This window comes from Xiphophorus couchianus, chromosome 2 (genome assembly GCF_001444195.1).
Source record: "Xiphophorus couchianus chromosome 2, X_couchianus-1.0, whole genome shotgun sequence".
NCBI classification, from domain to species: Eukaryota; Metazoa; Chordata; class Actinopteri; order Cyprinodontiformes; family Poeciliidae; genus Xiphophorus; species Xiphophorus couchianus.
Window position 1 is genome coordinate 18,395,493 of NC_040229.1, and position 211,593 is coordinate 18,607,085.

At 38.3% G+C, this 211,593-nt stretch overlaps 12 protein-coding genes, 2 long non-coding RNA genes and 2 other non-coding genes across 25 annotated transcripts; 8 read left to right on the forward strand and 8 right to left on the reverse strand.

Moving 5' to 3' along the window:
* Positions 1-20,531: 20,531 nt before the first annotated feature.
* Positions 20,532-60,015, reverse strand: banp (BTG3 associated nuclear protein). Of its 2 annotated transcripts, none has more exons than XM_028029427.1 (13): positions 59,859-60,015; positions 57,620-57,699; positions 57,357-57,469; positions 57,048-57,247; positions 56,869-56,958; positions 54,618-54,790; positions 53,014-53,253; positions 48,104-48,262; positions 46,491-46,612; positions 45,368-45,439; positions 43,453-43,497; positions 27,904-28,044; positions 20,532-21,982 (listed from the first exon to the last, which is right to left on the reverse strand). In XM_028029427.1, the coding sequence occupies exons 2-13, from the start codon at positions 57,687-57,689 to the stop codon at positions 21,866-21,868; spliced, it is 1,542 nt and encodes a 513-aa protein (XP_027885228.1). In that variant the 5' UTR covers positions 57,690-57,699; positions 59,859-60,015; the 3' UTR covers positions 20,532-21,865. The 2 variants fall into 2 exon arrangements, with proteins under 2 accessions (XP_027885228.1, XP_027885235.1); XM_028029434.1 differs by lacking the exon at positions 59,859-60,015 and adding an exon at positions 57,797-58,116.
* A 2,925-nt stretch (positions 60,016-62,940) lies between these two features.
* fbxo31 (F-box protein 31) lies at positions 62,941-74,383 on the forward strand. 2 transcript variants are annotated; one of them, XM_028029408.1, is made up of 10 exons: positions 62,941-63,475; positions 66,981-67,052; positions 67,405-67,491; positions 69,435-69,511; positions 69,673-69,840; positions 70,026-70,100; positions 70,826-70,935; positions 71,023-71,176; positions 71,379-71,743; positions 72,691-74,383. In XM_028029408.1, the coding sequence occupies exons 1-10, from the start codon at positions 63,049-63,051 to the stop codon at positions 72,911-72,913; spliced, it is 1,758 nt and encodes a 585-aa protein (XP_027885209.1). In that variant the 5' UTR covers positions 62,941-63,048; the 3' UTR covers positions 72,914-74,383. The 2 variants fall into 2 exon arrangements, with proteins under 2 accessions (XP_027885209.1, XP_027885217.1); XM_028029416.1 differs by lacking the exon at positions 67,405-67,491 and having other exon boundaries at positions 62,943-63,475.
* A 587-nt stretch (positions 74,384-74,970) lies between these two features.
* ces2b (carboxylesterase 2b) lies at positions 74,971-91,753 on the reverse strand. The gene is made up of 38 exons (XM_028030682.1): positions 91,572-91,753; positions 90,216-90,408; positions 89,992-90,133; positions 89,386-89,519; positions 89,134-89,287; positions 88,950-89,054; positions 88,289-88,387; positions 88,056-88,199; positions 87,874-87,951; positions 87,641-87,788; positions 87,371-87,520; positions 86,611-86,683; positions 86,357-86,538; positions 86,057-86,249; positions 85,829-85,970; positions 84,232-84,365; positions 84,008-84,161; positions 83,816-83,920; positions 83,639-83,737; positions 83,397-83,540; positions 83,200-83,277; positions 82,160-82,307; positions 81,915-82,064; positions 81,762-81,834; positions 81,502-81,687; positions 80,202-80,416; positions 78,741-78,933; positions 78,514-78,655; positions 77,336-77,469; positions 77,092-77,245; positions 76,889-76,990; positions 76,722-76,817; positions 76,476-76,619; positions 76,295-76,372; positions 76,062-76,209; positions 75,817-75,966; positions 75,672-75,744; positions 74,971-75,606 (listed from the first exon to the last, which is right to left on the reverse strand). The coding sequence occupies exons 1-38, from the start codon at positions 91,633-91,635 to the stop codon at positions 75,420-75,422; spliced, it is 5,088 nt and encodes a 1,695-aa protein (XP_027886483.1). The 5' UTR covers positions 91,636-91,753; the 3' UTR covers positions 74,971-75,419.
* Positions 91,754-92,709: 956 nt separating this feature from the next.
* Positions 92,710-95,206, forward strand: LOC114152063 (uncharacterized). Its single transcript, XR_003597058.1, has 2 exons — positions 92,710-93,102; positions 93,880-95,206. It is a non-coding gene; the product is annotated as an uncharacterized LOC114152063 (long non-coding RNA).
* A 1,526-nt stretch (positions 95,207-96,732) lies between these two features.
* On the reverse strand, positions 96,733-96,805 carry trnar-acg (transfer RNA arginine (anticodon ACG)). The gene has a single exon. It is a non-coding gene; the product is annotated as a tRNA-Arg (tRNA).
* Positions 96,806-98,400: 1,595 nt separating this feature from the next.
* Positions 98,401-111,312, forward strand: fanci (FA complementation group I). The gene is made up of 37 exons (XM_028045752.1): positions 98,401-98,720; positions 98,837-98,909; positions 99,024-99,154; positions 99,759-99,912; positions 99,995-100,052; positions 100,149-100,190; positions 100,322-100,445; positions 100,538-100,623; positions 100,714-100,846; positions 100,944-101,021; positions 101,109-101,245; positions 101,332-101,512; positions 102,043-102,130; positions 102,342-102,472; positions 102,549-102,619; positions 102,712-102,826; positions 102,908-103,030; positions 103,187-103,255; positions 104,074-104,175; positions 104,260-104,445; positions 104,673-104,794; positions 105,245-105,406; positions 106,432-106,611; positions 106,737-106,903; positions 106,982-107,049; positions 107,143-107,259; positions 107,338-107,389; positions 107,470-107,597; positions 108,803-108,868; positions 108,972-109,068; positions 109,156-109,340; positions 109,424-109,480; positions 109,551-109,610; positions 109,710-109,778; positions 110,185-110,280; positions 110,388-110,489; positions 110,620-111,312. Exons 1-37 carry the CDS (start codon positions 98,640-98,642, stop codon positions 110,680-110,682), a joined length of 3,954 nt encoding a protein of 1,317 aa, XP_027901553.1. The 5' UTR covers positions 98,401-98,639; the 3' UTR covers positions 110,683-111,312.
* On the reverse strand, positions 110,282-121,359 carry polg (polymerase (DNA directed), gamma). Of its 5 annotated transcripts, none has more exons than XM_028045791.1 (23): positions 121,252-121,359; positions 119,849-120,446; positions 119,044-119,239; positions 118,796-118,963; positions 118,543-118,689; positions 118,390-118,469; positions 117,427-117,609; positions 116,783-116,925; positions 116,565-116,688; positions 116,248-116,469; positions 115,529-115,640; positions 115,285-115,338; positions 115,035-115,151; positions 114,781-114,941; positions 114,655-114,708; positions 114,466-114,583; positions 113,898-114,033; positions 113,532-113,778; positions 113,328-113,450; positions 113,058-113,226; positions 111,651-111,859; positions 111,407-111,567; positions 110,282-110,811 (listed from the first exon to the last, which is right to left on the reverse strand). In XM_028045791.1, the coding sequence occupies exons 2-23, from the start codon at positions 120,418-120,420 to the stop codon at positions 110,747-110,749; spliced, it is 3,561 nt and encodes a 1,186-aa protein (XP_027901592.1). In that variant the 5' UTR covers positions 120,421-120,446; positions 121,252-121,359; the 3' UTR covers positions 110,282-110,746. The 5 variants fall into 5 exon arrangements, with proteins under 5 accessions (XP_027901592.1, XP_027901586.1, XP_027901564.1 ...); XM_028045785.1 differs by having other exon boundaries at positions 115,035-115,148; positions 115,258-115,338; XM_028045770.1 differs by having other exon boundaries at positions 110,747-110,811; positions 115,258-115,338.
* Positions 121,360-121,581: 222 nt separating this feature from the next.
* Positions 121,582-121,654, forward strand: trnar-ucg (transfer RNA arginine (anticodon UCG)). Its single transcript has one exon. It is a non-coding gene; the product is annotated as a tRNA-Arg (tRNA).
* Positions 121,655-124,997: 3,343 nt separating this feature from the next.
* Positions 124,998-135,801, forward strand: LOC114135802 (uncharacterized). Its single transcript, XR_003593662.1, has 3 exons — positions 124,998-125,199; positions 129,336-129,567; positions 135,076-135,801. It is a non-coding gene; the product is annotated as an uncharacterized LOC114135802 (long non-coding RNA).
* A 10,665-nt stretch (positions 135,802-146,466) lies between these two features.
* rhcgb (Rh family, C glycoprotein b) lies at positions 146,467-155,104 on the reverse strand. Its single transcript, XM_028004479.1, has 11 exons — positions 154,814-155,104; positions 152,068-152,260; positions 151,359-151,509; positions 150,103-150,250; positions 149,826-149,992; positions 149,212-149,349; positions 148,977-149,113; positions 148,700-148,824; positions 148,506-148,579; positions 147,880-147,947; positions 146,467-147,280 (listed from the first exon to the last, which is right to left on the reverse strand). The coding sequence occupies exons 1-11, from the start codon at positions 155,034-155,036 to the stop codon at positions 147,232-147,234; spliced, it is 1,473 nt and encodes a 490-aa protein (XP_027860280.1). The 5' UTR covers positions 155,037-155,104; the 3' UTR covers positions 146,467-147,231.
* Positions 155,105-157,586: 2,482 nt separating this feature from the next.
* Positions 157,587-161,173, reverse strand: gdpgp1 (GDP-D-glucose phosphorylase 1). Of its 2 annotated transcripts, none has more exons than XM_028004485.1 (2): positions 161,009-161,173; positions 157,587-160,780 (listed from the first exon to the last, which is right to left on the reverse strand). In XM_028004485.1, exons 1-2 carry the CDS (start codon positions 161,038-161,040, stop codon positions 159,691-159,693), a joined length of 1,122 nt encoding a protein of 373 aa, XP_027860286.1. In that variant the 5' UTR covers positions 161,041-161,173; the 3' UTR covers positions 157,587-159,690. The 2 variants fall into 2 exon arrangements, with proteins under 2 accessions (XP_027860286.1, XP_027860294.1); XM_028004493.1 differs by having other exon boundaries at positions 157,587-160,761; positions 161,009-161,122.
* Positions 161,174-161,915: 742 nt separating this feature from the next.
* LOC114156978 (titin-like) lies at positions 161,916-170,257 on the forward strand. 3 transcript variants are annotated; one of them, XM_028037650.1, is made up of 4 exons: positions 161,916-162,078; positions 162,422-162,521; positions 163,234-169,494; positions 169,634-170,257. In XM_028037650.1, the coding sequence occupies exons 1-4, from the start codon at positions 162,058-162,060 to the stop codon at positions 169,666-169,668; spliced, it is 6,417 nt and encodes a 2,138-aa protein (XP_027893451.1). In that variant the 5' UTR covers positions 161,916-162,057; the 3' UTR covers positions 169,669-170,257. The 3 variants fall into 3 exon arrangements, with proteins under 3 accessions (XP_027893451.1, XP_027893460.1, XP_027893467.1); XM_028037659.1 differs by having other exon boundaries at positions 163,234-163,831; XM_028037666.1 differs by having other exon boundaries at positions 163,234-163,425.
* A 331-nt stretch (positions 170,258-170,588) lies between these two features.
* On the forward strand, positions 170,589-172,283 carry cib1 (calcium and integrin binding 1 (calmyrin)). The gene is made up of 7 exons (XM_028037684.1): positions 170,589-170,766; positions 171,065-171,099; positions 171,193-171,292; positions 171,432-171,585; positions 171,673-171,791; positions 171,897-171,985; positions 172,069-172,283. The coding sequence occupies exons 1-7, from the start codon at positions 170,716-170,718 to the stop codon at positions 172,088-172,090; spliced, it is 570 nt and encodes a 189-aa protein (XP_027893485.1). The 5' UTR covers positions 170,589-170,715; the 3' UTR covers positions 172,091-172,283.
* Positions 172,102-174,309, reverse strand: rccd1 (RCC1 domain containing 1). The gene is made up of 8 exons (XM_028037680.1): positions 174,035-174,309; positions 173,720-173,932; positions 173,465-173,624; positions 173,259-173,380; positions 173,080-173,184; positions 172,786-172,941; positions 172,670-172,699; positions 172,102-172,589 (listed from the first exon to the last, which is right to left on the reverse strand). The coding sequence occupies exons 1-8, from the start codon at positions 174,219-174,221 to the stop codon at positions 172,375-172,377; spliced, it is 1,188 nt and encodes a 395-aa protein (XP_027893481.1). The 5' UTR covers positions 174,222-174,309; the 3' UTR covers positions 172,102-172,374.
* Positions 174,310-174,374: 65 nt separating this feature from the next.
* unc45a (unc-45 myosin chaperone A) lies at positions 174,375-184,676 on the reverse strand. Its single transcript, XM_028037676.1, has 19 exons — positions 184,531-184,676; positions 184,236-184,428; positions 181,797-181,972; positions 181,626-181,715; positions 181,339-181,506; positions 180,499-180,667; positions 180,255-180,425; positions 179,083-179,254; positions 178,691-178,991; positions 178,516-178,610; positions 178,279-178,420; positions 178,008-178,148; positions 177,761-177,888; positions 177,619-177,685; positions 177,087-177,200; positions 176,889-177,004; positions 176,387-176,504; positions 175,609-175,764; positions 174,375-175,531 (listed from the first exon to the last, which is right to left on the reverse strand). The coding sequence occupies exons 1-19, from the start codon at positions 184,552-184,554 to the stop codon at positions 175,235-175,237; spliced, it is 2,838 nt and encodes a 945-aa protein (XP_027893477.1). The 5' UTR covers positions 184,555-184,676; the 3' UTR covers positions 174,375-175,234.
* A 3,237-nt stretch (positions 184,677-187,913) lies between these two features.
* On the forward strand, positions 187,914-206,403 carry man2a2 (mannosidase, alpha, class 2A, member 2). Its single transcript, XM_028034818.1, has 23 exons — positions 187,914-188,071; positions 190,085-190,998; positions 191,329-191,586; positions 192,410-192,554; positions 193,846-194,017; positions 194,230-194,357; positions 194,682-194,855; positions 195,563-195,749; positions 196,189-196,366; positions 196,626-196,828; positions 197,539-197,721; positions 197,837-197,951; positions 198,034-198,104; positions 198,196-198,361; positions 199,872-200,108; positions 200,734-200,856; positions 201,076-201,190; positions 201,865-201,998; positions 202,084-202,225; positions 202,506-202,639; positions 203,433-203,627; positions 203,722-203,835; positions 204,799-206,403. Exons 2-23 carry the CDS (start codon positions 190,867-190,869, stop codon positions 204,949-204,951), a joined length of 3,459 nt encoding a protein of 1,152 aa, XP_027890619.1. The 5' UTR covers positions 187,914-188,071; positions 190,085-190,866; the 3' UTR covers positions 204,952-206,403.
* The last annotated feature ends 5,190 nt before the right edge of the window (positions 206,404-211,593 follow it).

The window sequence follows — 211,593 nt, forward strand, 5'->3', positions numbered from 1 at the left end:
ATGAAGTTATTTTATAAGCAAAAAGCATTATTCAAAGTAAATTCTAAAACTGGGAGGACAACTTTGATATGATTTTCCAAAGGCAGAGGAAAACAGTCACACATAAAATGTTGCTGAAGACACACTTGGACAAGAAGCAATCCAACAACTACTTACAGGATCCAAATTAAAACATTTTTCTCACAGTTTAATAGTCATCCATTTTAAAAAAGTAAGCTTTCTTCTGTACAAGTTGCTTTATACACAGTATTTAGTTTCATGCAAAAAAATTCTGGGAAGACAAGCAACATAAAATGTTAATAAATAAAATGACAATAGAACAACCACACCCAGCCTCTGTAGCAGTAAGAAGTACAAAGCCAATTTCTGAGAGCACATTATTTTTGATAAAACACACAGGAAGGTTTCTTTGTGCTACATGTGGAGCAGCAACTAATGAAATTCAGATGAACCCCATGTTGACTTTTGATATGAAGGCCAATAGCTGGAGCATTCTGGAAAGATGCACAAACTAAATATATCATGACTTGCACTGACTGAAGCTGCACCAGTTCTTTAAATTATGATACCTGTTTTCATTTATTCAAGAATTCTATGACAGAAAACAGCATACATTGCAGAGGAACACAAGGCAGTATGACTTTTTAGTTGCTTTAAAACAGACATTTATTTTGGTAACATTATCCAAAATTTGGAGACACCACATCTTAGATTTACTGCCTTTCCCAGAGACACAGCATACAGTTGTTTGCGTGACCATCCAAGGCCCTTTGAATCATGTTAGGGTTAAGGAACATGTCCTCATTGCCTCCAGCATCAGGTGATGTATTACTGGAAATGCTGACATGGAGACAGATTTTTTTAAAACCAGCTAAGCCCCCGAGCCTAATTCCAGCTGAACTTATTCAGCTGGAATTTGACAAAAAGATCTAAATCAGAACATTCTCTCTTACAAGTAAAAAAGGAAAAAAAAATTTTTTTTAAAGTTTAAAAATTTTTTTTTAGATTTTTAAACCTAGCTTTTTTGAAGAACCTAAGCATTTGGTAAATAAGCCACTCAAAGTTATAATGTATTTGATATAAATATAGAAATGCTCTTTTTCTAGACTTTATGCAAAAAGCTGGAGGGAAATGACTTTCGTTGATACAGGAAAAACAATGAATTTACAATCCAAACAAAAGACAACACCAGAACCTACAAGCAACCAGGGGCTTGGAAGGAGAGCAACAGAAGGAGCCAGTGGAAAACGATGAGACAGAGGGGCTTAAATATGCCGAGGAAAACACAGAAATGACCAAGAAGCTAAAGAAGCTAATGACAGGTGATTAGATGCAGCTGGGGAAAGGAGCAGTTAAAGGCAAAAATAAAACAATGATTAACAGCTGTGATCAGGAGAAGAATGGTGAGTGGAGGTAAGGTGAAGACAAACAGAAACAAAAAGAATGAAATGGAAAAAGAAATCTGAACCATAAACCGAAATGAACACAAATTTGATGAAACAAATCATAAACACACACAATAAGAATAGCTGAACACAAAGGTTTAACTTTGAACACAAGATATGTTGCCAAACTCAGATGTAAGAAAGCAAACTGAAAATGATCAAAACAGAAAATAACAAAAACTAAAAGTCCACACACCTATAGATCATGACAAGATTGAATGATACCAGATAAACTGTGCACACAACTTCCTCCTCAAAAACAACATCTGCTAATTTCTGCAAGATGCATCCCACATGTGAATCAACCATTTTTGTTTTGTACAATTGGGCAAAAGGAAGAAAGGACACCATCTATTCATCATGCTGTTCATTCTCATAAGACATCCTACTCTCAAGAAGATTATCCAGAGGAGAAAGCTTCAGCGGTAGATTACAACGGCCACATATGGGAGACATTATTTGAAATTACAGTACAGTAGTTGAGACCCATATACAAGCTATACAATATATACACAGCAAAGCCACAGTGTGTGTCTAAGTCAAAGAGAAAGGAGTGGTGTGAATGAGAGCTGCTAAACAAAAGCTCTGGAAAAAACAGGCCTCTTTGTGCAACTGAAGCAGACTGAGAGGAGGAAACAATAAAGTCAGGCTTTATAAACGACATTTTCTGACAGCTAAGCATGTGTGGCTGAGACAAAGTGTCAGAGGAATATGATTAAATTCTTCTCACATGCGTGAGTGTTTAGAGCACACATAATCACGTTAGATCTTTAGTTGATATTCTCTATATGTATATGTGTACTAGAGAGCAGCATGTAATTAAAGTAATCACGTGCTGTATGTTTTTCACCCCTACTGTCGTCTGGAAATTCGCCACGTGCAAAAACATGTCGCCCTCCTGAAAATGAATAATTTCCACTCAGGAACCTCCCAACCACACTAATGAGAGTCAGAATCTGTAATGACAATTGGGCTGCAAAAATACAAGCTATTTTGTCAATAGCTCACCTCTGAGAGGGAAACACGTTGTTCCTTGCATATGGTTTGAATAAAGGTGAATTGGATACGTTTAGTGGATTGTATTGAAAAGCTGTCATTTTAAAATCCCTTCATTCAGGGCTCATGTACTACTTAATTTAACTTTACTAAGCCAAACATCTTGCAGCATCTATGGGAAAAACAGTCAAAAGACTGGCCCAAATACGGCTAGCACATGAGGATACAATTTTTCCCCAACACATTAGAGGGAACATCACTCTCAGGGTACAATGAACAGCATCATGACAGCCCAGTTGAATATTTTTGGCTTTATATGAGGGCAGCTTGGACGAAAATGTTCGTGCTTGTGTCAGTTGGATGGATGTTTTGCTGCGTGTTGCTAACTAAGAACAGAGCAGTGTTTTCTACAGGATGCGAATTAGAAGTACATGATATTCTCAAGGCTAACTTAGAAACCTAACGAAACGGCAACAGATTCACAACCAGCCCAGCGCCAACAAATGTTCTCCATTACATGTCAAACAAATTAGTGAAACAAAGACAAGTAATGATGCCGATTTATACTTGGAATGTGAAATGTTCTTTGATCCCGTCAGTCTCGTCACCTTTTAAAACTTTATGTGCAAATTTTGCTTAAAAGAATTAGCTTTCAAACAAAAAACGTGGCTCTCTCCAGACTGATGCTGCAAATCAACATGAAGGTGATTTTATTACCATCTGAGTTGTCTTCATCTGTTGTAGAGTTTTGGAGGCTCCCAACAACACTGTAACAGAAAGTGGGATAACACAAGATAAATGTCTTGCCAAACTCACCCTGTCTTGGTCATTCATCTGTGCATTTTCTCGGCAGAAAATTGAAGCAATGTTGTTTTTGTTTCTTTTCAAACACACGTAGCTGTTTTCCCCATTTCTCTCATGTTTTTAACCCATTTCAGATGATTTAGGCAGATGTACTTTGGCCTTCCAAAAGTCTCATTTTGTTAAGTTACATTCACAAGCCTCAACGGGTTTTGTTTTGGTATTTTATGTAATAGACCACCACAAAGAAGTGCATGGTTGTGGAACTGAAGAAAAACATGCATGATCTTCAAAAAAATAATCTAAAGAGTGGTGTGCATTTGTAGTTTGTAGTAGGCTGAACCCCCACAAGATTTTGTAAAGTAATCTGTTGCTGCAAACACAGTAGGAAGTCTTTTGGAGTATGTCTCTATAGCGTTACATTTCAAACAAAAGAAGCTTCTGCCTTTTTTGCAACATAGTTCAAGCTTAGTCAGATTGAATAAAGAGTGTTGCCACAGATTCAGACTAGACTTTGACTTCAGACTTTGTCCTCAATTTAACTCCATTCATCTTTCCATAAACTCTGATCAGATTTTCTGTCCCTACTGAAGAAAAGCATTTCCACAGCATGATTAGTTTTCTGTCACAAGTAGCATTTATTTAGCAGTAAGGGGTTAAAAAAGATCATATAAAAACACATGGTATGTTTAGTTCTATTACATAAAATCTCATTTAAATATAGGTAGATCTGGCAACCAAAGCTTCATGTTCACTGATATGATACATATCCTGCCTTCAAGAATAACCCTCTGTGGATAAGCTTCTATGAATTCACTATGGAATGTATTCTTTTAATACATTTAGTATATGTTTACATGTGAATGTAGTACTCTGCTCAGAGGTATCTAGGCACACACACACCATCCAAAATTTTTTCATCAGCTCAACAAATCCACAGATGCGTCTGTCCAGATCTCCTTGTTTCCTCAGTCCACCCAGATTCATATCCTCCCTCAGTGATCTTCATGAAATCTCACCACCCACTTTTAATGTGTCATTTCCACCCAATCTACTCAATCTAAAGGGACTCTGTGACTGTCTAAGCTCATTGTGAGACTCTTGAGCCCCTCACTAAACCACAGATGCTTGAAGACTATGTGGCTATTAGGACACCGGGTCCCTGACATGTGGAAGCAATCATAGAAGACAAAGATGAAGTGATATGCAAAACTATTGAAAATATGGATGAAGATCTGATGTCGAACTAAAATATAGTCTCCCAATAACAGCTCAAATGTATTAGATGTAGGTGTCTCACAGCTAAAATCTTGATAATTGATGACAGCAATAAAATGTCTTATCATATTACATAGAAGTACCTCGAACGTTCAGTGAATATTAGATAAACCTAGTATTAAGTGAAAGTTATTGCTTCAGTGAGGCAATCTGGCTGATAAGATTAAATTGTTAAACAATATAAATTGATTAACTGAGTAACAGAATAAAATATTTTATTATTTGATCCTTTTCTGTGTTGTATGCATGACTTGTAAACTTTTCCATATTTGGGCACAGTCACACAACTTAGTGTATTTTGTTGGTATTTCATGTATTTCATTCATAGATCAACAGAGTACTACTAGCTTTTTCGTCTTTTGCTTTTTCTTTTGGTTTGTTATTTTGTTTGTATTTCTTTTTAATTCCTGTAAAGCACTTTGTATTACCTTGTTGATGAAAATCTGCTGTATATATAAAATTACCTTTACCTTTACTCTTCCCATTTAACATAGAATGTAGTCCTGGAATAGTTCTTCTGTGTTTATTGTATGTGTATGGTTGGTCTTTACAAAACCTTTTTAAAACTGAGTTGTTTTTTCCTCATTCAGTGTGGGGACTGACGCAGAGATTGCTGCAAAATCGCCCACTGTATGAAACATAGAGGGCAAAATGTTGTATAGTTTTCATGTATTTAAAGTCAATATTAGCTTTTACCATCAAAAAGCTAATTTTTGATGGCAAAGACTATGTTTTTGCGAACATAGTCTGAACAATAAAACTTGGTGATTTCTTTAAGTGCTCTTCAGGAGTAGTTCTCCTAACTGCTTGTTCAATTGTTTTGGAGTCTTGGCTGCAGTTTGTTCCATTAAGTGTCTCGATGAACCCACACACTCCTTTAAGAATTGCTGAGGTCCAGACTCTGGGGAGGCCGATCCGTGACGGAGATTGTTATATGGTATGATTTTCAGTCCAGATATGCTTTTACTGAATTTGAAGTGTGCTTGGGATAAAACTTAAACTTTAAGCTGCGTAGTGTTAAGGCAAATCTAATCTTTTTTTTTTTTTGTATTCTGAAATACTATCTACTTTTGAAGAAATCCTCAAAAATCCCTGGCAGCTAGAGCCCTTTCCACTTTAAAAAAGGCAGATATAAACTGATTTACCTCTGACCTCACAGGATTTCAACTAAAATTGTCACATCTGAATTAAATTGCCCAGGAAAACCTGTTGCTTCCTATTTTCACTTAACATCCTGTTTAAATTGGCATAAATCAGTCTTTTCTCTGTGCTTCCCCTTCTTGAGAATTGCTTTTTGACACCCACAGTTCCACTGAGTGTGTTTCTGATGAGGTTTTGGCAAACAGTGGATGGATCAAATAAAGAGCCAAATGAATCTCTCAGGTTCTGTTAAGTTTTTGCTAGACTTTTCTCCACCATCTTAAGAAAAATAAAAAATTACAGTTCATCTGCTTTCCTCAACATTTTCTTTTATGACACTAAATCCAAATCTTGGGACAGCATTTTATGACTGTAACACGTAACATACTCAGCAGACAAACAAAAGAAATTGCTAAGACTGAGGACACTACAATATTTTTTTACATCTGTAGATGACTGCATCAGTTCTTTTTTTAAAGGTTTTATTGGCTCAAGTGGCCTTTATTTGATAGTGAATTGACTGGAAAGTGGATAACAAGAGAAGGGGGAAGACATGTGTCAAAGGTATACATAGGTATAGCAAGTTACATCAAACTACTCGCTATTTCTATATAACTTAAGTTGAAAAAACAGGTCTTTAATCACCATTTGAGTCACAGTCAATACAAACAGAGCTATTTCCATCTTGCTCAGTTGGCAAAGACTTTCACACAGCAGCACTGCAGACTGACCAATGAGCTCCTCCTATAAGTTTAAAACTACGGTAATATGACAAGCACATCTGAAGAAGAGCCTTTAAGACACCATTAAAAAAATAAGAAAAGATGACAGATTAGCTGTTATGCCTTTGGTATGAATCAAACCTTGGTTTTTACAGTATAAAAATCTGATCTCCAATAAATTGTGAAATTGCAGCCAAGTCATATACTTCTACAAAAGATACTATCACTGTTGTATCTGGTCTAGTATGTTAACAATGAAAATACTGCCATTGGTTACATTAGTGATATTTTTTTTAATTTATGACAATACTATCTTGCCTAAAAGTCTTAGTCACTTTAAATGACTGCAGTAAATTTTTAGCTACATAGGGAGTAGCATTCTAAGAAATAGGTGTGGATTAGGACTTTTGTACTTTACTCCCTTACTTTGTGAATATTTTTCTTCAATTCCCAACACCATGTACTGCCTAATGAAACACAGGACAATCCAGAATCACAAGACACGTGTTGTAAAACACACATGAAACTCACACATTCTCAAGAATCCAGTGTAATGTTTCTGTCAATATATCTGGAGGTAGCACTCATCACCTTATAAACAAGGACTGTTTCAGGGCCAAACAAATAGGGAGCCAGCTCTATACCCCTCCCTTCTTACTCATCCCCATCTCACATCTGCTATTATGTTTGACAGCAACTGATCCTTATGCAACATCCAACAATAATATGACCTATTTCTTTTAATAAATGAGGTCAGTAATTACAACCTGGCAGAGAAATTTATCATCATCTGATTCCATATCAGAGCGTATTTATCAAAACATTTTATGGAAGACTGTTAATTATTGAGCTGTTAGCTCAACATGAGTTATTTAAGTAGGACAATCTCTAAGTGGCACAGAAGTAGTTTCAAACAAAAAGAGCCACAATAAATTCACTGACTAAGACTTCTCCAAAGTGGGCTGAAAGAAGGATTGTTGCATATCTTTGAGATGATTAATCCATGTGACTCAGAAAACATCTGTGCCGTGTTGGTATGAGATCTGACTCAATTTCATGCTTTTCAAGCTAATATTATGATTTAATAGCACCTTTAAAAAAAGGAAATAGTTTTGTTGAGTCAAGAAGGCAAAGTAACTTAACCAAATGTGATTTACTTGTTTTTAAGTGTGGTCAGAAAATAACACAATATAGGAAATAATAACTGTGACCTTTAAGAATGTGTGTACTAGTCACATTCTGGGGGCTGACCCCATTTTTGTGGTCTAGACAAGCCCCAGAAAGAATTTAAATCCTACGACTAAGTTGAAGACTGCAGAATGGTTAGGCTTAAGGTTGTGTTTAGAAAAATAAAATCAAGAGGTTATGGTTGAAAAATTACACTGAGAAATGAACTGATGGAAAAACGAGGGTGCGTCATTTTAACCAAAGTCTTTTACCCATTGATTATGTGAATGAGAAGAGCTGAACCAGATGGTGGCAAATTGCTCTAAAAATGAATGCTGTCTTTATGCACACGACAACATCATGGTAGCAATTAAGCACAGCAGAGTTTATCACTGCAACATAACATCGCCACATGACCTCTTGTACTGTAATCAGCGCTGTATATTCAACTTATTTCCCAAATATACAATTTTAATCAAATGCATTCTCTTTTGATGCAGATATACAAAAAGACTCTGCAGTCATTATGCACATCAGCTTGGCTGCAGCACAAATCTGACTCATGCTATTATTTTTTTTGCCTTTGAAGCAAACTGACGGACTCTGATTTGGAGTTGTGTTCTCACATGTAATTTCTCAATGGGCCCTACAAGAGCCAGTGCCAGCTCCACTCACTTCAGCACGTTACTCATCAGTGACAACACGGCTTTTGGGCGTTTCCTGATCTTATCCATCACTCTCAAATTGCAGTGAAGCTTTGCCATGCCAAGACACAGCTGCGTACAACAACGCTTTCTTAATTTTTTAGGCTGAGTACTGCTGAGCTGAGCGATGCTTTCTTGCAATGAAGAGCCTCGGCACTGATTCCAGACACATTCATCAGAGCTGGAAGGCAGTAAAACTCAATGACTCCCCTCTCTTGCTCCCCCACATCATCCTGCAAACAAAACTCTTAACAACTTTGCATTTAAGAGCAGATGGAACAATCTGAACCAACAGTAAAATAAAAAGATGGTGTATGTTCTGAGTTTTTAGAGCTTAGAAAATGTAGTCCTAGTTTGCCATTGACCAATAAATCTTCCCCCTGCACCCCTATAGACACTAGGTGGTATTGCACACATTTAAAAAATGAATTACACCTGACAGTTATTAGTCCCTCAAATATGACTTACATCAGCATTAGAATTGCACAAGAGAGGAAACATCAAGAGTAACAATTTCCTTAGGAGCCAAAGAGTCACACTAAGAAGGTGTGAGGATTGGATGATAGTATTATTGCAGTGCACTTTCACCCATAGACATGACTTCAGCAGGACACAGCTACTGTTTTTTTCCTACAGTGTTGTTTCTTCGAGAGTTGCTATTTTTAAAATTTTGCTGTGTTTTATTAATGAGATTAAAAGGAAATTTGATTCTGACACAACATTTAATGTAGAAAATTCAAACTGTCTGCTACAATGCTTTTGTATTTACACAGTTTTTTTTGAAAACTATTTTGGGGTGCTGTGGTGATGCAGGGGTAAAGAACAATCCACTTATGAAGGCCTCAGTTCTCGATGCAGCTGCCATCTGGCCAGGTTTGTGTCCCGGCCTAAGGACCTTTTACCACCTGTGTTCCCCTCTCTCATTAACCACTTTCTTATCTCACCATTCTCAAATAAAAGCCACTAGAGCCAATAAAACTTTTTTTTTCTTTTAATCTATTATTTCAGACTTCCAGACTTAAATCTATCAATCTGTGACAAGACCGGACAACTGATGTTCACAGAAGGTCTCTACACAGTCTGACTGAAAAGCTAATTTGTTAAGAACAATTGACAATAAGTTTAGTCTCTAAATGTGCAAAGATGGTACAAACAAATTCCAAAACACTTGCAGCTGATTCATTACATAATCTCCAAAATACACAACCTTTTGTGGCTGAAACATGATCAAATTTAGAAAGACTTTAGGGGAAACCTGCTTAGGAATTGCTTTGGAGAACATAAAAAGGTAGACATGCAGCTGCTTTCCATAAATCTAATGGGACAAACTAAATACAAAGATCTGACTCCACCAACCAGTGAGCCCCAAAATACCAGTCAGTTCAGAGTACCAAAAGATTTTCAGATGCCTTGACAACTGGGACTAGTCAGAGTTGTTTCGACAGCAAACACATGAAGCTATGAGTGACTAATACAAGTTGTTCTATTTTGCTGATGAGGTGCAGATTTGTTTGTCAATTCCTATTGCAACAATGCTTCTATCCTGCCTTACTCAACTGTTGTATGGGTGGAGACATTTTTATTTTATTAACATTAAACAAAAAACAGAACTGTATTTGGAGAACTTAATCCCCTAAATCAGTAACCCCCAACCCTGGCCCTCAGGGTCCACTGTCCTGCATTTCCCCACTCTGGCACAGCTGATTCAAATGATTGCATGTCTCCATTTTTTAACTCAGTATTCCTCTGGAGAACAACTGTCTGAAACACAAAAAGCCAGAAAACAAGACCAATTCTTCCTCTAACAGTAACCATCCCAGACTCAAAAGTGTTTTCTTTGTTCGTTTTAATCCAAAAAATAGAAAATCTTGTAGATACCCCCAACGTAAACCTTTAAAACTCCATCATATTCACAGAGGGTTGAGTATTTGTTGTCTAGATCTCTTCATGTCTCTCTCTGATACTAGAGAGCCATGAGAGACAACTAGCTGATGATTTGGAGGTCAATGAACTGAAGGAAAAGTAGAACAACAACATGAGTCTATTGTATTGATGCATGAAGAAGGTATGACCTGTTTTCATAGACTGCTTAAAATTGAATGAAAGAAAAGAAGCTGGGGACCAACATCCACGTGAAAATGATCGGGATGTGGAGTTTGATATAGTCAAATGCTTTGAGGAATGTAAGACTACCACATAGACTGGCCAGAATTTGTATGAGCAAGGGATTAGATATCTGAGAGGAGTTCTGCAGGGCACTGTAGTCCCACCATTTCATCCCCCACCCCTTATACTCCTCAGACTTCTGAGCCAACTTTTGAGTCTTCTCATCTGCAAACACTCCGATGACTCAGCGGTTGAGGGAAGTTCAAGTGGTGGATGGGGTAGGAACACAGTCACCTCATTTAATGAATGTAAACAGGAAGAGAAAAATAAGCTGAATACCACTGTATTTCCGTATGTGGAGTACATGCGGAGATCTTGGAGGACAACAGATTCCTAGATACTCACCTGGACAACAGATCTTGATAATACTGAAGCTGTTAACATGAAGGGAAACAGCTCACTTTATTTCTGGAGAAGGTTTTGTTCTTCTCTGCCAAATAAAATTTTGAAAGCTACAATCTGTCTTCCTTTATCTGCTTTTGCAACTCAACTCACAATAAAAAATAAAAGCCACAATCTTCAAGAATAATAAAGCACTTAATCTCAAGACAAACACTTATTAGGCAAGTTTTTAAACAACACATAAAAACCCCAACCATTTCAACCTCACACTCACTCAGCAACGTCATCAGATAGTAGCATAGCAGATTTGTATCTTAATTATTAGAAAATAAGTTTTAAATACTTTATAGAAAATGGAAAAATGTGTTAATAAATTAAGAAGATACTCATAGTGATTTATTACTGGTTGCAACAAGAGTATGCATCTTTCAAACATCTGTCAGTTGTTTTGCAAGCATCTGTCATCTGTCTGGCCATAGGCTGCACTTTGGCTAAATTGGAAAACAAAACATCTGTTACTGCGTCTCTTTTTCACAATACTTTCATCTAATAATTTCACACAATCTGAATCTATCACAATTCTCTCTTTTAGATGAGATCCCCTCAATTACCTGAGAAGTCACTATGATGTCAGAAAAAAAAGACCTTCAACTCCTTTCATGGCTTGACTCAGGTAACAGAGTCAGCTTCTTAGCTCTTTTAAGAGTGACTCCTCAAAAACTTGTTTCCAAAAGTGACAGTAGGATTAATATGGTTTGTATAGTAGATCTGTCTAGGACAGTCAGTAACTTATTATACAGAAAGTCATTTTGCTATCAGTCAAGCCAAATACAAATTAGTCGAAAGCTGCAGGATAGTTTGAAATTAAGATAGCTAATAATTGTTTTTTTATGTAAATACAGACTTTTTGGACAAAAACATATCTTGTACAATTTGTGGCCTTTTGTTGTGGAACTGTGACATTTTCTAAAATTCACGATTGTATTTCCTCCTTCTTCAGTTTTACAACCAGAATGTCAACGAATAGGCTTTATAAAAGGCAATTCATGAAAGTCAAAGATAACAATAAATAATATCTTTCCTCATTAAAAGTTACACAATAAAATGATACGTTTCCTTTGTATCCTTGTCTGTTTGTGCAGTCGACCGTGTAGCGTCCTGTGCCCATTTTTAAAGTGAAATCAACAAAATAAAAGCAATTTTAGGCTACAATATGTCTGTTTTTTGACAGGTTTAACAGGAGCGCAAAAGCTGGTTTGGAGTCCGTCATGGCAGAGTTCTGAAAAACGTGACGTAACATGCAAAGGGTCTGTACCAATCGATGTTTTTCATGTGCAATGGCTTTTTTTTGGTAACCTGCAGGTCTAATTAACTGCTTAACACACAGGAGGTTGACAAGCTGGGGATCAAATGCAAAAACTAGTCCAAGTACAGAAGGACCTGACCTGTGCAGAGAAGTGATAGTAGATTGTACTGAATAATTTTGGCCTGTCGCCATTTATTCCACTTTAACAAAACAATTCTGATGAACAAAATAACTAAGTTAACTTCCAAAATTATAATGATACTAACATGTGCCAAGTAAAAATTTTGTTTTGCTTTAGCACTGGGAAAATGGGATATTTAAAGAAAATATGGGATATTAACTTTACAAAAACTGGATGTTTATCCAAACTGTCAAAAATACCAAATCAAAGCCAGTTAGAGGTTTCCAAGAGACCAACGGCAATATTAAAGACATTTCTGGATAAAACTGATCGATCTTCTGCAAAATAATCTACTGTATTCTCCATTTGTGTGGACTATGTTTGGCTCCACATTAATATTTCCTATAAGAATCTGTCATGATTTGATGAAACTAGATTTTTTAAAAATACAAGAAAAAAACAGATCATCAGCAAAACATATTACCACTAAGTACTGTATATTGTTGGCACTGTCATGATCTTAGGTTACTTTTCTTCAGATGGAACCAGGGTTTTCTTTATTATTTTTGTCCATTTATTTATTTATTTTTCTTACACAATGCTGATAAAATTATGAACATTTCCAAATTCAAGTCTATGTTGACCCAAAACCTTGAAGTCTGCTAGAATGTTAAAGACATTATTTTTGTAATGGCCTAATCAGAGTCCAAAACTGAACCTAATGGAAAAAAAATTGTAGGGTCACCTGAGGTTCTCAACATCTTATGGATTCTAAAAAACACCGTATTCACAAATCAAGTAAAGATGTCTATAGGTCAGTTGCATTGTTGTACTTAAACAAGTTGAGGATAAATTGTAATCTTTAAAAAAAAACCTAAGTTAGAAAAAATTAAACACATTAATGGTATAATAATGCAACTTCAGCCTCTCAAAAATCAATAATTGTTAATTTTGTGAAAAAACAACAAATAACAATGGAACTGAAATATATTTTAAATATCCTAAGAAGCAAGCAACCAAAACCAAAAGTGAAATAGATTATGAAGTCTCTATAAACAAAACTGGCCTTTAAAAGATATTAATCAGACGTATGAAAATGTGACCCTCTTAGCAGTTTAGACAGTTTTTTCTCACACAGGGTGACACTGAAGTGGTGCTGATGGGTTGATTTGTAAAAATACCCGGAGATGGTGGGATGCGGTGTCAGATACTGGTGTTTAACAGCTTCAGAAATTTCCAATCCTTATTTTTCTTGGGTTGACCTCCTGGTACGGCTGGACTGGAGCAAAACACGCTCCGAGATATGAGCCATTTATGGCTCCAGACATAGCCTTGTACCACATGCCACATCTGGCATGATCATATTTTGGAACCATAACAAAGATAAGAGGAGGTAAATCAAACACAGCTTCTCTCTGAATACTTATACTTCAAAATGAAAAGCATGTTTCCTTTCATCACGTGAGAGCTTGCTGGCGTTAACAAACAAGCAATCGTTCTCCCATGGAATTAAGAGTTGGACTGTGTCCAAACTGGACGACCTTGCAAAGTCCCTAATGTCTCTGCAAACAAAGCACTATTCTGCCTTGTTAAAACTCACAAAGTGTGAACTAAAACATACAGCGAGATGCAGTCATTTCCTCCTCCAACTTATCATGGCCTCTGAAGGAGAAGTTACATTTTTCCTCTGATCCTATGCGAGATATCATGGTAATTTCTTTCTCAGAGACCTGACATCTAGAGAAATACGTTTCCAGTACAGTGGCTGCAAATTAAGCTTTCCATTAATTATGAAGCAGCAAAAATAAAGCATGAAATTCTCATGGAGACTTTTGGTTTGATAGGTCCCTCTTTATATCTACGTTAATTAAATGTAATCTGGAGACTCAAAGTACATTAACATTACAGACATCAGTGAACAAATTCCTCGAATATGAAAAAATCAGCTATTAAAATGATGTTTGAGGCAATTTGTCTCATGAACCAAGAACAATGTCCCAGTCAACTGTAACATGATTTACTTCAAACCACCCACTCATACTGCTGTCATATCACAAATACCCACCCACTGTTGAAGCTAACAGCCAGCCTTTGTTTGAACGCACTTTAAATGTTAACTGAAATGCCATTTATATTCTTTTTACTGAATATAAAAAAGTTCCCTTCCTAAAAACTAGCTTCCAATAATTTGCCCCTCGAGACATCACATCCCGAGTAAGAAAACTCAGAGTTTTATGTCCATATGGACTTTTCTTTTATTCCTTTATCAAAGACATTCAGTGATAATGGTGTAACAGTATATAAAGTTTACAGCATACCTTTCTGTATGTAATTTACTTATTGTAAAAATTAAAGAGGCCGTATTATGTAAATGAGGCTTTGAGCATTATGTCATGTTACAGTGTTATTCCCTCATCAAAAACATACCTGGTGTGATGCCTTGATTCTTTCATACATATTTGAGAAATCCTCTGATCTCCCACGGCAACCATTCAGATGTGCCAAAAACCTGGGAGGACCTAGCACCGCCTCCGATGGCAAAGCTCCTCCTCAGAGCTGCCATTTCCAAACTTCCGAGCCACACAGATCAGCCCTTCCCCACGACTTCCCCGCTCAGCTCCTTCAGATTAGCCAGCAGCAATTAGCAAACACTTGGCAGAACTGCACATCTGCCTGGCAAATTATACAAGCTACGTCTCAGTGAAATACTTGTAAAAACATTGTAAAAGGGTTAAAAGAGGAGCTATGTGATGACTTCCTGAAGGCGGAGTTTCAGAAAGAGCATAAGTTTTTAAAAAGACATAGGCCCAAGGCTGTAGTGTATGTAATATACTGTATTTTGCATAAGACTTTTATGTTGAAGGTTCATAGGAAGTTGTGTCAGTTCATCTGCCCTTTGATTAGTCTATCATTAAACAAGCTGAAAAGATAAAACAAAAATGAAAACACAAATTATACAACAAAGCTAAGCTTAACAGACAAATTTAGACATTCTGAATATTACAAGATTATATCTTGCCAAAAAGCAACTGAAAATAAAATTAGTTGTCAGGAAGCTTGAGAGGACTACTCACTGTTGCCTTCCACATATAGTGAAGACAAAACATATTTAAAAAGTATCAATTTCAAAGTCCAAAATATAGCAATATTTAAAACTTAGTGCATTTCCAATTTTCTTTCACTGCCTTTGACTTTCATCTGCCTCAGAGATGGTGCGTTTCATAGACAAATCAAAAAGCCTGAAAGCTGTAATTAGCATCAACACCAAATACAGATACATCTAAAAAAAATGAAATATTATGAAAAACTGATGTTTTCATCCCTCATTTCAGAAAGTGAATCTCATATTACATAGATTAATTTCACATATCAGGAAATATTTTAAACCGTTATTTCTTGTAATTTTGATGATTATGGCTTACAGATAATATAAACCTGCAGTTCAGTTTCTCAGAAAATTAGAATATTGTAAAAATGTTAGATATTGGGAAGTTATGGCGTCACACTCTAATCAGCTAGTTAACTAAAACCACTGCAAAAGTATCCTAAACCTCTGGTCGCTCCGCCTGGGAGAGTAGGCTACACAATCATGGGAAAGACTGTGGACATGACAGAAGTCATAAACACCCTTCACAAGAAGGGTAAGCCACAAACGGTCATTGCTAAAGAAACTGGTTGTTCACAGAATTCTGTATCCATGCATATTCTCAGAAAGTAGAGTGGAAGGAAAAAGTGTGGTAGAAAAAGGTGCAGCAGGAACATGGTTAGCTGAATCGTTAACAGGATTGTGAAGTAAAATCCATTGAAAAATTTGGTGGCACTTGACAAGGAGTGCACTGAGAGTGGACTTGGAACATATACATTTACAAAGGATGAATTTCTCTGCTCAGCATCTTACCAGGTTTCTTGGTTGAATAAAAATGATTGTAAATCTAAATGTGCCACAGGTATGAATAATTTCAGAAGTGTTGATTATTTTTTTAACACCAATTACAAGAGAAATACAGTTCTGAAGAAAAATACTGTTGCCCTACACTGTGTTTACCAATACCAGATGACAGATTTGACTCTTATGCCTTTTGTGAGGCGACTAACCCAAGTACACACAAAGCAGAATTGGCAGTTTTTCTTCATGGGTTCTTTAGCAAATGTTGTGTTTACGTAAATAACTGTTGGAATCCAAACTTGATCACCTAGCTGTGCATTTGTCAGTGAAAAAAGAAAAATCCGACTGAAAGGCATCTTTAAAATCTCATTGTTTATGTTCAATTAATAAGTTAGTGTAAAAACAAATAAATAAACAAACTAACGCATACATACATACATAGGCAGGTAGGCGTGGCCTTACTAAACCTACTGCATGTTTATCTTAACTTGCCCTGGGCAGGCTGCACCTGCTCCTTGCATGACTTTTGTATTTTGACGTGCAGTGACGTCAAGTGTAACATAAAACGCAATGACACACTGGAAATCTGCACCAAATGTAAACAGCATACAGATAGCAGCTGGAAAGCTAATCGGGAGTCATCTCTCCCTGCAAGAAAGAGTTACCTCCTCATCCCATCACGTGAGGAGGTTCAAATCCAGGACACGAAGTTCAACAAATCATTCAGCAAGACAGAAAAAACGCACAACTTATATTAAACTTACCGCAGACGATAAAATCTCGCAAATGCAAAAAAAATCCGAGCTGCCAAGTTTACAGTTTATTTTGGGAGAAAGGGGCTCTCGTTGACCGGGAAGGGTTTTGTAGCGGCTGTCTGGATGTCTGTAAGCCACTTCTCGCACACATCTGCTCCCCAAAAAAGCCGAAGGAGTTCCTCCCATCCAGGCTGCTTCAGCTGGACTCCATACTCCCTCCTCTGACTTTTACTGCTTCTCACAGGGCGAGGGATTCCCTGCGCTGTCTGAGTGAATTACCATCCGTGTCTTTGAAGCTTCAATTAAAGCACGCTTTTACAGGAAAAGCACTCTTACTCTGAGGATAGTTGCCAGGTGTCACGGTCACCAGCGTGCGCGTCCGCCTAAAAAGCCCCGTGTCCGTCATAATTCACGGTTACTAATGAGTGCAAGAACACCCCTGTGAGTTTATCTAAATGCGGATCATTCATGGCAGGATATGGATTACATTTAGATTAAAAGCACCACAATGTGATGGGAAAACATTACATGAAGAAAAGAAATATACTGACTCAAATAGTGAAGTATCCTGTACTGCAGGAGTGTCCAATTGTAGTGCTCAAGAGCAACTGTCCTGCAGGTTTGGACCTGAATCAAATGAAAGTCTCATTGTCTCGTCTGACGGGTATAAATTATTTTTGCTTAAATAGGTTTAGTCAAAGTAATCAAACATCATGCTGATCGGGAGGAGGGCGCTCTTTTAGCCCAAGCTCTCAGTCTTTCATTCAAAACCATTTCTTGACACATTCTTCATAATCATCTTGGCCCTCTTACTTGTACTACACCTCTCTGGCTTAGTGCAACTTCAATATTTCAAATCACTGTGTGGATCACCTGCCAAATGAATAGATAAAATATCAGTGTCTAACTCAGTTTTGCATGTGCACTTCTTTTTGACTATTTCTTCACCGAGTAGTGCTGTTATTCACATACTTGCTTGTTATCCCAATAGTTATTCCAACTCTCCTTTGCTTCGTTGAAGCCACATTGATGCATCATCTCTTATTTCCAGAACTCAGCTGCCTGCATTTTTACATCCATCCATAAACAACTGAACTGGCTCCCACTCTCGTACTGAAGTCTCTCATCGGTTCCAAAGTCCTCTATGATATTGTTCCTTCATATATGTTCCAACTGGAAATGCATTTTGAAACAGGCATTGAGCTATCAGGTGCTACCTGCAAAAGATGGCTATCTCCCACGCTCACTCAAGATCCAATTAGACCGATTTTCAGTTGTATGACCACTTCTATGATCAGGCCCTCGCATCCCTGCATTGATTGTCAGTTGTGATGTGTAATGCATGTTCATTGCCAGAGCAGTTGCTGTGAGGTCAAGCTAGTCAGAAGGTAGACAGCGATGTATAAACGTACTAAAAAGAAAAGAATGTGCAGCTACAACAAATAATTGGAAGAAAAACACACATAGGCTTAACCTGTCACCAATGACAACCATAAAACAGAAATCCCTTTTCTGTTTTATGGTGTGGGGGAGAATGATTTAATGAAGCATAAAAATGATAAATGAGAACTTTGTGAATCAGCTTAGAAGAAAAAATTCTGAGATTAAAACTGCATTTGTGCAAATGTTTTTTTTTTCTTTACGTTATTTTATTTAAACAAATGTATCTTTTAATATATCTTGTTTTGTTTTACCAAAAATATGGACATTCTGATTTTTTAAATCATTTTTTAATGTGCTATATTTTAGAGGGAACTTTTAACGCCCTGAGGGAACGGGTGTTAAAAAATAATTGGTTTGGGCGTGCCGTGGTGGTGTAGTGGTTAGCGCGACCCCTATTTGGAGGCCTTGAGTCCTTGACGCGGCCGTCGCGGGTTCGACTCCCGGACCCGACGATATTTGCCGCATGTCTTCCCCCCTCTCCTTCCCAGTTTCCTGTCAGCCTACTGTCATATAAGGGACACTAGAGCCCACAAAAGACCCCCTGGAGGGGTAAAAAAAAATGTCCACCACTGTATTTTATGCACAAGATATTATGCAAACAGTGCTACTTGAATAATGTGAAATTAGATGAGAGCTATAATTAACCTTGTCTTTCTTCCGGTGTTCTGCAACTTTTAGATGTGCCTCTGCTGCACCACACCTGAATAGAATAATTAGGTCATTAGCAAGGCTCTGGAAAACTGATCTACACAAGGAGGAGGTAATTCAGCCATTTCATTCCAGTGTTTTGTACCTGAGGCACATCTAAAAACTGCAGGACATTGGCCCTCGAGGACTCTATTTTGACATTTTGCCTTTGGGGTCCTGTAGCAGTATTTATTGTTTTAGGTAATTTATTTTATTTTTATTTTAATCATCTAAAAATATAAAAAATATATATTTCTATAAATTTTTGTGTTAGACAAACTTAGTTTGTTTATTGTGCATCTGACACAGTAGTATCTCCTTCTTCTCTTTTACAGAGAAAATGTTGGCAATTGCCTTGCTGATAATGAGGGTCCTCAGTCTGGACACTTGGTGAATAATGATGCCACAGTTCTTTGTGTTGTGGTTCATTCAGGTGTGCAGTTTCTCTTCTATTATAGTTCTTACAGAGAAATCTGAATCATCGGCAGGTCAAAGGTTTATAGAAGCCTGGACTGAAAATGGGTCAAAAAACTCTGATAGTTAAATCTCTAGCTCCAACCCTTCACTCTGCTCACCTGTCCTAAATATGTTAAGGATTTTCTGTCGGTCTGTTTTGGGCTCTCAAGACTCAATCCCACAATTCATCGACTGTTTCTCCAAAACCAAGTCATACAACTGGCTTCCATTGACTCACATGCTTTCTTTCATTTTATTACATACTATGTTTCAGTTGGAAGTTTACTTTAAAATTTACTATAAGGTAGCCGTTTTTCTTTTTTGTTTAAATCCAACATTCTGTGTGAATTATTTTTGTAATTCGACTGTAATGGATTTACCAGCGGTCCTGGGGAGGGTGGTCTGCACAAGAAAAAAAAAAAAAAAAAAAAAGACTACTTTTTCTGACATTAAAGAAAAATAGAATTTAGATGTATTTTTTCTTAATCCAGTAAATATGGTCACTCACGTCTGCATATCCTGTGGTACCTCATCTGACGCCGTTAAAAGCTTGAGCAAGACTAGACATGTAGTTGAAGTCACGTAAAAGGGAGCAGTATGCATGTTGCATGAGGAAGGAAATGATAACCTGCCTAGTCTCGTTCCATCACTCTGCTCCCTCTTCTCCAAAATACTTCATCTTTCCATCCATCACTCATTCTTGTTTTCTGCATGTTCTCTTAGAGGCAGCCAAGCAGAGGGCCTTTTACCATAGTAACCAGTCGTGCTCCTGGACTCGGCCAAGGGTTGTAAAAGTGAAGAGTCGTGTCTCTTCCTTTCCAAGAACAAGATTTAATGGAGAACTTTCTGGCAAGGCTACAACATTTCAACTCAGCTACAGCAAGGCATACCCCATGGACCATCCTATGAAATATTAGCCCGGCTTTGCATACAATTTTAAAAGGGGAGTAAATGGACTTTAACAGGACTTCCAAAGGGGGGAAGAGAGGTGAAAACACAAATTCAGTGGGAGTGGAAAAAAAACAAAGTAGATGCAGTGAAGAAAGCTTTTAAAGGGAGTGAGAGACAGCTACACCAGACTCAAAGGAAACAAAAGAAAGCAGCCAAGACCAAAGATGTTGTTTTATCAAGTTCATTTTGTCGCTTGGTTCACATCCTCAATCCAAAATACACCATTACATCACACTGAGCATGGGAAACATGCTCACAGCAACACATACAGTCTTGAAGTGTCTCTCTTATCTCTGCCCTCTCTGAATTATGTATGTGATGTATGTATACATCATTAGGGAAAATTCTCTCAAATACAACACATCCTCTATGTTTATACAAAACTGTAGCAGAAATGCATTTCTAGGAATGTAATTATAGTTCATAAACAATAACAAGAGAAGCATTAATTACACTCTGAACAAAAATTGTGCTGAGCTTATTTTTCTGCATTCTTTTTGTGTCAGGACTCTTAAAAGTACAGTAGCCTATTCTTATGGTAACTGAAGCCAAAATGATTCATGTATACTTCAAAAACAGGATAAATTAGCTCAACATGTAACCTCAACAACCTCAAACCGAAACGATCAACTCAGGGAGACTTCAATTGTCTTTCCACAGTGGACGTAATAGAACTTTGAAGGCAAATAGATGGTAATTGAGATGATAAAGACCAAAAAATAAATAAAAGCACTTTTTTTATGGTGGCCACAAACATGTTTTATTCGCAAAAGTGGATCTGTCATACAGACAAAACTGAGACAAATAAACAACTTTAGGGTTTCCGTGGATGTCAACAAGCTTTATGTCCTGTCTACCCCAGTACTGTCTCTTCTATTTATGGTTTTCTCTAAAATTAAAGCTTCTCAAATTTTACATGGTGTAACAATTACATAAATAACACAAGGAAAACAAAAATCTAAGACTGTGGAGATATGAAAACAAATCAGACAAAGCCAAGAAAGGTTCAGCTCACATCTGGGAGACATAGTGTGGACTGAATTGTTTGAAGAACAAGCGATTTCATACAAACAAGAGTAGCTGTCCTTATCTACATCCACCTTTCCATTGGCGTACACTGGGGCAAGTAAGGATAAGCAAAGCCAAATGTTAATTATATGAGATTTTTCTAAAGCTGATGAAATAACAGCATTCTGAACCTCCTCCATGTCCCGACAGTAGTCCAGGTCCTTCTGGTTATAAAAGTGCAACAATGACCACTGTTGATCTGGGAGTGTAACGACTTCTTAAAAATATCATCTCATTGTATACCACTTGGTGTAAAAAAAAAAAAAAATCCAGCAGTTTGCAAAGAAAAAAAAAGGAATAATTCTTTCTCTCTGTTTCATCAGTGACCTTAAGAAACTTTCTAGCTTGATTGCTTGTCAGACTTTTCCACAGAGACACACTGGGCCATGCTGCATGGCAGAGTTCAGGTCTGCGATGTATCAAATGAGATCTCAGGTGGCCACAGAGCTGACAATCTGGACAACCTCGCCATTGTCTCCATGGATGGCACCCTGGATGGCTTCTTTCACCTCCATCTCAGCCTGCAAAGCCGGTGCCAGTTCAGCAGCCTGTGAAACAGAGGGAGAAAAACAGAAAGAGGAAGTGTTGTTGATGAGGAAAACATTGAGATGCTGCAGTTAAAATATTATTTATGTAGCATACTGCTCTGAATCAAAGCTGATTCCAAATAAAGACCAAGATCACAGTTAATCAAAAAAGAAAAAAGCTCTACAAAGCTGGAAACCACTGCTGGACGCACAGACCTTAAGGCTCAGGAGCACCTTAGAAAACAATTGTCAGTCAACAAGGTTTGTTGTGTGTGCTGTGTCTCATGTTACACAAAAATGTAACACGAAAATGAATTAGGCAACATCGAAGCAAAACGTGCATATGTAATTATGTGGAGAAACTTTCAGCGTTTTCTGGAAATGAGCTCATCTCAGATGAGCACAAAGAATGTTGGTGTGGTAAACACATGTTCTGTTGTCAAACGAGACCATGTGTCAGATTTTATTTAGTGAAAAAAAACGTTTTTAAGAGTTTTTAAGTGCCAACGATGGAAAAACGTTTTTGTCGGCACAAAATACAAAAGACAGCTCTAGCAAAAAATTAGGGATGGATTTTTATAATCAAGGTTTAAAAGAAAAACGACACCCTCAGTCAAATGCAAGATTTCCTCCTAAGATCCGAGGCATAATAAAAATAAGAAGATTGGCTCAACACAACTGCAGATGAACAACAACAGAAACACGGCATTGCCAGAGGTATTCGATCATCTGCCTTCATACACATGACTTGGGTGACGTCCCGTTTCTAATCCACTGGGTTCAGTCCGATGTTAGGCCCACCCAATGCCAATATAACAGCTTCAGCTCATCTGGAAAGGCAGTTTCAATGTTTATGAGAAGTTATGGCCATTCTTCTTCAGGTTTGAAGTCTGCTTAGCAATAGCTTCCACTCTTTTACATTACCACAAACAGCCAAGTGTGAAATATTTAATAGGGAGGAACTTATTGTACAAATGGCATCCCATCACTGTATCGTGGAGAACTGAGTAGGCTCCTGAGAGCAACTCATTCTGCACTTTCATTTTTCCCATAAGACCTATTTTCAGTATCAGCAGTAAAATGAAATCATAGATAGAAATCAAATCAGATGAAGTACAGAAAAGGAAGAAGCTATTTAAAAGGAAAAAGTTTATTTCAAGAGATAACAGAAGGCTGAACAGAATATAGTGACTTTGCTCTGGTTTGATCATTTAAAGCTTTCAGGATCTTGTAGAAAATGCTGGATATGTAAACTTTTTGGAAATCTCATATTTAAGGTGAACATCGACGTTCTCAGGAGTGCACACAAAGTTTAACATTAACCATGCTGATTATGAACATAAGAAGTTCTTTACAGTTTGAAATGAGAACTATATTCATTCTGTTCTTCCTTAACATATCAACACTAAAGTTGAAAATATTTAAAATATTACTCTGAAATATTTATTTTTGAATGTTTTAGTTCCTTCTTACAGAAAAATTCTGAAAAGCCTAAATTAATATTGTCTGGTGAAAAAAAAGAGCATTGGAACTTTGATTAGTGCGTCTATTTCAGACAGAGTAATGTCTGGTGATCTTGTATTTATTTTTTAAATCAAGGTTCATGACTCAGTCCTAGATGATGACCATGTCGAGTGACTCACTCCTTCCTTGAACTAATGCCAAACGTTTCCTCAAAGACACCTGCAGCATAAAATCCTTCCTCCAGCCCAGCATGTTGTCGCTACACAACAGCTATGACTCGAACCCAGCTGCACCAAAGCAAAACACAAAGTACTGTGACTCAGGACTCCAAAAGTTCATATTTGAAGAACATATGTTATCCTTAGCAATGAAATTATGATTATTGTGTGTGTACTACATATGTTTACAACACCCTCAACATGTGTTAACTGTTTTGTGTGATATGTTTATTACCACAACCAATTTAATATAAAGTGCCTTCATATATTTGCATCTACAGTGACTGGTTGAAAATTGAGTGATGTGAATGTGCTTGGCTGGTGTCAATCTCCAGAAGACAAATACGTGTTTCTAATTAGAAAGAGGGGCTTATTTTTCAGGATTTCAAAACCTTCTTAAAGTTCTAGTTCTTCCCGCAGTCAAGCTGATAATAAACCATGAGGCAGAAACTAGCCAGACAAAATCCCTAGATTGCAGAAAAGGCCTTTGGACTGCAGACAATATCTCTCCGGTAAGCTCCTTTTTCATCTATGTAATGGAAACAATTAAATAAAAAGAAAGGAAAATGCAGAGTCAAACACATCAGAGTGAGTAATTTTTCAGCGAGTTGAATAAGTGCAATCACATGTCTGGAAACTGATGTGAGCTTGTCTCTTGATTTAACAGTAGTCTAAAGAGTGAACTAAGGAACAATGCTAACCTTTCTCTGAACTTTAACCCACAATGAGGATACCGTAAGATACCAAAACCCAGCTGTGAGAACAACATGCCCGGTACCAGGTAGGCAGATCCATCTATTGTTAAAAACATTAGAACATTCAGCTGACTCGTTTACTATTTGTATATTAGGTCCGTCCAAAGATTAAATCAACTTGCCCAAATGGGTGGATTTTGATAACAATCGTTATAGCTCTGGGTCTGATTCCAGTGAGGTTACAATTTGTTTGGTCAGTGACCACTTTACAATCAAGTGTTGAACATTATCAGACACATGGCCTTACTCAGCCCCATTTGTATTGAAACACACTGATGAATGATCAGTGCATTTCAATTCAGATCTGCACCCAGTCCCACATAAGAAAAATACATTTCTTTTTATGCAAACAAGCTGCTTGATTTGAGAATGTGCCAAACTTCATGAAGCAGAGATGGTGGAACACAGTACATAGTCTGTGATCACTCCACAGAGCCTTGCAAAAGCATTCACACCTTTCATCTTAGTACAACCACAAACTTCTGTGAATTTAATTAGGATTTTGTGTGATAGACCAACATAACATAGTACATAATTGTGAAGTGGAAGAAAAAAAGATCTTCTTTTTTGGAAATCTGAAAAGCATGGCGTTCTTTTCCTTTCAGCCCCTTTTGAGTCATTCCTTTGCAATTACAGCTGTATGTCATTTGGAGTTTGTCTGTGCTAGCTTTACCAGCCACGGACTGAAGTCTTTGTCTCTTCTTCTTTACAAAGAAGCTCAAGCTTAGTTAAATTTCACGGATAGCATCTGTGGAGATTTATCTTTTTTTTAGATTTGCCAAAAATTCTTAAGTAGATTTAGGTCTGGACTTTGACTGGACTGTTCCAACGCATGAACTTGCTTTGATCTAAACTATTCTGTTGCAGCTCTGGCTGTACTGTTTAGGTTGTTGTCCTGGTCAAAAGGTGAATCTCTGCCCAAATATGAATTATTAGATAGCCAGAGCTGCAGGTTTTCTTTTGGGAGTGTCCTGCATTTAGCTCCAACAATCTTTCAACTCTGACCAGCTTCCCTGTCATTACAGAATGTTGCTTCCAATACCATGTTTTATCACAGGAATGGTGTGTTCAGTGAGTTTGGTAGCGTCAATCATTTGCAAAATAAAGCTCATCACCAAAAAAGATCAATTTTGGTCTCATTTGATCAAACTACCTTCTTCCATGTTTGCTGCCCACTATGGGGCACACAGCCAGAAAAACTTTTAAATTTGGTTTTCAATGACAATGACCATCTTCTTAACACACCTAAATAGAGGCCAGATTTGCACAGCTAATAATTGTCCGATTCAAAAAGTCTCCAAACTGAGCTGTGGTCTTCTCCACTTCCTAAAGATCTTCCAATGAGCTCTTGGTTGATTGTCCGATTGGTTTGCCCAGCCTGTCAGTATAGTTCTGAGATTAGCCATTTGTACCCTAAGAGTCATTTTTACAATTTGTTCTCGATTGCTGAGTGTTGCTAGAAAAATCATCGAAGAGTTGACCACAACTGATGTGTGTTCACGCCCCCCCCCCCCCCGGATTCCCATATGAATGCCCACAATAGACAGGAAAAGACCGTAATGGAGACGCTCACAACTGGGGTAGAACCAAACCGCACATTAACTGGTTAGAGTGCGACTTGCCAGTGGAGAAGTGCCTTAATGGTCTCTAACAAAGCTCTGAGGCATTCATAGAACAACTAAATTTATACTGTGGTTTAAAATGCATTACACACTGGTAGACTTTATTTCTTAATTGGGTGACTTCTTAAGGCAATCCCTTCCTCCCACATTTATTATGTGGCAGTCACTTAAAGGCATCTAAATGATTGTTAAATAAAAACAAAAATTAAAAAAGTGCTATTCCTTCTAATTCACAGTACTGAACCACCTTGTGTTGGTTTATCACATAAAAATCTAATAAAAGTAAATTGAAGTTTGTGGTTGCAATGTGACAAAATAGGAAAGGGCTGAAGGAGCCTAAATATTTTTGATGAGAAGACACTTAAAGGATATCAGTAATCTAATCCCAAAAGACACAATCAATTCAGCTGTCTCCCACTCACAAAATCATGGAACAAATTACCTAGCCAACTCTGGACAACAGAAGGACAACAAAAGGGGCTCATATGAACTGGGCGAGGTCCTACATGGGAAATTCCTAATTTGCAAGCATGGCTGGACAACACATTTGGAGTCTGAAGCCTATTTCTTAAAATAAGGTAAATATTATCTGGGAATGCAAGGAGATTCTTATCAGTACCAAAAAGGCCTTTTCAAACAATCATAAATCATCTACAGTTTTTCTTTTGCTTATGTAATGACAAGGCAACAAACAGTTCATTTATTGAAGAACTTGAAGGAAACCATCTGAGCTTACATTTAAAGGGAAAGACACCGCAGCAAGAAGAAAAATGAAACGCAATCCTTGGTATATTTAGGGAAAAGAAAAGAAGAAAGAACAATGGGATTGTGCTGTTGCTTTAAATCTCTTGCAGAGTTTAAATGACCACTTCAAAGGCTAGCCCCCATGCGCCTGAACACTATCCTGATCCAAAATGTGGTTGTTGCTTAATCAGTTCAATCATAGGGGGATTTTGGGCATTTTACTAATTACTACCCTTTTTCTTGTATCACACCATGAGACTCAGTACTTCTTTAAATTTAATTACTGGTTGTCCAACAGTCTGGAAAAACTACATCAGATGGTGAAATTGCCAACTCTAAACTCTCATGCATCAACAACCTTCAAGGTGTGATTCCTGCAGCTGCTTATATTATAACAATCTAACAGTTGGGAAGAGCTTTAGAGCTTTCTACTCAACTAAAGCTGTGAAGGTTACGCAGAATGTGTGTGCCTAGCGTGGTGACACTTTAAATTATGACTTTTCTGAGTCTTCTTTTGTCAGTCGTTTTGTTAACAATTGCTTCCTGTCAGCATTTTATTGCAACAACCAACACTAGTTTTTGTGATCCACTGTTCTATTGTGGTCTTGGTCTGGATTAGAAGAGCAACCCTGGCAAGCAAACTGTGCATTCATTTGAATTGGGTTTTGGTGAAGTCCCTAACAGAGAGGTGTATTTACCCTTTTCTTTTACGTCTCTAGTTTACTTATGTGAACATGATTTATTTTATTTATTTTTTTAATGAGGAACGAACAAAAGTCTTACTATCTTTAAAAAGTTCCGATATGTTTAAAGGATGAAAGCTGGACTGGTACCATTTTAGTGCTTTACGACCAGCGACTTTTTCACACCCATTAGGGGTGCAATAACATATCACGCCACAAGAGCTCATGATATTTAAACACTGCAATATTTCTGCCTGTCATTGTAACTCTGTTTCACAACTGCTATCAAGTTACTGGCAGTATGCAACTTTGTCTGGTGAAGTAAGTTTAGGTTATGAATGAGCCTCAGATACTGCAATATGTACTTAAAGGTCTACAAACTGCAATGCTTCCCTGCAATAAACAAGCTGTGAACATGAATGTAAGAGTCTAAAAGAGTTTGATTTGTTGTTTTACCTGCACAGCCGCTGCGTGATCTGAAACAGGAGCTAGCTGCACGTACTGCACTTGGATGTCAGGTGGGAGGGCGGACCCCTCTACTGCCGTGGCTCCTCCATCGGCTGAAGCAACGGCTATCAACTGAGCTCCACGCAGTACCTAGGGCATTCATCAAGGGGCAGAGAGACATAAGGATCAATTACAGTTCACCATACAGGCCCTTTTGTTTCAGCATCAGAAGTCAGTTTATGCTAATACATAGTAACTGCAAATGTAAGACGGGTACTACAGTGGCATCATTTCTATGATCAACTACGGGTGTGACATGATGAAACCTCCCAGTCAAAGATGGCAACAAAGACACATTAGAGAAAGAAGATTTTAGGATGAGGAATACATGCTGTGTACAGAGATGCATAAAGGACACACGGTAATTTAATTTGCTGGAATAACAATCCATTTGGGCTGTGGATGTGTGTGTGGGGAAGGGCAAATAAACCAAAAGAACCATGTCAAAAGATGCTGCTGCTGATCAAAATCAAGATTTGCTGCTTGTTCTTAAAAACAGATTTGCATGATATGTCCAATTATCGAAGGATCTACCCAAGGTATGCTGTCACTGTTTTAGTTGGACTTTATTTGTGCACCATACATTTGTCCTGTAACCTGCAGTATTTTTACTGTATTTGTAGATTATCAGATGTGCAGTGAGACACTTGGAGAAAATGCACTGGTTGTATTTTTCTACAAACATTTCTCTGTGAAGACATGTTAATTTAGATTTAACCACAAAGTAGGAAATGTTCTGAATGCCTTTAATTATGCTTGTTGAAGATTAATCTGAATCAGCCTATGCATCACCAGTTTAAAGTTTTATAAAGTTAGAAAACTGGAAAATTGCCACAAATGGATCAAATCATTAAAAAAAAAAAAACATAACCATTATGTTTGCAACAGATTCAGCAACAGAAAACTCATTCCATTTTACCAAATGTGTGATGTAGGACAATCCTTTAAAGCAATCTATCAAACCTTTCATTGGAAATAATATAACTATAGAATTTTATGCCAGCAAGTACATCAAATGTGACTGTGGTATAATGGTTTATAAAATAACGTTTCCATGAACCACTAAGGTTTTGAGAGTGGGATTGTTTCTACATGGCAGAAATCTTCTTTGGTCTGCACCCCATTCTGGCTGCTGTTTAATCTGCAGTGGTCTGAACTTCTTTGTCTTTATCCACACTGAGGCCATTGAAAGAGTTATAAAATGGAAGTGAGACAATAACAACCAATAAACACTCTGCAAAATCCTAATTCAAAATATCCTAACCAAGTAACAGGGAATCTGTAGGTTGTTCTGAAGAAGAGTTGCAGCAGCAAACTGCTACCATTAAAATGCACTAAAATAAAAGTCACATTATGTAACGTAAACCTAAAACAGCAACACTGTCTATCCATACCTTAAATTAGACTTGGTAGAGCAAAACAATCAATGTATGACTTCTAAAATATGAAAATGCATACAAACAATAAGACTGATGCAATTATATCCATTTTGCCCCATTTTCCTCATTCATAGAAACCAGATTATAAGTTTAACTTTATAATCAAGATTGCAGAGGAGAAATTTATTCAATTTAACTAAAGTTTGTATGCTTTAACATGTATTCAGAAAAGAAGAAGTCAAATGACTCTGCAAGAGGGTCTTTATCTCCCCTTGTGTAGAAAACCAGATGCCTGAGTCAGGGTTGTGTAGTTTTGGTGCAATAATTACAGAACAGTGGGTTGTAGCACAGTTTCCTAAAGGCATTTTAGCATCTCTCTGTGTCCTCTGTGTCCTGCTGTCAGTCTTGGCCAGGATTCATTTGCAATATTTTTAATCTCAATGGAATTTTCTTGGTGAAATAAATATTAAGTACAAATATAATAAAAAAAACATTTTCCAGGTCTTCTTTTAGGCAGAATCTAACAGTTAAAAAGAGCTGCATTGAGATCAGCATGGTACTGCTGTTAATTTAAAACACATAAGTTATATGTGACAACAGACACACATATTAACATGCAATCATGCTGTCAACGCAACACACAGAAAGACGGATAGAGAGAAAACTCCAGTCAGCTCGGTCCTGGTGCACAATCACTTTAATTAGCTCGAGGACTGAGAGAACACTGCTAGGCTCTACTGCGGTCCGGAGCCTTGCAACAATAATAGGGATATTTTCTGTTTGAAGTGAAGCCTTCTTGCATGAGCTAAATAAATTGTCTCATTTGTAGTCTTTTAATTTTTAATTTTATGGCCTTAAATTAAACACAAGTCATCTTTAAAAAAATCCCAAGTCTCATAGGTTTCTTGTGCATTTTGTTATGTGGGGTCTCTGTTTGAGGGACTAACCTCGGACATGCTCAGCAGACTATAAAAAGTTAAAGATGAATAAGCAAGCCCACAGAAAAACAGCAAACCTCAACTGCACATTATGTTTGTTGCCCTAATCTCTGAGTCCCTCACTGTTTCGCAGCCCTCTTGTCCAACTGCTGCTTTGAAGTTCTGAAGTGATGACTGGCCTCAAAGATTCGGTTCGAGTCCACCAGGGTGACGCTTCGCCAGCGTTGCCGCACATTTTGCTGCCTCATCACCAGCCCCAGTCAGCCTGATGGAAGCCATTAGCGTTAGCAGCCCATATGACTCATTGAATCACACCACAAGGACACTTAAAAGAACAGACTGGGTTGGATGCGACTGGGTTAATCTCTGAATGAAGCCGACAGCGATTACATCTGGGTAAAATGAATCACAGTTTGGTGACCTATAAATCTGAACTATTTGAACCACTACACTGGTGGGTTGGTGTAAACAGTAACCTAACATTTAAGAAATAATTTCACATGTTGAGAAATACTCGCATTTCCTTTCTTGCCAAGAGTTAGAGGAGAGTATCAATCCCTTTTATGTCTGCCAACAGCCGTTTTGCTTTACATTAGCAGAAACAGCTGCGAGCAGACAGTCTCCATTTGCCTCCATGCTTTGACTGTTTTCAACTCAGAAAATATGTATAACTTGTAAAAAGAGATTAATAGTTTTAACAAATTTCCCGGCAATTAAATAAAATCTACTTCAAAAAAATGTGGCTGCAATTATTAAACAGCATTGTGCAAAACCAGCGCAAACAGTGCTCAGTGTGGCAAGTCGCTAGAAGGGTGAGAAACCAGCTGCTCAGGCGTTTGCCATGACAAACATCCACAGAGAAGCATCTTTAGCTTTGCTCTGTCACACTGTTGCATTGGGCAACAAAAGCAGCTCGTGCCAAGTTCTCATCTCTTTGTAATCCCTCTGTAGGAGTGTTTCTCAGCAGTCCAAATGGTATATCTAAGAGTACAATTACTGGAGTTTGGGGAGGAGGGATGGGTTGAGAGAGAAGGGGATGCGGTTGAGATTTGAGACTGTAAACACTTGTCTCACTCAATTAGAGTCTCATCCTCCTTTTGAGAGCAGTTTGCATTCTCAGCTGTGAGGAGCAACACACAGAGGTTCAGTGAAGCATTTACAGAGTTGGAACGGCGTGTGAGATCTGTGGAGGGATTGCAAGGGAACTTTTCGGCTTCACTTCCTGTCCCAGAAACTTTCTCTGAGAGAACAACAAGTCTCTACTGTTGGGTGTGAAGTTGCCAAATTTGGCATTAAAGTCAGACCAAGATGAAAACAACACAAAGACAGACACAAAATATCTGTGATTAAATACTTTTTGGCCTTCTGAATTAAAAATTGCATTGCTATGACTATATGGTTAAACTGAAGCTCATATAAAAAGAGATAATTAGGTGATTCGGTGAGAGCTAATGATAATTGCTTCTTGCTGCTAATAGGATATAATCATCATTTAGCTCATTAGCACTCATGCGACAACAGAAATAATTACAATGTTGAATCAAAAAGAAAAGGTCTAATGAGCCCACAGTGATCTTGCTGGTAGATGAGGTTTCATTAACAACAAAATGATTAATAGTGAAAAAAATGCACTAAACAACAGGGTAGCAAATGCTACGAGTAGCCTCTCTTTCAGCATAAAAGTTACTTGAGACTGCAGAAGTAGAGAAGCGACTGAACCTACTCAATCCGGTATCAAACCTGATAACGTTTTTCCTTGACTGGGTGTCAGGTTGAGGTCAGCAATCTGGATGCTGTGGTCTTTTGTTGGTGGAGTTTGGGGTGTGGCTGATTTTACTCAGAGTTTAAGTTACTGGTCAAAAACAAGTTTAATGTCTTAAATTGTGCCTCGCACATGTAATTGACTTTAACTGACAGATAAACAAAAAGTAAGGCATTATTCTGAAGAAGCAGGAAAACATTGAATGGTTTTCAAAATGTTTAACAACTGAAAAATTGCGGTGACTTGTGATCAGATCATTTATTTTGACATCTTTGGTTATGAGCTCCAAATGTATGATCTTTGAAAGCCTCCATGTCATCACTCTAATCTTTAGCTATTTTATTGGATTCTGTATTAGATTTAAGTTTAAGCTCTGACTGGACCACCGTTACAAGAAACATGCTCACATCATTAAAAGATTACCTTAACCTAAATCTGCTCTGCCAGAGCATCTTGGAAATCCTGACCATTTGCTTAACATTTTATTAAGGCTGAGATTTACTTTCATTGTGACTTAATACCTTCGACCTCAGGCAATGGACTCAGTTTGTGAAAATAAATAGATCTGTCAGCAGATTTTAAATGCTTTGCTGCTGCCCTTCCCAATTAGAAATCAGTTGGTTGGTAATCATTGTTCTGCGAGGCTTAAACGCAGATCAGATTAGCTGGAGTAAATGGAAAATAAACCGCAACAACGGAGAAAAGAGCTCTGAAAAATTAGCATTTAAAATTCTCTGGAGGCATTGTCAGGAGACATAAAGAGGGAGAAAACAAAACTTTTACTTATGCTGTAATGCTTTTAATAAGTCCCACAGAAAAGTAGTTAAATACAGCAATACTAATCCAAGGGCAAAAACAAACAAACAAACAAAAAAGAAAAAACTCAGTACAAAAATCAAAGGTGCCAGCATGACTCAATGTGGCTGTCTTTAAGGCCTAAAGTACAATTGTCTTCTTTCACTTGATGTAACCATCGTAACCATAAATAAGAGCTTTTAGAGAACTAAATCATTAGTAAGACTTAATACTCCTTTAAACTCAGCTGTTCAACAACTAAATCCCCTCCTTTTAATTGAGCACGTGTGAATCTGTGGGAGCTCATCCCTTTTTTTAACGTGCTCTGAAACCTGACTCCATACAGATAGGAAAAAAATAAAAAATACTCTCAGAGGTCAAACCACACAAATGTGGTTCCAGAGAAATACCACCTCTTCTTTTAGATCTTGGAAATACTAAACCAAGACAGGAAAAAAAGGAAAAAAAAAAAAAAAAAAACTTTTGGAGTTTGTGGTGCCTGAAACTTCCTCCCCATTTAGCAGCAGTCAACAACATCTGCAAAGCCTGGGCAGATGTTACAGCAGAAACACCAGCCCTGGCTGTGTAGGCTATATCTAACTGGAAAGGGAGAGCGAGACTAAGGCTTGGCTGAAACTTGGTTGTGAAAACACACATTTATACCACCAATCGTCCAACAGCTTGTTTTGTGTGGGCTTGGAAAATAAAAAGAATGCCTTAAATATATCTCACAGCAGTCATTAAATTTCTTGGTTGATTGTTTTTTTTTTATTTTGTCTCTTAGGCTGGAGGCTTTATGTGACTGTAGCTGGGCCTCAGCAGAATGATAGAATGGAAAACAATAAGCTCTGTGATAGGAACCAAAATCTGCATAAATTAAAATGTAAGCTGATCTCAATAAATGAGAATATCATCTAAAATGTAATAATGTAATTCAATTTTAAAGTGAACTTTTATGTTCTATAGATGATGCACACCATTTCAGTGTTTACAGAGTGCTATGTCGATGGACATTAATAAAATGTTTAGTGGAGAGAAAAATGAATTTTGGGTTTGAATTAATTTAAGGCAATAGTTATCCATAATAACAGAGATACATGCTTGCCATGTAAAACACTGTGGGCATGGGACACCAAGTGCTTCATTGGTAGAGCAAGAGCACCTCAACACAGTTGTCCCTGGTTTGATTCCTGGCCTTGGGCCATTTACTGCATGTCCTCTCCTTTTCTTTCTGACATTCTTCCTGTCAAGCTACAAATTAATAAAGGCCAATGAAACATTTTAAAGAAATAAAAAAAAAACCTGTTGAATTTTACTTTTTGTATTAAATTACTGAAATAAATTAACTTAGCAATGATATTTTAATTTACAAAGATGTAACTGTATAAAACCAGTAAAAGTTCTTGGAGCTTTTTTTCAGAGGGGGAAAAGGCATTAAGGACATTCCTTTACACTTATCTGCAGATAAGACACTGTGGGCACCTGGGCCAACACATAAAATTCCTATCGCCATGTGATTCTGTAGAATGCTTGTTTTATATGAACTTGTGGCCAAAAAACTTCCCATCTTTATCCCAAACACGACTGTTTCTGCACCACAGCTCTACACCTGCAACCAATCAAATCCTCCCTTGTATCCTTTGGTTTGCAACTCCCACCAACAAACTGGGAGTCACAATAAGGACTGACTCTGGGAGATTTTTTATGACCAAACCAGTTTGAACCAATTCCTGATCCAGAGCAGGAATACCAAAGGAGTCTGATGACAACAACAACGGGCCACAGAGAGGGGTCAAACTGACAAATAAAACAACAAAGAGCCATGAAGACTTTCTCTGTTCTCTAGTTCAAAGAAAACCATTTTGTGCCTGATTGGCGAAGGCATTTTTACAATGCTAGTAAATTTTGGGATTTAGGATGTTGACTTTATCATGTTATCATGTTTCCAATTATCCTGTTTTATTCTGTGGAGCCAGAGAAGATGATATACACAGGTTGTAAAATTTAACCAACAAAAAAAAACACCCCTCGTAACAAGTCACTTTATCTCATGTTGATTCAGAAGCTGCAAACGAGTCTTGATGGAGAGAGAAGTTTCTTAAATCAAATATCCCTTTACTGACACCAGTAAACATGAAACAATTTTCTCATGTTTTTCATTCTTTATGACTTTAAACACCCATAAATACAAGTAAAGTGATACGTGGACAGAAGATGTTCAATGACCTATGACCGACCTACACTTAAAGCTAACAGGTTGCTCTGGAAGATGACCCCAAATGTACCCAGCACCAAGAATCCTACTGTTCCAGCTCTGATTTCAGATTTGCAGTGATCTGTCATCATCATCATTAGGTAGATTTTAATTTATCAGTACATCACATCTCTCAGGTAAATTCAGTTTGACTACTGGCAAAACACTTTTAAACTTTATCAAAAGAATGCTTGGGGTTAACTCCCCATTGACATTTATCTTGCTCTCTGTGAAAGATTTCTTAAACAGTCACAATAATAAACACCAAAGGCTGTGAGTATTATATGCTGCTTAGTTATTCTCTATTTGTTTTTGCAAAGATAATTTTTCAAAACAGAAGTGTAGTTCCAACGCTGGCTTTGGTTCATTCCCAAGTCCATTCCGATATTTCCAAAATTCCCTGATAAAGATGTTTGCAGTGACTTGATGTGACATAAACTCTGTGACCATTTTAGGGTAGGTAAAAGCGGAAATGCAATAAACAGACCTGAAGCAACTTCATGTTGCTATTATGTCAATGTTGACAAAAATCTCTGTGGAATCTCGCTGATTCAATGCTAAATCAATGCAACAGAGAATTGGGCAGCTCTGTTTGCAAAGGTGGAGCCAAATGAGTAATAGCAAGGTGTACCTAATAAAACTAATTGTGAAAGAACAAGTTAAATTATATGGGCACTAAATGCACTAAAACTAAAACCATTTTTTTTAAAACCATTTGATTCAAACCTGTCAGCTCTGGCGTGGATGCTGACTCACAGTAAAATCCATCTAAAACATCTGCTCCATCTTACTTGGAGCAAAACCTTCCTTTGCTTTGCCCCAAACGACAGACAAAAACACAAGTGGGGGTACCCTCTTCTGCACAACTGTGAAATGCTGACTCAAACATATGCATCAACATTCACGTTTAGAGCTTCAAGGAATTCCTCCAATCTTTTGCCCTCTATCTCCAGGGCCTAATGCCACCAGGACACAAAGCAGACCACAACTCCTTTGAAACAAAATCTGCCAGTTGGTCCCTAAATTCTCAAGTGTTTATGTACATCCCACTAATACGACAGATTGGTCATAAAACATCTTGTTTGCATCATCTCGTCTCTGTTATTCTCCCAGAGCTCTGTGAATCACAGGCATCATAACAACCACTTCCACACCAGAAACAACACTCAAAAAAAGGGGGACAAGTGAGCAACCCAGGCCAGCACATATCACACCACACCATGTTTCTGCAAGGTTAAGCCTACACATTTCTCATCTGCTTTTTGTTTGGAAAGAACAAATCAGAACAAAGTGTAATTTCCATGCCAGACCCTTCTCAGTGGAGCTGTCGTTTCTGGCTGTTGTCACACAAATGCAATAAAGAGCATCTCCATTTGTGTTACAAAATGGTTTGGGAAGAGTTGGGGTCAGACACAATAAAAAGTTATAGTTTTTTACAACCATTTTGTCACTTCTATCTCACGTATTTGGTCTTTCAAAATAATTTGTTCCTTTAATATCCACTCATCATCTAACACTTTTTCTTTTCTTCCTGGTGCTGCTGTGCTTACAAGATCTGGCAGCAAAGCTGGATGGGCCAGTGCCGAGCTGGATTCTCTTCTGTGACCCAGTTCCCATACTGACCATGAAGAACATCAATTCGGATGGTGCAACAGATGCGGGGAAACATGTGCTGACCGAAGAAAATGGCAGCAGTTCAACTATGGTGAGGAAGAGAACTGGTGGGACAGTGTCCAGACTTCAGAGAAACATGTCTAAAACCCATAACGAACGGCTGTCAAGTCAGTCACTTGTAAATGATGCGAGTTGATGACAAGATCAGTGAAATTAGAAAAGCCTTTTAGGGCTCTCTTGAGATGTGCCGGATTTTCCCAGATAGCCATGATAAAGGGTAATGATATCTGGAGGTGGAACTTCTCCAACACTGCTGGCTCACTCAACATGGGATTTGATGCCTTTCTGAAAGTTTTATTAGATATGTTTAGCTATTTCCTGCTCTCATAAATTAGATTCAGAAGGCCTTTAATGTACATATTTTCTCATCAGTTCTTAAAATCCCAAACTATTGCACAACAGTAGCATTAAAAACTAACAACCAGTCCGTTAGTGAGGTCATTTATTCATACATTCAGCAGCTCTGACCTTATCCTGGGCACTATTTTTGAAGTATAGTTTTTGTTGTAAAATGTTAATTTCTAGATTGTGGGGAATTTTATTGCTCTTAATTTAGAAATGATTTGCTTTAATGATAAGACGTGTCCACAAGATCCCTGAACTCCAACAGGGACAAATGCAAGAGGTTTATAGATTGACAAAACACATTTAGCAAATAGAATGGACGACTGTAACACTGAAGCAAGGTGCAGCATCCTCCATCTTTCAAAACGCCCCAAAAAATTAAATACCCAGAGTTCCTTCCAAAGTTGGTCAACTTGCAAATTAAATAACTTTGAAACTTAGGTTTCAAGAGGGTATTAAGTCTGACAGCTCCAAGTTCATTCAAAGCACTGAAACCACCTCATCTGGCTTTGTGGCAACATGATTATGCACAAGTAATTCTTGGATTTAAGGCATGAAGGTTCATTTCAAGTTTGCCAGATGACAAAACAAGAAAAACTGTTCCGTTTGACTGATAAAAAAAAAAACTAAACTGCATGTCTGAAAAATCTTAACCTTGCTCACATCGTCTCCAACACATGGTATTGCTATGCCATTTCAACAGCAAGTCAATGAAACCAATATGCTTTAAAGATAAAGCAAGCTTTAAGATAAAAACATCCTTAAGGTCATAGGCATCTTTAGACTCAGTTCACCTTTCATTTAAACAGTTGCCTAAAGTTGCCAAGAAAATGCTAATTTTGTTGGACAGAGTAATTGAAGAGATTCCATCTGGAACTGCTGTCAAGTGAACCCAAACACATGGATTATAGAGCTGTGCTTTCGCCAATACTACTTTTTTTTTTTTTTTTCCATTTTCAATACTTTTCAAAACCAGAATGTAAGTCTACATACTGTATAACAACAAAAGAAACTAAGTGAACAAAGATTACTTTGCGGTCAGTTTGAGTAAGTGAACCAGCAGAAGGCATAATCTCAATCTCCATGTACTAATATTACACCCTGTAACACGACTCAGTATTGCAGCGGGTATTCTATATCAGCTGTTGTCAATTTCTAGCCATTTTTAGGACATAACATGCAAACCAGACATCTCATCTTTCTTTTCGCTCCCCTAATGTTTTTTTTTCATCTTTTCACTTCAGCCACTCCTCCTAATCAGTCTTCTTTCATCTTCCAATCTTCCCATTTGGTCTGAATCAGCATGGTAAGATCACAGCACAGACAGAAAAGCTCCAGATAAGACGTTACGAACAGGGTAGAACAGTAAAAGACTAGTTATTTTATATTTTCATGAGTCTGCCTTCTCTTTTCCTCAGACAGATTTTATTATGCAAACTAGGACATTTGGATCCTTGTTGACCAGTTTTGTTTTGACCTTCAGCTGGCAGAGTTGCTCTACTTTTAAGTTGTAACTGTCTCTTTTCATCTGTGCAAAACACCTTAAACTAAACTACAAAACTGTAATTTGTACCCAGGCAGTGGGCCAAGAATACACAGCTTATGTTCTGCTTATTTAATGTGCTCGGTCAAACTGGTTCAGTCTGACTGAGCACAAATGTGTCCAAACAATGGACACATTTGTCCACTGTGTGTACCATGGACAAATTGTACACGAAAAGGTCAGTCTACAGCCCTCTAAGCATTTTAGTTTAGCCTCTTTTATTACGAGCAAATAAAGTGTTACTCTTTGCACAAAGCTGAACCTTTTATTCTCTCATTAGGGTCCAAATGTATTTACTTATCTTTATAGGGAAAATGTGCTTCAGATTGTCAATTTGAAAGATATTGTGGAAGGTAAATTCAGTGTTTTTCTTATGTTTTTCCTCAACGTGTTACAAGATTTGCCTAAACATTTTCATAAAAAAGAAAAGGCAAGACAATGAGGACTATATTTTCTTATTTATGGGCTTTATGATTGTCTACTAGCAAAACAAAAGTAATAGTCCAAGACATGCAGCGTTAGCCAGGCAGATAGGTCTTTAAAATAATGATTGTCAAGGATAGAATAACAAATAACACAAAACTTTACATTTTTAAAAACAAGGATTAGGTGCACTTATTGAAATAGCATCATGCTGAGTGTATATTTAGCTGACAGACCTATGGGTCACTGAATAAAATAGATGGAACAATAAAGGAGAACTATCTGCAAATTCTTCAACTTCACCTCAAATGAACAGCTAGATTATTTAAACTTGGATAGAATTGGACATTCCAACAGGACAATGACTAACACTCGTCAAAACCGGATTTTGTAAGTTATAAACTTTTGAAATAATCCTGACATGAACCAATTGAAAATGTGTGGCTTATGTGAAAAAGCCAAGTCAGTGCCGGGAAAAACTATTTAAATATTTGAGTAAACTGCACCATTAGTAATAATAACAGCGGTCAAACACTTTGCCAGAATTGAATCAGAAACTTCTTGAAAACTTGCTGAAGGACATTAATCCAAATATGGTGATTGTGAGTAGATTATAGAAATCTGAATGCAAATCATAAAAGCATTAACCTAAATGCCAATATACTTGCAAAGTATCTACTACAATTTATTATCAGCATTATGACATGGCAACAGCTTTGAGGCAAACTAACACATACTATTAGTAAAACAAACATAATTAGGACATTGTGACTGATTTTGCAAGGACATAAGTATTTAAACAAGCATTTGCCTGCACCTATCCCCAGTGGAGATAAAAGGATTAAACTGACAAGTAATTATTAAATTGCTCTCATCATCTCTCCTAAAGCCAGGGTTGGAGCCATCTTTGTCCTTAAAACATAACACCTAAATCTGACATGTGACATAATATAAAAGATGCTCTAGTTTGGAGACTGCGGCTAAATACATGTTACATGAAATCTGCATAAATTATCTTGATCTGACAGATGAATGTTTGCCAATGTGTATTTTAATACTTAATGTCAGTGGGATAACAACTGAGGATTATCTTTTCAGAGGTCTTTGCAACTTGCAAGACCTCTGAAAGAGCCTATTGTTCAAAACCCCATCTGTAGGAAGCTGTTAAAACTCCAAGCGTCCAGATACGGCAACAAACAATTGTTTAATAGATAACAAATCTGAAAGCAGTCTAGATCCAACCTGTGAATGAAACCATTTGTTGGTTAATATAACCTAGAGTTATTAGAAGTGTCAGGTGGGCTTTAAAAGACAGGTGTGACCACAGTTACACCACAGGAACTGTTTAATAATGGGGAGGAATAGTCTCAGAGGAAGAAAAAGAACAAGGTTTGGGATGTGATGAACTGCATAGGCAAAGTTACACCAACACAGCCTCAGCACTATTCTACCATATTACAAAAACAGTGAGATCATGCCTAAATGTAAACACACAAATTAAAACGTCCAAGGAGGAATAGATCAGAATCATGTCCAATGATTTTGCTTTGTAGAAGATTTTGATGAGCTCTGTTCCAAAACACACCACAACTATCCTGATAAGGGAAAATATTTTATAATTTTGCAGCTTGCAAAAGATCTGCTCAGTGTCTTATCTGTTTGAATAAACTCTAAAGCTACTATTATGCTTGCTTAGGCCCAGTTTCCTGTGCATGTCATGATGATCTTTCTGTGTGTAATCAGATTTAAAGTTTGCCCTTAGATTTGCCTGCCCTCTGGTCCATGAGAATACAGCAGAGAGGCTTCCATTGTTGTACTCAATCGTTGAAAGAATGGGACGCTGTGATTGGGTTTGCAGAGTCAAATGGGAATGTAGCCAAAACAAACACATATCATGAAAAACAAAAATGGGAGTATTTTATTGGAGAGAGCTCCCAGACACTGCCTTGGGAGTTTTGTGTTTGTGTAGTGTGTTAGTTTGCATACCCTTACAGAGCAAAAGCCTACCCGCTGTAGCCAATTTACATATAAAATGCTTTAACTTGTAAATGCAAGTAGTCATGGCATCATTGCACAGTAAACCTGACAGATATGATGGAAATCTTTTAATGGGTAGTTCATGAACTCTTTAGAGGATTTGGAAATGTGCATCAGGACGCTAAATCAAAACCAAATCTGACTTCAAAACTTGGTTAGGATCCTAAAGAGAGGAAGAGAGCGAGAGAGACACAGGAATGCTGCCATCAGGCTCAGCGAGCGGGTCATTCGAGGACATCAGCTTGCATGTGTGATTGAGTGTGTGAGAGAGGGGGAGCTACAGGATGTGCGGTGACTACCTCAATCAATTGAAAACACACGCGGAGCTAAACAGCCAGTAAAGAATACAAACAACAACAAAATCCCTCATATAAAGCAGATGCATTCACACATCACAAATGTGTCCAGAGCTTATAGCATCTTGAATCTATAAGGAAAGATAATCACAGAGATCCTAAAAGGCCAATAAAATGTGGAAATTGTTGGGCAAAAGTGTGCGTTTGTGGGTGGTTTGTAGCTCCTCTCATGCAGAAAGCTTTTATATAGGGAAGTGACCACTAACTTAATCCATGACTCGAGAGAATCTAGTAATTAAACAGGCAATCTTACTTTGATACCTTTATAAAAATACAGTGCTCATGCAGAAGTCATTCATCATTTAAGAGAAAAAAGATGGTATTCAGCTGTTACATAAAACACCTGCTGTGGCAAAGTAACCAAAAACAGCACAGCCAGCAGACGACCAGCGTGAGAAAAGACTTCCTCTCCTAAAGCCCTGTCTCTAGACAAACAGGATCGAATCATGAATGAGAAATTATAGCTGTCTTCACGCATCCATATGTGACCGGCGATGGTTGAGCGCAGGCCAAGTCAGTTCTGAACGACACAAACTTGGACTGTAGAAGAGGGAACAGAGAAACTGCCTTTTGCACAAAAAAAAAAAAAAAAAAGAATGGTAAAAACAAAACAGAAGACTAAGGGCGACACAAACACACTGCCAACCATGCAGGTCATTTGAATCTAACTGGTAAATTTATATTATGTCAGACTGAATAGTTATGAGTGGTGGGAAACAAATTACAGACTGGTCAAGTTAATTGGCACCCCTGGTTAAGTTGTGGAAAAAGCTTTAAAATAAATTAATGTTTACTGCTGTAGCAAAACACACTGAAAAATGTAGGAAAATCGTCACTTTCTTTTAAGCATGTTTAGTTAACTGGAAAAAATGCACACTCAGGAAGAACTGTTTTTTATAAAATCACTAGTGGCATAATTGTTGCTGCCAATATTTTGTATAACCCTCTTTTGCCAACAGCACAGAACGTCAATTTCCCCTATAAACATTTCACAAGGTTGGAGCACCATCAGAGAGTGATATATTCTAAGGCTTTTAGGTCTGGCAACTGAGACAACAATATAAGAGAGTTGATTTTGTGTTGGTGACCCATTTCTGCATTGATGTGGTCATATTCGATTTGGATCAATATGCTGTTGATAGACACAATCACCATGCATTTTTAAGTTTCTGAAAGAGACCGCAGGATTTTTACTCAAAATAGAACATCTTAAAACCCTTTAATTACCAATACTTCATGAGGCTAAGAACTCAAACGAGCTTCTATAAGGTTTAATATACTAGCTGTGGGACTAAAGGCCCACAGCATCAAAAATCTACCACCACTCCTAACAGTGGACTTGAATTGCTTTTTCCCATATTTAACCTTTGCTTTACATTAAATCCAGTAGTAGTGTTGGTCAGAGTGAGAGCTGAAGTCTCAACTGTGCTTGGCAAACTACAGAAAACTTTTTTATGGTATTCCATCCTTTTATGGAGAATAGCTGAGACAAAAAGTAGCTATCTTTGGCGCTGTGATCTTTTTATCCATCTTTTTTACAATGCATCTCACTATTAATGTTGGCAAGATAACACTGGATCAATACCCAGGCCAGCGACTAGTGCCTAAAAGAAAAGTGTCTCTGGGTCACATCATGGACCCAGAGACCCATGACTTTCCAGGAAAGTTAAGTAAGTAGAAGTTCTTGGGAAAATAAATCAACAGCAAATTTTGGAGGCATTGTTCGGTGTGCCGCTAGTAATATTGTTTAGAATGAGTGTTTCTCTGTGCACTGAACTAACTGAATAAATATGCCTTTTGACTTCTTCCAGTGTATAAGGTACTATTCCAGAGTGACGCAACTTCTTTAGCATATTCATCATCTTGATCTGTTTTTAGTTTAACACTTATTGGCCAAGTAAATGGTGGATGCAAGGATTTCTTTAGAGCTAAAGTAAAACAAAGAAGAAACGATGGAATAATTAGTCTTTCATGTCTGGTGTTTACTCTTACCTGTCCGTCCTGGCCGACGTGCACCTGATGAATCTGGAGGTTTCCCTAAAATAAATAAATGAAGCATCAAATAGTGAGTCAAGTCATTAAACACTGCCAAGTCTTTGACTTCCTATGAACTAGATGTAAAAAGCCAATGGTGAGGGATGAAAAGTGTCGAACTAGTTTGTTTTTGCCAACTTCTACATGATAAGACAGCTCTGTTTTGCACACCGAATAGTTGGCCGTGTTTACACAGATCATAATGAGAAGCGAATGAAATGCCCTTGTATTGATGTCAGCGTCTATATTATTTCTGGCTACATCAAGGCTTCTGTAAACAAAAATAATCTGCTTATGACACTGTAACCATTGTAAAACCTCTGAACGCCCACAATCACATTAACAAAAACATATGAGAGGAAAACATCCAAGGCTCAGCTGGTTTTTTTTCCATTTTGCTAATTGTATTCATGTACACATGCAACTCTGTCTGAGCTTCCATATGACCAGAGTCGTACAGTCTCAGAGGCAGTTCATTTCCTTTTCAAGCCCGCTCAAACCAATGTCTTTGATGAAAGGGGCCCGTTCCTAATGAAAACATATTCTGTGAGTGGCAGCTGGCAGAAGTGGGATTTTGTTGCTAAGCTTTGAACTCCGAAAAAACAAATAATATCTTGAAATAGGAAGAAGGCAGGAGGGAAAAAAAAGCTGGGCCCAGCCACAAAGAGCAGGAAAAGCTTTAGAGGTTTTCTGCCTCCAATTTATTGTGTCTCCCTCGCTCAGTTTTGCATTTCTCACAGAAGGTCCTTTAGCACTATTACTGAACAGGAAATGAGAAAAACACTTAGTTGAAGTGTCAAATGCTTTTGCACAAATGTCAAGCTGTCACCCATGTACAACATGTATCATGTTGAGTATTTGATTACATGTAGGTGTGCATGTGTGTGTGTATATAGAGTGGCGCCATGAAAAGAATCTTTCTCCCACAGCCTTGTAAAAATCATTAAGAACAATGCTGATGCAGGAATTTTTCTCCTGCAGTTTGTGTGGTTTGGGGGTAAAATATGATTTTAACTGGCAAACTATGTGCACATGCTGTGAAGTCTGATGGGGGTACAATGAGTCACCTGAGCATTGGACAGAAACAAAACTCTGCAGAAGCTGCTACAAACTGTAAAAACAAAAAATTCAGAGCTCAAGGCAACAACTTTAGCTATGCAGTTCAACTCATAGCTAAAGTGAGTTGAACTCATTGAACTTTTCACTTTTTGCAACGTCACAGACACATAGTGTTTTTCTAGTGAAAATATCTTCAAGCAGTTGAAATAAGAAAACTAAATTGCAACTTTTTAGCAAAATATGCAAGCTTATTTTAAGGCAATAATTCATTGATATTGATTTAAAAAAAGGTTTTATTGCAATTGGGAGATTACAGTGTATCACAAAAGTGAGTACACCCCTCACATTCCTGCAGATATTTAAGTATATCTTTTCATGGGACAACATTGACAACATATAGCTCTATATACCGCCTAATATTTCCAACCCCGCTGTATCTATAAGTGAAGCGCAATATCTATGTGAAAATAATTTGTCCAAAGTTCTTAATAAAGGGTTTAATGTTTATCTTCCACAAAAAAATGACATTTCTTAAATAAAAAATACAATAGTCAAAAACAGAAGTCAGTTGGATATTGTAAGTCAGTTCCATAACAAACTCTCAACAATCTGACTTCTAAAAAATGGCAGCTGTAGATATCATTAACTTTATTTCCAGGCAGCCTCTCAAACATGAATGAGGTGTAACAGATATGAGATGGTTTAAAAAAAAAAAAACAGTGATGAGATGCTTGTATCATTTAACAGACAAAACGAGTTCGGAAAATTGGTCCGATATTTGACTTCTGTCAGACGAGCACTGATAAAAACTTGCCTCACTGTCCTGTGTGATCTGCACCTCTTCACCTTGTGGCACCTGGGCGATGTGCAGCTGTCCCTGTGGAATCTGAGACACAAGAGGAAAGGCACACAAGTTTTTATTTAAAATGCATGATATTGTGACAAAGTGTGGCTCCAAAGCCAGTAAACACTGGCTTTTAACTAACTCAATGACTTCGGGATGCAAGTTCAAATAAATGAGAATAATCAGAAGGTGTGACTTGTCAAACACACTTGGCTCAATTAAGGTCAAATTTTAAGATCCAACAATAAAAAAAGAGAGTGGAAAATGGCCATGGGAGAGTTCCAAAGCTTATGTTGTAAAACTAATACTGCATTTGTAAACAAGATCGTCATACAATCGAATCTGGTGGTGGTAGTATGACGGTCTGGGGTTGATTTGATGCTTTATTACCATGACTTGATGTAGGTAACCATGAACTTTGCTCTCTACTAGAAAATACAGAGGAAGAATCTAAAGCCATCAGTTTATAACCTCATGCTTAAATATTAATTATATTCCATAATGGCACAAAATGCAGCATTGGCCTAAAATAGCAGCATCTGCTTCATTTCAACATACAACTGTTTTACCAGACAGCCATTTCATTTAATCTACAGATCATTTCTAAAGCATGATCTTGCTCAGTCATTTGAAGTTTTAGATGTCTTTGATTGCTTCTTTACTTTTTACAGGAGGAAAACAAATTGCAGAATTATGCGTTGTGAGAATCAGATGATTTCAGGACACTGGGAATTTAGTTTATTTACTTTTTCTTTAACAGCCCACCCATATGTCGCAGTGGGCCTCAATGTGACCTTTGGCCATGGCATGCGTTAATGGCCAATCCATCACTCAGCATCCGTTAGTCTTTTATTAATTTATAGGTTGGTCAATATTTCCCCAGTGTCACTGTAGTGGGTGGTATGAACTATCCCAGTCATGCTCTGTGGGACTCCTAAATGAAACTGAAACCCAGGATGTGGGGGACAAAAAAGAGGATGGAAAGCCAAATTTTAGAAACTAATATGTAGAGATAAAAAAGGAGGTCTTATAATTAAGAAAATGCATTCCGAAGGATTTACAGAAAGTGAAAAATGGAACATTTGATACGCACCACCTGAACCTGTCCATCTTCACCAATACGATGGAACTGGACCTGCTGATTGGCCAGTGTGTAATGCAGGGTCTGCTGGGTGGCGGTCTCTATTTGAGCAGCTTCATCTGAGATACCTTCCTCTGCACAAAATAATAAATAGATGAATCAGTGTGGAACGTCAGAGCACACAGGGCGAAAAAGTTCAGTAACCCAGGACAATTATATAGAATCAAATATGAGGTATCTGTAGCCGGAAGGCGTCATAAAATTACAAAATTCCGAAGCTCTCTGGTTGCTGACAATTCAAGATTTAAACATATTTATGGTCTAGCAACAACATTCTCAGGTTAGTGATGCTCTGATAAATAGGTTGGTTTTCACTTGATCAGCAAGTCAGACACTGAATATTTTTTTCATACCCCTTCTATGAATCAAAACTAAGAACTTTTAAACTTTTCAGTCTATAAACATCAACCTCCTGCACAATCCTTACATTCGAGTTTAACAAAAAAATCTAACAAAGGTCAAGGACACATTCCTTGGATCATAAATAACAATATTTCTGTTATTCTATCATTTTCTGCTAGATTAAAAATGATTACCCCTATCAAAGGACTTCAACATTGGCCAAATAAAGCCTGCAAGTCATCATAAAATATATATATATATTTAGGCAACAAAAGCCTATTTAAAGAAAAAAAATTATGATCATTGCTTCTAAGTGAAGCCAGACTACCTCTCTGTAATATAGTCATTTGTTTTATTTTCCACACACGTCACTACATAATACAGACATTTTGAAAATCAACACTCCCTCTTATCGTTCATTATTACAGATGTGTGGTGAATTATAAAAAAAAATATTTCTCAGTACTTTAGCTGATGAGGGATGGGACCCCAGATGGCTGATAAAAAAGCTAAAGAGCTTGTTTCACACAAATGAAAATCCTCTTTTTCAGTTCATTAGGATGGAATTTGAGTCGAAACTGAATGATTGTTTGGTCCCTGTGTGTGTGCTACATGTTGATGGATGCTCCAACTGAACTAGCATTTGTGTTAAACACACTAGGGTGTGCATCGCTTGAAAAGGCAGGGCCTGACAATCCGCCCCTACGGTAGTATGGGCTCACAGGATATTAGGCTTTCCTCTGCAGGCCTGCTTTTCTCTGGTCAGAGGTGAGGGGTGATAACTCAAAGAAAGTGGGAAGTACAAAATGCTTTGTGTATGGACTCTAAACAGCTGCAGTGCTACACATTGGTTCCAGTTGCATAAATGCGTTTATATAGGAGATAAAATAAGATGTATTTGAATGCACAACCTGTGACGGTGTTGATTGCGTTCAGATTGTGCTGACAGCAGGAGATTAATGGCTTTCAAAATATAATAAACATATTTTGCACCAGTGGAACTAGCAAAACAAGCTGAGCTTTTTTTCATACAAACAGAAGCTGGATTTAATTTTTTGCAAGTGTGTACATCTGCACACTTGTCCTTTTCAAAACGTCACACTTTCCTTAAACTCAAATTTCAAGAGCTGTCAAACTTTTTGTCACAATATGCATAAAACCAAAAAATATAAAATATATATTTTATATATATTTTTTACAGGCACCTGAGATCTATATTTTACCTGCCACCGTACTGCGTGGAGTGCGTTTGGAAAAGCTCTTCACTGCCAGGCTCTGGCCCCGCTGCTTGCGTCTCCAGGCGGTACGACACTTTGAATCGATGCTTTGCTTGATCCGGTACCAGTCTGATTCAGAGATGCCAAATTTGTGGAACAAGTGGCCTGAGAAGACATGGAGATTTTTTAATAATAAAGCATGAGGTTTGTACCTTTGAATGCCTGCACCAAGTTTACATATACTCACCACAGGGCATAAATCTCATTTCAGATTTTGGAATTGAAATTTATTATATTTTATTAGAACTATTATTTTTCCAACATGAAAAAATTATAAAACAAACAACTTCACATAGTTTTGAAATGTAAAATTATTGTGGAACTTTACTAATCCACATGGCTCAAATTTATTTATATATCCTGAATACAATTTTGTGGAAAGTCCCTGTCCAAGTTCTATGTTAACTGAACCCTTTTGTAGCCATAAACATGTTTCTAGAATAACCCTAGGAGAATATTTCACTCTTTTTTTTTTTTGGTAAAATTTGTGGAGTTTATTTAAATTTGTTGGCTGTTTTTTTATGCTTATGATGAGCAAATGTAAACCACTAACACCATGTGTATGCTGAGGCTGTAGCGGCACACTAATATCACAACACAATACGATACGCAATATTCTGCTCACGATACGATATATATAACAATATTCAGTGAACAATATGATTCGATACGATTCAATACATTTTTAAGATTTTCTGAAAGATTTTGGAGGGACAGAGTGATTTTGGTGACATTCTGTGACTGTTCCATAAACCTGGATTAAATTAATTGAACTGATGTAATACTGGTGTAATAAATGTTGTTTTTGTGATATATTTGCTTTCATTAAATGCTAATTGAGAGGCTTTGTGTATTTGGTTATGCAGAAAAAGAACCTTTTTTTGTCTTATTTACTTATATTAGATAATGTAATTTATCTTTTTTCAATATTTAATTAATTGTAATTGGTTGTTTCATTACATGTCATTTTTAATGTACATGTGCTACTGGGTAAAAATGTCATGTGTGATAGCTGTCATTTAATTCATGTGAATTTGATATATAACTCATAGTAGGATTTAACGTATTGATGCTCGCAGATGAACAATTGATGCATTCTGAGGAAAAAAATATCAATAAATAATGTAGACTCGATAAAATGACGCAGCCCTAGTGTATACATAGATATAAAAAAAACAGCCAGCAGATAACTTTTAAATTAAATGTCTTGTTAAAATAAATGCCTAAATAATCTTAAAATCTGCATTTTTGAATAATGAAGAATGCAAAAAAATAAATGTGACTCAACATCAATTTTTAACCATCACAAGATCTACAGGTTAAACATAATTTAGTTTAAGCATATAATCAACACATTAGCATTTAAAAAGTGAATGTAACCGCTGTCTGAGACCAGTTTCCGTCTCCACACCTTTTGGCAAGTTAACACAAGCCTAACTGTGACTTTTCCATCTCCCTGCATGGAGATATGTACAGGTGCATTCACTAGATGACTGGAGCCACATTATAAACTGTTAAGAGGGCGAGGGCCAACTGACAGCTCATTTCTATTTGGGTTAGCAACACAGTTACAACCTTTACTACCCGAGGATAGAAAATGAGACAGTGGGGTTATCTGATGGTACTGGTATGACACTATACAGCAGTCCTTCTGCACCTGATGGGTCCTGCACAGGCAAGTCAGGCAGGTGCTCTTTCATTCTTATTTTATCTTTTTTTTCCTCCCCTTCAAGGCATAATGAGTCAACCAAGAGTGAACTAGCCCTGCTCTTGCCTTTACATACTTCTGTGTCAGACCGAATCCGCATGTAACTGCACATATGAAATGCAAAGGTGCAAAGGGAACATAGGGACGAAAGAAGAAAAACGTCTTTGTGAATAACGCAAATGGAAAACAAACTCTGGAGGAAATAAAGCAACGATTGTGAGATTTTTTTTTTAAGCCATTTTTTAAAATTACACATTTAAATGTTTCACATGGGTACTCACAAGAAACACAAATGTGTGAAAAAGAAACGTTTAGAGCTATAAAGAGAAGTTCAATGCATGTCCCCAAGTTAACCTCTGCACAGCTGGTCAAGTGGCCTGAAGTGGGTGTGAAAGACAGATCTTTATCTATTGCAAATGGTGAGTAAAGAGGTGTATGGAGGTCTGGGAGGAGGGAGCATGGAACAATGTCCAACTGAAGTGAGATGCACTTTAGATACACAACGTGAAAAATAAGCACTGAACATGTTAATGTTTTTCTCAGTAAATATATCTCTAATGAGGCTATAAACATGAAACATGCATCAGCTGTAAACAAGAACCCAACAATTCCAGACATCCAAAGAAATAAAAACAGATTAAATTACGGGTAATGAAGTAGAATGACAGAGAATAAGCACTGAACACATCCAAAATGTATTTAATACTCGGTAGAAAAGCCCTATTTGGTAGCAAAACCTCAAGACGTCTCTCTTATGGAGAAACTAATGGAATACTCAGCTGGTAATGACCCATTCTTCCTCACAAACTGTTAAATGTTTAAAGGCCTCTGGGCCTCTTCTATGCTCTCTAATCTTCAGTTCTTTTAATAGATTTTCAGTTGTGTTCACGTATGGTAGTTAACTCAATTATTCTAGCAGATATTCAACTAACATCTTCAGATTTTTAGCAGACTGTCTTGGCGCATTTTCCTATTCATCCTTCTTTCAATTATACCTCTAAACATGGTATGTGGAATGACAAAGAGATCAATTTTGTAGAACTGGGGCAGTCAGTTAGCAATGCTGAATGCCATTATTCTGTCTATATACCAGAGTATATTCCCCCAGTATTTTGTTGCTTTGTTCAAATGTTGTGCAGCAAACATTGAATAAGCTTCAACATGGTTTTTCTTCATAAGTGGGGTCCTATGCAATGAATGTTTAACTGAATCTATTGTGGTTCAGTGCATTACCAGATTTCATGAAAGAAAAACTCCTCATGCTCATTCCAGGTCGTTCTAAAGCTTCTAAAGCTTCTAATGACAAGTTTTGTCATTAATGTTTCGACACCTCTGTCAGAAACCATCCCAGAAGCACCGGGCCATGGCTGCATTGAGGTGAAATGATGTTCTTCCCACTTCATGATTATTGCTCCAACATTTCTCACTGGAATTTTCAGAAGTGTAGAAATACATCTGAAACCATCAGTATGCTCTTCAACAATAAATATTAAGGTTTTGAGAGGGCTCATCGATGCTTCTTGTGTGATCCCTTGGTAATAAGAAGTCTTTTAAAACAGGGCATTAGTAAGGACTCAACTGGCTGTAGTAACTTCATATGTCAGACAGCAGGATTGTTTTCTAAAAACTTCTCATGCCTTCACACCTACTTTTCTTAATGCTTTCAATACTTACTTAGTGTCATTCTACTTAAATTCACGCAACTTAATTTATTGACCTATTTGTTTGGATTTCTTTGGATGTGTGAATTACTTGGTTTGGTACCAACATATGGTTTGAGTATTATGTTAATAGTCTCATTAAAAATGTATCTACAGAGTCTCATTAAAAATATATCTTCATACTTACTTTCTGGCTTTATGCCTCATTATGTCATGAAGGAATATTTCATTGAAGTATTTAAAAGAGGCATAAACTGTTAGAACATGTTGCAGCTGATGACACTGCTATTACGACAGCATTGTGAGGCTTATAAATACAAAAGTCTATTTCTGAAAGAGTCACTTAAAAATAAATCTGTCAACTACTGAAGGCCCAACTCTTCTCAAAGACCTACTGAATTGAGAGCGACTCCATTAACATCTTTCAACCAGACATGTGCATGTCATTTAGAGTTTGGTATGTACTAAAATGTGGTGCACATTAATGCGTGTATGGTATGATGAATGCATGTTGTTGTAAGCCACCATGGGAATACAGACTGTGGTCTGTTTCAAAGATCCATTCAACTCTACCCTGAAACGGAACAGGGACAAAATGTGGGAAGGTCTCAAAGAGTTAATTTATTCCTACAAGGAGCCATGATTTCAAACTAGATTTTACAACCTTTACTTCTACTTTACAGAAATAATGTAGTAATCATAAAACAGAAGGTAGACTGGGCCGTTTTAGATGGTTATATTTTCTGTTTAACAATCACAGATACAAATCAGAATCACCTGCAAATTCAGTGGCCTTTTATATGAAAATTGCCAAAAGGTTTCCGCTACTCAGATTTAATTAAGTGTTTTGGACTACTTTTCACAATATACTCTGAAAAGACGGTGAAGAATTAGATGATGCAATGACATGTCAGTAGTAAAACTAAAAATCCTCCTAAGTTACACTGTATGTAACAGGAAAAGCTATTTGGCCTCCATGTAGGAACACTGCATCAACTGTCAAAAATGATGCTCTCTTTATCATGCAGCAGTGCCATTTCACAACTAGTGGTACAACTAGTTGGATTGCATAAAGGTTATAAAAGGAGGAGGACTCCCTTCTTATTATTCACCTTAACCTCACCTCAGCATCTAGATGGTTGAAATCTGGACACACTTGGGTGAGACCAAACTACAATTGTCTCTAAAGAACATAAAAACTGCTTTGGTACAGACTGCTGTTTTGGAAACCTATGACCACAATCTTAGATGTTCAGATGTTCTGTTTAACCACCACGAATTGCTAAGATTGTGCAGCTCAGATGCACCTTCAAGACATTTTCCATGAGGACCTTTTAGGATACCTGACACTTCTGGGATCTCATATATGCAAATTAAGGTATTGTGAACTACTTCTCAGAGCTTGCTCTACCTTCTGCTTGAGGTAAAGTGAAGTTAAGTGATGTAGTCCCCTGTCAATCATAAACCAGCAATGTTTCATGACTTACATCGGATGCCATAGATCATGAGAGGGTCTAGTTGCTTCTTTCCATGTTTTCCTTGCCCGGAGAGATTTGACATTGCCTGGACCTCCCGGTGGAATAGGTAGTCCAGCAGTGTCAGAGCCATTTTCTCTGCCGTGCGGCAGTTTGTGCTGATATAAAGCATGTCAGACGGAGAAATTGGACAGCGAACCCGCATCTCTGAGTTGCTTTCATCTCCCAACCAAGTACCTTCTGGATAATCTTCTAAAAAAGTAAGAGAAGAGAAATAAAAAAGAATCAAGTGAAAAGGAAAGGCACTTCTTGAAGCACAAGCCTCAATGTTCTGCTGCAGTAAATCCGTGCGAGATGTGAAAACCTTAGGAAAACCTGTCTAAATCCCTATATAAATAAATATAAAAGCTTAATTTATATGTTCCACTATAGGCTTTAATTCTCAGGTTGACAAATATTACAAAAGGTACACCGAGTCAACATAAGATTGTGTAATACAACAGCACCCCCATGTGGTTGTATAAAATAACTGATTCAATTCTGGATCTGTGAGTTATGTGGTGTTATAGTTCTGTACTGCTTACCACTTGTACACTATATATCAAAAATGGTACCATGTTAGCAATGCTGACTGCCACAATTCCATCTATATACCAAAGAGCATAAATAGAATAAATTAAATAGTTTGATTTTGAAACAATTTCCCTTTCTTGAAAATTACCCAAAAATCATTAATAAACTAAAAATAATGAGGGTTTTATTAAGTTTGATAATGTAAAATGAAGCTGCAATCTCTAAGCCGAAGCCAAGCCACTTAAGGTTACTCATCAACACGCTAAGACAAAAACATGAATATGAAAACCAGTTAAAATAGTCATGTTATCCCTTTCAAAACAAAACACTGAAAAAAGATCTACAGGTTGTTTTTGGAAAATTCAATCATTGACATCAACGCTGTAGTAGTTTTTGCTTATGGGTTTCACTAAAAGGAAATAAATGATGTAAAGATGCAGGCCAACATAAATCACCAAAACCTGGAAGGAACAACAAAAATACCAAGAAGATCATTATCATTATTTAGCAGAAAAATGAAAACCAAAATTTTTATGTTTTATTTTATTGGTTGTGATATTTTAAGCCTCTATACTTTTTAAGTCTGTCTTAATCCTAGAAACTTACCTAGGGGCAGAGGTTGCAAATCAGCTATTGCTACAAATCTGTTTAATGTTTTTGCCCCGGTTAAATAAACAAATTTAACTAAAAGTTGAGGTCATTTAAAAGAGCTTTTTTTCAGCGCAGTAATATTTTAGAGCTAAATGTTGTGATTCTTTGTTTGAAGACAAAAAGAAAGAAAAAAAATCCCAGAAGTTTGTAATCATACATCTAATTTAAAATTTTTACTGAAAACGGTAATCATTTGTTTTCTTTGTGTTGCTGACTATCCTAATCAAGGCTTATTAAACTTTCTGTGCCTAAGCAGAAATTAATTCCGCCTTCAACATAATCAATCCATTCATTCAAATCCATTTACAGTCTTAAAAGCAGCAGAAATAAAAACATTAAATATAAAGGGTAAAGGTAGATTGACATTTCTCCATTAACAGACTAGGTCTTACCTTCTGCATTGAGTGTGATAAGTGTGACATTTTGACCATTTTGTGCACCGCCTGACTGACCACTGTTAGAAACAGAGTCACTGGCCTCTGAGCCACTCTCTTGTTCCTCCTGACTCTCTTCAGCACCCGGCACTTTAACCAGAATGGTATTCTGTCGTCTCCTGGCCACTGTGCTGCAAAACCAAAATAAGATATTTGACACGCTGATACATCCCAGTTGTAACAGGCTAAATATACTGGGCAAGAGGATGACTGTTGCTTTAATTTAGGGCTTGTAAAAACTAGGGATGCACCAATTGCAGTTTTCTAGCTGATCACTGATTACCAATCCTTAAAAAGCCGATTACCGATTCCGATTTTGGCCGACACCATTTTTTTTGTCTGAAATGTTGCTAAATATAGCAAGAAAGTCTATGAGTTGGCAACAGCGGGGTGATTATTGTTAACTGCAAACTTGCAGACATGACCTGGTGGGCCGGGCTGTCAGTCAAGCCTCTCTCACAGCAAAGCAATAAAGGGTAGTGGTTACTTTTTAGACCTTACTCAGGTAGATAAGATTGGGGAGCAAGATCGGCATCACATGTAAGTATTAGCAAGTCACCAATCTCCCAAGACTAAGGAAATCGGCGCCAATTAATAGGGGCACCCCTAGTAAAAAACATTTTTGAAGTGATTTTAATGGTAGAAACAACCAAATTTAACACTTAACACTAAATTCATTGTGAACTCCCTCTAATCCACAGTCAAGACTATACATATTGTCTCAAGTATATACAATCTCACTAATATTTGTAGTGGGGTTGTAGCCAGTCTTAGACTTCGGGCATATCCATGGATGGATATTAATCTCCCTTCTTTGCGGAATTGGTAGAGTTTATTATAACACATTGGTTTTCTGGGACAGTCTTGGCTTTAAGCAAAGCCAGGGAATTTCAACTAGACTTTAAGGGTCTTTCCAGACATATAAAGTTCATTCCTCCAGTTTTTATGTTTGTTTGGAATAATTGTTCTGTAGAAAAACCCAATTGTGTTGCTGTTGATTTGAGGTAACATAGTTGGTTAAATGCTCGTGGGCTTGAAAGCTTTAACTTAACCTTTACAAACATGGTTCTCATCACTGACGCCAAATAGCTCAGTACTTGTCTCATCTGATCATAAACCTTTTCTCCCTTAGACACCTGAATAGTGGATCTGAGCAGCTGGTTATTTCAGCCAAGCCCAAAGGTGTCAAATTTGACGCAGGGGGCAGGCCATGTTGAGTCACTGAATGTGGACAGCACCTCCCAGTTTACAGTCAATGTCAAATTCAATAAAACAGCAAATTTTAAAAACAACAAATGTTGACTAAGATGTTGTACAATTTCATCAAAGAGAAATAAAACAGCATGTAGAATAAAACTGTAATGAAAATTCTAAATTAATTTTTAGTCCCCGGAAAGAGACAGAGTGAACTATTTTTTATCATCACAGGGATGATTAGCTTCATTAATTCTAATCCAGTTCTTTCCACAGAAGTTAACAGTTTGAGAAAGTTTCCATACTGGTACCAGTACAACACATATTGAACAAAGAGGAGGGGAGTAAAAAAAGAATACTAATTAATTAATTAATTATTTATAGATAGATAGATAGATAGATAGATAGATAGATAGATAGATAGATAGATAGATAGATAGATAGATAGATAGATAGATAGACAGACAGACAGACAGACAGACAGACAGACAGACAGACAGACAGACAGACAGACAGATAGATAGATAGATATTTCTTAAATGTTTTGTTTCTTTTAGCAGCAATAAGTGTGTATATGACTCAAATTGTCACTTAATATGAATCAGAATGATAATTTCTACAATAATATTTTTGTCAGCTGCAGAACTACCAAACATACGAAACAAAGGCTGATTATGAGCTGAGGGTATTAATTTAGCTAGCTCTCTGGTCTCCTGAAGCTCTTTGTTTCCTTTTTACAAAGCTCTGTGAGTTACTGCATGAAGTTCACTCCTGACCTATCAATGTAACAATCTAACACAACTGTTCTTAGAACAGGTTTAAACTCATTAAGCGTTATGTATTTTATCTATACTGACATTAAAATCACCCAAAAGGACAGTGCTGAAAACTCAATTGACAGCAAAGATCTGTATCATTAAAACTTTTAAGATAGACAAACACATTTATTGATACATTTCAGCTGACATCTGACAATAAATATAAATATAGATAAATATAAACGCAAGCTGCTTACTTGCTGAGGAGATTTTCAAGAGGAGTGTCTTCCTGGTTTAATCCCTTTGTGTGTTCTCTGCTAACAATTACATTTGTTTGGGGGACAACGCTGAAAAAGAAGATTGAAACAGACATGTATAAAGCAAATTACAAGATTAAAGCACAAAAATGAAAAAAAAAAAACACTTGGGCGTTTACCATCGAACTTTGTTCCAAGTTTGAGTGGCACCCTGAGGAGAACCAGCAACCATAGGAACTTGTACGGGGCTCTTAGCACAGGGAGCCATGCTGTCAAGTTTGCGGGCAAGAACTTTGCACGTTGCGTCTAAGGACTGTAGCTTTGACTCAATTCCTTCCAGGCGTTGGCTAATCGACTCAGTGAATGAAACCAGAAGATTCTGGGTATAGAAACCGTGAAGAAATTCATACATTTAATCAATCCAACAGGAAAATAAAATAAAAAAGTCTAGATGTTATAAAAAACCATGACTGATGATTTATTAGTACCTTAATAAAAGATAGCTCTTGATTACTGTTGTTGCTGTTGTCCTGACTGCTGCTTAGTTTCCTCATTTTCTTCTGTGGCCTCTCTTCAGTGTCTTCATTACTGTCCAGCAAATCTGCAATAGATCAAATACAGAGAAATTGCCAAAACATTTCAGCTAGTGCCAAAAACCTAGTTTCATCACATTGAAAAGAGAGAAGAAAGCGCTGAGTAAGTCACCGATCAATAATTGCAGAAGAGATGTGTCTCTACATAGTATCCTTACCACTACGGCCATCCTGGTTAAACTCCTCCACTGTTATTTGTACTATTTCATCCAGCACTTGTCCAGACATTGTTCAAGTGCTGAAATAAGACAATGAGAAAATATTTATCGTCAGTATGTTGTTGCAGTTTGTAACTTCAAGACAAACGTGTTTTTTCGTCTAGGCTTTAACTGTACCTCCGTTTCACAGACCTTCAGCCATTTTCAACCCCATCTTAAGTCAGCCATATTCTGACCTCACACTGACAACCATCCTCTGCAATCTGATCAACCTGAACATCTCTAAAAGCACTACCTTACAAAAGCATTCAAATCTTTTAATATTTTGATATTTTATGACTTTATAATCAGAAACTTCAATGTATTTTGGGGGGATTTGTGTAATGGATAAAGTGGAGCATAACTGTGAAGGAACAAAATTGACACTTGAAAGGTTTTAATGAATAAAGATCTGAAAAGTGTGGCAAGCATTGGGATTCAGTTCTTTACTTTAATACTCCCAAATACAGTCTAATTACCTCCAAGTAAATAGATTTAGTAAATAAGGTGCTTATTTAGTAAATAGATTGTTAGTAAATAGATTTTATGTGAGTTTATTCTATAAATAATAATAATAATGAAGCTATTCTCTAAAGTCTACAGGTTTGTTTTAGAACATCAGTGAACAGCTAGCATCATGTAAAGAAACAATCGCACACCACACTTTTCATAATTTCATTTATAAACTTTAACAAACTATGAGTTATTTCCCTCCCACATCATAATCATGCTCTACTTTGTGCTGATCTATCGAAGAAATTCTATAAAAATGCACTAAAGTTTTTGGCTGTGTCAAGCCAACATGAGGGGCATGGTATGAGGGGCAATGAAATTGTAATTAACTTTTTTGAAAGCACTTAAAACATATTGACAATGTTTGAGGCAGCGTGTGGAGTAATTGTGGAGTGGACACCACATGTGTGACAATTGTTGGTCTGTAATAGAGGGCTGTTATTTCAAAAATGACAAACGTTTTTTTAAGGCATTGATAAGGGTTGTGAAACCCAATTCCTGAGTATTCCTCTACAGAAAGCAGTTACTATAACTAACAAACTATATATATTAAACAAATTACTTTCAGAACTTGACAAAATGACAGTGGTCATGATGTTGAGGTTGATGAGTGGTTTGATACCTATGAATGGAATGCAGCAGTAAAAATTATGAATATAGAAGTTTGCCAAAATATTGTGTCCCTGATAAATTATGTTTCTGGATCTATATCTAACTTGCAGTTAGCTATATCAGTGAGTTCTGAAAACTACAGAAAAGGCCCATGCTGCAGCTTATTTGTTTAAAAAAAAAAAATATATATATATATATATATATATATAACAGATGGGAGAAATGTTTATTGAACTAAATAATAAAACTTATACCACAGAATATAAACATTGGTCATAAAAAGTCCAAGCATATTATTTTATAAATATATAAAACTTTAAAGAAACCCAATGCAAAAAAAAAAAATCACCACTTACATTATTTATGCATGAAAAAAAACTTATGTCTTAATTGTGGAATAATAAAAGTTAAGTATATTTTAAAGGTATGATTTTTCTTGCTATCATGTTCAAATAACAAAAAATAAACACATATGAGCACATTGAAATTAGTAACCGTGCTGGACTTTGCATATTATTGGGTTGTTATTTTTGTCAACTGTCCGGACTGGACCTGCCATGCATTGTATAACCAACAAATTCAGCTCTTTCTATCAGTAAATAGAATCAAGTCTTTTGACAACGCCTTATTTTAAAATTTGTCTTTTAAAATAGAGCTCCAGAATTCAGATTTGGGGCTAACAGAGTGCGCGGGTACTCTTCAACCAACAGGAGTATGGGCGGAAAATAAACATGTACTACTCGTGTATTGTTAATGTTGTAACGATGGTAAATTTGCCAATGTTTCAATATATGCATACCCTATCAAAGCCAAAACTAGACCCGCAGCTAGCGGCTAATGTTAGCAGGAGCGCCACAATTGTGAGCCGCCTTGCTAACAGCAAAGCTAAGGAGTGAAACCAAACGCTATTTAGGCTAGCTTAGTAGTTAGGATGCTATGGGGCCTAGAGGCCGCTGGACTGTAACGCAAGAATCACAGAAAGTTAAAAACAGCAAACAAATGTCATTTTAACTCTGCATCCTCGACCCTAGCTCTCACACAGCGACATGCACCGTGTAAGATTGGGTTATATTACCGTGTGAATGACGAATTCTCGTGTTGTTTGTAGAGATTCCGATAACGGCGTCGTTCCTCGCGAGAGATGGAGCCTGTGCCTCTACCTGGCAGCTCCTTCACTCTGCTCAGCAGTCTGCAGGGGCCGCACTATACATTCAGAGCCGCTTGATCCAGAGGAAGGTTAGCGACCATCTAATTGTAGCTGTAAAGACTATTTAATGCTGTTTACAATGTTGATTAATTAATAATGTCAATTAATAATCAGCTGCATGCCTTTATTTTACTTATGTTGCCACATAAGATGTTTGCTTAAAGTGTACTTTATGCTTTTCAAAAATCGATCTATAATTCCAAGTGGTTGCGTTTACAGTTTGTTTTTTTTTCACCCTACTGGACATTCTCTCCCTAACATTTCTGCAGAGGGTTGTAAAAGTTGTACTATTTAGCAATATATAACCTAAATTTTCTTAAAAGGGCTAAATAAGAAAATAAAGCCTTAGATAATTTACTATGTGGTGGCAGTCGTTCTAAACGAGAATATATATTTAGTGTATCTTTCAATATTCTGTTTATAGTACACTGTAACGAAATCTTGCTATTTGCCTTTAAGAACCAGCAGGGGGTCATTAAGTTCTGATCGGGGGTCATTCTCTGCCTCTTCAACATGGCATTGTGTGCTATGGGCATAATATAACAGCTCTCGGATAAAATAGAACTAAATGAAATTGAGAATGGAGCTTTTTAACCACCACTATCTTCATAATTAAATTTGTTACCTACAACGCAATTAGTCAGCACGCGATGACTTAGTTTAGTGAGAATGAAAATGTTTTTTACCAGTTAGAAATTGAAGTAGAAATGAACAAAATGGCAATGCGTGAGTATGAAATGGACGAATTTGCAAATGCACAAATTGATCATGTGCTGCTAGAACAAGCACTGCCTGGGGAAAATGAAATTACGGCTGACGATAAACGTCGGTGTGTTTGACCCAGAAACCAGAACTTGCCATTTGCGATATTGCTGAATTAGCGATATCAATTGTATTTACAAGTCTCGGCTTGTTGCATTTACGCCGATAATGTCAGGAAATAAAATAAAAATAATAATGGACGCGTCATCTATCGAAGTGAATAGTTGTTGTTAAATTGTCCGTTCCGGGCCAGTGGCTGGCTCGAGTGTTTTTTGTTTTGTACAATTTCTTTTTTCTGTGTTAGGTTTTGTATATTACGTTTGTCAACCTTCACAGACGAAAATCGGATTCGTTTTGAGACAGAGAGACGTTAAAGTGACGAGGTGGTGAAAGGTAAGGCCTAGTAGGTCCTACATTCACCATAAACAACTTTTTAAACTATATTAACATTCAGTTTTATTTATAATGCCCATTATATATCAATTGAAATCTCAAAGGGCACATTCACTCACTAGTGTGTTTTTAGTTCTGAACTTGCAGAGGCGAAATCAGAGACGGAAACAAGACGATCCAGGAGGATTCCTGAAGGATGACAAGATGGGAGGGTGACGACAACAAGTCGGGTGGACGATGACAACGGAATGGGAGGGCGATGACAACAGGACGGGTGCAGGTTTCAAGTCAAACCCTTTAACGTCTCAAAATGAAACCACAACTTTTCAAAAACTCACACATGTAAATATCACTTAAATAACAGCAAAATACCTGCAGCATTTCTCGCGGAACATTGCAAAGAAGGTTCCAAGTCAAAATGGAGAACTGGATAAAGAAGAGTCACCGAGGAACACTTCCAGGGTTTTCTCCAAAACACCTGCTGAGCCTGGTGGTAGCATTGCTGGGGTCACCCATCAGAGCCTGCTGTGTGTTTGTCAAGTTACCAAAAGTCAGAGGTGCACCAACAGGCACCTTAATTCAGAAATAACAGTGTGTGAAGCTGAGGAACCACAGCCAATTAGAACGCCAGACCAGGTGTAGCTTCTATGAAAAGAAAAATAACTGAGAAAACAAAAAGTTTGTAGTTGAAGTAAATAATGTAGTAGAAAAAGAAAATGAGAAAAAGTGATCGATTTGTCGTCCAGTAACCTAAACCTACAGCAGTATAACTAAGGAGATAGATCAGGATAGCCTAAACTATTCTAAGTCTTTTCTTAATCAATGCCATAATCATGATAATACCATAATGCAAGAACACATTCTCAAAGATCAATAAATACTAAATTCTAACAAACATCTAACACTGAAACTGGAAGACATTTTAGATATCTAAAATAAACAAGCACAACACATGAAATTAATTACAGAGTCTCCAAACAAAACGGTCCTTCAAAAAATAAAACGGGTAAGTTAAGACTAAACACCAAACCGAATACTATCCAGTTTTTGGCAGAATGAGAGAAAAGATGAACTGAGCTCATTTTAAATGTTTGAGGATCCAACAGAGGATCCTGAAGGGCAACAGGACAGGAAGACAACAGGATGGGTGCAGGTTTAAGGTTAAACCCATTAACAACTTAGAACGAAATTGTCCCTTTTCAAAACCTCATACTTGTAAAATATCACATAAATAACAGCAAAATGCCTGCAATATTTCTTGAGGAAGACTGCTGAGCCTAAGAGCATGACCTTAGGTTCATTAAGGTCATCCATCAGTAGGGGGCGATGAAGGCCTTTTGTGAGTACTTTTGAGACCTCTGGAAAGAATAATTCAACACGTTTGTACAAGTGTACTGAAACTTGTACTGTACTGTACTTTTTTCCCCCCATGGTTTGTTGAGTTATTGCTATTTTCTTGTTTTTTGGGATTATTGTATTTAGGCAGATTTTCTTCTCTTTTTTTTTTTTACCTGTAATTCATACTTTTTAACTTCCACAAACGTCATAAAGAAATGAGCTACTCAGTGATATGTACTTATTTATCCCTTCTGAAGTTTTTACAGGTTAATGTTTCTAACATGAAATTCTAATAAAAATACATTTAAGTTTGTGGTTGGATAGAGGAAATCTATAATTAAAAAAATGGTTTTTATGGATATGAATCCTTCTGGAAGGCACTGGAAATTGTTTTGAAGAGTCTACGTAACTATTATATGATAAAATGCCTTGCCATAGGTTGATCCTCAAGAAACCAGTGTGACGTCAGCTCATGTCTCTGCCTGTGCTCGCGAGGACAGAAGGATATGACTGCAGTTGATAGATGTGTTGTAGTGATGTAATTTTAGCCGTTTGTTGACTACGGATGGCTGTTTGTGCCAGGCTTTGCGGAGTCGGACAGTCTCGAAGGTGCCGGAGACGACAGAGGAACGACCAGCAGGAGCAAGGGAGCGATTCTGACATGGACGAGGAAGAAGAGGAGAAGATCGTAGGCCAGCGGAGAAGCGACGCAGGTAGCAGTGGAGGCCCCGGGCGCGTCGCCGCCGTTGCGGCCGCAGCCACTGCAGAGCCAAGTGACACTTGTGAATATGGAAGCGGTCATAACACCAACAGAGGAGGCTCAAACACTGGACCTCCACACCCAGAGTCATTAATGGAATTACCCCCGGAGCTCTTAGTGGAAATATTCTCTTTGCTTCCTGGAACAGTGTTGCCAAATGTCGCACTCGTATGCAAAAAATTCAGACAAATTCTCAACACGGAAACCATATGGAGAAGACGGTGCGCGGAAGGTAATGATGATGATGATGGTCAGACCTGAAAACTGCCAACACAGTCCACTGAAACATTCAATGACTGAATATTTCTTTATGAACCCTGTCAGCTATAGCTTGCCAGAAAAATGTGCTGCAATAGGGGGGGAAAAAACACAGAATATCAAGTAGCGTTCAGTGACAACATTATTATTTAGACTGTCATAATAGTCTGCTGATTTACTGGCTCCTGCCAGGTATTCTCTGCAGTTGATAAGACCGCTGATGCAGACCTGATCCTTTTTAGCACACACGTAATAACTTAAGACTGTTTGCTTAGGAACCACATGCCACAGACACCAACAATAAACACATTGGAAAGCTGTTGATGTAATGTTAATCGGTGATGCGTGAACAATTTGTAGGAAATATATTGACTTTAAAATCTATATGTGGACTTTTAAGTAACACAGATTAAGAGTTAAGTGCCGTTGCTTTTCTTGTAAAATTAAAATATTGTTAAACACAGTAAAAACACCAAAATTAAATGTGCTGATTTCCAGATTGCTGAATCTCACAGCGGCCAGTGTTGTGTTCCTTTTTAGCAACTAGTGATTGAAAAACAAGTGCTCAAACTTAACTGATCAACTTTTCAGTAATTTTCCTTTTTCATAATAAAATAGCAAAAAACTAAAATCACTAAGGTAGGTTCACACTGTTCTTACAATGTGATTTTAAAATGTTTCACAGCCTAATGTTTTACAAAAAGGAAAAACAATCACCATAATCTTATTTTTATATTTGCTTTTTGCATAAGTAAACATGTTGCACAACATCTTTTATGTGCACAGTAGAAGCAGTGCCTTCTACAGCTGCAGCCCCAGTCTGTTCATTTAATTTCCCTTCTAAAAGCACCTTATTCCACCAACATTTTACTCTGCTATGTTGACTCCATTTCTTGTGTAAGCCTCGAGTGTGTTGAACCACTTTTTTTTTTTTTTGCTACAAACACAGATGAACAAGAACATCTAAAATGAACATGCATCTTACATTTTTATGAGCTTGGACAAGGATAATTTTTGGAAAACATACCTTGTTTTGATAACCTTCACCCTACCACTAATGGACAGTGAGTGATATTATGGAATGACTGCAGAATATACAAAAAATGCCATTTTTTGCAGTGCCAGTTTTTTTGTTAGTTTGTTTGTTTTTTGCAAGACATTGGTATCTTTTAAATAATTTAAATAAACATTTAAAATATTAAGTAAAGGAAGAAATGTCCATATTTAACTTTTTGCTCATCTGTTTTGACCACAGAAATGACCTTTATTTAATTAAAAATTTTAGATTCTAAAAGGAAAATCCAATTATTCCTGATTTTTTTTGTGGTGAGTTCTAATGACAACATCCAATTACCAAAACATGCACATACCCACCCCTCATGTTGTTATGAAAGTCTTTATCAAAAGACTTGCTATTCATTCTTCAGCCTTGTGTAACTTTATTAGTCTTTTTGCCAGGGGACTATTCCAGGAAATTACTAAAAATAAAATCACACTTTACTTGCAATGCAGTGGGGGGTATTAAAGCACCAGCATTTAGAGGCAAGCTGCCCAAAGCATAGCAGATATATTATTCCACAACAAGCAGGATTCACGGTCTCTATGTGAGGTTGTTAGTCTTCTCTCGGGAATGGAGAGTAGCAATCAAGTTAAAAGAAACCTAGTGGTTCACTGATTGCAGTTTTCTGGCTGATCGCTGATTACCAATCTTTAAAAAGCCTGACCTGCTGATTCCTATGTGGCCGTTGCTGATTTTTTTTTTTTTCTGAAATGTTGCTAAGTATAGCAAGAAAGTCACTGAGTTGGCAACAGTGAAGAGACTATTGTTAACTGCAAACTGGCAGACATGACCTGTCAATCAAACCTCTCTCACGGCAGAGAAAAAGAGGATAGTGGTTGATTTTTAGACATTTGCCAAGGTAGATAAGATCAGTGAGTAAGATTGGCTTCACATGTAAGTATTGGCAGATCACCAATCTCCCAAAATTAAGGAAATCGGGGCCAATTTATCGATGCACCTCTAATGAAATCAATTAGTAAAGTTGCACCGGTTTTTATGTTTGCTTTGTCATGTCTAAAATGTTGAGTATTCAGTTATATTTTTGAACACTGGCAGCTTTTTGTCTGGTAATGGTAACAGGCTATTTTAACCTATGTACTTTAGTTTGAGGGAACTTTACCTTTAGTTGCATCTCTTAAAAATTCTAAAGTTTCACATGCCTCAATGGAGTACCTTTTAAGTTTTAAACTTTTTTTATGTTCAAACAAATTGGCCAAAACTGGAATTTGCACATCAAGCTTTAAAGAAAACCAGAAACCAGTAAAATGAGAGCTAGATTAAGATGCATGTAATTAGCTATGTCTTGGTTGGCTTCCTTCATTTTCTTTCTTCTTCAGTTGAAGGATAAAAACCTGAAGATTATATGGTACCTATAGTGGCAAAAGAGTACAATACAGTACTTTTACTTTTGTACCATCATAGAAAAGCCAAAATATATATATATATATATATATATATTTTTTTTTTTAATTATTATTAAAGCTGCAGAATATAACTTTTACAAAAATATTTTCCATATTTGTTTAAACTGTCACCATGTCAGCTATGAAAAAATCAAGTAAATTTACCTCCTCCCACTGCTACTGTTGTGGTCTGCAAAAATGCACCACTGCTGGTCAAAAACAACCAATCAGAGCCAGGAAGAAGGTCTTATCAGTCATGCCATTAGCTCAATCTGCTAATGGCATAGAAACAATTTACCGCTTCAAGAAAACTGGTTATTCGCTGTGCAATGCTAACTAGAATTAGCATTCGTGGCAGGTGAGTAGCATGTACACAAGAGTGATTGCTGGCATAAGAACCATCCTTCTGGCTCTGATTGGTTGTTTCTGACTGAGTGGTCTATTTCTCCAGTTAGTACTGGGAGCACTGGGAAAATGCAGAGGAGCTTGATTTTTTTTTCACATTTTATTTGTCTTGTATGATATTGTCATGACATAATGATAATTTTAACAAATATGTAAAAAAATATATATATATTTTTTTTAAATAAAAGTTTGAAAGCAGAAACACTTTTTGCTTTATATTTTTTTTTATTAAAATATTTGATGGTGCATTTTACCGCTCATTACCAATAATTTATATAAATGATTACAATTGAAAATAATAATTTGTTTGTCATTGAGCTGACAGAGAGTTGGACATTATCCTGACTGACTCCTGATCTGTAACCTCAGAAGGTCTGTCTCCTTTGGCTGCTCTACAAATACTCTGTTCAGTTGAGCACATTTTATAGTTAGAACATTATTCTGACATTATTTAGATTAGTTAGAAACACTATTCTCTACACAGATTACATGCAGATCTGTAAACGCAACACTTGAAAATAAGACTGTATGTTAATGTCCATGTTTTATGTTCATTTTGACAAAAGTTTACTTTTTGTAACACTAAATATAATATGCTGCTTTTGTTTCAGAGTTTGGCATGAGGGAAGACCTGAGGAAGATGGAAGCGACTGGAGTATCTAGCCAAGATCTCTACGTTAAACGTCAGTTTCACAGCTTTCCCGTTGAAACTTCCTGGAGCACTAAATCCATCACTACCTGTATTTTATGTCTTCTCAAGCGTCTCTTTCCTTCTCGTTATGTACAGTAACTGTTCAGGCACAATAAAGGGAGAAAGCATTACTTTTTCATAAAGTCATGTTTTTCTCCCTCAGTCTGTTCCTCATTTGTGTACTGGTAGGAATTATAAGCATGTTTGCCTTTTTTTTTTTTTTCTTCTAACGTCAGCTGTTTGCTCCTAAAATGAGCTGTTTTCCCTCAGTAGTCTTAATTCTGGACTGAACCCGCTTTTGGTTCTGTTGCTGTTCTACACATACCTGTGTTGTGCCTGTGCAGGTGTCATCCCGAGAGTGAAGTCTGGGCGCTTTATGAAGCTCTTACCTGACTACGAGCACATGGACTATAAAGACGTGTACACACACTGTATGTGGGTTGCTGCATCATGACGGATTGTGTGTTTGGGTCTTCATGATGACACGACTTTGAAGCAAAGCAATTGAAGCTGTACTTCCTGTGATAATAGTTCATGTGTTGTTTACTGAACTGCCTGCTTGCTGCGAAAAGAGAAGGCAGCTAAGTTGGTGTGCCACATGTGGTGTTTTGAAACTCTACTGTCTGGAACATAGAGTTCTGGTCTGAAGCTTACTCATCGATCTTGGGCTCTTAATGATTAATTTCAAAAAACTTTTCTATGTTGCAATGCAACACCAAAGAAACTTCAATAAAAACCAAAACGTGCATGAAGTGGGTTTTTTTTAGGCTTTTCTCTAATCCACACATGGCCAAAATTATGCATGCATGCAGGCTCCAATATATGCACACACACCCTCACTTATCTGGTTTATATATATCCCTTTACAAGTTGCAGATGGACTTTACACCTTTGGCAGCCATCAACAAGCTTCTGGCATAATTGCTCAATCTTTAACTGCTCTTTTTGCCAGCCTTAGTGAAACTGTCACACACCTGGCTTTCCAGTTTCTTTATTTTTATTCCAAATCCAGTTTCGATGTGTTTTTGGAATATCTGTCCTGTTGGTACACCTAATTGTGTCCAAGTTCCAACCACCTGATTTGAACTGACTAAAAGAAAACAGGTTATAATGACTTAGTCTCGGTTCATTTTCTTGACTTGGTTCATTTAGTCCGCGAAACGAGCCTGTATCTGTATCTTGAAACTGCTGAAACATTAGTTTCACTGTCCAGGGTGAGGCAAGTTTCACATCAACGCCGAGAAAATAGGTGATTATAAAAATACTCCAAAATCAGCACCTTCAAGCTTCACTCAGATTTGCCTTTGCTCACAAAACATGCTTAATGCCTACTGGAGAAAACATTTATGATCAGTCAATATAAAGACTGAGCTGTTTGACTTTACTGACTATAAAAACATTTTAAACTCGAGATCATTGTTATGACCCTCAAGCCTGGTGGTGGCAGCATTTTGCTGCGGGACTGTTGTGTTGTACAAAATGGACAGAACAATGAAGACTTCTTCCAAATTCTCTAACTTTACCTCAAGTCAGCTCGCTTAATGACATTTTTTAAAAATCAGAACGGTTTCAAGAAGCAAAACAGTTTTAATGAACTTGACTTATGGTGTAAACAAGAGGGATCAAAAATCCAGCCACAATTATGCAAGAAGCTGAGTGAGGTACCATCAGCCATGTTGTTATCCTTAAAGTGATATATGGATGTATACTTTTGACACCGAGAGAGAAAGTCAGCAATTGTGGATCCAATTTTTGATTTTTAGAATTCATTCATCGCAGCCAGTGAACTCTATGGAAGCCCATTACTGCTATGAAAGGGAAAAAAGCCGAACAGGAAGTTGTAATTATGAGTTTTAAAATCATAATGACATGTTTTAAAGTAATAAGTATGAGAATAAAAGTCGTAATTGTGAGTTTAAATGTCATAATTACACATTTTAATGTCAAAATCCAAGAATAAAAGTCAGTTGTGGGTTTTAAAGTTATAGTTTTAAAATTAAAAGTGGGTATTGAAAGTTTTAAAAGTTGTATTTTCAAACGGTCCAGTCTGTACACTTAGAACTTGTAATTATGACTTTTATTCTTGTAATTATGACCTTTTCATATGAAAATGGGCTTTCATAAAAATCTGTGCAAACGCTTCATTAAAATCCCAAAGTGAATGTGATTTTGACCATGAAAAGTGAACGTAAATGTCTCTGGCAATAAATTGACCATAACTTGTTTTAATTCTTATTGAACAACATGATGCAGTGAGTGGTTTTAACTTCACTTTTACCACCTTTAACCTTACAGCATTAACTCTCAGGTGATTATGAGTGCAGCCCTGCTGAAACTGATTACAGTGTTCTGTTGTTGTGCTCTTCTTTTGCAGTGCTTCACCCATATAGGCACATTTTAGGGCTTTGGCAGCCTGACATCGGACCTTATGGTGGATTACTCAATGTCGTGGTTAGTATTTCTGTTACTGTTTGACTCTGATTACAGTTAATTGTTTTTTAGATATGTTTGCATGAAGATGAATTGACAATTTGAGACTTTATTAGCTCTCAGTGTTCTGGCAAAACTATTCGTTTGATTAGGGTGATTAAATAAAGCCATATTTCACCTAGGTGGACGGGTTGTTCATTATTGGCTGGATGTATCTGCCTCCTCATGATCCCCGGGTGGAAGATCCAATGAGAAGGCGACCGCTTTTCCGCATTCACTTGCTGGAAAGCAAAAAAGCCACTGTGGAGTGTATGTATGGACACAAAGGTCCCCACAAGGGAGACATACAGGTGAGGGCCGTCAGAAAAAAAGCCCTTAAAATAAGCTCTATATATAATAAGCTCTAAAATAAGTTCAATATGCAGGATATTTAATATCCTGCATATTGATTACATGCAAAATACTCCTTATTTAAAGATAACTGCTTAAAACAAGTTGATCATTTATTAATAGATTCCATATTCTGTTATTTTAGACAGTAAAGAAAGATGAATTTTCCACAAAATGTAACCAGACCGATCATCACCGCATGCCAGGAGGCAGACAGGAGGTACGTCTTAACTGGTTCTACTAGGTCCGGTCAAGGATTTGTTTTATATTCTGATCTACTGTGCGTTGAGAAACATATTTCCACATTTATTAAGCTTTTTCACATTTCACATATTGTGAATTACAAACCACAAACTTTAATGCATTTAGATTTTATGTGATAGACCAACACAAAGTAGAAAATAATTGTAAATTAGGTCAGGACAGGGATGCATCCTTTTTTTCTTTGTTTTGATTCAAATTCTACCCAACTGAGTCAATACATTATAATTGCAAGTGGTTTTGGTGTATGTCTTTTGGGTTTTTATATTCAGTGATGTGAAAGGCTGGGTTTCTTCCACACATAGCATGTTGAATGTAAGTTTAGTTTTCATCTAACCAAAACACCAGAGTCTAATGTTCTCAGGCATACCTCAAAGGACAGCTTTTGCTGCTCTGGATTTTATGCAGGGATTTTCCAATAAAGGAAATTGGATAAAAATGCATGCCACTCTGCAGATTTTTCCTGAAAGTATTTTTAATACTTTGAGCCATTATTCTCTCAAATTCCAGTTATGTGCTTAATTCTGTTGATCTATCACATAAAAATTCCAACAAAAACATGGTAGTGTGGCTGCACTCTGACAAAATGTGGTGACTTTCACGTGATATTAATACGTTTTTTAATACTCTCTTGAATCTTATGCAATTCAGAGTTCTTTATCGTATGAACATGTGTTCATGTAGGAATTTAGGACTTGGTTGGAGGAAGAATGGGGTCGCACACTGGAAGAGATCTTCCATGAACACATGCAGGAGCTCATTCTGATGAAGTTCATTTACACCAGTCAATATGAGTATGACAATTTATCTTGCACACATTTATTCTGTCTCTATGAGGCTTCAGTAGCAGCTTGGTGGCTTTTGTCTTTTTCTTTTTGCAGCAACTGCTTGACATACAGGCGGATCTACCTGCCTCCTTTGATGCCTTCAGATCTGCTGCAGCCAGGCTTATTCAAAGGCACATATGGAAGTCATGGCTTGGAGATTGTCATGCTAAGTTTCCATGAGATGTCTGCAAGAGCCACTAAACTCACTGTAGGTTTGTCCATAATCACTGTTGGAGGGATAGAAAGAGCAAATCCTTGGAAATAAATGAAAAAGTTCTTATATGTACACCTCAGCTATGCTTTCTTACAAATGTGCTTTAAAAATCATGTTTGTTTTCTCATTGGAAACTGCCTCTTCGTGGAACCAATGTCCTCAATTACAAATAAAATTGTTCTCTTCCTTCTTTCAGGGAGACCCAAACGTTCCTGCAGGGCAACTCACACTGGATGTTGACCTGAGTCAGCCTGTGGACCTCCCAGAATTGGACCAACAGCGCAACATAGATGTGCTGTCACGGATTATATTGGGAATACATGAGAAAGTACAAAGGGAGGTGGAACAGCCAGCCAGCGACACCTCTGCTTGTGTCGAACATGCAGAGGAGGAAGCAGATGATGCTGCTGCTGAAGAAACGGAGGTCGACCACGGTGCCTGTGTAGACGCATGCCAGTCTGGCCCCAGCGGTAGTAGCTCTTCTCCTGAGGCTCAGCCCTTTGTTTTGCCTTTAGGGGTCATGGCTCGCAATGAGGTGTACCCTCGCACCTGCAGAAAATGGTGAGGACTCAAATAATAAACCCAAAATCCACATTCTTAGTCCTCATCCTTACGTCTCTAATGGATAGGATATTCCAGAAGGTTTTATGGAGTAGTGGGAGGACCAAGGAAGATTTTACAGCTGCACACTTGGATGCGAAGGACTACTGTTTGTGGATGTTTGCTGCAGGAGTCTGATAGCCTTTTACATGATGGACAGTTGTATAATGTCTTTATAAAGCAGGAGTGTTTTAAAGTCTGATAGCTTTGCTACTTCATCCATTCAGAAGGCTGTTAAGGTTAGGGTGCAGTATGTAACTTGAAAATTTTTAAAGTATATTTGCTAAAACTGTAATGACAGTGTAATACGAGACAGATCACCCTTGAAAAGACCGAGCTTCTTCACCTTTTTTGCCCGGGATCATTTGTTTTTGCCAATTCCAGGTAAAAAAAAAAAAACAGCATCAGAGTGTCTTTGCACTGTCTCACCTGTGTGTTTAATGTGTTAATGGCAGTGACACAACGTACCATTACAGGAAAACCATTTATCCACATCGGTGGCAATGTAAGCTAGCCAGAGCATTCATAGCCTGCTCTGTTGTGGTGAACCCCTGTAGCGTAGCAGAATGGGAGGGTGTGAGCTGCATGAGGGTGATTGACAGCGCTAAGACCCTCCTCCTTGCTCTGATTCATTGTTTCTGACCAAACTGTAGATGACAGCAGGGTCATAGGAGGCAGAAGAGCTTGATTGATTTATTTTTTTCACAGATTATCTGTCCAGTACTATACTGTCACGACATTATGGTAATACGTAAAAAAAATAAACATTTTCTTATAAAATTACGTACTGCTCCTTTAGTTATTTTGATTAGTTTCTTTGTTTGGCTAAAATGCACAGCTTATTATAGCTGTAAACCACCGGCAATCTGTAGCCGTCAGAATGTTGATGAGTTTTGTTTGTGTTTCAGCTTCTATGGAACAGGTCTGATTGCTGGACACGGCTTCACGAGTCCAGAGCGCACGCCGGGGCTCTTCGTGCTGTTCGATGAGGACCGTTTTGGTTTCATCTGGCTGGAGTTGAAATCTTTCAGCCTGTACAGTCGGCTGATGGACCACCTGCCCCACGCCCACGCACCCAGCATGGAGCCCTTTGAGGCTATGCTGCGCAACATGCAGTCTTGGACATCCTGATGCACCGAGCTTTTAGCAAAATAACCCTTACACATGAATCACCTCCGCTGAGAACGTCAGCATCCCAGTATCATTATCCTAACTCTTAATGGTTGAGATTGGGTTTTACTGTGCTACTCTACCTGCTTGTATCTCACCCTGACCTAACACACTTATATTTCCCTCACATATGCACTCTGAAGGGCCTCTCATGTCACTGTTTATCACCTCAGCCTGGTATGACCTTAATCTAAGTTTAGTGCAGCATGAGAACGGGTCACATAAAACTTTATTTATTCCCTACAGACAAAGGAGAGCAATGGTACCACTTATATCACCCGTTGAGGATCAAACTGTATGTGCCTGTGATTCCAGAAACATGTCTGTACCCGATAGTGCTTGAAGCAGATAAAGGTGTTCAGTGTATTCCATTATATCACAGTATTATACCAGCTTCAGTGCCGGACATGTTCAAGTGCATGCTGCGTTTATTTAGATCTAATCAGCACTGCATCCATAACCACTATCTAAACATGTTTGGTTTGTGTAAAGCAGCATGCCTTGTTTTTTTTGTTTTGTTTTTTTCCAGTGGGTAAATTAAGAAATTACATCTCAGGTGCTTCTCTTGATTTCAAGTCCAAAAACAGAATATACAGTTACATTCAGTATGTTCAGCAGAAAAATGCAAGGAATTATTTTAAAATTGGCAAATGTTCTCTATCTTCCATTTGATCAAACCTACATTAGCTGACTTTTATTGATTAATTGGTCTTTGAATCATTTTCATAGGCAACACAACACTTAATGTGACCCCACCAAACATATTAGCCTATTATAAAAGCTGGAGAAAATGTATTGTAATGCAATAGGTAATCTATACAGTAGTTAAAATTGAAGTATCCAGATATGTTGTTTTTGCTTCTGTAAAAATGTCTCCATCTTTAAAATGTGTGTTTTCATGGCTGACAGTTTTTCATGCCTGGCTTTATTAGCTGCAAACATTTTACCTCCAGTTCCCTCTATAATGATTTCTAACTCGCTGATCAGACCAACGGCTCAAAGTGCAACTCGAAGCTCAAAGTAACTCTCTGTGTCTCATTACGACCATGTGATGGTGTTGCCCAGTAGCTTTCCTACTCCAAGTGCACTTTTCTGGGCAGGTCAGTAAATCATGAAGACCACTGGACAGCACTTTTTTTTTTTTAACCAGACTGCAGTTTTGCTAACATCAGCAAAACGGGTGTCTGCTGAAGCATCCTTGATATGTCACATTTTATTAACTTCATGTCAACTTTTTATTGAAATTCTCTGATCTGTAAACCCAGCTATATGACTGATTTGCCTTTGAAAAGTGTTGCTTTGTAATAATTCCATATGCTTGGTTTCATTGGAAATTTTAGGTTTGACCTTTTGAACTGCTCGCAGACTTCAGGGAGCTTTTCAGCTTAAGCACTCAGTAATAAAAATAAAAATTTAAATCTGTTTCTCATATCTTTTGTGGGTGTAAGTGTGCTTTGTGTTTCCATACTGGTGTTTACTAAAAAGTTGTAGTGCTGCGAAAAAGTATTGGCCTCCCTACAGATTTTTTTCACACCTGAATATTTCAGATCAACCAAATGTTCATATCAGACTAAGATAACTCGAATACATCCAAAAATGTGTTTCCAAATGGTGATTTCACTCAGGGCAACAAGGAGTCTGAACCAACCTGGCCCAATGAGAATAGAAATCCCTCCAGCCCCTTAGGTAAAATATTAATTAACTTAAGACTATTCAAAAAGCTTTGTAAGTTAGAAATTACTTGAACAGAACCTGACAACATAAAGTAGGCAAAAAATAAAAATAATCTCAAAATCAGTTTATGCTAAGCTGTAAGGAAATTCAAGAGAATTCCCAGGAGTGACTTGTCTACCAGAATTGCTCCAAAAGTGCCTCCTCAACTCATCTAGGAGGTCACAAAAATTCCCAGAACATTTAAAACATTTCAGGTTGTACTTGCCCCAGCTACGTTTGGCATTTGAGATTCAATAGTGAAGAAAACAGGCAGAAATGTTGCCATTTATTGTTATAGGACCAGCGATCTTGAGCAGTTAAGTACAAAAACAATTTTTTAAAAGGCCAAACAATTGTTTACATTGCTGTACTTTGACCCAGTGATTATTAAGCATCATAATGTAAGGGGCTTCCATTGCAAATACAACAGAAGTTGAATCAGTTTACAGTTACACCCTTACAGTTTGTCTAACATACAGGCAATGTAAATACATGCATCATGAGAATTTTCAAAGTAGATGCTGCATAATCAAATTTCTCATGTAAAAGAATTTAATAGAACCTTGGAAGAGAGAAAAACATACAGAAATAATTATAAAACAAAAAACATTAGAAGAGGAAATGTAGAGGAATCCTGTAAAAAAAATCCCAGAAAAATCAGTATCGACAGTAGGTAGGTGCCTTTAAAATGACAACCTACTAGCTAAAAGATCGTTTCACTCTTGCACTGTTTTTAAATCTCCATAAGTCTGCACTACAGCTCGCTGTGCTCCACTTTCTCCTTAAGCTTCTTGATCTTCTCTGGCAGAGTTTGGGTCAGGAAGACAAACCGGTCCTTCTTGAGGGAGTGACCAGACACCTGCTCCTTCAAATCAAGGGACAGATACTTTTCCTCCTCTCCATACTTGGGCCAGTTGACGAGGCCATCGCCATTAGGAGACCTACAAACAAATGATGTCTTAAACTTTGCAGCTTCTGTGTACTTTGAATAAGTAGCCGCTCTTACCCTGTGCGAGCAAAGTTGCCCCAGTAGTTCATCATGATTTTGCTAAACTCTTCCTCCTCTTCAGGACATGCATCTGAAATTAACAGTGAAGCCATTTGGAAAAATACACAAGCTTGATATTCGGCGGTAAATTAGGTACACTTACCAGCTAATTTTGCATGTGTAGTTGTAAAGCAGTATCCCTGCACCATAAAGACCTCATCTAGATGGTCGCACTTAACAAAGCTGGGCCTTCTTTTCTTTTGAAACTTGGGAGCATGATGGTATTCATATAAGAACACATCAGCACCTGCATCTGGTCGTGGACAAACAGGTATTGTGTTTGTTTAGAAAACACTGCGGAAGAAAATAACAAACACTGAACTAAATGCATGATCTGGAATTAAATACCTCTGTGAGCATTTACTACTTTCACGGCCGGCGTGGAAAAAAGGAAATCTCCTATGAATTCAGTGTATCCATCTCTGTTTCTGATGCGGTTTTCACCAGATCCAACATACGTCGTCACAATCAGATCTCCAATGGCTGCAACTTGGGCCTCAACAGGGAGAAAAAGTCTCTCAAAGAATCTTGATCATGCAGAGGGAAAATGACACTGATAAATAAGGCAATATGTGTCTTACAAGGGGATAGAACATAGACACCAGGTCCACAACCTGCTCTCGATCCATTCCTTCTGTCCAGTTTGGAGGAGCAAAGTGCTACAGGAAGTAAATCAAATTAGTGACCAATCTTACAGTAGACACTAATAAAATAGCAAAAAAGTAAAAATCCTCCTTCAGTAATTAAACATTTATAGCTTACATCACCAACAACAAAACCTCCTTCATGATTATTAACGCCGATTATGAATGGCACAGTGAGGAGTTTGTGCTTCTGGAGCAGCTCAGGCACGGGCTCAGTCAGGAAGTGGCCATCAACATGTATTGGATATCTCATAAATGGATCCTTGAGAAAAAGAAAATGTGTAGAAAAAAAATACTGGAGATGGTGAGATGGGCAGAAACAATATTTTATCTAAACTACATGTTTTCTCATTCAGCATCTCACCTTCCATGCCAATATGGTGTCAGTGTCCAGGTTTCTCATGCATATAGCAATCTTCTCTGTGCTTTCAAGACTACAGCCTGAAGTGTTTGCAACTGCCTAAAGAAAGGTACATTTCTTTGGAATCAAAAAATTAAAGTGAGTTGAAGGACAAAAAAAGGACAACTAACCTGCATTACTGGTACAGGATCATTCATCAGGACATCCATTGCAGCTGTACCACTCTGAGCAATGGCTCGGTGAAACAGGCCATCAGATAACGGAGACAGAAGCTGAGGATATAAGTTGCAGGACAGTAATTTATGTGTTTGCAGTAAGATTATAATAGTTTTAAAGAGGGGTGGTGGGAGGATTACTTATCAGGATTTCTTACTAAGAGTGAAACGCTAATACCACCAGCAGACACCCCAAATATGGTGACCAAATCTGGGTTCCCTCCAAAGCTGTGAATGTTCTCTTTGACCCACTTCAGGGCTTGGATCTGGTCCAAAAGGCCAAAGTTTCCTGGCATATGCTCGTCTCCAGTGCTGTATAAAATACAGTATTATTTACGTCAAATTCAAATCAGTAGAATATTTTCCTGGTTTGTTGTACTCATGTTTTAGTAACCTATTTACCTGAGAAAGCCCAGAACTCCCAGTCGATACTGGATCAGAACCACAACAACATCCTGGTAAGCGGCCAGAGCAGAACCATCAAATGATGAAGCAGATCCAATCACAAAGCCTCCACCGTGGATCCACACCATGACCTGAGAGAGCAATTCAATGCCTTGATTGCACTGAGCTCACTAAACACCAATCTGCAACGTTTCCTCATTAGGTGAAGCAAGGGGGCTGGCTAGTGTTTACATGAAGACTGCATTTATGCAAGGCAATTTGCCAGTTTTGTATTACAGCATAATCCTGGCATTATGAAAATGTTTGATCACTAATAGATTACTTGTCTTGTTTTTGTCAGACTTAAAAACTTCAGATCAAACATATTTCCTTTGTGCTTTTACTTTTCCGGGAAATAAATATTATGGCCAAGATAAGGACATTGTAAAAATAATAATAATAATAAAGTACATACAAACTCCAGTTTTACATGACGACTTAATTTATGAAGTGAAAACCTATTCAAGCCAACCACACATCCTTAAATCATCTGATTATCACCTGGCTCAGTGTCACTAGCCACACCCAAATCCAGAATCTGAAATAGTTCTTCTCAAAAACAGATAGCTAGATGCTCAGAGGACTCCAAAACCTCTGTAATATTTTAACTAAAAAAAAAAAGAAAACCGGGTTAAGGTCTGGTGAGAGATAATGTAAACAAAGATGACGACATTCTTGGGATAATGGTCTGTAAAGTCAATTATTTGGACACACCAGAACAGAGAATATGGTTAGCGTAAACCAAACCCAGAATTATAGAAAAATAATCTTAGTGAATCATGGAGGTGGAAGTGTCATGGTTTGTGAATGCTGTGCTGCAGGACGGCCTGGCCAGCTCACATTCACAGAATCCACCATGAACTGTGAAGTGTATCAGAGAGGCATTGAGGACAACCTGTACATACGGCAGATAAAATAAGTATTGAATATATGAGGGAAATTATGAACTGCTACTTTGAGCAAATCAATCTCAGTTAGTTCAATATTACTGATGGCCATTACGGTGTACGCTGCTTTACAGAATATGGGACTGGAAAACGTATGCATCTGGATATTATGGCTAAAACAACAGCAGATGAAATGAGTGTGGATTGAAAAGATGCATGGATACACATATTTAAATCAACGTTTCTTACAGGGAGCTTGGCATCAGGAGCTTTATTTGCAGGACTGTAAATGTTGAGGTACAGACAGTCTTCTGAAAGCTCTGGAACTTCTGATATCAGCAAACCGAGCAGATCAATCAGCTCATTGGCAACATCCATACTTTGAATGCACCTGCAAAACAGATATTTTTTGTGAACAAATGCTAAACAGAACCTCCAGGTGTAAACTTCCTAAAACCGGAGCTAATGTGTCCTACATGTTGGGTTGCTTTGTGGCGTCTCTCAGTCCTTGCCATCCCTCTGCAGGCTGAGGTGCGGCCAGTCTCAGGGTGGGGCCGAGGGGAGGCTTAGCAAAGGGGACGCCTAGGAAGGCGTGGACGCCGGCCTCCTTCCCCTTTACGCTCACATACTGACCTCTCAGTCTGCCCAGGCTGGTTAGGACCTGTGGTGCTGTTAGGATTTTATGAACCAATCAGGACATTGCAGCGTTTTATTCCAAAGTTAAATAACAAAAGAAGAAATCAACTGTTCTAACTGCTAATGTTGCTTTATCATATTCAGACAATAACAACAGTTTATTAAAATGCAGGGGAAATTCGCTTCAGTTTATTTATACAGCCCCAAATCACAACAAACATATCAAGGCAATTTACAAAATCTTTTCTATTAAATCATACATTACAATTGATCCTGGCTATCAAACAGTACAGTATGCTCAACAGTTTCTAAGAAAATCCAGTAAATTACGTTCTGCCTTTGACTTTACAGCAATCCCTAATGAGTATGAATATTGAGACAGAGGAGAGGAAAAACTCCCGTTTGACAGGAAGAGACGTCCAGGAGAACCTGACTGAGTACATGTCATCCACCATGATTGTTTGGGGGTTATTGGAAATTAAATCAGCATTCTAAATATATAAAATGACAACCCATGTCTCCGCATGAGGTCTGTTCACAAAATCAGTATTTTTATGGAGCTCTTACATACCCATTTCTCTTCACTTTGCATTTGACTAGTGAAAATTGATAACTTGATTCTGTTATTGGTCTGCCGTTGTCTTTAAAGTATTTCATAGTTTCAACACTTTATTTTTTGCTCTTTGTCATCTATTTTATTTGCCTTAAAAGGACTTCGGTGCAGGTATTGCTATCAAGTATAAAAATATAAACTTTTAAAATGGCATCCCTTTGGATGGTTAATGTTCCTCAGAAGAACAGACTGAAGATATCCAGGATAGAACATGGCCTCAAAGCTCTGAACTAAAACTTTGACAAACTGCAGCAGGACATACTTTTTCCCAACCCTACTTTCTATTGATTCTTTTTATTGACTTCGTTATACTTTGAACTTTGGCCTCTGCACAGACAGAAGAGCAAAACAAGGCATTACAACATTACAGTGTGTGTTATAGGTTTAAATCTCAATGAAATGATTGAGGCAGACCAATCAATTCAAGTGTGTGTCTCGGAAATCTGCTCTGTGCAGCTCACTGTTATCCACCAACTCTTATTGCACAACGGTTGTAAATAAAGAGCAAGAATGGACAATGTCCTAAAACTCTATTTTCAGACATTTACTCCTTGCCAATGTCCAAAAATAGAGATCACGTAAAATCGAGAGCATTCTTTCCTACTTCCAGCAGGAGAGTGAATCACTTCGTTAAAAGTAAGCTTATCATATTCGACACAAGCAGATCAACATCTTGTGCATGACTTACCTTGCAAATCTGCAGTAACGCCAAGAAAAACAACAAACAGAAGACCGCAAACTTGTTTCATGCATAACTTCATGTTGGTCAGGATGTGAAATTTGACACTAGTGAAGGCAGCAGCAAAGTAATCAGAAGAAATGCTGCTGCCTCCTAGTGACTTTTCAGCTAAACTCTTAAACAGATAAATGCAAATCCTGTCATGGAGAGCTACTTGTGGAGCACTTTATTACTGCTAGTTTATGCACAGGTTAAACAAAAATTAACCTGTGGATAAAGAATAAGTTTTACGGTAATATCTGCTTAAAATATAAAGTCGGCTTAAATTTATTGTGTAATCCATAAAGAGGGTAATTTAGGGATTGCTAAACAGTGGCATCGTAATTACCCACCAACTAGCTTTAGTAATATAGTGATACACTGTATATGCTAATATGTAATCATTTAGTTTGGTTAATAATGGGTAATTGAATGATGTACTATTAAACAGTAATTTAATTGTAATTACTACTAAAATTGGTTTATTACATAGTAATATACAGTAACTTAAAGTATTTTATTTGGTAATCACATGGTAATTAGGGGACTGCAAAAGAAAGTGTTATCTATTATTTATTTTTATTTAAAAGTTAAACTAAAACTAAAATATTAAAGCAAATTTGATCTTGAGATATTACATTTTTATTAAAATTTTCTGTACCACACTGGACTCTTTTATTTCTCTCTTTTCTCTATTATTGTCCTTTTCGCACACCCATTTCTAACACTTGTATGTGTCATATATATCAAAAAAAAAATCTGTTCCAAAAAAAAAAATTGCTTCGGTTTTTTTTTTTTATTGGCAGATTTTTTTTTCCAGTTTCTCATTTGTTTGTTTTTTTATTTTCAGAGATTTAAAAGAAGAACAGAAATGCATTTTTCCCCACTTATTCACTCGCCTTGGAAGGGACTCTTTATTATGTAATTTACTCCCGCTCAACAAAGAAAGGCTTTGATATAGATTTTGAATATCGTTTCCTAACTATCTTGGAAACGATATTACTTCAAATGCTCTGAAGTAATGCATGTAAAAAAAAAATCTCTTTCTCAAACATCGGCAGGGCTAACAGGTGTTCAAAGGTGCCAAAAATGTCTTTCAACATAAGACTACTTTCTTTCTTCATATTAAAAGTTGCTAATCTATTTTTTAAATTTCTTTCATTGAACATGAATACATATTTATATTTCCAATAACACTCCAAATAACAAAAGTAAGTAATTTAAATTTTAAAACAAGGGGGTTAGAGGCAACTTCCATATGATGCTGTACTACAGCTCGCTGTGCTCCGCGTTCTCCTGAAGCTTCTTGATCTTCTCTGGCAGAGTTTGGGTCACAAAGGTGAACCGGTTCTTCCTGAGGGACTGACCAGACACCTGCTCCTTCAAATCGAGAGACAGGTACCGTTCCTCCGCTCCATACTTGGGCCACTTGACGAGGCCATGGCCATTAGGAGACCTACAAGCAAATATGGTTTTAAACTTTGTATTATCTGTGTGTATTTTGTATTTTGAATAATCATTCACTCTTACCCTGTGCGAGCAAAGTTGCCCCAGTAGTTCATCATGATTCTGCTAAACTCTTCCTCCTCTTTGGGACATGCATCTAAATTAATCAGTAAACATTGGAGTCGTTAGGTAAAAACGCACAAATACATTAAATATCTCGAAGTCAGATGCACTTACCAGCTAATTTTACATGGGTAGTTGTGAAGCACAATCCCAGCACCGTTAAGATTTCATCCAAATGGTCACATTTAACAAAGCTCGGCCTTATTTTCTGCAGAATTGTGGGAGCGTGGTGATACTCATACAAGTACACAGCAGCGCCTGCATCTGGTAGTGGTACATGCAAGTGTCAATCTTTGGGAAATACAACAATAGAAAATACCCAAATGAACAGATTCTAACAGCCTTGAATGAAAAAATACCTCTGTGAGCATTTGCCGCTTTAATGGCTGGAATAGTAAAAAAGAAATCTCCAAGCAGCTCCGTAAATCCATCTCTGTTTCGAATGCGGTCTTCACCAGATCCGGTGTATTCATTAACAATCAAGTCTCTGATGACTGCCTGCTCAGGCTGAAAGGAAAAACAATTTCTGAAAAAACCCGATTGTGCGAGGAAAGAAATGCTAAAGTATTCACACCCCTTATATTTCTTCATGTTATAAAACAACAAATTGTATGCATGTTTCATTGTGATTTACATGATCGCCTCCCACAAAGTAGTGCATAACTGTAAAAGGAAAATGGTGCATGGAATGTGTACCACCACTTACCATTGGAAATAAAGCTACCAGTCTACAGTCTGTCTAACAGCTTTGCTCATTTAAAACCCTAATTCCAACACAGCAATTTGCTTCGATCTAAACCTGGTCATTGTTCTGCTTGAACCTCTGCCACAATCTCAAGTCATTGGTGGCTTCTAACAAGATATCTTCTAGAAATACCATGAATTTAGCTCAATCGATCTGACCAGCTTCTCTGAACAGCTTCCTCACAACATGATTCTGCTACTACCATGTTTCATTGTGCCTGGCTATGTCTCGGTTGGGTTACATGTGTGCTACAGTATATATCCTTTTCATTCGCATGAGATGAGTTGAGCAGTACCCCTTGATTTGTTGGAAGCTTGAAATGTTTCATTACCTCATCCTATTTTAAACCTCTCAATAACTTTATCCTCAGAGTGTCAGTAAATTCATTCCAATACAGATGCAAGCATTTGTAAAATATACTGGAAAACTCTGTATAATTCTCCTTCCACCTCACAAATATACACTACTTTGTGTTGGTCAATCGGATCCAGTGGTTCCCAACCTTAGGAACACCAACACCTAATACAGGCAGGACAATGGTCACTGAGGAGCAGGGTAGACTATAAAATAAATCCCATTAAAATAGAATAATAAAAAAAATTAAGTGGTATAAATATATTTGCAAGTTACCACAACAGACAACAAGAGTCTTACAAGGGGGTAAAAGGCGAACAGGATGTTTCTGACCAGCTCTTGATCCATTCCTTCTGTCCAGTTTGGTGGAGCATAGTGCTACAGAAAACAGATAAAACTTAGAATTAGCATAATTAAAAATAACAACAACAAAAAACAACATAAAAAACCTATGCAGAATCAGTGGTCTGAAATGCCCATGAACATTGAAAACTTACATCAGAAATAGCAAAACCTCCTTCATGATTATTAATGCCAGTCATAAATGGCACAGTGAGGAGTTTGTGCTTCTGGAACAGCTCAGGCACGGACTCAGTCAGGAAGTGGCCATCAACATTTACAGGATATCTTAAACTCTGATCCTTGGGAGCGTAAGATATGTAAAAAAAAAAAGTGGAGAGGTTATGAAAAAAAACCTGTAGAAACTGAAGATTTTCTTTTTCTCCTTCCAGCATCTCACCTTCCCTACTGCCAGTATGGTGTCACTGTCCAGGTTCCTCATGCACTCAGCAATCTTCTCTGTGCTCTCCAGGCTACATCCTGATGCGTTTGCAGCCGCCTGAAGAAAGATGCACTCATTTCTTTGGAATCACGAAATTAAATCATAATACACAACTAAAACAACACAAAATCTAACCTGCATAGCTGGGACAGGATCATTAATAACAAGGAGATCCATTGCAGCTGTACCACTCTCGGCAATGGCTCGGTGGAACAGGCCATCAGACAGTGGAGACAGAAGCTGAAGATTTAAATGGTAGAGCAAATTAGGAAGTGTGTTGGTGTTGGCAATGACAACAAAAAGAAATGCTTTCAGATGACTTCATACCAGGAGTGAAACGCTAACACCACCAGCAGACTCCCCAAATATGGTGACCAAATCTGGGTTTCCTCCAAAGCTGTGAATGTTCTCCTTGACCCACTTCAGGGCTTGGATCTGGTCCAAAAGGCCAAAGTTTCCTGGCAAATGCTCGTCTCCGGTGCTGTATAAAATAAAGTGTTGTTTATATGCAATCCTGGTGTGTTCCAAACATGCTTCAGTAACTTATTTACCTGACAAAGCCCAGAACTCCCAGTCGATACTGGATCAGAACCACAACAACATCCTGGTATGCAGCCAGAGCAGAACCATCATACCCTGATGCAGACCCAAGAAGAAAGCCTCCACCGTGGATCCACACCATGACCTGAGAAAAGAGTAGAACTCATTTGTTGGGCAATTTGCCAATTTTTAATATTCCAGAGCATAAGCAGATATATCTCAAAGCAGATAAAAATTAAAAAGGTGACATATTTCAGCAATTCAAACTGTGTTTTGCTCTTTACAGATTTATTCTGTTTTTCCTTCTGCTTAAATGTTACAAAACATGAAACAACAAACTTTCCTAAATACAAAGAATAGTTTTAAAAAGAAGAGTTAATAAAGAAGCTATTGTAGCCCATATAATCCTGGGTAATAAGTGAACGTCCTCAGTCAACCTAATATCTGGTGTTGCCACCTTTAGCCTTTGCGATTTCTCGCAGTTAGTTTTTTACATCGTTGGAAGAATTTTGAATACTCTTCACGGAATTGTTTTAATTTATTCACATTGGAGGGCCTTTGACCATTGTTTCTAGTCATTTCATAGGAAATCTATTATGGAAGTACTGGAGTGGCATAGTACTTTGACTATACCACTCCAAAACCTTCTTACTTTTGAGTCATTCATAGGTGGGATTGCTGATGTACTTGGATCTTTTTTCCTGCTCCATAACCCATGAGTGTTGGACCTTAAGGTCACCAACAGATGGCCATACATTCTTCGTTGGTGTAGCCGTTTGCCTGAAAATATTAGAGCGCTTCAAGTGTCCTTCTTCTGACAGGTTTTATAATAATGTCATCATTTTCCAGTAGGACTGGACACCTTCCCAAGCTGGTAGAAGCACCAATACCTGCTTTCATCATCACCATCAAGCTGCCCTGACCTCAATCCCCACAAAGAATCTAGTTAGTATAATCATGATACAAGAAAATAACAAGATACAAGAGTCAACAAGTCAGATGAGCTGAAGGCAAAGATAAAACCAACCTGGGATTAAAATTAACACCTCAGCAAGTGGTCACAGGTTGATCACCTCCATTAATGCAGTAATTCATACAGAAAGAGTATTAAGTACATATACTGTACAGTACATTGTTTTTAAGTAAACTGGCTTTCCTCAACTAGAAATCAATTTTTATGTCTTATTTAATTTACCCAGACACTGAGAGTTTTGAATTTTCATCATCTGTGAGCCATAATCAAACTTAACCAAAATAAATCCAACAAGTTTGTGTATAATTGATCTGTTTAAAATTAAAGTTAGTTGAATTTTAATTGAATAATTAAAATTAAATAACTTTCAGTGATAATCCTACTTATTAAGATCTTTACAAAGTCTACAACAAAGGAGGTAGGAATCACCAATATGCGTGTCGTTTAGATAAATGGGGTGAAGGTACATCACAGTTTAGAGCAGAACAAAAATTCATTTTCTTCATCCCAAACCCACTTTAAAACATGCTGCATTCATGTTCCTCAGAATCTAAAACTTGAGACCTTTGAATTAAATGTTAGCTTTGAACCTCAATGTCGTAGTTACACACAGAGTTTAAGCAAAGGTTTCTTACAGGGAGCTTGGCATCAGGAGCTCTGTTTGCAGGGGTGTAAATGTTGAGGTACAGACAGTCTTCAGAAATATCTGGGATTTCCAATATTAACCCTTTGAGTTTTTCAAGAAGCTCGTCAACGAAGTCCATATTTTGAATGCACCTGTAAAAAAAAAAGAAGTACATTCTGGTGAATCAGAAGTGCACAGAACCTCCAGGTCTAGTGGATCCTAAAAGAAGAATACATACATGTTGGGTTGCATGGTGGCGTCTCTCAGTCCTTGCCATCCCTCTGCAGGCTGAGGTGCGGCCAGTCTCAGGGTGGGGCCGAGGGGAGGCTTAGCAAAGGGGATGCCCAGGAAGGCGTGGACGCCGGCCTCCTTCCCCTTTACGTTCACATACTGACCTTTCAGTCTGCCCAGCCTTGTTGGGACCTCGGGTGCTGTTAGGATTTTGGAAATTAATCAGAATTCTAATTTAACACTTTTGTTTTAATTATTGTTTGATCATAAAATTATACACAAACAAGAATAAAAAATAAAGGTATACATTTATTGTTCTCCACATCCTTCCTATGCTGCTGTATCTTTTTTTCCAGAGTCTGAGTCACAAAGATGAACCGGTCCTTCTGAAGCCACTGCACTGCTACCTGCTCCTTTAAATCAATAGACAGATGCTTTTCTTCTGCTCCATATTTAGGCCAGTTGACGAGGCCATCTCCATTGGGGGACCTACAAACAAATAACATCTTCAACTTTCCATGATCTGTGCATTCTGCACAATTAGTAAACACTCACTCTTACCCTGTGCGAGCAAAGTTGCCCCAGTAGCTCATCATGATCTTGCTCAACACTTTCTCCTCTTCAGGGCATGGTTCTAAATTGATAATGAAGCAGTGAAACAGTTTGGCACTTCAAATCTTTTGTTGTTCTTATAAATGACAAACCCCACGCATTTTTACACAATAAATTATGTTTTCCTGCATAGTGCAAAAGTTATTCATTGTGACATTATATTGACAGAAATTTGTCACAGACTGTTCACCTGAGCTTAGTCAAAATCAATATTTAGGACCAGTTTTCAGTTCCTTAGGGTCTCTCTGCCTTCTGTCCCTCAGCCATTGATCACACAGATGCTGTCTGGTAGGAAAGTCTGATGCTGGAAAGCTGTTGGACATTTGGCTTTTCCTTTCTTGGTACTTAAAACTAAACTATAAGCAATTTCAAAAAATATCTTTACTTCATGTCAATCAATATGCATGTTTTTGCCTCTCTCTGCAGCTCTTGTGTGAAAACCAGGGTTTATCACATATGTTATATATTATATATATGTTCATATTCATTACATTTAAAGAATCTTAAAAATAAAATCTGTGGAACAGAAAAATATTTAGTTAAATAATGCAACATTAGGATTTTTCAACACCGTTTGTCAGAATAGTAAATATTTTGTCTTTCTATGCATGGATATGTTCAAAATAGGTTTGTGTGCATTTTATTTTAGGCTACTACACCAGTCTTTCGGAGGCTGACCCATTCTCTACACAGGCTCAGTTGAACTTACCAATTAGCTTCACATGGGTCGTTGTGAAGCAAGATCCAAGCACAGAGAAGATCTCATCTCCATGGTCACTTTTAACAAAGCTGGGCCTTCTTTTCTGAAGGAACTTGGGAGCGTGATGATACTCATACAAGTACACAGCAGCGCCTGCATCTGGTGGGCATAAATTGGTGTAATATTCGTTTTAAAAAAATTAAATTAAATTTAAAAAAAACTTCAACTACATTAAGTATCCCATACTGGGTTCATTTGTATTTGCCTTAAAGAAAATACCTCTATGCGCATTTGCTATCTTAATGACAGGAATGTTAAAAAAGAAATCTCCAAGCAGCTCAGTCATTCCATCTCTGTTTCTGATGCGGTCTTCACCACCTCCAACATATTCATTTAAAATGAACTCTCTGATAGGTCCATCTTCAGGCTGAAAAGAGCAGGAAAGTATGTCAGAAACCTTTGATAATATAAATTAAATATAACATTGAAATATAAGACAATGAGAGTCTCACCATCGGGTAGAAGAAAAACAACATGTTTGCAAGCTGCTCTCGGTCCATTCCTTCTGTCCAGTTTGCAGGAGCGAGTTGCTAAAGAAATAAAACAAAACTAAAGCATCTGAGGCATTTATGATTACAACACTAAAGAAATCCTTGTTAGTGATTTAAAATATGACCAAAATCTTATAACTTACATCGGGAAGGATAAATCCCCCTTCATGATCATTAACACCGGTCATCAAAGGTATAGTGAGGAGTTCATGCTTCCGGAGCAGCTCAGGCACAGGTTTGGTCAGGAAGTGCCCATCAATACTTACAGAAAATCTCAAATTTGGATCCTTGAGAGAATAAAATGTGTAGAATAGATGATCTGAAAAAAAGATTCTACAACCATAGAAAGGTTTTACCGTTTTCACCAACATCTCACCTTCCCCAATGTCAATATGGTATCAATACCAAGGTTCCTCATGCATTTAGCAATCTTCTCTGAGCTTTCGAGGCTGCAGCCCGATGCATTTGCAGTGGCCTGACAAAAGATGCACTTTGTTAGATGTTAGTTTGTTATTAACAACACATCATGTGATCAACTGATATTTCTGTTAAAATAGCATCATCAGAGCCAGTGCTTTAAAAAAAAAAGAGCTCTACAAGCTAATAAAGAAGGCTGGTTTTGTTCTGGGAACTGATCTGCAACCTATGGAGATGATTGTAGAAGGATTCTACAATCTTCTTAAAATCAAGAACATAACGATACATGACACAGAAATACGCCAGTGTCTCCAGTCAGATTTTTTCAGATCCACTGTTACAAAAACTGCTGCAAAAAATTGGGTAGAACTGAATTGAATGTATTGTATTTTAAGTACGCCTAAAATGAGTCAAAAGTAATTATAGAGTCCTCACAAAAAATTAATTATTATTTAGCAAACAAATGCTATTTTGGTAATTCCAATTGATCTAAAACAAAAACAAAAAAATAATTTTTTGTCTCATTTAGTATCAGACAGTGAAGGGGAGAAAAAGAGATTTTGTCTTTCTATACAATGCATATAAACACCTGGTTTTTACTATAAAAACTGACAACTGACCTGCATTACTGGAACAGGATAATGCATAAAAACTGCATCCATTGAAGCTGTGCCACTCTCAGCAATGGCATGTTGAAACAGGCCATGAGACAATGGAGACAGGAGCTGAGGATGTAAATTGCTGTACCATTAAAACACAGATTTGTTTGCAAAAACATTATTTTCTCTCCAGATGATTTCGTACCAGAAGGGACACGCTAACTCCACCTGCAGACTCCCCAAATATGGTGACCAAATCCTGATTTCCGCCAAAGTTGTGAATGTGCTCCTTGACCCACTTCAGGGCTTGGATCTGGTCCAAAAGACCAAAGTTCCCAGACACATGCTCATCTCCAGTGCTGCATTAAATACAATGTGGCAGAATGTGTTTTGATCAAAGCAAAAGTAGCAAGAAGTAATCATTTCATGCCTACTCACGTTTTAGATATTCATTTACCTGAAAAAACCCAGAAGGCCCAGTCGATACTGGATCAGAACCACAACCACATCTTGGTAGGCAGCCAGAGCAGAACCGTCAAACATTGAAGCAGACCCAATGGAAAAGCCTCCACCGTGGATCCACACCATGACCTGGATATATACAATATATATAAATATATAAAACCCAGTTTTGTGATTCAAGGCAGTTGGAAAAGTTATACATTTTTTATTTTATAGCATATAAGTGGAATGCCTAACAATATTAAAACTCTGGAGTAGAAAAGTAACAAAACTTAAACCAGTCACTTGTTTGCCCACCTCTTCACGGTTATCTCAAACCAATTTTTTTTTTACCCCTCCAGGGGGTCTTTTGTGGGCTCTAGTGTCCCTTATGTGACAGTGGGCTGACAGGAAACAGGGAAGGAGAGGGGGGAAGACATGCGGCAAATGTCGTCGGGTCCAGGAGTCGAACCCGTGACGGCCGCGTCGAGGACTCAAGGCCTCCAAATACGGGTCGCGCTAACCACTACGCCACCACGGCACGCCCCATCTCAAACCAATTTGAAGCCGATTCTCAATGACCTATCACAGACACATGCAAGCTAGACCAAAGGTTTCTTACAGGGAGCTTGGCATCAGGAGCTCTGTTTGCAGGGGTGTAAATGTTGAGATACAGACAGTCTTCAGAAATATCTGGGGTTTCTGTCTTCATTCCACTGAGTTTTTCAAACAAAATGTCAACAAAGTCCATATCTTGAATGCACCTGCAAAATATAAATTTTCTCAATAATCGCTTTAACAGACCTTGCAAGTCTAGAGGTTCCTAAATAGAAACATGGATCCTACATGTTGGGTTGCTTTGTGGCGTCTCTCAGTCCTTGCCATCCCTCTGCAGGCTGAGGTGCGGCCAATCTCAGGGTGGGGCCGAGGGGAGGCTTAGCAAAGGGGATGCCCAGGAAGGCGTGGACGCCGGTCTCTTTCCCCTTTACGCTCACATACTGACCTTTCAATCTGCCAAGCCTTGTTTGGACCTCAGGTGCTGTTAGGATAAAAAAAAATAATTAAAAACTCAACAACCTGAGTCGTTATTTAATACTTCATCACAATTTTGCTTTTCAAATTAATTTTTGATTTTTGGTTCTTTCCTTCATCATATTTAAAGAACATACATCATCATTTTTAAAGCCGATCTGCATGTTTCTGTTGAAACTGACAGCTATTAAGCGTCCATGTCTGGAATAGTGACATATGCAAAACGTTGTTCAGGAAAAAAGAAAAAAGGGTTAGAACAAGGCAGTTGAGAATGCATCCAAATGTGATAGTAAGTGTAGAAAAATAGAAGTTTCCATCTTAAATATAAGTTCACATCTTAATTTATTTAGTGTGGAGGAGGAGGTCGGGTGAACTGCTGTCTGAGTGGAGCAACCAACCAGCACTCAGAAGAGGGATTTAAAAAAAATGCTCTGTGGTGAGCAACCTCTTGGTAATAACTCCAACTCCAGTTGGGATGGACTATTTGTGACAATTGTTGTAATTAAAAGCAAAAATCTGAGGTCGCTTTCAGACTAAAAGTTGTTTGTGCTCAGGACAGACAGACGTTAGTAGTTATATTGTACTGTCACAACCCCATCCCCAAAATGAATTAAATAAATAAAAACGAAGGACTTCAAATCAGTCAAATAAACTGGTAAAATGTCTGGTTTATGATGCGTGGTGAATTTGCATGCTTTTTTCATAGACCTTCTGCTTTTTAAATTTCAAGTCTAAACCTATGGCGCTTTTAGACCGGACAGCTTTTACTGATCTAAACCCTAAAGAAATATATGCAGGATTATATACACTTAACAATGACAAATATAAATGAAGATTATCCAATCAGGTTTATTGCACAATGGGAGGGGCTCCCTCAAACCGCTAATCATGCAACTGACACTGTACCTGTCATAATGTAATCTGTCACCCTTGGACACACCGAAGCAGTAGGTAAAAGGTAAAAACGGACAACAACCAGAACAGAAGTTAAATCAAATCAAATCAGTATTAAGTTCACTATTGCCGTGATACGGCACTGTGCGTGCAAAATCATTTCTTTAACAACTTTTGACTTGCTACAGCCCTTTTCACGATTAAAAGGAGCAACATCCTCGGTACGGGCTTGCACTGTGTAATGTGGAACTGAGAAGAGGACAGTCTGCTTCTTACCTTGTAGATCCGCGGTGGCGCTTAAAAACAAAACGGACACGAGCAGAAAAACGCGGAACTCCATGATCTGGAAGTTCGCTGCAAAACTACTGACAGCTGTATGGAGCAAAGCCACAAAGAGAAATGCTACCGCCTCCTGCGGACCTAGATGGGAGGCTTCTGAGAGGTTCAGAGCTGAATATGTGCAATTCACCTACAGAAATTGTCACGTGACTGACACCGCAGACACTGATACCAACACAACAAAGCCAATCAGGTCAATAGTCAATAAGGTCAATGGTAAGGTTTCGCCGTCCTCTGGAACAAATATGGAAGCGGAAGAAAGACAATAAAAGGCTGACATTAATACCAAGAACTAACAATACGATTAAATAGCAAAAAATGGTGTCGTTTGACTAATTGCAATTTTTGTCCAACAACCAGTGGGAAGATAAATATGAATAGATTTAAGTATTATATTCGAGGTGTCTTCATTGAATCATACAACTTAAATTCTGAATTTATTTTCTATTTGTATACCAAATAGGAAAAGAATGTTGCATTAGCAGCATTTTTGCACTATAACTAACACATTTAAAACATTTTTAGCAATAATCCATCTATAATATTACTATATTTGCTGCTTCCCATATACATTTAAATGTATAAAATATATTCAAGTATCAGGAAACACTTAAAGATCGATTAGAGAAAAGCTTATATTTGCAAAAGAATAATCAAAGGTTAAAAAAAAGTATTTTACAAAACTTTATTGTACATTTTTAAATGAGCAATTTATGAATAAACTTATATTATTTAAAGACGGATCAAAAGACACAGGTCTATGGACAGTGAAGAGTTTTAATAAATTGATGGCACACTTAAATAATTATTACCTAAGTTATTTATTGTCACTTGACACTCTTCACTCTCCATAAGCAGTTTGGTATTACCTTCTGAAAATATAAAACCAAATTTATCTCTCATACAGTCATCCCTCATATAGTTTGCTATTAATATATGCTATTAATAGCACTATATTTTAATAGCATATAGTGCTATTAAAATGAGTTTTATAGGAGGTTTAGATTCGTACTGTTACTTTGCAGTTGGGCAAATTTTACAGGCTTAGTTCTTCCCTGTGTTTGGACTGGAAAATTTCAAATCTGACAACAGTGGCTAATGGCGCCATTTTTGTTATTAATGAGCGTGACGCGCATGCGGCATGCTGGTTAAAAATATGGCGCAGCTTCTACGTGATCGTTTAAAAAAGATGCGGCTAGCGTCTGGCCGCACAGAGATACACAACTGTCGGTCTGATATTCATGAACTTTGGGACCTGGATTATAAATTATATTTTCTGATCTCCCAAGACGCGGAATCCGAGCGGACGCCCAGCCTCATGACTGAAACTTTTGTGGATCCGACTGAAATCGTGTCAATGTTTATCGAGGCCTAGTTTGGCGACTTGTACTTGGCCTATGAGAAGGCCGCAGTGATGCCAAGTGGGCCGCGGGAGCGCTATGTTTGAAATCGCTGCGTTGGTTATTCGGTAAGTTATTTTTCGTAAATCTTATTATAAGTTGTTTGTCTTTTTCCACCGATGACGTTATAGTCCATGGGCCAGAGGCCAAAATTTCACATGTTTGTACATTTCAGGGTGGCAAAATATATCGATATTTTTTTGAAAAGAGTCATAGTTATCAGCTCATGAAGTAAACAACCCCTTTGGACAAATTCTGTTTTTTGAGACTGGTGTATGTCTGGTTTAGGCTTATGGAATGGGCATTTGTCAAAGGTCTATAATATAATGTGTGGTACCATCTTGACTCTTGGCTTTTATTTAACCAGGTTTTGAGTCTCTCTGACCAACACAGAGGTCACTAGAGCTTGTTAAACCAAAAATAATACACATTTTTCCACACCTTTTGACCAAACTACATACATTTATTTTATCCCAATGGTTTTCAGAGACACAAGATTTAACAACAAAAATTACTCAACAGACTCTAAGGAGTCAGAAAATGTATGATATGCCTATACTGTCTGTCCTATGGGAGGTGATTATGAACTGCAATTTGAAGTTACAGACTTAGGCTATAAACTTAACTGGTTCTTTAGTGTGTGTGTGGAGGGGGGGATTAGTGGGAGCACTAAAAAAGAATAAAAAAAGTAAAGTCTGATTATTCTGTGTTGGCTGATTTCCTGTTCGTGTGCTCACACGTTTTGGGTCCGTCGAGCTTAAATCACAACACCATCACAACATAATAAATGTTGATGAAAATAATGAATCTCTGATTTTCTGTTTCTCCTTTTTATATTTGAGCAGGGAGAGTTTCATCAGGTGTCCCACAGCAGCTTGATGGAATCAGACTCCGGTACCATCAGTAATGAGCCGAACGGGTCGGTGGTGTGTCGCTATGACTCGCTCATCTGAGGCGCCATTGGTGGGGGAGATTTGAGATCAAACAGCCTGAAAAAGGCCTCGCCTGTTGAGTTTGAGTCGCTACATCATACTGAGCCGATGGACACTGGAAGAGAGGAGACGCAGCGAGCTTCTCCTGCTGGGCAGATCTGAGAGAAGAAAATGAGAATTTAATTATACCGTCCTGATGAGAAGCTTCTATTAGACCCAGATGAACTCCAGACATCCATGCCTGGTTCCCTTCATTCATCCAACCTGGTTGCCTTCATTCATCCATCCATCCTGTTTTCCTCTTTCTATCCATTCTGGTTCCATCCATCCATCCATCCATCCATCTGACCGCCCGCCCACCCACCTTGTCATTATTGCTATGTTTACTCTATCTGGAATGTTTAACTTTTTCTCCAATGTTTAACAAAAGGAAACTTTTCTGGAGATGAAATTTGACATCTTATAAACATTGACAATAATGTTAAACATCAAGGATAACGTTAAGCATTATCCTTGATTAAATAAAAAATCGGGGACAACGTTAAATATCCTAGGTATTAAATGCTAAACAAAGGAGATAAAGTTAAACATTCAGTGAATAATTTAAACATCCTGTTTTCAAATGGTGATAAATGTGCAAATATACTTAAAGTTTAGCATTAAGTGCTAGTTAAAGGGATTTTAATAAAGTGCAAAGGTGCTCATAAAGTGCTGTACAAGTTAGCTCAATAAAACTGATGGCAGTGATGAAGACCTCTGGCCCATTTGGGACAAATAACTGTCCACACCTTGCTGCAATCTGACTCATATGAGGTGGGACCCTTTGTTCAGTTACAAACCAGTCATAAGTCCATCCATCTGTTCTGTAGAGGATTATGCTTTATTCAGCTGTCCAACCTTTTAAAAACAAAATATATCTTCAGATATTTTTTTTTCTCCTAATCATGACTTTTAAACCTGTTTGTCCTGTTCAGTATTGGTCTTGTTTCAACATTTCTTGCTGCTTCTTAGCCATGTTGTTGAGCAATATAACGTTCTCATGAAATGCATTTTAGAATATTTGTTTATCTTTTTCTGTGCTGTATAGTGTTTATTTTTACCATTTTGCCTGGGAGAAAGAAATATGGTCACCTTGATATAACTGTAGGTCACACCCATCCACACTACACAAATGGCTGCCTGAGAGGGCTAAAGTCCAAAAGGCATTGTAACCTTGGGTAATAAAACATTACTAAATTATATGGGAGAATACCACGGGGGGAAATTTCCTCATAACAGTCTAGTACTTGCTTTTTGGCAAATAGTTTTTGATACACAGAGCTGATATAGTTAGTAAAAAATATAATTGTTACTTAAAATACAAAACTTGCAAAGATGAACCTCCTAATTATCCCAATGCATTTGCAGGGTTGCATGTTTTACAAAGCCAGTAACAAAAGATTCTGAACTCCTAAAAGACTGCTTGTAGAAGAGGGACTTGGGAACCTTGTATCTCAAGATTGTAGGTAGGGCGTCTATAAGAGCAGAACAGGCTGGAAGACTGCACAGCTAAATGACTAAACCAAGTTATTGCAACAACCCTCAGATGGATTTTCAATGTTAAAAGCCATTTTGTTTGCTGGGAAATACTTTAAGATCTTATTAAGAAAAACAGCTCTGAATCGTGGCGTCATTTTATTTTCTTTTACGTGATAAGATTCTCCCAATGTGAGAGGGTCACTTGTTTTCCATAGATTTAGGATAGTGAAACATTAACAATATAAAATTTGACATTATGGGAAAAAGGAAAATGTTTTACCTTAAAAAGATATGTAATTGGAGAGCAGGGAGCAAATATTTAATTATATACTAAAAAACAAAAGCACATTCAAGGAGGTCTTCTAATGCAAAAATGCTTTTGTTTTATGTGTTTGATAGGACATTTATTTAATCTCATAGGTCTTTAAGGAACTACGGCATTACAAATTTTTGGTACAACCTGTTATTATGAAGGGACTTGATTGGTTTTCTGGAGGTGCTTGTGTATCAACGTGTAGTGGCCATCTGCTGTGTAACATTAATTGCTTGAGTTCGAGTCCCGCTATATACTGATGATCCAGCGTTATGCGGTGGTAAACAAAACTTTTGTCGAGACAGGAGAAATGCTAGTTTTATAATCCTACAAAAAGCGTTTAATTTAATCTTAAAGTAAATTAATCAATCAACCGTTTCGGCAAAGAAGTGTTTTTGGGCGTCATATGTGAACTGCCATGAACTTATCTCCTAAACGAGTTAAAGTATAAAATAATTTGCTCACTTTAAATTATTTAATATAAGAATACAGTAACTGATAGGATGACTTTATTTGGATGCTTTTTGAAGTAAAAGCCCCGAAGTAAAATGCTTGCTCATGTTTACATTATTTTTCATGAATGTTTCTGTATCCTTCTCTTAATTTGCTGCTTGAATATTACTATTTCTTCAGGCATAGTTTAAAGTAGTTATTTCAATTTCAAATTCTGTAAAGTAGTCAAGTACAGCGCAACAATTGCTATTAGCTGTTTAATGAGACAAAATTGTAACGTTTCAATGGATTCAGTCCGCTTTCACAACAAAAGAGCTTTCTACAATTTGTAGTGGACAGCGTAATTATGCTAGTGCAATTCTCGGTAAAATATTGGTAAGTGGAGGCAATCTGACTGGGTATCTGAAACTCGTACAGTTGTAAAAGTGTTCACTTGTAACAAAACCTTAATTGTTTTTTTTTAAACAGGAAAAAAGTAATTTCGAGCCAGCCAGGAGTCGAACCTAGAATCTTCTGATCCGTAGTCAGACGCGTTATCCATTGCGCCACTGGCCCGAGACATGGTGGGCAGCTTCTGAAACAGTGTTCCATAATTGAATCAATCAAAGACCGTTTTTTCATAGTGTTTCCTGGTTTATGTTTACATTTGCGTTTACATTTATAGCTGACAATGTCAGCTATAAATTACTGACATTGTAATTTATAGCTACTGTAATTAATTTATTTCATACATTTCAGAACAAAGGGAAAAACTTACATATTTTTTCGTCGTGTTATAATGCGAAATGTAAATAAACAACCAGAACGAAAGTTTATATACAGATTTTAGATTTTAATGGAATGCTGCATTTTAGAAGATTCATTTTTTTTGGTGTACAGTGAAGTCTTTCGCGGGGTTTGCGTTCCGAAAAGAACCCGTGATGGGCGAAATCCGTGAAGTAGTTACCTTTATTTTTTACAATTATTATAGAGCATAATTAAATACAGGCCCAAGCATTTTTTAAAACAAATATAACGCTTTCTTACAAATAACTACAGTAAAATCATCATTTTAATCTTCAATACGAAGTACAGTAGGACAAATTGTGACTCGCGTATTTCACTGTTCCTTTGACTGTGACGCTGCGGCCTGACTCACTCTCTTAATCCGCTCTCTTAATCAGATATACAAATATAGACCCCTGCATGTTGTTTGCATAAGGAAATTTCGCGCATGCGGACAACTCTGGAAGGCAAAATCAATTCTTTTACATACCATCCATAGCCGCGCTGCCGCGGTATAATAATTTTTTTTGTGCAGTTTATTTTTCACAGTGCATTGTGTTCTGCTCCTCATTGGCTAACCAGTCTCCGCGCTTCTTCTCTACCTGTCTTTGGTTTTAATATAGAATACAGTACATTTGACAAATCTGGCATTCCGCTGTTACACCAATAATGTGCCTCCAGAGGGCGCTGTTAAACAGCAAAACTACAGACAGCATCAGGATAGCGAAACCTTGAGAAAATGTTTGGGATTCAAATCAAGCTACTCAATATGCTTCAATGTAGCATTGTACATGTACAATGAACCACTGTATAAAAATCAAGCTTCTTGAGCAATGACATATTGTAACTTACAGTTCTTGTCGAGTTTGTCAATGACTTATCTGCTCCATCAATGTCAAAATCAGTAGTCTTAACATGGACATAACTCCCCATTTACCTATTTAAAAACATTTTTATTGGTATTATGTTCTACTTTTTAAGAAACTCACTTTTTGGTGCGTTTCCATTTGCTGTAATCTTTACTAAAATAAATAAACTTTTCCATGATAATCCCATTTATTAAGAGGCTCCTGTATAAATGTGACTCGTTAGGCCGCTACGTCTTGCTTTTAAGGGTAGGCTTAAGTGGTTACTTAGGCAACAGCGCCCTCTAGAGTAATAAAATCCGATGATCACTGAATATGGCCCAAGAAAACATGTACGCACAAGAAACCATCATATGATTTGTTATTTTGTGTTTTAGCGTTATTTTTTGTCCAATGGATGTGATCAAATAAACTCCTGCCTTTTCAGTGACATGGTTTCCCGAGGAAGGCATGGTAAATTGTGCAAAAAAAAACAACAAAAAAACCCCCAAAATCAAACATGGCAACCTCGGACTGAAACAGGAAGTGTTCGGTGGCGGGAAATTTGTTGTTATTATGAGATCGTTGCCAAAGTCAGTTCGTATTCAGACCGACGGAGAGATTCATTCCATCAGTTTCCGCAGAATTTCAACTTTTAACAGCAGATAAATGATTCAAAGGCGGACTGGGCTTGCTGAGACTTATAACCAACAGAGTTTTTAACCTACTTTTAGTTTCCTTGTGAGGTTTATCACTTCGAACGGATTATAAAGGCTGAAATGGATAAAATCGTCTCTTTATCCGATGGAGAGAGCACCGTTGAGCTTCAGAAGTACCTGTCGTCCCTGACAAATGACCAGGTAGGCCGAATTACAAAGTGGAATTGATTCATTATTTATTTATTTATTTGGTTTGGTTTATTTGGTTATAATGTCACGTTGTTTTCGTATTATTTTAACCTTGAATGCTTTTCTAGCTTATTACTGCACTAACCAACAGTGCACTAAGGGGTAAGAAGGCCGGTACCATGCTCAAAGGGATACTTAAAGGTAGGCAGTCTGCTTAAAATGAGACTTATTTTCAGTTGAATCGCATTTAAAGCTATATTGAAGTGGTTAATTGTGCAGCATTATATGCAGTATGAAAAGCTTTCTTCTCTGTAGGATCTCCACCTGGTTCCAGTGAAGGGGCGAATCGCAGACTTCTGGTGTATGAGCATCTCATTCCTCTGTGTGAGTCTGGGGATCTTCAGGCTGAGGTGGCAGCTGATATCATTGGTCTGCTGATGCTGGAGGTAAAAAAAGAGAGAAGAAAATATTGGAAAAAGTCTCCTATTTGGTATTTCTACCTCTATGCCTTGTAAAATTGATCCCTTTGAATTCTTCCTGGTTGATGGTTAAAGTGATTTGTAAGTGGTAACTGTCCTGTATTTTATTAGGATTAAATGTGACAAACTTCACACTTCTCGAATGCAAGTCTGAAAAGTGTGGAGTACATTGGTAATACCCACCTTTACTAAATAACATTCCTCGCAACCAGCTATCTTCAGAAGTCGCCTCAATAATTAACAGAGAGAGACTATCTGTGTGTAGCTGAACTTCAGAATAAACACAGCTATTCTGTGAAGGCCTCAGAGGTTTATTGGAGAACTTTGGTGAATAAATAACATCACGAAGAACAAGGAACACATCAGGCAGGTCAGGGAGAAAGTTGTGGAGAAATTGAGCACAGAGATAAGTTGCTATCTAGACATCTAGAGATGTGTCTAGATTAAATTGGAAAATTCCTTCCACGTCACAATTATACATTACTTTTTGTCGGTTTATTTCATAATAAAATAATAAAATCCGTTGAAGTTTGTGGTTGTGACGTCTTTCTGTTCTGTGGTTGTAACACAGACTCACACACTATCGGGATCATCTCTCGCCAAACTGGCTACTCTGTTCGTCGACGCCATCAAAGTGGGGAAGATGGGCAGCGGGAAATCGCTGGAGCTGTTTCCTACGATCCTTACTGCACTCGCAGCGTGTGCAGCCTTGTCTTATGGCAAAGGTAAATGCTAGTCAGTTTTCTGAAAGACCACATACTGTATGTGAGGTATAAATTTCAAAAGCATGACTTGTTGTAATTACAGGGGAACTCAGTGGTGAAGAATACAAAAAGCAGCTGATTAACAGCCTCTGCTCAAGCAGGTAAAGACGTATTGGCTCTTATCTAAAGCCAACCGTGTTTCACTAGTTATGTAACATCTAAAGAGCTCATAGGTTGCCTTCCTACTTTTCACGCAGATGGGATCCACAGTGTGTTATCCACCTGACAACTATGTTCAGGTAAGCAACCTTTCAGTGGCATTTCTTAAGCTGATGAAAATCATATTAAACCAATGTAACAGATCTCTTGTTGCACATAGAGTATCTTTTTCTCCTCTGATATTGCAGTTTTTCATCCTACCTAATCTTAGGGACGTGCCGCTGTCAGCAGAGGAGCTGCAGTTTTTGGTCGACAAAGTCCTCAGAATGTTTTTCAAGATGGATCTGCAGGAGGTCCCGCCACTGGTTTATCAGCTGCTGCTATTATCGGCCAAGGTGGGTTTGTTATAAGTTTTGCTTTCGAAAGTAATACGTCTACATGAGATGCCCACTTCTAAATAAATGTTATTTTTTTATTCTTTAATTAGGGCTGTAAGAAACAGATCCTGGACGGAATCGTCGGTTACTTTAGGGACCAGGACGATCGGCAGGAAGAAGAGCAGAAGGACGGAGTGTGAGCGAGTTTTTTCCTTCCTGGATTCACTCTCTACTCTCCGTAAATGCAGTATTCACTCATTCTAAATATTTTAATCCTTGTTCTTAGGAACTTGCATCTGGAGGTTCAGACTATTCCACAGGACCAGTTGAGGCACGTGGAGGGAACCGTTATTCTCCACATAGTCTTTGCTATTAGACTGGATAATGAGCTCGGGAGGGAGCTCCTCAAAAGCTTTAAGGTTACATTCTTTGCTATTTGCTTTTCATGATTATTTTCAACATTTTGATCAAACACGTTGTGTCAGCTGTGCTGTAGATTTGTTTGTGTTTCTGCAGACATCGTACGGGGACTTGTGTCCTTTCAGCGTCGCCCTGTTGCTCTCAGTAGCACGCATCCAGCGATATGAGGAGCAGGTGGGAACAGCTTCAGATTTTTTCAGATTAAAATCTGTGTTAAATGTATTTTATTTTATTTTATTTTTATTTTTTTTTTGCTGATAGGTGTTTGACCTTTTGAAAGGGGCGGTGATTAAGAGCTACAAGGATGAGCAGCTTCAACAAGGTTCGAAGTTTCTCCAGAACCTCCTGCCGGTTCACTGCAGTGTGGCGAAGATGATCCTGGACACAGTGAAGAACAGGTGAGGAAGCATCTTTTCTTCCACCTGAAGTCTTCAGATTTGCTTTTATTAATGTCTGAACTTAGCTGAACTCTGTTTCTGCGCAGTGTATTTGGATGGGATCATGTCACTCAGGGTTTGGTGCAGCTCGGGTTCTTTCTTATGGACACATTCGGACCCAAACCTGGACCGTTCGGCAAGTCCACAGAGGGGCCCGTTACTGCGGCCCGGACCCCGTCTCAGCAGGCCTGCAAGCTGGGAGGACAGATGCTCCTTCAGGGCTTTAAGGTACAGTAAGGTTTACTTTTAGGCATCAGCAGTGTCGAGTAAAAAATAAGTTGTAATACCTTTTGAATTTGTTCACATTCTGTCAGCAAACTTTAATTGTTCCCTATTGGGATTTTATGTGATACACCAACAGAAAGCAGGACATAGTCAAGAGGAAAAGGATTTAGCTCAGTTGGACGGACATGTCTTTGTAGCTTTACTCTTTCCATTTTTAGATAATTGATTGAAAAGTGGTCTAGGAGATGTTTAAAGCCCAAGATGTTCTATCATCTAATCTATGATGGTAGGTGAACTCTGAGGAAAACTGTTTGTGCTCCATTTTATTTATGGGAACCAGAGTAAGTGGGGCTGCATACAGTCACAACCCTCCATCTTTTCTCTTCTGTTTCTGCTACTCTGTGTTGGTCTGTCACATAAAATATATTGAATTTTGCATCAACTGTGACAAAACTTTTGCTGTAATTGTGTCATAACTGAATTGACTAAAATGTTTCTTTACTTTCTCACTGACCTGTGTCCGTCTACAACAGATGCATGAGCCAATCAGAGGCGAGATACTAGAGCAGGTCCTGAATCGTCTGGTCACAAAGACTGCCTCACCTGTCAGTCATTACTTGGGTAATAAACGTTTCCAATAGTTACATTGGTGTTTAGATTTAGTGATGAATCCGTCCTGAAGACGGAGAAACTAAACATATTAGCAGAAAATTAATCCTTACATTAGCAGATTTTTGTCCCTCTCTGTGCGCCTTGGATGTAGTTGAAGTTGTTCTTCAAACTTGGTTGGATGCCTGTAACTAACACTGTTTTGAATGTTTTGACTTTTCAGACCTTTTCTCTGACATTGTGATCTCTGCTCCCATGATCCTCCTGGAGTCCTCCTCCAAGGTGACGGAGACATTCGACCACCTGACCTATCTGCCTCTGGGGACCGTTCAGGGTTTTCTGAAAGCTGTCCAGGTACCTAAACACAGATCCACGTCGAAGATGTAAAGCTTTGTGCAGTTAAACCATTTATTTCTGTTTTCTTTTCCAGCCTCTGCTCAAAGTCAGCATGTCTCTGAAAGATTCTTTAATTTTGGTGCTTCGCAAGGCCATGTTTTCCAGGTATGAGCAGCTTTGCTGTTAATCTGTTGCATCCGATAGAGAAATGAAATCCCTCCTTACACTGTTTTTCCCTTTCTATCACCCTCCACCAGCCAGCTGGATGGCAGGAAGTCTGCAGTGACTGGCTTTTTGCTGTTGCTGAAAAACTTTAAGGTTTTGGGCAGCTTGGCTTCCAGTCAGAGCAGCCAGGCTGTCTCCTCCAGCCAGGTATTGATCCAAAATCTCTACTCACAGACACAGACCGCTTGTTTGTGGGTTATTTACAGTCCTTTTAAAACTATCATGTAGGTCCAAGTGGACGTTCACTCTCGCTATAATTCTGCTGCCAATGAAGCTTTCTGCCTGGAGATTCTCAGCAGCCTGCGCCGCTGCCTGGGCCAGCAGGCCGATGTGCGCCTCATGCTCTATGAGGTAGACATCTTTTGATGGCATGTTTTGTTTTGTTTTTTTAGATTATTATTTCCTAAAAACCTGTGAAAAATTTCCAAATGTTTCAGTTTGTTTAACTTTTGCTCTTTGAAAGGCTTGTTGAAGGATTGAGGGATCCAGTTTTTTTCTTATTTTCAGGGTTTCTATGACGTTCTCCGCCGCAACTCTCAACTTGCGAGCTCCATCATGCAGACCCTCCTCTCACAGGTTTGTGCTACACCCTCTTTTACAAAATAAAGCCGAGCAGCACCTAAACATGGGTATAATAGAGATTTATTTTAAAAATTATAAACATGACAATTTTGTCAGAGGAGATAAAGGAAATGTGATTTGTGTTGCATCACATTTGTTCCTCTGGGAAATGGGAAGTCATTGATCACAATTTGATATTTTATTAACATAAAAAAGTAAACATTTAGAAAAAAAAATTGGTAACACTTTATGGTGTGCATAAGACTGACATGACACCGTCATAAACATGACATAACACCTGTTATGAACATGAAGGAGTCTTCATGAATGTTTATGACTTTTCATGAAGTGTCACTCAGTAAATATTAAAAATGTCAGCTTAGTGTTATATGGTAAATAATTACATTTTTATGCAATGTTGCATTAAAACTTACATTAAAAATCCATTATTAAGAGTAAACTTTGCATTAAAAGTGTCATTACTTGCTGATTGACACTTCATGACAACAGTCCTAATCATTCATAAAGACTCCATGTTCATGGCGGCGGTTATGTGATGTTTATGACAGTATCATGTCAGTCTTATGCACATCCCTTCAAATAAAGTGTAACCAATTACTTTTTTAATTACATTTATTACACAGGAAGAAAATTATTAGGAAGAGCCAAGTATTTAACGTGTTTCCTCCTTCACAAAGTAAATTTACTCAAAGTAAAAGTTGAAGTTTTTCTTAAGTGTGAGATATTAAGGTTACGGTACCAGTATATTTGGATGGCTCTTTGTGTGTGTTTTTTTTAATTAAAATGTGAATATTAAGTATTTGCGTCCTCAGGTGAGGCGATACTATGAGCCGGAACAGGACCTGCTTCCTCCTGTCAAACTGGAGCCGTGCATCACTGCTCACGGCGACCAAGTCTACCTGCAAGAGCCGCTGGTAGCCGACTGTATTTGTCACGTTTCGCCGCCACGTCTTGCTTGTGTTGATGAGTCCTCTAAGGCACTTTCCGTTGCTTTTCAGGCACATCTAGTAAGCTGTAGTGTTCACTGCCTGACGTGGCTGCAGAACACACACCAAACTGCAAACCTCAACGCGGATGACAGCGATGATGAGGAAAATGATGAGGGATACAAATCTGAATTACAGACAATCTTGGAGAGCATGACAAGGCGCATGATCAAATGTGAACTGGAGGATTTTGAACTGGTATTAAATGGAGAACTTTTTTTCCCCCTCTAATAACAACATATCCTTTCAATTAAAAAGCATTTAGTTAGAAATTTTACTAGAAAGCGTAGCTTTGGGATGGATCCATTTATACAACCGCAAGCCTTTGCTTTTATAGTTGTGTGTCTCCATCCATTTTAGTGTTTTATGATTAACTTGTGACGTCAAAGCGCTTTTTGAATCCGTGCGTTGTCTACATCCATCAGGACAAATCGGCAGAGTTTTCTCTGGGCTCCAGCGTTGGAGTGAAGAATAACATCTACGCTGTGCTGGTGATGGGCCTCTACGAGGTCCTGATGGAGTACAACTTCATCAGCGCAAACTACAAGTAACTATCAACTATTTGTCAGGGTTCCTGCAAGGTCTAATCCCTCTTTTCTCTACTTGGGCTTAAATTTAATTTAGTAAAGTCTTGTATGTTTATTTCACAAGCTTTCTTGCTGTATGTTTAAGCAGTTCTGTTAGAAATATTCTTGTCTCGCTGTCCACTGCTTGTTTAAAAAAAGTGTATAGCTAGTGATTCTTTATTTGAAAGTAAATAGTTATAATGTAGCTGACTGTATGTGGTGTTAAACTCTGGCAATCTATAAAATCACTTGCGTAACAAACTGGGATCAAAAAATTCTCAAAAACTCAAGTCAACAGTTTTATTTAAATTTGATCTCAAATGTAAACAGTTTTATTTAAATTTCTCAATATAAAGAATCCACTTGCCGTACAGTGATGTAGTTGGAATAAAACGAAGTGCAGATGCTAAACTGTCGTCTCTGTCCTGCAGTAAAACGCGCTTTGAGGAGCTTCTCGAACTCTTCCACCGCCACCACAAACTGTCTGAGATCCTCAAGGAGAAATCTGGGAAAGGTCGAGGGCCGTCACACAAAACGCCTCGCAGTTTGCTCTCCTTGGGCTTCGTGTCAACTCTCATCACCGTCCTCTTCAGGTAAAACTTCTCAGGTTTCCACACACAGAGCATAACTCATAATTGTTTAGTGTTACTGTTTCATAAATGGCTTTTCAGCACTCTGTTATTAATGAACCCATTAGTAAAGCTGTATTAAAAGCTTTCAAACTAATGTATCCAATCTTAAATTTATTTGAGCAGGGACAAAACATAATAATATTACACTAAACTAAATACTACCTGAGCTCTGCCTAAGATATATAGACACACCTTTAATGTATTCATTGGAGACAAAATACGTAAACATACATAAATTCTTTACAGACTGTTAGCACTCCTAACAAGTACTTCAAAATAAAATATTAGTAAATATATATATATTTTTAAGTTTTATACTTTTATTGTTTTAGCTGATCAGAGCGTTTACAAACTTTTAATTTGTAATCTTTCCCTGGAGAAGATTTCTGTTGAAAAACAACAAAACTTAACCACATTTTAGTCAAATGAATAAGATGAAGAATAACATAAGTAAATACAAAAATGTGACAAAAATAACAACGATTATTCTAGTTTTTAACAAATATTTAAATGAATCTGAGCTGTTAAGCTGTTTCACAATTCTCAGATTTCCTTTAGCTACTCTTCAAAATGGGACACATGATAAAACATGCCATTCAAGTTCAGTAGATGTGCTGCAAGAAATAGCTACCTGCCTAAAGTTGGAACACACAAGGCTGGATATGAAACAAAAGTTTTTAAACCTTTCTTAAAGTTTTATAAAGTGTGGTATAAAGTACCACACTTTATAAATGTGGTACTTTATAATTTACCACATTTATAAAGTGGTAAATTATTCAAAATAAAGAAAAATCTCTAAGAACAACTGTTAAATTTTTTTAATTTTTTTGTGTGTGCGATTAGGCTGCTATTTTATTATTAATTTAACATCTGACATTAGTGGCAATAATTGTTGAGTTTGTAGGTATCACAAGACAAACTAATAAAATGATCATTGCTATCACTGACCTGCAACTTTCAACCAACCGAATGTTCTTATTTTCCAGAGATAACAGTCAAAGCAGAGAGGAGGCTCTGTCCGTGTTGCGTTCAAGCGGGGAGTTTCTGCGTTACGCTTTGAGCGTCGCGGTTCAGAAGATCCAGCAGCTGGAGGACACCGGACACACGGACGGTCCAGATGGACAGCATTCAGATAGGACTTTCCGCTTCCTCTGTGACATGACAAGGTTCAACATCCCTACATCTTTAAGAGCCTTTTGATTTTGACTTTTGGTTTCTTTTGCTGTTTGTAGTTTTACTCCTCCCTGCTGGGACAGCTGCAGATGACGAGTGATCTCTGTCTGTCTCGCAGCGTCCTGATGTGGCGCTACACCAACATCCCGCGCGCGGTGGAGGAGGTGGGGAAGAAGGAGAAGCGCTGCAGCTTGTCCCAGCTTTGTCTGGACGGTCTGCTCAGGATCTTCACAACCTGCCAGCAGCGCTACCCAGAGAAGATGGCCCAGCTGCTTTCTGCCATGGGTTAGAGATGCACTGCAAACGTCCTGAAGGTCACAACTGTGAAAAAGTAGCATTCGTTCATATTTAAATCTCTTCTAGATGTTGAAGATAAAGCTGAGCAGGACGATGTTGCGGAGATGAACTACTTTTACATCAGACAGTTTCAGGTAGAGGCCTGAAAATTCCTCTTCCTTTACTATTATTTGTGCCACTGATATGTTTATGTGCAAATTTTTATTATTTTTGTTGCTTATTGACAGAGGGCGCTGTTCACTCAGTTGAGTGGAGGCGAGGAGGATTTCAACAGCCGAGAAGCTCAGGTGCTGGTCGGCATTTTGACCGTGCTCACACGTCAGCTAAAGCCCTCTTCTAAACAGGCAAGGTGCTTCGTTATGTGGACACCATCTCACTAAGTGGGGAGTCTTTTATCAAAATGATCTACTTTAAATTTACAGTTTGTTCAGATGATCACCTGGACTGTGAAGATCTGCAAAGAAACTAGTTTTGGTCAGTGGCTTTTATCTGGGAGCTTGTTGAGTGCACAGAAACTGATCTGGAAGTTAACTCTCTTCTTTTTGTTATTTTAGAGGACTCTGCGTTCTGTAAAGGGCTTCTGTCACTGCTCTTCAGCCTGCAGGTCCTCTACAAGACTCCAGCGAGTCTGTTGCTGGAGCTTTGTCAAGACATTCACAGCCAGTTGGGAGACATTGATCAGGTGATGGATGCTGCGACACTTTTTCAGGGTGTGGATGTTCTTTAGAGCAGTTTTAAGTGTAAAACTGGGTGATGTATTATAAAATTTAAGGCTTTCGAACTGTGTAGTTTCCTTTCAGTGCTCTATCAGAGACCACAGCATCATGTCACCCAGTGGGTGTAAATTTTGCGTTAACGCTCCTTGTGTTGTAAGATGTGATGAGAAATGTTCTAAAACTTCTGAGTTTACTTCATAAGCAAGATGGTCTTTTTTCTGTAGATTTTAGAAAATACATCCAGGATTGTTAACCTATTTTATTTATTTTTTTATGCATTTTTTTTATTGTGATTTTCGTTCCCATCTCACACCAAAATCCACTCTAATGTTCATCCCTTGTTGAATGTTGTCCCTTAAAAAAATTTTCTTTTAATGGCACCAGCAATTTTTTAAATTTTCCTAACATTTACTCACTGTTTTATAAATACCTTCTTTAAAAAGAAGCTATAGAATATTTTATATTTAATTGTTAAAGTAAATCGGCAGTGCATGTCTCCGGGGAGTAAAAACTTGAATAAGACTGCCGTGGAGCAACGACCAAGTTTCCAGCTCCACGCACAGTGGGTAGGACGTGATGGAGGTAGCAGACGGATTCTCATGGGTCACCAACACCTCATAAAAACAGTTTGTTTTTTAGAGGTGATGCCAGGAAAGCATTTTTAATGCTTAATAAGTCTCTTCTGGGACTTTAACTGGAACATTTTGTTTGGTTAGATACGACTGAAGCCACAAGAACAGAGAAATTCATCTTGGAATTTGAACTACAAGAGATTTCTTCTGAAGTTTTAATGGTTTATTTCTTTTCCACCTGCCACAATGACCTAAATCCTACAGAAACCTCATAAGGTGTGAAGCATAAGAGATCGTCTACAGATCTGGATGGTCTCCAGACAGAGTTCTTGGAGATGTAGCCAAAGATCCCTTTTGCTCCAACCCTAAATCATGTCATAAATGTCGAGGAACAGTCAAAATGAAGAGCAAAACGGCAACAGTATGGGTGCCAAGAATTGTGGGAAAGATTATTTTTTAAAGCAAAAGATTATGCTACACATTTTCCAGAGGAAGGTGCCAATAAATGTGGAGGGCGCTCCACCAGTCAAACAATACAGCGAACAGTTATAACCGTATTTGTTTTTTAATCAACCCTGCTTTTTTTTTTCTCCAATCAGGATGTAGAAGTGGAGAAGCAGTGTCATTTTGCCATTGTTAACATGAAAACAGCAACAACAGCAGCAGTACGTATCGTTTTCCAGCTGCAGGTTTTGGATATATTGTGAAATTCCTCCCCCAGTACCTCTAAGCCATCTCTCTCTTTTTGACTTTTAAATCTCTCCCCAGCTGCTCGTCCTGACTCAAGTTGACAGAGTGCTGGATGAAGTGGACTGGCTGATTGCCAGGAAGAAAAGTCAAACAGCTTCTGAGAAATCTGGCTCTGGTACGATCCCCTTTTCCAAAGACGCTTAGTTGGATTATTAATCCACCCTGCAGACAGTGAATGGAGCCTGAACTTCTCTGGTTGCAGCCGACCCCTCCCAGACTGCAGGCCAGCAGGACCCCGTTGAGAAGGCGGTGACCCTGCAGCTGGGAACTCTACTGACCGCTTTAAACGAGCTGGTCCAGGCGGCTCTTCTTCCCGGGAACTGCACCATAACACTGCTGAGAGAGCTGAGTCGTACTTACACCACCCTCACCACCCTGGTCAAATACGTGCGCATCTGTCCGGTTGATCATTTCAATGACTGTCAGTATCCTGGTGTGACTTTTCCTTGTCTGATAAATCTACATTGTAGTACATCCAGGTGTGTGCCAGCCAGCACGGGTCACTGCCAAACAGATTTGAGAAACTGGTAGGTCTGAAGTTTTACTATTTGGTTTTAATTTCCTCTGAGTTTTTAATTTAATGCTTCCTCTATGCAGGTGAAACTATCTGGTTCCCACCTGACCCCACAGTGCTACTCCTTCATCACTTACGCCCAGGTATAGTCACAATCAGTTTGGTATTATTGGCATAAAAGGCAGCCTCATCCTTCACAGGAAGCATTGAAGTTTTCCTTTTCTTTTTTTTTTCTTGGTTAGAGTGGAGAATCCAACCCTGGCGATGACAAGAAGAAGAAGAAAAGGACTGAGGTGAACGCCGCTGCGTCGGTAAGGACTTTAACCGCGTAGAAATGAATCGCTAAACCCGACGTGGCTGAGAATGTGAATGTAAAGTTGATTTTGAAAAATGGCGCAAAAGCAACAGAGACAAATGTGAAGCAAATTCAAAAGTTTTGTAAAGATAAACAACTGTGGCTGAAACTAACTCTCAAGGACCTGGGTATCACTGCACTTGGTTAGCCAGATAATATGCCTGATCAAAACTCAAAGAAAATCTGTGGAAGATTTTAAACAGGAAGTTTAGAGACTGCAGACCCAGCAATGTAGACGAGCTGAAGGCCGCTAGAGGATATGGATTTTGAATTAATGAGATCAACTTTGCAATGATTAGTTCACAGGCTTTCTTATAGCTCCACTTGTTGTTGATTTTGAATATTTACTTTTCTCTTGACAGGCAAAGCTTCTCCGTGAGACAACGGCCATCCCCAACCTGATCTTCAGCATTGAACAGTATGAGAAGTACCTCATCACTCTCTCAAAGAAATCAAAGGTCTGTTTAAACCAGTTTAATAAACAAAATACATAAATATTTAACAAGAAACTGGTGTGTAAAATGGGATTCAACCATTGTCTTATGATTTGCGCACATTTTTCCAGGTCAACCTGATGCAGTACATGAAGCTGAGCACTTCGAGAGATTTCCGCATCAACGCTGCCACCTTGGATGCGGCCCTGCAGGAGCAGGAGGAAACCAGGGAGGTTGGTGAAAACTTCACAGGATGTCTCAAATAGATGTATTCCTGATGTAACAAAAACCTAAAAAGTTCTTGTGATTTTAGTTTTCAAGAGAGCGGTCCGTCAAATGTGGTTCATCTTTCTTATTTCTCAGACTCAGGAGTCGCAGGACGCAGAGGAGACCCAGGAGCCCAAGCGGAAGAAGAGAAAACAGTGAGCTGGAAACGACTCCTTTCTTCCACATCATAAACCTGCTGGTCACACTGGTCAGCAGGAAACGGCTACCTGCCTTTGCTCAGAGAGCCTTTGGTGGTGCTGAGGATTTGGTTCATGTCCAGGGCCTCACCTGTGGAAAGTTTTGCACTTTGTTTAATAATCTGTTATATTTATGTCAATTTATTAAAAGAAGCATCTATAAATATGAAGTGAACAGTTTTATTTAATTAAAATAGGAATTAGTTTCTTCCTATTTTTCATAATTGAAACATTTTTCAACAATTTAGCTTCTTTTGTTGAATTTCCCGATAAACTGCTTGTTTTGAGTAGAAGATGGTGTAGGTGTAATGGAGAACAGTTTTCAGTTTAGACACACTACGTTCAGGGAAAGATTAGGATGCAGACACATTTTTTTCCCTCAGGTTTTCTTTTGATATTGCATGTTTTATTTACCATTACCGGTGAAAATTGTTTAAGGAAACTAATTGAATCAAAATTAATTCTGTTCTGTCCCAGAAAAATCTTTCAGTGCAAATAAGATAAGAGTTGGGAATACAACTCCAAACCGCTAAGCGGCTAGAGTTTTATTCTGGATCCTTTTGGCAAAATAAATAGTTCCTGTTACATTTCAGACTTCCTCTTGTCTTTTCTGTACTGTGGATGTATTAAAAACATTCTTTACTGAACAAAATGTTGGCATTTAAAGAAAAAGGACCAGAGCTCACCAGGTGGAATACCGTATCGCCTCTCCATACCAGTGGGGTTGGAAGGAGTCACACAGTCCATAGTAACTTCCTTCCTCAGACATTGGTCAATGTCAACCGCACTGAAGAACGCCACCGACTGTGGAAGGTCCTGCATGCCTAACGCATGGGCAAACATACACCTGTAATTTAAAAAAAAAAAGCTATGATTAATAAATAAACTGGAGCAATAATAGAGTCAGTCAGAAGTGTTTTGCACAATGACCTTGTCAGCAGGTTTGTGATCTGCAGCGCCAGCGCTGCTCTGTAACGATCTTCGCTGCGGACGAGGTAACGCACTTCGTCATGGATGCTGATGCAGAAACGCCCGTCGATGTTGTACTCCTCGAAGAGCCACTTCATGGCCACCAGCATCAGGTGCAGATAGTCCACCGCCGAGCTCTGGACCGCCCAGTTCACTCTGCTAGTGATAAACTGGAAAATCAAATTAGGATTTAGATGAGAATAAGGGGTGCGCTGAGAAATCAGCCTCAGACTAAAGTTGATTTAATGCTGGATCAGTCAATGCAGCATATATAGGCCTCTGCAGTGTGGAAGATATTACTGAATAAATAAAGAGTCAGCTACAATCACCATCAGTGAGACGAAGCTTTAAGGATCTTAAAAAATTGCATTTTCAACAGCGGCATGTCTGCTGTTAATTCAGACGACCACAAGAGGGCGATAGACTATAACAGAAGGCTCCCTATGAAAAGCCATGATTGTAAAAGATGCATTAAGAAATACTGGCAGCTTCAGAGTTGGAGGTAAAGATCCACGTATTGTACAGAGAATACACAGACTAAAAATTACTGTTGACCTTGCTAGTAGCTAATATAAAAGACTAAAATATTATCTTTGTGATTCTTTGGTCACAGTTGAACAAGGTTCCACTAGTATCTGAAAACGCAGTGTGATGTCACCTGTGGTCCTAAAAAATAACAATCTATGGCAAATAGAAGCTTTTTGTACAGTCGTACTAAATAATGAAGGATTTAGCAATCTTAACACATGAGTGGTTGGCCAATGTTATTTTAAAAAAAAATAAACCAATGAATATTTGAGAATGTGGTGGCACGTTTTACATTTTCAGGGAAGAAAAAAATGAAAGCGAGGTCGAATCTGTCCAGTTTGGAGATATGCTGGAATTCCTTTAACTTTGTGTGATTCAGAATAAGTCAGCCCTGTAACTGTGTTTTTTTACTTAGCATACACATTTTATTAATAAAGTTTCAAATATCAAGAAAGGAAAAATATGAGCACATTTGTAAAGTTCTGATAGAGAAATTGGATAAAACTGGTTTTAACAAGTCAAAACTTCAAATTCTTTAGAAACTTTGATTAATCTGTAACTTCCTGTTTCTCTGATGTTTAAATACAACATGACGCAGAGCCTTATTGTTATATTCTCTCTTAAGCAGAAAAGACACGAGAACGCTCCATTCTATCAAAGTGTGTGTTCATCTTCAAGTCAGCAAACTCTATAAAAACAGCATCCAATTCATAATACAGAAACAAAAACATTTATTGCTGACGTTTTAAGTACCAAAAAGATTCTGTATGACATATTTGACAGCCCATTTAGATTAACAATGAACATAAAGTTAGTTGATTTTTTTTTTAACTGTCTCACCTCATCTTTTACCGCCTTGGGCTCCAGAGCTCTGCTGATCCTGCAGCCTAGAACAGGAGTGGCCGGCTGCGCTGAATGAGCTACACTCTCCAACTTATTGAACATGTCCGACTCCGTGCCTCCGGCCCAGACGCGTTTGGCCACAATATCCCACTTCTTTCGCCGGGAGCTGAGACGTTACGGCAAACACACACATGGAAGATAAGAGGCAACGGTATCCAGAGATGGAATATGGAAAGCTCCTGAGCTTGGTTGGACTCGCTCTGTTACCTCTGCGATGCAAGTCTACTGATCCTCCGCAGCTCCTCCAATGAGACGCTTCCATTCTCCTCCCTTTGCACATCTATACCCAGCTCATTGACGAGCCACTCGCCCTCCTCCGATAGATGGTATCTGACATGAAAAATATATAAACAGCAATCGCCTCCAACTACTTCCAGCTGAAACCTTCTCCATTCACGTTGCTGAGCTCACCTGCGTACGCCCTTGGTTAAAGCATACATCTGCCTGGCCTTACTGGCAGCTTCTGTCTGATTGAGGCGGTGGTTGAACTGCATCAGCAGCCTCTCTGCGAATGGCTGTCCTGCCCCGTATATCCGCCCGTAGTTGAACACCTTAGCGTGTTCTCTGCTGATGCCCACAGCGTCTGCGGTCCTGCTGTGCAGGTCTGTCCCCTGACTTTTCTTCCCTTGAAGGGTCATCCAGCCAAATGCTGTGCAACCTAGACCACATTATATTCAGGCGAGATTACAAGTGAAAAATAAACAAAACAAGCAAAAAAAACAGACAGCATTTTTTTTTTTTAGTAATGCAGCCTAATTTTATAGGGATTCATTTTACCATGCATGCCAGCAAAGTGAGCCTCTCCGAGTACAGCAGCAATCCAAAGCTCCTGAGAGTCTACGTCTGCTCCAACCAGGTGATATCCAGGTGGTACCTGAACCATGGCTTTCATTTCACTGCCTACTCGGTCCCTCTGAGGAGGAAACAAAAGCAGATTTTAAATATAATGTCATTTAGTCTAAAACTGACTAGTAAATTGATGATTTTACACTCTTCAAACAGACATATAATATAAACTAATACATAATATGGCCACCACCATGCTCAACAGCTGGTAATATGGTTTAGAAGTCTCATCCAAATTTTTCATTTATTTATTTTATCCAAATGACAGTTTGAATCAGATGGAAGTAAGACACACAATGCAGCATTCCCACAGGAAAATGATCCCAAACATATTCAATACAATCAAGAAACAGGATAACATTAAGCTTCCACATCTCAACCCTAGGAAACCCAACAATCTGAATGTTGTAAAATCATCTGAGAAAAAGCATCATCTTTAAAATGTTTGTAAACTTCTTGCAGACATTGTCCGATTTTCTGTTGCAGCTCATCTTCTTACCCGAGCATTACTGGCGGTCAGCCACGTTGGCTCCACAGCCCTGCGGGTCACAGTCCCAGCTGTGATGACCTGAGGCAGGATGGCCCCATACTGGCCCTCTTCATCATAGTCCTTGTGCCTTTTGGAAGACCCAAAGTTAGACACATAGTAGTTTGTTTTTATTTCTGGAATGCAAAGCGCCATACATACCTGCTGACATTACGAGGAAGTTCTCCTTTCCTTAGCCTCAGCACCATCTGAGAACTTTGAGGAGACAAAAGGACCAAGTTAAACCCATGTTCAGTTCTGACTGTGATCCGAACAACAGATGGATACCTTATCCGTTTGTGAGCGTTCCTCCAGAAAGACATCATCTTGTTGATCTCCAGAGCTCGTGTTGCGTTGGTTTCACCTCTTCCTGCTCTTAACGTACCATCCTCCATTTTAGCCAAGAAGTCCTTTGAAAAAGGACTGCCTACATTGTTGTGATTACCGTCCTGTTGGAGAGATTAGTCAGAGTGAAAAAAAAAAACAAAACCCCCCCCCAATGGAGCCATTAAGGGCACCAAAGTGAAATTAAAGTTGCTCACCTTGTGAGGTAATTTAAAAAACCAGCAACCTGGAATATCTATGTCATTGTAGGGGCCGTTTCCATGGTGATAGTGGCAGTGACTTTCCTCACTGAGAGAAAAGGGATCGTGGGACTGCTGATGAATGATACAATGAATGGAATAGAATAAATCCCAGTTAAAATCACAACAGGCCATAAAGCCTAACTCCAAAACAAGAAAGAATTGATCGGTCCATACTGACCGTCTTTAACTTTTTCTCATTTTTTACCAGTCTGGCTCCGTTTTCTTCTGGGAAATGTTCCAAGGCGCTTAACTCCTCCACCTTTAAGCGCAGAAAAACACAAACATATCACAGTCAGTACAAGTCATCACAGAAAATGTAGACACAATTAATTACTCATAACACTACTGACTGAAGAACCAGCAGCCAAAATGAGCAAAACAATCATATTAGTGCTTCCTTGGGGGACAAATATTTAAATTATCACTATATTTCTTTATTTGTTAAGCACCTTTGTCCAAACTGTGCTGTCGGTCCACACAAGCTCATCTGAAGGGTTTAGATACTCAGGCTGTTCCTTGCTGTTCTGCTCACAATGTTCTTTATATATCCTTTCAATGGCTCTGTGAAAACACACGTTTAAAACTGAGGTTAAATGATCAACACAATAGTAGGCAATGAGTCTCATTGCAGAATATTCTTGTTTTACACATAAATTAAAAGAATATCCTTAGAGGAAGATGAATAATTATGACTAAGAATACAATTTCACAAAAAAATGAAAATTTTCCTGTGCAGTCATTTCTATTCTTCATGCATTTTTCCAGCATGATAAAAAAACGGAGGCAACATGTTAAGAAAAAGGCTCAAAAATGAAGGTTGATATACTGTAAATATTTCTGCTTTTTTAAAAAAAAATTCTATTCAACTATTTCAAAGTTATGAAATGTTTTCCCCTGAGCTTCAGCACACCTTAGTCAACAACATTTAGGCCATGACTGCAGGTAGACCCAGTGAAATGACTGCTCTGCTCTTTCATAGTCTACATTGGAGATTTCCCTTACTTCTTATTTTCCATTGCACTCTGTCCACTTTGCAGATAATCTGGTACAGACGATTCAGACTTTTGCATTTACCATATACTCTTACATATCCTCAAACTTTAAAAAAGGCCTTCTCTTCTAGAATGTGTGTCGAGTCTTTTTACTTGAAGAGCACCAAGTCATGCACCTGTGTGGACACAGAGACTCATGATTTTCCTCCTCAGAATTCAGATTATCCCTCCGTCCAGGAACCAGATATCCCCAGCCGTGTTTCTCTGTGTAATGCAGGGGGAAGCCGTCCCACGTCAGACCCATCAGTTTCGGCGTCAGCCTCATCTGCAGGCTGATGAGGCTGGCTCCCGGCGACCAGCTGTCTTCTGACATCTTCTCACACAGCTTACGATACCACCTAGAGAAGATCAGGTCGAAGAAGGAGAGGTTTTCAGAAAGAAAAGAGTGCAACGTCCAGTAATAGATGACTGTGGTGTTCTGGAATAAGCTTACGCTGGATGTCCAGGAAGATGTTGCCTTCTCTTAGGAAGACGAGTCACTGTTTCCTTGAGTTTCTCAACAGCTAGCCTGCTAGAGCAAGGACCTGCCATCTCCTCCTCGGATGGCGGGCCTGGGTCTGAAAAACATAACCAGCTGCCTTAGTTTTTTGTATCGTCATTAACTTCAAAAACTTGCAGTAGTAAAATAAAAAGGTAAAAGAAATGATATACCATCTTCCCAGTCTGGAAGGGGAGTGGAAATCTTTGCTTCAGCTGCTTTTTTGGAGTTTTTCTTCTTGCTAGCAGCGACTTTCTTCTGCTTGAACTCCTGAACATCCCACTCAAGATCCCAAAGCCAGGGGTCTTCTTTGTACCTTAAAATATAAACCATGTGATTTTTTTATATTTTAATCCATAACAGCAGTGCATAGAGAGTTATCAACCTAACAACCCAAAGGGCCCAGCCAAATAAAACTGGTCTAATGCTCTGAGGGCTAAATGATGCTTGAAAATATTAAATGAAACCATTTGAAATTTGGTTTCATTTTGAAAATGAGGAACCACCATGAATGTTCCATACTTACAAAAATATCATCAAAAACCTAATAACAAAACTACTAGTTTTATTCGGAATTTCAATTAAAATATTGCATAAAATTACATAGAAAAATCATTTTCATATTTGAATGCATTGCTTGGTTATTTTTTATTTCTGACCCCAGCTATTAAGAATGGAGGACGTAAAGGGAACCGGTGAGTAGATGAAATATAAACATGTGGCTTATCCAGAAGTATTACCTTAAGACACAATCTGAAATAGAATAAAATGCTATGAGACAGCCAGCAGCATGGGACCTTATCAGTTACTCTCTGACCTGTCATCCTGCAGGAGTTGACAGGCATCGTCGGCTAGAATCATCAGAGACTTCTTCATCTCCCTCTCAAGCTCTGCGTAAACATCTTGGGAATCCTCCAGGTAGCGGTCCCAGTTCTGATTGACGGGAAGGTAGCTGACACCCATCTCCAGCATCCCAGCAAACGTCACTGGATGCGGGCACCTTACCAAATGCAGAGGAGACGATTAAATTTTTAACAGCAGCGTAAGATGACTCTTCAAACTAAATACATCATGATACACTCCAAAACATCTAGAAGGACACCAAATAAAAACAATCAATATGAGGCACAGGTCATCTGGCCCTGCCCTCTGATCTAATAATAAATCTTACAAATTTACTGCCTTACGAACTTAAACTTTTCAACATGTTGCTGCATTGCACCCCCAAACTTTAATATATTTTATTTGAACTATAATTTACGGGACAAAAATACACAACTTTCAACATTTGGTTTAGTTGAACCAGACCAAAACTGATCTTTACAACCAACACACTATGTGTGGCAGAAAACTGACTCTGCACATCATACGGAACACACAATACTATCAGTGAAACATGGCAGTGGTAGCATCATGCTGTTGGAATGCTTTACTTCAACAGAGAGAGTAACCCTAGCACAGACGCTCTCCATTCAGTTTGAATGAACCTGAGTGATTTTGCAAAACAGAATGGTCAAAAATATCCAGCTCTTGATATGCACTTTCAGCTGGAAGTGCAAGGAAATGTAGTTCTGCAAAGTATTGACTCAGTGGAGCTGAAAACAGTGGCACACTTAATTTCTCTGATTTTTATTTTTCCACCACTGTGCAATTGTGCATTGCTCCTCGTTGGCCAATCGCATAAATGTGAGCCAAAGCAATGTGACAAAATGTATACAAGTTGAAGGGGTATAGGTACTTTTGCACAACTTCTGATGTTTATGTTTGTGGGTCTACCAACCTCTCCATGAAGAGGGGCAGCTGCTCTGTGAAGACCTGATGTGTGGCCTCTACATCCAAAGCACAGTACTGCATTAGCTCCTGTAGATGGCAGCAAAAGCACATTAAAACTCCATAACTCCAGTTAATATTAAAATTTGTATTTATTTCTAACCTGAAAGTTGTTCCTGACATCAAGCATAGTTCCTTTCACAAAAATGTTTCTGGCCTCTTTCTGCAGTGGCGGCCCTCCCACATATAGAGCATGGACGTCGGCTAGATTGTTAATGCTGCTTATGTCCACCCAGGCCCAGGAGCCAATCTATCAACAAAACATGGAGTTTTTTAATGCGGAAAACAACTTTACAAGATCAAAATTCAATTTATAAGTTTTACAAGTGAATTAGAGTGAAACAAAGAACACAAACCATTGGGCCTTCCCTCTTCTGTCCAGTTTTCTTAATGTGCTCCTTAACCTCCTGAAGGCCCCTCTTCTTACCCAGCTTGTTGGCCATCCACAGCGTGCGCTGGAAGGCCGTCAACCCAGAGATGGCCATATGAAGACTCATGGTGTCCATGAAGCGTGTATTTGGACCCTGAATGCAACAAAAGCGATGTCTTAATTGATAATAAAGTGACAGATTAAAGAAAAATACAAAAGAACATCAAACCTAACCTTCAGAAGGTACTGCTCCTTGATGAAAGATCTATCAAAGCTAACGTTGTGACCCACTACGAGCCTCTCCTTCCACTGACCGCCTGGAGGGCGGGAAGAGTTAAACGGTGTCTCCAGGGGAATGAGGTCTGCAAGAGTGAGCTGGTTTGACCAAGAGTACCGCTCCTCAATTAGACGTTTACTGCACCAGGAGTACCTGACAAGACAAAGCATCATAGCAGGAAGTTAAGACTCTCAGCACATACAGTGCCTTGCAAAAGTATCCACACTGCTTTAAGTTGTTCACAATTTATCATGCTATGACTAAAAACTTCAATGTATTTTATTTGAATTTATATGACTGACAAAGATAAAGTAGTGAATAATTCTGAAGTGGAAGGAGAATAGTTTTCAAATATATTTGAAAAGGTTTGTTAGAGAACAAACGGCATCATGAGGATCAAGGAACCCAGCAGACAGGTCAGAAATGATGTAGTAGAGAAGGGTTAGGGCAGGTGAGTCTTCAAGGTATTGACTATGAGACTGAATACATCAACATGCCACATATTGCATAAGCAAGTCACATTTCAAAATAGTTATTTGTAAAAAAAAATAATAAAAACGATTGAAAACTATGATTTCTTTTCTGTCAGCTTCATAGTTATAAGTTTGTTTGTGCTGGTCTATCACATAAAATCTCCGTTTAATACACTGAAGGTTGTGGTGGGAATGTGACAAAATGTGTGTCATGAACTCTTTTACAAGGCAAAATAACCACAATGGTTTTCCCATTTTTACATGTTTTATATTGATATTTGTTTCTCACCAGTTGGTAGGAGAAAGAGCGATAGCCAGAGTAGGGCACTGCCCCTCCGTTATGCACACCTCCACATCAAACACTAGTGCAGACTCATCTGGGAAATCCACTTTCTGACTTTCCCCGCCAGGCCCATAGCGGGTCCAGCCCACCTCCCAGCTCCATTCCTGAGGCATGGGTGGGAGGTCGGCCTGCTGCAGCTTTGAGGCGGCCTCAAGGTAGGGAATGCTCTGCTTCTCAGCCAAGATGCGAAAGTGATCATCTATGTTTTTCCCATACATCCGCGGAAGCTTAAGGTCGACATCAGGCAGCAGTGAGGTTTCCTTCCCCCACAGATTGTGATTCTGCAAGTGCCTTATGCTGCGCTCCACAGCTTCCTCCCTGTACTCTGGCTCAATGCCACGAAAGATTTGCTCATGGAGGTTTCTGGAAAGCATCTGGATGTTAAGGGGGTTCATGCGGGTCTCCGTCGAGTCCTCGCCCTGCAGTGAGCAAGGTGTGGTGGAGTAGAAGGACCTTAGACACCTCCATCGCAGAGAGAAAAACGTCCTCTTGAGAGGACAGCGTGACAAATGCAACATCACCTCATGCGGACGTCTCACCAGAGCTGTAGAACAATCAGATAACAGCAAATTAACCTCACGTGACTTCTTTGATAATGAAAGAAGATCCAGAAGAATGGATTTCCACTCTCAGGTTTCACAAAAAAGCTTTTAAAAAGCGTACCGAAGAAAACACAGCAAATCATTCCTTGGGTGTATTTGGATCAGTGACATCATAAGTGTCACGAAAGCTAAACTGATCAGCTAACTGTCAGCAAACATCAGCTCCAGGCAGACTTTTGACATATTTCACCATAGATTCTGAAGCATCTGAGTTGTGTTTAGGTAGAATGGGCTCTGCTTTACATGTCTGAGCCAGTGTTTGAATCTGAAGCTGATGAACCCTAAGGAAAGCCAAAGCTGAAGCAAACCTAGAGGATGACAGTAATCGCCACTAGAACTTTACCTTGTACAAATCTGTTGATATACTTGGTCAAGTTTTTCAATATAATTCGCATGGTTATTTGTCAGCCATAAGATCTATGATAGTCATTAAATTGAAATTGCTTCACAACCCTCTTAAGGTTGGGGTTGTCGCTATTGCTTACCACCTTTTTTCGACCTCACTTTTATCCTTCCTTTCAACTTTCTGTTAATATAACTGGATACAGCTGATGACCGCTGGAAATAGGCACAAGCCTCCTCACACTTGTAATACAAATGAGCCTGAATTCTTTTTCACCACAAAAACACTGTTTGCAAACACTGCTCCCACGTGTTCATCTCGAAGTAACTTACTATATAATCATTAAACGTAGCTTTTTTAACTCGGTGACAGAGGACAAGAGAGAAACGCACACTTGAGCTTACTTGTTTCAGGCGGTGGGATTTATTGTGAAGTCCGCTTCTAACCGAACGAAGGCATCTTTGCGTCCCATCCAGTTTGAGTTTTAACACCAAATCCAAAAGATTAAACTATAGCGACACCACACGGTCTGGATGATTCATAAATCTTTAAATTCGTTAAATAAATACATAGGATAAAGACTTGTACGGAGAAGATGATTCTTCTTTCTTTTGCAAACCACTCCATACGCGCACGTCACCCTGTGTGAAAACATAACGGAACATATAACAACCAGCCATACGTCGGGACGGTAGACATTGATATTTGTCAGCGTTCCATTATGAGACTGTCGGGGCCGCGTGGCCTAATGGATAAGGCGTCTGACTTCGGATCAGAAGATTGCAGGTTCGAGTCCTGCCGCGGTCGCATTTTTTTATTTTAGAGTTGATGTTTGTGTCAAGTCTTTTCATTGATATAAATAATCCCCGAGCTGCATGTTCAACCCGCCAAGCATTTAACATTAGAGACAGTGGAAACTGCAACAGCTACTAGATGTATTTTGACATATTGAGCCTGGCTTCTAATGTGGACTCAAGGGCGAAGGAAGCCTGGTTGTCGGTCTTGTTTTAGTGCTGCACTTGGCCGTCTCACCCCACTGGATGGTACTTTGCACATCCACATCATATTTGAAATTCAGAGTCGAAATGCATTTTCTGAACTATAAATGCTATTTTCAATTATTTGTAGTCATTCAAATTTTTGAGGTTGCTTTTTTGAGGACCATACTGTTGGCGGGCAGGAGAGGGAGTAGAGAGCCGCGGGGATAAGCGGCACTGCAGTATATAGACTGCTAAAACTTGTCCTTAACATCTTCATTTTCCTTTATCAATAATTGGTGGTTTTACTCTTTAACAATTGCTAGAGTTTTTTTTAATTATTTATGTTCTTTTGGTGGACCATGATTTTCATTGTCCATTTTAACACCTTTGTAGGGGTTAAAATGGACAATGAAGAGTTACTAACATGATATGCTAATGTGAGCTTCCCAATCATTATGTTCAGTCATATTCTGTTTTCAGAATTACAGAAGTCTGATTTACAGACTCCAGCAGCACTTGATGCCATCCCAAGGAGGTATCAAATCAGGTGTGCTGGAGCAGAGTCATGTAACACATGAAAAGCATTGAGAGTCAACAAATTTGATCTCTAACTTTAATGGCCATTGTCCTGCTGGGTGGTTTTTACATATTATTATATATGTAGGATTGCTTTGTATTTTAGCTCCAGGCATTTTCTTTAACTCTACCCATATTTACTGTCCCAGCAACATAATATTTAGGCTTGAATATTTAGTTACAATCTTATCTGATCAGAGTTGTACACTGACCAGATTTTTAGATTGGACCACTATTACTTAGTTAGTTGTAAGTTAGTTGTCTTGTAGGTCTTACCAACAAGACAGATCTATTTGTCTTTTTCAATTTGTCGCTCTAACAAGTATTTCTTCAACGTGGCAAAACTCTTCTGTTTCCTTTTCTTTAAAGGCTGTGGGACTTGATTTCCGACCTCCAGGACATGCTCTCCTTTAGACAGAGCCTCCTCCAGCATGTGAGTAGCTGCATATTTCACTGCCTCCCATTGTCCTGTTAAATATGCCAGAGAACATTAAAATAATATATTTTCTCTTTCATGCAGACAATATCTTTGGAATGCTATGAAGAGTGCCGCTCTGCAGTCACTCGTGTCTGTGCGTGAGAAACAGTAGGCATTGGTTTACCTTGCAACTTGAATGCTTTGAGTCTCGTGGATGCTTTTATTTCATGCTTTCCAAATGTTAATCATGGATTATGTCAGTAAATGGACAGTTGCATTGATTGTTGCTAGCTCAAAACATAACTTCATTTTTATTCATTTGCCCTGTGTCATGCAGGTCTGTGTGTCTGAGATCACAGTAGAGAGATAAATAAATAAGAACATAAGCAAACTAACAATTATATTGAGAACTTAATTACTGGGCCTAAAATTATTTTCTGTGAGTTTTAATGACCAAATTATGCCAGACAGAGTTCAGCTGAAATAAAGGTCAGAGTTTTACCTACTTGTTGGGCAGTTTAATTTGTCATCTGGCAGGTAGGTACAAAGCCTGAAATAGACATTTAAAATAATTACCGAAGTTTATTTAGCAGGCATTTGAAATTCACCATACAATAATAGCTCAACGTGCACTAAAATATTCAAAAGATAAGAATCCCAGTCCCAGTCACATAAGTGAATCATTATGGCCTATACTTTAAATCTGACCATTCATGCTGGAAACTTAACATGTCATATTTATCTAATGGAGGAGGTGTCATCATTAAAACTACTCAGAAAAATTCTCTTTTCCTCCTCACACAAATTTGGAGTTAACTTTTCAGTCCAATCTTAGCAATGGATCATAATGTTAGTTTGCCAATAGAAAGAAAAAAAAAATAAAAATCAAACCTCAAAGATCTTGTATTTCTCAAGAGAGCTCACACTTAGCTGCAGCCATTTATAATCCTTTTACTGGTAAGCTATTTACACTCATTGAAGATTCTAACATAACTGGTCATACTTTTATTTTATTTCTTTAACTGTGCTTTTAACTTTTTACAGAACAAAAGCAAACATTGCCTTTAAATAAGTTAAATAATGACAATTATGAGAAACGTTTTAAGAATAAAATTGGTCCTCATGTTTTGGAATCAATAGCTCCACAATGTGTAACAACTGAATCGTGTCTTAAAAGTCCTATTTTTATTATTATCATTTTGGTTTTAAGTTATAGACCAATGCAAAGCAGTGGATAATTTGGAGGAAAAAAAATGGTTTTCAGACTTTTTTAATAAATGAAAATCTTACAGCATGGCAAGTTTATGTATTTAGCGCCCCTAACTGATGTTTCTACACAAACACAACTGTTTGGCTTCAAGCTGCCTAACTAATAAATAGGATCCACTTCTGTATACATTATTCTCACAGCTGTTTTATGAAGGGCTCAGCATTTGTTAGAGAACATTGTGAACAAGTAGCACCAAAAGGAACACAGCGGGGTCGGGATAAGCCGATGGAAAAGTTTAAAGTGAAGGTTAGGCTACAAAGCTGTATCACAAGATATTTTGTGTCATACAAAACTGCCCAAAGGAAAGCTGTAAGAAGTCAAATTTCCAGATTGTCACAAGCCATATAAAGTGCACAGCAAACATGTGGCAGATGGTGCTCTGCTCCAATGAGACCTAAATAAAACTTAAAAGCAAAACGTTGCTTATTCCAGAAAACCGTCACAGCACATCTCCCTGTCCAGACCATTCCCATTGTAAAACATTGTGGTAGCAGCATCATGCTTGGTAGACATGTACTTTTTCTCAGGGAGATGGTCAGAGTTAAGGGGAAGACGTGGAGTTAAATTCAAGGTAGATGATCAATTAGTAAAGCACCTCACAAGCATATAAAGCTTATGCATTAATTTGCAAGAGGTCTGTTACATTAAGTATCTAAAAAAAATATTGAAGTCAGTGGTTTTATCGTGACAAAAACAGAAAAAGTTCAAAAGCCTAAATTGTTCAGCAAAAATTAAAACGCAACTTGGATTCACTTACACAATTCGTGTTTAATTAGTAGCACAAAAGAAAATCACGTGAAAACAGCTCGGAGTGGGACATCAATCTGCAATTTGAAGATCTTTGCAGAGTTCTTAGTCTGTGATTGGTCAATTCGCGGCCCTGGTCCTGGCATGATGTCAGTGCGGGAGCTGGTTGTCAGACAGTGGAGGAAGAGCGCAGGCTGGAGGAGAGACAGAAGCTGGAGGACTGAGGATGGAGAAGGATCTATTGACTCTGTCTGCATGGAAACCAGATGTAAACGCAGGGAAAATCCACCTGGAAGATTCAGCACGACCTCAAATTGAAGACATTTTGGCTCTAGAGTTTTGCTCTGCTTGCGACACACAGGTCAGAAACGCCTCTGGAAATCGACAAATCTGCTCGCGTATCAGTGCATTATAAATGTATTTAATCTTTCCAGGTATAACATTTTTCAACGATGATGATGGATGCTTATTACAAATGATTTTTTATTTTATTTTATTTTTTTCACAAGAGCAGATATCGTATTTAAAGGGTGGAAACACCCTTGTGCCTCATTTACAATAAGAGCGCACACAGCGCTAAATGGTCTTTAAACAACCCTAAAACCCTTGCTGGACAAATCCCCAGAATGTTAAAGGCTTCTAGGACCCCAGGCCTTCTGTTATGTTCAGGAACAATTTTGGTTTTTTTAAATTTTTTATTTTTTTATAACATATGTGCGGATTAGTCCTTGTGATGTGAAATAATCTAGTTTCAGAAGTAGGCCAATCACAACTCTCATTAAAAGTAGGGAATCTTGGCCCTCGGGAGAACTAAAGAGCCAACAGATAATTAGAGCCTCTTAAAGCCCAGCTCAATTTAGATTGGAAATATTTTTATTGTTATTATTAGGAGGAAAAAAAATGCAGTTTTGTTTATTCGAACATCCTTTCGCCTGTGATGATGTCAGGTTCGTGTTAATGCTTTTCAGATCACGTTATACAGTGAGGTAAAATACCCCTTTAATGCAAACTTAAGTTAAATCTGAAGCACCATGATGTTGGTCCAAAATAGTAACCTAATAAATAAGAACAAAGCATTACAGACAGTAGAATTAAATTAAGACATCAACTTAAAGTGGTAGGGTGATACAATGCACTAAGTTACTTGGTGAAAACATTTAAAAATAAAAAGAAAACAATGACGAAAGAGAAGTGTTACACGTCACAACCCTCCTGGAATGTTTACCTGGGTTTTTTTTAATTATTATTAATAATTATGTAAATGAAGATAATATGCTGTTTTGTATTTCTAATATGTTCCAGACATTAAATACGTCTTCTTTACACTTCGCGATTAGTCTGAAAAACGTCAGTGGGCCTCCGCTGGGGCACGTTCTGACCTATCGCGAGAAAACGGGATAATCGCCTCAAATACTTAAGGCAGAATATTTTTTGTTGTTGTTTACGGTGATGATACAAATCTTTCATCAATTGAGGGTCAAATTAACTGGGGTTGTATAAATATTCCAGGCCCTGTGAAGACGCCTCATCCTCATCGTTATGCCAGAAGATTGCTCAGCATACCTAAAGTGCAGAGGGGGGTCTGTTTCTGTCTTTGGTTATCTAGCTGTATGAGTTTTAAATACCTGTCATAAAGCTAGATAACCGAAAGTAGAAATGACTTCCATCAGCTGTGTGTTCGCCCCTGAGGAAGGCGTGTGTGTGTGTGTGTGTGTGTGTGTGGGGTGATGTTGCTCCACAGGAAGATTATCATGGTAAGAAACATTTGTTGCTGTAAGGATTGTTGGTGATGGATGATAAAATTAAACGTAACAAATAGCTTTTAAAAAAAATAATTTCAACATGCTTCTATTGCGTGTTATTTCTGTATTACAAAAGACAAGTAATTGTCTTCCATAGCAAAAATGCACATCAAATCATAGAGTGTAACGCTATATATATATTATTATATAAGGTAATCTTTCTCTTGTGTATGCATTTCACTCAAATGTCTTGTATTTCTATGAATTTCCTAGAGTTATTTTGAATTGACTGAGGCCTCAAAGCTGACAATTTGACCCTATTTTGTTGTAACCTGTTATCTATTCCTGGGGAACCCAAAACGCCATGTTAACATTTCAAAAGAATTTCAGTTTCAGGTAAAATTAATTATAGAAGGTGATTACTAGTAAACACACAAATTAAGATTGTATTGTTTCAAGCCAGTTTATTTCTGATATGATCTGCTAATTAACATTTTATTTATTCATTCTCTTTTTTATATTGTCCTTTTGTTCCTTTTAATTCATCTCACAATGTGATGACATGTGAACAACACTAGTGAGTTTACTAATTAGTTTGGGGTTGTTTGTTGAATCAGCTTGAAACGTTAGCAGGAAAACAGACACTGACCATGATGATGACCACGCTTGGTCACAATGTGTCAATCAGTGCTGATTTTACTTCTATTAACTTGTAAAATAAAGGCATAAAAAATTACTTTTTTCACCTACTTTGTGGTGTGATTTGCTCACTTTTACGAGCACAGTGGAACCCTTTTTTATTTTCATTTTTAGATTTTTTTTTAATTGAAAGTAAGAATCCCCATTCTTAGAAAGTTTAGATTTTTCCCACAGTTCCTAATTTGTCCCCCCCAACTACTTCAATCAGACAAACATTTTGTGCAAACCTTTTTTAAAACAACACAACTAAACATGACTTACACAGACTATGACACTATACCACTAATACTATCCTGTTGAGGATTACTCTTTGTCTGCTTCTTACTAAGCTCCAAACAAGCTGTATAAGTGAACCTACTGTTTATTTATGCACCAGGGGACTGAACATTTTTTACATTTTTGATCTTGATGCATTAAGATCAAAGATCCCCTTCTCAAAATTATTAGGGGAAAAAAAACTATCCTTTGATATGTAACCTTGTGATCACCAGTCAGACCTGGTGATGGCCAATCAAGTGAAAACTAGACCAATTGATTGGTGCTGAAAGGGTAGAGGTGAAGAAACGGTGTCCCTCTAACAAGAGAAGAGATCTCTGTTTAGTTATTTAATTAAATCACCCCGAATCTGCCTTTGGCCAGTATGAGATTATTAATGACATTATCAATAAAATATTATTATTATTTTTATTTTTGACTCTTTCCAAACACATCCAGTTTTTCTACTCTTCCTTTCAAGCTAGTGTCTAGGAGTTATTTATAATTTTACATTTGAATATAAATTAGTTGCTTCTAATTGCTATCTGCTCAGATAGCTAGTCTGCAATCAGCTGCTCTGCAGATATTGTTAGCTTTTGTAGGAAAGATAGGTTGCTCTTCTGTGATTTTCACACCACACTTGTCCATATTTCCAGAATTTGGAAACTGTAAAATAATTTTTTCTTGTAAGCCAGATATAGGACCCTTCTGTAAGCCAGCTGACCAGCAGTGTCAAACAACAGATGAGGGAGGGGCATCACTGTATTATCAAAGGCTATACAGTAAAAAAAAAAAAAAAACTCTGGTCATGACAGAACTTTCCCTGGTATTTTATGAAAAAAACTGTAAACTGAAACAATAGGACAAAAAAAATGTTAGTAGTGTTAAAGCATGTTTTTAAACCTTTGGTATTTATCAATTCTGTTCACCCATGTCTACTCAGGACACATTGCCCCACCAGCCTTGTCGGGGCTCATATTGATTTGTCCTTTTCAATACTATTCACATAGCAAAGAAAACACAGCCTCAATTATAACTTTGTTTAGATAAAAGAAAAGAAAAGCTAATGCTTTGTCCAAACCTTCCAGAACCTCTAATAAAGCAGCTGACGAGTGAAGCACAGGGTTAAAAAAAAACACTTGGCGTCTGTGTTTAAAATCTCGAGTTCTTTGGAGCACATTGTGCGTTGGCTCAATGAGAAGGCCAAGGCCGTCCTGCAGGCAGGAGCTGAACTTCTAAACTTGGTACTTCAGCTCTATGCGTGTTGCATGCACTCAGTTCGAAGAATGCCACTAGAGCCTAAAGAGCTCCAAAGTGAGATGAGTTTTCATTCATTCTGTTAACTAGCTGTTACTGTCAACCCGGACTAATTGCTTAGTTTCTTAGTCAGGTATTGGATATGTGAAAAGGCTGTGGCCTGAGTCCTTTCCGGAGCTTTCCTCTGTTATAGGTAGTGTGTGAACCTGGTGTACCTCTTTAAGAAGGGGAATAGAAAACACTTGAGGCTTATGCATGGAATCAGGTCGTCCTTGATTTTTACCTTTGTACCCGTATAATGTGGGAGATTTTTTTTTTCTGGGGCTTTTATTGCAGTAGAATACACACTCATGTCCTGAAAACAAACTGGTCTTTGTAGTTGCGCAGAGCTTTAAAAGTGTTCTATACTATGCACTGCTTGGGAAAATATCAATGTTTTTAATAATGGCCCTTCATTTAAATGCTGTCCACAATTACAATAATTCCCTTGAATGAATAACACTCTCATGTTCCCTTGTCTGTGAACATCAAAATTCCTTAACAGAGTCATCATCAAACAAAAACAAGAAGGGGAAAATGGCTGGTCCGAATTTGCCACCTCCTCCGACACCCTCGCCTGTTTTTACCCAGAAGCCCCTGGTGCCATCTGTATCGCCAGTGGAGACACTTGGCTTTGCCAGGAGATAGACAAAGACCTGGAGCATGGGCATGCTCAGAGGAGCCATCTTGGGAGATCATTCATCGAGACATCTAAAATGGCTGGGCTGGCACTTGAGGTGAGCTGCATCATGGTTTACTGTTGGGTACCAGTGATGGTCAGTGGGGTTGAGGAGGAGGCGACTTACGGGGGGAAAGGAGAGAAGAAGAGTTTCCCCCATTTCCTCCACAGTCACACATGGCCTCTCTCTCGTCTGCTGCGGTCTGCTTCCGTTAATTAGCAGTTAAGGGGTGATGTGAGGAAGGGGGGTGAGGATTGGTGGTGGTGGTTGGTGTTGGTTGCGGGGGGTGCTGGGTAGCAACAAAATTAATGAGCTGGCACAGGTTGAAGGAAACCTGCCATCCTCTCTTGTCATGGTGCTTCTTTATTCCCCAGGCACACCAGGCAGTTCTCAGCACAGCATGTTTCCACCTGATAAATATTGCAGATTAATGCATGCAACACTGGGGTTTTCCTAAAAAAATTGCAACGTTTCAAAAAGTGTATTTATGTATGTTATTGTGCTGGAAAATTTCTGACGCTAATAAAACAAATAGGACATACTGGAATCATTTAAGATAAAAAAAAAAACCCATCTGTGGTCAATCATGCTCACTCGTTTTCTTAGATATTTGTTTGCTACACATTTTCTTGCGTCAAATCATTTATTTTTGAGCATGAAGCTGCGTGCTAGTATTCAGTAAAAATGCACTTCTGTTGCAATGGTTGCAGAGTGAATCAAAAATATTTGCACCTGCACAAAGATACTCCAAATATTTCCCAGTGGATCTTGCACAATAATTCTTTGCCCTTAGATTTATTTTTCAGCTCCTTGCCTTGTAATTGTAAGTAAGCGATATGAGTACGATTAGAAGAATACGATGAGAAACCTTTTTCAGGATACAGAAAGCAGACTGTTCTTTCAAATCATTACAGATATCAAGGGTTCAGAATTTTACAAGTATCACGGCTCTAGCCTCATGCCCATATACACGTGCAAATCTCTCGTTATCATGCCGCTTAGCTGGCCTGCAGTGGCTCTGGCAGCAACCCAAGGCGGAAAAGTGAGACACATGAGCGTGTGTGTCCTTGGCCAACATGTGCAGCTGCAAAGCTTGTGTGTTAATGAACAGCGCCATGCATTTTCACATTATCATTCAGCCTCGTACTCTCTCTCACTCTCTCCCTCCCTCAATAGCTGCTCGCCCGACAACACCCCCCATCGCCACCCATTCCCTTCGAAAAGCCTGCTTTCTCACCATTGTGGGAACTGGTGGTGCGGCGGGCCCGGGCTGGGGGGCAGGGTGGGAAAGGCCCTCCAGACTAGACATGAGCAGATGCCTGAGACATTAGACCGTCGTGCGGATCACCAGGGTCGGACGAGGCGCTGAGTTTTAATGTGTGGGCAAGTGTATGTGTGTTTGATATGTGTGTGATGGTGATGGTGATGGGGAAGGGGAAGAGGAAAAGAAAGGGGGGTTAGTCCAGGCCCTGAAGTGCCACCTGACTGTTCATTAGTCTATTCAGTCTACTCTGCATGTCTGAAAAACATGGAGATACAACATTTTCAGCTAAATGAGAGGAATTTCCCAGGAATTAGACATGCATTCAGAGATAATATGCATATGACGTCCAGTCTCTTGATGAAGCGTCTTTGGGTTGCAACAGTAGCACGAGGTACAATATTTGTACAATTTCCTATAAGAATTTGATTGTAATCTTTGCTGTTTCCCGCACTTACATTTCTTTATGTTATATTAACATAATATGTGTTCTTGTGTCAGGTTATAAAAAGATAAAATCCAATGTTAAAACTAACAAAAGTTTAACCCATAAAATTAATGTAACAATTTGGCAACATTTTATTTTTGCATTTAACAAATATTTCAGAAAATAAATTATGTAGGTTTACCATAGGAAAAAAAACACTTTAACTAGATTTAAATTGATATTCTAAAAGTATACACTCAGCATTTTTTTTTGCAATCATTTAAATATTTTTTCTCAAAATTCATTCAACTAATTTACTGACCCAGCATTAGATGAGTGATTATAACAGTTGGATGAACCAATATTTTAAAGTAAATTATTACCAGAATCTTTAGATAGGATTGTTTAAAAATAAACGTAGCAACTTTTGTTAAAATATAATAAAATTTTAAGATTTTGAGGACTTTCATATATTGTCCTCCAGGTTTCTCTTTTGTACTCTTTCTTAAAAAAAGGTCCAAATAAAATAGTTTGTTTGGGATGAAGGGATAAAATGTCAAATAGTAACAAACTTTTTAAATGTACTCCAAGGAAAAGAAAAAATCTTATAAAGTCTTATATTTAATACCCCAAAAACTCCTTTCTACAGTGCAAAAATCACACAAAACATTTGGTGGTACCCTGTATCACTGACTGACTCAGCTGAAGTCGGGGCTGTGACCAGAGGAGCTGAGTGATGTAACCAGCAGATAATAGTCATTAATGATACCTAACTCTATTTGTGTGGCTCTACAATATGGGTAAAGCTTTTGTAGCCCACATGTCAACATGTGATTTCCTCTAGGGACTAAACTATCTTTATAGCTGTATTAGAGTAGCTCAGCTATGATGTACAGTATTACTGTTTCAGGCCATTTCAGGAGACAAGAGAGGAGGTAGTTAATAGCACAGCTTTCTCTTTCCTGCTATGTCTGGAAATGCAGAGATACAGAAGGTTGAATTTAAAACAAGACTGAATACTAATCCCCCAGGGAAAGGTAGGAAGAAGGGAGGACTAAACAGAAAAGAGATGGCAGCCATGTTGGAGAGCCATGCTATTACATTCAGCAGCTGATAGGAGTAGAAGTATGTGTGTGTTTGTTGGGAGGTTTGCAACACTGTTTGTTTTCATTTTTACTAAAGAAGAGTTTAGTCCCTGTTTCTGAGTTGAAAAAAAATGAGTGACAGATATTTTTATTTATTGGAGTAAAACCAAATGACACCAACAGCATAAACTCCTCTGTGATATCCTCTTTTTACTCTGGCTAACGCTGCTCTGTTTTTAATCTGCTCTGCAACAAAGAGTCTTTAAACCAAGAAAGTCTGAAATCAGAGCGACGGGGGGAGCGAGGTCAGCAGGTCTGGCAGAGTCAGAAGGATTTAGGGCTTTAACACCTCTGAATCCATCTCTGCGTGTACATATCTTTAAATTTGACTTAAAATTGCATATCCCCCTAAAGAAAGTGGCACAATGGGACACATGATTACCTGGCCTTTCTTCTTCCCTACCGGTGTTATCCATTATTAACTATGTATTACCTCTTCTTCACTGGATTTTCAGAGCTGTGGAAATTATAATGTATGACATGATGAAGTGACAACAGCCGCTCACTATCCATTCTGTGTGGGTGCAGCTGTGTAGCCATAGTAGCGATAAAATGTTAATACCACACAGTTCCTGGGTTACCTTCTCACTATGTGTGGACACTACTAATGTTTTAACCCCACTGAGGTATATATATATATATATATATATATATATATATATATATATATATATATATATATATATATATATATATATATATGTATATATATCTTGGATGAGGCTCCAATGTGGGTCAATCGGGGCTCACTGGGTGTCTTTACTGCAGCTTCGGCTAAGACTAATCTAGGACGAAGCTGAACATTAAGTATATTAGAGGAAGATGGAAAGATGCTCCCACATCCCAGGCTTTTCAGGGGGTCCTCTGTGCTCCAATGAAAGGAGAGAAGAATTGGGTGACTGAGCCTTTAATGCGGCAGCCCTTCGTAATCATAGCGCGTGCTATGAGGCTGTGGGGTAAAAAGATGGTTAGGAAATCCTTGATGTGACCTCATTTTTCTTTCCTCATGTTATCTTGTTTTTGTAGCAATGAAGTTTGAGACTCGGCTTTAAAATATACCATACTTTACAAATTTGTAACTTAAAAGCTCTGCTAAGAATCAAGTCAAGTTCAAGTTCATTGGTGGTGTCGTTCCGTCTGGGGAGAGTTGGGAACGTCTGTGGCCACCCTGGAGTTAAAGAATACAACCAAGACGGGAAGGAGGAGGTGGTGTGTGAGGAGTACATAGCCTTTGACCTCTTTTAGGGTTGCTATGGGATAGAGGCCGCTCAGTTCAGCAATGTAAGATTGAAAAGGCCAAATTGTCAGAGCTGTCCAGCAGACGTCAACTAACCCACCACCCCCACCTCCTCTGCAAAACACACACAAACTCAAACCCATTCACACCTACTCACAGATGGCACGGGCCAGCTTGGGAATGTTAGCTGCAAGAGAGGGAGAGAGAAAACACTTTATGTTCATCAGAGACTGCGATAATTCAACTAGTTGAAAGTCTGCAGCCCTTGTTCGGCACATTCTGCTGGATCATTCGGCACCTCATCCTACACAAATTTACACCTTCTTGGGGATTGAGTTACTGTGATAAAACATTTGTTGGACTTTATCAAACAAAATCTTCATAAATGACATTATTTTCTTGTTTATTTCTTCTGCCAAACGATACCATGCATGCAATTTAAAGGTGTACTTAACATCATCACACCATTTGTCACCATTTGAGAAAAATACCCATTGTATTTCTTCTAAATCGATCTAAAATGAGGTATTACATCAGTGGATCTCCCATTTCTGTTCCTGCACACAGTAGCTGCTCAGCATTTTGTGTTTGACTCATTGCGTGTCAGAGTGGGCATGCAAATCCACAGATCGTAATGCGTGCACGTTCCACAGCCCCTCTGCAAACGTGTCCGAGTGTGGCCTCATTTAAGGTTGCATTCATACGAAGGAGGGGTCCAGCGAATAAAAGAAGCTGTATTTGCATACGCTGCATGCCGTCTGCAGAGAGGGAGCAGCTATCCCCCCCCCACTACTAAAAAAAAAGAAAAAAAGATATCAGAGGTGGACAAAGAGAACGAGGACAAATCCTTCATTGTGGGCACGGTGGGAGAAAGGGCTCATCTGAATTGGGGAGTGGGTGAAAATTGGCAGAGAAAGAGTTTGTGCTGGTTCCCTGCGGGGATAAAAGCATTAAGCGTTACTGTCTGAAAATGGAGGAGAAGAACAACATGCAGAGCTAAGGAGGCTTTCATTTTACAGTGCATGAAAAGGAAGGTTTTTTTCCTGAAACACTTCCTCCACTTCTTGATGTGCAAAATAAAAAAAATCATGCACAACATGTAAATGTACTGTTGTCAAAACAGACTCATTACAATTTTGTAAAACCAAAGAGCTTCAGTTTTAATGACTGTATATTGTTCCCCACAAAGCGGCGTTTCTCTGACTTCTATGGTTTATTGTTTGCTTTTTATGGGCTTTTTGTGTTTAACTGTAAATTCTTGACGTAACTCTTTCAATGAATGCTCTAGCAACTCTACTTAACCTGCCCCAGTTTAATTTTTATTTTGTATTATCTTCTATATTGTGATGTTAAGAAACATCTTTCCTATTCTATCTTTTTTTTTTTTTCATTCTTGTAATAATGGGAGGCATAATTTATTTCATGGGTAGTGCAAGAAATTGACAAACTAAGTTGGATTTGCATGCTAATGATTCCCTCCACCTTTCTTGTTCAGGATAGGACCAGAACTCTGAAGATCTCTGCACCTGGCTTTGGGGACCAAACTCAGCATGAAAAAATGAAAAAATAAAAATTTCACTATACCTACAGGACTCTGAGCATTGAATCTGAATCTGACTCTGTGAATGGATTGTACTTATATGAACTTTACTGAGTTGAATTTGCAATATAGATAATTAAAGTTAATGCTATACTGTTGTAATAAAGTGTATAATTGAACATTTTCAGAAACAAATCAAAATGAGTAGATTTCTTACCCAACATAATGTGTATTACTGTAAAAAAATGTTATTGTTGAATTCTCTTTTCTATCTGATATAATGAATTAATGATCATTTGTACAATATAAATGTGAAATATGAATAATTAAATGTATTGCTGTCAAGACAAAAATTGTAAATGTCATATTTGTGCTTTACTAATTTCTAATATACTTATTTTTATCCATTAGATATATTTTGGAATGTTGTTCTTTAAGTATGCAATAAGTAATTTGATTAGTAGTTATATTATCTTATGTTCTATTGCTTTACAGTATTTTTGTGTATTTTAATGGTTAATGAGTGTGTCTAAATTATTTAATTAATTCATTACATTATAGCACCGGCTTAAATGTTTACATGCATGTATTAGACTTTGGTTATTGTTTCTGAGTATAAATTTTAGAAAATCAACTCAGATATTGTGGAGCCAATCATTTATTAAAATGTCCTCAACCAGATATCTTCATTCGTTTTATTTGAACAAAATTAATTCTTTCAGAAATGACTTGACAGAAGTTAGTTATTGTTATAACATGACTGAACCCACAGTCAAAAAAAAAAAATCCTATGATTATTAGGTTATTTTGGTCTCTGAATTGTAAAAGCCTTTGTGTTGTCCTGTGATGATGCTAATAAAATGAACAGAAAAAAATATCTATGCAACCCACAATTAATAAACAATTACATTTTACAGCAACCTCAGGGTTCATAAACACAGGGGATGTTCTTTCTCAAAAACGACAACTGATTTAGAAATAAGACTTGACTTGTGATGAAAGCATAAAACGTGACTAAAACATATTTTATAAGCATCAACTGCCTCAGGGTTGGGAAGCTCTCAAGCTTTCAAGTTTGGCTGTAGCATTATACAGATGTTGCTTCACAAAGTTTGACAGGAACAAGTCTTGCAATTCTTTGGATCTTATATTCACACTGCTGTTATAAACATACAAACCTTAGCAGCTATGAACAGCATTAAGAATTATCTTTAGGGTGTATTTGTTTCAAAGTTAAAAATTCATGTTGCTAGAATGTGAACATTTGACTAAAATGTATATGTTTTTAATACACATGCTCCAAAACTGGTTTTACAGCCTTAGTAACTTTTTCCACGCTATTTAATAATCCAAGATTATATTCACATGGTAGTGTGCGTGACGGTGGGCTGGGGACGCGTTGGAGTGACCCCTCATTAAGTTTTAATTAGAAGAAGCAGACCGAGGGACGTGCGCTGAATCGCTGAGGCAAAGAAATAAAAAGTTCAACAGCCTCAAAACTCAGCGGGAGGGGAAATCACGTCGACCGCTGTTAAATAGGCTACTGTAGTGGTATTTGTGGTGATTAAATAATTTTTCAGCAACAGTGGTCCGCACGTTGAGCACGTTTTGCGGCAGCAGTCCAATGAGAGTTGCTTGCTTACTCAAATGTGTCACTGCCCAGCGGGAGCCCGGAGTTTTTCTAGATTAAATTTGGGATTACGGGCTATTCCTGAGGTCAGTGACCGACTCCTGCGTCCGGAGTCAAACAACAGATGGACACGCGTGTAAGGTCACAGGGGGATTATTTCCTTCGTATTATGTGAAAACATTCAAAGCGCCCAAAAGGGACAATAGAAAGTGCAGTCATGGTTTGTGTGTCCAAAAAGATGTGTAAATTGCACCATCTTGAAAAAGATTTATGTTTTTTTTGTTTTGTTTATTTGTGTATTTTTTCCATTCTGTTCAGTTCTGAGAAATAAATGTAATTTATACGTTTATATATGTATAGAATATACGTTTTTTTAATGATTAAGAATAAAAATTCATTTTTGAATAGTAGTATACCTGCTATATTTTTTATAAAGATAATCACTTTAGTATAACAAAAAATATGTTAAATAATAACACAGTAAATGCAAGCTAAAAATATTCTTCCAAAGGTTTAAACCAACATTGTTTAAACCGTGACTGTGGTGTGATAATTGTGAGTAAAAATATAACATTATTACACAAAGATTAAAAAATATAATTTTCAGACGTTTATTTTCATCTAAAAAGCAGCAAAAATATTCATATTGCTTCTAAAATAATAAAGAAATACAATTATTATTGCAGTTTCAGCGATGCATAATAATAAAAATAATGTTGTGTTTGAAACACAATCGTAAGGGAAACAAATAATAAACAGCCACTTGATTTATTAGCAACATTGGTGATTCTTACACATTTTTGCTGATGTTGGCTGTTTAGTCGGAGTAGTCAATCTTTGCTTTTAGAAAAATATAAAACTGCTCAATAGTCCATACCTGAAGAAAAAAAAATACCTGATTTTCAGCAGGGTTAAAGGCATTGCTTAGCTACAGGTGGGGGAGGGGCAGGGATGTTCTACTCTGTGCTCCATACAGTAGGAGAAACTCTGGTCACTACAGCACCTTCTTTTATATCTCCTTTGAACGTGGTAAATAAGGGATGCTTATTGTAAAGAAACCATCATATTATAATTGCATTAAACATTGTAATATGAAAACTAAACACTTAACAAATTAGCTCAAATGGGGAGGCTGAACATTGCCTGAACAACGTGTGTTTTTGCAGCTGCATTAAGAATAGCTTGTTCAAGCCCTGTTTGTTCCACGTCTTTTAAATTTTAAATCACACACTTTACACCGGTGCAGTTCTCAATCACATAGGCCCAAGATGGAGTCAGCATGTTTTCCATCCATCTAAACACCACAACAGTGGCTGATCTCTGTGATTAGTTCCCCCTCTCTGGATGAAAGGAAAGCAATTAGTGAAATCAGCCTCTGTAGAGGCTGGACTTAAATGTTCAGATGATTTTGTAAAATCCCGTCACGCTATTGTGAATTTCATCATTAACGGAGAGCAGTTGGTGTTGGTTTTACCCAGCAACCTCAGCAAATGTGTACTTTACATGTTCCCAGTCTAACAAACAGAGAAATCCATGTCTCCTAATTAAAGCTGCTTCAGCATCCTTTCCTCGTTTTGGTGGAGGTAATTGCTGGGATATCCCTGATGAGGTAAACATTACTCTTTGATGAACATCTTCAGCTGGTCAGGGACTTGTTGGTGAAGTTCCGCGGCCGGCTGGGGGTCAGAAGGGTCAGGATGCGGACAGTTCCCCAGAGGACAATAAATGGGCCAAAGAGATACAGAGGTCAGGAGCTCTCTGAGGCAGGATCAAAGGGTCAAGGACAGCTAATTAAGTGGCCATTTCCGCCTTTTCCCAAGTGACCACTGGACTCAAAGTGGGACAAATAAATGGGAAGAAAAGTTCATATAACCAAGTTAATACAACCACATTTTCTACATGTTTCAGAAAGCTGCTGAGCAGAATCTAATGAGAAAAATACAAAGCATGCACCAAATTAAACTTTGCCTAAAAGATGACAGTATATAATCTTAGTGCCGAAACATTTTTCAGGGAAAGGAAGCATCGTCTAAAAGCTCTCTGTGTCTTGCCAGTCTGTGAATATTCAACCATGTGCACAAATCTTTTTGCATAAGAATGGAGACGAGGGCCTGTGAACTCCTCTGACACTGACCTCTCTCCCAGGATGTGAATAGTTTCACTCCCGGCGGCATTTCAGTCAGACCTGAGAGCCTTGCTGCAGCTTGCCTATAATCAGGCTGATTTAATGCATCCTACAAGTCCCGTCTTCCTCATCATGCAGCCCACAAATGCTGTTTCAGAGGAGTCACTGTGTGGCTTTTCACTGCATCCAGGCAGCCACACACACAAACACACACAAACACACACACACACACACACACACACACACACAGACACACAGCCCTGCCTCTGGGCCTGCTGCCAGAGGAGCCAGTTTGAAACAACAGAGGGGGTTTCTCTTCTGAGGTCTCATTAAAATCAGCATGTCCTCTTTAGAGGAGATGCTGCTCTATCAAGAACATTTAGGAGTTATCATCTCCAATTTATCTAAATTAATTTGTTATATAAAGGCCAACTGTGTAAATATTGCACAGTTGACACTGAAGTCATCATATTTTTGTTTTTGTAAATCTTGAGTGTTCATGCATTAAAATAAATGTAATCAAACCTTATGCACTGTATTAATGAAACTTTGTAATAAGTAATCCAGCAGCTGAGCTGAACTAAAGAGAAACCACATTTGGTGCTAAAACAATTTACAATAATTGTTGCTTTGGTCTCTTGAATTAACTCAATGATTTATGTTCAAATCAATTGTTAGTAAATAGCGACGTTTTCTATTTCATTGTATTTATTTTCGGAAAAAAAGTGAATTATTATAACTAAGTTTATTTTAGTGATGAAATGAATTTAGTCATGAGAAACAGAAAATAATCCAAAATATGCATAATTGTTGGTTTAAACGAGTCGAAGCGGTGCTGAAACGACAGAACCGCAGTCGTTTTCTGGAGAGATTTTTTCCTTTTTCTTTTCTTCTTTTTTGTAACCATAACATAAATCATAAATCACTAGATAGTGACTGGTAATAGATAATTTAAATATATAATTTGTAAAATTTTGCCTTTGTATAAATATCTTCCCCCCACTCTTTTTAAGGTGAAGAGCTTAATGCTTTTATTAACATTTCTCCGCACAGGTTTTGGTTGAAAGGCCTCTGTTGATTGGCTTACGCCACCCTCAGTCCCGCCTCCTGTTGCAGATTGATTCTCTGGTTGTAATTCGGTTTAAAGAAGATCGCAGGGCCTTTCAGTTCTCTGCTGCAGGCGAAATTCTGCTACATATAAATCCGTCAGGTGAGACTTAAAGGTTTAAAATCGATAAAATGAATCAAATTAAACATGGTCTAAAAAATAAATTAAATGTATTTTTTGTTTTACCAGTGCAAATGATTTACACAATTTGCACTGATAATTATTAAATGAATATGTACACATACGAAAGCTGCACAAACTACTATATTCTCCACCGATCCACTCATAGAAGTCAAACCAAACATGCTATGCGTCATTTCCCTCCCCCCAACAATTAAATCAGTCAGTTCATTTTGACGTGAAAGCAATTATCTGCAATTCCGTTTTTGAAGCACTTTGATTGCACTTGCCAGGAAGTTGAATTTGATATCCTACATCTCAGAAATGCGAAACATAACATTCACATCTTTCATTTTTCAAGCAAAGTGCTGACATCGCTGGCATGTTGACTCTTATTCAGAAAATATGTTCAAGTGGCCTAATGAAGCTTCTTTTAGCGACTGAAAGAAAAAAAAAAAATTTTATTCAGACTTTAGTAATTGTCAGTTTGCGATAAACGGCCCTAACTGTTTTGAAATCGAGACAAAAGTAATTTTAATTAAAACAACAACAACAAAAACAAAAAACAATTCAACAGAAATACCAAGGAAAAAACTGTAATATTGAATTTTCCTAATCTCTATATTTTATATCACATTTTATTTGTCTAGCAATTAATAATATTTAGTTATTGCAGTTTGATATATTTGCATTGTTTACTTAGGTAAAAACTTTGAGTGGGTCCCTCTTATTCTTTTACTTATATTAACTTTTTTGATGTAACAGAAAGAAGAAACAAAACACATGATCTTTAATCAACTTGTTTGTTTTTCTACTATATTTCTAAATATAAATACTTAAGATAAATTTGAACAACAAAAATAATTTCAAATAATATTAATAAAAAAATAAACCCAAAGGAAAGACCTTTTGAAATTTATTGTAAAAGGTAATAAACAACTGCAATTTCTGGTGAGGAATAAATTATGGCATCCCAGATTTTCTCCAACTTACAAGTAGTTGTATCACATCACGTACACATGACTGGATCATTACTCAACATTTTCTAGGATGTTTTCCCCCCAACTAAACCCCAAACATTCATTTTGGTGTGCTGCAGTGAAACTAAACACCAGGGTTAAACACAAAGATCAGTCTGAGGCCTGTGAACATGGCTTAATCTGACCATGCAAGGAAGTTCACCATGAAAACAGAAGTCAGTTTCATAGAGTCTGAAAATGTTGCGATGGGATGTTTTGCAGAGACTCACTGTTGATATGAAAGTGCATGTGTTTACAATTGACAAGAGACTCGACATGTTTAACTTTCTTGAAGTGTGCAAGGTGGAAACATTTGGTGTCAGAGACAGCATGAAGGCCAGAGTGATGTTTGCCACAGATAAGGTAGACCAGGATTTCTCTAATAATGTTTTTGGACAGATTACTCTAAAACTGAATTATTTGGATACCAAAGCAGGTGGCGCCAGTTTGGCCTAAAAAAACATTTGACATTCAATGAAAAGAACCTCATTCCAGCTGTGGAACATAGAGGTGGAAGTGTCATGGTTTGGGGATGCTTTGTTGCAGTAAGACCTGGACCACTCATCATCAAAAAATCTACTTAAAACTTTTTTTGTGTCAAACAGTTCTTAAGAAAAATGTGAGAAAATTAGTAAAAAAAAAATTTTTTAAAGTAAAAAAAAAATGCAGATGTAACTGAACTGCAACCTGCAGCAAAACAACTCAGAACTTACCAGTAAAACCAAAAGTGTATGTCTTTATACTTTTGAAATGTTAAGAGTTGACTTGAAACAGGCTTTACATGATACCACCTCAAAAACCTGACAGAACGCGAGTAGTAGACCGATTTTCTTCTGGCTCATCTCAAAGACCAAGTTAGTCTTATTTATATATTTTCTGGAAAACTTTTCCTCAGGAAGAAATGTCAATAACATGAATGTACAAGAATTATTTATATGCATTAACCTGTATGACTGAGAAACAATATGCATATTCAACACACTTTGTAGTTTTTTTGTTGTTTCATCTCTGCAGGAATTTAAAGCCACATTCCTACAGCCTGATTTCTGGGTGAGTCACTATTTAGCCTTCCTATAGACTCAAGGGACCTGAACGTTGTCTGATGTGAGGCTGCTGTGTTAACCTTTGACCCCAGACTGTCTGGACGGAGAGTCAAGGTCAAGGGGAAGTGGGTGTGGTGGTTTTGGGGGTTAGACGAGAGTATGGGGATGGGCGTGAACAGAATCTGATGGGGTGGAAAGGGCTCTCTGTCTGGGAGAGCAGAACCCAGACGGTCCCAGACGTCTCTCGAAGGGGACACTGTGTTGTCTGCACAGCCTTGTCTGTTCCCACTCAACTCTTTGGGCCTGGAGGGGGAAACAGGCGGTGAATGTTTGGGGACTGTTGGGGTTCCAATGGGTGTATGATGAACAAACCAACAAATACTTATCATTAAACTGCAGAGACGCATGAGAATAAAGATGCAATATCTATTTTAATAATCTGATTGATTGCAAAATGCTAAATATTTACTTAAGTTCCACTTTTTTGAAGTTTACAAAATTTAATGCATATATTTTTTTGTATATTTTTTATCTTGTAAAACTGAATTTCTTTAGATCGGGGTATAATGTATTGCTGTTCTACGTCTATTAGCCTAATTTCTGTCGTCAGGTGGGATTTAGCAAAGGGATTTTGGTTTGTACAGGCCTGGCATTAATTAGCTCTGGTGTGGGTTATGAAACATCACCAAAATTATGGTTTTATTACAGTTAATTCATAATTTAACAAACAGGGGGAAGTATTTTTTTTTTACTTAAGGTCAGATTGGCTTTGATACTTTCCCCCTTAATAAATAAAATGGTTAACAGCTTTTTGCATTTACTCAGATTATCGCTGAGTGATTTTTATACTTGTGTGATATGAAACATTCAAGTAAAAAGCAACAACTGAAGCCTTTTGCAAGGAGGTAAATATGTTTCATTGCATTAAACATTACCAAGAATCTGCATTTTCATTAGTTTCATCATCCTCACTATTACATGTCTTCTCAGCACACCTGCAGCAGAGAGAGTTTATACCTTCATGCAGAAGCAGCGCCCTCTCCAGGTATAAAGCGGCTATTTCACTTGGGCACATATGACCATCCTGCAACCCCACTAAGCCTGCAGCTCCCTGTCATCAGAACTCACATTCATGGTCACACATATGAGGCCTCACAGACCACCGGCCCCACAGGGCGATCTGCAGTGGAGCGTGTAGCCACCTGTCAATCACCAAATCTCTGCCGCCTTAAGAGAGACATTTCGCCCGGGATAACGGCAGCCCGTCCCTCCCCATACATTCTGCCTCCCCTGGCAACCATTGCCGGATGACTGAGGGGCTTTGTCCCCCTCACAACAGGAGTTCGCCATTGAACCCAGAAGCCCCGTAGCAACGAGAATTAAAGGGTGTCAGAAAGGGGGCTCCTTTCTGTGAAACAGGGGTGAACGCTGTGTCCTTGTCCCCACGTCTGGGATTCATATCACAGGCCTGAATGGCATCAGCATCTCCTTTTAAAAGCCAGTGTAACGGAGCGTATGAAGGGGCTAGTGCTGAGCAGATAGGATCATGGTTAATCTGCTGTTCTTCGCTACTGTGGTCCGATAGGGACACTTAAGCAGCCTCTGTGGCATGGGGAGTTTCTAGGGATACCTGCAGTGAATGAAGCTATGGATGGAAAACAGGGATGGACAACAGGACAAGAATAGCAACTTCTCGACTTTATAATCAACATTAAACATTCAGCTAACTAAGAAAAGTTTAAGAAATACTTTTAATGATGTACCACTTACCTGTCTATAAGAGCAGACCGCAAGAGCTTTAGTTACTGTGATTTAAAGTGTTTGTACCCCTTGAATTTTGGCACACTAAGTCACAAACTATAAAAGTTGTCAGTTGTAAAGTAGAAGGAAAATAATGTTATTTCCAAAATTCTCAAAACAGTATCATGCATGACGTATATTCACGATGCCACCTCCACCACGTTTCACATTTGGGAAGATTGACTTAGTACGATGAAAAAGATAAATTTTGGTCTCATCTAAACCAAACTTTAAATGGGACTTCTTAGGGTTGTGTTTCAGTGATGGCTTTTTTTTTTACCATCCCTAAAGGCCATAGTTCCTGAACCGCTTAATGACTAGTAGTGGTTCAGCTGATAAATCTCCACACCTGAGCTGGGGATCTAGTTACCATGGGCTCTTGTTGCTTGCCTGTCAGTTTAGTGGACATGAAGCCACTTCTTTAAAAAATATATAGCAGAGTTTTATAAGAGCTTTGTAGATTCATTAGTAAAGATTATGGATGAAATCTAGATACTGTAATTGGTAAATGGAATGCATAGATTATGGAAGAAAATGCTATTTTCTATGATGTATGGGAAGTCTAGATAGGAATGTGACAACCTCACAAAAAAGTTCATAGGGTTAAACTGACTTCTCAATCACTGAAATGTTTGATATTCCTCCAAATATGGCTAAATATGGGTTTTATTTTGGAAAAGGGTTGATAGAGTACAAGTTTACCTACTTTATAACAATTACGAAATCGTACTGTGTACATAAAATGCGTACATGAACTCTGTCTTCTTGGATTTAACTGAGCATCACTTTGCAGAGAGGACTTTAAAAAGTTTTTGAATGTTTCAGATTTCTCACTGAGAAATAATCTATGGGGGACCCTTGAGCTGCATAAGATGTGAAGAGATTAGGTAAAGAGAGAAAAGAGTGAAAGCCTGAAGGGTTTATTAGCAGGTTTACAGACTCCTGGTTGCTTTCAAAGTGGCTTTTATTGCTCAGTTTATGGCGCCGTGAACGCACAGCTCTGGATACTATTTGGCTGCTGCATATTCTTGTAAAACCTCAGTGAATTCAGGGTTGTTGTAATGTTGTGTAACTGCCACACCACAAATGTAATGACCAGACAAAGGACGCAAGCAAAAGACAAAGTTGCAGTAAGATTAGTTTCCGAGTCCTAAAAGACGATGACAAAAAACAAAACAAATACCGTCCAGCGTGACCTCCCACGTTGTATTTAGATCTGAACAGCTCTGTAAATTTTGCCTTTACTTGTATGTTCTTTTACATTAATGAGCTTCATCGCGGACCCCTTGTATAGGCGCATGTTTTGTGCAGCTCCCATTCTAAGCTTCCATCCTTCACCCTTCGTTCCCAGTTCCCTCCTTCACTGAAGCTGTCAATCAAAGATCATGATTGAGTCAGTCAGTCAGTCCTCAGCAAAGAAAGAGAGGCCTCAATCCCCTTTTTATGCCCCCTTATGTCTCCAAGTATTCCAGCTCACCTTCTCCATGGCCCCTGTTCTTACTCAGTTTGTATCTTGCAGAAGACATCAGGGTCTGTTTATAAACGTCGGACTTATCATGCAATAAGGCCAGGTTGTCTAAACATAGAAGTGCAAAATGAATACATTTTCAAAATAGTTCTGAATTTGCTTTAGCAATGTTGAATTTTGGCCTTTAAGTGGTTGATGAATAAACATGAAGAGAAGTTAGGGCGGGAAATACACGAGTGGGGATGGTAGAAGAAGGCGAAGAGGCCCCGTTTTTGTGTGTATGTGACATGAGGGAAGTATAGAGGGCAACCGAGCAGCCTTTCTTCCCAGCAGGGCTGCATCGCATTTAATTGGAGCACTTGTGGCACCATTACCTCCTTTACTCAAACACGTTCCTGATGACAAAAGAAAACAGCACTAAGCCTGCCTTTGTTGGAAAGGAGACTGTATGAGGAGACGGATTCCTCGCTGCTTCTCATGTGTGGGAATCATCCACACTCTCCCACAGCGAGCTGCTGCTGCCTTCCACCAATCAAATGCCAAGGTTGGGGAGGTGGCTTGGTGAGGAGTTGATGGGGGTGAGACTGCTCAGAAATTCAGCCACCATGGGTGAATGACCGACACTGGCTAGACACCGCTAGATGTAGAGAGAAAATGTGGCATCTTCAGAAAAACTAAACGTCATGCTCTGTATCTTTGCAAATGGCCACTTTTATGATACATCTAATGTATTAATGTGAGAAACAAAACACTGAATCGTTTTCCTAATCAATGCTTTTAAAATATTTGTCTGTGTTTTGTACCATGAGTGACAATTTGCTTCCCCTTAATTAAGTAACAATGGTTTGCAGTATGTAGTTTGTTTTTAGTCACCACAGTGTCATGAGGACTGCTACCCTCTGACTTTTTGTTATTCTTTTAGTGAAATTTGTTTATAACTATTTCTTTAAACCAAAATGTAAACTTCTCTGTAAATGTTTGTTAATGAAATAAATCAGATAAATTAGACACCACACTTTTGCACTGGAAAATATTGATAATTAATTCTTAATTTATTATTAAATCAAATTAGCATTAAGAAACTTCTCAAACAGTATCACAAACATTTTACCTGTAGCTGACAAAATCATTAATTTGTCAATTGCAAACACTTTAGCCCTTTGCTTAGATTTAATTAACTAAAATGCTTGTGGAACATTATTAGTATTTCAGGCACATTTATTTTGTGTATAGGACAAAAAGGAGGGCTTCCAGACAGAGGAAATTAGTATGATACAAAATTCCCTACTTATGTCTTATAAAGCATTAATAAAGTGACAATATAATATAAATACTAAATATGAAGAAGCCCTTAAAGTCACACCATCACTTAGTTTGCAACAGTTGCAACATCAGGAACATAATAAACTTTTTTCAAATTCTGTAAGAAATGTACACGAAGAAACAGAAAAAACAATAAATGACAAATAAAAAACAAGATGTGCCTGTAAATAAAGGAAAGTGCAGAAAAACTTAGAAATCAGGAATAACTTGATTAAATTCCCAAATTGGTGTTACATGAGGTGCTAATATGCATCTTTTCAACTAAAAACTATGTTTCACTATGATAGAACACAAAAAACACTTCACATCATTAAACTTTTGAAATGAGGCAATTTGAGATAAAACCTGTAAAAATTTTAATATTTCTCATTACTATTGTTTTTTAAAGCAAATTGTCTTCTACGTATAGATCTTTTTCCTCCAATAGAGAAATAACAAAATGAAATGGGGAACAGCCAATCAATTCAGCAACCATTCAAGATCGGGTCCTGGGATATGGCTCCATGGAGAAATTTGTATCAGCACTGAAAAGAAAGCAAAGTTACATAAACAATCATGTTGAATGTTTTGCTCCAAATATGTATGAAGCATGGAAAATAACCTCTCCAAAGACATCTGACACTTAGATTACATGAATTTCAATGAGATTTGATCAAAATCCAGAGTTCATCTTTCTATAGAAGAGGAAGTAATGTTAGATTTATTATCAGTGTAAACATGAAGGCTGCTACATAAACCCAAGGTCACTTTGATGAGTCACAGACGTGAAGGTGTTCTGCAAAAACCCCCATCAACAAATAGCAGGAGAGAGAAACTTCACTTGGAATTACTGAGCAATGGATCATGTCAGCGTTTTGTAAACGAGCCCACACTGCGCGGCAGAGGCCTCTGTGCGAAGCCGCACTTTGTTCTCATAGTGTACTCCTCACATTAAAACATTGTAATCCCCATCAAGAGAAAAAGCAACGACCCACACCTTTCTCTCCTTCAAGTGGACTCTGCTGCCACCAAGAGGACAGTAAATGCAGCACGTCTTTAACTGTACAAAGTGACTGTTTTATGGGATAATCATCTTTATGACCAGATTACTTTTAGCTAATATATAGATGAATCAAATACTCACATGTCTTTGTTCCGCATGTGGTTGTTGTATTGCAGGACAGGTGGGATACTCTCCTCGTCTTCTGGCACCTGGAGACAAAGCAGCAACCGTCACAAATGCGTGGCATCAAAATCTGAGATTTTCTGCCCATTTTGTTCAGTGTTGGAAACCAGAAAAGTTTTTGTCACTGAAGTATAGCAGGAATTATTCCGGGTGATTTGGTTTATGTAAACAAAACTAAAAGAACTGCATTTTTTTAAATGGGTATGAGGATAAAGGAATATAAATATGAATCCATGCCACACTGCAATTAAAATAGAACATTTTAAAAAATCAGATACCGTTTCCTTTCACTTCACAATTATTTGCTTGTCTGTGCTGTTTGGCCACATTGCATCCCAATAAAATACATTAAAGTTTGTGTTTGCAATGTAACAAAATGTAAAAATAAATAAATAAATAAATTAATTAATTAATTAATTAATTAATTAAAGTACATAGAGTACTTATGCAATGCATTATGTTAAATTTGGTATTCCTATACTGGGTGCGATCATTTTATTTGGATCAAAATTATGAGTCCCTTTATTTGACTATTTTCTCTTTATTAAAATTCTTTAAAAAAGTATAAACTCCCTGCCTCTTACCTCCCAGTAAGTCTCATCATCAAAGCAGTTGTCGTCTGCAGGATCTCCCCAGATGGGTAATCTCAAGATGGCGCCTAGAATGACAAATAAAAGACAAAGTTATAATGTAAAAATGTACAGTTTGCAAAGTGAAGCCATTGTGTTGCTACACAGGAAGATCCCAATCATTGTTTTTAAAGTTATTCATTCCCTACCTACTATCATGCCTCCTCCTATACCGAAGATGAGAGCCACACAGAGGCCTCCGGCCTGGTGACCTCCCTGCGTTGTGGGCTCCATCTTCTCAAAAGCCCCTTCGAAGTCAAAAGTCTTCACCAACCTTTAATTGAAAACAAGACTTTTAATTTTCCTCTAAATTTGCAACAACAACAAAAAAAAGACATTCACAGCAGTGTAACCTTCAATTTAAATTGAATTAGGTTTCTGTTAATCTGTTGTTTTGTTTTCTCCTTGCTAGACAAGAAAATTTACCCTTCATGTCCATAAACCGACTCTGACGCAGCTGCAGCGGTGATAGCTCCAACGATACCACCTATAACACCTGGCATGGCATGGAGATTGTGGACTCCACAGGTGTCTTGGACCTTCATGTACTTCTCCAGGAAAGGCTGATGGAGGGAAAAGAAGGTATTCACTGAGGTTATTAATATCACAAAAGACTGAGTTTATATAAAACTTTATTATGGCTGTCAAATAAAGATCTTACACTGATGTATATGTATCCAAGTGTGGAGATAACACCACAGCAGAAGCCAACGATGAGAGACCCGTAGGGCATCAGCATGAACTCAGCTGCTGTTCCTACTGCAACGCCTCCAGCAAGTGTTGAGTTCTGGACGTGAACCTGGGAAAAAGGTGAAGAACCCATTAAATTAAAGCAAAAGTATTTAATTTTAGTCCAAGGGTTTACAATAAAATATGATGTGTTGCTTTCTGCGGTCAACCAGTGAAAATGGTAAAGTGTTCAGTCATCATTCTGGGATGACTTCTCTAGCTTTTATTCTAAGAAACATAAATATATCATGCCTTCCATAATAGTTTTTAGAAATACTAACTCTTCTCTATTTTATTTATTTTTTTTATTATAGTTTTATACTATCAGATATGTTATGATTATATGTTATGTTATGATATGTTATGATTCTGCTAGGCCCTGTTGGCTCTGATTGGTTTAAAATTGTCCACAATTAGCCTAATGAATTATGCAAGAGTACGGTATATGGTTTTGATGTCATTTTGTGATAGTTTGGTTTGTTTTATAAGAGAAAATATTAAACTTTTTGTGTTTGCTAGGGTTTTTTTAAATTTGCTTTTTCTTACCATATCTAGTTTTCCGTGTTTCTGGAAGAGGCTTGACATAGCCACTGTGGTGAGCACAGTTGAGGCCAAAGCCAGGTAAGTGTTGATGACCGCTCTGTGCTGCCCATCACCATGATCTGTGATTGCTGAGTTGAAGCTGGGCCAGAACATCCACAAGAAGAGGGTACCTGTAAAAAAAAAAGAAGGCAAAGTAATATGAGTGGACAAAGTAGAATAAGAACACAAATAGAAAAAAAAAATCTGTGTAACACAATCTTTTGTGCTAAACCCAGCTTACCAATCGTAGCAAAGACATCTGAATGATACACGGAGCCTTGTAAGCGTGAGCTCTGGTCCAGGTTAGGCCGATAGAGCATCCATGAAATGGAAAGTCCATAGTAAGCTCCAAAAGTGTGGATCACCATGGAGCCCCCAGCATCCCTGGCCTTAAGGAAGAAAAAGTAGTTTGAGGTTTACAAAAACTGCATTCATGATTATTTTTCATTAGGCAATAAAAGGAGATTACAACACAAAACCTTAGATTTGGATTTCTTTGTTTATAGTGCCTTCACAATAAACACATTCAAATGTGTATAATGATGAAATTCATGAAAGGGAGAGAAAAAATATATGGTAATGTCTACAGTTTGCCACAGCAGGAAACAGCAAACATGTTGAAGAAAGTGCTTTGCTCTGCTCAGACCAAAATATTACTTTTTGTCCTTTCAAAAAACACTATGTGTGATGACAACTAACATCTTTCATCATCCTCTAAATATCATTCCTGTTCTGGTTCAGAACCTCATAGAGTGTATAAAGGACTCCAAAGTCTTGGTGCAAACTTACTAGCTTAGATCAAATCACGCTAAATTGCAATAATTGCATTATGGGCAACGCTTAAAAGCAGATTTTTTTAGAGGCTTTCTATCTATTCTGATAGAATATGAGTTACTTTGGAACATGGGCAAAAAATTCAGTCTGCAGATGTGCAAAACTGTAAGGGTCATTCACCTGAAAGACTTGTAATGCAGCGACCACTGTTTCCACATAGTTCTGGGAGTAAAATGCAAATCCTAGTCACAGTTTTCATATTTTTATAGGTAAAGGAACAATTAAAAACATATTTTATTTTACTCTCCTCTTTCAAATAAATCCTGTTAACTACACATCTGTTGTATTTTCTAAGTGATATATCAGGTTGTAGATGGGTGAACATAATCATTGCTTTGTTTACAGTAAAAGAACAGATGTAATTAAAATCATTAGCAGTGTGTATGAACTGCAGCATTTATAAGGTGCAAATGTATTATGCCATCAAATTATTATCAGTATGAAATAATAGTTTTACCCCCTTGTCATAAAGTTACTGTCAGTGTCTAATAATAATTTTACCCCCAATACTTTCTCCCCTTTATATGATATCTTGGAAAAACTGCTTTGATTATATCTCTCCTTTTGAGAGCATGGCTATGAAGACTCAAGCCTGATTTTGTTTGCATGTTGATGGTGGCGGACAGCCAAAACCGTAAAGAGAGAGAAAAAAAGTTAGCTTACATGGATGAGATTCAAGATGATGTATTCCTCTACAGCAAAAAGTGTTATTCCAAACAGAGTCAAAACCATCAGCTGGACCGGGCTGACCTTTCCCAGCAGAGCTCCATATGCGATCAGGCAGCCAGCTACGCAGAAATCTGCATTGATAAGGCTGAGGAGAGAAAATAAAGAAAACAAACAAGGCAACAGGAAATCAGCAGCAAGCTCACAGTGTCTGTGATGGACTGTTAATCTTCAGCAAATGTCCACACTGAAACTCATAAACCATTTTTTTTTTTAAGCCCTGAAGTATAAGGAATCAAATTTCCGTTATTGTTTCTGAGAGTAAGGCGGAAAACACACGTCTCACTTTGTTTGGCACAAAGTGAGGTGGTGGCTCTTCAGCCATATTGTCATTACTCAGCAGTGCAAGTTTTTGTTTGCCTTAGAGCCACAAACAGATCATCTAAAGAGACAGGAAGTATTTTCCTGGGAATCCGCCAGTTAAACTGGTTCCTCCACCCTCATTTCTTTCCATCTATGGAAACTATGCTGGTCAAAACATATTCCCACAGGATGTATTTCAAATAAAGACGAAAGCAAATATCAGTTTACTGGATAACCTGATTACCGGTAGGTTATTGATTTTTTTTCCACTTCAAATTCTGTAATAGCACTACTGTAAACTACAAACACTTTAGAATTAGGCAATTCTAGCTACAGTGTTTACTTTTCAATCCCAATTTTGATCTTCCCATCAGTGTAGTCCAAGGAGTGGAACCAGCCCTGCATCAGCAGCGCCCACTGGAGGCCGAAGGCGGCAATCAGGAAGTTGAAACCCACTCCACCAAAGCTGTAACGCTTCAAAAACGTCATCAGGAACCCAAACCCTACAAATATCATCACGTGTACGTCTTGGAAACCTGGAACAGAAACAAGATGGGAATGGATAAACTGAAGCAATAAAATTAAAAGGTCCTTAAACTTCATCTGAAACAGGATTTGCAACTTTCCAAGCAGAGCAGTCTGGTTTTAAAGGTAAAAAAATGGGTTGCATAAAAAAAAAAAAAAACTTAGACAAACATAGAATAAGCAGAGAAAAAACTCAAATCAGTTTTCACAAAATTTCACCATTATTTGTTTCACTTGCCTTCTTTGTTCCTGTTCTAAATCTTTTGGATTTCTTTTAACATATTTATCTGGCCAAGCAGAAGAATCACATATCTAGAGATTAGGGCAGGATTTCAGAATTTATAATGTATAAAATATGGATTTATCCTTAATCAAAATCATTGAAATTACAAACTAGTTACTCAACAGTGCAAGGTGTTAAAAATGTATACATTTCATCCTATTCACTGTAAGTCAGAACTGGAAAGATAACTATTGTCAGGTGTTCAAACAAAGAAGATTGTAACAGATATGCCCATCCCAGCAAATAAAGTCACGCATCGTCTGTGTGCTGACTAAACTTGCTGAGAAAAGGATTGCAGATGTGAACTGTACCACAGCATGACACAGCACTGAATGCAAAACATATCTCCTTGTCAGCACAGTAAAGCTTGGATAAGACATATTCCAAAACAAAATGCTAGGAGAAAATGTGTCCAAAACTGTCTCATTTGTCAAATGTGTACAGTGCTGTCTAACGGACACAAAAATAATCTCCCACCAGAGAGAAATGATTAAATAGGCATCTTATTTCTGCTTTGATACCTTGAGGGCTGCATGACTGCAGACCTGCTCATGGGGGAAGTATGAATTCAAAACAGCAGCAAGTTGTTTAACAGAAAACTGTCAGGGTTATTTGGAGATCACAGTAACATAATGACCCAGAGTTTTGAGTCCAACAAAAAGGTTGAAAATGAAAGTAAATTAGATGATTGATTAAGTGGATCAGCTATATTGGGAGAAATGGCTGAAAATAATTATTTTGGGGGTTTAAAGGGAAAGAGAAGCTGTTTTAAAAACAAACATCTTAGCTGTTTTTAAAACATATCTCATACCTATTTTCAAATATCTTGAAACTAACTCTAATTTCTTTATGATGTGCTTCATTAAAAACAAACGTTTGTGTAAGGGTCCAGTGGCTCTGAACAAATCTAAATGTCAATCTAAATTTTCAAAATGAGCTTGAAAATAGGAGAGTAGGCTAAGAAAGGACCAAAGAAGGATCTGACCCGAACTTTTTTGAAATTATATCTGAGAGAAATATCTATATTCCAGATATTCCTCTTTAGTGATGAGTATGTTCCTTTTCAAACAATTTCCCCCTCCCCACCTAAAAATTAGAGAACACTTTAAATGTTATTAAACTTTGCTTTTCCTATCTAAATGCTCCTACCAGATGTGTTTCCTAAGTGCATACAAATCCCCACATGGATGAATCTATGTTCCAGCAGAGAACCAGTTCAGACTCCACAGACAGTTTGCTTTAATAACATGCCTCCTCAATGCAGGTTGGCACAATGGCACATTAGATACGAGCGAGGTATCGTGTGAAGATGACTCAAGGACTCAAGCATCATGGTGCTTGTTTATTTTTCCATGAGCTTAAATAATGGAAACTTGTGATATAGCACATTTAATTTAAATAGATGTTGTTTTTCTTATAAACAAAAATAAAAAATCAAATTCCTACATTGATGCACCAACAAGGTAAAACCTAAAAAGAAACATTAGAAGAAAAACAAAGTTAGAAATAGAAAGATGCCATTAAGGACTGTAAGTTGAGGGGGAAAATGAAGTTGAAACATGGTGTGGTGATACAGCTGTACCTTATTTTTAGGACAAACAGCCTGAATCAAAAATATGGATGCCGGCATCTGCCAGTCACTTTTACTTGTGTCACAACGTCACCACTGCCTGACATCTCACAGCACCTGCCTTGTGAAACACTATAGTCTGCATTGAAAAGCCAAAAAAATCTCCTACTGCCTCAGTTTCTGCAGAAGAAGGGTTCTGTTTGGTTTAGAAACTGAGCTCCATGGGATTATGTTTACCCTATATAATGTCAGAATGCATCGCGGAGATAGATTTATGATAAACAGAAATTGACACCGCAAAAGTTCTGTGTAGAACGAAACAACCACACCCATAGAAAACAGTCTCAAATGCTCACTTCTGCAGAATCCAAACAAAAGTTCCACAAGGAAAATGAAACAAAGGAAAAATAGTGAGTCTGGAGATGTGAGGTAGAAAATATAAAGTCCCAGAGGAATGAAAACCCCCTGGGTGATGTGCAGGAACAGGCATCAGACCTTTGTCAGCAATTCAGAATAATATGAAAGGTCATCACAATATTACACCTGGCACTAATTTGATATTACCAATGATAAAGTAATAAATAAAAAAATATTTAATCTGTAATATGTGACAATGTAGATTTTTTTGGCTCCTGTGTTAGCAAATGATAAAATAGAAATGAAATCTCAGAAAATATTAACTTGAGTAAATAGTTAAATAAGTTTACTTACTTGGATATCTGAAGTAGAAGTCATTCTCTATGTCACTTGATATATTATTGAGTTTTTTGTGCTCAAGCCAGTGTGGGTCTGATTCTTCATCATATCGAATAAAAACCCCAAACAGAATGATCATGGCCGTTTGCCACACCACACACACTGCAGGCAAACTGAAGCGAACATTAGTATTCTTCGTGCGGTCGCACATATCCCTGAAGCTCTGGGCAGCCCCCATGTTAGCTGCTTCTCTGTTGCAAATATTTCAGGTGTCAGAGATCCTGAAAGCTTAAATGTCTCAGCTGAGCTGCTGTCTGAAAAGCCCAGAGCATCTTCAAGAAGTATCCAGTCTGAGGACACTCCCACAGTCACTCCTCCCTCCATGCATATGGAACATACCTAACTCTATACAGGGACATTTTTCTTTACTTTACTTTCTTTACTTTATATTGATTGTACAGACAAATTAGACAAGTTTGTTATCAACAGTGATGAAGCCTCAACAATTTTTTGGGATGTTTTGTCGTAAGAAAGATGGTTCATGGTTCGATATAAATGGCAAATCCCATACTTTACTCTCAACATATGAAGTGATGTGGTCAACTACATTTGAACTCCTCCCTTAATACAAACAATGATTGCATGTCAGGAAAGGTACAAAGGTATTTCTTTGTTAACAGCTGTTCACTCTTCCTGCATGTATTATTTTTTTTATTTAGCTTTTAGACAAAGAAAAAAGAAATCTCCATTGTGTACATGCTGTCCTGTAAAGCATAAATAGTGAATTATCATTTTCTGTGTTGACTGGAGAGTCATAGTGTGAAGCTGAAAAAAGAAACAGTAAATTGTAGGCTGGCAATTGAGACTTTTTTCTGTACCTTAAGAAAAAAAAAAAGTACAGTAAATTAAAATTTCAGGATCAGAGCAACTTTAATCCAAGGTCATCACAATATGACCATGACCATGCAATGCTTGCCAAAGCAGACTATTGGCTGAGGAAAACATTTTGGGACACAAAGCACCAGTGTCCCAAAAAGGTTCTTTGTCACCTTTTGCTTTTAGCATGTTGACTAAGTCTCAAAATTTAGTTTAAATAGTGTACAAAACAGAAATACAGTGTACTGTTTGTATTACAAATAAAGGGCCAGGATGAAGTATAATGGGCAGTGTCACCTTTTCAGTTAGAAAACAAATTTTGTTCTACATTTTGATTGATGACTACAACAAAACAGAGATCGATATTTAAATTTTTTGTCCTAATTTTTTCATATGCACAATGGTGCAATATGCACAATGTGTATAATGTGCATTTTGATGACATGCTGTTTTCTTTCAGATGTAACAGATTATCTCCTGACACCTAAGCAGAAGGATGAATTGCCTGAGATATTAGTTTAACTGCTTGGTCTGCAGTGTCCAATTCAGTTTTCCTACATTCAGTTTTCATGGTAACCCGCTGGTTTACTGGAAGCTGTAAATAATACATACTGTTTACTGCTAACAGACGAACACAGGGGCATCGTGATTCATTTAGCCAAATGTAAACTTACTAGTCTTGAATAAAAAGGCCACAGCAAATTTGCACACAACCATTCTCAAAAGCGAAGACAATAAATAAATAAATGAAAAATTGTTGTATTCTTCTGAAACCTGATGTCAATAATTATTTTTAAAGACACAAAATAACTATGTCTTTGTGCATTGGTGGCTTTAATACTTGACTACTTCAAGTATTAAAATAATTTAAGCTTAAGAGGTGAAAGTGGGTCAACATGTCTCTACAATGCTGTTACTGTAGAGATGGCTGAGTTATTGAAGAATGTCTGACTGCATACTAGAGAAAGGTTTAAAGCCCATAAAGCTTAGCATGACAAAATAAAGCTGAAAAATCTTTACATTAATAATAATAATAATACTTGTCTCTTTTTTTTGTAGGTATTTCTCTTACAGTTTACAGTTTTAATTTGCTATCCAATCAAAATCTGTGTGTATCTGGCTTAATTTCAGACAAGGCATCAGATCAATCAGTTGAAAAATGAATCAGATGAAAAATAAAACAACTATATAACAAAAAGAAACAGAAAAACAAACTTGTACATGCATCAATCACTTGCTATTCAATTATCCACCATTTATGAGAAACATCGCTTCTGCATATGCTAACAGTCATAATGCATTGCCTGTTAGCTGTGCTATTTCCATCATTTTATACAACTATGAGACAGAACACTGTTCACCTCATCACCAGAACATCTTTATGCCCTATAAGCAGGTTGCAGGTACTCATGCAATGAATGCCAAAGTGTCCTAAAGCTGCTCTTTCATCAACTGGTAACCAGAAATATTACAAAGAACGTATTATGTAGGTTTTCTCTGAATTAGTAGGTAACACACACACACACTATGTGATACATGTTGATGTCTGGAGGTTTGTGTAATTTCTCAAAGTGGATGTATAGTAAATCCAGTTTTGCATTACGCAACATAAAAGGGAGAGGCATGGATGTTTACACATAAGCCACAATGTACACCAAGTGTTACGTCAGAAAAATCAAACAAGTGGGACTTCGAAAAGAACCGCAGGTACAAAACATCACAAGTTTGTTCTTTTTCCAATGAAACTGCAATGGTTATGATAGATCTCCAGAGCTGCTGAGATCTAATGAGTGGAACAGACAAAGCATTGTTTAACACCCAGCTTATAGTAAATAAAGTCATTACCTAGTGACTTTTATGGAAGAATTCAAAATGTGATACTGTCAACTCCTTTAAATGATGCCAAAACAAATCTGGGAAGTATTTTTTTATTATTTTTTTTGTTGTTGAAAAATCAGTGTACCTTACAATGTCCGGCTTATTCTGATTGAACAAAGCATGTTTAAATGGGTAGTCTAAAGTAAATTCTTGGGGGATCAGATATGAAGCATAAGGATTATAGTGTTTGATTTAAAAAATATATAAGAGTAACCACAGAGTAATCAGTGGTGTAGTGATTAAAAAAAAGAAAATCCCAAATGCAAACAACCACTGAGCAAAGAAACAGCTGGCCTCTCTTATTCATCTGGATACTAAGAAGTTCAAGGCTGAGATATATATTTTTCATATTAAAGGAAAAAGATTTAAATAGTGTGAAAAATACACTGCCTCTTCAATAGATAAAGATCATGTTGAGAGCTGCCTGGCCCTCATTAAAGTGAGCAGCTATATGCTCAATGATCCTAGAAAGTCATGCTGCTGCCTAGGTGAGGTCATTCTGGCGGAAGATGTGTTTACCTGGAATGATGTGCGGCACTGATAGGTAGGTGTTCACGTGTTAACAAGAATCTGTTCAAAAATTGTACCCATAGGAGTTAGAAGCCAGAATCAACGGCAGACCAACAAGAACAGAAAGGTAAGGCATCTTACATTTGCCAAAAAACATCTAGATGATAGTTTATGAAAATATTTTGCGGACTGTTGAGACAAATGCGTAACCTTTTAGATGGTGTGGGTTAGGTTGCAACTGGAAAAAAAAACTTAACAGCACCTCAGAAAAAAATATACTGACAACCAAACATCATGATGATAGTGTGGGGCTGATCTGATGGCTATCAGAAAATCCTGAAGGAGTTTTTATTTTTTGTCAATACCAACACACTGTGAAGCTTTGGTATCTTTCCTCAAAATAGTCATAAAATGATACTATCATACCAGCCCATGTCAAGTCATAAATTTCAGATGCTACATTAATAGAAACAGTTACAGTATTTAACAGTAATGTGATTCTGCCAACAGGTCAGCAAAATGTTAAGTTGCTTAATTTCTGCCAGTCATAAACCATTTCCTAACAAATTAGCAGTTTTCAGCTTTTCTACAATGCAGTCCAGCATCAACACAACCTTTCAACATGACAACTGGTTTTCCATTTGCCTGTTTATACTGTACATTCACAGACAATTAAACATCCGGGTTTCTATTTGTTCAACTGAGTCATTTCTTCAAGTCTCATATGACTTTTGCCTGGAGTTATATGTCACAGCTACATGTAGTTTCAAATGTTAAGAAACTACATGTAGCTGAATCCTTATGCTTATTAAAACACTCTTAGTAGAACTATGAGGTTTCTAAGTCAGGATAAAGACCTTATACACAACCAGCTTCCTTAAGCTATTACTTACTGGGATAAAATAAGTCTGTAAACTAAAAGTAAATGCTCATTATTTTGGTGTCTTCAACACCAATATCCTGTTGAAGACATGAATTTTTTTCTATATTATTATTTTATAGAAATATATTGTTATTTCTAATATCTTCAAAATTAGAAATAATTCTAACATATTTTTAGAATTAATTCTTCTTTTGGGTTTATTACTTCTATTTCTTTTTAATTGGTCATGAACAACTTTACTTTTGGTAGGGTATCTATTGATTTACTGTTTATGATACAGAGCTCCTAAACATTTTTTATTTAAATTTTCAGACTTAAATGTCTTGATTTTTCTTTCAGTTTATTTATTTACTGTGAGCCTTATTGAGGGTGGAGGACCCTTTTCAATTTGTCTTGCTTATTTTCGCTTCTTGACTAACCTACATCAGTTCAGTTTCAAAATCTGTAACACTGAAGAGTTTTCAAATGAAGACCAGATAATTGTATATCCAATTCAGAGTTATTTACACACATTCAATTGTTGAAACCTTTTCTGTTAGAGACACTATTTTTGATGTTTTGACACCAAAGGGGGTTTAGGTACCTTTTAGGTTAAATCTGATATTTAAACAAAAGTGCATTTATTAATAGACTTCAGTCAGTAACCCAAAAGCAAAACCATTAGCAACTCATTAGCTGATGCTGACGTTTTGGTGTTTTACGCACTGCGTTGAATCTTTAAGTCTTTCAAGATGTATTCCAGGCATTAGTGAGTCAGTAAGTGTTTAACAAGCTGTTCTTCCAGTTTGTGAAACTCATCATCAGGCAGAAGATACTTCTGAACTATACTGATGACCTCTCTCTCAGTTGTACACTCAAAGTCCTTTTTGTTTTTAAAGGGTAAATGCCCTGCTAACTCACAGAGTGCAACGTTAAAGGCAGATTCCTCTTTGGCACCGAAGCAGGATGCTCTGGGCCAAATAGCTATACGAACACCTTTTCTTAAACAGCGCTCCTTTGCGGTCTGCATTTGGCCACTTGGTGGGCATCCTCTGGTCAGGAACAGATTATGAGCGATGTTTTCACCCACAAAAAAGTCTGTCACTTTACAGATCGTTCTTGCTGCCGTCTCCACTTCTTCGGATTCTGTATAGAGCAAAAATCCAACCGGAAAATCTTGGATGCGAAACAAATTCTTCTCGGGTATCAAAGGTTTAACTAGGCTGGATTCAATCTTCAGTTCATGGTCCAGGTAATATCCATGAAGGTGTAAGTGATTAACAGATGCAAATGCTCCAAGGCTGTTAAACCCCACACGGAAACCTGGGCTGGAGCTGAGGAGCACAGACTCGATACCGACCTGGACAGCAGCTCTTGTCAGGATCTGTGGTAAACAGAGAGACGGATCTGGAACAAGAAGACAGTGTCCAAACTCCAAAGGGCTAACATTGATCAACACAACCGTCCTGCAAGTTTGAGGCAACTGGTCATCAGGCACATCTCTTCCTCCACCTGCGTCCTTCATCATCTCAAACATAATTTCCTCTGAATTTATTTTGTTGAAGTTAAACTGGCTGGGATTAAACTCTTGCTGAATGCTCAGTATCTCCTGGGGCTTCCTCCTCTCAATTCCACGTTGAACATTGAGCTGAGCGACGTAACCATTTGACCCTGGTAGGACACGCGTTTTTAAATCCTCTAGAAGGTAGCGAAAGAGCCCTCTGTCCATCCTGTCTGTCCAACCATCTCTGATGAGCGAGTCAAGCTTGGAAGGAGGTGGACGGTTTTCTCTTTTCTGAAGCACATCTGTGACAAACTCCTCAGTGCTGTACACAAACTGAGGCAGCATGGTTGATCTGTTAGTGAGCAGAACAAATGAAATACACGATATTCAAGTGGTCAGTAGTTTCTGTTATCTTAATACTAATATTTTAAATTATGTTAAGTCAGGACGATCTTAAACTTTATATGAAATTGGTGTACTGTTGGATTTTTTTTTTTTAGCTAAACAAGCTGTTTAAGATCTTCGTTTGTTTCATTGACTGACACAAAACGAAGTTTTACGTCTTTTTTTGTTACCTTACCTTTGTGTACGGACACCAAGAGACTGCTGCATGAATACATAAACAGATTAAAGTATTTCAAAATTCAGAACTCTCTCCTATTTAAATTAAATTAAGCACATTTGATGCGGTAAGTGTAACACCAGGAAGCTGACCTAGCTACGTTTTACGCTTTCCTTTTCCGATGTTCACTTCCTGTCTTCAGAATAAAAGCTCACTGAAGGAAAATTTACTATGATTTGATTACATTTTTCAAGTCAGTGTTATATTATATCTATGTTATCAGTAATAACTAGACTTACATTAGAGAAAATAGTATAGAACTTAAACTCCTGAAACATTTTTGTTTATTGCCAGCCAATGTATTCTTTGCATTTAGTGCAGATGAGCTTTTTTTGTGGATGATTTGCAGACAAAATAAATGTTCTGCCAGAATTGGTGCTGTTAAAGCAATATTTCTTTAAAGCATTTGAGACAAGCATATTTCCATTTGAAATTTCATTATTTTTATTTCATTAAAAATAATTTTTGATTATTTTATCAGTATGTATTTTTGTGTGTGACGTCATGAAATAACTTATATGACGCTAAAATTCCACAAGGATCTATGTTTAAGCTATACTTTTTAGACTTTAAGTAATCTTCTGTTTATATGTGGAAATGATCTATTAATTAATTCCTGTTATCATGAATCCATCCATAATAATGGTTTATCATCTTATATTATTTTCAATTACTTTTAACATATTTTAACAGCACTGATGTTTTCATATTTTGTTTTCAGGGTGACTATCAAACAAGAGAACTACAATATTCAAGTGCTATTTTAGAGCTGATTCATACACTGTAGGGTTAACTAAGTCAAAAAGAATGAGCAGCTGCCCAGTCAGTCTCCATGCTTATTTTAGTCCCTGCATGCTTCCAAAGATAAAGCAGGCAGTGACTGGCAGAGCTGTGTATCTGCTTAAGAGATTTGGGGTTCAGAACACTTCGTGTCACTTGACTAGGTTTCAGAACACGAAGGAGCTACACATTTGCACATTTAATTCCAAATTCAAGGAGGTGAGAGGATGGAAAGAAGTAAAAATAATGTAAGTACTGCTGTGTTTTAATTTAAAAAAAAATATGTTATGAAGTAAATTGTGATAAAGCATGAACAACACTTTTGTTGGGAGCTCTTTACTTTCTAGGTATTTTTAAAGTTTGATGTTTAAAGAGGGTTTTAGAGTTAGAAAAATAAAATGTAATTTCATCTGTTTTTTGACACATACAATTTAGATGAGATTTAGTTGAAAATACATTTTTGTAATGTTAAAAATGGTATAAAGCCATTTTCCATTCAAATTACTTGCTTAAAGATTGAACAAAAATGCCATGTGTATTTGCTCATACTTTAAAATTTCTCTGACATATTTTCACTGTTGCTTCTTGTAGATGACAAATGAAGCTGAAGAAATGCCCCAGACTCTAAATATAAAAATGACTGAGGATTCTAATCCAGAGGTTTCATCATCCACCTCGGTCACTGCCCAAGGTAGAGCACACCTATCTTGTTGATTTTCAGTGTGGAAAGCTGTATTTTAAATTAACATTGAATCAGAAATGTTATCACATTTACAAAAATATTATTTAAAGTTCCCATTCCTACTTGCTAAATTTAATGCCTTCTTTTTTTATGCCAGAGTAGAAGCAGAGTGAAATGGCGCTTGAAGAGTTCAGTGTACCCTTTCTCCAAGCTTCTATTTCATAAATACAAGATGATCAAAATCTAATTCAAATCATAATTGAATTTTTTTTGGAAAAGGCTCTTTTTAAAAATACTTGGAATCCACCATACATGGATTTCAAAAGTGTTTTGAACCTTTAATTTGTCCTTAATGTTCAAAACATTTAAAATCTGCTAGAGAGGTAACATGTACAAAAACATAAAAGCTCCAATGCCCTAAATTCACAACTCTGTACAGCCTCAATCAAATACTTTGTTTTATGTGCTTTTTCATCCAATTTTAACATTTCGTTTAGTTGAGTTTTGTCATCCTTCATAGGCAATCACAATATTTTACCTTGCATCAACTACTTTTGAGAGCCACCATATGCCTTTACTGCTCTGTGGCTTCCTACTCTGTCTTTTACCTGTGGCGGGAAAAAAAATTATCAGTACATTTATTATGAATTCACTTAGCAGGTTTTAATTGTAAATTTTTATTAATGCTCATTAACGTTTTTTTTTTTTTTGCTCATTCCAGGTCAACAATCTTCTTCTGCAGAGAGTGAACAAAACAGGACAACAACTGCCTCTGCAAAAAACAAGGAAAATGCCATCAGGCCAAAACTCCAGTTAACATTTAACACATTCACGGTCAAAAGTGGTGAAGATCTAAAAATAGAGATCCTTGTGGTTGGAGACCCTGCACCAAAGATTGAATGGAAAAAAGAAGGTCAGGCAGTAAAGGAGACATCAAGGCTAGAGATTTTAAATAAAGCCTCTTTAACTCTCCTTCACATCAGACATGGTGTCAGAGAGCATTCTGGTCAGTACTCTGTCACAGCAAGCAACTCTGCCGGGAAAGACACAACAACCATCACGGTGGTTGTTCTTGAAAAGCCAGACCCACCCATAGGGCCCGTGAGGATTGATGAGGTTAATTCTGACTATGTTATTATGTCCTGGGATCCACCTTCATATACAGGAGGCTGTCAGTTGGAGAACTACGTAGTGGAGAAACGGGAAACAACAAGCACAGAGTGGCACACTGTGTCTGCAACAACAGTTAGAACCACCATCAAAGTTACCAAGCTGAAGACAGGAAATGAATACCAATTCAGGATATCTGCAGAAAATAGGTATGGAAAAAGTGCTGCAATCACGTCTCCAGTTGTGACAGCAAAATATCCTTTCAGTGTACCTGCTTGTCCTGGCTCTCCCTTAATATCCACTGTGACAAAGTATAGCATGGTGGTTGAGTGGGAGCCACCACTCAGAGATGGAGGCAGCCCCATCATTGGCTATCACATTGAACGTAAAGAGAAGAACAGTATTTTGTGGACCAAGCTGAACAAATTTGTTATACCTGACAGTCGCTTCAAGGCAAGTGGGCTGGAAGAAGGCATTGAATATGAGTTCAGAGTCTTTGCTGAAAACATTGCAGGACTGAGCCCATGCAGTAATACATCAGAGTGTTGTGTGGCAAGAGATCCCTGCGATTCACCTGGGAAACCTGAAGCAGTTGTGGTGACCAGGGACAGCATCACACTTCAGTGGGCAAAACCTAAATATGACGGAGGAAGCACCATCACAGGATATGTTGTAGAAAAAAAGGAACTCCCAGATGGCAGATGGATGAAGGTGAACTTTACCAATGTTACTGACAATCTTTTCACAGTTTCAGGACTGACAGGAGGGCAAAACTATGAGTTTAGGGTAACTGCTAAGAACAGTGCGGGCGTTTGGAGTGTACCCTCAGAAAGCATAACCATTCTTGCTCAGGATGTTATCGAAGCACCCACTGCATTTATTGATCCTACATTTAAGAGTACTATTATCATCCAAGCTGGAGAAACTTTTGTCATTGAAGCTGATTACTTTGGGAAGCCTCTCCCAGAAGTTGCATGGCTGAAAGATGGAAAAGAAATTGAGAAAGGTACACCTAAAATAGAAGTCAAAAACACAATCACTCATACAACTCTCACTGCTAGAGACTGCACACGTGTGGATGGAGGACGCTATGTGTTGAGTCTTAGTAACAGTGGTGGAACTACAACCATTTCGGTAAATGTGAAGGTCTTAGATAGACCTGGTTCTCCTGATGGGCCACTAAAGGTGAAGGTTATAAGTGCAGAGAAATGCAACCTTAACTGGAACCCCCCTTTAAATGATGGAGGTGCCAGCATCACCCATTACATCATTGAAAAAAGGGAAACCAGTCGTGTTACATGGACAGAGGTTGAACCTCACATTGAAGATATAAGTTACAAAGTGACAAAACTGGTATGTGGCAAAGAATACGTCTTCAGAATTGCTGCTGTAAATAAATATGGGGCTGGGGATTTTTTAGAATCTGAGCCTTTTGTTGCACAAAATCCTTTCAAGCCACCCAGTGCTCCCTCCACTCCTGTAGCCAGTGCTGTGACTGGAGACTCAGTCGTGCTAACATGGGAAAGGCCTGAGAGCGATGGAGGCTCTGAGATTGATGGCTACATCCTGGAGAAGCGTGACAAAGATGGTGTGCGATGGACCAAATGCAACAAGAGAAGATTAAATGACATGCGCTTTAGATGTACTGGGCTTGCAGAGGGACATTACTATCAATTTAGAGTTCTGGCAGAAAATGCTGCTGGTGTGGGCGCACCCAGTGAGTCTAGTGAGTACATAAAGGTATGTGAAGCTACATACCCACCTGGCCCACCTTCAAACCCAAAAGTAACAGATTATTCCAGCAGTACAGTGTCTCTCATCTGGTCAAAACCAATTTATGATGGTGGAGATACAATCAATGGATATACTGTGGAATTGAAGGAAGCCACAGTAGATGAATGGATTGCATGCACACCGAGCACAGGAATAGAGGACACAAAATACACTGTAAAAAGATTAAAAGGAAATACAGAGTACAATTTTCGTATATGTGCAACAAATTCAACTGGTGTTGGAGAACATGTGGATCTACCTGGTTCTGTAGTAACAACTGAAAAAGTAGAAGCACCAGAGATTGAACTGGACAATGCTCTGAGAAAAATTGTAAATGTTCGAGCCTGCTCCACCTTACGTCTCTTTGTCACCTTAAGAGGACGGCCAGAGCCTGAAGTTAGGTGGACAAAAGAAGATGGCACTTTAGATGAACGCGCTCAAATTCAAGTAACAAACTCCTACACTGTGTTAATGATAGAAAATGTCACAAGAAATGACAGTGGGAAGTATGTGTTGACTGCTGAAAATTGCAGCGGTTCCAAATCAGCATTCATCAATGTGAGAGTACTGGATTCTCCCAGTGCTCCAACAAATTTAGAAGTAAAGGATGTAAAGAGAGACTCTGTCTCCATCTCCTGGGAGCCACCTCTTATTGATGGAGGAACAAAGATTTCACACTACATAGTTGAAAAGAGAGAAGAGGCAAGGAAGGCATTTACCAGTGTTTGTAGCAACTGTGTAAGAAATTCCTACAAGATTGACAATCTACATCAGGGAAGCTTTTATTATTTTCGGGTGATTGCAGTTAATGAGTTTGGCCCTGGACAACCAGCAGAGACTGCTGAAGCTGTTAAAGTGTCTGAAGCTCCTCCGCCTCCTGGCAAAATCACACTGAGTGATGTTACTTGCAATAGTGCCAGACTTTCATGGGAGAAGCCTGATCATGATGGAGGAAGCAAAATCGCCAGCTACACTGTAGAAATGCAAACCAGAGGAGACAACATATGGACAAAATATTCAGAGAGTAAAGCACTAGAGGTGACCATTGATGGGATGACAGCAGGAAAAGAGTATTTCTTTAGAGTGAGTGCTGTGAATGATAAAGGAACGAGTGAACCAAAATCCCTGTTGACACCTGTTGTAGTAAAAGATAATAGTGCTAAACCTGTTATCAATCTGTTAAACAACACATTTAATGTAAAAGTAGGGAATGATCTAAAGATTGATGTACCTTTCAAAGGTATGCCACTGCCAACAGTAGTCTGGAATAAAGAGGGAAATATGTTGAAGGAGACAAGCAGAGTAACTGTACAAACCTCTGAATCTGCATCTCAAGTATTTATCAAGGATGCAACAAGATTTGATGCCGGTGTGTATGAGGTAATTCTGAGCAATGCTGCTGGAACAACATCAGCTGAAATTTTTGTGAACATTTTTGAAAGGCCTGGACCGCCAAGTGATCTCAGTGTGGAAGAAGTTAGTGCCGACTTTGTATCTCTGACATGGCAACCCCCTCTTTACACTGGTGGGAGTGAAATAAGTAATTACATTGTTGAGAAAAGAGACATAGGCAGTTCAGTATGGCAGAATGTGTCAGCTACAGTTGCAAGATCATCAATCAAAGTTTCCCGTCTGACTCAAGGGACTGAATATCAATTTCGAGTTGCTGCAGAGAATCGCTATGGAAAAAGCCAATATCTTGAAACAGAAACAGTCATTGCCCAGTATCCCTTCAGACCACCTGGTCCACCAACTAACATTCATGTTGTCCAGGCCTCAAAGTCTGTAATGATCATTGCTTGGGACAAACCAGACAGTGATGGTGGCAGTCCTATCATTGGTTATCATGTTGAAAGCAAAGATCAAAGCAGTATCCTATGGACAAAAGTAAACAGGAGCCCAGTGATTGAGAACCAATACAAGGTGACAAATGTTGAAGAAGGTCTGATATATGAGTTTCGTATCTGTGCTGAAAATTTAGCCGGTGTTGGACCCTGCGGTAAGCCATCTGAATCTGTCGCAGCAAGAGACCAGTGTGATGCACCTTCAAATCTCAAAGTTACCAATGTAACCAACACTTCAGTTTCACTCTCCTGGGATAAACCACACTATGATGGAGGAGCCAAAATAACAAGCTACATTGTAGAGCGCATAGAACTGCCAGATAGCTGCTGGTTGAAGTGCAACTTTACAAATTTAATGGACACTTTTTTTGAAGTATCTGAGCTCTCCGAGGGTGAACAATATGAATTTCGTGTTACTGCAAAGAATGCGGCAGAGTGCTTTAGTGCACCCTCTGAAACCACTGGACCCATTACGGTGCAACATGATATAGAGCCGCCCATTATTATCTTGGATGAAAAATTTAGGCAGGTGGTGGTAGTCAAAGCAGGAGATGTACTTAAAATAGATGCTGAAATTTATGGTCGCCCTAACCCCACAGTGTTTTGGCTGAAAAATGGAAGAAACATAAGCACCAAGGGAAGGGTTGAGATATTAGCAACAAAGTCCCATACATCTCTCCTTGTCAGAGAGAGTGTTAGGAAAGATTCTGGACAGTATACTCTGACCGTACAGAACACAGGGGGTGCCACATCCAGGGCTGTTACCTGCAAAGTGCTGGACATACCAGGCCCTCCTGCTGGACCTCTGGAAGTGTCTGGACAATCAGCAGAAAAGTGTACCTTGTCCTGGGGACCTCCTCATGAGAATGGAGGTGCAGAGGTCTTGCACTACGTTGTTGAGAAATGTGAAACCAGTCGTATTTCCTGGACCCTTGTGTATGGTGACATGATGGCAACCACTTGCAAGATAACCAAGCTCCTCAAAGGAAATGAATACATTTTTAGAGTGAGAGCAGTAAACAAATATGGAGAGGGAGAAATTTTGGAAAGTGAACCAATAAAAGCTATGGATTCCTTCACTATCCCATCTGCTCCAAGAGATGTTGAAGTCACTAGTGCTACCAGTGAATCTATGACCATCTCCTGGAAGAGGCCTGCTTGTGATGGTGGTAGCCGTATCAGTGGTTATGTTATAGAGAAAAGGGAAAAGCATGGTGTCCGCTGGGTTAGAGTCAACAAAAAAACAGTCTATGACTTACGAGTCAAAGCTTGTGGCCTGCATGAGGGATGTGAGTATGAATTTAGAGTATTTGCTGAGAATGCTGCTGGTCTAAGTGAACCCAGTGCACCATCCCCTCTTGCCTTGGCAGAAGATCCAAAGTTTTTACCTTCCTCTCCAACAAAACCCACCATTACTGATTCCTCCAAGTCCTCCATCACTCTAACATGGAATAAGCCACTGTTTGATGGTGGAGCACCAATTACAGGGTACAAAGTTGAATTAAAAAAAACTGCAGAGGACGACTGGACTGTAGGTGTTCAGAACACAGATAAAACAGAGTTTACAGTGACTGGACTTACAACGGGGGCAGAATATGTGTTCATTGTTAGATCTATTAATAAGATTGGCTTGAGTGAGCCCAGTCCTGAAACAGAACCCGAACTTGCCCTGGAAAGGGAGGAAGAGCCCATGTTCAACATTAACCCTGAAATGAGAAAGACTCTTCTTGTTAAAGATGGATGTAGCTTTACTTTGACTGTACCTTTCACAGGCAAACCTGTTCCTAGTGTGTCATGGGAAAAAGCAGATGTTGATCTAAGGGTAAGGGGACTTATCCACACCAGCAGCTTCATTACCTCTATCACAATAGAGCAGGCAACACGTGATGACTCTGGCAAATACAAAGTCAAGCTTCAAAATGTTGCTGGATCTGCTACTTTAATCATAAATGTGAAGGTTTTGGATTCACCAGGTCCTCCTATCAACATAACAGTCAAAGATGTGACTAAGAACTCTGCCACTGTTACCTGGGATATCCCTGAGAATGAAGGAGGGGGGCCTGTGAAGAGCTACCTGGTAGACATACGAGACATTAGCAGAAAAGGTTGGACAAGACTCACGGACAAATGCAGACGACTGTCATATAAAGTGTCTGACCTGGAAGAGGGAGGAATCTACTTCTTTAGAGTCACTGGTGAAAATGAATATGGGATTGGTGTTTCAGCTGAGACAAAAAAAGGAACAAAAATGACAGGTAGAATTTCACTAGCATATACAAAACTGCAACTTTTAATCATGATCTGTGCATTAATTTCTGATAATGCTGTGCAATAAAGCTAATCTAATTTAAATGCTGTTATATAATTTAAAATAATGTTATGATTTTATTCCAGGGACAACAGATTGGGAGACCAACCAAAGAGCGTAACCTTTCAAGCCTGTGTTGCAACCTGACCAGATCAACTTTCTTTTTGATTTCTAAATATTTTAGTTGTTTTTTTTTTAACTATTTGTTTAGTTATAGTTATTTGTGTTAGGAATTTTGATTTGGAATAGACAATAATTTACATATTAAAGCTTGTCATTCTGATTTTCTTTTTTTACATTTAGAGTAAAAAATACTTAAATGAATTTTATGACTAACAGATTTTTGTTTATTTATAGAATAAATGCATCAGTGTATTTTTTGTTTTGTTTAGAAACAATAAATTGACTATAAGACAGTAATACAATGAATTTTGTTTAATTGAAAAGTAAAAAAGTAGCACATTTATTTTGGAATTTGTATGGCAATACAAATATTGTATCACAAAAGTATAAAAATCTTTTAAAGTGTATAGTGTACTTCAAATAATTTGAATAAATAAAACCAAATAGAATCATTTTATTCAAGAAAAAAAATGTTTGGATTTTGACTATTTGATTAATCACAAAAAAAAGGTATTAGGGGAGGTGATGGTGCTTGCATCTGTGTTTATACAAATCAGTAAAATGATTTAAAATAATTTGTGACTGTAGTGAAGGTGATCCTTGCGTTTTTGTCTAATTCTCTTTTATTGTTCTGTCAGTTGTAGTTACCAGTACGACCTCTAATTAATAATGCACAATCATATATATATATGATTGTACGATCATATGCACAATCATATGACTGTATGCACATATATATATAATTATTAATAATAATATTATATATAGTTGTTGTTAATAATAATTAACATTAATTTTATTGATTTTATTATTATAATAATAATTTATTAAATTTATTTTTATATTTTTTACAAAAGTACAGTAAGGCACAAGCTACGTCATTGAAGCCGTTACTGGGCGACGTGAAGACAAACGGGGCGGGACCACGGACGGGACAGGGTGCGCTTACAAGAAGCCGGAAGTAGGCCGAACGATCACAAACATTTTAGCTTCGTTTTAGATCACAGTACTGACAAAAACAGAAATATTAGTCTGAGAGTTCAAAATGGGAACAACGGCAAGTCAGTTGCCAAAGGAGTCGCTTTCAGAATACCAGGTAAATGATTAGTTACTTCTAGAAAAGTTTGTTTTAAACTCGTGAAAAAGCGAGAAGAAGCGTAACAGCTAGGCCAGATGTTTTGAAATGTGAAAAAGGGGCAACTACCTCAGATAAAATAGTTTGCATTACTAGAGTAGTTGTTTATTTGTTTTAAACCTCAACTGGCGTTTATTTTCTCCACCTGTTGTAAGCTTCCTGTGGCAATATTACTATGGCTCACCAAAGGACTTAGAAACTTGAGGAGGGACTATTTTTCTTTCTTTTTATTATTATTAATCTTTCAATCAAATTTTAGGAGCTGACCTTTCTGACAAAACAGGAAATTCTCCTGTAAGTGACAATTTTTTATGCAAGTTAAGGTAATTTAAAACTACGAAAGTTTCCGACACATGATTAAGTTGTTGGTGTTTTTTCATATATTAGTGCGCACAGGAGATTCACAGAACTACTAGAGGGAGATGAAAGAAACCACCCAAACCCCAGAGTACCAATGGACGTCATCCTTACTCTAACAGAGCTGAAGGTCACTATCATTATTATATTACCATGTATAATAATGTTTAACCTTTTTAGTTCTTGTTTACATGCTGTTAGATTGTATAATAAATGTGCACTATATAGGAAGATACAAGCAATGACCTTTGAACTTGCTCTTGTAACAGTCCAACCCTTTCAAGAAAAGAATCTGCCAAGTATTCTCCACATCTGAAAATAGAGATGGAAGCCTGACGTTCGAAGATTTCCTGGATCTTTTGAGTGCCTTCAGTGACTCTGCCACTCTTGAAATCAAATCCCATTATGCTTTCCGTATATTTGGTAAATAAAATAGATTGAGCTGGTTAACTTTATATAAGCAGACAGCAGTGTTTGTATTAAATAATATACATAATTATGTATTTTTAGACTTTGATGATGATGGAACTCTTGATTATGGTGATCTGGAGAAGTTGGTTAACTGCTTGACCGGTGAGACAGCGGACACAAGACTGAGCAGTGAAGAAATGAGACAGCTCATAAGCAACGTGAGTTCACTTCTCTTTGGGGGTATGATAAGGAAATCTGGGGCACTAAAACATGTTTCTCTAAGTTGGTACACTGAGGCATCATTGGATTTGCTTTTCATTTAGATCCTTGACGAGTCTGACATCGATAAGGATGGGACAGTGAACTTATCCGAGTTTCAGCATGTCATTTCAAGATCTCCAGACTTTGTCAGGTTTGTCTTATTTCATTTGCCTCGCAAATGTTCATTATTCACTCATTATTGTTATTCACGCCTAATATTTAATTTCCCCACAGCTCTTTCAAGATTGTGTTGTGAAGACTATGCAGTGGAAATGTATCCGTCTTTAATTTTCATTTCATTGTTTCATTTTAAGCAAAACCAATTTTAGTCACTTTCCTTAAATTATATTTACATCTGACTTTTTTTTTTTTATCACTTTAACAGTTTTATGAATGAAAAAAATGTATCCTTTTTTTGTTGCTTTTCTTGAATAAAATGTTTTAAACTGTCTGTTCCCCAAAGTGTCTTTAAATGTGAACAAAAATTACAAAACATATTTTAATCATAAATGTTAAAGTATTTGTTGATGTTGATGTTTCCTAGCATGTAGTCCAAAGTTCATTGCCGGTGCTCACAGGAGGTAATTCTGGGACATTTTTCAATCCAAGTACTTCCTTCTTGACAGCTGTAGTAAAAGTGTTCCATGACCCACAAACCACATCAACGACATGCAGGTTCTTATTCCTGAAAAACTCCACACACTGAGGCTCGTCTAAACTGGAAGTTGTTTGGTGTCCAAGCTGGCCGTATTCTCCTGAAAATACGAGAAAAGAGAGTTAGGAAAGCTCATTACTAACTGGTTGGTCTAAAAATGTCTGTCTGCGTCAAACTTACCCCATCCCCAAGTGTAAAGATAGCCTGTTGCTGAATGAGAAAATATGCATGAGTATCAGCTGCTCGTTCTACAACAATAATTGGCAGCATGATTAATCTTCAACCGTATTCCTTACTTGTTACTGCCGCTGTGTGCCGGGATCCACAGCTGACTGTACTGATCTCACATGACGGACTGACATCGACCAGAGCTGGGAATGCCTGGATTGAAATGAACACTTCTTCATGTAGCTCTTCATCAGGACATGCGCTGAAACTGCCGCGTTGTTCTCCTGTTCAATGCATTGAAGGATATTACTGTTAAATGAGCAACAAACGGAAAATTGAATTTTACTGGAACCGAGTAGGAAAGACGAATGTTGGTAATCTGCTGGATTTAAGGGTTTACTTTCTAAAACATTCTGACAAACCTGCTTGCTGATCACTTTTCTGTTGTGAAGCTTTCCTCAAACCACGTGATGGAAGTCCAAGTTGACCGCTTTCATTCCAGCCCCACACATAAAGGTCACCGCCATCTGAAATAAAAGACATTTATTTTATTTTTTTCTCCGCTGGGGCCTGTGATGTAATTATTTGATTTAAAACTTACCACCAACACAGACAGAGTGCCAGCCTCCTGCAGCCACAGACCTTATGGGCATCCCCCACAGAGCCTCCAGTCTCCTGGGCTCCTCCTCAGGGATGAGTCCTCCATGCCCCAACTGCCCATGGCTGTTAAAGAAACATGTCCGCTGACAAACCAAAACATGCACAAGAGAGCTGAGATCAGAATCCCCAGAAATGTATGAGCTCTACCTGCCCTGACCCCAGGTGTAAACAGCTCCAGCAGCAGTCAGAAGGATGGCATGTTCTCCACCCAGTGCGAGGCTCTTGGCTTGGAAGTGAGAAGACAAGGAGCGGAAAATAGGGGGTTTAGAGGAAATGTATCCTCCAGGGACCAATGGCAAATTCACACCTACGAGAAGACAAAAATAAAAATAACAAAACAATTACTGGGCAGCTATTTGATGCAAATCTGTCTCAGTTGTACAAACTCGGAAAGCAATATACCAGAGTTCTGTGACTGAGTCATCTCCATGCTCCATGATGGAGTCTTATCCTTGCTTTGCAGATCCCAGGATTCAATTCTGTCCGGGAAAGCAATGGTAAGGTGCGTTTCACTGATTACTGCATCTTGACAGCCACTGGTGTTCACTGTAACAGCACTGAAGGACTCATTGGAGATGGGTGCACAGAAACCAGCCAAGCGCACACAACTGTCCTCTGGAAGATCAGAAAACACGGCAAGTTTATAGCCAGTCACTTTCTGTTCCACCAGTTAAAACATGCATTAAAGACAAAGTATTTTCTAAATAATAAACCTACCATCTAAAAACAAAGATGCTCTCCGACTCCAACTTGCTCTGATTTTACTTCTACCTACATGATTCACCAGCTCCACGGGATCGCATACTTTCTCTTGCCCCACAGCGCTGTTACTTTCTTCCTTCTCCGACTTCTCCGGCACACATATTTGAGCAAACGCATTGAAGCCAAACCCAAACCAGCGCATTTAACTCGTTTTACTCCTTTGGCTTCCCTCGGAAGCTCCACGCAACGCGGAATCTGAAAACTGAACAAGAACCAACTGGAAGGACTGCGCATGCGCTTCTCCAACCACATGACAGCCGTGTTTTCGCTTACAATCGTAATCGACTACATGCAATTGTTTCGCAGAAAGTTTATTTTCATGATCTTCAACATCTCCAGTAAAAACGATACAATACAAAACACACCAGGAATGTAGTGATTCGGCAAAAAATTGAAACCAAAAGTGACAATTTCAACTGGTGCAAAACAGTACATTTCTATGCAGGATTTAGGAAAACAAAGCATGATTTGTATTGATAAAACAAACAGAGTAGATCAGTAACCAACAACCACATAGGTCAAGAACTATAGGCCCCTTTTGAGAACCAGCATCGGTATCCAGAGTAGCTTTTTCATGTGCTTCAGCATCAGTCTATTAAAAGAAATGTAGGTAAGTGAAAACGATTGTAGTCACACCGAAATGCTTTGGACATTTACGTGAGAATGGAGTGTTTTTCCGCTGGCTAGCTCTTATATCATCTATATGTAGTCATCTATGCATTGCCAGTGCGGTATTTAATCAGATCACAATAATTACCTGATAATATTTAGCTTAAACGGATTACCTGTGATCCATGCTCAAACTGTATAGACAAAGGAAGTATGAGCTAAAATAAAACAGTTTTATTTTAGCATCTGTGTGCTGATCTGTAAACAGTGAGTCCTCAATGATTGCATATTTTTGGTATAATGCACATCCTGAAGATGAAAGGATTAAGAAACTTTGAGTGCATTAAAGTGTCTATTAAAGGTTATTTGTGTCCACGTGTGTTTATATGTTGAAATTGTAGAACCTGCTTTAATAAATGTCCTATTGCTTTTCACCATATTTTTGCTCAGATGAGATGTCCTTTTAATAACTCACTGCGGGCAAAAATTAAGATTTCTTCACTTTTCACTTCCAAGAGGCACATTCACACTCTGTAGGAGTGTTTTTCAGGGCTCAGTTCCTTTGCCCTTTTCCTTTTCTATCCTGTCTTCTCTGTTCCGAATGATGCCATACTCCACTGCTTTATTTAGACAGTTCTGAGCAACCTTGGAAACAGGACCTACTGCGCCTTCTCCTCCCTTTGCAAGGACAGTGAGTATCTCCAAAGCTTCACTCTCCATAAGAGTCTCAGCCAGACCTTTCTCCGCCTGCATCATATTCTGAACTATGACCACGCCGCGGTGACGCAGGTCAGATATTTCACTGAGCAGCAGAGCCTGGAAAATCTCCAGCCAATGGGTTGTCTAGGAAAGACGAAGCACAGGAGTCAAGCAGAGAATAAGTGCAGCATTTAAGAATACATAGGTAAAGGTTTTCTTACAGTTCCAGGGATTCGAGGGCAGAGCTCTGGCTGTTCGGCAGTCAGCATGGCCAGAGTGCCTGCAGCAGCCTTTCGGAGCCTTTCATCCTCTTCTCCGCAGTAAAGCACGAGGAGCTTCAGGCGATCGTTCCCTGTGGCTACGAAGAGCTTCTGCACCTGAGGACAAACGGCATGATTTTATTTTTCAGCCTTTCTTAAGATTTAGTTTTACGGTGCCTTGTGAAAGTATACCCCCAAAACAACGTTACTTTTTTATATATGTACATAAACTGGAAAATTAAAAAATATTTCTCGAGATGTAATTTTAAATACAATAACACAAAGAAGTGCATAAAAAAGCTTAAGCCAGGGTTAGGTTATAAGACAGTACCCCAGGCTCTCTATTTGCAGTTTGGCAAGATATGCAGGGGAAAAATGGGAATAACCAGCACTCCAAAAATGTGGGCAAAACCTTAATGCTCACATTAAAACCTTTGTCTATTGTGCTGATTATTCCCATCTTTTGCAGTTCTTCAGAACCGGACACTTATTTACTCCTCCCCCCGCCCCCCCCCATTTTATACACTGGAATTGTAAACACTACTTTTCTGCTCAAGCTATGCAGGAAAAATAGCCAAAACTTCACAATAACACACTACTTTGTGATTTTCCTTCATAAAATATCCCAATAAAATATATTGACGTTGGTGGTTGTTAGGTGACAACATGTGAAAAAGTGTAAGGGATATGAACACTTTTGGGGGTTACTTTTAAAGGTGGTGTTAAAGATATATGTTACCTCTGTACTCAAAACTAAATTACACATGCACTCAGTGGCAGCAGCTCGGACCAGCTCATTCTCTTCAAACATGTAGCCTTCAATCTTTGGCAAGGCTTTTTCTTTGATGATCTTTTGCCTGTGGAAAGAATATAAAAATGAAAGATTCTAAAAAATATCTGTCAAGGCAAGCATGGCAACGTACAAGATAACTTAAAGGAGAGCAAAAGAGTTTAAGAATCAGCCTGTCACTTAATGAACAAAACAATAAACAATTGTGTCTGGTTTGCATAATCCAACTTTTCACAGAAGTTTGCTATTTAAAAGGACATTATAGCTTCTACTTAAAAATGGGCATAGACTACAATGGAATTATGTATAGAAATAGATAAAGTAATCCTAACTTTAAAAAAAGAGACCAAAGAAATTTGAACTGGAACCACATAAACTCATATTGATTTCAGTAATTCCAACGCCCTTTGTATATTTATTTCTAGGGAAACACTTCCTCCTAGTGGCCAACCTGAGTCTTTCACTGATGCCGGCCAGGTTGGTGAGAGCCATCAGAGATTCGAAGTTTTGCAGCAACGTGCACTCCAGCTGTAAGAGGTTCACGAACGGTCGCACCACCTCATAGATCTGCCAAAACATGGGGAAAATTTGAGGCACATTCAGTGTTTGCATTATTATAAACAAATCTACTTTTGCATTTCTTTTTTACCCGCTCTCCTGGAAAGGCAATCTCTGGGTTAGATGTGATGGCTATTTTTGCCAGGGCTTGTGCAGCTTTGACCTTTCCTACATCTGTGTTGTCAGTTGCAAGGGGGATCAAAGCCTTTTGAAAGGGATGATCAATAATTAATCCTTCTAGCACAGAGATTGGATTAAAGTATAGGTTAAAGCAGGTATACAGTACATTGGCTCGCAAAAGTATTTCAACGGGATTTTATGTGAAGGATCAAATGAAAGTAGCACAAGGACATAACATAGAAGGAAATGACAATTGAAAAGTGGTCTATGTACAGTATGTTTAATTATAGATTATTAAGAAAATAAAATGCATGAAAAACCTCCGATTTTTCTTTGTTTACATTTTGAAAATATATATTTTTTTCACAAACATTACTTTGTGTTAATCTCTCATGTAAAATCCCAATTAAAACACATTGATATTCCTGTGATGAAACGTGACACTTATAAATTGATACATTGATACAATTTACACAATTATACATTGTATTATTGTGTTTTACCTTTCCTCCACCTTGTGCCACCACTGTACCTCTGTCCTCCTGTCGATCAACTAAAGCCAGGAAAACCCTGCAAGGACAAAGGGTGTAAAGAAACCTACAGAAAAACTGTCTAAAGAAGAATGCTTGCTTTTTTTGTTGATACCTGGCAATAAATTCCCTGCAAGCTTCTGTGAGGGCAGGACTCTCCTGTTTGACCATACACACCAACGCTGACACAACACCAGCTTCCAGAAGTTTGCCTAGCCTTTTTTCCACAAAGGATGGTGCATCCTAACAGCAAAAGAGATTCACATTCAAAATGATCACACTTAGTGATGATACATTAGAAAATATAAAGCAGTTTGGCATTACAACTAATCAGACTCTAAAAAGAAGCAAGTGTGACACACCTTGGGATGCTCCTCAGGCACATGCTGCTTTGCATACTTGGCCAGCTCCACCAGCTGAGGGTCTGGTTTCTCCACATCGTAGCTGTTGGTGCAATTTACTAATGTGGAGCCCACAGCAAAGAGTACCGTCTTATCTTCCGACTGCATGACACCAAAAAGAAGCACACAAGAATGTGATTTAGTGGTGTACGTAGATGTCTCCATGACTCCTTAAATATCTAAAAAGGTTTGTGTTTCATTTGTATGCGGAAAATTAAAAGATCAGTACAACCTTTGCCAGATCAAACATGGCTAAGAGAGCATTTTTGTCTTCCACTAGGTCTTCCTTCACATCAGCGTCAAAAGTGAGGTAGGCAAGACCTTCCACAGACCAACGGCGAGACGTTGGGGGAAGAGACTCATTACACAACCACCTAAGAGGAACAGAAATGGTACTTCTCTTTAATTTTGCAATCCAAAATCCACTGTTATATGTTGCTAGGATAAAAACATAATCAGGAGCACGAACTTCCTGCACTGTTTGGCGAGCTTGAGCGTGGATCCCTCTGCAAATTGCTTCATGCTGAAATCTGTACCTCCTGCTGATCCAAGCTTACACAAGCCCTGCATAATAACCCACACAAGACAGTAAGTTTTCCTTTCACTAGATAATGTTTTTCCCTCTATCAGTTTGTGAGACTTACCACAAGAGCTCTCACACGTATCCTGTCATTCTCACTCTTTTTGTAGAGGTCCTTCAAGAGCGCCACGCCGTTGGATGTGATGAACGAGGCTCTCTTGGCCTTGCCTGCAGCGTGGATGAGAGCCTCCACGGCAACCTGTTGGTGACTCACATCTTCTGAAGCACAGAGAGAGATAACGGCGTCCATCATTCCAGACATTTCCAGAGTGATGTTGCCCACATCGCTCGGTCCTTGAAGGAGCACGGAAACTGTCTGAATGGCACGCAGTTTGCCATCTAGGCCAGACCGTCTGAAGTGTTCCCTATGAAGCAAAAAATTCTGTGAATTATTTTTCTTTTTCTAGGGAATTTAATGATTAATTTCAGGAGAAGCTTTAGAAAGATTTGACTTACTGAACGTATTCTTCGCAAAGTTTATTGAAGTTTTCTCTCTCTTTGTCGCTCTTGAGGTCATCATAGAGTTTGCTAAGCAACACAGAGCAGCTCATGTGAGTGTTTTCTGTAAGAGGAGGCCCCTCTGACAGCTCAGCAACAGTCCCAGCCACTTGCAGGATTTTCTTCAGTCCTACAAAAGAACAGAGTGTTCTTTGTCTCAGACAAAACTTCTGGTAAATATTCTAAATATATCTGCCCCCTTTAAATTATTACACACTTTTATGTCTGTGATCAAAACAAATATTATTAGAGAAAGATAAACTGAGTGACTTAAAAAAAAATGTTTTCCAATTATGGTTTCATTTATCAAGTGACAAAGCAACCTGGTCCTATGTGAACAATCATAAATTAGTTGGGATTGACCACATTTTTCAGAAAGCAAAGTTAAATTTTGCTGGTTATACACAGGTCTGATTACTGCCAGACCCACAGAAACAAGAAATCACCTAACTAGAATCTGTCTGAAATTATGAAGAAGGCTAAAAGTTTCAAAAAGTGACAAAAGAGCACAAAGACTTCTCTCACAATATTCTGTGGAGTGACAAAAGAGGAACTTTTTGGAGGGTATGCATCCTGTTACACCTGGAGGAAACCATAGTTATACTTAACAAAACATTTTGGAACCAACATACCAATCAGACATAGTGCTGCAGTCTGGAACCACTTTGCTATTGAGCTGAATGCACCAGACCAACAAGTCTAACTGAGATGCTGTACTCCACAGTGACCTAAAAGACTTATTGCCAACTATCTCAAACTGTTGATTGTAGCTGTTACAGCAAGGATGGGACAATCCGTTATTAGATTTAAGGGGAAGAAAACATTTCACATAGGGTCAGGATGGTTTTGACAGACTTTTCTCTTAATACATGAAACCATCATTTGAAAACGACATTTTATATTTAGTCAGATCATCAAACAAATTATAGTATCAGAGAAAGATAACCTGAACTATTTAAGCATGCCATATAAGCTAAAACTGAAGACCTCCACTTAGAGGCAAATACTTCTTCACATCACTGTTTTATCTTCTCAATATAATGCAATGCAACAAGAACATGAAGAAAATACTTCTTATGCATCCATAAAAGCATTGATATGGGCTGTTAACTTGCAGGTGTGTTTCCTACCCTGGTCTATCACCCATAACGAGAGGGAGTTGTCAGGGTTCTTCAAGGACTTGCGGGGTACTTGCTTGACCAGGAGGTTGATGGCACTGTCTCTGCCTGGCCCAGACACATTTTGGGCTGGAATCATTTCCAAAAGGTGGCGTAGCATCGAACGCAGTTCCTTCGACGGTTCTGTGCCAAATTCATAAAGAAAATTACCCCAATGGTATAACTTAACGGAGTGTTGCCAAGTCCAGGTACTCACCAGGAAGTATGGCTTCATCTTTGCCTCTAATCTCTCTTTTCATGCCCTCTGTCAGGGCCTCAAACATCACCTGCAGCAGGTGGCATGCAGCCAGAGACACAGTGGAGGCTGCTGACCCCATTACTGAACACAGCTGTTCCATTCCCAACTCATTCACGATAGCCATGGTCTGAGAATAAAACAGCGAATGTCAGCATGTTACCACATATTTTATCATCTGAAGAACAAATGCCAGAGATTGTCTCCTTTCATCTTAGTCCAATGGAGAAACTTTAACAGAAGTTTGTTTGTAATTTAAGAAATTAGCTAAATGTTCTACTTTCAGGTCTCTCTTAAAAAAATGGTTCTGAGAAGATTTCTAATTCATGTTAAATTCAGAATCAATACTAGTATTAAATACTAAATTAAATTAATACTAGATTATGACCAATTATTGAAGGAAAAAAGATTTATGCAGATAGTTTATTTATGTGGAAATAAATAAAACCTCTAAACCTATTAAATGGTAGCGGCAATTTTATTGCCAACAACTGCCATAAATGTTTGAGGCAACTGGCAATCAGTATTTTACTTCACTGTAAAGGATTTTTTTCTTCCAAAGTTTGGGGGATCATCAAGATTTTTGTTTTGAAAATTTGAGACAGGCCTTTGTGATCTATTTGTCCAGCTGTGCTTTTTAACCTTTACATGGATTTTACTTTAAGTTACCAGCAAAGTGAATACTTTTGAACAGACATATGAGGAGTTAATCTTTTGGTAAACTCTCATTCACATTCAATGAATGGAAAGAATTAGCAGGAAGAGTTAACATTTTTGACTTTTGAATTAAATAATACTTGCTCTTGATTGGTGTCCTGTGCACAATCCTACTAAGGTCCTGAGACCAGAAAGGACAACATCTTCCTGCTTTGATGACAGCAGTTTCTGGATCAGCTTAACTCCATCATTGCGGAAGATCTGCTCGGCTCCTCCCTCATCTCGGGACAATACCACTAAATTCTGAGCTGCCTGAAAAAAAAAAAAAAACTTTTTGGTGAATCACATTTTTTACAGATAAATAATGAAAATTCGAATAGATTGACAAGTAAGCAAGAGAGGTTTACTCTAACTATACAAGCCATCTGTACCTTCTGTCGATCGGAGTCTTTAGCAGAGGAATCTAAGAGGACGGAGAACATCTGCTGCACACGAGCATCTGTGGAGTTTAGCTGTGCTGACTAAAGATTGAAGGGAGAAGATTTGAATTAGCTTCAGTTTCACCAGGATCCAGATTTATGACTTAATCAGCCTCACGTCACCTTCAGCTGGATCTGTGCTCCCAGCTGTCTGAGCAGATCCTGGAAAGCTCGGTTTTTGGGCTCCAGCTGGGCACATCTCTGAGTATCCAGGAAAGCTTGGTCGAGCCGACCGAGCTTCTGGTACGCCTGAGCTCGCCGAAACCTGGCTTTCACATCGCCGGGGTCTGTGTCAAGAGCTGAAAAGGGAAGATAGTAGTAAAATTGACAATTGTTATTCACATGAAATTCTGAACTAAAATAAGAATTCAAATGGTAAATGGACTGAACTTATATAGCGCTTTTCCAGTCATTTTTGACCACTCAAAGCGCTTTACACTAGAGTCACATTCACCCAGTCGCACTCACAATCGGTAGGCAATTTGGGGTTAAGTGCCTTGCCCAGAGGCACATCGACATGTGGCAGGAGGAAGCTGGAATCGAACCTACAACCTTCCGATCGCAAGACGACTACTCTACCAAAGAGCCACAGTCGCCCACAGTCAAAGAACACAGTCAAACATCCCATTAAAAACCCATAACCCTGTACTTGATGCCTTTGATGCATTGGGTGAGGAAAATAATAGAGATAATATCTAAAGCTTGTTCATTGGGCTTTGTTGTCTTCTATCCAGATGTCCCACATAGTAAGTCAAATATTTGATAAAGTAATTGCAGCTTGTCGACTTTGAAACGTTTCTGCAGTCATTTTTAGTTGCTTCCATATGCAGCTTAACTGAGCTTCTATAAGTTAGTGTAAAATAATAAATGTAATCTCTATGTCTGGCAATAATTAGATTCACTGATACATTTGTTTTTAAAGGCTGTATGATAGTAAGAAAACATACAATTGAGAGATTATTGTTGATATCAATTGCTAGAGTAATTAACTTACTTTGATGTCCCCCTTACCCACTCACTCTACATGAACATCTCTGTAGCTGAGATCTAAAACAGGTTCAGCTATTAACACAGCAGTGAGAAACAGTTCAACAGAACCAATAATTTATTGGCATGCAGAGCAGGAATAGCATAGCAGAGCATAACACTTGAAATATGATTGCCTTCCAAATACAGTGGATCCTTAGAATACAGATTGAATTCATTAGAGCAGGCAGTTGCCTAGATAATGTGGATGTAGAAAGAAGTTTCCACAGCTAAAATAATTGTTTCTACATTGTGTCATCTTCAAAGCTCACATAACAACCAGCATCTGTCATATTGAGCATAATATATGCATCATTCCTTTAGAATCATTTTTGCCAAAGGCATTGCATTGTGAAACATTAATAAAACTATAAATAATATAGACAGTGCCGTTTCTATGGGACCACTTTATGTTTGAAAAGTTTAACAGGGAGGTTTTGAGAAGGAAAGTCTTACTTCCTTGTACCTCCAATGAGGGCATCATTGCCGCTGTTGGCTTTTTTGCTACTAGAAGGCAAAGTGAAAACAGTAAGTCAAAGTCAGGCATAGGGACGGGCAGCTTGTGTACTTAACAAAGACATCCTACACATTCCTCTGAGGAGGAAAATGTGTGTTCAGGACAATCCTGAGTCATTTCACTCAAAAAAACAAAAACAAAACAAACTCATATTAAAACGGATAGTAGTATTTGACAAATTAGAGGTTTAATTAAATTAAATTAAACCTGCAGTGATGATCAGATTATATTATTCAGCTCTAGTGAAGTGAAGTTGAAACAAAACAAACAAAAAGCATTCAATAGGGAAATAAAAAAATTATTCCAGGTTTGAAAATGTATATTTAATTTAAGTTCTTAAGGTATTAAACTACTCTGCCTTACTCTAATCTACACTATCTTAGTTGTTTATTTTAGACAAAAACCTCTATGTTTTGCTCCCATTTTCTCATATTTATTGGAGGTTATAAGTTGTTTACACCAAGAACAAGAAGGTCTATGTTCAAATCCTGACTCTCTGTCCATTCCACATGCGCCTAATTTCTTTCACAGAACTTCTTCTCAAGCAGTCCAAAGGTATGCATGTCAGGTCAATTGGTGGAGTATGCAAATGTGTACATGGTCTCCATGTGTTGCGCTGTGAAGTACTTGCAACCTGTCCAAGATTTACCCGACCTCTCTCCTAACTAACCCATTGCAATGATAATTAAGGAACTAATGGATGGTCTTTCACAATTCAATGTACTTGGATACCTTTATATGCTTAAAATTTTCCTTGCTTTTTATTCACTTTCATAGTTATCGTTTGTTTTGTGCATTGAAAACATATCCATTGTTTCTCCTATGTAGTACCTTCTTAATAAGTACTGAACAGTGCAACCTGGCTTGTGGTTACCTTCAATACTGGTCATTAATGAATTTTAGCAGGTTGAATGAATGCTTTGTAAACAAGCTGAAAACCTAAAATGTCTGCAAAAAGCAGACATTTAAAGCAGCATGTGATCGAATAAAATACAATAGAATAATAGAAATAGTCGGACCTTTGGAGGCATCAGCCTCTGCGTTGCTGTACTCCTCCAGTTTAAGGTAGCAGGCAGATCTGTTGCGGTATAATACAGCGCTGTCTGGCTGGCTATCAGTCAGCTCCAGCGCTTTGGTGTAGCAGCAGAGAGCTCCCTGCATGTCTCCCGCCTTGAAGAGGGTGTTCCCCTCCTCCTTAAGGGCTGCGGGGTCCTGGATTCAACAGCAAAGGTGAGCAACGGACTCCCAGAAAGCTTTCCAAAATATGCTGAATGAAATATAAATCAGCCGAACGGCTCACTGCAGCTTCCTTACCTTCTGCCTTTCACGTTCACTCATCTTTGATTGATTATACACAGCACGAAGTGACTTTATATGTTGAATTTGTATTCAAATATCGCTCATATTATCACGCACGGTGAAAACTCCTAACATCTCCCAGTACTTCCTGGTGTACGTAGCACGTTCGTGACGTTTACGCACAAACCACTCCCCTCCCCTACTACGCCGCTTTACCATAAAAGGAAGAAGGCTGCCAAATCATTCCTGTCTGCATCTCTACTTTATTTGGTTATGTTAACTTTATGGTATTCTTCAGTGCACACAGACAAAGACAGCTACATCAAGCCGCATTTACGTTTTAACCTAATTGAAACAACAATTCATAACAAGGTATAAGTACAAATTTAATTCTAGTAATTTAGGTGTCATAACAAACAAATCCTTGCTTAGTTAAATGTTTTACAGTATAGCAGCTTTGTCAATCAAATATTATTTCTAAAGACACAAACATTTCATTGTGACAAGGGAAGAGTATATAAATGTCAAATTAGGATAAGATAAATTATGTTTGTTTAAGAAAATAAAAAAAAACAATCTAATGTATTTTATCGATTCATTACACACTTCTGATTTGACAGTTGTCCAGCAGTACATTGGCACGCTTCACAAGGAAGATAAGTCACAATATGCCATTGCTGGAAAAGCTGGCAGTTCCCAAAGTGCAATTGGAAAGTTGATTAGAAGGAAAAACTGCAGCAGAAAAAAAAATTCACAGATAACAGGGAAAACCACAGGCTTGAGATGCGTTGAAGGAAGGCCCATTCAAGGATTGAAGCATTTTTGTACCTGGCTTGTTTCTGGAGTCAGTACTTCAAGAGTCACGACACACAGATGTGTCCAACCTTTCAGATAAAGGAAACTTTGCATTTGTTTTGGACCTCAAAGGTCTAGGATCTTGGAGGACAGCAAAGAGGCATTGGAATCCAAGATGCTTGATCCAGTGTTGAGATTTTTCAACCAGTTATGATTTAGGGAGCCATGTTATTGACTGTGTTGGTTGACAAGTGGCTTGAAGTGGTTTTGGGGCATTATATACCTTCTGGGCTCATCTATTTGGAGCCCAGAAGCTATATAATGCCCCATTATATACCTCCATCAGGTGGATAGACAGATTTGGTGACAAGCTATGGAGCTGCTAATATTATTACCCTGCAGTACTTGGCAACTGCCCATAATGCCACAATTAAGATACTTACAGCATTGACCAGAGTATCATATTGGGTGTTGTCAGGAGGAAAATAAGAGACACCAGGCCTAACAATACAAATACGCTGAAGGCCACTGTTACAGGAATCTAGGTTTTCTTAGAAATTCAGCAGTTATACAGGCTGATTGCTACATTGATGTAGAACATAATGCAAAGGAATTACTAACTACTGAGTGCATATACTTAAAATATGGACATACTTTTTAATAGGTTGATATATCTGGAAAAACATTTTTTTATTGGTCTTATGTTCTAATCTAATCTTGGGTTTTCATTAGTTGTAAGCCATCATCATCAAAAATGTATTTGTCACACTCATGACAGTAACTGTATATTACCCCCTTTGATGGTAAAAAGCTTCCCAGGACAACAGCGTGGTTATTGCAAAAAAAAAAATAATAGTCTCTCTGCTCCAGTAGGGACATAAATGCATCACAGAATGCATTAAACATATCATCAGATCTCATTTACCTTCATAGCACTATTAAGTGATATAATAGTGTTTTATATAGCATTTACTAGTTTGAGCTTTGCAAGGCTACCAGGAATGGTCCTGTTTGGTATTTCTCATAGTCCCCCAGGACCTCAGTCAGACTCTATGTTGTTGTCCTCTTTTGTCTTGGAGACCAGGTAGTTCCCTGCAGGCGTTACGCTCAGTTACACCTGTTTAGATTCTAACATTACCGTGGCACCTTTGTTAATTGGGCAGCCTAGACAGTCAGTTCATGTTTCCTAGGCTGAACTGTAAGAGGTTGAACATTGCAGATCTGCAGGAGCTCTCGGCTCCTTAGCGACGCCATCAGGGATACAAGAAGATGATTTTTATATATTTTTTAAAACTTAATCTAAAGCAGCTTTGTAAACATTTGTTTCTTATCAAACATTTGTTTTGCAAGAGATTATGCTGTCATCACTGGTGTGTTCTCTGGGGCCAAACATAATAACACTGTGATACAGCTTCATCACTACACTTTGAATGTTTTGCACATCGTATTAAAAATAATCAGTCCCTTGTGACTGGACTAAAACCAAAAAAAACACAATTTGCTCATGTTTCCCATTCAATCTTCTGACTAATTATTGAAGTGTAATGTTATCTCCTGTTTCTAGAAATGAACCAACAGTCATTAAAACACAACAATCGCCTGATAAGGACTATTATATTTCCCCTTTAGGGGTTGCAGGTGTTGTTTACCTGCACAGTGGTTCGAAGGAGGAGTCAGACACATGATAAGATTTTCAACATAAAGCTTACAGATAGACCTACAATAGCAATTACAAGAACATTCGTGTTTTTGTTTCACTTTGTAAACTTTATAACACCAGTAAAGGTGAGCCTGGTATTAGATTGATTATAATGCTCTTAGTGTCACTATTATGTCACAGTATGTTTGCATGATAATTTTATGTACAGATAATTTGGTTTATTTTATTTTCCACTGTAATTACCCAGGGTTCAACACAACTACAGCAAAAACAAGCACTGCATATTTTATTACAGATAATGTAGGTTAGCTGTTTAAGTGATGCACTGGTGTCTGGAGAAAGAGTAATTTTCTCTTTTAGCCAACTAATCTAGCAATGGACAAACAAAGCTGTAAACAGTCTGTATACCTAGTTGAACTTACTTGCTGGTATTTGTACACTGTTACATATTTTTCTGCTGCATATCTATAACATCTACCAGTGGCTATTCATACTGGAGTTGCAAACTGCAATTTGGGAGTTAATAAAAAGATGACTGAAGTGGATCTCAAAAGATTACAAGTTCTATTTTCAAAGTTTAATCTTCAAGTAAACCCAACTAATCACTTTGTTTGGAACTGAACAAGACAATTAAACTAATAAATCGAATGAAAAAGAACTTGACTGGTAACAGGAAGAAGATGTTAAAAAAAATTCTGACTTTATTATTATTATTATTATTTGGTGGCCCTCTTCCATAAGCTACAATAATAAGTAATTTGACATTTGTACTGTGCTGCTGGTGAGCATATTCGACTGACAATCGTACATTGTAGTTATACATTAATTTACAAACTCCATTCGATTATTCTGAATGTACTGCAGACTCTGAAATCATAAATTTCAACATTAGGACTGACGAGCACAGCAACCAGCTGAGGCTATTGGTCAATCAGCGACGCAGCTCATTTCTTCCCAGAAGCCTTTGTAGCAGCTCAGCGGTGCTAACTGCTAAGCTCAAAATGCTACTTCATTAATCCGTCTGCCTGCAGCGGAAAGCAGAAATCCCGTCGCTGCTGGGCTTCTTCACTCTGCTGGAGTACCGCTGTATATCTTTAACGGGTAAGCCTGGGTTTCTTCTTATTTATTTTTTATCTGCAATGAACCACGATCAGACGGAAGTGTTGGTTGAGGAGGTTTACATGGAAAGTGAGTTGTTAGCCATAAAAAATACCATCAGCTTCTGTTTGTCTAAATGTTAGCAAATTTGTACTTGATGTCGTTTGTTACTTTCGAGACGTCTGTTGGAGAGAAAACGGAGGCAAACGTTTATCAAAATGTAAATGTCATTTTGAAACTTTAAACTACCCGTGTTGGACTCATGAATTGAATTTATTAGCCAGTGTAAATGCTATACTGGTATGTGCAGGGAGCTAGCGCTAGCTTGTTTGGCTGTCACATCTGTCTTTTATAGAAGTGACTTTAAGTTTGACAGAGGCTGTTCCCTTCACCTTTCAGTTCTGGAGAACTGATTTGGCCCGGGTGTTGTCCAAATAAACGCGATTACTGTAGTTGGCTCAAGTTTGAAGCAACTAAGCTTGTCCCAGAATGTTAGCAGAGAGATAGCATAAGATTAATTCTAGTAAAACATCTACAGAGGTGTCACCTCTCGGTCAGTAGTCGGATGAATACCATTCAGTTGAACAGATGCTAGCTAAACAATATGCGTTATTCTTTGATAACAGTGAACTCCTCTTAGTATTAGGTCGACATTTTTATTTTGGTGTTTGAATACAGGCTGCAGCTCTCTGTTGCCTCTGTTTACACATGCATCAAAACCGTTCCTCTTGGATCCTTTTTGGTCCAGATGGTCTAAAAAAATATCATCTTCTTGTGGAACGAACGGCCATTTTTGCAGCCAGCCTAAACTAATGGCTGTGCCAAGTTATTATCTCAGTTCCCTGTGGTAATGCTGATATGTTTCCAGCCTATGACGTTGGAAGATTATGATCATGGGTTTACACAAGGAGAAAATATTAAAAACCAAATAGAAGCAATAGAACATTCTCTGTTTTGATGGGTTCTCTGATAAATGGGGCATGAAATTAGGAAAACGGGACATTGCAATTTTGTTGAGTATTGTGTGGCAGTAGAAATTGCTTAACCCATATTTTCCTCACTTCTTGCTTGCTTGTTCATCATCAAGATGTCACCACTATTCTTCCAGAGCTTAATAATCTTGGTCACTAAAATCTAAAAACATAAAGGCAGTGAAAGTTCACCCAAGTGACCGAATATATTTCTGGCAAGCACTAGTTTTAATGCTTGGCACTGTTAAATTAAAAACCTGTTAAACATTGTGTCCAAGCAGTGCGCTGCTGTAGTAATGTCATACTCGTTAGAATGGAAATGTGATGCAACATGTTGTGAAGATCTATTTACAGATTTCCCTCAGAATTTGGAGTTTTCCAACTTTTTGTCATCTTGAAATAGTGTGCAGAAGAAACCCTAAACACTAATGTTGTATAGATTAATGACACACAGAGTGATATGTATTTAAAACATTAATTTCTTTTACCTTGATGAATATGGCTTCCCCCAAATTATTAATGACTGTGAAAACCTCACACTGGATCTGAAACAACCTAGTCTATGTACCTCTGGTGTGTCTGGTTCACAAGCCATGGAGAGCTTGTAAATGACCAAAGTCTTAGGAATGTTTTTACAATCCTGTTGAAGCTGTGATTGGCCTGTTGCTAAAACATTTTTCTTTTTTTTTTCAAACACATATTTTTCTTTTGCTCAACTTGCCATCAGTATGGTTGGCTGTGTAAATCGCCAACTTCTTTAGCAATGCCTTTTTGTGGTTTGTCCTTATTTTTAAATGTTTGTGAAGTGTTTGCTTCTTCATGGTTGTGAAATTAAAATGTAAAATAAAGTGAACTGTGGATTTTATAAGCTGAAGGCCACAACCACAGAAATGACCAAACATACATACTTGAGAGAAAAAAAAATGAGTTTTTTTAATATATTGGATGTGACTTTTACATTTTTAGGAAATTTAATTTTCAATAATATTCAAATTTTATGAAAATGCACTTATATTATACCTTCATTTTTGTTCTCTCTCTGCAGCTGAAGAGGACCTTCAAATGTGACGTTGCCTCTGCACAGTGTCTATCCAAGGACAGACACTGATCGTGCTGCCAGAGTCAACATTAATCCACAATGCCACAGAGAAAAGGATAGCGGTTGTATCATTTCAATTCCTGGAGCTGCTTTGGAGTGAAGCTTGAGTTTAAAAAAGGGGAAAAAAGCTGCTGTGACTTTTAGCCAAGTTTTTTTTTTCTCTTTTCCATTTGCACTATTGCTCTGTGTGCAAACTGTAGTGGCAGACGAAGCAAAAGGGCGTTGACTCTGGCTGTGCAGAAGGATTGAAGTTTTCGGTGGGAGTGGGGACTGGACCAAGAGAGCAGGTGTACAGCAACAACAGTCATGCTACAGGGACACTAGTCTCACTATTTGTGCCTCTACTGTGTCGTGTTTTTTCTTTTTTCTTTTCCTGCAATCTCATCGGTTTGGATGGTTGAGCACAAGGGCCACTTTGAAGGAGACCACCAGTGACTGTGGTTCTGGCCAGAGCTGACAGACCTATTGCCAACAATTACTGCTTCAGAAGCTTCTCCACAGCCTCTACTGCAGTAGCCTCCTGTCACTGTGATATTCGGTGTGGTGAGTGGAGGTTGCAGGCATCACAGCTTCTACGCTGGCGTAGATGCTTAGTTTCCATCATTACTTTTTGCACTGAATTCCAGTTCTCTTGGACCCTTTTTGCTGTTGAAAACACTAGATCTAGTCAAGGTCATTTTTTAAATAGATCTGAGTCTTGAGGAAACAAAGGACTGCTCCAGAGGAGGATGAAGCTGAGGAAACAGGTGACGGTGTGCGGAGGGGCCATATTCTGTGTGGCTGTGTTCTCTCTTTATTTGATGTTGGACCGAGTCCAGCATGACCCTGCAAGGCGACAGAATGGAGGAAACTTTCCACGGGTAAGAATTCCTGCTGTAGCCTGGCTTAATATTTACTTTGAAAACCTAATGAGAGCCTTTATTTTTTTGTTTTACAGAAATTGTTTAGTATGCCAAGCCTAAATTAAACATTTCAACATCTTTTAGGAATGATGTCTAATTATTCAGATTCATTTAAATTGTCCTGTAGAAACAAGGCTTAAATGGGTTGTAAATACTTTTTATACAGACTCATTAACGTTAAACATACTGCAATAATAAATTACATGTACTTAATTTCTACCGTCAGCGTATGGGTACTGTTAGATTAGGAGTGCACAACTCTTTGGTTTATGATTATTTTCTCTTTAGAGCCAAATCTCAGTCCTCCAGAATCGGATAGAGCAGCTGGAGCAGCTCCTGGAGGAAAACCACCAAATAATCAGCCACATAAAGGACTCTGTGATGGAGCTCACAGACACAGGAGCTGTGTCTCCCAGCGGCCACCTGCCGTTCAGAAGTGCCAATGGGTCCTGGGTGCTACCGTTTGATGGTCGCCCAGCTTTCCTTGCTGTAAAGCCTCAGGATTGCCAGTTTGCTGTTAGCACCCGTGCTCAAACAGATGTACAGGTAAATATTCCGCTCTTTTAAATAAGACGCCAAAATCAAAATTTTGCAATCACTTGTGCGACTAGTGAATTTCTTTCCATTGTCATCATGTCCTTAGGAGTCTCTCTACTCCTCATTGCAGAAAGGAGTTTCTAAATTTTCCATGGTTGCAACTCATATTTCTCTCTTGCTCCACCCTTCAATGTATTTTCCTTGAAAATGTTGTACAATTTCGACTTTATTGTCAAATAAAAAAAGGAACTCTATCAGAAGCAAATTTTCTTACTTTTTGTGCTATGGATAAATAAGATGCAGCAGATCAGGGCAATGAGTGTAAAACCAACATGGAATAAATATGTTGATACCCAGGTTGTGCATGCAGATTACAGCAATCCTTTGCAATTAGCATATTGCAAATATTATTATTGCAATAACTTTTGAAGTTTAGTCTATTTACCAGCTCTAACAAAACAATCAGCCAAGCACAGTTGATTTGAAGTAGGTCTTTGGTATGCGTTTTATGAAGGGAGCCAGCTAGGACATGGACAATGCACATCTGGAGGTGCTCTGAAGTTTCTCAGCAGAAAACGCAACAGATTAGAGCCATCTTTCTACAGAGCTAATTAAATCCACCCAAATTGTTGGCAGTGGAGTTTTTCCCTGTTTTGCCATGTCGGGCAAGTTTTTACTGAAGTGTAAGGGTGTACTACTGAGGGGCCGCTGCTGTTGTCAAGAAGCTCCATTTAAATATGAAGGATTTTTTATAATTGCCAGTGCCTCCTTATATTTTCAAATAAACTCAGTTTATTTTGACTGTCAATAATGGGTAAATGTTTTGCTTTAGATGCTGGATGTGTACTCCCTTCTCAAGTTTGACAACCTTGACGGAGGTGTGTGGAAGCAGGGCTTTGACATCACTTATGAACCTGATGAGTGGGACAATGAACCTCTGCAAGTATTTGTGATTCCTCATTCTCACAATGATCCAGGTGAGTTGCACTTTTGAATGTCTATTTATTGGAGACTGTTTTTGTAAGCAAAACTTGTCAACAAGGCATAGAATGGTCTAATTCTCACAGTGTAAGGCTGAAGGGGGGAAAAAATGCTGTGATATAGAAAGATGTAAAACTATGTCATATAACTATTATTGATCTTTGGAGAGTAACACAAGAACAGCAAGGCATAGTTGGGGTGTCTGCTCAGGTTGCTATCCTGCAGTCGGTTACTTTACAGACATGTCACTCATTGCTTGCCATTTCTAATTAAGGTTGAGAGTCATGCCTCATTTTGTTTTCATATTGAATTTTATTGATTTACTTGTAAGTGGAAATATTTTCAATCAGACCAATCTTCAGCCTTCTTTCAGGAAGCTGACCAGCAGTGTGCAGCATTAGGTGGGGGAGGGGAAGTTCTGATTTACTCTAAGCTCCACACATCTTGAAAAAAGTCAGACACCTATTCTGATATTTCATTAAAATGACTTTTAACTGCAGGGAAGGTATGAATTATATTTGCAATTTTCCTAGACCTAGTGTTATAGCAAAGGTTGACATTAGGTCAACCTTTAAAGGGACTAAATCTCGGGTCAAGTTTGTAGGGAGAAAGTCAAGTCAATTACTTTTGACCTTACCTGAATAGGCCAATAGAATTAGGGATTCATGAATAAATTTGATGCATTTGTCATTATTATTCTCGTCATAATGCTGACATGACTGACGGTTTGGCCCCAAACAATGAAATTAGGATGATATTGCTATTGGAAAACTGTAGCTTGTTAGAGCCATGATTGGCTGAGATTGTATTTAAGACTGACATTTCCATTATACTTGTTTACTCATCCATGATATCTGCTCGCTAACTCGACAGTTATTGATGTGTTGACAGGCTGCAGAGGATTAAGAGTAGGAACAATATTTATTTAAAAATGTAAAGTTTTCTTAACTCCTACATGAAGCATTATTTGTACAGAATTTGTGGTACAAATATGTTTCCTGAATATTTGATATTTTATACATAACACTTGAATCGGGCATTTAAAGTGCAACAAAATAGCTTTTCTTATGAAGCGAGAAGGCTTTCCGAATGGACCAGCTGTCTTTGAATAAAATATGAGTTTTATTTTTGGTGCTCTGCAGCACTTTTACGTCTGAGTTGTTTGTTCACCTGTCCTTTGTTTTTGTTTCAATTGGCTTGATAATCATGGCAGAAGGGTTGTTTCAGAGAGATGGATCAGTCTGTGATGAGCCATCTGCGTGTCTCTTTGTCCTAATGTGTTGCTAGGTTGGGTCAAGACTTTTGACAAGTACTTCACAGACCAGACGCAGCATATTTTAAACAACATGGTCGTGAAGCTGGCCGAGGATTCTCGGAGGAAGTTCATCTGGTCAGAGATTTCATTCTTTGCCAAGTGGTGGGAGACTGCAGACGTCTACAAACAGGAGGCCATGCGCAAGTGAGTCACAGCTTTGCGAGTTTTGCCAATTATCTTCAGAATTAGTCGATGCAGACACTCAAAGCCCTCAGCATAGTTCCCTACACAGAGGGTGGTATCTGCTGGCAGATTATGTCAGCTCTATTTATAGCTTGTTATATGGTTAGTGGGACTCTCTCACATTAGGGCTGGATTATTCTCACCTCGCTCTCCTAATCCTTTCTTTTTAACAGACTGATCCTTGGAGGGCAGCTAGAGATTGTGACAGGAGGCTGGGTGATGACAGATGAAGCCAACGCTCACTACTTCGCTATGATAGATCAGCTCATTGAAGGGCATCAGTGGTTGGAGAGAAATCTGGGTAACACATTTTAGCACTTTCATTTAGATTTTCCAAGATTAATGCTGAAGTCTTTAAGACGCTCCACTCTGAGAAGTTTTAGTAGTTCTGCCTTCACATAACTGTAAAATATATTACCCCTCGCTGTGCTTGATAGTGAAATTTAGGCCCCGACATCCCACATTTCAGCTGATGTAGCGTCTTGCTCAGCAGGTGATGAAATCATTTCCACCACTTTCAGAGCATCTAGCTGTGGAGTGGGATTTCTTTAAAACAAAAAAAAAAAAAAAAAAAATTCCTTACTTATCCAAGGCATGGAACTAAAATATTTGCTTGCTGCTATAGGTATTACTCCTCAAAGCGGGTGGGCTGTGGACCCCTTCGGTCACAGTGCCACCATGCCCTATCTGCTGAAGAAGGCCAACGTGACCAGCATGCTGATCCAAAGGATCCACTACTCCATTAAAAAACACTTTTCTTCAACCAGAAGTCTGGAGTTTATGTGGCGACAGGCCTGGGGTGAGTGGACCAGTGCCAACGACATCTTAAGATTTTTAGTGCTCCTCTTCAAAATCATTTAAGAATGAGCCAAAACACTTGTTGTAGTATATTAAATAGTGGCTTTTTTTAAAGTGTATGCTGTAAAGACCTAAACAGAGCTGTTTTTTCCCCTAATTTATTTGTTCCTACTGGAAATATCATCAGTAGAAGATAATGTAAATGTGTTGTTGCCAGTACTCATGGGGGTTCATTTAGCCATTTAATGTTCATCCCCAGACAACACTTACAAACACTAAGCTCCTAAATTTGTATGCAGCAATGCTGGAGGGAAAACTTGCTTTCTGTGTCAACCATGTTTTTTTTGGAATGTTGTTAATAGTGAAAGTAATGTGTTTCGCTAAAGTGTTTATACCCATTGAAGTTTCTCACATTACAGCTTCAAACTTGAATGTATTGAGGAGAGATTATATGTGGTACATAAACACAATGTCATGGAAGGAAAAAGATGCATATTTTTTTAACAATTGCAGTAGTCGTCCTGTCGGTTTTTTCTGTCTTACCTGTGGATCACTTCCTAAAACATTTTGTTTTTTTAAACTTTGCACAATTTTTCTTCCACTTGAGTTTTGCACGAATTTGTTATTGCATCACATAAAATCTGAGTAAAATAAAGTGCTACATTTTAAACTTGTGGTTTGCCTTCTGTTACTTTGTTGCTCTGTCAGACACTGGCTCCAGCACAGACATCTTTTGCCACATGATGCCCTTCTACAGCTATGATGTGCCTCACACCTGCGGTCCTGATCCAAAGATCTGTTGCCAGTTTGACTTCAAGAGATTACCGGGAGGTCAGATCAACTGTCCTTGGAAAGTGCCGCCTAAATCCGTGGTGGAGGCCAATGTTGCAGAAAGGTGAGGATTTGCTTTGTTTATCTTGTAAACACTGTCATAAATTGCTGAGGGGTGTGTAGGACCGTGCAGTGCCACTGAGGCTTTTTAGAGAGCTGTAAATAAGCATTGGATGATAAAGTTATTTACTGCAATCCAGGATTGGTTGGGGTGTCTCCTCTTTATTTGAATACATTTTGCATGGTTTTGGTATTCACCTCCAGCAAGACCCACAGCAGATTTGTCAGTGTAATGTTTTCTGTAATGGCCCCTTAATAAACTCTACTTGAACTCGTGCCAGTGACAACAGCCAAGGAGAAGGAATAAACTGCAGGAGGTGGAAACTGAGCTCTTATCGCTCTGGAGCCATATTATCCAGCTTTCAGAGGATGTGCTTGTTCAGGACATGAAAACTCCGTTTTCATTTTCCTCTCTAATCATGCTCCTCTTTTCTCGTTCACAGAGCAGAGTTGCTTCTGGATCAGTACCGTAAAAAGTCTAAACTCTACCGCAGCAAGGTGCTTCTGGTTCCATTAGGAGATGACTTTCGATACGATAAGGCTCTGGAGTGGGATCAGCAGTACATCAATTACCAGAAGCTGTTTGATTACATGAACTCGCACCCTGAGCTGCACATTCAGGTGAGGGAAGGCTTTATCAGGTGTCTCAAATTACCTCACTGAAGGTGGGCTTTTTTTTTTCTTCACCTTCATGCATGAAGTGTATTTCAGTGAATGACTAAATTATACAGCTGTACATTAACTCGCAGCCTGAACAAAGAAGCTGTCAAGACTTGATGCTCCAGATAAAACCCCCACACATTATAATAATGAAAGACTTATTTTGTGTCGCTTTCTTAGAGTAGGATTTTATTCTTGTCATGTTGTCTCCCTCCTCCAGGCTCAGTTTGGAACCCTCACAGACTACTTCAACGCTGTGTACAAAGCCTACGGAGTGCCTCAGGGATCCAGACCTGGTGACTTTCCTGTTCTCAGTGGGGATTTCTTTGCCTACGCAGACCGTGAGGACCACTACTGGACAGGCTATTACACCTCCAGACCCTTTTACAAAAGCTTGGACCGTGTGATTGAGTCACATCTGAGGTGAGGGAGATTTTCTGTTTACTAAGTTACGTTAATTAACAATAATTACAAGGTTTTTATGAGGTTGGGAAAAAGTGATGCAGTGTTATATTTGGTATTTTCCAGATGGATGTTGAATATACATTTCCCCCAGACTTTGTCCCTTGTCCTATTGTCTAAATAAAGGTTGTAGCTGTCCATCTGTTTGACCAGTCATTCATCCTTCCATATCCCTGTCTGCTCATCTTGCCTTCTGAACTTCTGTTTATCATCCATTTGTCTCTTATCTCTTTTGTCCACCATCTGTTCATCCATCCACATTCCTTCCATTCATCCCTTTTTTATGTCCATCCATCTGGCAATCTGTCCATCATCCATCCATTTCATCTTTTCATCCCTTTGTTCGTCCATCCATTACCCTCTCTCTGCAGTCTCTCTGACCACTGTGTAATAATCTTACTTCATAAAATTTTTGCATTTGGACTTAAAAAAAAAAAAAGACTGAAAAAACTGGAAATGTGTGTGGTATTGCTATGAAAAAAAGTTTATGAACTTTGTAACTGATCTTTATTTTACTACTTTTAGTTTAGACCATTTCTTTCATCAAACGGTTGCTAAAAATATTCCACTAAACTGTAAGTGGTGTTAGCATGACCCACTTATGTCAACATGACTGAAGCTCAACAAAGATTAATCTTTTTCTGTTGCAACTACTCTGTTACTTTTTTTAGAGGGGCAGAGATTCTCTACAGCCTGGCAGTAGCAAACGCTCGGCATGCTGGGATGGAGGGTCGCTATCCAGTGACTGACTACGCCCTGCTGGTAGATGCAAGGCGGTCAGTCGGCCTCTTCCAGCATCACGATGCGATCACTGGCACCGCTAAGGAGAATGTTGTCATTGACTACGGTACCAAGTAAGATCATAAGGGGTAGAGGAAGATATATGTATATATATTTTTTTTCTCCTGATTAGTATGAAAACATGCATTTTATTTAATTATGTTCCCCATCTTCCTCCCCTCTCCCTAGATTACTACGTGCACTCATCGGCCTGAAGAGAGTTATTATCAATGCTGCTCATTTCCTGGTGATGAAGAACAAAGAGTTTTATCGTTTTTACCAGACCGAGCCCTTCCTGGAGACAGTGAGAGGAAACAGGGACTGACATATCATATCAGAATCCTGCATACACTTAGTATTCTGAATGCCTTATTTCACTCCTTTAGGATGACAGACGTGCGACTCAGGACTCTCTGCCTCAGCGCACTTTAATTGAGCTGGACCCAGCTGGACCAAGGTAAAATGTTCATCCCTCACATCTGTTTTTTTTTTTCTTTTTGTTTCTTCCATCCTTCACATTTGATCATGTTTTTATTTCTCTCTACCAGATACCTGGTTCTATTCAACCCCATTGAACAGGAGCGTCTCTGCGCTGTCACCGTGTTGGTGAACACGGTCAGGGTGCGGGTGCTTACTGAAGACGGACAGACTCTCCCTGTACAGCTGAGCGCTCAGTGGAGCTCTGCTACTCAAATGAGTGCCGAGGTATTCGAGGTAAGATGAATAATTGATTGACTAGTCTGAAAAGTGAGGGGAAAAAACTTTAAAGAGTGAAAGTTTATGGGAGTGAATCGATAATTACAATAAAATATTGAACATGAAGTTATAATTTTCACATTTTCTTGTGCTGACCATAACTTTTGAGGACAGATGGCTCTTTGACCTTGTCTGTTTGTTTGATCTTCTCCCAGTTTTCATGTTTTTGTGAAGGATCTTGGAGCATGGAGACAGTTTAATTAAACAAGACATGTCATGTATCCCTGCAAACTGATGCCTTGTGATCTCCATTTTAGTTAGTTGATATTTTGAACGAGCCGTGCTCAGCTGACGTCTTACCATCGTTCCTGGAAAACAGGAGTGAAACAACTTTCAGAGCAAGATTTATTAACATCACCTGGGAATATTAAAAAGATTGACTTTGAACTGTGAGTGTAGCAAAAAGCAACATATCAACCTACTTAAACTCTGACAGTGTCTGGTTAAATAAACTGGAGGAAGATAAGAGACTGTCATCTCGTGTTTTTATGATGCTGATTGTCAGTTTGTGTATCTTTTTTTTTTCTATTTGTTTTTTATCGCCCTGCAAGGGGTCTTTTTGTGGGCTCTAGTGTCCCTTTTTCAAAGTAGGCTGACAGGAAAGGGGGAAGGAGAAGGGAAAGACATGCGGTAAACGTCGTCGAGTCTGGGAGTCGAACCTGCGACAGCCGCGTCGAGGCCACATTGCCTCTGAATGTGGGTCGCGCTAACCCCTCCGCCACCACGGCGTGCCCGTGTGTATCTTCTTAAATGAAATGGACTGTTCAAAAATTAACCTCCAGAGTATTAAACAGGAATTTTTTGATTGGCTGAGCCGGCCTGGTTTAGCTCCAGGTTCTTTTAATCTGACCAACAAACGGTTCCAGTAGAAGTTCTAGTAAAGTTTAACAAACTAGATGTTTGTAAAGGTAGGACTGAAAAGAAATGAGAAAAAATGTTTTCATTGCATTTAAGGTTCTCAATTCTGCTTCAGTTTAGTTTCCAGTATTTTATTTTTTTAGTAGTAGTTTAAAAAAAAGCTTCTGCTTTAGTGTAAAGCCCAAACTGAGCACTTTCTAGATTGATTTATGTGCATGTCATAATGCACTGAATCTATTTTTAATTTTTTATTTTACAACCAGAATAAAGGTTTCAGATCATAAACTGTGCTTTAGAGAAATTTAACCATGAATCAGTTGAAAAACCAAAGCAGCACAAAGGTTCCTATCTACCAAGCTGCTAAATCAGAAGCCAACTTAAATATTTCATGCAGATAATAAACTGACTCTAGTACGATTGCTTTGGTCGCCAGGTTGAATTTGTTATTTTTTTTTATTAAATGAACTTCAGATGTGAAAATCCCCATAGTTAGCGCCTCATGGTTTATACTTGACATCCACATTAATAAAGTCAAATGAAGCCAGGAATGTTTGTCTTTCTCCAATATGGCTGGATATTAAAACTTTTAACTTGTCTTCAATCTGTCCAGGCAACATTCATGGTCCGCCTACCTCCCCTCGGTCTGGCTGTTTTTCATCTTTACGACTCGGCCGATTCACCCATGACGATTCGCTCAGACACTCTGCTCAGGCTGTCAGGGCGCAGCGTCTCTGCTCGGGCTCTGGACCCTCTTCCTGTCCGCTCTCAGCCGGCTGACGCTCAGACCTTTTACATCAGCACGCAGACTCTGACTCTTGGTTTCTCTGGAACCACCGGCCTGCTGGAGGTTTGTGTTTTTCCTGCTTCTGTTGATTTTAAATCTGTTAAAGATTTATTACCATAATTTCTGGACTATGAGCAGGTGCTTTTTTTAAAATGCATTTTTATTTATGTATACACACTTTGAATAGCGTGATGCGCTTAATATTCAGCTTTTTACTAAAGTGATTCAAAGGCAATACCGCTGCATGAACTAGGTGAAGTGACAAGATTTGCTGAATTTTTATTCTTTTTTGCAAGCATTTCAATGACACATAACAGTTTAAAAGTCTGTTTACTCATTTTTAGTTAGTTAGCTTCAATCCTCAGTTGCGTGGAAAAAACATCATCTGGCAAATAAAATATTTGTTTAGGATCTAGGTGCGCCCACTTTAACAGTCACACACAGGGGGAAGTGAAATAATTTATAATAAAACATTTTTAAACAACCTCAAAGGCAATAAGTCGAGGCGTGCACAACATAGACACCCACAGCTTATAGACAAGGTTGACAAAATGTATTTTTTTGTTTGGTTTTTTATTTTCAAAGATATAGTATATACATACTTGAGACTTGTATGTATGAAAGAATCAATCTTTCTTCTGCTTTCTTCATTTTTGCTTTGCCTCAGTTTGTCATTTTTCATCTGCAGAGTATCAAGCGTAAGGATGATCCACAAGAGGTTAAGATTCAAATGCAGTTCATGATCTACGGCACTCGTCCTTCGAAAGACAAAAGTGGCGCTTACCTCTTCCTGCCGGATGGAAAACCAAAGGTATCCTTGTGGTTGTATCACGTGTTGACTTGCCTCTCGAAAGACTTTGATGGAGTCTCCCATGGATATCATCTCATTTTATCCTGCTGGGTAGCTCAGGGCAGGAATGGAGGCAGACTGGATTTAAGAAACAAACCATACAGGCACAGCCCTGCACTATTTGATTGCCTGTCGTGTCTCATTTTTAGCACATCTTGTCTGACTGCTCTTTGTTTCCAGCCCTACAACCAGAAAGAACCTCCTGCGGTGCGTGTTGTCGAAGGGCCTCTTTTCTCTGAAGTGGTGGCACAATACCAGCACTTTCAGCAGACTGTTCGCATACACAACGTGCCAGGTAATAAACGCAGAGATCGACTTAATAGATACAGCTCAGATTATTCTATTCAATTTTTTTTGGCTCATTTTACACCATCTGGTGCAACGTGAGCCAGAATGTAGAGTGAAATACCAGTTTTATTGTCTTCTGCCAGCTAACTGTTGGCAGTATTTTTTTTAAATAATTTAAGAAGTTTTTATATGGGTACATATCAGCAAGCTAGAATTTTAAAAGACATTTTTAAAATTCAGTTCAAAAGTAAAGCTTGTGTGATGATGCTTAACTAATAAAAAAAAACTTAAATTAGATTACAACAGAAAACCCATTAAAATGCTTAGCAGTGCAGGTCATACCCCCAAAACTTTGCTTAAAAATTAAGATTGTAGCTTGTGTGCTGTGACACTTTTTCCTTTCTCTCAACTTTACAACTTGCTCAGAAGCCTCTGAACAGCTTGTTAATGTGACATCTTATATTATTTGAAGTGTGATTTTTTTTTTTTTTTTGTAATTAATCTGAGATTTACTTTTTTAAATTAAATTGCTGACATTTACTTTTCAATTGATATTTTTTTTATTATTTTTTAAAATTTATTATTATTTTTTTATTGACTGGTGTAAGAGGAAATCCAGATCCCATGTGTGTGTTTTACTTCTGGTACTAGTTTAGTTCTGCATTGTGATGCTGTTTGCAGGGGTGGATGGTTTATCTGTAGACATCACTATATTAGTGGACATCCGGGATCAGACCAATAAGGAGCTGTCGATGCGGCTGGTCACCAACATCCAAAATGGAGACGTCTTCTACACAGACCTCAACGGTTACCAGGTCAGTTGCATTCTGCGGTTAGAAACAGAATTACTTGACAAAGCTTAGGAGCACAACATGCTCTGATTTATTTATTTTTTTATAGATCCAGCCCCGTCGATTCTACCAAAAGCTTCCTTTGCAAGGCAACTTTTACCCAATGTCCAGCCAGGCGTACATCCAGGACAGTCATCACCGCCTCACGCTGCACACGGCTCAGGCTTTGGGCATCTCCAGTCTGGACAGCGGTTTGTGTCACATTTATAGCCATTTAATGTTTCTCATTTCAAGATTAAATGGAAGTCTCAAAAGCATGCAGTATTTGTCTGTTTAGATCTCTCAGCTTTCCTTCTTATCTCCCTCCTAAGAGTTACTCAAAGAGAAAAGCAATTCGTACTCTGATATTGTAAACTGAGCGGTTTGTAAATCATGGACCCTTCAAATAGTTTGCACTTATCGACTGATGCCTCTTAGTTCATTATAGGGACTTGGCTGTAAAGCTGTTGCCTTCGTTTGCCCTCTCCTTAGGTCAGCTGGAAGTGATTATGGACCGGCGGCTGATGCAGGATGATAATCGAGGGCTGGGTCAGGGTCTCAAAGACAACAAAAAGACAGCGAATCGTTTCCGCTTGCTACTGGAGAGAAGATCAATTGATAACAAGGTCAGTATCACAATTATTTTGCTACAAAAAATCTGTTAAAATTCCAGTTAATCACATCCGTATCAGGGTTGAATGACTTTCTTCAAAGTGTTTTAATCCACCGCAGATTTACTCTGCATTCTTTTACCGTACAAACCTTTCTCCATTCTTTTAGTTCCACCCCCACTACTCATTACCTCTCCATCTGTCTTTTTTTTTGCCATCCTCTTCACTTGCTAATTTTGTTTTCCCTCTCTGCTTTTTTTCCACTCCATTACCCTCAGCATGATGGCTTCCTTGCCAAACTCTCATCTTTGTTGCGCTATTTCTTCTCTCAAATCCCGAGCGGCGGCGGCGTTCGCGAGGTAACGTTGCCAAGGCAACAGCGAGGATGCTTTTAAACGTGGATCATAGCCGTAGTCGTAGCTCCAGCTGAATCCCGTTGCCTCCTTCCACCTCGTAGCTGTAGTTAAACTTCATTATGACAGAGCGGTGAGAGAAAGTAATGAGGTGATTTGTGATGTAAATGTATTCAAATGAGCAGAGGACAGAGGACTTTGGTTGTAGTTCCATCATCCTGCTGCTGATGTTGCAGTACATCACATCCTGAAACACCTCAATACTCTTAAATTCCAAATTTGACATCACGAAGGTGTGATTTGTGCTGCGTGTGTCAGGACTAGAATTAGAACCGTTCCTCCTCTGACATTGATTACATCTTGTTCCTCATGTAATGGCACAGACGAATCTCTAGAGGCGAGTCATCAGCGTCGTAATGATCACACTGTCATTTAAACCTTCCCGCATCCTCTAGATGATGGACAGCGTGACAACGAGCTTCCCGTCTATGGTCAGCCACGCTACCAGCTCCCTGCTCAACCACGAGGTCCTGGCGTTGCCTGTTCTACCGAAAAGACGCGGCATCCCTCCTCTTCAGACGTTCGCCCCGCTCAAGTCTGTCATTCCCTGCGATGTCCACCTGCTCAACCTGCGCAGCATCCAGACACAGGTCAGGTGGAAGGGGTGGCCGAGTCTTTTGGCTTTAAATGTTCCGTGCAGTTTTTTTTTTGTTATTTTAAAAGTTTCTGTGTTTATGTTTGCAGAAGGATCCCGAGTCTCCATCTCCCTACACCGCCTTGCTCTTACACCGCCTGGCTACTGACTGTGGATTTGAGGGTCAAAACCTCGGCTACAACTGCAGCACGACGCAGGGACGGGTAACTGTTTTAATACAAACTTGTTAAACCTCAAGTGAAGTGTTCGAATTGACTCATCTGGTAGTTTTTGTCCCACACCAAGGAAACAATTCAAAGGTCTATCCATTCAAGCTGTTTAAGGTCTAGCTTTTAGGATGAGTTTTCATTTAACATATAAACTAGAGTTTCACTAAAAGCTGCTTGCTGCAAAATGGAGTTGTTTCTCTACAACTTGCTGATGGGACTTTTAATCAAATAGAAGTAGGGGTGTGTGTATCTATTTGAGCCAATAAATGTATATAAATATATACTGCTTTAATTTAAGAAAATTTACAACATACTGAAACTTGTGCTTGTAGATCTTGTTTTTTTTAAGAATTTATCAGTCATTTTGTGTTAAATTATTCCAGCCTAAAAAAAAGTAAGAGTCAGAAAAATCAAAATAACCACATGACATTGGTTCAGAGCGGCATCTGTGAGATTATTCCATTTATGAATAATTTCTCTCATTTTAGAAGGGGACTGGATTTCAGATTATAGTCAATTTGTTGGTCTATATACATTTATTACATGTTTGTCCATCCTTTTTAAAAGGGAAATTTTTATCAATATTTATTTTGTTTCCCCCCAAACAATGTTGGCGCTCTAGCGAACCTCCCAGTTTTTTAATGGCTGTTCAGATGCATTTGTCAACCCACATATTTCTATTTTTATGACCTAAATGTGCGAAAGCTTTTACTGAAGTGCTTGTAAACCTGCTGCTACTCTGACACATCACTTTGGGGTTTATTGCTTCAAACAATTTAGTTTCTGCTTCAGACACATGAACAGAGAGATGGAGGGTTTGGATCCAGATATTTCTCCTGATACTGTAACCAACTATCCACCATGAGCTAATTTAACCAACAAGGGGATGTTGCCTCTTCCACACACAGTTTCTGTCCAAATTCTAACCTGATTGTTCTGCTTTTGTTCTCTCTGCAGCTTAGTGTGTCAAATCTTTTCAAGAATGTGGACCTGCAGCTGCTGCAGCCCATGTCCCTGACTCTGATGCATTCCAGCATGCCTTTGGCCAACGACTCCATCATCACTCTGGAGCCCATGGAGATCTCTGCCTTCAAGCTCAAGCTGCGCTAAGAGCCGTAAGCGCACATCGGACTAGCGACATCAAGAACCAGGGTCTGGGTTTCCCTGCATTGTTGAGCTGAACTTGGAGAAACAGGGTCCGCTGCAGTGGGGCTGACTGAACTGCAGGGGGCAGGCATCAGCAGCTGCTGCTGTAGCTCTGAGGAGACGCAGCAGAACTTGAGGTGAATTTGAAGTCGCTCCATATCTGGGAAAAACTGCTAGTATTTCTCATCAGTCAAAGCTGAGTCTGCAATCAGATATGAAAACACTTTCTTTTCTGCTTTATAAGTTTTGTTTGTTTTTTTTTGTGTTTTTTTTCTATCTTCTCGTGGACTCAACTACTGAATGTAAATATCCCAAATGACTGGAGGGGGCCGGGAATGGTGACGCATCTGAGTGCAATTTTCAGAGCTTTATTTCGTGTCTGGGTTTATGATTTCTTTTCCTTTTTTTCTTTTTTTTTTCAAATCTGGGAGAAAATCGATCACCAACATATCATTTTGTACCAATCAGTCTAATGTAGTCCTTTTTTTTGCAGGAAACAGAATGTGTGGTCCTTGTTGTAAGGCCTGAGCTGCGAATCCTAAGCTGTGTTTCCATGAGTGCCCACTGTTCTCATCATTCGCAGAGAATGACTCCTCCGCTCCGCTCCTCACATTGTGCTTGTAGATAGTCCACAGATTCCCTCTCCCTCTTTGCAGATGAGAAAAGTGTGCAGGGTTCCTGCTTGTGTCCATCATTCTCCCGCTTGTAGCAAACCATATGCAGTAGATTAGGCGAAAGACTATACCTCATGTATACCAAACAGCAGATATATTGGTATTTATGTCTGAGCATATTAATGTGAATACTTGAGGTTGATTGTTTTTGGGGTGGGTGCATACTCTATCAGGGACCAGTCAATACTTTGGGTGTCATTTATTAATATCAATTTGCATCAGAGGGCCATATTGCAAAAATGAAGTACGCATCCCTTCATTCCAGAAATGAAGAATCTAGCTTTTGAAAATGACACACAAAAAAAACCCTCCTGGGTTTTGGGTCATATAGTAAGAAAAAAGGAACAACCCTTCAGACCGTTGGGGCTTTGACTGTGACTGCGATCAGATACCGTTTTTTTTTTTGGACAAATATCATTAGTTTATACGGGAAATCACTCTTTCCAAAAATCTCTATATCTGAGCTGGGTGCTTTTTATTTTTGATGCTTAATTCATTAAAATAAATCAAATTCCAATCTTACCACAAATGTGTAATTTTCTTTCTGATGAGTCGCAGCTCATATGCCCCAATGTGACCATAAAACCGTGTCTACACTTCTTTATGTAACGTGCATACTTCATCGTTTCGTTCTTTTTTTTTTTAATTTTTTTTTTTATAAACAAATCGGATTTCTTGACTAAGATCACAATGTGTCAGAATGTCATAAGGATATTGAACACAGTAAAAGTCTGTATGAAAACATTGTTTTTCCTTATGTTATAAACCACAGTTCTTCATCTGCTCCATAACAGATCAAAATAGTTATTTAATAGTTAATGCAAAGTTTCTGCCGGGATCATAGTCATGTTGTCTAGGCTTCTTTTTTTTTTTTTTTTGCTCTAAAACTCTTTAAGAAGCCTAAATTTTCTATGATAGGATATTACCTTTTTAATTAGTTAAAAAATATATATATATTTGTACAACTTTATGTTAAACCCTGTAAATTAAAAAAAGGGCTTGCCTGACTTTTCTTCAGGTGCCGACAGAAGACAAATCTGTCCTTTAGCTTCATAGCCAGTCACAGTAGGCTATCAAGCTCACTGTGACTGAAGGTGTTGAACTCAGGTAACCTATAAATGGAAAATCACTGAGCCTACACAGCAGAACTAAAAAACAGCCAAGTTAAATACCTGTACCCACTAGGTTAGGCAGGGTGAATATAATCTATGTGGTATGCAAGGTGTTAAACTGAGTGTTAAGTCTAAAATATTATTTATATTGGTCCTTAAAAAAATTACTGAAACCCATATTTTAGTTGACTGACCTTGATAAGTAGAGTGAAGCCTCATTCAGGGATCCTTGACTTGGGAAGGAATATGGATTTCTTTAAGCAGCCTTAACAGCAGCCTCAGCTCTGCGGTGTTCTTTACCCCCAGGCTGACTGCAGGCGCTCCGTCTGTCTGTCATTTACAGCTGCACAGGAGGATCCTGTCATCTCGGTCTAAGACTGAGGCCATCATCTCTGTCGCTCTCTGAACTGTGCTGCCGTGTCACCTTGTTTCACCTCGTCATTTCCCACAGTGGATCTGCAGCTTTAGCCCTGACCTTCAGCTGTCTGGCCTGCAAAGGTCAAAGATGTGGCTGCTCACCTATTTCCCTCTGCTGCTGCAAACATCTGTCAAACCAAATGTTGCCACACCTTCAATTGAGGGTATTTTTTATTTTTTTTCTTCTGACTTATTTTCAAATATGTCTATTGCTCCTTTTTTGTTCAAGGAGAAATATGAGAAGGCAGACAGATTTCCACTTGATTCAAAATACTGAAGAGTTTTGAGAAAAACTGAAAATTGACGTTTTTCCCCAAAGACGTTTTAAATGCACTTGAGCAGTTTAGTTTTCATTCTGCTTTACACAGGTGCCTTCATACTGATGGATACTTGAGTGGGTGAGTCTGCAGAGCAACCAGAATAAGTATAAAGTGTTTGATTCTGATGAAAAAACAGTGGGTGTCAAAATGTTAGTTTGCTTTTATCTTTGCAGACGGAAGTTGACGATTCAGTGACTGTCCAGCTCTTATTTCTGTCTTTGAGAGCTAGCTACATGCTAAAGATGGTGGCAATACAAATCCTATTCCTACCAAAGGGCCCCTGTCCAGGTATAGAGTACATACAGTCATGGCCAAAAGTATTGAGAATGACACAAATATATTTTCACATGATCTTCTGCCCTCTGGTTTTCATGTGTGTATGTCAGATGTTGTCATCACATACAGAAATACAATTGCAATCATATTATGAGTAACAAAAGGTTTTAATGACAGAATGAGTTAATGCAGCAAGTCAATATTTGCAGTGTTGACCCCTCTTCTTCAGGACCTCTGCAATTCTCCCTGGCATGCTCTCAATCAATTTCTGGACCAAATCCTGACTGATAACAGTCCATTCTTGCACAATCAATGCTTGCATTTTGTCAGAATTCCTAGGTTTTCGTTTGTCCACCCGTCTCTTGATGATTGACCACAAGTTTTCAATGGGATTAAGATGAGGGGAGTTTCCAGGCCATGGACCCAAAATCTCTATGTTTTGTTCCCTGAGCCAGTTAGATATCACCTTTGCTTTATGGCAAGGTGCTCCATCATGCTGGAAAAGGCATTGTTCATCACCAAACTGCTCTTGGACGGTTGGGAGAAGTTGCTCTCGGAGGACATTCTGGTACCATTCTTTATTCATGGCTGTGTTTTTAGGTAAGACTGTGAGAGAGCCGACTCCCTTGGCTGAGAAGCAACCCCACACATGAATGGTTTCAGGATGCTTTACAGTTGGCATGAGACAAGACTGATGGTAGCGCTCACCTCGTCTTCTCCGAACAAGCTGTTTTCCAGATGTCCCAAACAATCGGAAAGGGGATTCATCAGAGAAAATGACTTTACCCCAGTCCTCAGCAGTCCACTCCCTGTACCTTTTGCAGAAAAACATCAGGGACAGACTGAAAAACATCAGTCTGCAAAGAAGACTGAAGAAGTGGCTTCTTTGCTGCCCTCCTTGAGACCAGGCCTTGCTCCAAGAGTCTCCGCCTCACAGTGCGTGCAGATGCACTCACACCTGCCTGCTGCCATTCCTGAGCAAGCTCTGCACTGCTGGTAGCCCGATCCCACAGCTGAAACACTTTTAAGAGACGGTCCTGGCGCTTGCTGGTCTTTCTTGGGCGCCCTGGAGCCTTTTTGGCAACAAAGGAACCTCTCTCCTTGAAGTTCTTGATGATGCGATAGATTGTTGACTGAGGTGCAATCTTTCTAGCTGCGATTTTCTTTCCTGTTAGGCCATTTTTGTGCAGTGCAATGATGACTGCACGTGTTTCTTTCGAGGTAACCATGGTTCACAGAAGAGAAACAATGATGCCAAGCACCAGCCTCTTTTTAAAGTGTCCAGTGGTGTCATTCTTACTTAATCATGACAGATTGATCTCCAGCCCTGTCCTCATCACCACCCACACCTGTGTTAATGGAGCAATCACTGAAACAATGTTAGCTGGTCCTTTTAAGGCAGGGCTGCGATGAAGTTGAAATGTGTTTTGGGGGATAAAGTTCATTTTCTAGGCAAATACCTGCAAGCTATATCAAAACTACACTTTCTGAACCAAATTCCTTTAACAGTTGTAGTTGTCTGTGATTGTAACCTATTGAAATACAGCTGCATTTACTGTAATTAATTTTTGATCACTAGGGGGCAACATTAAGTCAGGTTGAGAAGTTCAGTCCATTTCTGAACTCAAGTGTCCAGCGGCCGTCAGCTTTCATTACTTGGACTGTCTACCTGCAGGAAACTGAGCATTCAGGTTTCACGTCAGGCGTTCTGCCTAGTTTAACACTCTTTGAGTGAAACTGTTAAAAGAATGGGTTACAGAAACAAAAGTACAGCATAAAACGAAATGTCAGTTCATGCTTTGTAAAAGTGGGTGAGACCGACGGGCAGGAGAAAGGGCGAGTCAGCGGGTATGTGGAGTTGGTGGTGCCTGAAGAAGCTTTCTGCAGGCGGTGACGGCGCAGTTCCCTCGACTGCGTCGGGTTCAGCATGAACAGACGACGCGTAATGACCCTGAAACGTTGCGCGGTTGAACTTGATGTGAAGTCAACTAATGGGCTTCTGATTTGTTCTCACTGTACTAATTAACGTACTACTTCTTGTTGTCAAACAATATTTCACAGTACATTATTGTTGGTTATTACAGTCTGACTCACTACACAGCCTGCAGACACTGTTAATGATCGTGTCAATGAGGAGGTGAAGTGCCTCCAAACAGAATTTAAAACGGGCCCTTTGTGAAATGTGCGGAGAGTTTTCCCAGCAGATCTAATTACAGAGAAGAGAATAAATACACTTTTTACCTCTGCGTTCAGTTAGCTGCACCTTTCCAGATGAGGAGGCTGCAGCTAACAAATAAAGGTGTTTTTTTTTTTTCTTGCAGGCACATAGACCTGAAGTTTATTCCAAAATAACTTGCCGTGGTGCAATGAACTAATTCATCCGTTTATGAATTAGTTTATTTTTACCTGCAATATTTTGATGAAACATACTTGACATTTTTGTGGGAAAAGGTTCTGTATATCAGTCCAATTTACTTCAAAATAATTAAAAAAAGCCTAATTGTAACAAAAGTATTTGAATGGAACATGTTTAATTTAGGAAATTTCCATTTTATCATTAGCAGGGATTCGGAGGTACTTCAAGAAGCATTCTGCACACACTCAGTATTTTTTTTTTAATTTGCCGTTTTTAATTTCATTAGTCATTAAAATTTTTTGCTTAAAAAAATTTATCTACCTTCATCAACTGCTTGGACCGGGAAGCCAAAATTGTACCATCCTCAAAATACAAAAGTAGCCCAGTTGCCACCTGAGGGCAAGAAGACAAACCATCAGCTGCTGATGTTATCTCTGCTTAGCTTTTTAGCTTCGACTACGTTGAGGATATGCTTCTCATTCCTCTTGGTAGTATGACACCTATAGAGAACTATTAATAAAATCCAAGGCGTTTTTAAAACTCACTTTAAAAAAAACCCTGAACTATCCCTTTAATCTTATTCTGGAAACAAGATGCTGCTTACCCTTTAGTGTGTTTAAGGAACTTTGTGTTGTTGAAATACCTGTTTCAGGAGTGTTTTTTTTTTAAAATAATACAACGACCTCTAAATATGTTTGATGTATTTAAACAGATACGTGATCCTTGGTTTGCGACAAACAAGCCCACACAGTATTAGGAGACACTCCCACACCATGATGCCTATCTGCCATGCTTAGACAATCCCCCAACTCAGAGTTTGGGGATTGTCTAATATAGGCCTAAAAACTCGCTTTGATCAGTCCACAAATTGTTGCACCATTTCAATTTACCCTAAAAATGATTCTTCTTTGCAAACCGTAACCTCTCCAGCCCATGTTTTTCTTTTTTAACAACATGACTTCTTGGATGTGTTGTGGTGACATCTTGGCTTCACCTTGGCATCTTTTAATAATTAGAGTACATAAAGGTGACTGTAGAGCTTCTTTGATCTCTATGGATTGATTATTATTGGTTATTTTCCTATTCTTTAATTCATTTCAATGGTAGCGTTTTATTTTCTTCAACATATTTCAGGGTTTAGTTTTCATTTTAATGCACTGTATGCTATAGATTATTTTTAGCTTATCCCATACAGTTAGCTTACAGTTCTGATGAACATCAATTTGAAAAAAAAAAAGCCAGCTTTAAAATAATTACACAAGATCAGCAACTTGCATGTGTCAGGTGTTTGGTCTGTTGATTTTCCATTCCTCTACAAAACCTACTTTTAAATGAATTGCCATGTAGAGATATAATTTATACCAGAAGCGATGATCGATCCGGTCATTGTTGTTGAAATGCTGTTATTTGAACACAACTGTAGATATTAATTTAAACCAAGAAATTCCTCC

Coding starts and splice junctions, on each gene's coding strand:
- fanci (XM_028045752.1), top strand. CDS start 98,640: ATGGATAAAATCGTCTCTTTATCCGATGGAGAGAGCACCGTTGAGCTT. Junction 104,176..104,259: donor TCTACCTGCAAGAGCCGCTG/GTAGCCGACTGT, acceptor GTTGCTTTTCAG/GCACATCTAGTAAGCTGTAG. Junction 107,050..107,142: donor TTTACATCAGACAGTTTCAG/GTAGAGGCCTGA, acceptor GCTTATTGACAG/AGGGCGCTGTTCACTCAGTT.
- banp (XM_028029427.1), bottom strand. CDS start 57,689: ATGTCTGGACAAGTGCTGGATGAAATAGTACAAATAACAGTGGAGGAG. Junction 57,470..57,619: donor TAACCAGGATGGCCGTAGTG/GTAAGGATACTA, acceptor GATCTATTGCAG/ATTTGCTGGACAGTAATGAA. Junction 43,498..45,367: donor AGATCACACAGGACAGTGAG/GCAAGTTTTTAT, acceptor TATTTATTTTAG/GGAAACCTCCAGATTCATCA.
- unc45a (XM_028037676.1), bottom strand. CDS start 184,554: ATGAGTGAACGTGAAAGGCAGAAG. Junction 177,889..178,007: donor TGCCTGAGGAGCATCCCAAG/GTGTGTCACACT, acceptor TTTTGCTGTTAG/GATGCACCATCCTTTGTGGA. Junction 176,505..176,888: donor GGCATCAGTGAAAGACTCAG/GTTGGCCACTAG, acceptor TTCTTTCCACAG/GCAAAAGATCATCAAAGAAA.
- LOC114156978 (XM_028037650.1), top strand. CDS start 162,058: ATGGAAAGAAGTAAAAATAAT. Junction 162,079..162,421: donor TGGAAAGAAGTAAAAATAAT/GTAAGTACTGCT, acceptor TGCTTCTTGTAG/ATGACAAATGAAGCTGAAGA. Junction 162,522..163,233: donor CACCTCGGTCACTGCCCAAG/GTAGAGCACACC, acceptor TGCTCATTCCAG/GTCAACAATCTTCTTCTGCA.
- ces2b (XM_028030682.1), bottom strand. CDS start 91,635: ATGGAGTTCCGCGTTTTTCTGCTCGTGTCCGTTTTGTTTTTAAGCGCC. Junction 83,541..83,638: donor CCATACTGGCAGTAGGGAAG/GTGAGATGCTGG, acceptor TACGCTCCCAAG/GATCAGAGTTTAAGATATCC. Junction 81,688..81,761: donor GGCAACTTTGCTCGCACAGG/GTAAGAGTGAAT, acceptor ATTTGCTTGTAG/GTCTCCTAATGGCCATGGCC.
- rhcgb (XM_028004479.1), bottom strand. CDS start 155,036: ATGGGGGCTGCCCAGAGCTTCAGGGATATGTGCGACCGCACGAAGAAT. Junction 148,825..148,976: donor TCGGTTTATGGACATGAAGG/GTAAATTTTCTT, acceptor TTTCAATTAAAG/GTTGGTGAAGACTTTTGACT. Junction 147,281..147,879: donor CACATGCGGAACAAAGACAT/GTGAGTATTTGA, acceptor CTTTCTTTTCAG/TGCTGATACAAATTTCTCCA.
- man2a2 (XM_028034818.1), top strand. CDS start 190,867: ATGAAGCTGAGGAAACAGGTGACGGTGTGCGGAGGGGCCATATTCTGT. Junction 197,722..197,836: donor GTCATTGACTACGGTACCAA/GTAAGATCATAA, acceptor CCCTCTCCCTAG/ATTACTACGTGCACTCATCG. Junction 202,226..202,505: donor CATCTCCAGTCTGGACAGCG/GTTTGTGTCACA, acceptor CCCTCTCCTTAG/GTCAGCTGGAAGTGATTATG.
- rccd1 (XM_028037680.1), bottom strand. CDS start 174,221: ATGCGCTGGTTTGGGTTTGGCTTCAATGCGTTTGCTCAAATATGTGTG. Junction 173,381..173,464: donor TACACCTGGGGTCAGGGCAG/GTAGAGCTCATA, acceptor TTTCTTTAACAG/CCATGGGCAGTTGGGGCATG. Junction 172,700..172,785: donor GCACACAGCGGCAGTAACAA/GTAAGGAATACG, acceptor TTTCTCATTCAG/CAACAGGCTATCTTTACACT.
- fbxo31 (XM_028029408.1), top strand. CDS start 63,049: ATGGCTGTTTGTGCCAGGCTTTGCGGAGTCGGACAGTCTCGAAGGTGC. Junction 63,476..66,980: donor GAGAAGACGGTGCGCGGAAG/GTAATGATGATG, acceptor CTTTTGTTTCAG/AGTTTGGCATGAGGGAAGAC. Junction 69,841..70,025: donor CCCACAAGGGAGACATACAG/GTGAGGGCCGTC, acceptor CTGTTATTTTAG/ACAGTAAAGAAAGATGAATT.
- cib1 (XM_028037684.1), top strand. CDS start 170,716: ATGGGAACAACGGCAAGTCAGTTGCCAAAGGAGTCGCTTTCAGAATAC. Junction 170,767..171,064: donor AGTCGCTTTCAGAATACCAG/GTAAATGATTAG, acceptor ATCAAATTTTAG/GAGCTGACCTTTCTGACAAA. Junction 171,986..172,068: donor AGATCTCCAGACTTTGTCAG/GTTTGTCTTATT, acceptor ATTTCCCCACAG/CTCTTTCAAGATTGTGTTGT.
- polg (XM_028045763.1), bottom strand. CDS start 120,420: ATGTTGCATTTGTCACGCTGTCCTCTCAAGAGGACGTTTTTCTCTCTG. Junction 111,860..113,057: donor CCAAGGCGGTAAAAGATGAG/GTGAGACAGTTA, acceptor TTGATTTTCCAG/TTTATCACTAGCAGAGTGAA. Junction 111,568..111,650: donor ATCACAAACCTGCTGACAAG/GTCATTGTGCAA, acceptor TTTAAATTACAG/GTGTATGTTTGCCCATGCGT.
- gdpgp1 (XM_028004485.1), bottom strand. CDS start 161,040: ATGCAGCAGTCTCTTGGTGTCCGTACACAAAG. Junction 160,781..161,008: donor CTTGGTGTCCGTACACAAAG/GTAAGGTAACAA, acceptor GCTCACTAACAG/ATCAACCATGCTGCCTCAGT.